Source organism: Sorex araneus, chromosome 5 (genome assembly GCF_027595985.1).
Source record: "Sorex araneus isolate mSorAra2 chromosome 5, mSorAra2.pri, whole genome shotgun sequence".
NCBI lineage: Eukaryota > Metazoa > Chordata > Mammalia > Eulipotyphla > Soricidae > Sorex > Sorex araneus.
The window spans coordinates 124,290,726-124,499,340 of record NC_073306.1 but is presented as its reverse complement, the minus strand read 5'-3'; the positions used below and the strand labels follow the sequence as shown (position 1 = coordinate 124,499,340).

The 208,615-nt window shown below is 47.5% G+C and overlaps 4 protein-coding genes across 5 annotated transcripts; 2 read left to right on the top strand and 2 right to left on the bottom strand.

The window, feature by feature from the left end:
* The first annotated feature begins 14,815 nt into the window (after positions 1-14,815).
* Positions 14,816-19,449, top strand: EMILIN3 (elastin microfibril interfacer 3). Its single transcript, XM_055139535.1, has 4 exons — positions 14,816-15,000; positions 16,395-16,517; positions 16,688-16,908; positions 17,333-19,449. The coding sequence occupies exons 1-4, from the start codon at positions 14,843-14,845 to the stop codon at positions 19,120-19,122; spliced, it is 2,292 nt and encodes a 763-aa protein (XP_054995510.1). The 5' UTR covers positions 14,816-14,842; the 3' UTR covers positions 19,123-19,449.
* Positions 19,450-19,547: 98 nt separating this feature from the next.
* Positions 19,548-35,717, bottom strand: LPIN3 (lipin 3). The gene is made up of 20 exons (XM_055139332.1): positions 35,584-35,717; positions 31,231-31,430; positions 29,170-29,265; positions 28,211-28,476; positions 27,948-28,031; positions 26,747-26,867; positions 26,320-26,638; positions 26,059-26,158; positions 25,808-25,968; positions 25,387-25,480; positions 25,233-25,302; positions 24,663-24,755; positions 24,516-24,559; positions 23,788-23,926; positions 22,496-22,644; positions 22,287-22,373; positions 21,740-21,892; positions 21,508-21,619; positions 21,309-21,412; positions 19,548-21,180 (listed from the first exon to the last, which is right to left on the bottom strand). The coding sequence occupies exons 2-20, from the start codon at positions 31,420-31,422 to the stop codon at positions 21,036-21,038; spliced, it is 2,529 nt and encodes an 842-aa protein (XP_054995307.1). The 5' UTR covers positions 31,423-31,430; positions 35,584-35,717; the 3' UTR covers positions 19,548-21,035.
* Positions 35,718-50,724: 15,007 nt separating this feature from the next.
* On the top strand, positions 50,725-164,825 carry ZHX3 (zinc fingers and homeoboxes 3). Its single transcript, XM_055138962.1, is given in 5 exon segments — positions 50,725-50,901; positions 97,341-97,444; positions 154,888-156,778; positions 156,781-157,903; positions 164,613-164,825. Coding segments are annotated over 3 exon segments (2,874 nt in total). The 5' UTR covers positions 50,725-50,901; positions 97,341-97,444; positions 154,888-155,038; the 3' UTR covers positions 164,624-164,825.
* Positions 164,826-173,396: 8,571 nt separating this feature from the next.
* On the bottom strand, positions 173,397-207,513 carry PLCG1 (phospholipase C gamma 1). Of its 2 annotated transcripts, none has more exons than XM_012933656.2 (32): positions 207,228-207,513; positions 187,069-187,221; positions 186,888-186,981; positions 186,734-186,781; positions 184,375-184,459; positions 184,202-184,285; positions 183,940-183,974; positions 183,647-183,719; positions 183,464-183,565; positions 183,199-183,317; positions 183,029-183,114; positions 182,827-182,947; positions 182,005-182,173; positions 181,762-181,884; positions 181,575-181,676; positions 181,306-181,493; positions 180,842-181,042; positions 180,641-180,760; positions 180,370-180,550; positions 179,754-179,831; positions 178,799-178,902; positions 178,542-178,641; positions 178,242-178,311; positions 177,567-177,724; positions 176,915-177,011; positions 176,529-176,753; positions 176,290-176,438; positions 175,405-175,519; positions 175,142-175,303; positions 174,953-175,041; positions 174,655-174,842; positions 173,397-174,509 (listed from the first exon to the last, which is right to left on the bottom strand). In XM_012933656.2, exons 1-32 carry the CDS (start codon positions 207,442-207,444, stop codon positions 174,467-174,469), a joined length of 3,879 nt encoding a protein of 1,292 aa, XP_012789110.2. In that variant the 5' UTR covers positions 207,445-207,513; the 3' UTR covers positions 173,397-174,466. The 2 variants fall into 2 exon arrangements, with proteins under 2 accessions (XP_012789110.2, XP_004612684.3); XM_004612627.3 differs by having other exon boundaries at positions 174,655-174,839.
* Between the last annotated feature and the right edge of the window lie 1,102 nt (positions 207,514-208,615).

Below are 208,615 nucleotides of genomic sequence, written 5' to 3'. Positions count from 1 at the left end.
TGGGATTGAGGTGGGGTAAGTTGGAGGGCTGGAGTAGACATTTTGCCTGTGGGAACCTGCATTCAATCCCCTGCACTGTCGGGTACCCCAGTACTACTGAGTGTGCCTCCCTTTCCCTGAAAAACTAATTTTAAAAAAATATTTGGTCATTAACACTTTCCTTTGGACAAAGCAAAAGCAATGCAATGCATGGTCTGAATTGCCATTATTTGCTTTATTTCACAAGTTCTTTTCTTCTGAAAGAAATACTTTTTAACTTTGAAGTCCTTAGGAATTGCTTTTTTGGCATAACTCATCCTCACTGTCCCAAGTGGCTCTGAAATGTTCGTAATTTCTCTCAGATGATGGTCTTTTCTGGCTTTTAAAGACAAAGAAAATATGTATAGTTTCGCTTTGAAGTACTTGAGAAAAAATTCCTGTGGCACTTCCCATGTGTTAAAGAAATTGAGAACAAAAGATAAGTTCAGATTTGGAGGCGGGACCGTCTTTGGATGCATCAGTGGTCGGCAGGGTGACAAGCGTCATTCACTAGACCTCCTCGGGCGAGTAACACGGGAACACTGGTCATCACCACTGCAGGTGTTTAAGGAACCCACTTGCCTTCAGCAGGCTCAGCGGCGCTCTGGCCCCCAGGGGCCTGGAGAATCTTTCACTAAGTTCATCAAATTGGATGGAGAACAGAGCAACCAAGGTGGTCTCCTTCCCTCAAACCTCCATTATGGGCAGAACCAGAAGAAGCACAGAACAATTCACCCCACCCCCTTTCAGCCCTTCTCTACATTTTATTGTTTTTTTTTCCTTTTTTGGGTCACACCCAGCAATGCCCAGGGGTTACTCCTGGCTCTTCACTCAGGAATGACTCCTGGAAGTGCTCAGAGGACCATATGGGATGCCAGGAATTGAACCCAAGTTCGCTGTGTGCAAGGCAAATGCCCTCTCCACTGTGCTATCGCTCTGGCCCCTATTTTATTAGTTTTTTTCCACCTGGGGAGTCACACCCAGTGGTGCTCAGGGCTTACACCTGACTCTCTGCTCATGGATCACTCCTGGCAGTGCTCAAGAACCACAGAAGTGCTGGGGATCATACTTTGGTCCACCACATGCAAGGCAAGAGCCTTGCCTGCTGTATTATACCTCCAGGCTCCCCAACACCCCACCATCTACATTCTAAAATTGGTCATGCATTCTGTAACTCCATACTGCTGTTTTTGTTTATTTTGTTTGGAGGCCACACCCAGCAGTGCTCAGGGGTTACTCCTGTCTCTGTGCTCAGTAATTACTCCTGGCAGGCTAGGGGGACCATATGGAATGTTGGGGATCAAACCCTGTGCAAGGCAAGCACCCTTCCTGCTGTTTGGTTCTGGCCCCACACTGTAATTTTTTAAATATATTTTTATAACTCTGCACAGCATGATTGATCCCAGTCATCTTTGTCCACATCCGTGCAACCCGAGAACCTCTCTGTAATCATAGTTCCTGCAAGAGGGCTGCCTTCTTCTCCAACTGCGACGTGCTACTGCAGCAGAGCTCGGGGCCAGCCAGCAGCCGGGCCCAGAGGGGAGGCCCCTGGACGGAGCGCCCTGACTCCGTCCAATTCAGAGTGTGGGAACTAACAGCAGAGAGAGCCTTGGGTGAGTTCAGAGCTGCCCCGCTAGGGTGAGAGCCTGATCCGGAGATGCCCCAGAGCGTCAGAGCCAGTTGCTTTGGGTGGTCCTGTGAAGCCCTGCAAAAGTGCCCAGAATTGAAAGTGTCAGGGGAAGATGCAGAGCAAGGCAAGTGGGCAAGGCAAGCCCATGGGCTGGCTTCAAGCCCCCACAGTAATGAGCAGTGCTGTGGGAAGACAAGGGAGAACATTCTCTCTGACTGCTTTGGCGCCATCCCATACTCTTTGGTATGTTGTGTTTTGTTTTTGTCTCAGTTTTTTAATTCTCCCTTTGATTTTCTATTTAAGCCACTGGTGACTCAGGGATCTTTGTTTAGGGGCTGGAGAAATAATACAGTGATTAAGGCACTTGCCTTGCATGTGACTATGGCCATGACAATGGCTTTGAATCCCCTGCACCACCAGGTATGGCCCCTGAGAATGAGCCAGGTATGACACCTCACCACTGCCGGCTGTGGGACCACCAAAAAAATACTTTAGTTCTTGTGTCTATGAATTTCCCTTTTTCACTGTTACTGATTTCTAGTCTCATTCCATTGCAGTTGGAAAAGACATTGAGAATGATTTCAGACCCGTTAATTAAAAATGTAGCAAATACAGGGCCGGAGCTATATATACCTCCTATAGCACAGCAGATAGGGCATTTGCCTTGCATGCAGCTGACCTGGGTTCAATTCTCAGAATCCCATATGGGTCCTCGAGTACCACCAGGAGTAATTCCTGAGTTCTTGAGCCAGGAGTAACCCCTGAGCATCTCCGGGTGTGACCCAAAAAGCAAAAATAAATAAATAAATAATTTTTTTTAAAAAGTAGCAAACACTACTTAGCCATTCAGTCACCTGCCTGGGCTACTCAACCAAAGCATGACGGAGATCCTGCCATTTGTGAGAACCCAGATAAACCTGGAGGACATGCACTGGAGAAAAGGATGGGAAAGTTGGAGACCAAAGGAAGAGGTAGAGCCTATCAAACCCAGAGCAAAAATATAACAAGAGAGAAATTGTGCAGCGAAAAATAAGAACTTAGGAGGAGGGAGAACTAGGAGGCATATATGTGAATAATAAAAGGCCTAGAAGAAAAAAAAACCACCACAAACAACACATGGAGAAGCAATAATTTTAAAACAAGAAAGAAAACTTTCCATGGTCTGAAGAAAGGCTTGGGTTGGGAGGCTGCGTGGAGTTCCAGTCAGGAAGGAATGATAGGGAAAGGACGCCCACACTGAAAAAGAAGGAATAAAGGCCCTGCATGCAGGAGACCCAGTTTTGAACCCTGGCACCACCTAGTCCCTGAGCACTGAGCTGGAAGGAAGTAGCCCCAGAGCACTGCTGGAAAACCCCCGCACAAGCAAAAGACAAAATCGGAAACAAACAAATAAAACCAAAAACATAGTATCATAGATCTCAACACAGCCTGGGAAGATTCCTAAATTCCATGCTTAGAAGATTTTACGCACGAACACACACACACACACACACACACACACACACACACACACACACACACACCATCTCATTTGCATAACTAGAAAAACATCCTCTTCACCAAGGTGCCATTTCACCTACCAGCGTACAAAAAAAAAAAAAAAAAAAAGCAAGGCTCCCAAGAAATTTCCTAACCTGGAGCAGTCCCGGAGAAAGGAATCCAGTGGAGTAACAAGTGAATCAGATTGGACACAGAAGCGAGCGAGAAGCCCCAGGGAGCTGTGAGACTGCTGGCTCCCGTGCTATTAGTTCTAAATGGATCCACGCAGACAAGGCGGAATCAGCAGTGTGAGTACTAGAGACGGGTTTTTACAAAACAAGACGGCTGCAGTGAGACTAGCCCATAACCCCAGGCCTGATGGAGTTCGGCAACATGTAGGTGTGGAGGAGGGAAAAGGGGTCAGTAGAAGCCTTTTAAATACTTCTCTCAGGTGGGGCAAGGATGGAAGGAGGAGAGTGCCTAGCTGGGAGGAAGAACTGGTATCTAGGGGACATGTAACTGTCCTTCCCAGGAACATGTTGGTCAGCAGGATGGCAGACGACACCGAGGAAAATTTCCAGCCTAGGAAGGAAAAAGAAGAACGAGTCATGTCCATGGTCATTTGTTCCATTCTCTTCATTTTCCTTTTTATTAAAAAAATATTTTTTTTTCTTATGGAAACTTCTAAAGTTCCAGGAGATGGGAGAACACAAAGGTGGGGAAACAAAGAGATCAGCATTGCAGAACTGCAACGTTTCCTTTCTTACTTTTCCCAGCAGGAGGCTGAGAACATGCCCACTTTATAGACACTGATGCTTGTCTTCGGGTGATCAAAAGATTTCTTCTCCTTCCGTTCTGATTCAGATTCCAGGCGGGCCAAAAACGTGCCTGTGTAAATAGAACTGAGGAAGTTTCAACTTCTCCATGTTCAGAAACTGGCAAAGAACCACAATGCACTAAATCTTTCTCTGAAACCAAGACTTTTTTGTTTGGTTTGGCTTTGGCGCCATACCCAGCTATACTCAGGGCTGACCCTGGCTCAGTGCTCAGGGATCACTCCTCCTGGCAGGGCTCAAGGGACTAGATGGGATGCTGGAGATCAAACCTGGGTCAACTGCATGCAAGGCAAATGACCTACCTACTATGTTGTTTCTTAAGCCCTTAAACCAAGACTCTTAAAATCATGGGATGATAGTGATAGTGATCTATACACACACACACACACACACACACACACATATGTGTATATATGTAATAAAAGTCTCACAATGGAGACATTACTGGGGCCCGCTCGAGCAAATCGATGAGCAATGGGATGACAGTGATATATCTTTCACACACACGTGTGTGTATACATATATATTTGAATTTGTATTATTAAGTATAGTGCTGGTGTGCTTGAGTACCTGTTTTCAGTTATATTGGGTATATATCTATGAGTGAAATTGTAGGGTTATTTGGTAATTCTTTAACTCCTTGGGGGAATCACAAAATTGTTTTTATGGTAATAGAGCATTCCCCCTGGCAGTGTATGAGGTCTCAAATTCCTTCATTCCCTGTAAACATGTATTCATTCATTTATTTATTTTTGTTTTTTGGACCATACCTTATGGTGTTTGGACTGGAGCAATAGCACAGCGGGTTGGGCGTTTGTCTTGCACATGGCCAACCCGGGTTTGATTCCTTTGACCCTCTTGGAGAGCCCAGCAAGCTACCGAGTGTATCCCGCCTGCATGGCAGAGCCTGGCAAGTTCCCCATGGCATATTCAATATGCCAAAAACAGTAACAACAAGTCTCACAATGGAGATGTTACTGGTGCCCATTTGAGCAAATCGATGAACAACACGACGACAGTGCTACAGTGCTTAAAATCACATCATTTGGGGGCTGGAGCAATAGCACAGCGGGTAGGGCATTTGCCTTGCACGCGGTCGACCCGGGTTCGATTCCCAGCATCCCATATGGTCCCCTGAGCACCGCCAGGAGTAATTCCTGAGTGCAGAGCCAGGAGTAACCCCTGTGCATTGCCGGGTGTGACCCCCCAAAAAAATCACATCGTTTGGAATTCAAGAGAGAGGACAGCAGGTAAAACACTTGCCTTGCACTTTGCTAACTCTGGTTTGATTCTGGTTGCCAGGAATGACTTAGCACAGAACCAGGAGTAAGCCCTGAGCATTTCTGATTGTTCTCCCACGCTGCAAATTCCATTGTTTACCTCAAACTGGTGTTTTTATCCTCTAGAATTTCCTCAGCACCTGACACATAGCAGTAGTATCACTCACTTAGTTTTGGTGCCAGATGTTCCCATTTTGGAAACTGCCCCATCACTCTGACCCTGAAATAGTTGGAAGAGTTTACCCGCACAGTGATCGCCAGGTGGATGGGTCAGAGTCAAGAAAACAGGGCACCCGGGAATGCCAGTGGGCCCCAAATATCCACCTTTTTCTCTGTTGTTTCTTACTTGCTGCTGTTGTGGTTTGGGGGGTGTTTGTATATTTGTTCTTGGGCCACACCTGGCAGTATTCAGGCAGTTACTCCTGGCTCTGCACTCAGAAATTATACTGGCGGTGCTCAGGGGACCCTATGTGGTACCAGGGTTGGAACCCGGGTCAGCCTTGGGCAAGGCAAATGCCCTCGTCACTGTAGGATCTCTTCTGGCCCCTGTTGTTGTTTTTATTCCAAATAAGAGACTGATCTTTTTTTTTGTCATTACATTACAAGGAAACACAGGAGAGCCATGCTTTATCAGGTACCCACCTGGCTGCAAGTGATTTGGGAAGAGACTGCATGCTTCTGCTGATTGGAAACCTGAGCCTGGGGTAGGCGCCGGCACTTGCTCCCTCCTTGCTGGAGATTTTATCTTCTCACTGCCCACTGGGGTGGGGCTTGGGGGGTACTCAAACCTGAGTCTTGGCTCAAGCACCTTTGCTCCAGCCTTTCCTCAGGAGAAACTTCCCCCGTTTTTTAGGGTAGAAGCACCTAAAAGGCGCCCTCCCCACCCCCTGTCCACGCCCCAGGCCTCTGGGACCTGAGCCCTCCTTATCCTGCCCTTGGAGCTGCCCCACCCACTCATGAGAGCCCCGTTTCCATGCTTTGGGGGACTCTGTCCCCTCTCCTTATCTCCATCAGAACCCCCTTATCTAGACCCCGTTTGTTCATTCAACACTACTTCCACTTGTCCCGCATGTCTGCTGCAGGCTGCTGGCTTCTCTCCTTCCAGGGGCCTTCAGGCCTCACCTGTGACTCTCTGAGTCTTTGTGTGTGTGTGTGTGTGTGTGTGTGTGTGTGTGTGTGTGTCTGTCTGTCTGTCTGTCTGTCTGTCTGTCTCTCTGTTTCTGTGTCTCTAAGTTTCTCTGTCTATGTCTGTCTCATTATCTCTGTCTCTATCTCTCTGTCTGAGTGTCTCTGTCTCTGAGCCTGTATTTCTGTGTCTGACTCTCTCTTCTTCTCCACTTCTCTCTCTACACCCCTCCTCCCGCCCATCCCTTGCTCCTCTGTCCACACCTTTCTGATCTCATCCAATCACTTTTACTAGGTTCCTCCCTGGACTGCTCACTTTTATGCCATGCAGACTCTACAAAGCGTTCTTCGTTTTCATCTGATTTTTTTTGGGGGGTAGGGGCACACATGGCTCAGGGGTTATTCCTGGTTCTGCACTCAAGAATTACTCCATAGTGGAGCTGGGGGGATCACATGGGACGCTGGGGATTGAACCCAGGTCTGCCACATGCAAGGTAAGCTCCCCCTCTCTGTACTATCTCTCCAGCCTCTCTTTATTTGATTTTGCTTTTCTTTGGGTTCTGTGTGTGTTGGGGGTGGGGTGGTGCTCTGGTGGTGTTGGGGGACCATCTGGCGCTGGGCTGGAGTCCAGGGCTTCCCAAGTGCATGGCAGTGCTCACCATTGTCCTAACTCTCCACAAGGAGCTCATTTCTCTCGAATTTCAGATAAACCAGACAGGGCAGGTTTTGAAAAGTTGAAGCTTCTCCCCCTTTTCTTTGCCCTTGGGCCCCCTTTCTGTGTTGGGGTGGGCGGTAGAGACTCTGACTGACTGGCAGGGGGGCCCTAGGGCCAGCGTCCTCTAGGGTGGGGAGACCAATTTCTATCGCTCCAGGTACAAGGGTGAATCCAAGCTCTTCCTGAGGGCGGAGAAGGGGGGTCTGGGCAGGAACCCTGCAGGGCTGGGGCAGGGAGTGGGCACATAAGGGACAGGGGGCAGATGCCCCAGCAGCTGCCCATGGAGCCCTCAGTCCTGTGCCCAGGGGCCTCCTGCCAGCTCTCAGGTGGAAGGAAGTTATACTCTGGGTGGCTCCGGGGGGACCCTAGGGACATCAATGAGGTGACATGGAGGGGTCCTGATATCGTGCTTGGAGGCCTCACTAAGCCTACGGCAGCCTCCACGCTGGGATCCCAGCTTCATTCATCTCTTCCCTGGGATCCTTCAATTCAAGCAGCTCCCAGGGGCCAGAGTCATCGTCCAGCAGAGGGGGCTGTTGCCTTGCCTGCAGCCAGCCCACATTTAATCCCTGGCTCCCCATATGTTCCCCAAGCCCCACCAGAATTCCCGAGTACAGAGCCAGGAGTAACTCCTGAGCATTGCTGAGTGTGGCCCCCAAACAAACAAATAAACAAAATCAAGTGGCTCCCTCCACCGTGCCTGCGTTTTCCTTATCTAAGGAGAAGTATCCGCAAGCAAGAGAGTTGGAGGCACCCTTGCACCTCTCCTGCCTCAGTGAGGCTGCTGGCTCTCCCCACAGTCTTCTACATGCTCCCGGCACTTTCTGCCCTCACCTCTATGCTGGCACTTCCGGCCTGCGTCTGGGCCTCCAGCTTCTAACCAGCACCCCTTCTCTAGTCCCCCACTTGGTGTGCACCGAGGGGAGGAGGGGCTGAGAGTCCAGATGCCATGATGGGCGGAGGGATGAGGTCCTCCAGGGGGGCCAGCAACCAGAAGGTGGGCACCCTGGGCTGCGGAGTCTGGAGATGGAGAGGCCCCGGAGGTCACGTGGGGTGGTCTGAGCAGATGGGAGGGAGTTGGTGAGTCGGGGCTGGGCAGTTCTCGGGGAGCCCATATGGTCAGGCCCTGCAGGGAGCCTTGACTAGGGGCCACACATTACGGAGCCTCAGCTTCCTCTGACCTTGGTCCTGACCTCTCTCGCCACAGCCCCCTCCTTATAGGCACCAGCACCCCCTCAGCTCTGGCACCCCTTCCCGGGACCCCAGTGCACTCCCAGAACCCAGGGTGCACTGTGCAGTAGAGCAGGAGGAGCCCCCCAAGACTGTCACTTGGAGTGGAGCTAGGAGCTGATCAGACAGAGACAGGTCCCGTAGGAAGGGCCAGGTGGGTCCTCAGGAGTTAAGACAGCTGCCACCTCACCGCTCAGCCACGAGCAGCCTCACCCCACCCATCTTTTCCCCCTTTCCCTTTCCCAGCTTCTCCTGGGACTTCTCCTGCCTTTATGCCTCTCTCGAGCCTCTCCAGTCCCCACATGGCCCATCCCTGCCATGGGCACCATGGGGAAAGATCCTGGATCCAACCTGTGTGTGCTGAGCCCGAGCCCAGCAGATACCCCGAGAAAGAAGGAAGTTCCCGGAACAGGGCTGAGGGCAGTGGCCGGGTGCAGGTCAGCTCCTGCCTGTCCTCGCATGAATTTCCCAAGGCAACGACCCCGGCCCTCCCAGCCCGGCCTGGCCTCTGTTCCTCAGCACCAGCCGGTAATCCTGCAGTGGGGGTTATTCCCAGGAGTAAAGAGCTAGCAGGGTGCAGTGAGTCCCTCCCAGGGTCCTGCCCCCATTCCTCCAGCAGGATGTTGTTCCAGGTCCTTCTGGAGTGGGGACGGCCATGCCCACACCCTGGTTTCTGGGGGAAAGCAGGGCCCTTCTCTGCCTAGTAGTGCAGGGGGCCGATCCCTTCCCAGGGATACTTGGCCAACTGGGCCGAGAGTTGAAAGTGGTGCTGTTGGGCCCTGCTGTCCTGGTGACCCCCAGGGCTACCCTAGCAATGCTCAGGGGGTGGGGGGTTGTGTGGGTCCAGGAATCAAACTGGGGTCCCATACCCGCCAGGCAAGACCCTAAGCCCTGTCCTATATCCCACCCTCAGGTCTCTCACCCTCCCCTCTGCACACCCACCACACCAAAACTTCTCTCTGCCGAACCTTCTGGAACCCTCTGTGCCCCTCCAAATTCCCAAAGATGTCCACAGGGCCTGTCCGACTTCTGTACTGCAGGCGCTGGAATCCTCTCTCTGCTCTCCACTCTGTGCCTGGTGGCCTGTGTGACGTGCAGCCTCCAGGGCCTGTGCACCAGGGACATTTCCCACTGGACAGTTCCGACTCTTCCCTGGCCCCTTGCGTCTGGGCTCTGACTGTCCATCCTGCCCGCCCAACCCACTCGGCTCCTCAGAGACCCCCAAATCCACCAGCCTCCCTTGGGTCAAATATGCTGTTTCACATGGCAAGTCGCTGCCCACCCCAAGAATCTACCATCCAGAGAGCATCACTAACCTTCCCTCCATCCCAGTGGCCGCTTCCACCTGACCCCACGCCACCCCCATTTATCTATGCTTTGTCTCCGCCTGTCTTGGCAGGGGTGCCCCGAAGCAGTGCAGGAACATGTGCTTGTGAAGGAGGGTACTCAGGACAAACAGAAAGTGGGCAGTGAGAGGGGGAGCTGGGAGAGGGCAGTGTCAGGGCAGTCTAGAAATGGCCAGTGGGCTGAGGGGATAGAGAGGCAGCTGACAGGCCCAGGGGGTAGTACAGTGGGTAGGGGTTGGCCTTGCCTGCGACTGACTCAGGTTCAGTTCCCAGTAGCACTGGAACACTGTTGTCCAATCTAATAGATTGGTGCTCGGGCGGGCACCAGTAATGTCTTCATTGTGAGACTTGTTGTTACTGTTTTTGGCATATCGAATATGCTATGGGTAGCTTGCCAGGCTCTGCCTTGCGGGCAGGATACTCTCAGTAGCTTGCCAGGCTCTCCAAGAGGGGCAGAGGAATAGAACCGGAGTCAGCTGCATGCAAGGCAAATGCCCTCCCCACTGTGCTATCGCTCCAGGCCAAATAACTGTAGCAGTGTGGCACTCGTCCTGTTGTTCATCGATTTGCTCGAGAGGACAACAGTAATGTCTCCATTGTGAGACTTGTTGTTACTGTTTTTGGCATATTGAATACCATGGGTAGCTTGCCAGGCTCTGCAGTGCGGGTGGGATATTCTCGGTATCCCATATAGTTCCCTGAGCCCTCCCCCACCCCCACCTCTAGGAGTGATTCCCTGAGCACAAAGCCAAAAATAAACCCTGAGCATCCCTGGGTGCTGATGGGGGCCATCCTACAGACAGGAAGACTGAGGCTCCCAGGGCTGAGTAAAGCCCCTTGAGGAGGAAGGCAGCACTGGTATCAAACTCAAGTCTGCCTGACCTGGACTGGCATGTACCACACACACCTTAGCCCAGTGTGAGCACCACCCCAGAGCTCAGCCCTTCCTGGCCCTCATAAGAGACTGGTGTGGGGGGCTGGAGTAATAGCACAGCGGGTAAGGCATTTGCCTTGCACGCGGCCAACCCGGGTTCAAATCCCAGCATCCCATATGGTCCCTTGAGCACCGCCAGGGGTGATTCCTGAGTGCATGAGCCAGGAGTGACCCCTGTGCATTGGTGGGTATGACTCAAAAAGCAAAAAAAAAAAAAAAGAGAGAGAGAGAGAGAGAGACTGGTGTGTCTGGGCTTCACTCAGTCCACAATAGTGCTCAGCTAAGCTCAGGGTTTCGGGGGCCACATCTGCCTTCCACGCACGGAGGGCTGGACGTGCAATTTGCATCTGATCTGCATAATGCTGGCATCTGGTTTGCATGTGTACGCAATGAGGGCCCCGCAGCAGGGTGCAGTTTTTGTTCTTGTCTTGGGGCTACACCCAGCAGTGCTTAGGGACCGCTCCTGCTTTGGGCGGGGAAGCTGTGAGGGGGTCAAGCCCAGGATTCATGAATGCAAAGAATGTGCTCCGGATTCTGCAGCCATCTCCCCAGCCCCTGAGCAATTTTTAAGCACTTTCTAATCTTTTTTTTTTCTTTCAATCCCCGACACCCAGCAGAACTCAGGGCACAGTGCTCACAGCTGCTTCGATGCTCTGGGATCACTCCTGACTAGTGCTTGGGGGACCATATGTGGTGCTGGGGATCTAGCTAGATTCAGCCATGTGCAGGGCAGGTGCCCTACCCACTGTACTTACTCTCTCTCAGGCCTCTTACGCAGCTTCTAACCCATCCACTTAGCAAAAGTCCACCCCGGCCTTACAAAGCCCAATTTCCTGAGCCTTGGACTCCCTCAATCCTAAGGATTTGGACCTTGGCGCTTCCTTCCTCCACCTCAGGAGGCCTGCAGAAGGGGTGGCCCAGATCTGCCTGCCGGAATGGGCTCTGATTTGACTTTCGATTTTGTGGAGGGTGTGACTGTCGTCCAAGTGCCCGGGAGCTGCTGCTTCTGTGCAGGGAAAGTGAGGCAGGGCGCCAGCCTGGCTGCAGGCCCTGCCCCTGCGCTCCTGTGGGCGGCCTTGGGGTGCACAGGGAGAAAGGCTGCGCCAGCCTGGGCGTGGCAGGGGCTTCACTGCCGGGCCCGGGGCTCACCCCCCGCCAGCCGCTGTCCTTGCAGCTTCTGTTTCTGTCTCTCACAGGGAAATGCACGCCATGAAAGCCCGTGGGGTTCTCACTGGTCTCGGGAGACATGTGCTGGGTGAGAGGGACCTCCGGGCGGGGATGGCCCAGCCAGAGTCACATGGTCACTCCCTGCCAGGCCCAGCCTGTACTCTCTGTGCCCGGAGCACTTTCTTCCCTTCTACCCCCCAGACCTTGGGTGCCTATGGAAGGGGAGACCCACCATTGTCAGCCCCCACCCCTGACTCGGGTGGCCCCCACCATGGTGCTCTCACAAACCCTCACAGGACGGCTATTGTCATCCTGGTGGTGTCCCCCTTCTCGCTGAGGTCAGGTGGCACCTGTATACAGGGCAACCCAGGGAGAGGAACTAGGACAGTCTGCAGAGCCTGCTTCTCCATGAGGAGGTGTGGGGGTGTCTGGCCCCGCTTCCACGCAGGTGTGGGGACATGAGGCTGAGGGCCCCCCACCCGTCCAACACAAGCGGTCTCCCTCCTTCCCCTGCCTCCGGCCTCCCTGGGTTTCCTGTCTGGCAGATGCGAGTAGCTGCCTCATCTGCGGGGGAGACCCCAGCCTCTGGCTGGATCCAGCCAAGATCCTGAGCATCTGCCCCCGCCCTGGACCCCCCCCACTACATCCTCCTCCTCCAGGCTGGGGCCCCAGGGCTGGCTCCCCAAACTGCTCCAATTAAAGAGGGAGCACCGTGCTTGATGTCAGCCACCTGGGGCCATCAGGGAGGAGAGCGGGATCCAACTGTTCTCAGCCCCTCAGCGCGCGCCCCCCTCCCCATCCTGTGAAGTTTTCCAAACGCAGACAGGGGTTCCCTCCCCCGTGACTTGTGGGCCCCACAGCTGGCCGTGAGGAAGGGAGTGAGAGGAAGGGGTGGGACCTTGGGAAAGGATCTCAGTTTGAGGAGGCGGCCGGGGTGGGGGGTGTCCTCAGAGCTGCTGGGCAAGGCTGACCCCTGCCAGGCACGCTGGGCCTCCCGGGATGGGGAAGCAGCTCTGTCCACGCCCCTCAGCTCTCTCCATGTGGCCACCAGGCTGGCGAGGCAGGAGCAGGCTACAGCTGTGTGTGCTCCTGCCTCCAGCAGGACTCAGGTGTCCTGGAGGACTGTCTGGTGGAGGAGAGAAGCCCCTGGGTTGCCGGGCACCCCCGCGAGGCTCTGACCCCATCGTTTCCCCAGAGCCACGAACTCACTGTTCTCAGGAGCTTCTCCATCCCACACTGTGGTCTGCCGCTCCCCTGCCCCAACCCCCCACCGCCAGGGACCCTTCTCTGTCCCCTCAGACTAGTGTCCATCTGAGATCTCCCCAGTGCCACCTGGTCTTTGAGGCTGCTCTGTTTCAGGTGGGGCCAGCCTAGACAGGTGCGCCCTAGGTGCAAAAGACGTGGCTACAGCCATGTGCTTGACCAAGGTGGCAGCAGGGCTGCCACATACCTGTGCACGTGGTCCTGGGAGCGAGAAGGGCAAGCAGGGGCTTCCTGAGCCTCTGGAGCAAGCGGACTTGGAGCATCCCGCAAGGTATTTGTTTGGGTTTTATCTGGGGACCACACCCTGTGGTACTCAGGTGCCACTCCTGGCTCTGTGCTTGGGGGTTGCTCCTGGCAGTGTGTGGGGGGACCATATGTGGTGGCTGGGATCCGTCCCTGCCTCCAGCCTCCTGCCTGCCAGTGGCCGCTCAGCCCACTGAGTGCACTCTCTTTCTTTTCTGTCTCTCTCTGTCTCTGTCTCTCTATGTATTTCTGTGTCTCTCTCTGGGTTTCTCTCTGAGTCTCTGTCTCTCTGTCTCTGTCTCTCCCTCTCTCTCCAGCCCCACTATTGCTGTCGTTTTAAGGGCTCACATTTGGGGTAACTTGTTCCTGCCCTTGTAGGACGCTCAGCCTACCTGGATGGTGGAACCCCTCATTCCCCTCCGCTTCTGTGTTCCAGGTTCACAGCACAGGCCTAGCATCTGGCCCCCAGGACCTACCAGCATCCAGGCCAGGTGAGTGCAGGGATGCAGCGGTGGGTTTCCAAGGGTCTCCCGTCCCCTACCTTTGACCTCATCACTTTCCCCAAAGGTGTGGATTCACCACATCTCCAGGTCAGGTCAGATGGTGGTCTCTCCACGTGTGTCCTGAGTGTGGGGCCTTCTGCACACCCATCAGCTAGTGGGGTACAGATGCAGAAGGCTGGGGTCACCTGGAGGCTGAGATAAAAGCAGCAGGCGTGGGTTTCTCGCTTCTGAGTTGGCCAGATGCCGCTCAGTGACGAGGACTGATCTACAAGGCACTGAGCACTGGAGGCCAGAGACTGGAAAGATGAGGTCTGGAGCCAGTACAGGCAGGCGACCAGCCCGAGTTGGGAGGTGGGGGGTGGGAGGGGGCAGGGGGCCCTCCTGTGAGGCCACGGCCTGGAGCTGGGCTTGCCTATTTCTCCAGGGAACCCGGGGACAGCCTAGCCGCAGGGCAGGATGCAGGTACAAGAAGGGGTGCAGGACTTGGCGACCAGACACACTGCGGAACCCAGCAAGCAGTTCTCACGTGCCCTGCGCGCTTCGGATCCACGAGGCAGCCGCGCGAACCAGCGGGGTCTGTCTGGGGCCTGTTCCAAAGAGGTGGCTGAGGAGGTGTCGCTGGCGCGCCCCCAGAATGCGATCATCTCCGCTGCGGAACCGGAGACCGCGCCGGCGGGGCGCACACGGACGTGGGGGAAACCGGGTGTCGTGCGCGGGCGGCGCGTGGGCTCTGCGGCTCCTCGCGTGGCCGGGTCCACGCGGGCGACCGCGGAGGACGCGTGTGTTTCGGGGTGCTTGTGGAGGGGGCGCCCGGTCCCGCGCGCCCTCCTGGCGGCTCGGGGCTGCGCCCTGCACCACCCCGGGCGCGCAGGCGGCCCCTCGGGCGCCGTCGGCGCGGAGCTGGGGCGGGGGGCGGCGCGGCCCCGAGTTTATGCTAATCGGCGCAGAGCCCGCCCCCCGCCTCCCCTCGGCGGCCCCAGGCGCGAGCCGCGCCGGCCACTCGGCGGGACGCAGCGGCCCAGCGAGCTCCGGGGGCCGCGGGCGACACCGGCGCGGGGCCAAGCTCGGCCGCGATGGGCCGCCGCCGCCTGCTCTGGCTGTGCGCCGTCGCGGCGCTGCTCTCGGGAGCGCAGGCCAAGGGCACCCCGCTCCTGGCGCGGCCCGCGCCGCCCGCGGCCGCCCGCTACAGCCTCTACACGCCGGGATGGCGCCCGCGCCCGCGGCCGCACAAGTAAGGGGGGACTCGGGGCGCGGGGTGCCCGGCGCGCTCCCACCTACCTGCCCTGCCAGTCGCGCACGCGCGCGCGCGCGCGCGCGAAGGGTCGCCCGACCCCCGGCCCCCTCCAGAGGGTCGCGGGGCTCGGTCGCGGGGCTCGGCCCCGGCGGGCGCCCCACACACTGCAGGGGGCTGCGGGGCTGGCGCAGAAAAAAAAAAAAAAAAGCCCAGGGGGAACCTGGCGAGGCGGCCGGGCTCCTTTCTGGCAGTGCCCGCGGAAACCTTTCCAGCTAAGTAACATTTTCCAGCTGCGCAATCTCCGGGCACCTCCGTCCAGGTGGAGGGAGAGCGGGGGGAGGGTGGTCGCGGGCAGGGGCACGCGTGGCGCCCAGTCCCGCGCCCAGCCACCGCCTTGCGCTGGGCGTCCCGGCCCGCCAGGTAGGCGATGGATGGAGCCTTGAGCCACGCGCCCCTCCTCTGTCCGCGAACAGCTGGGCCCGCTTGGGGGTTCCCCAACAGGACAGAGCTGCAGAGCTGGGCTGGGGGTGGCGTCTGGAGGTCAGGGGCCAGTGTGAGGCCCCGGCGTCCGTTCGCGGCCCCGCAGGTGGTTTGCTTGTGCCAGCAGCGTCCTCCTCCCGGGCAGGCCCCGTTTGCTCTATGTGGGAGACCGGTCGTAGTGGACAGCTTGCACTTCTCCTGGAGCTGACGGAATCTCAGGGGCGTTACGGGAGCACGCCTAATGCTCAGTGCACTTGGGCACATCAGAGCAGACTTCCTAGAGGATGTGACATGAGACGTGATCTGAGAGCAAGGAACCCCAGAGCTAGGGCCGGGGCTGCACTATCTTATGGGGAACGGGGGGGGGGGGGGACGGGGGGGAGGAGATTGGGAGGGGTCCATTTCCCCAGGAGTCAGGCCAGGGCGGCTGGGAGAAATGTGGTCCTCAAGGCAGTGCAGGGAACATGCTTTGTGTGCATGCAGGAATCTCATGCATGCCCACAGTCTCTTGAACACTGGGCAAAAGGAACCCCTGCGCACCCCTACCCCAGTGACCCCCAAACAACAAAATGTCCTCAGGCACCAAGCTGAGGTTTCTGAAGCTGCCCATGTTTCAGTAAGAAGGAGGAGCTGGTGGGAGGGGGCAATGGCTAGGATGAGGCGGGGCGTGGGGGTAGGAGGGTATTCCCCAGACAGGCAGGGCAGAGGTGAGGCCAGGCAGGGCTGCCATGCGCAATCCTGGCTCAGTCTAGCCCTTCGCGCAGTGGGCAACCCTGGGAGAGACCGACAGTGGGACTGTCCCGAGGAATAGGAGGAAGAAAGCAGAGATGTGGGGGTCAGCTGCCCCTGCGGGGACCCAGGGTGGGTCGGGCCTCGCGGGAGTGGCAGCCTCCCCTCCTCCCCCCCTGCAGGGCCCTCTGCGCCTACGTGGTGCACAGGAACGTGACCTGTGTCCTACAGGAGGGAGCCGAGAGCTACGTTAAGGCCGAGTACCGGCAGTGTGGCTGGGGGCCCAAGTGCCCTGGGACCATCACGTGAGTCTCGGCCCTGCCCTCTTAAGCCCCCCCTCTCCGCCCCCCCTCTGCGCCCTGGCACTTTAAACAAAGGAGAAGAGGGGGGATGGGAATCAGGGATCTGAGCACCGTCCTGACCCTGACGCCAGCCAGCAGCAGAGGGACCCAGGGCCTCTCCCGTCTCTGCCCAGGTACCGCACGGTGCTCAGACCCAAATACAAGGTCGGCTACAAGACAGTGTCAGACCTCGCCTGGCGCTGCTGCCCTGGCCTCACCGGAGAAGGCTGCCCCGAGCACCTCCGGGGCCACGAGGCCACACCGCAGCCAGAGCCCGAGTCCCCGATTCCCTCTGAGGAGTTGGGCCCTGGCCCCAGGCCCCCTCCTTCCGGTAGAGTGGCCCCCAACCCCCATGGTGAGTCTTGCCCTTGGAGACCCTCATTTGGTGGGGTGGGAGGGGACTGCCCCGGGCTGGGCTGGGGAGGAGGCAGCTCGAGCTGGGATTGAGGGTGAACCTTCGGGCCCCAGGCCCCAAAGTGGAGGGAGCAATGGGGTCAGAGCAATAGTATAGTGGGTAAGGCATTTGCCTTGCACACGGCCAACATGGGTTTGGTCCCTGGCATCCCATATTGTTCCCTGAACACTGTCAGGAGTAATTCCTGAGTGCAGAGCTGGGAGTAACACCTAAGTATTGCCAGTTGTGGCCCAAAAACCAAAAATAAATAAATCATAACAAAAAAAAATTCAAAGTAGAGGGAGCAGCAAGCTGCTTAGAGCAGGAAGTCCCTCTGGCAAGCACAGGACAGGATGAGACCGGCCACCCTCCTGTCGTCTCCCAGGATGGAAAGGCCCTGGGTTGTTTGCCGAGCGGCTTGAACGTCTGGAGGTGGATGTCCGGCGCCTGGCACAAGCATACGGGACCCTCAGCGGCCTGGTGGTCAGCCACGAGGACCCCAGTAGGGTGAATGGTGACTCCAGGGCTCCTTCTGTACCCGTGGGCTTTGGGGTTATCCCCGAGGGGGTTGTGAGCCCCGGAAACGGAGCTGGCAGGCCGCTTACACCTCCCCTGGATGAGCTCTTGAGCAAGGTGACCGAGGTGAGTGACACGCTCCAGACCAAGGCTCGGCTTCTGGACGAGGTGCACGGGCTGGCCCTGGACCACGAGGCCCACCTGCAGAGGCTGCGGGCGGCGGCCCCTTCTCCGCTCACCTCCCTGGCCCTGTTGGACGAGTACGTGGACCGGCGCCTGAACAGGCTCTGGGGCAGCCTGCTGGATGGCTTCGAGCAGAAGCTGCAGAACGTCCAGAGCGAGTGTGGCCTGCGGGTGCAGGAGGTGCGGCAGCAGTGTGAGGAGGGCCAGGCCGCCAGCAAGAGGCTGCACCAGAGCCTGGACGGCCGCGAGCTGGCCCTGCGCCGAGAGCTCTCTCAGCTGGGCACCCAGCTGCAAGGCCTGAGTGTGGTGGGCGGGGGCACCTGCTGCGGCCAGCTGGCCTTGATTGGGGCCCGGGTGGACAGCCTGGAGCAGCACCTGCAGGGGGTCCTCGAAGCACCGAGGGGCCGTGGCCCCCTCACTCGGGAGGAGCTCACGCAGCTCTCCGCTGCCGTGCTCGACGGGGGTGCAGACGGGCTCCTCGAGGGCCTGGACACGCTCAATGGGACGGAGCGGGGCACGAGGGGCTGCTGTGTGGGGGTGGGGGAGGAGGCGTGGGGTGCAGGCGGCTTCAGGACCCTGCTGGAGGGGCGGGTGCAGAGCCTGGAGGAGCGCCTGGTGAGCTTGGCCGGGGAGCTCAATGGTGACGGTGCCCCGCCAGGCAGGGCGGCCCAGCCCCCCGTGCAGACTGAGCTGGCAGTGCTGGAGCAGCGGCTGGTGTCGCTGGAGACTTCGTGCACCCCCAGTGCCACCTCGGCCATCCTGGACACGCTGGTGGCCGAGGTGAAGGCCTGGCAGAGCCAGAGCGAGGCGCTCCTCCGCCAGGTGGCCAGCCACACCGCGCTGCTGCAGCAGCTCCGTGGCACCGTGGCTGAGGTCCAGGGGCAGCTGGCGGAAGCGGCGGGCAGCTCCCTGCAGGGCGAGATCACCCTGCTCAAGGTGAACTTGAACTCCGTGAGCAGGTCCCTCTCGGGCCTCAGCGACTCCGTCAGTCAGTACACAGACGCCTTCCTGGCAGCCAACTCGTCCCTGGACGAGCGGGAACGCAGGGTGGAGGCCGAGGTCCAGGCCATCCAGGAGCAGCTCAGCGGCCACGGCTCCCGGCTCCACGCCGGCCACAGGCAGGTCCTCAGTCTGCGGGGTGAGCTGGAGCAGCTCAAGGCCGGCGTCGCCGACGTGGCCGGTGGGCTGAGCCGCTGCCGGGACACGGCCCGGGAACTCCAGCACGCGGTGGGCCACTTTGACCGGCGGGTGGCCCAAGTGGAAGGGGCGTGCGGGAGGCTGGGCCTGCTGGAGACCGGCCCGGACAGCGCGCCCCGCAGCGAGACACGCAGGCCGCACGAGGGGCTGTGGGGCCACCTGGAGCAGCTGAACCGCACGCTGGCCCAGCACGCCCAGGACATTGCCCGCCTCCGGGATGACCTGCTCCACTGCAGGGCGCAGCTGGCCGGGCAGGAGCGGCCCGGGAGAACGGACTAGGTGGGCTGGACGGGGCTCTGCGCCCACACCATGCCCTCCTGCCACCGCCAGAATCCCCACTTGGTGCCTCAGTATGACCATCAGGGACAGCAGCTCAGAGACTGGCTGAGACCCGCAAGCCTGTGCGGCAGCCCACCTGCAATCTGCTGGATCTAGGACCTGGGGGCTGGCCCACCGTGGGGGCTTCTGGGCCCCTCCACTTCCTCCCCTGGGTCGTTTCTGCAAGGGGTCCTGGGGAGGCCCGCTGGGCCACTTAACACCTGGCACTGCCCTAGATGCTGTTTCTGAACCCCAACGCCGAGGGTCCTCCAGACGGAACAGAGACGCTAAGACTTGGCTGAGTGTTCTCTATTTCCCGTCCAGGTGGGTGGGTGGGGAGGGGGGGGAGAGGAGGAGCGGGCTGTAGAATCTGCAGGAAGGAGGAATCAGTTCGAGCCATTGGATTCTCTTCCTTCCTTCCCCAAGGATGTGCTCAGGGCACGTCAGCCCCCACAGTTCCTCATTTCCTTTGTGGGGGTGAATCTCTCCCCCAGTGGTGGTGGTGGGGGGGGGTTGTGTCGGCAGAGTGGCCTGGAGGAGACCAGACCCCCCTGGGAGGGGAAGGGTTCCGGCACCTTTGCAAAACCCTAGCTCGGGGTGGGATGGAACTCGGGTGCTGGGCCGACACCCCTGGAAAGTCGTGCAGCCACATGGCTCTTGGGAGCCACCTCTGCTGCTCCTCCTGGCCACCTCCTGGTCCTCCTGGGCTGCTGGACAGTATGGGGGGGGTTCACGCATAGACCTGCCTTTGGGTTTCTCCACAGGTGCTATCCTGCCCCGACCCCCACTTGGTGCTATTTGGAGGGCGGGCCTGGATTAAAGCTTCTAACCAGCTGGTGGGTGTTTCTCTGCCCCCGAGACAGGAGGGGAGGTGCTGAGAGCTTCCGGTCCCTGCTCAGCAGCTACGTGAGCACACTGATGGGCAGAGACTGGGGTGGGGGTGGGGACGGCTGGAGGGTAAGGCTGCCTGGCCGGGTGTGGGGCTGTAGCCCCAGGGGAACAGGGGAGGCAGCCTCCTGGGTGCTGGTGAGGTTGATTCCGATGCCTGAGGGTGCTGGAGTATTAGGGCTTGTGGCCCAGAATGATAAACAGGCACCCCATGGGTATGTGGGAGCTCCTGGAGGGCGGGAGCCAGAGAGGGTCTGGGGTTAAGGCATTCACTTTGCATGCAGCTGACCCTAGTGAGATACCATGGTACTGTGTAGGGTCCCCTGAGCACTGCCAGGAGTGACCCCTGGGCACAGAGCCAGAGCCAGGAATAAACTCTGAACACTGCCACTCCCCTTGGGGTTCCCCCAAAAAAGAGCTGAGAGAAGGGGGCCAGAGAGGATGGGGGTTAAGGCACTTGCCTGTTTGATCCTGGCACCCCCTATGATACCCTGAACACTATCAGGAGTGACCCCTGAGCACCAAAGGGTGTAGCCCAAGCCCTCGACCCCACCAAAAACCAAAAGAAATGGGGGCAGGAGCCGGGGCCTGGGTTGAAGCTCCCCAAAGAGGAGACAAAGGGAACCGTGTCACCTTGTCCCTGAGGCTGATCACGCCTCCTCCCTGCATGTCCAAGCCTCGGGGGCGCCCCAGACACCGCCTGACCAGGAGTTGTTGCCCAGGGTGACAGGGACAGATACCCCGGGGTACAGAGCAGCCCGCTTGGGTGACGGTCAACGATGGCCTCTGGCTCGGGTGGTGTTGAGGCCTGGCAGCAGGCCCGGACGGAGGAGCAGGTGGGTCTGTGCGGGGCAGCCCACACTCTGCCCCTTCCTTGGGGGGGGGGGGGAGGTCTTGGTCCTGTGGCAGCCAAGCTGGCACCCCCAAGGCTCCGGGACCCGCAGTTAGTTCCAGGCCGAGTCTGGAGGGAGTCAGGCAGGGCAGGTTCAGGCCAGGGCGTCAAAGTCCACTGTGGTCGGGGGCTGTCGCCAGTAGCAGAAGTCACTGTACTCGGGGTCAGCCAGGCCCACGCGGGGGCCTCGGGCCACGGGGGGGAAGAGGAGCTCCACCACCTCACCGAGCCGCTCATACCTACGGGGCCAAGGGCGGGGACGGGGAGGTGAGAGCTGGGCTGGAGCTGCCAGCGGCCACCGCCCACCCACCCTGGTCCAGCCCGGGCATCCACCCCCGTGCGGGGGATGGGCAGCGTGTGGCCTCACGTGGATTTGTGGTTCTTGATGAGCTCCTGGATGAGTTCTCCCCGGGGATTGACAGTGAAGATGCGGGACTTGGGGAGGCCCACCTGCCGGTAGGCTGTGACATCCTGCGAGAGGGCGGGCGACAGAGGGCGATGTGGCTCTGTCCTCAGGGCAGCGGGGTGGGGGCCGGGGGGAGGGGTGGGGGGGAGGCCGCACTCACGTTGGGCCTGTTCCCAAAGGCGGCGTGGAAGGGCTGTCGGCCCCCGAAGAGCTGCTGGATGTCGCTCAGGCAGGCGATCTTGAACACCTCTGGCTTCTTCTCGATCACCTCCCTGAGCGGCCCCCCGGAGGAGCCAGCAGAGTATGGCAGCGTCAGGGGACGGGTCAGACCCAGCCCCAGCCCCAGCCCCAATCCCACCCAGGCCTGCCACGCCCCCCCCCCAACACCTCACCTGTGGAGGGCGGAGAAGAGGCTGCTGGGAGACAGCAGGATGGGGCCTCTGGGAAGGCCACAGCCCCGCTCGCTAACCCACCGCAGGTACCCCTTGGTGAGGTCAGCCATGCCGATGGCGCGCGCCGAGCAGTACAGGAACTTGTACCCGTTTCTGGAGGTGGGAACAGAGCCCTCAGAAACCAGCTGTCCCCCCCGCACAGAATTCGCACAGGCGGGGGGTTGGTCTCCGGGAATACAGTGATACCGGCCCCCAAGGGGAGCAGAGTCGGGCCAGGAGGGCTGGGCTTGGGCAGGGAAGGTTGGCAGTTACCCCGAGAGAGAGAGAGAGAGAGAGAGAGAGAGAGAGAGAGAGAGAGAGAGAGAGAGAGAGAGAGAGAGAGAGAGAGAGAGAGAGTTGGGGTTGCTGCCGGACCAGGAGGGGGGGGTTTCTGCACTCCAGGGTCCTGTAGGTCCCCAGGCTGGCCGTCCACACCCACATCCCCCCACCCCCGCCCACCCCGCTTCCCTCCCTGGCTCAGCCACCACCCCCCCGGCCCAGGCCTCACAGGTGGATTTTGTGGAACAAGCTGGTGATGCCCTGGTGTGTCCAGTCTTTTCCCAGCTGGGGCAGGATGTGGCCCAGGGCGTCTGACCTAGAGCCATGGGAAGGACGTCACTGCCAGGGCCTGGTCCTGTGTGTTCGGTGCGGGGAGGGGGCCCAGCCCCCTCTCTCTCACCACCCCCCCTCACCCAGCAGCCCAGGGCTGCCCCTCACTTGGTGATGGTGCCATCGATGTCGGAGATGACCACCTTATCATCCCATTTCCACAAGTAGATGGTGGCCGTGCAGCGGCAGGTGCCCTGGTACTGGGTGGTCACGCTGAAGACCACGTCATTGGCCCCCTCTTGCAGGTTCAGCCGCCGCTAGGGACGGGCAAAGGGGAAAGAGTTCAGTGACTGCCCACAGCCAGCCTGCTGCATCCTTCATGGCTGCACCTTCTCCTCCCGCCAATTCCAGGACCTGCCTGGGGCAGGGGAGACAGCCCAAAGGGCGAGTGCGCATGCCTGAGGCCCTGAGTCGGAGCCCAGGCACTGCTGGGCCTGAGCACCCAGAAACTACTGGGTCTCACAACTAGCACACGCATGGCCAGGAAGGGCCCCCTGAGGCCACTGTCCCTGAAAGAGAAGCTTCCTGAACCCGCCAGGGTCCACCAAGCAGACATGTCCTGTGGGCAGAAGGTGGTCCCGGCTGTGAGGGAAGCCTAGCAGGGCCTGTGGGCCTTCCTGCTGCCTTCCTCTGCACCCTGGGGATGGAGTGCAGACTGTCAGCTTCTCAGGTCAGCCCTGAGGTTGGCGCTGCTTTTGGCAGTGAGACTCCTTCCTCAGGCCAGGTACCCGGGACATGCCCTCAAGAGAGACCTAGCACTGTCCTGGGTCCACCAAGAAGGGCTGGGTCTCCACACAGCCAGCGGCTAACCCTGCAGTGGGTGTAATCCCCCTAGGGACCACCCAGATGGCAGCTGCTCGGACCCCTCCCGCACCCTAGAGCCGAGCGGAAGAAAGCGCTCTTGTTGCAAAAGCCACAGGCCACTGACATGCAAGATGCTGAGGCCCGAGCCACTAGAGCAGGAAGGTGGATGGGACCCTCAGCTCCTTCCCAAGGACAGACCCAGAGAGCAGCCCCCCACAGGGGAAATGTTAGAGTGACAGGAAGTGGCAGGGAGAGGTAGGATGCCCCAGAAGGAAGAGGGTCACGAGAATATGTGAGCACATACAATCATGAACACATGTGTTCACATGATCCTATCACAGGGGCATGTAGGTACACATGACTTGTACCTATGATTTGACTTGTAGATACGATTTGATCGAACACAATCTGATTATAGGGACATGTGGGCACACACAAGCCATTCACGTGGACCTGCAGAAACAACCTATGATCTCACATGTGTGCATGCATGATCTGACCATAGGGACGTGGGCACAGACACGATCTGATCACACAGACACATCTGAACACACGGCTTGGTCACACACGGGCACGGTGCCCATGCACACACTCACGATCTGATCAGAGGAGAGGCGGAGTGACTTCTTGTAGGTCGGCGTGTAGGCTGGCGGCGAGGGTGGCAGAGAGGGGACCTCCAGGACCACAGGGCTGTCCAGGGCGTCATCCTCACTGCTCAGGACGTCCGTCTTCTCCCTGTGGGCGCGCAGCTCTCAGGACACTCTCAGGCTCTCTGCAGCAGCAGGGCTGGGCGGTCCCTGCCCCTACTCCAGCAAGGGGCGGGAGGGCTGGGACACACTTGGGGGTCGCAGCAATAGAGAGGTGATGGCAGAGCCAGAGCCCGGGCCACAGCAGGAAGCTGGAACCCCTTGGTGACACTGACCTGGAAACCTCACAAGTGCCTCTCAGGGCTTATTCCCAGCTCTACGGCTTTGCTCATGGGTGCCAGCTCACCCCCACCGCAAGTGAGTGAGGCCAGCCAGCCCCTCACAGAGAGGGGGACCCCAATCCTCCCAGATACAAGGGTCCTGATCTGGGCCATGAGCCTGGCACCTGAGCAGGCTACCATTTTCCCAGCTGGGGGAACCTATGGCCTAGTTCTAGGCCTCGGTACTTCCCATCTGTGAAATGGGGGCATTTCTCAGGGGAAAATTGTGCAGGAATGACTGGAGGGTGACAAAGAACTAAGGTTAGGAGCAGGGGGTGGAGGTGTCCCGCCCCCCTCCCACATACACACACCAGCCAGCAGCCTCTGGGGTCCCAGGCTGGCCTGGAGATCACTCACCCCTGCTGTTCCCGGGCTTTGGTTTTCTCCCTCTGGGCACTGCGCTGTAGGAATAACATCCATCCAGTGAACCCCCCCCCCCCCACTGCCCCTGCCTCCACTGGTCCCCCCCACACACCCGCTGCCGCCATGATCCCAACCACCCACCTCCTCAGCTGAGAAGTCCCTGCGGCGCCAGGAAAACCACCAGCGGCCCCCCTTCCGCGGCATCTTCTCCTTCTCCAGCTTGTCCACCGTGCTCTGTGGGCAGACCAGGGCCAGGGCACTTCCTTCACCGTGGGACCCTCCTCCCAATTCCAGATTCTCTGGGCTGGGTCCCGGAGGAGTTCGTCTTCCAGAAAGTCCTGTGCCTGGCTCACAGGGGGACCCAACACGCATGTGCCCAGAATCGAGCAGTGCAGGCCAGCCTGGCGGGGCTTGGGGGTTGAGGCAAGAAGAGGGTCCCTGGCCACCAGGTCGCCAGGCCTCCCAGGGAAGGCCTGCCCTTGTGACACAGGTCATCCCTGCCTGGCTTCTGCAGTGTCTCTGAGGTCACATCCAAATCCGAGGGGATTCGGCACCTTAGGGCCCCGGCGGAGAGCAGGGGCTTCCGGAACTGGGCTCTCTGTTCTCCCGGTGGGTGGGGGTGGCAGCCCCAGGCCCCTCTCTGCCCGCCCTACTCCTTCCTTTCCTGGCTCTGAGCCCTGCCACCCAGGAGGCCTGGGTGCCGTTCGTTACCTTGGGCAGGTTCTTCTGGAAGGCCTGCAGGGAGAGGATCATGGGGGCAGCCACCGCCCAGCTGTAGTGTCTGGAGGACAGACGGGGTGTCAGGTCGGTGCAGCCGGCCCGTGCTGGGCGGGTCGACTAACCCCCTGTTCCCCCTGGTACTGACTTCTCATTCATTTTCACCACCAGGTTCGGGTCATCCAGCAGGCCGGGGTTCTGGGTGAGGTCTTGGTAGGTTACCGCGTGTTGCCGGAACTTCTCTGGGCGGGGAGGCAGATGAGGAGGGGGCAGTGGCCCCTGCAGTCTCCCCTGGCTCCCCCAACTCTCCCACACCGGCCTCCTGCAGGGCTACAACCTTGTGGGGCTCCTCCCCCCGGAGGTTCAGTCCCGTTTCCCCCACCCCGAGTCCCAGGCTAAGTCCACCGCCCCCTGTCAGCAGTAACCTATTCCCGTGGAGCCCAGCGGCAGAGAGTGGGGTGGGGACCCCCCCAGACCAGCCTCTCTCCTCCACGCTCGGGCTCTGCCCTGTCCCGCTCTGTCCCCAGAGCTCGGGGTCAGTCCTTAGAGGGCCCGGGGCTGGGGTCTACCTGGGGAGATGTCGCGGCTGTCGGCCAGGCCCCCGCACAGGGACAGCGCCACCGTGTCAACTGTGTCCCGACTGGGCTCCGGTTCCTGCTCAGGGTTGGGGTCCCCCGGGGGCGGCTGGCTGCTGGGCTCACTCCACCTCCTGGCGCCCAGCCCGCTGTCGCTGAGGGCGCAGGGGGTCCGTGGGGACATGAGGAGCTGGAGGGACCCGGCCCGACCCCCACGCTGCCCTCCTCCCGCGGTGCCCCCACACCTCTGGGGGAAGTACAGGGCAGCGTTCTCGGAATCCAGGGAGGGAAGGTCATCCAGGTAGATGTCACTGGGGCCAAGGTGCTGGCTTCTCCTCAGCGAGCCTGCGGGCAGAGAGGGGACACAGTGTCCTCTGTCCGGCCTGGGAGATGATGCTGAATATAGCACCCGGCACCCAACAGGTCCTCCAAGGGGGTGTCGAGTCCCCAGGGTGCACCTCCTGAGGCCGGACCAGCAGCAGGAAGGGTTCAGGGTGGACACTCACCTTTCCTCCCGGAGATCCCCTCTGGTGGCCGGGGAGGAGCGGGGGCCTCCAGGGCTGCCCAGCTCCAGGACTTCGAGGCAAGAGGGGGGCCGGGGTCCCGGGCACTGTGAGGCTTGGGCTGGGAAGGAGAAACCACCACCACAGGCCCCTCTGTGGGAGGCGGGAGCTCAGCGTCAGGCCCCGTGTGCAGGACTGGGGGGGTCCCAGGGCTGAGAGCGGGCCCGGGAGGGGGAGGCGCGCTGGGCTCTCCTTGGGAAGGAACGTCTCCCATGCGGCTCTCGGGGAGGGCCGAGGACTCCGTGCGCTCGGCTTTGGCCACCTGCAAACACGTGAGAGGCTGTGAGGGCAGGGGCAGGCTGCCCCCGAGCCCCCTACTTCAACCCTGTACCCGGGAGAGGCAGGGCCGGGGCCTGACCAGGGCTCGCACCTTAGGGAGCCTCCCCCAGGCCCACTGCATGTGGGACTCGGCTCGCAGGGGGCTGGGCTCGGGGGTCCGCAGCTCCAGCTCAGAGTCGCTCTTGGGGGATGTCAGATCACCGGACGAGAGGCTGCAGGAGACAAGAAGTCAGAGGTGCCCAAGCCTGACCGCTGCTCGCTGCCCACCCCAGCTCGAGGACACACAACGTGCCAGGACGCAGTGAGGCCTGTGCTCCTGCTGAGGACAGAGGAGGCAAAGCTCAACGGGTGCTGCAAGACGGTGAGGGTCCAGCAGCAAGCAGACAACACACCCCAAAGGCGGGTACAGCTGTGACTGCTGAGCAGGCGCTGGTTCCACTTGGGGTGCTGGGAAAGTCCTGGAACTAATTAGGGGTGATGGCTACAGACATCATGAACAGGCCACTCAAAGCCACTGAACTGTGCACTTTTAAATGACTGCCATGGTAACTTTTACGGTATATGTATATGTATTTTATAATACCGCTCACACACACACACACACACACACACACACACACACACGGGCAAATATTTCAACAGATACCTTTCAAAGATTATACAAGTGGCCGATAGACACAGGAAATGTGTCCCAGAAAAAAAGAGAGTTGAGGGCCAAAGCAGAAGTACAGTGGGGAAGGCGTTTTCCTTGCACGTGGCTGACCCAGGTTCAGTCCCTGGCATCCCATATGGTCCCCCAAGCACCGCCAGGAGTGATTCCTGAGTGCAGAGCCAGAATAACCCCTGAGCATCGCTGGGTGTGACCCCCCCAACAAAAAAAGAGTGAAAAACCATTCTCAGACCTTGATCTTTGTTAAGGGGCCACACTTGGTGGTGCTCGGGACTTACTCTTGGCTCTGTGCTCAGAGATCAGTCCCAGTGGGCTCTGGGGACCTTATGGGATGCCGGGAATCAACCATGGGTCACCTGTGTGCAAGGCCCTACTTGCTGTATTATGGCTCCACTTCTTTTTTTGTTTGTTATTTTGGAGGAAGCCACATCCAGTGATGCTTGGGTCCACTCCCAGCTCTGTGCTTGAGAGTCGCTCCCAGGGGTACTTGGGGCACCAGGAGGAGCCAGAGGGGAAACCCAGATCTCTTGCATGCAGAGCCCGTGCTCAGTCCCTGGGCCCTCTCGCTGAGAACCGAGACCGTGGTCTTAGGTCTCTGCCTGCTGCCCACCTGGACTCTCACCTGGTCTGGGGGGGCCACTCGCCATCCGAGTAGTGGTAGATGTCTTTGGGCTGTGGTGAGGACTCCCCTTCCAACTGGACGCTGCTGAGGGGGTGGTCACAGGGAGAGAAATGGTCACTGACAGACCAGGACACGCTGGGCAGGGCCTGGGAGCCTGGACGTCAGGGCTCCAGGAGGAGGTAGTGCGATTCAGGCCCAGAGAGGTCAAGTCCCTTGCCCAGCATCACGCAGAGGAAACAGCCCCTGCACCCGGCCCCACACACCCCATGGGCTCCGGCCTCGGCTTCTCCGGTGGGGACAGTTCAGGCTCGGTGCCTGCCTCCAGCTCCTCGGAACTCGAGTCGGTCGCCACGGCCTCCTCCTTCCGCCGCGGTTTCCTCCGGCGACGCCTCTTCTTCCGCCCCGTGGAGGCTGTGCCCCCCATGATGGCCTCAGGCTCGCTGGCTGTGCCCACCTGGGAACCCGAGGGGAGCCCAGGCAGGCCCCCCCAAGGGATGGGGGAAGTGCACAGGCGGGGGGGCACGTGTTCCTGAGGAGCAGAAGGTGGGAGAGGCTGGCGCTCCCCAAGAGAGAAAAGGAGCCCTCATCCCCCCCCACAGGGCCTGCCTGTGTCCCCTGAAGGTCAGGCCACACCCGGGCATCAGCCTCTCTCCTGTGCCCGCACCTGCTGTCCCTTTCCGACTCATCCCAGAATCGCCTTCTTCAGGGAGTTTGCCCGGATCACCCCCAGCCTGAGTTCCAACTCCCCTCCCCCGCTATACACACACACACACACACACACACACACACACTCCTGCAAAGAGCTGGACTGGGACCCTTCACTGAAGGCTGGGCACACCCCCCCCCCAGCCTCACTGCAGAGTCAGTCACACTCCAGGGGTTCAAATAAAATCTGCGGCCTCTGCTGACTGAGGCTGGGGCCTGCTTCCCTTCTGCAGACACCCCTCCCTTCACCCTCCGCACCCCCTACTTCAATGCTTCAGCTGACCAGGGTCGACCCCGGACCCCACTGAATACTCTCCCACTGAATGCTCTCGGGCTCCCTGGCCTCCCTTTGCAGCTTTGTGGGTGGGGAGGGGAAGGAGGTCCAGCTCAAAGCTCCTCTGCTGAGTGCTCCCCCAGGAAGCAGTCTTCCTCCCTGCCCCCACCCCTCACCCCCTGCATCTCCCTGAGGGAGTGTAGCAAAAGGGAGGCCCCCTGGGATCCCTCCAGCCCTCCTTGCCTCCTCATCCTGCAGCTCCTGGACAAAGAAGGCCTCCCCGCTGTCCCCCAGCTTCATGTGCAAGTCCACTGGCTCCCCATTGATCTCGATGTCCACCTGGAAGGAGGCGTAGAGGGGTAAGGGGCATGCACAGTTTCCCCTGCTGGGCCCCCTCTCCTGTGTACCTGTGGGCTGGCTCCCCACTGCCCACCCTGCCCTCTCCTGGTACTTGATGGAACTCTCCCCCTCTGGCCTCAGCCTCCCTCCTAGCTGCTCCTCTTCCTCAGGAAGGCTTTCCCCAGCCCTCCAGGCACCCCCTCCCTTCTCATCTCCTCCATTCTCTGGCTTTGTGGCATGGGTCACCCCTCGCAGCTCTTGTTTATGCCCAGGCTTCTGTGTATGGCCCCAGGTCACAGATATGTCTGTCTTGGGGGGGCCTAGGGGGGTCATCAGCGGACTGCATCCTCACTTTTTTGCAGGCGGGGAGTTGGGTCACACCCTGCAATGCTCAGTGGTTAGTCCTGGCTCTGCACTCAGGAAACACTCCTGGCGGTGCTCGGGGGACCATATAGATGCCGGGAATGGAACCCAGGTCAGCCATGGGCAAGGCAAACACCCTCCCCTGTCCCATTGCTCTGGCCCCACATCGTCACTACTTAAACTGTGGGTCACGGCCCCATGTGGGGGAACTTTCTAGAAATGTGTTTCAGGGATCAAAGAGACAGCTCAATGGGTTAAGCACATATTTTGCCTATGGGAGGCCTGAGTTCATTCACCAGCACCACCTGGTCCCCCTGGCACCCCAGGAGTGACCCCCAGAGCACAGAGCCAGGTACAGTCCTTGAGAACTCCTAGATGAGGCCATTCCACCACCATCAATTTTTTTAAGTAATTTTTTCTTTTGACTGGAGCAATAGCACAGTGGGTAGGGCGTTTGCCTTGCATGCGGCCGACCTGGGTTCGATTCCTCCATCCCTCTCGGAGAGCCCAGGAAGCTACTGAGGAGTATCCCACCCACACGGCAAAGCCTGTCAAGCTACCCGTGACATATTCGATATGCCAAAAACAGTAACAACAAGGGGCTGGAGCAATAGCACAGTGAGTAGGGCGTTTGCCTTGCATGCAGCCGACCCAGGCTTGATTCCCAGCATCCCATATGGTCCCCCGAGCACCATCAGGAGTAATTCCTGAGATGCATAGCCAGGAGTAACCCCTGAGCATCCCAGGTGTGACTCAAAAAGAAAAAAAAAGTAACAAGTCTCACAATGGAGATGTTACTGTTGCCTGCTCGAGCAAATCGATGAACAATGGGACGACAGTGCTACAGTGCTTTTTCTTTGTGATCTATTATCGAGTAACAGTTGGTTGGATGCCTATCTTATACACCTATATACCCAGGGTTGCATACAAAGGCAACAAAGGGTCACAAGTGAAAAAAAAGTCCAGGAAGCTCCAGACTGTGTCAGAGTGGTGAGAATGACCATTTTCTGGATACTTCCCAGAGTGGTTCATAATCTCGTTTTTCTTCACCACACATCACACAGGAGTCTGTCATTAGCCCCTCTTTATTGGTGAGGAGACTGAGGCTCCGATGGGTTGTGTCATTCCCTGGGAAGCAGCCACATGAGTCCATGAGCCCCCACACAAATCCCTAACCACTGGACTCTACTGACTCCCACAGGATACACTTTCCTATTAGAATTCCAGAAAGTTTCCATTGTCGCCAGGTTGGGGGGATTAAGGACTACTTAGATCTTAGTTCACACACTACACCCAGCTGGTGACCGAACTGTCCAGCGTGTCTGGGGCTGTGGGGCTGTAGGGAGGTCTGACCTGCCAGTGGCCCAGTGGCCCCCAGCTGTTTCACTCATGCCCCACGTAAGTCCCTGATGGGACCCAGGAGAGACCAGTGTTCCCCCAATACCAGGGACAGAGTAGGGCTACATCCGGGGGAAAGTGACCCTCCCTAACCCCAAGCCCCTCCAAGGACATATCAGAGAAGGGAAGCAAGAGCAGGCCCCACTTGAAGGGAGGTCAGACCCCCTTCCTCGGACCACAACCCCAGAGCCGGCCACTACTCACCACCTTCTCCCGGGACCGCAGGACGCCCAGCTTGCCGAAGCGCACGTGGAAGGGGGAGCACCGGAAGGAGCCGTCCTCCTGCCGCACCACCAACACATCAATGCCACCACTCAGCGTGGCCGGGTTCAGGCCCCGGTACAGCTCCTTCACCGTCCCAAACACCGTCTCCGCCAGCTGCCCCACATAGTTCATCGCTGGTGCTGGCAAAGGGAACAAGGGGTGGGTCACCACGTGTCCGTGGGGGAGCCGTGGGGTCTGACACTGCCTCCCACGCTGGCATTCCCAGGCTTACAGTCTGCCGCCCTCCCAGGGCCCCGCCACACCAGGCCGCAGTCCCCAGGCAGGATGTGGCTTCTAACCCCAGCTGGCCCACTGACCAGTCGTGGGGCACTTGCTCATTGGCTGCCTCCCTTTCCCGGGCGCTGCTCTCCACGTCTGTCAAACGAGGGCACTGGGACCAGCAGGCGTCTCTAAATGCCATGAGTAATGATGATGACCACAGGACTCCGTGGCCTGCCTCGTCTCTGCACGCGCCAACCTGTGAGGCTGGCCGAGCAGGTGTCATTATTCCTGTTTACAGACAAGCCAGCGGGGGCTCAGAGAGGTGATATGATTTGCCCAGGAACTCACGACTGGGAAGGAGAGGAGGCAGGATTGGAATCCAGGGCTGTGTGGCCGAGCACCCTAGAAGTGCACCCCCACCCCCACCCGCTAAGGCCCAACTGTTGGAACAGGAGCCACCTTCGGGACGCCATGGGGAAGAGGGGTGAGCGTGGGAGAGATCAGGCCCAGGCTCTTGTAGGTACAGGACACAGCCGGGAAAGCTGCTGAGCCTCATCTCCCGGGACATGAAGGACTCTTGGGTTTGTCTCTGGTTTGGGTTTGGGGCATGCCCAGTGGTTCTCTGCAACCACTCCCAGCTCCATTGTTTAGGGTTGCTCCTGACAATGCTCAGGAGACCATGTGGTGCTAGGGATCAAACTGGGGTTTCCGGCATGCAAAGCTTGCTGGGTCCCTTGGCTGGGGAGGCTCAGTTATTCCATCTGTGAAATGGGTTCAGCTGTTCAGTAGCCAGGGGCCGTGGTGATTAATCTGTGGGGTGATAGGTGGGTAGACCAGGTACCTAAGGCTCTGCCCAGCTCTAATCCAAATGCTTCAGACTGGACCTTTCTAAAGCTGGGGAGGGACAGAGCCTTGGGTTTAAAGATGCAAACCCGGGGGCTGGAGCAATAGCACAGCAGGGAGGGCGTTTGCCTTGCACGCGGCCGACCCGGGTTCGATTCCCAGCATCCCATATGGTCCCCTGAGCACCACCAGGAGTAATTCCTGAGTGAAGAGTCAGGAGTAACCCCTGTGCATCGCCAGGTGTGACCCAAAAAGCAAAATAATAATAATAATAATAACAATAATAATAATAAAGATGTAAACCCTCCACTCCTCCCCAGTTTCTCTGAGATGGGTGGGAGGCCATCCTGGGTCCACGTTCTGGTGCCACATCTCTCGGGCGTAGGTAGTTCTCTCTCCTGAGATGGGGCCCACAGGCAGACCTGTAGCTGGCCACGCTGGACCATCCAAGCTGCTTCAGCTTCCCCCGGCCAGACCGGTCCCTCCAGCTTCCCTGCACCAGGCAGTGCTGGGTGTGCCAGAGCGAGAGGCTGTGGCAGCCGTGAGGACAAGCCAATGTCATAATGAAGGCCAACTCCAGGCTGGCACGGTGCCTGGACTGCCAGCTTCAACCCAACATCCCTTCCCGGCTGACAACCCAGGGGCCTCCGCCCCTCTGGCTCCCAGGCCCGACAACATGCTCTCTCGTAGTCCCACTGGCCATGCCCCCAGCCACCTCTCTGTGAAATTAAAGGACTTTCCCCAAATCCTTTCAAGCTCGTAGGCCAGTCATGGGGAGGGTGGTGATGCCCGGCCTGGCTTCCTGATCCCATCCTACTTCCCTCTACTCCGCAGGCCCCAAGCTACTTGCAGAGACAGCAGCCCAGCCCGCGTAGCCAGGCCTCTCAGATACGCTTCCTGGCCCATCAGCGTCCGTGTCACCTGGATGCTGGATACCAAGTTCGAGCCACAGGCCCCACTCAGTCTTTCACTACCCTTATCCCTGGGACATTGAAATTTGTTTAATTTAATTTTCCCCTTACACTATATGACACTAGGGTTTACGAAGTTGTTCGTGATGATTTATTTGTTACAGGAATTCAATGTTCCAGCACCAATCTCACCACTAAGAAACCTTCCCTCTACCAGAGTCTCCAATTTACCCAACCACCTTTGGCACACTTTGAGGACGGCTCCCTGTTCAGGCCCAGGGCCAGGAGGGCACTTCTTAGAGTGGTCCTGGATGAACAGGGAACCAGGGGCGACATGAGGGGTGGGGTGAGTCTTCACAAACAAAAGCCCTCATTGGAATTGCTCAAGTGGAAGAAACTGGAACTCTCTGGAGGCCCCTCAGATTCGATCACTGTTTCATTGCAAGGCACCGACAGGTGCTAGGACTTTCCCCAAATCCTTTCAAGCCCACTCCCCCCGCCTCACTCTAAACTCTACTCGACAGGTGCTAGGACTTTCCCCAAATCCTTTCAAGCCCACTCCCCCCGCCTCACTCTAAACTCTACTGATGTGGGTCTGGAGAGACAGACCAAGCGGGCAGGGGTCTAGATTGACCACTGGGTGCAAGAGAGGCAAAGAGGACTCCAGAAGCTTCCAGCAATCAAGGAGCAAGGAAGGGAGGGGCAGATGGGGAGGGGAGCAAAGGTCTGGTACACCAGGAGCTCTGTGCCCTGCAGACAGAGACAGGTGAGACTTGGCTGACCTCAAGCCCTTTGTTTGTCTCCCCTGGGAGGACTCTTTGTTGGGGGAGGATTATGGGTGTTCAGCAGCATCTCTGAAACATCTTTCCCTCCGGTTGAGATAACCCAATTATCTCCCAACATTGTCACATGGCCCCTGGGGGACAAAACTGGTCCTGGCTGGGCATCACTGGGGCGGTGGAAAGGGCTAGGTGGCTTTGCTGACCTCAGTCTTTCTTTTGAAATATTTTTATGGGGCTGGGAGAGTTGGAGGGCTACACCCAGCAGTACGCTGGGCTTCCTCCTGACTCGACACTCAGGGATCACTCCTGGAGGAGCTTGAGGGACTACATGGGATGCCGAATTGAACCCAGGTCAGCTGTGTGCAAGGCAAGTGCTGTCCTATCTCTCCGCTGTTCCCTCTCTCCCCACTGTCTCTCTGGCCTCTCAGTCTCCCTTTCGATGACTGAAACCTGGCCGTGCTTTTTTAGACCCTTATCAATGCAGATGTGATGGGAGCCAAGGTTTGATTCCTCCTGAGCCTCCCCATCCCACAAATGGATGCTCAGCATTTGGAGAGACTCCGGGAAGCCAAGCTTCTCTGGCCACGCCCCTCCCGAGGATCTCTCTTCTCTAATGGGTCCCAGTTCCCCCTTTGTGGTTTTTCCTTGCTCAGCCTGACTCTCCTCCACTGCACCTTCACCTCCCAACTAAAATTCTTTCCCCAAAGAACCCTTGTGAGCCAAATTCCTCCTCAGACTCTTTCCCTGGCTCTCTGAACCCCAGTCTCCAAGTACCGGTTCACCCAGCCCCTCCCTTCTCTTGGTTCCGTCACTGAGGCCAAAGTTTTATTATGGGTGGCATTCAAGCCCCTACTGCATAGGGGTCCCAGTATTTGCATGTGAGTAGTGGGGGTGCTCCAGGTGGGCCTCACAGGGTGCTCAAGCCTCACAGGCCACTCTAGCCACACCCCCAGGCCAGGACCCAGCTTCACTGCAGGACAGCCTGAAGGGAGGTCCTGTGTTTGCATGCCCAGCCTTTCCGGGGCTCCCAGATCCCGAGAGGGGTGGGGATGTGCACCTCTGGCCAGAGCTGGGCAGAATAAGCATTCCCATCGCCCTGGAAGAAGGGAGGAAGCTCACTGCCCTGGGAAGAGGAAAGGTCCAGAGGCCTTAGACACTAGGCATCTGACGTGCCCAAGCTCGGGGCAGGTGGGGCAAGGGTCACATCCTGTGCTATGATGATGGACACTCCCCTGGAGACAGTAGCTAGGTGCCCCCAGCGCCCCCTCTTTCCCCAGGCCCACACAGTCATGGGGTGATGTGGGACCAGCGCCCCCGGAGAGGTTTTTTGAAAATCGAGCTTTCCCGATCCCACCTGCGGGATGTCCAGAGGGCCCACTGCCCGCCCCGCCGGGAAGGACCACAGGGAGGCGGCTCCTCCACTCTGGAGCTAGAAAATGGAACTCAAACCCAGGAACAGGAAGGAATGAGGGTGGGAGGGCATGTCAGGGCGGTGGGGAATGCCGCACGCCCCTCCGGTCCAGGTTGGGCCCTACCTGGGGAACTGCCCACTGGACCTCCGGGCCCGGAGCCGCCGCCTCTACGTGAGTGCACAGGGTCAGCTGGCAAGTGTCCTCGGCCCAGCACTCACTAGGCGCTTCCGGCTCCTTTAGGACCGGGTGAGATCCCAGCTCCGCCCCTTCCACTAGCCAAGTGCGTCTGGCACCCGGGCCGGGGCTCCACCCCCCGGGAAGACCCCGCCCCAGGCCTGGCCGCCCGCCCCAGGGCCGCCCTCCAATAGAGGGCGGGGCGGGCCTCGAGGCCCCGCCCCCTACCGGGCCCCGCCCCGGGCCGCACGCCCCGCCCCGCCCCCGGCGCGACGCGGCTCGGTCCCACCCCCGAGGACAGCGGAAACGCGGGGACCTTCGACTCGGGCCCACGCAGGTCCTCGCGGCCTGGCTGCCAGCTCGCTGCACTGGGCTTTTCTTTTCTCTCTCTCTTTTTCAAATGGAATCGCCGTGAGATACGCAGTTTCAAAGTTGTCCGCGAGTGGGTTTCAGTCACACAGTGTTCCCGCACCCGTCCCTTCCCCAGGGCGCATTTCCCGCCACCAAGTCCCCAGTTTCCCTCCCGCCACTCGGCCTGTCTGTGCAGGCCCTTCTCTCTGTTCTCTCCCTGTCTCTCTCTGTCTCTGTCTCTCTCTCTCTCTCCCCTTTCCTCCCTCTCTCCCTCTCCTCTCTTTCTTCCCTTTCCCTTTCCCTCCCTTCCTCTTTTTTCCCTCCTCTCTCTCTCCCTCCCTCCCTCTCTCTTCCTCTCTCTCTCCCTCTCTCTCCCTCCCTCCCTCTCTCTTCCTCTCTCCCTCTCTCTCCCTCTCTCTCCCTCCGCTTCCCCTCCCTTTCCCTCTCTGTTCTTCCTCCTCTCTCATTCCGTCTCCCTCCCTCTCCCTCCTCCTCCCTCCCTCTCCCTCCTCCTCCCTCTCTCTTTCTTTCTCCCTCCCTCTCTCTCCCGCCCCTCTTCCTCTCTCTCTCTGTCTCCCCCCTCTCTCCCCCTTCCTCCCCTCTCCCTTTCTCTCTCTCCCTCTCCCCCCTCCTCCTCCCCGCGTTCTGCTTTGTGAACCGGGGAGTCCCTTTGCAGGAGTTTGGAGATTCCTGGAGGTGACTTCGCGAGAGACAGCCCGGCGTTGCAGCCTCCCTTCTCGAGGGCAGCTCTCCCTGACCAACCCCGTCCTTGCGAGGACCCCCGTGTCACAGCGCTCACAAAGAATTTTCCACGTGTTGCTCGAACGGTTATTTGGTTACCGCCCGCCTCTCCATCTGAGTCTGAACTCCGTGGGAGCGGGTCGCGTTTATGCTTAACACCCCCAGGGGCCAGTTCGGTGTTGACAGCAGCCCCAGCGCCTGCTCCCTCCGGCCCGGCCCGTGCTTCAGCCAGGGCCAGCGCGGTGGCCAGTACCGCCACTGGCCAGCAGGGGGCAGGCGGCGATCAGCCTTCTCAGTCAAGGCCCGTAGGGGCCGGCAGCATCCGACTCAAGTGAGCCCAGATGTCCGCGTGTTTGAGGGATGGTTTAGGAGACAGAGGAAGAATTTCCCCTCTGGATGTACGTTCCGCTCTCTCCGACCACCTGTGAAGATGTACAGTCCCTGCCAGCAAGTGCTGAGAAGGAGAAGGAGGTGAGACTGCAAGGAGCGGGGTAGGAGAAAGGTGGGAGAGGTAGCACACGGTGGCAGAGCCAGGTTTATTCAGAGGCAGGGGTGAGAGGTGGCCGCCACTCTGCTGGGGCACAGGATCCCAAGATGTGGTTGAGAGTGAGTGACTTCAGTTGTGCATTTTAATTGAAATCATTTGATGTCAAGCTTTCTCACTGGGTGGGTCTCGACCACCAGAGACTCATTGATGAACTTGATGAACTCCAGGAGGGGTGGTACCCCTTTCTTACAAAATGGGCAAATTTAACTGCTTTCCTGACCTAGTGAGAATTTACTGTGCCTGCTGTTTTTTGGCTAGTGTGGAGAGTGCAGGAGTAACCCGTAGGCACGGCCAGATGTGACAAAAGATAAAAAGTCAAAAATTTTTTTAAAAGAAGAAAGAAAAAAGAAAAGGAAAGGAAATAAAAATAAGGGACCCCCAGTGAAATTTGAATTTTTTAAATTTTTCAAATTTTGTTGCTTCTTTGAAAGAAAATGAAAGGTAATTTTGCAGAGAAGGAAACAGAATTTTTCAGCAAAAGATTTTGAAACACGTTGCGTTTCTAATAATTTACTAGAAATTAATTTCTTAAATTGAACTGAAGGACTGGAGTGATAGCACAGTAGGTAGGGCATTTGCCTTGCACACGCTGACCCGGGTTCGATTCCTCCATCCCTCTCGGAGAGCCCGACAAGCTACTGAGAGTATCCCACCCGCACAGCAGAGCCTGGCAAGCTACCCGTAGTGTATTCGATACGCCCAAAACAGTAACAACAAGTCTCACAATGTTACTGGTGCCCACTCGAGCAAATCGATGAACAATGGGACAACAGTGCTAATTTTTGGCCACACCTGATGGTCTTCGGGGCTTACTCCTGGCTCTGCACTTACTCCTGGATCACCTATGGCTCAGAAGCCCACATGGGATGCCAAGGATAGAACGTGGTTGGCCGCATGCAAGGCAAACACTCAACCTGCTGTTCTGTGGCCTCTATATTTGAATTTTAGCTTTTGCTTTCCGGGTCACACCCAGCGATGCTCAGGGGTCACTCCTGGCTCTGCACTCAGGAATTACCCCTGGCCGTGCTCAAGGGACCACATGGGATGCTGGGAATTGAACCCGGGTTGGCCGCGTGCAAGGCAAACGCCCTACCCGCTGTGCTATCACTCCAGCCCCCATATTTGAATTTTAAACAAGCTTATTTTTAGTATAATTCACACAAATATTAAGAAGATTTATTGTTTATTTGAAATTCAGTGTGACTTGAATCACCTTTATTTTTATTTGCTATATCTGGCAGTGGGCTGGAGTGATAGCACAGCGGTTGGGCATTCGCCTTTCATGCAGTTGACTCTCTCAGAGAGCCCGGCAAGCTACCAAGAGTATGGAGCCCGCACGGCAGAGCCTGGCAAGCTACTCGTGCATATTGGATATGCCAAAAACAGTAACAATAAGTCTCTCAATGAGAGACGTTACTGGTGCCTGCTTGAGCAAATTGATGAGCAACGGGATGACAGTGACAGTGACCCATCAAATGAAAATATCTGGCAGTCTTAGGTCTAGCCAAATATCCAAGGAGAACCCAACATATAGGATTTGCTCATGGCCACAGCCTCTTGCCCAGTGCTGTGAAATTCAGCTTCCACCAGTCCTGTCCCTGCTCCAGAACAGGGCCTGGCTCCCAGCAGTGCCCAGGGTGCGACCTGGACTCCCTGCAGGTCTCCCTGGCTGTGCTCTTCTTCCAGCCCATCTGTCCTATCTTTGCCAGGCCAGGTTCCCTCTGCTTGGCATGTCTCCCACCCACTCCCACTAGCAACTGTGAGCACCTACTGAGCACCCACTAGAGGAGACACCCTCTGGGTTCTCACAATTTGCTATGGTAAGGACAGTAGTTATTGTATTTTACTGATGAGAAACTGATGCTCTAAGGCAAGAACTTTTTTCTTCCTGTTTTCTTTGGAGGATTCCCAAGCATGCCCAGAAGGCCCAGAGGTCCCTTTCAGAGAGCCAACCAGGGAGTGGTTCCATGCTCAGCCTAAGGCTAAGATTCTGGTCGGACCCTGCAGTGCCAGGGATTATCCAGGTCACCATTCAGTGCTCAGGGGTCTCCGAGGCACACCCAGCAACACTCAAGCAGCATGTGATGCCAGAATAAAACAGGGATTGACTGTGTGCAAGGCCTGCACCTCAATCCCTGTACTAGCACCTTGGCTATAGGACAGGGATTCTTTTCTTTCTTTTTCCTTTTTTTTTTGAAAACACCCAGCTGTGCTCAGGGATCACTCCTGAAGGTGTTCAGGGGACCATGTAAAATACCGGGGACTGAACTCAAGTGGGCTGCACCCAAGGAAACACTTACCTGCTGTACCATCTCTGGCTCCAAGGATTTTTAAGGTGTGGTCCCTGGGCCAGTGGAAGCCATACCTGGCACCCTATTACAAATGAACTCACAAGTCCTACTCTGACCTACTCATTCAAAGTCTCAGCATTCTGTATTTTGTTGTGTTGTTTTTGGACTTGGGGGCCACAGCTGGTGGTGCTCAGAGCTTTATTCCTGCTGTGTGGTCAGGAAGAACTTCTGGTGGACGCAGGGGACCATCTAGGGTGCTAGGGATTGAACCTGGGTTGGCCATGTGCAAGACAAGCACCTACCCATACTATCACTCTGGTCCCTCAGTGTTCTGGTTTTTGGTGTTTACTTTTTTATTTTTTTATTTTTGGGTTATACCCAGCAGTGCTCGGGGTTTAGTTACCCCTGACTCTGCATCCAGGAATTACTTCTAGCAGTGCTCGGGGGACCATATGGGATTCTGGGGATTGAATCCTGGTTAGCCGCAAGGCAAACGCCCTCCTTGCGTACTGTCACTCTTCTCCCACCTTCTACGCACCACACACACACCCCCAAAGCATCTGTGGGGATTTAGTCTCCAGATGCAGTTGTGGGCAGGTTGCTTGGTTCTAAAGTCAAAGTCAGGGGCTGGAGCGATAGCACAGCGGGTAGGGCGTTTGCCTTGCACGCGGCCGACCCGGGTTCTAATCCCAGCATCCCATATGGTCCCCTGAGCACCGCCAGGAGTAATTCCTGAGTGTAGAACCAGGAGTAACCCCTGTGCATCGCCGGGTGTGACCCAGAAAGCAAAAAAAAAATAAAATAAAATAAAAAATAAAGTCAAAGTCAAGGAGTTCCTGTCACTAGGACAGTCTTGCCAGTCCAGGCCACGCCCCTTAACCTATTTCACAGCCCTCCATGAACCCCCACTTTCTGGCTCACCCACAGCCTCTGCCCTATCCCCTGGAGGAATTAGGCTCTGGGCAGTCTCTGGCCTCTGGCTTGGGTTCTTCATTCCTGTCCTTCCCTTTCCCTGGTGCTTTGGCTAAGGCTGTGCAGTCCCTGGGGCCCTTTCTCCCAGCCTTCCAGTGACGGCCTCTGGGTGTGATCAGGGCTCCGCTGGCAAAGGAACTGAAGGCTTCCCTTATGATCTCCTGCTCTGCCAACAAAACCTTCTGTGTTAGTCAAGGACTGATCCTATCTGGTCAGGTTTGGCAGTATGTGTCGTGGCTAAGAGTTTCCAGATCCCAAGTATCTTTCCAGAAATGCAGCAGCTTAACCTAGCTTTTGGGGAACATGATAGCAATTTCTAGCTTAATGAAGAATACTGAAAGATCGGTAACCACCACACAAGATAGAACATTCTGTGTATTATAAAGTCCTTTCAGGGCTAACCAGCTGTGTCCAAGGTTTTATCTTTAATAAGGGAACAGATCTCCTATTTTTTCTCTTTTTCTTTGGGTGTAACTTCTGCTCTACCTGACATTAGTCACCTAGGACCATGTCTCATTATTTGCGACCAAGGAAAGTCTGACATGGTGCAATCCACTTAAATAAATGTTAAAAGGTACTGTTTAGGGAAGACCAATTTATGCTGGGTCTTGAATTATGTGTCGATAGTCTGTAAGAAGAAGACACAACTAAGCTGTGTCCTGATTCTGTACTCATAAACTAGAGGATAGTAAATATGTATAAAGGATATATATGTATATCTTTTATTTTCCATGGGTGCTATGTCTTTAGAGCACTTTGTGCTTAACACTGTATGCCAGAGCCTCACTTGGTGCCAGGCACACAGAAGACCCACACAAAGTGTTTGCAGCTTGTGTTAGTATGTGAATGTTCTTATTTAATCTTTGTAACAATCTGGTGAAGTGGGAACCAGAGTTACAGATGAAGAAAATGAAATCGGGTAGTAACTTAAAAATATACCAAACCGAATATTATAATTAATAAGATTTGGGTTTTGCCTACCACTTTTTCTGAATTTTAAGAATATATCCTTTGGGAACAGGGTGCAGATGGCATGATTGCCCAGTAGGAAGGCCTTCCCTATAGAACTGTATTTTCCAAAAGCACCATCTGAAACTATTTCTGGATTCCTTTGGTTTCCTCAAAGGCTTTCTTTAATCCTGACTTTAGTCATTCTTCTGAAACTTCCCTGCCACCATCCTTTTTGGATTTAACCATGCCTAACCCTCATCTGTGCTTCCAGATGTTCTCCAATATTGCTTCCAACCATGTCATGAAATTTTACATTTCTGACAAGATTAGTAGTTTCATTTTGCACGTGTCCTCTCAGAACCTCAAAACCATCTGACAGTGGGATGTTGTGGACAGTAAAGCAAGTCCTGATTCAGTCTCTGCTCAGAATCCTCTGAGTCCTCCCACCCTTCCACCCACCTCTCCTGGTAGGTCCTTCCTCCTTCCTCCCCGCTCTTTCTTTCTGTAGCTGCATCACTCATTTCTGCTGTGGATCCTCCAGACACCGGGTAAACTTCCTCCTATTGCCCTGCCCAGGGGGCCTATTCCCCGACACTCACCTGCCTCCATGACTATCCAGATGTCACCTCCTGCCCTGACCATTCCCACCTACTTCTTTCTGTTCTAATTCTTCCCACAGGAGCATCGTATTCATACATGCTGCAATTTAACTTAGTGATGGTGTTTTTCTCCCCACCCCACCCCCACCAGAAACACACAGCTTCTAATCTCTTTACTGATAAATCCCAGGGATGGATGGTTGCTGACACGGTAGGTCTCCAGTAAAGCTTCTGAATGAATATCTGCATCTTTGATAATCTTGCCTCTGCCTTCAGGTCTCCATCCCTTGCTGGTGGCTGTCTCCCTCTGGCTTCTCTCTCCGGTGCTTGGAGGATAGAATTGTTGCCCTAACTGTGACTCAGTAGAATATTCCTCAGAAACCAGTGTTTTGACATTAGTGTGTCCTCGTGACATCTCAAGCAGGTGTGAAGTACTAAATCCCCACTGTTTGTTCTTATGGACCACACCCAACGGTCCTGGAGTGATAGTATGATCAGGGGTTACTTTTGGCAGTGGAATGCTAGAAATCAAGGCTCTTCCAAGCAAAGGTCCCTTGAGTCATCTCCTTGTCCCCCAGTCACGACTGGTTTCTTAAACCATGATAGAGCAATCAGGCTGCTGCTGTTGCTGCTGCTGCTGCTTCTTCTGCTTCTTCCTCTTCTCCCTCTTCTTCTTCCTCTTCTCCTCCTCCTCCTCCTCTTCCTCCTCCTCCTCCACCTCCTTCTCCTGCACCTCCTCCTCCTCCACCTCCTTCTCTCCTCCTCCTCCTTCTCCACCTCCTCCTCCTCCTCCACCTCCTCCTCCTCCTCCTCCACCTCCTCCTCCTCCACCTCCTCCACCTCCTTCTCTTCTCCTCCTCTGCATCCTCTTCCTCCTTCTCCTCCTCCTCTTCCTCCTCCTCCTCCTCTTCCTCCTTCTCCTCCTTTTCCTTCTCCTTTTATTCCTCCTCCTCCCATTTTAAACAACCCAAGCAAGAGAAAAGAACAAGGACTATGAGGAAAGAGTAGAGAGAGTAGAGTGAGGAGGCAGTGACAGATTTTCCTGATAGTTTCCAGTCAGAGTGCAGCCTGCTTGGGTGAATGCTGTGTGCCCCAGCATCTCAGCACATTCCATGTGCCAGGAGCTGTTCCACTGAATCATGGGATGCACAGCCTCTGTAGCTTGGTGTGTGGAGTATTTTGTTTTTAACAGCCAGCTGTCTGTGTGATGACTTCCTTCCCTCAGCCTGTTCACCGAGGTGTCCTGGGGAGACCAGCTGAGTCACTGCATTCCTTGCAACTTACAACAGGGGCCCAGGCACCGAGGCCCAGTTCCTTCTTTAGGTGGGACCTTGGAAGATTGCCAGGGCGAATCCTGAGAAGACATACTGTGGAACTCCCCGCTCTTCCTTGTACCCTTTCTCCCCAAACAAGTAAAATAAAAGAAGAAATTCCATCCATTACGGTCTGGGGAAATGGTTACAGACACAAATTACAGTCAGTTTCAAATTGAGAGGCCCAGAGAGAGTACAGTGGGTAAGGTACTTGCCCTACATGTGACTACCCAGGGTAATGCCTTGGCACTATGTATGGTCTCCTACGAATATCGCTAGGAGTAAACCCTTAGCATAGCTGGCTGTGCCCTCCACCCCCAATGGAAGAGGAGAAGACAGTGCATCAGAAACCCACATCATGCTCTCTCCCTTACTGCATCAGAAAAGATCAAATGCTTATGTGAAAAGACTGGAAACTCTCATGTCCAGCTGGCAGGCATGTCACTTGCCCAGCCCACCTATAAAATAAGCAGGGAGTTACTCACGAAATTGACTCTGTAATAGGGCATGGAGTTCAGAAATCTCATACCTTAAAATATATTTTGAAGACAGTTTGCTAGGCATGTAAGATGAGGAGAGTGCAAATAATGGATTCATACCCATTAACTGCAAGGATTTTGCATGTCCCAAAGACCCTAAAGGTTTTCATGGGTATTTTTGTTTGTTTGTTTGTTTGTTTGTTTTGGGGACACGCAACAGTGATCAGTGATTATTCCTGTCTATGCATTTAGGTATCACTCCTGGTGGGCTCAGGGAACCATATGTGATGCCAGGGATCAAACCCAGGTAAGCTGATGCAAGGCAAATCACGACCTACCGTACTATCACCCTGGCCCCAAAGACCCAAAACATTTGGGTTTGAAACACCAAATATTGGACATAAACTATGTTATCATCAGTCAACTAGTTCTTCAACAGGAGTATGAGATAGGTAATCAATGATGGTGTTGTTTATGGCATAGCTAAACCCCAAGGGAAGTACTGAAGGAATGAGTTAGTAAACCATGGTGGTTGTAAGCCTGGGCATTCTTCTCAGCAATAAAGAATGGATTAGTATTGGTAGAATTTAAAGTATTATGTGGGGAAATTGTAAAGGTACTTTTGAAGGGGACATCCCCAAGCTTAGTAACTTAGTAGTACTCACTTGTTAACATACCTTGAGCCTCAGAAATTGCCTAAGCCTGCTGTCGCCTATCTGGTTCTCCAGCCTGACATGAAGGTTTAGGATTTTATTTTGGTGGTGGGGGGCCACATCTAGGAGTATTCAGGGATTATTCCTGACTTTGGCTCAGGAGTGTCCTACGATGGTACTCAGAGGAACCATATGTGGTGCTGGGGAGAAAACTGGGATCTTCTGTATGCAAGGTAAGCACCTTAAGACCTGTATCTCTTGGGCCCTGCAGAAGGTTTAACACACTAGTCATATGTCTTTATGGTCCCCGTGCTTTGGGAGACCTAATTAAAATAACAATGAGGTCCTTGCTACAGACTCTGGCAGGACAGCCTACCTTTACCAGCCCCAGTGGGAGAGCTGAGTCAGTAACTTTCTTGAGCTTCCCTCCAAAATCACTTTACTTCACTTTTCTTCCCTACCTGCTGTACTATCACTCCAGTCCTATCAAATAGTTCTTTTATGATCACAATTTATATATGTCTCACATATATATAACATATATATATATATATATATAAAGAACACACGAGGCTCAACCTTTAACAACATGTTAGTGATCCCTTATAGAAGGGCTTACTGGCCCCTGGGTGAAATACAACAATCCTCACACTCTTTCCTCTAAGGATTCTTTTTAATAGCATTTTCAGCAGATTTTCATAATAAACAATACAAAATATATTATTTCAGTTTGCTTTGGGGCAGAGATTAGGGTTCGGAATGGAAACATCTGAAATATGGAGGTGGGAAGGTGTAATGGTGGCGGGATTGGTGTTTGAATATTAAATGTAATCAAATACTGTGAACTACTTTATAAAATTAAAAAATTTTTAAAATGTATATATGTCTCAGAGGTGCAAGAATGGCAGTAGATTGTGGGGGGCAGGGACACAGTTTTATCTGGTTATGCATCTTGAAGCATTGAGAGCAGTGATAAAGTATGTGTGCAAACACAAAGTTTGTGTGTAACATTTTGTGCCATATTATTTATGAGTGTTCTGAGTTGTGTGCAGCTCTGGAGTATTTACTTGTAGTGTAGTATATTGTATTTTGTTTAGTGACTATACCACAGTTTATATCTTCTGCTATTGATTGGCATTTTGGTTGTATACAACTGGGGAATGCTATAATAAACTTTTTTTTTCTTTTTGGGTCACACCCGGCGATGCACAGGGGTTACTCCTGGCTCTGCACTCAGGAATTACCCCGGCGATGCTCAGGGGACCATATGGGATGCTGGGAATTGAACCTGGGTTGGCCTCGTGCAAGGCAAATGCCCTACCCGCTGTGCTATTGCTCCAGCCCCAGTAGTGAACTTTTTCATACCCCTCTATTGCTCTGTAGCACTGTAGCACTGTCCTCCTGTAGTTTATCCATTTGCTCAAGTGGGCACCAGTAACATCTCCATTGTGAGACTTGTTGTTACTATTTTTGGCATATCGAATACGCCATGGGTAGCTTGCCAGGCTCTGCCATGCGGGCGGGATACTCTCGGTAGCTTGCTGGACTCTCCGAGAGGGACAGAGGAATCAAACCTGGGTTTGGCCACGTGCAAGGCAAATGCCCTACCTGCTGTGCTATCACTCCCATGTATTTCTCTTAGGTATATGGTTTAGGGCTGTGTAATATGAATGCCTATGTGCAACTTTAAAAATGATGCCAGTGAGAGATAGTATGTAGGTAGATCACTTGCCTTGCACACGGTTGACCCAGGTTTGATTCCCAGCATTCCATCTGGTCCCTTGAGTCCCACCAGGAGTGATCCTCAAGCACAGAGCCATGAGTAAACCTTGAGCAGGGCCAGGTGTAACTCCAAATCCAAAATAATAATAATAATAATAATAATAATAATAATAATAATAATAATAATAATAATGCAGAACTTTCGTTGGGGCCAGAGGGATAATATAGAGATTAAGGCCCAGTCTGTATGTTTGGCTGACCCCCACAGTTCAATCCTTAGCCCCACTTGATCCCCCAAGCATTGCCAGTTGCAGCATTGGAGGCTCGTGAGTGCCACCAGTATGGCCCAGTATGACCCTGGAAACCCCCAAGCCCCTGAGAAAAGAACTTCTGTTAATCAAGAAGCAATCTGTTGGGGCTGGAGCAATAGCACAGCGGGTAGGGCATTTGCCTTGCATGCGGCCGACCGGGTTCAATCCCAGCATCCCATATGGTCCCCTGAGCACCGCCAGGGGTAATTCCTGAGTGCAAAGCCAGGAGTAACCCCTGTGCATTGCCAGGCGTGACCCATAAAGAAAAAAAAAAAAAAGAAACGACCTGTTAAGAGGAAACCACAGAGAAGTAAACTTTGTGGTGCACACAACTGACAAAGAATATATATCCTATGTATGTGTGTATGTGTAAATCTACTATCAATAAATGATGAAAAGAGACTAAAAGAAAAATGGACAAGATCTGAATTTGACACAAAAAGAAAATCCAAATATCATGTAAACATTTGAAAGAAGCTTAGGCTCATTAGTAATCAGGGAAATGAACCAGAGTGAACAACTACTACAGACCCAGCAGATGCTAAAAGTACAAAGCCTGACAGTACCAACTGCTGATGAGAATTGCTGGGGAGTGTAAAGAAGCGCTCTTATTCACTGCTAGTGGGGGGAGTGTATTTGTGTGAGCATTTTGGAAAACAGTAGAGCATCCTTTTTATTTATTGGGACATACCCAGCAGTGTTCATGGCTTTCTTTCACTCCAGACCAATATGACATCATTTTTTGCTGTTGTTGTTTGTTTTTGGATCAGACTTGGCAGTGGTCAGGGCTTACTTCTGACTCTGATACAGGGACCACTGAGGTTGTGGGACCATAATGAGATGCCGGGGATCAAACCCTGGTTGGCTGCATGCAAGACAAACACACTAACCACTGTACTATCACTCCAGCCCTAAATTATTTTCAAAAGGAAAATTATTTTCTTTCTTGGTGTGAACATTATTTGTGACAGATCTTCCATATCAGTATTGAGGTAAAGCTATTCTTTTCTCCCTGGAGTTCTCCTCCTGATCAACTCTTTAGAGTTAACTTCAGTGTCACCTCCTCTGGGAAGGCTTTCCACACCCTTCTGTATAGTATTAATTATGCCCGTCTCTCTGAGTCCCAAAGCAGTTGGCACATCTATCAACTGTGACATATTTTCTTCTTTACAAGTCTGTATCCTCGGAGGTACAGTTTTTCAGTGACTGGAAGAGTGGTTTATTTATCTCTGCATTCCACAGTGCCTGAATCGAAATATATTTTCAGAAAAATAACTTTAACTAAGCAATGTACCCCATAATACTTTGATTCATTCATGAACTTTTTTTTTTGTTTTTTCTTGGGGGGGTGGTGGTGGTGGTGGGGTGGCCACACCTGGCAACACTCAAGAGTTACTCCTGGCTCTATACTCAGGAATTTCTCTTGGTGGTGCTTGGTGCTCTTGGGATGCCGACGATCAAACCAGGGCCTGCTGCATGCAGCAGACCTTACCCATTGTACTATCTCTCCAGTCTTGGATCTCACCCAGCTGTGCTCAGGGCTTACCTGCTAGCTCTATGTTCAGGGGTCAATCCAGACAGTGCTCAGGGACCATCTGTGGTTCTAGGAATCAAACCAGAGAACCACTCATTCTATCTCTTTGACTCCAGAACTATTTACTGAGCACTGATATCGCCAAGCTGTGTTCCTGATGCTTCAGAAAAGCAACACAAAGTCCTTGCTCTTGGGATGTGACAGATGATGATCCAGTCATAAGCATTACAGGAAAAATTAAAGCTGTTTGAAGGGGGAAAATGGTGAGGAAGTGGGGTTTGGAGCCTTGAGAGAGTGGTCTGGGGAGGTAACATTTTTTTGGGGGGTCACACCCGGCGATGCACAGGGGTTCCTCCTGGCTCTGCACTCAGGAATTACTCCTGGCGGTGCTCAGGGGACCATATGGGATGCTGGGAATTGAACCCAGGTCAGTTGCGTGCAAGGCAAACGCCCTACCCGCTGTGCTATTGCTCCAGCCCCTGGGGAGGTAACTTTTGAATAGAAATTTTGAGTAAGGGCACATGCCTTTCTGAATACATGGGGAAAGAAACACCAGTGCAGTGGTCTTGACAGAGGAGCAAGCCTACATGTTTATGTTCAGGAAAGAGGGCAGTATAGTTGTGGGGGTGGCAGAGCGCAAGATCAGTTAGAGAGGGAGGGAATGGAAAGAGGAGTGTGTGTTCAATTCATGTGGAATCATATAGGCCCTTAAAATATCCTGAGGCACCCTGAGTGCCTTCAGGTGTGACCTTAGAACAAACCACAGACATAAATCCCCTCCCAGCACTGCCCAGGTGGCCTCAGTGATCCCCGGCCTGCAGGGCCTAAGCAGCAGTATAACCCTCTGTCCCTAACATTGAACCTTGCCTAGTTGTCTGAGAATTGCAGGGAGTGGCCTCGGGGTCACTTGGGGTCACCCACCAAGCAATAGTTGGGACCCCCTTCCCCTTGCACCCTCCTTCTCTAAAAGATCTTGAATTTTACACCAGGCCAGATGGGAAAGGGGAAGAGGCTTTAGAGAAGGGGTAACCTTTGTTCTGTTAGGATTTTTTTTTGGGGGGGAGGGTTAGAGGACACACCTGGCTGTGTTCAGGACTTACTCCTGGCTCTGCACTCAGGGATCATTCCTGGGGTGGTGATTGGGGGAACAGATGCTTGGGCTTGAACCCAGCCGGCTATGTGCAAGGCAGCTCCTTACTAGCTGTCTTCTCTCTCTGGCTCCTTGACTTAGGTTTTAACAAAATTCCTCAGGCTGCTTGAGAACAAGCTCTGTGTTAGTAGAGTGGTAGCAGGGAGAGCGAGGGTGTGCAGGATTCCAGGAAAAGTGGTACAATTGTGGTACAATTGCCTGTGGAATATGATAGGGAGAAATCTAGGATGACTCCAGTGGTTTGAACTGAGCCACCAGAGGATGGAACCAACATTAACTGAGGTGGGAAAGAGTGGCGCAGGGTTGAGGGACAAGTTTGGGAGTTTGGTTCTGGACATACAGAGTTGACACATTGCTTAATACTTATGTATCTGGATGTGCACTGATTTTCAGGATCTTAGTTTAAACCTGAATGAGAGCCAGCTTTATTTGTTGAACACTGGGAGCTTAAAGAGCCTCACCTGTGCAGTCATTTTAGCCTTTCAGTCATTCCACTTGGCTTAGTTGCTAATATTTTCATTGTCCATTTATGGATGAGAGATTAACTAGCATGGCCAAAGTTACTTGGCCAATTATTAATCTGCCAGTAAAGTGCAGACCCGGGATTCCGGAGTAGGACCCACCCCATCCCAGACTTTAAAAGCGACACAGGACTCTGGGGTAGGGGTGGCAGCCTTATGGTACCCAAGGGGGCTCACCGGTGCCTGAACATTCTCAAGTACCTGGCAAAGTCATGTTTACAAAGTAGTCATGGGACGGAAGCCGACAGACAGTACAGCAGGTAGGAGGCTTGCCTGGCACGTGGCCCGCCCAGGTTCGATCCCCAGCACGTCATATGGTGCCCTGAACCCCGCTAGGCCTGATCTCTTGAGTGCAGAGCCTGGAGTAACCCCCGGGCATTACCGGTTATGGCCCAAACCTCCCCCACCCCAAATGAAAAAGAAAAAATAAGTAAAAGGAGGTACACTAAGTTGTTAGGAAACAGAGGAGCTTCAAACTGCAGGGAAGCGTTGGTCGAATAAAAGAAACAACGACTCGCAGGCGATACGACGCTGGTTGTGAAACTGCGCCGCCGGGAGGGTGGGGTGGAGAGAAGGACCCTGTAGGGACGAGGCCCTCCGAGCGGCCTGCATCGCCTTGAAAGCACAGCCCGGGGTGGCCTTCCTTTGGTGGTCTTCCAGAAAGACCAGGATGTGGAGCACAAAAGCCGGGAACTTCTCGGGCCGCAGCATCCGTCCCACGTCCCCCCTCCTCCACCGCCCCCCTCGGGCTCCACGCGGGGAAGAGCGGGAGCGGCGCCCGCGCATGCGCCTTGGGCAAGGTCCGCTCGTGGCGACGTCAGGGGGCTCGCGCCCGCTCTTAGCCCCGCCCCCGGGCGCCAGAGGCGACCTGGGCGGGGGGCCTCGGGCCACGCCCCCAGCCGCGCCGAGCTGGGCCGAGCGGAGCCGAGCTGGGCCGAGCGCGGCCGAGCGGAGCCGAGCGGCCCGGAGTCGGTTGGTGCAGCTGCGTCCCCGCCGGCCCAGCAGTCCGCGGCCCGGGCGTCGCCGCCGCCGCCGCCTCCGCGGGGCCTGCGCCGGCCGCCCCCGGCCGCCCGCCGGGAGGGAGGCCCTAGAGCGCGGGGGAGAGCGGCCCGGCCGCCGCCGCCGCTGCCAGGTGAGCGCCCGCCGCGGCCCGTGCGCCCCCCGCGACTTGTCAGCCCCCGCGTCCGTGTGTCGCTCTCGGTGCCTGTCAGCCCCGCCGTGGGTGCGCGGACTTCTCCCCGCCAGCCTGGCCCCCGGCCCTGCCCGCAGTGCCCGCCAGCCCCCTCCCGCGCGCTGGCCCCGGTCTTTCTGTCAGCCGCCAGCACCCCGCGCGGGGAGGCCCCGCCCCTGCCCCCGAAACCCCGCCCCGCGCCCCATCTGTCAGCGCCCCCCTCCGCCCCGGCCGGGGGCCTGAGGGCGCCGCCCCTCCTGCGACTCCCGCCGTGCCGACCCCGCCAGGGGGCTGTGGGGGCAAGTGTGGGTGTGAGGGAGTGTGTGTCCCCTCAGGGGGCGAGTCCGGGGAGCGCCTCGAAGCTCTGAGGGGAACGCGGCTTCAGGGGCGGGTGGTGGTGGTGGTGGGGTGTGTGTGTGTGTGTGTGTGTGTGTGTCTTCAGGGGCGGGTGTGTGTGTGTGTGTGTGTGTGTGTGTGTGTGTGTACACCCGCAGGGGGCGAGTCCGGGGAGCACCTCGAAGCTCTGAGGGGAAGGCGGCTTCAGGGGCGGGGGGGGGGGCGGGTGTGTGTGTGTGTGTGTGTGTGTGTGTGTGTGTGTGTGTCCGCAGGGGGCGAGTCCGGGGAGGGCGGCTTCAGGGGGGGGCGTGTGTGTGTGTGTGTGTGTGTGTGTGTGTGTGTCCGTCCGTGTCCGCAGGGGGCGAGTCTGGGGAGCTCCTCGAAGCTCTGAGGGGAAGGCGGCTTCAGGGGCGGGGGGGGGGGGGGCGGGTGTGTGTGTGTGTGTGTGTCCGCAGGGGGCGAGTCCGGGGAGGGCGGCTTCGGGGGGGGGGGGCGGGGGGCGTGTGTGTGTGTGTGTGTGTGTGTGTCCGTCCGTGTCCGCAGGGGGCGAGTCTGGGGAGCTCCTCGAAGCTCTGAGGGGAAGGCGGCTTCAGGGTCCGGAGGGGGGGGTGGGGGGTGCGTGCGCGCCCCCCGTGTGAACCCGCAGGGTGCGAGTTGAAGCCCTGAGGGAAGCGCAGCTTCAGGGGCGTTGCGGGGAAAGGGCGCTGACTGACTCCGGACGGAGGTCGGCTCCCGGCCCCGAGGGTCTCTGGCAGGTGCGGTGGGTGCAGCGAGTGGTGGTGTCCGGAGACCACTAACCCGGGCCACCTCGAACCTTGGGGCTGTCGGGTGGAATGTGGTGCTGACAGTAGAATCCCGGATCCCCGGGACCCTTTTGCTTGCCCTGGATGGCCTGTGGGAGCGGAGTTGTGTGTGTGTGTGGGGGGGAAGGCGGGGGCGGGGGGAGTCAGAGGGGGGGGAGTGTTGGGTGCTTCGCCTCGCCTCGGGGCTATGTGTGCGGGGGAGTTTCATTATTCCCAAGAAGCGGGAGAGATGCTGTGGATTTCGTGATTTTCTTGAGCCCTGAGTACCCAGGGCTGGTGCTGGGACGGAAGCGGGTGGGGGTGGGCGCGGGGGAGGCTCTGGGGTTCTGCGAGTGAGATGTAAATACTCAAGTGTATAGGTTATTCTTGACCCTATACAATATATTTATCCCTGCCCCTCACCTGTAAAACAGACCTCCTTAAAAAAAAAAAAAAAAGAGGACAAGGATCTTTTCAATTTTTTCTTTATCCAGGTTCTTGTACGTTGTTTAGCTCCAGGATCTGCACTTGCAGAAACAGCATCACAGGGTTTCAAAGCAAAGAGGATAATTTATTGGTGTTTTGCCATATCATTCGTAACTACCGGGGAAAGAGCCCAAAGCACATTTCATTAGCCGCGACAACTTATTCGGGCTTACTTTTGTTTCTAAGAGACATGCAGTGGAAAAATCCAGAAACCTCATCATTCAAGAGTCTTAGGACGTTAATGAAAAGGGCCCGTTCTGTTGCTGCCTTGGGAAGATGGTATCAGAGCTGCCGTGGAGGACAGAGCTGCTGCTCTCTAATGATAAACATATTAACCAAGTTGCTTTCGTGACCTTGATACATTGAGCAGCTCTTGATTGCAGCGGTGCCTCATAACAAGCAAACATTGCATGGCAGGCCGGGTAATTTTCTGAGAAAATATTCCCTTGTGTCTTGTTTTCCCTTTTTTCATTTTTTAATTTTAAGATTTCGGCCTAGAGCTGTTTGGTGGTGGAAGCAAGTGGGAATTCTTTACCTCTTCTTCCTAAAAAATAAAAAAGAAAAAGGTACAAAAGTGATTGATTTTTTTTTTAACTTTCAAGGGCAGAAAAACAAAAAATAACATTAAAAACATAAAAGGCCAAGGAATTAGATGATTGGTAGAGAGCTTGCCTTGCATGAGTGAGGCCCTGGATTTGATCCCCTACAGAAAAACAAAAGAAAACACAAATGGGCAAGAGACCCCCAAACAACAAAAGAATCCCACAAGTAAACTCCACTTCAGTATTTTGTTTGGGGGCCACACCCAGTGGTTGTGGGCTACTCCCAGAGGTATTGTTGAGGGTCCTATAGTGCCAGGGTTTGAACTCATACCTTCCACAAGCAAAGCATGAGTGCAGGGGGGTGAGCTCTCTCCAGTTACAGTACTTTGTCCTTTAGTTTTTTGTTCCTATGTATTAAATATTTTCTTTTTTTAAAAATTTTTTTGCTTTTTGGGTCACACCCGGCGATGCACAGGGCTTACTCCTGGCTCATGCACTCAGGAATTACTCCTGGCGGTGCTCAGGGGACCATATGGGATGCTGGGAATCGAACTCGGGTTGGCCATGTGCAAGGCAAACGCCCTCCCTGCTGTGCTATTGCTCCAGCCCCTGTATTAAGTATTTTCACAAAAATGTTACCATCCTAGATTATTTTATTATGTGTTCCCCCTCCATGCACATATAGTTTATGAGGACCATATCTAGGTTTTATGGGTAAAAACTTGGATTTTCTTTGTATTTAAAAAATTAGAGGCTGGAGTGATAGTACAGCAGGTAGGGTGCTTGCCCACTGGGTCAACCTGAATTTGATCCCTGGCCCCACCACGGGTTAGCATTGAGCACAGAACCAGGAGTACCCTCATAGCATTGCTGGGTGTGGCTCCCCCCAAAGTTGGAAAGCCAGGGAGATGACTCAGTGGTAGAGCACATGCCTAGTATGTGTGAGCTCCTGATTTTTTTTTTAACTCTTTTATTGAATCACTGTGAGATAGAGCCTTACAAAGCTGTTTATGATTGGATTTCAGCCATACAGTAGTCCAACACCCATCTCTCCACAAGTATACGTTTCCCAGTATCAGTTTCCTCAGGTTCCCTCCCATACACCCCCACCCCCTGCCTGCCTCTATGGCAGGCACTTTTCATTTTCTATTCTCTCTCTCTCTCTCTCTCTCTCTCTCTCTCTCTCTCTCCTCCCCCTCCCTCTCTTCCTCTCTCCCTCTCTGCTTTTGGAGCCTCTAAGTTTTAATTCCTGGCACCACAGGGGCACTGGAACACAGGTTGTGTGGCCCCTATATTATTTAGAAAACCAAAAAACATAAATTAGAGCTTCTGCATAGGAGGCTCTTAAAGCTTTCTTAAAGAAAAACCCAAAGTCCTTTCCACGGTATAATATTCTTCTTGTCCTTGCTTTCAGCTTTACCAGGCATTTCTGCCAGGCAATGAGTGCCTCAGTGCCTTTGCACTTTCTGTTCCTTCTATTTTGAACTCTGTGCCCTGGATGTTAAGGTTGTTCTTAAGATTCTGTTTCAACTGTAACCTATCAGACTTTCCCTGACTGCTATGTACTCCTTACTCCTTTATTTATTTTTCACTCTTTTTTTTTCTTTTTGGGTCATATCTAGTGATGCTCAGGGATTGCTCCTGGCTTTGCACTCAAGAATTACCCCTGGCAGTGCTTGGGGGACCATATAGGATGCTGGGAATCGAACCCGGGTCAGCCGCGTGCAGGCAAATGCCCTACCCTCTGTGCTATCACTGCAGCCCCTCTCCTTACTCCCTTTTTATCCTGTTTTTTTTTTTAATTTTTATCACTTTGTGATTTACAAAATTATTCATAGTTAAGTTTTAGGTATACTATATTCTAACATCAGTCCCACCACCATATCAACTTCCCTCTCTCAGTGTCCCCAGCTTCCCTTCTACCCTGACTTTTCTCTGTAGCACTTATCATTGCTTAGTATATACATACCAATTTTCTATTTTTTTGTCTTGTTCCATTAAACCTCCAGTAACCTATAAGTATGAGACATCCTTAACTGATATATCCGCAGGAACCAAAACAGCAACTGATATCTTAGGTGCTGAATGAACAAGTGATTACTCCTTTTTTTTTTTTTTTTTTTTGCTTTTTGGGTCACACCTAGCAATGCACAGGGATCACTCCTGGCTCATGCACTCAGGAATCACCCCTGGCGGTGCTCAGGGGACCATATGGGATGCTGGGATTTGAACCTGGGTCGGCCATGTGCAAGGCAAACGCCCTACCCGCTGTGCTATCACTCCAGCCCCGATTACTCCTTTTTTTACCCATTCATGTGACCTTTGTGATTGTATCATAAGCTTCTCACTAGTTATGAATGAAGGTAATAAGCCCTTGAAAATCAGGATAGTCCCTTACATAGCTGAGAAGAATTTTACAAAGTGAAACTTGTATTTTATAAAAAAAAACTTACAATCTTAATTTAACTTGAACAATTGAGGGAAAGAACATTTTGGCAGTTTAAGAAACTTTCCTTCTTACTGGTTATCTCTGTATCACATTGAAAGTCTTTGAAAAGTATAAAGTGTCCATCCCAGTTATGTTTGCAGCTGTGATTTCAGTTCGGTAGCTCCAAGTGATAGTACAAGCCTCAAGAGAATAATGAGTTTTTTGTGGGCCAGCAGGTACCCAGAGATATAATTACAGCTTTAATGTGTTTCCATTTGAGGAGTAACTGTTACATTTACTTTATTTTCCTGGCAATTTTATCCTTTTCAACTCCCTGCTTATCAGTTTTGGAAAGCCTGCTATACTTGTTGTTCTTTTTTAACATTATAAATAATCCTTGACCTTTTGAGAATTATATATCTCTCATGTGACTCTTGAACTGTTTGAAAGTGCCAGTTTCATCTTTCAGGCTGAAATGACATCTGTAATAAAATAAGTAATTGTATTTCACTATAAGAATGGGAAAAATCTATGTCTTGGGGCAGAGTTGTTAAAGAGAGGGTACAGTATTAAGTATAAGTTTTTAAAAAGCTTAAATTTCAAGTTGGCTACTTATAATTTTAGTGAGTTTTGAAGGACAAATATTTTTTGCTTTTACTGAAATTGATCCCTTGAACACAATCCAAACAGAAATAAAAAAAAAACAAACCAAAAAAGCCCCCCAAACTCCCACCTTTTCTGGGCTGGAGCAATAGTACAGTGGGTAGGGTGTTTATAAATGGCCCACCTGGATTTGATTCCCATCTACCACATGATCCCTTGAGCCCCACCAGGAGAGGTCTCTTAAGTACAGACCCAGGAGTAAGTCCTGAGCACCATCAAGTGTGGGGGGAAAAAAAAAATCACCACCCGAAAATAAAAATACTTTTTTTGTTCCCTATGCACGCAAAAATGTGAGCTTGGGGGAAATTCTCAATGAAAATTTTATTTTTTCAAACCTAAAGGAAATGTTTTTAAGAGTAATTATATTTGTTTAACAGGCATTTGCTAATTATGTATTTGGACAGTTCTGTGTATTTTGTATGGGTGTATTGCCATGTTTTAGATTACCAAATTGATTTCTTTATCTTCTTCTTTTTTTTTTTTTTAGCTCAACTACCTCCCTTCTCTCATCATACTCTGTCCTCAAATGATCTTTTACACCCCCAGGACTTGAATACCATCTGGGTGTACATGATTCCCTCAGTTACACCTTCTACTTGGACCTTTATCTATCCTAGAGTTAATACTCTGTTTTATTAACAGCCTTCTAATTCTGCTGCCTTACTGTTTCCCTCTTTATTAACTCCACAGTACCAGTGCTCCTTGTTTCCATGTTTATACTGTCCACTTGCTGAGATGTCATCCTTGGTTCTATACCCTTCTACAGAAGCTGACTTGCTGTTGTCCCCTCTCTCAGTGCATTTTATTCTTAGTGCTTTTGCAGAATTCAGGTATCTATGTTTATTTGGGCTGGAGCAATAGCACAGCAGTAGGGCATTTGCCTTGCACGCGGCTGATCTGGGTTTGATTCCTCTGTCCCTCTTGGAGAACCTGGCAAACTACCGAGAGTATCTCGCCTGCACGGCAGAGCCTGGCAAGCTACCTGTGCCAGGCTAGGTATTTGAATTTGGTATTCAATATGCCAAAAACAGTAACAACAAGTCTCAAAATGGAGACATTACTGGTGCCCACTTGAGCAAATCGATGAGCAACGGGATGACAGTGATACAGTGATGTTTATTTGCTTATTTATTTTCTGCTCCCCACTCCCCACCCTCTATCCTGCGCCCAAGAAACTACAAGATCTATGAAGGTAGGGGCAGTCTTGTTTATGGAATAGTAGTGAAACCCAGTGCTCTCCTTAAAATATAGAAGGGCAGATTTTCAATACATTTTTAAATAATTAGTAGGGGTTGGAGGGATAGTACAGTGTATAGGGTGCTTGCCTTGTATGCAGCTGACCTAGGTTTGATCCCCTTCACCCCAGTAGTCCAGGAGTGATCCCTGAATATAGTTAGGCGTAAGCTCTGTGCACAGCTGAGTATGACTACCCCCTCTCCCAGTTACTATAACAGACAGCTTTTTTTTTGAGGTTTATTATACGTCACATATATTGCTAAGTGTATTTGTAAATTATCTCTGATTCTCAGAACCCACAGACACACAAATATAACATACATATATCATTTATTTATTGATTAAGAAAATTGAATTTAGAGAATGTAAGGATTTTTTTCCTTAGACTTTGGGCCATGCTCAGGGCTTACTCCTGGTTCTGTGCTCAAAGATTACTCCTGATGGGGCTCAGAGGACCATATGGGATGTCAGGGATTGAACTCAGATCAGCCATATACAAAGCAAGTGCCCTCCTCACTGTGCTATCTCCCCAGCCACTAATGTAAGGAATTTTTAAGTTACACAATTAAAATAGTGGTAGAGAAAGGACTTGAATCTGTGTTATCTGACTGTGGAAAGTACCTCTTGTTTATTACAGGTTTCTCTTGCTGTCCTAAAGTAGTGTTCTTATTTCATATGATTTGGTAGATTATTTTTTGGGTTATGGGAATTCTATTTTTTCTCTGTAAATCAATGTGAAATAGTGTTCCCAGAACAAAGGTTTCTATTAATGATTTCTCTGCTAATGCACACTTGTTGGTTTGTGTTCAGACTGCTTTACATTGTGTGTGTATTGTATGTGTGTGGTTCTGGGGTTTGAGCCAATATGCAAAACAAGTGCTCTGCCACTCAGGTATATTCTTGGTTCTTTTACCTTTGCCACTTTTAAGCTGTAAATGTATGGGCAAATTAATTAGCATGTTTAACTATGTTTTTTTTTAGTGGTAAATGAAGATAGGTAACAGTTCTTGTCACAAAATGTCATAGTGCTCTTTGTGGAGCATAATTTTATACACATAACAAAAAAAAAGATTGGCTCTAACATTATGAAGGAAAAGCCCTCAGGGAAAGACCTGTAATAGCATCAAGAAATTGTAGTTTGGTTAAGAGTATAAGATTGACAGTAGCTAAAAGTATAGTTTTACTTACTCTTATTTTAAATTTATAAAAATTATCAAGGAATTAACTGTTTACTTAGGATTTTGAATGGCCATATAGATGTATGGTAACTTTACGTTTGAATTTAAATTTGTCAGCTGCTTGTAGGCAAGATAGCTTTCTTTTCTTCTTTTTAAACTCATTTAAAGATTTTCGGTATAGAGAGATCTTCTGAGAGTCTGATAATTTTGGAGACATTTTATTTTCTTTCCTTTCACCAGAATACTCACCATCATTGCTGCTTACTTTAGTAATGATTATCACCAGGGAGCTTACTTCAAATAACCACGCAAACATTAAACCCAGTGCAGGCATGATGGGCTTGGCAACCCTTACGGAATGTCTGGGCACAGTTGTATTTTCTGGTGGCATAGCTTATGAGCAAGTGCTAGTCTGGTGGCTTCCATTGTCTGTGTGAAATAGGGGGAGAGACTGTCTGCTAAGAGTAAGCATGAAGGGGTCAGAGGAAAAACAAGAACATTTGACACACAATTGAGGTCAAGAACAGGAAGATGGGGTCAATTTCATGTTGTTTAGGTAATGTGCAGGGCTTTGATGAGGTAGACCACCGATTAATTGATTGGGGCACCAGCTGCCTATAGCTGCCTGATTTTAGGAGCAGAGAAAGAATATAGTTGGACTGAGTCAGTGTTTGGTTTGTTGGGATGAGTGGCAAAAAGACAGTGGAACCAAGGAACTGAGGGTGATGACTGTGAAGAAATTAACATGACAGGCAAGGGTTTCTAGTCTGTATGGGGAGGAGAAAAGGACCAGAGATGTTGGTTGAATCAAAGAATGGGTGTATTGAAGTGATGAAGTAATAGGAGGCTGTAGTTAGAGAGGGACAGCTGAGTAGAAAATTTTAGAGTTGGAATAGCTTATTAACGGACAGGACAGACTCGTGAGTTTTGCCACAGATTTGAATGACTGAAATGAACCCTGAAGATGGAGAAAGTCAAGACAATGTAACTGAAAGGCTGGAGTGTTTATTGGGTCATCCATGTGGTCAGATCCGTCAGAAGGATGGCAGAACATTCAGGGTAGAGATATGGATGGTGTGCTATGGTCAGTCTATAGAAACCTTAAAAGATCAGGAGGTTTTGTTTGAGGACATTGGAAGAGTGGGGACCTGAAAGCTTTATTGGAAAGTCAAATGTTTCTGAAGGGAGTTGGCTGTGGCCCAGGGTTTTTAGGCTTCTGAAGCAATCCCAATTCAAGTAGACAGTACTGTTGGCATATAATATTTCTAAACTTCATCATGAAAATCACATATGTTAAAAATAGAGATTCCTGGGCCAGAGAGATATGATAGAGATTAAGGGACTTGCCTTGCACACAGCTGGCCTGGGTTTGATCCCCAGCACCACATATGATTCCTTGAGCTCAGGAATGATCCCTGAGCACAAAGCTGGGAATAACCCCTGAATATCACTGGGTTTTGGCCCAAATGACAAAAATAAATAAATAAAGGACACGGGGTATTTTCTTTTTTTCCTTTTTGGGCCGTACCCGGTTCTGCTCAGGAATTACTCCTGGCAGTGGCCGGGGTACCATAGGGGATGCGAGGATCAAACTCAGGTGACCTCATATAAGGCTGTACTATTGCTCTGGCTCCAAACATGGAGTTTTGAAGTCTATTCCTTGGGGCCAAAGGAGTCCAGTTTGCTAGAAGCAAGTCTTAAAAGTCTCTACTCTTGATTTTCATTATCTTCTCTCTTTCTCTTCCCTTTGTTAGTAATTATTTAAATTTATTTTTTGGTTTGGGGCCACACCTGGTAGTGCCTGGGGACCACTCCCACATTGGTGCTTGGGGGCCAAAGAAATCACGGCTTCCACATACCAAAACATGCATTCTGGCACTTTGAGCTGTCCACCCAGTCTGTGGTTATTTTGAGATGACCAGAGAGGATTGCACACATGCTGTGGTGCTTGCACGCTCGTTTTTGGTGGTATTTTCCAGGGCTTGCACATCAGCCTGCAGTGCTTGCACTCTTAGCCATAGAGCTCACTGAGACATGCAGTCCTTCAGTTGCGGTACTTGTACATGGGCTTACCGGGGGAAGGCCACTCAATTCAGGATATAGTTATGGTTATGGTGCTTGCCTGGGGTGGGAGGTCACCCCAATGCTGACACATGTGCTTCCAGAGGTTGTACTTTCTGGTTGTGGATCTTGAAAAATTCTTTAGGTACGTTGCTCCCAGGGCGTCACACTTCTTTTTTGGGTGGCCACACACATCTGGATGTGGTGCATCTAGACATTACTTGTTGCACTGGCTATCATAGATAGCAGAGTACCCAGGCTCAAATAGCAGTTTTTAGGAAAACCTATTGGGTGTGCATATGGGACACTAGAGATTTGAACTCTTGACTGTACACTTGCAAGCAGTTGTTCTAGCCCACATGTATGATTCCTATGGTCTTCAGCCCTTGACTTTGTTTTTGTTTTTTGGGTCACAGCTGGCTGTGCTCAGGGCTTATTGCTGGTTTTGTGCTCAGAGATCACTCCTGGCCATGGTTAGGGCATGGACCATATGGGATGCTAGGTATTGAACCTGGGTTGGCCAGGCAAGGCAGATGTCCTACCTGCTGTACTATCTCTCAAGCCCTAGCACATGGCTCTTAATTGCTTGACTTCTAGGTCTATCTAATATTAGGAACAGTGAAATAAGGGACCTTCTATTTAAGGAAAAACTGACAAAAGCTAGTAGGAACTACCGATAATGATAGACAGAAACCCTAAACAAAATAATTTAAGGTGTAGCAATTTGAGAACATTTAAAAAATATGCTTATTCCTTTATTTTTGGGCTTTTTAGGTCACACTTGGCAATGCTTGGGGGTTACTACTGGCTCTGCACTCAGGAATTATTCCTGGCTCTGCACTCAGAAATTATTCCTGGCGGTGCTTGGGAGATCATATGGGATGCTGGGGATTGAACTCAGATCAGCTACGTGCAAGGCAAACACCCTACCACAACCCTAAGAACGTTTTTTGTAGAGGAAACATTCTGATTCACCTCAGTGGTTTCTGAATACATTAGTTAATTATCCTGTTCAATAATAATAGATCAAGTTGTGGGTTGGTTCAGGAAGGAAAAGAAGGAAGTAAAGCAATTTAGAAAGCTTTCCATCTTAAGCCAGCATATTTTAGTGCATTGGTTTTCTGCAAAATTAGCATATGTGGCACAATTCTTTGATGTTACTGGATTAAAAGCTATGCAGACACATTCTCCACCCTAGAGATTGGTCTCCATCTTAACCTGAGATGTGTACTCTTGTTTTTTCCCCTTCTGGAGAAGCCAGCATTCTCTCTTGACTCTTCCTGTTACCCCCCCCCCCACCATATTTCTCTAAATAAATTTTTCTAAATAGCTACTTTAAAAAGAACAAAATATTCAATGACAAACCAAAGACAAATAATTTGTTGTCCCTAAAGGACTTTGTTGATTATTTGATTCTAATACCAAGATACCAGAAGCCCTATCACTTATTCCCCTATTTTCACTAAGAAAATTGTATTTCTTAGCATGACACAGAAAGGACATACTGAAAAGAAATAGCTGATAGGAAGGGAACTTGGAGTTGGCCATTCTTGGCTGACCACTTAGAATTTCTTATTGTTAATAAGGTTTTAAGTTTGAATCGCTCCATTTTTGGATACATCCCTCTTGGTTTGTTTTCTCCGAATGCTAGAGCTTTAGGGAAAGAATGCTGTCAGCCCTGCTAGAAGTAGCTGCTGTGGACCCTGAGCCTAAAATTGGATGGTGTCTATTGGTGTCCTATTTCTTATTTCCTCTTAACACTGCTGTTACTGAGAAGCCTGACTTTCAAACTGGTGAATGGGGTGCCAAACACGGTGTGGCATCTCAGTTATATTCCTGTCTCTTACCACATCCTTCCCCTTGACACCTCATTTCCCTGGTAAAGTGCAGGGAGCCACTTGAATGCACATCTGGAGACCTAGAAAATGTGGCAGTTGAGGTCTAGCAATGCCGACACAACCGGAACTTGCAGTTTTCAAGTTGAGATTTTTTTTTTAAGTAATTCCATTTTAGAAAAAGAAAAGGAGTTTGGATGTTTTTATTTTTCTAAAACTTAGAAGGGCTGGACGGATGCTAATACTATTTCAAGGATAGTAATATGTTCTCTTTTCTTTTTTTTAAGGGGTAAGATGAATCTCCCACGTGGTGTTCAGGGGCACCAGGGACTTCTCCCCTCAATGTGCTGCTTGGGGCCCAGCAGTGTTGAAGCCACCTGGGTCACCTCAGTGGTGCTCAAGGAACCATGTGGTACCAGGGACCAAATCCAGGGCCTCCGAATGCCAGGCATGCCCTGTAGCCCACTGTGCTATCTGTCCAGCCCCAACATTTTCTTCAGTGTCCTTTTTTTCTGCCCTGTACAACACCAGAACCCTTGAGGGCCTTCCTCTATTATGTTAATCTATAATATTTGAATTACTAAGAATATTCAGTTTAGCATTTCTGTGCCTGCTATGAACTAGGCACCCTGGGATTAAAAAAGGAAAATTCCTTGTCCAAGGAACTTTTTTTTTCTTTTTCTTTTACTTTTTGGGTCACACCCGGCGTTGCTTAGGGGTTACTCCTGGCTCTGCACTCAGGAATTACCCCTAGCGGTGCTCAGGGGACCATATGGGATGCTGGGAATTGAACGTGGGTCGGCCACGTGCAAAGCAAATGCCCTATCTGCTGTGCTATTGCTCTAGCCCCAGGAACTTATTTTTTTAAAGTTAGACAATGTAAATTAAAGTTTCTAACCTCAAGCTGACCATACTGTATTTTGTGGAGGACTTGTAATCAAAACACAGGATCACAGGCCTAAGAGACGTTATTTCTGGTGGTGGGTGAAGGCAAGAGGGATTGGAGAATGTGGTCAGTGAATATTTGTATGCAAGACTATTTGATATTCTCTGTTTATAAGGCATCATTCTTTTTAGCAAGACTACAGGACTTTTTTATTTTTAAGTAGGGCACCATCATTTGCACAGTTGTTTAAAATAGAGTTTCAGGCATAAACTGTTCCAGCACCAACTAGAACATTTTTGGTGCTTAATGAATTAACTATCAGTTATCTAAATGACTCATTGATCCAAAATCCCCCATCCTTATTTTGGAAAACTTGTCTCTATAATTAACATGTGAAGTACTATTAAGGAATATATAATAAAAGAAACGGACTTCTGTGGAAGCCATTAAAATCATCTTAGGATCGTATCTCAGCTCTCACAGGAATTGGAAATAAAGTGCTGTGGTGGTGAATAGGAAATCAGGATGATAATGGAACATATAGCTTTGACTATGTGGATAAGATATTAGATATTGAGGGAAGACATATCTATGTGATGCTGGTGAGGCCTTCAGAGGAAATTAATTATTTTTTAAGCTTAGGAGGCCTTTTGCATATTTATTGTCTTATTTCTGAGGCTTTTTTGGGGGGGAACGTTAGCAATGAGGTGGGAGAGCCAGTGAGGTTGAGCTGTAATACTCCGATAGAAGTGGCTCTTCCTTGTTATCACTTGTTCTGTGTGGCTAAGTACAGAGGGTCTTAAAAAAATTTTTGTGATGTTGATGCCATGATGTCTTTTTCTGCTCCACGATTCTTTGTACCTCCAGGCTATGTTTCCTGATACAGAGTGGCTTCTCTCATGCTGATGTGTGCCCCACTGGGTGAATTCTTTCTCTTTTGGCAAACCCATTTCTTGCCAGGCTAGATTAGCTATAGCTGGACCATTGTTATCAGCCTTGTGCCTAAGACCTTCCTTTCACCCAGTTTTCCTTTCTCAAGTTAAAGCTTTGTTTTCACTCTTTCGCTTGCCCCATTTGATACTTAATTTTCCTAGAAGCTGAAAAGTATTCCACTTTCTACATTTTGTGCTGAGATGGAGCCCTAGTTCATAATTCTGATTTTCTTGGGAATCAAAATGTGTGTGTGTATACACACAAACATATGTACATATATATAGTTAAAAGATACTGTTTTCATTTTTATTTAGTACTAGTGAGGAAAAAGAACATTTTATTTTAACTTTTTGGTTTTTGGGTCACAGTGGTGCTCAGAGGCTTTTTCTATATGATGCCTGGGGGTTGCACCTGGTAGTGCTTGGGGGACCATGTCACACATGGGCTCAAACCCTAGCCTGCCTCCTGCAAAGTGTGCACAGCAACCCTCTGAGGTATCTTCATGCTATAAAGAAAGTCAAGATTCTGGGGAAGAGCAGATAGCTCAAATGGTAGAACACATGACTGTAGCACTGTAGCCCCATTGTTCATCGATTTGCGCGAGTGGGCACCAGTAACGTCTCCATTGTGAGACTTGTTACTGTTTTTGGCATATTCAATGCACCACGGGTAGCTTGGCAGACTCTGCTGTGTGGGCGGGATACTCTCGGTAGCTTGCTGGGCTCTCCAAGAGGGACGGAGGAATCAAACCCAAGTTGACTGCGTGCAAGGCGAACGCCCTACCTGCTGTGCTATCACTCCAGTCCAGAACACATGACTAGCAAGTATAAAGTCTTGAGTTTGATTTTTGCTCTGGTGGTCCTCCAAATACTGAATAATTAATCAGCACTGCACTGCTGGGGCAAGTACTGCCAGGGGTGGTGTGATCCCTTTGAGCTCTATGGGAGGTGGTTCTCATTAAAGAATAAGAAAGCCAAGATAGGGGGTGGAGCAATAGCTGATCTGGGTTCTATTCCTAGCATCCCATATGGTCCCCCGAGCACAGCCAGGAGTAATTCCTGAGTACATGAGCCAGGAGTAACTCCTGTGCATTGCTGGGTGTGACCCAAAAAGAAAAAAAAAATGAAGAAAGCCAAGATATTTGCAAATACTATTTACCATGCATTTAAGAAAATAAATTTAGTCATTGAGGTCAGAGAGTTAGTACAGAGATTGTCTTGCATGCAGCCAGCCCAGGTTGAATCCCCACATCCCAATGCGATCCCAGGAGTAATTCCCAGAAGTATTGGGGAGTGTCACTGGGAGTAGCCCCCCAAACAAAAAACAAAAGAGCTGCAGATTTAATCACATTGTTATCACTTAATAAACAGTACTTCTAGATATTTACTTTATAATTAGAGCATTATTGCAATGATATAGGTATATTATTAATTCTAATAATCCAATATATTTCAAGGTGTTATAATGCAGTAAAACAAAAATTGATTTAGGTAATGTATAAAGTAAAAAACATGCTATCATTAGCGTTTGCAGGTTTAGGTAGATAAGGTTTTAAATTGCTTGGCTCCTCTTTGGTTCATTTTCTATTGTTCCCGTAGTCCTTTTAATCTGCCTGTCAGTGAGGAACTTGAATCTTTCATTATAGGTATTTTCTGTAACAGTCTAGATAAGACCTTTAGCCCCTTTGAACCTCAATTTACTTATAAAATGCAGCCTTTTCTCTACCATGCCAACTTGCAGCATTATTGGAATGTTTTCTGTCCTTGTGATGGTCCTCATTAGTTATAGGTGTAGTAGTTGGGGCAATTTCTGTGCATGAAGCCCTAGATGGGTTATGTCTTGTTTTAAACACAGCCCTGGTTCACATTTTTTTCATTGTTGTCATCAAAATTTACTAGTGGATTTCCATTCTCTTTTGATACTTTTCCATTCTCATTTGATAGCATGTTAATGAATTTTCCCATGAGCCACTCTTTAGTCTGTTTTTTGTATTGGAACTGTATAGGGTTTTGGAAATGTAATGTTTAAAGTACTGGCATGCGTGAGGGATGAGCTCAAGAATGCAACACTGATTCTTTTTTAATTTTCTTCTTACTTTTTCTGTAGATTTCAGGTTGGTCACTTTTATAATTACATTATCAGTTTCCTCAAAACTGTCACACTCGGGGCCAGAGATACAGAACAGCAGGTAAGGTGATTGCCTTGCATGTGGCCAACCTGGGTTTGCTTCCCAGTATATCATAAGTCTCTAGAGCACCACAAGGAGTGATCCTTATAGAGCCAGGAGTAAAACTCTGAACATTGCCAGGTGTATCCAAAAACAGAAACTGTTACACTTAAAAACACCTAATACACATCTTATTGATCTGTTTCTCCAGAGACTCTTGTCTGATTTAGTACCAAGCAAATGCTCCCTAATTATTTATCTCAGAAAGTTCAGTAACAATAGTGGTATGCAAGATGCTTAGTATTCATTTATGCATATTTAGGTTTAAGGTGTCCATGACTCTATAAGGAGATACTCACAGTCCATTGGAGCTAGGACATGAAGTGTTCACATGTACTCTGGGCTGCAGACACATGTTTAGAAGTAGCTAATGTATAGCTATCAGTTGAAGCTATTTTTGTAGATGATTTCAAGTAGTGGTAGTAGCTTACATGCAATTAGAGAAGGTATAAGGATGGGCCAGAGCAATAGTAGTACAGTGAGTAGGGTGTTTGCCTTGCACACGGCCAACCCAGATTTGATCATTTGCACTCCATATGGTTCCTCCAGCACTGCTAGTGTGATCCTTTAGTATAGAGCCAGGAGCAAGCCTTGAACACTGCTGGATGTGGGCCTGGGCCTGCCCTGCCCCCCGCAAGAAAAAAAAAAAAACTCTGAGAGAGAAGATATAAAAATGGAATTCCAGGAAAACAACACGCTGTGGGTACTTATGTGCAGATGGTGGAGGGGACTGAGAAAAGTGAGGTAGGACTGAGTTAAAAATGGAGAGGCTACTCTAGTTGCCTCAGTGGACAGAGCTTCAGAAAACCGAGGGACCTAGAACTCTTCTTGGTGAAGGCAAATGCTGCAAAGATGATATAGAAACCTTCTACCTTCAGGTGAGTTGGATGGGCCTTTTGTACACCTTTTGAGATGACCTCTTAACAGAGCTGGAGGCAGACTCTAACTTTTTTCAAGATAAAAAAAAAAAGTGATAAGCTGGGACTTTGAGTTCTTTGATGTCTAAGCCCCACGTGGAAAGTAAGGAAGCCCACCTGGGGGCTTGGAAACCTGAACTCTGAGGTTGGCTTGAGGTGTCCTCCTTGGCATAGGATGGAAGATGACCTCTGTGGTGGCTGTTCCTTTGTAGATGACTCATGCTTTGGCGTCTTAATTAGGGTGGGATGGGGGAAGGGCATTCCAGGAAGAGGGAGCAGCCTGAGCAAAGATAGTAAAGCAGAAACCTGCATGGAGGATTTAGGGACTGAAAAGTTGCAGCCTGCCTTGTTCATGGCAGGCAAGATGGAGAGGAGTGTGATGTAGCTTGTGTAAGGAGTTAAAGTTTTATTCTAAAGGCAGCAGGAAGCCATTGCCCAGTTAAAACAAAATGTAAAATAGTCTGTTTTGTAGTTCAAAATGCCATTCTTTAGCTCTTGTGTGGAGAAGAATGGGAGGAGAGACAAGAATGATTATTATTGTGGGTGAGGGAAGAAGAGAAACAAGATGAGTTTGTTGCTCATATTCGGGATTCTAGCTGGTAAATGAAGTTTGATCCTGCATTTCCTGTTAGCTCACTTCCGGTTCATAACCAAACGTTTTGTAACTGGTGTTATTCACAGTTCCTCCTTTCCTCCTCAACTCAACTTTGCCAATACTACTTCCCTGAAATGTTTTGGATAAAGGACACCTGAGGCCATTCATGGTTAGCCAAGCCCCAGTCTTTGACTCTAGCATGGCTTGTTTTACTTTCAACCACATTGTGAGCCATTCCTGCCTTGAAATACTCTCTTTCTTGACCCTCTGTTTCTTTAGTCTCTCATCCCATGGCCACTTTGTGGTGAAATGAGATAGTATTTGCAAACATCTAAAATCAGCCCTCCTGGGCTCCTTCTGAGCTTTTCTGAATAGAAAAATCTCCCTCCTCTCCATTAAGCCAACACCTGCCTGCCCTGCCTGCTTGAGTTCAGATGCCCCCTCTTTTAAGTTTTCTCTGACCCCTCAGATTGGGGTAAATGCCATTTTCCTTTGCATTTCTCCTAGAGCATCAAGTGGATATTACAGCATGTATCATGCTGTTTACTTATTTGTCTCCCCAATCTAATAGTCCTTGCAGGGTAGGATTACAACAAAATACCTACCATGTGATCTAGGACAGAGATTGCTTTGTCCAATTCAGGTGAAAACTGCACTTTACAATGAAGGAATCTACACCTGATTGTATGTCCTTTAATAGAGCATTCATTTCTCACTGGGTCTGAAAGCTGTGATTCTGTTCTAACACCTTCTGTGAACTGAACAGAAGGAATTAATTTAACCCAAACAGCAATTGTCTTCATCATCTGAAAGGGGAAAAAAAATCAGAGAATTTAAGAATATTAATTGCTTCAGAAGAGCTTCCAAAGATCTGTATTGCCTGATAATTTGATTCACCATTCCTTCCCACCCCCAGATCTATTACACATGCCTCATATTTTATAATTTCACAATTCTGAATTTGACATTACAGTTGCTTCCATGGTGTTGTGCACTAATGTTCTCCTGGGTTGAATTGTGATAGCCTTTGAAGGCAGCAAATGGAATGAATGAAAGAGGAGCTTCTGCTTTTATTTCCTCCCTTTGTGCTAAACATAGCTCATTGTGTGAATGAAAAAGAAGGGATGGGTAGAGAGAGTGCAGAATAATGAATACATTTAAGTATATTCATATCTGGAATTACAGTAAGCTTTTGAGTGGTTAATGTCACTAAACTCCCATGATTTTCTTTCAAATGTTTTTTTTCCTCTATCCTTTTGAATTCTTTTTGTCTTTCTCTCAGTTCCAACCCACTTTATCTTTTTTGGCAGGTGGAACAAAGAAATAGAATGTCGAATCACTTTCTTCCCAGTGGCTGTGATTTTTAGAATCTTCCTGTCAGTCACCATGTTTAGTTTTCTGAACCTAACAGAGTAGAAGGAAGTGAGGCTTTTTGCTAAATGAAATCCTTGTCCCTATTACTCAAAATAATGTACACGTTGTACACTTGTATGTTTTTGTAGCACTATGCTTATTAATAATATTATTTTGGTTTTGGGTTGTACATGCTAGTACTCAGGGTTTACTCCTGTCTCTGCATTCAGGGATCACTCCTGGCTGGGCTCTGGGGAACATGCGGTAACTGGGCATCGAATCTGGGTTGGTTGTGTGCAAGGCAGTTTCCCTACACAGTATATAATGACTCAGATCCTGCATATTATACTCTTTCTTTTGCTTTGTTTTTGTTTTGGGGTCACACCCGGCTATGCTCAGGGCTTACTCTTACTCCCTACTCAGGAATCACTCCTAGTGGGGCTCAGGGGAACATATGGGGTACTGAGGATCCAACCTTTGTCTGCCGTGTGCAAGAAAAGTACCCTACCTGCTGTACTATCTCTCCAGTCCCCCACATATTATACTTGTAGTAGATTATTCTATGTCTTTGTTTGTTTATAATGATAATTCAGTCTCTTGTTACACTTAATTTCAACTGAAACACATCTCCTCATGAAACCTATTTCTAAGTGTAAGTTCTAAAAATGCTCCATAAAAATACTTAAGGAGAGGGCTGGAGTGATAGGACAGCAGGTAGGCGTTTTTGCATGCCGCCGACCTGAATTTGATTCTCAGCATCCCATATGGTCCCCTGAGCACTACCAGGAGTAATTCCTGAGTGCAGAGCCAGGAGTAACCCCTGTGCATCGCCGGGTGTGACCCAAAAAGGAAAAAAAAAAGTACTTAAGTAGGAGGTACTGAGGAGATAATGCAAAGATGTGGAGCTCATTCATTGCTCACAGGAGGAGCCAAGTTTGATCCTTGACACTACATGATCTACTGGACCCGCATGGGAGTGGCCTCCAGGTCTTCTAGCTGGTTAGAACCATAAAAAATATTTAATGAAATATTTAATGAAATTTTTTTATCACAGTGAATTGCATTTGATAATCTTGTATTTCCCCCGAAGAGAATACAAAAGTTTTTAAGTCCTAGGTTGCATGTAAAATTCCAATAAGGCCTTGGAATTTGATTTTCAGCCAAAGGAGCAACTTCATCTGGTTTAATAATAAAAGCTAGCATTGATTGAGCCTGCACAGCATGCCAGCCACTGTGTCAGGGGTATCCTTTGGTTTAATACTCACAGCAACCCTAGTTAACACTGATATCATTAAAAGTAGATGCTGTGATTGACCTTATTTTACCGATCAAGAAACCAAAGCTTAGAAAGGTTGGGACTTGCCATATTTCATGTGTTGCAGGCTGACCCAGACCATGAGCTTTTCTTTTATTTAAAACTTATTTTTTTATTTTGTAAAATAGTTCACAATATTTGATTACATTTAATATTCAAACACAAATTCCACCATCATTATATCTTCCCACCACCATATTTCAGTGTTTCCATCGTGAACCCCAATCCCTGTCCCAAAGCAGAACCAAAATGATATAATATTTATCTCTTAGGTTGGTTGCCTCCTACTTTGAATCCCATCAAATGTGGTGCGGTACTTTTGGATTATGGGCAGGGTTAGTCCTATTTGAGGCCATGTGGTCCAGGGAAAGGTTCACTTGTGGGTGAGGCTCTGTTCGAGCATGTGGGGAGCAGCCATGAGCATGGCAGCAGTTGAGTTCTGGAAGTTTTCGGCTATCGGGACTGGGTCCCTTGGGGCAAGGAGGGGTCTCACCCACCCCTCTCTGGGGCGCCCCAAGTGAAACAGCCTGGCACAGGGTCTGGCGACATGGTTATGGTGAGCATCATGTTGCTCTCTTCTGGGAGAGAAAGACGTGTGTGTGAGATTTTCTTCACCACCCTACTGCTTCCCCAATACTTTCCTGTTGGGTAAAGCTCTGTCTACTACTCTATTCTCTAGTGCCACATGGTTACCTTCTAAATTCAATTCTAAATTTTATTTATTTTAATTTTTTTAATTTAAAATTTTTCCTATTAAATCACCATGAAATAAACAGTTACAAAGTAATTCATGATTAGATTTCAGTCATACAATGTTCCTACACCTGACCCTTCCCAGTGTACATTTCCCACCACTAATTTCCCCAGTTTCCCTCTTTCCGCCCCCACCCCCAGTCTGCTTCAACATCAAGTACTTTTCTCCTCTCTCTTGCTCTCTCTTTCCTTTTGTGCATTATGGTTTGTGATACAACATAATGCCTGTATTGCAAGTTCTATATTTTAAATAGAAAAAATTGGATAGTTCTTTGCAACTCACTACAAGAATATTTTGCATGTGGTGGGTGCTGATAGTAGAACTGAAATTCTTAGTTCTATATCTTGAGACATAGTAAAAGAGATTAGTTGAAGTCCTCAGTCTTGGAATGGTTAGGGATTCTCCAGTACTTATAAGTTCACCTTAAACCAATACAAAGTCTGATGCCATCATGGTCAACTCATACCTAACTAGGATGGGGGTAGCTTTGTTTTATTTGCCTTGGTACAACTGGCTAGCACATACCAAAATGGGAGAGGATATGGCTATTGTGTTAAAGTTGGACTGACAGGACCTGAATTACGGCTCCTGTAGAGTTCATGCTTCATATAAATGAAACTCAGAATTTTATCTCAGCATCAAAAAGGTAATGGAGGACTGGAGTACAGTGGGTAGGGTTTTTGCCTTGCATATGACTGAACCAGATTAGATCTCCAGAACCACATATGGTCCTCTGAGCCCTGCCAGGAGTGATCCCTGAGAGCAAAACTGGAAGTAAGCCCTGGGCACAGCTGGGTGTGGTGCCAAAACAAAACAAGAAAGAAAGAGAGAGAGAAAGAGAAAGGAAGAACGAAGAGGGAAGGAAGGGAGGAAGGGAGGAAGGAAGGAAGGAAGGAAGGAAGGAAGGAAGGAAGGAAGGAAGGAAGGAAGGAAGGAAGGAAGGAAGGACGGACGGACTGCTACCTTTAGGAAGGCAGGAAAGATGGGAGGTAAGTGACAGTTGGATACTCCACATTCTTTCTTCACTTCTCCAGAGGTTGAATAGCCTTTTTGGTATTAAAGAACTATTCTTGTGACCTATTTCTCAACTCCATCTTCAAACAGTGGCACAGTTGGAAGAGCGAGAATGACATTTGGGAGGCTTCTGTTTTTCCTTCCCCCAGGTCCCTGAGAGATTAGTGAGTTGGATGCCATTATTAATTTGGAATAAAACTGAGACTTATGATGAAGTCTGAAGAATTAAAATATATTATTGCCTATAACTTCTCCCCAAGTACACAGGGTCTCAAGGATTTAGAAACTGATCTAACTTCTCCTGTGGTTTAAGTGGCTCAGTTGTGGGAATACTTCAGGCCTGTTGGGAGAGCAAAGGCTGGTCTGTGGGTTAGGCTTTTTACATTTGTCAGGTCCTGGCTAGGCATTTCAGGCTCTGTTAACCTCTAGAACTGTAAGTTCTGACGAGATTCAAGGTATAACTGATTCTGCAATGCTAAATGATAGGACTTTATCAGAGTCCTGGTATTCTCTCTCTCTCTCTCTCTCTCTCTCTCTCTCTCTCTCTTTCTCTCTCTCTCTTTGATTTTGAGCCACATGCAGCAATATTCAGGGGCTACCCCTGGCTCTATGCTCAGAAATTATTCCTGGTGGGGCTTAGGAGACCATATGGGATACTGGAGATTGAACCTGGGTCAGCCACAAGGAAGGCAATCACCTACCTGCTAATGTATCTCTCCGGCCCTGGTGTTCTCATTTCAGGACAGTAACAAGGGCATTTACTGAAAGAGATGTGGGCAAAAGTTGGAGAAAACCACAAAGGAGAGGGCAGGGACATGGAGTTAATGGCAATGGTGAAGTAGTTCTCATCCCCTTACTCCACTGGGACAAATGGATCAAGTGGTTATCAGAAGCTAGAAAAGATTTAGAGAGGAGCAATAACTTTGGTTGAGGGATAAACCCAGCTCAAGTGAAATGAATTCCTTAACTTCAATCCCTCTCCTCTTTGCTTGCCATTCCACTCCTGCTTTCTTCCTGCTGAACATTTTCTGGGACTCAGAATTGGATAAATTCAATCAGAAGATTGAATTTGCCCACTTTTGGCATTGGGTTCTATTGTTTGATCCAAAAATATTAGCCTGCCAGGGCAGAGCAAGTAGAGATGGATGGAGGAGCATCTAGAGGAGCAGTAGGAAAATACTGGACTTGTTTTGTTTTACAAAGAGCAGAACTTCTATGTGTAGAGTGGTGCTGGGGGAGGGTGAGGAAGAGGTGTAGTGGAAAGTGGGAAGAGAGATGAGACAAGCATTTCTTGAGCATTACCATGTGCTAGATGGTGTCGAGAGCATTTCTTATGACATAGTCACCATTTGGGGTAAGTGGTGTTATTTCAGTGTTACAGATACGGAAAATTTGAACCCACATCTCTTGGTTCTGAGTCAGCTCAGTCCTAGTGATCCCTATGGTGACAGAAGGGCCAGATATCCCTCCATCTGACACTGTAGCCCACACTGAAAGCAGCAGTTCATGGCATTGCAAGGAAAACAGGAGAAGACTGCAAAAGAGCTGTTGTGTGTGCGTGTGTGTTTTTCCCAACTCTGAAGTTGGAGAAGGCAAAAAAGGAGGAAAAAAAACTCAACTTGGCATGAATAATGTTAAGTGAGATCAAATAAGGTGAAAAGCAAAATAAAATCCAGAAATTAGTTTTGCTTTTACTCAGAGTTCATGGGCGGCTGCAGTACAAAGTTCTTTTTACTTTCTACAAATGTTAAGCACTTTTCATAACATGAATCTCATTATCTTTTACTTTCAGTTGTTTATAAACTTAAATAGCTTTAAAAAGACAAAGAACCAATTGAACATTAAAATTAAACGATGTTGTTTTTGTCATTTCTTGTTAATGTACAAGTTTCTATACTTAACAGTTTTAATTATTTTGGCTCTGAATCATTTGAAAAAGTACTTATTTAACAGTCAACAGTAAAGTATAAGATTTAAAATTCAACACCCGAATGTTCACTTTACAATTTGTTTTTAATGTTTGTAATGTACAGTCATAATTTTTACATGATTAGAATTGTACAGGTTTATAATTTTTCTTAATGTCTTTTTACATGTTGCTATATAAGTTTCATAATTATTTATAATTTATTGATTTACTTGCAACATTCTTTTTGTTTGATATTATTATTTATAGAATGCACTATTTGAAAGAAATATTGACAGTTGAGCAATTAAGTAGTTTAAAACATTGTTCATTTGTATCTTCTTGTATCTGGTTTCTATTTCCTCTTTTGTTCTTTCTGGTGTAAGAAAGGAAATTTTGTCTTTTAGGATAATTTCTCAGCAGAGAGATCAGTTTTGAAGGTATATTAAGGAGCATTAAATACAACAATTTCAGGGGTTGCTGAGAGAAGCAAATTAGAAGTGAAGCAAGTCATTATGCAATGTTATTGCTTAAAAAGTTTATGTAATTATTAAGTCCTAGGTTTTAAACCATTGCTAAGAGAAATTAGACATCATTTACATACAAAATTTACTCAAAAATGTTAAGTTGTGATTAAGCTTTAAAAATTTTGTTCTAGGGACTGGAAAGAGAGTACAGCAGGTAGGGCGCTTGCCTTGCATGCAGCAGACCAGGTTTGATCCCCTGCATTCCATATGGACCCCAAGCACTGCCAGGAGTAAATCCTGAGTACTGAACCAGGAGTAACCCCTGAGCATCACTGGGTGTGGCTCAAAACCAAAACCAAATAAAAAACACAACCAAACAAAAAAAAATTGTTCTTGGCTAAATTGGATGTTATATAATTCTGAACAAATCTTATATTTGATTAATGATCTTGGCTCTAGTTATTCTGTAACCTTGGAATATTAACATTGGCCTGGTAGTCCCCTGCTACTCTCTGGGAGGTGGTTATCCCCTCCCTCTTTCTGCTCAGTCCTTGAGAGCCAGGTCACTTCTGTCTGCTTGTTTACAAAGCTGGAGCCCTCTGACCAGAGAGGCTCTCTTGTATGGCGCCCTTGCCCTTTCACTCGCCTTCTGTTGACCATAGTTCTGCTTATTGGAACACCATACAAGTTTCTTCCACTGAAGTCAGGAAACTTCAGAAAATCAGAAATTGGTTCTGGTTTTCACTCTGTGTCCTAGCTTCTGGCATAGTGCCTGGCACATAACAGATACTCAAAAACACATTTGTAGAGTGAAATCTCAAGACAGTTATTCAGATATATGAATACAGTCATGCTGTCTCATCTTTTTTGGTCTTAATTCTGTCCAGTTCAGCAATTCCTCATGAAAGAATCTGCAGATCTCTTTCTCTTCCAGTCTCTCACAATTGTCTTGTGGCCACACTCTGATTTCACTCTGTTAGAATATGTAACCTGATTTTCTTTTTTCCTTGCCCCTCCCCCCGGGGGCCTCTAGAATATGGAACCATATTTTTAGCTAGTTTTCCAAAAGTGGCCTGATTTGCAGTATATATATATATATATATATATATACACATACATACATACATACATACATACACACATATATATACATATATATATATTCAATCAACAATCAAGAAACCAAGAAACCTCTTGGTTTCTTCCAAGAGGTATTTATGCAATTGTTTCCGTCTAGGTTAGATTGATTAGATTAGTGTGGCTTGAGTCTTAATGAGGGCTCTTCAATGTGAGTCATCAGTAGAAATGAGAAACAGGAGAGGCCCAAGGAGGATCTCTGTGGAAACCTCCCTCCAAATTGACAGTAATTCCTTAATTTCATGCTTTGCCAGTTGTGATGTCCATACAAATTATCTGGGATTTGGTGCAGATTCTGGTTCCATAGAGTTTGATGCATCCAAGATTAATCCTTTGAACAAGTTGCTGCGTGGTTCTGATATTGTGAATCTGTCCGGTAATACTCGGAGGAACGTTTGTGAGAGTCCTTTGGTATTTGAGTAGCTGCACTTTTCATCTGAGTTTCTAGTGGATACTATCTGATGCAGGAACTTGACCTCGTATTTAGAGATTCATCTCCTACCTCACTGGATAAATAAAAAAAAACCCCAAGAATGGGGTTATTTTACTAGCTCCCTAGTGATTGAATGCTGCTCTGTGTCTGTTTGATTGAACTCCTTATTCCATCTGACAGCTTGTTATTCAAGAAAGTTTATCAGCCGAACAAGAACTTTAAAAGTTTTTACTAACTTTTTATTAAGCACTTAAAAATTGTTAATCTGGTGTATCCTCATATACCAGGATGTTACCCAAAGAGAAACTAAATAGATATTGAGTTTTAAAAACTCTTGATTAGAAATTATGGTGCTACTGATAAAATTAATTTTATAAGAAGTATTTTAGAGAATTAAAATATCTATTATTGTACTGAAACTTGGAAAAAATGTATGTGTTGTTGAAATTACATTCCTAAGCTCAAGGATACTTGGTGACTGGCAGCCTTTCAGCCATAGATGAGTGAGCTCTGAAGAACACAGGGTGGGGATGTTATGAGCAACTGATCCCCTTTTTCTCCAAGCTTTTAGTCTGTTAGGTCGGAGGCTGGGTGCTTTTCTTTTGCACTTTGTACAAAAGATTACGCTGTGATCAAGACATGTAATCATTTCAAGAATGATTATTATGTCAAAGTTTAGAAGACAAAGCATTTGCACCCATTTTGTAGAGCTACAGTGACCAGATTAATGGGGCACATCTCTGTACTAGAGATTCCCTTTCTCTTTATTTAATAAGCTGCTATTTCCTCAAAGTTATGCGAAGAGTGGTAAGAAGTATTTGGCTAGCACTTTCATTTTCTTTTTTGGTTTTTGGTTTTTGTGTCACACTAGTGGAGTTCAGGGATGCTGTGTGGTGCCGAGGATTTAATCAGGGGCTCCTGCATGTAAGGCAAGCATTCCATCCCTTTGAGCCATCTTCCTGCCTCTCACCACATTATATAACAATAGGTCTCACAATGGAGACATTACTGGTGCCCGCTCGAGCAAATCGATGAGCAACGAGATGACAGTGACAGATATTAATATATATATATATACATACATATACATATATATTTTACTTATTTGGTATCTGTAAGGTAACAGTCTTCTAAGTTCAAAGTCTGACTTAGAAACTGATTAGCGTTTTCCTTTCCTGAGAAGACCTGCTGGCCCACTTGAGGGTTAGCAGCCCGGGAGAGTACTATTCCCATAGGGAATTGTACTCTTCAGTGATTTCATTGTCTCCCTTTGGAGTTTTGTGTTCTCAAGTAGGGTGTGTAGCTTTCAAAGTTCACTCTACTTAATGCCCTTGTCATGGCAGCTTGTTGGAATTATTGCAAAACTCATACAGGTGCTCAAGAGTCATACAGTTACTTAGACTTTAACTGTGGCAACTACCCTGTAGCTATGTTATTACACTAAATGTCAAAAATACCCTGTCCCTTTGTAACCCACAGTTAATCACTTGAGCATATGGTGGGGGTCAGGTAGGAATGATAAACTGGCTGCTTTAGTTCACCTATAAATTTCTTTACTTTGGTTGTTTTCCATGATCAATAATATGGAAATTCAGTTCTTAACTTGATAAGTCTCCATATGGTTTTCCATAGTGGCTAAGCCAGTTTACATTCCCACCAACAGTGGATGAGGGGTTCTTTTCCCCCACATCTGCCCCAGCACTGTTTTTCCCTATTCTTTGTTCTTCATAAGTTCCAATGTCATTGATGTGAGATGACCGTTGTTTTGATTTGCAATCTTCTTGATAAGTGAAGAGAACTTTTTCATATACCTGTTGTCTATCTGTATGTCTTCTTTGATGAAATGTCTCTTCAGCTCTTCTCATTTTTTGAGGAGGGGCATACTTGGTGATGCTCAGGGATTACTCCTGGCTCTACACTTCTAGATCACTCCTCATGGTGCTCTGGGGACCATATGGGATGCCAGGGACTGAACCCAAGTTGTACTCCCCTGTATACTATCTCTCTGGCCGCTCTACTCCCCCTTTTTTTAAACTTTTGCTTTTTGGTTCACACCCAGCGATACTCAGGAGTTGCTCCTGGTTTTTCACTCAGGAACTACCCCTGGCAGTGCTCGGGTGACCATATGGGATGCTGGGAATCGAACCCGGGTCGGCCTCGTGCAAGGCAAATGCCCTACCCACTGTGCTATCGCTCCAGCCCCTCTACTCCCCATTTTTAGTGGGGTTGTTTATTTTGTTGTGTTTAAATTTTACAAATGCTTTATATATATCTTGTGTGTTAGTCCTTTATTGCATGTAAGATGGGCATATAGTTTCTTTCGGTTTATAGGTTGTCTTTTTTGTCTTTTGTCACAGAGCCCTCTGTGGTGTTAGGGATTGAACCTGGGTCACTGTGTACAAGGCAAGTGTGCCTGCTGTGCTCTTTCCACCACTTAGTGACTGTGATGAGAGGCCCCAATCGTAACAATGTTTTTAATCCTTTTCCTGTGAATGGTATAAAACAATAGCATATATGGGTATAGCCACGTGTTAGGTTATTTAAATTAGGTCATTAAGTTATCACCCCAGACTTATCTTGTAGGGGGTCTGGAGCGATAGCACAGTGGGTAGGGTGTTTGCCTTGCATGTGGCCGACCCGGTTTGATTTTCAGCATCCCATGTGGTCCCCTAAGCACCGCCAGGAGTAATTCCTGAGTGCAGAGCCAGGAGTAACCTCTGTGCATTGCCTGGTGTGACCCCAAAAGGAAAAAAAAAACAAAAAAATTAACTTGTAGGGAGGGAGGGAGAAAGTTTTGGGGCTGCTTCTTGTCTGTGGTTCAAACTTAGGAAGCATTGCTTAAAATGCCTGGATGGGAGGCCCCTAGATGAAAATGTGGGCAAGGAGACACAGGCACAGGAAAGATGGTAACATATTTACTGAGTGCCTGTAACTGCTTTTCCATGCGCTCATTTGGACTGCACAGATGCCCTGGTGATTTTATGATTTTATGATCAGAGAAACTTGGCTCTACCAGCATAGCTATGTAGTTAAAGATCAATGGCTTGGGTTGAAATTTCTGCCGTGCCTACTGTGTGATGTAAGGCATATCCTTCACTTCTATGTGTTTGATTTCTCATCAGTAACGTGGTGGTAGTACAGCATGCTGTTTCATAGGAAATAAGTGTTTAAGGTGCAAAGCACAGAACCTAGTGCATAATTAGCATTCAACATAGCAAACTTCATTTTAGACTTAGTCTTTTTAAAGAAAGTCTTTTTAATAGCTATTAATAACAAAGTTGTGATTATAGATTCAACAGATTTTCTAACAACAGTGGCAGAAGTTTGCCTGACATCTAAGTGTTTTCTTTCAAAATGGTCATTTTGAATCTTTCTTATCTATTTCATTGTTGCCTTTACTTAAAATGTCTATGGACTTATCACTACAGGTAATTATTTGTTAAAATTACAACTAAGAAGTGAATGTGTATAACATTAAATTTAGTTGTTTATTTCATTTACCACCTACCTTTATCAGACATACTGCTAGATACTAGAAATGATATGGCAATTAACAGGACAGGGTAATTTCCTTCACTTGCATCCATAATTGTGTGAAAAATAATGTGATAATGTGATAGTACTGAATAAATCACTAAGAGGAAGATGTGAATTTTGAAATATTTTGTACATATTTCAGAACTTTTATTGATTTAGTGAAAACATTCCCTTGATTTATTACCTTAAAGGAAGATAGATATCTATGGGGCCAGAGAAATAGTACAGTGGACATGGTACTTGCCTTGTATGCAGGTGACCCATGTTTGATCCCCAGTACCCCTGTGATCCCCCAAACTCTTTCAGGCATAATTTCCTGAATGCAGAGCCAGGAGTGACCTCTAAGAATTGCTGGGTGTGATCCCAGAACTAAAAAAATTAAATAAAATAAATAAAGGAAGACAGCTATGTGTATATATATAATATATATATTATATATATATAATGAATAAAGTGAAAGGTACTGAGAGAGACTAGTTCAATGATTGAACCAATTCTTTAAATTAAAATTTGTAATAAAATAAGTTTCTTTATTTGCTTTTCATATTGCTGTATCTCTAGAGCCACTCTCTCATGAACGTAAAATTAGAAGCACATTACGTTAAAAAACATATTTAAAACTAAATTATTGTCTAATGCCAAGCACAAAAGTCAGATCCAAAATGGGTTAAAGACCTCAATATCAGACCTGAATCCATAAGGTATCACTGTAGCACTGTCGTCCAGTTGTTCATCGATTTTCTTGAGCAGGCACCAGTAACATCTCCATTGTGAGACTTGTGTTACTGTTTTTGGCATATCGAATACTCCACGGGTAGCTTGCCATGCTCTGCTGTGCGGGTGGGATACTCTCGGTAGCTTGCCGGGCTCTCTGAGGGGGACATAAGGTACATGGAGGAAATGTAGTCAGAACCCTCCATGACATTGAAGCTAAAGGCAGTACCCCTATGGTCCCCCAAACTCTTTAAGGATGAAATACCACTGACCAAGCAAGTGGAAACAAATATAAACAAATGGGACTACATTAAACCAAGAAGCTTCTGCGCCTCAAAAGAAACAGTGACTAAAATACAGAAAGAGGGGCTGGAGTGATAGCACAGTGGGTAGGGCGTTTGCCTTGCACGCGTCAAATCTAGGTTTGATACCCAGCATCCCATATGGTCCCCTGAGCATCGCCAGATGTGACCCAAAAATAAATAAATAAATAAATAAATAAATAAATAAATAAATAAATAAATAAATAAATAAAATACAGAAAGAGCCCATGGAATGGGAAAAAATATTTACCCAATACCCAACAGATAGGGGCTTAATATCCAGGATATTATACAGGGCACTGGTAGAACTTTACAAGAAAACATCCTCTAACCCCATCAAAAAAAGGGGAGAATAAATAAACAGAAACTTCCACAAAAAAGAAATTCAGGGGCTGGAGCAATAGCACAGCCGGTAGGGCATTTGCCTTGCACGTGGCCAACACGGGTTTGATTCCCAGCATCCCATATAGTCCCCTGTGCACCTCCAGGGGTGATTCCTGAGTGCAGAGACAGGTGTGACCCAAAAAGCCAAAAAAAAAAAATTCAAATGGCCAAAAGGCACATGAAAAAATGCTCCACTTCGATAATCATCAGGGAGATGCAAATCAAAACAACAATGAGGTATCATCTTACACCACTAATAAGAACAAGAACAGCCAGTGCTGGCTCGGATAAGGGCAGAAATAGAGTCTCATTCATTGTTGGTGGGAATGCTGATTGGTCCAGCCTTTTTGGAAAACAATATGGACATTCCTCCAAAAATTAGAAATTGAGCTTTCATATGACCCAGCAATACCACTCCTGGGAATATATCCCAGGGATGCAAAAAACACAGTAGAAATGATATCTGAACTTGTATGTTTATTGCAACACAGTTTACAATAGCCAGACTCTGGAAAAAACCAGAGTGCCCGAGAACAGAAGACTAGTTGAAGAAACTCTGGTACATCTACACAATGGAATACTATGCAGCCTTTAGAGGAGATGATACCATGAAATTCGCGTATAAGTGGATGGACATGGAGAGTATCATGCTAAGTGAAATTAGTCAGAAAGAGAAGGTCAGACATAGAATGACTTCACTCATTTATGGAATATAAAGTAGCATAATATGAGACTAATACCTAAGCACAGCAGAGATAAAGGCCAGGAAGATCACACCATGGTTTGGAAGATGGCCCCACTTGCTGGGGTAAAAGGCAGTTAGGACAGAGGGAGAACCACTAAGTAAATGATGATCGGATGGATCACCCAGGTTGGGAGATATGGGCTGAAAGTGACCAAGGACCAAACATGATGGCCTCTTAGTATCTGTCTTGCAAATCAAAATGCCCCAAATTAGAGAGAGAGTAAGAAAAACTGTACCTGCCGCAGAGGCAGGGTGGGAGTGGCGGGCAGGACACTGGGAACAATGGTGGTGGAAAATGTGCACTGGTGGAGGAATGGGTGCCTCGAGCATTGTTCGAATAAAATGCAGTCATGCAAATTTGTAATTGTATCTCACGGTGATCCAATAAAACTTGTTTAATTAAAAAAACTAAATTATCATTTATGAATAACCTGGGAATGATTTAAAATAGTTACACTCAAGAATATTTGTTAAGTTTCACTGAACACATAAAAAGTGTGTGACTTTCTTAAAACTTTTTCAAACATTTGTGTGTATTTAACTCAATAGCTCCATGTTAAATAATTACAAAACTTAATTAAACAAAATAATAGTCTCCAAATATAGAGGTTTAAAGGATAATTTAGGACAGTCAGCTTTATGATGTAAAAATTCCCCCCACTTCTGTTTGGCACCACAGTGTTTAACTACAGACCAGGGTCATGAGCATATAGTATGGACATGGGATTGTCATTAGACTAGTGTCCCAAACAAAGAGTGACAGTTACCATTGGGAAGTATGGGGCCATAGTAGGTCAGCTAAAACTTCTACAATCCAGTTTCTGCCTCTCTCCAATTTGTTAATGTGACATTGGCTAAGGGAGCAACCCAAATCTTTCTAGTTTTTTCAATTTATGATTAACATTTTAGCATAAAGTTTTAATAAGTATTAGTTGAACAAATATTTATTGCTTATCACTGCCCTAGGCAAAAGGGAGGATTGCATTGAGCAAAAAGTCACTATCATCATAGAGGCTTCAAGTTTATGAGTGAGTAATTCTGAAGTTGCAATTGAACATGTAGTAAAGAAAATGAATAAGGTATGAAGGATAGAATGCCAGTCTGGCATCTGTCGTGAGCTTAGAAGGCAGTGACCCATTTAAAAGCAGGTATTCAGTGGGCAGCTGGCTCTGTGGTTGAGAGAAAGCTGGCTTTGAGGATTATTGGCATGCTCAATGCTACTTGAAGCAATGGGTATAAAGGAGGTCAGCAGAAAGAGAGTGGTCAGAGATCAGGAAAGACTAGCATGACTTGGTGCCTTAGAAGTACCAAATATTTATAGGCTTTTTTTTTTTTTGCTTTTTGGGGGTCACTTCTAGCAACTCAGGGGTCTGCACTCAGGAATTACTCTGGCCAGAGAGATAGTACAACAGGTAAGGCAACTTGCCTTGCATGCGACTGTCTCGAGTTCCATACCCGTCACCGCATATGGTCCCCTGAGCACAGCCAGGAGTGAGCTTTGAAAGCAGAGTCAAGAATAATCACTAACAAGAGTTAAGTGTGGCCCAAATAAAGCAAAAATCAAGCAAACAAAATAAACAAGTGTCAACACTATTGTAAGAAAATTATTAAGACTATAATAAGGAATTACTCTGGGTGATGCTTGGGTGACCATATGGGATGCTGGGGATCAAACCCAAGTCAGACTCAGGCAAAACAAACACCCTACCTACTCTGTTATCACTTCAGTCCCCTGAATATTTATAAATTGATTAATTTGATCAATAGCTGTATTCTTTCTTAAGTTATAAGCTTTCTTTAATTGGAAATTGTAACTTTATAAAGCAAGTACAGTTTTTCACATTAACTTTGGGGAATTTTTTTCTGTCCAAAGGTTTGAGAAATAGAAGTTTTGTAGCACTGTCGTACTGTCATCTTGTTGTTCATCGATTTGCTTGAGCAGGCATCAGTAATGTCTCCATTGTGTGATTTGTTGTTACTGTTTTTGGCATATTGAATACGCTATGGATAGCTTGCCAGGTTCTGCCGAGTGGGCAGGATACTCTCGGTAGCTTGCTGGGCTCTCCGAGAGGGACAGAGGAATCAAACCTGGGTTTGGCCACGTGCAAGGCAAATGCCCTGCCCTCTGTGCTATCGCTCCAGTTTTTGTATAATAATTATTCCTTTTTATAAATACTTGTTATGACCAAACAGATGTATATATATGTGTGTGTATATATATATTTGTATATATACATTTATATATATACATTTATATATAATATAAACATATAATATAAACATATATAGATGTGTATATAGATGTGTGTATATATATTTGTATATATACATTTGTAACAGCCACAGTTTTTTTTATATATTTTTTATTCTTTTATAGAATCACCATGTGGAAAGTTACAAAGCTTTCAGGTTTAAGTCTCAGTTATACAATGCTCGAACACCCATCCCTTCACCAGTGCACATATTCCACCACCAAGAATCACAGTATACCTCCCCCTCTCCCTCCACCTCCCTAATCCCCCACCCCATCTGTGTAACTGGTAAATTTCACTTTACTTTCACTTTACTTTGATTGCATTCAATATTTCAACAAAAAATTCACTATTATTGATTTGGAGTTTCTCCCCCCTAAAGTCGACCTGCTGAAAAGAAAGCATTTGATAATTTGTTTTCCATTGCTGAGAATGAAGAGATATGAGGTCGAGAGGCCGCACTAGCAGCCGCACGGGTTTGGATTTCTGTATTTTAGTATTTTAGCAACTAAGTCCAGAGAAATATCTGCCAGAAATTGCAACATTGTAAGCTTGTACCTCTTAGCTACTTTATATTCCACATATGAGTGCAATCTTTCTATCTCTGTCTCTTTCTTTCTGACTCATTTCACTCAGCATGATACTTTCCATGTTGATCCACTTATATGCAAATTTCATGACTTCATGTTTTCTGACAGCTATGTAGTATTCCATTGTGTAGATATACTAGAGTTTCTTTAGCCAGTCATTTATTTTCGGGCACTCTGGTTTTTTCCATATTGTGGCTATTGTAAACAGTGTGACAATGAACATGGAAATGCAGATGTCATCTCTACTATACCTTTTTGCCTCTCCGGGATATATTCCCAGGAGTTGTATTGCTGGGTCAAATGGGAGCTCAATTTCTAACTTTTTGAGAATCGTTCATATTGTTTTCCAAAAGGGCTGAACCAGTCGGCATTCCCACCAGCAGTGAAGGAGAGTCCCTTTCTCCCCACATCCACGCCAACACCGGTTGCTTTTGTTTTTTGGAACAGCCACAGTTTTGAAAGTATAGTTTTATTCTTTATTTTTTTTCTCTCCCTTTTCCCACCCTAGATATTTAGTTTAGCCTTTGGTTTCTTTTTATATGGAGTACTTAAACTCAGGTTGGCCATATGCAAGGCAAGTACTATCTCTCCAAATCCTGAAATTTCATATTTAAAACTATTTGTACTAAAAATTTTGTAGAGACTTGCTTCACTTGTGTTTTAACTTTAGGTGTTGTAGATGATAAATCTGGTACAAAATTTTTTCTTTTGTTCTGGTTATCTTTTTCACCACTTCTCTCTTAGATGGCAGATTCTATTCATTTTTATAATTTTGTAAGTTTTCATCAAATTGCACTTAGGTATTTCTTGTTACAGGCCATTGGTAGATTTTTTTTTCTTCAATCGAGAATTCTATAAACTATAGGCAGATCCTTTAAACCAAAAATTCACTTCAACTAAAATTCACTTTAGTTTAAAATTCACTTCAACTTAGAGCAATATATATGTATACATACATATATAAAATATTATATTTATGCACATGTATATGACTATTGTCTAGGTTTATCTCCCCTTTCCTTGAAGTTTTCAGCCTTTTATTCCTTTTTTTAAAAAAAATTAAATAAAATTTTTTTTTTTTGCTTTTTGGGTCATACCCGGCGATGCACAGGGGTCACTCCTGGCTCTGCACTCAGGAATTACCCCTGGTGGTGCTTGGGGGACCATACGGGATGCTGGGAATTGAACCTGGGTCAGCCGTGTGCAAGACAAACGCCTTACCCAATGTGCTATCACTTTAGCCCCCTTTCATTCCTTTTTTATTGGTGATGGGACCACATCCAGCTCTGCTCAGGGATTATCCATGGCTCTGTGCCTGGGGACCATGCCTAATGGCACTTGGGTGACCATATAAAATGCCAGGAATTGACCAGGGTCAGCTGCATGCAAGATGAGTGCCCTACCTGCTGTATTGTCTCTTCAATTTTACATTTATTGTTAATGCATTCATTTTCACTTTAAATTTCATGTACTGTAGTTCTGAGTTATATCTGCAGTATGTATAGATAGCTCATATTTATATGTTGCATATAATTATGCTACTCAGCTTTGATTCTATATTGTATTATGCAAATAATAGACATGGACAGAGGGAGAAAAATCCATTAATTTTGTTAGTGTTTTATTCTTGGTTTCCTGTTCACATTTTCAGATTAGTGATTTTTAATCCTAAGAGTGCATTAAATTATGTGGAGAGTATTTAAAATACAAAGCCTAGAGACTATGAATGTGGCTTAAGTTGCACTGTACGAACCTTGCATGAGTGAAACCTTGGCTTCAGTCCCCCAAAATGCAATAAAAATAAGTAGAAATTGCCTAGATCTTCATTCTCTATTAAAGCTGATTAAATTGGCTTGAGGGTGAGACCAGATAATTTAGGATTTCGGGCTTATGCCTTATCATTTGTGGTGTTAATTCTTTATTATATAGTTCTCACGCTCATGTGGGTGATACATCACTACTGATGTAGAGCATTGTTCTCACACCTTAGTCTTTCTGAGAATATTGAAGAATATAGCTATTCTACTTCCATATCCAGCTTCCACTGTTTCTGAACCTATGTTCTCCTCTGAGTTCTCTTAGGTATACTCACATTTTGTTAAACTCAAGTTAAAGATGGTTTTACAAGTTTAGCACTTCCATCATTAAATTCTGATATACTTACTGCTCTAGCAAATTGATTAATCTTTTACATTTGTCACTTTCAGAGATAAGGAGGACATTTGAATGTTACATTTTTTGACATGAGCTAGAAATCTCCATATGCTTTTTTGTTATCTCTGAAAAGTATCAGACATCCAAGGAATTTAGCACACTAACAACATGAGAGAGTTTAGGTAGTTTAATCAAAACTACATCATTCCATTAGCAGAAAATGCATCTGACCTTGTGAATATCATTTTTACATATCATGTTAGCAAAGTGTGTTTTTGGGTGGTGGTCATGATTAGAAGTCCTATGAGGAACTTAAGGGGTGAAGAATATGTGTGTGTGTGTGTGTGTGTGTGTGTGTGTGTGTGTGTGTGTATGTATGAGAGACAGAGACAGAGAGAGAGAGAGAGAGAGAGAAAGAGAGAGAATTAGATAAAACTTAATACCAACAAGAGTGTAGAAGTACAAACATTCTTACATACTCATTTTGGAATGCAAATTTATCTAATTCTCATTGTAGTTTGACAATACTCTCCCAGGGATTCAAATTCTGGCAATCTATTAAGGAAATAATCACAGCTTAAGACCAAAATTTTTATGCAGAGAGGTTTCTGTCCACATTCAAAAGTAAATAAAAACAAAACAAGATACACATGTTCAAGTGCCTGGGTAATTAAATTATGGCACATCTATGCAACTAACAAAATTTTACAAATAAAATTAAGCTAACAAAATAAGTGTTACAAAGATTTACAATGCACCTTTCCCCTTTGCCAATAATGATGCTAAGTGTTAAAAAAGTTATATTCTAAAACAGATTCACTCCAAACATCAATTATATAAAAAAGAACATGGAAAGAAAAGTAAATATTACAGGGCTGGGAAGATCAATGGGCTGAATGCATTCTTTGCAATCCCAAGACCTGGGTTTGATCCCTAGCACCACATGGATTTCTCCCACACCCTGGCAAGTACTGCTGAAAATGACCCTGGAGCATGGTCCATGAGCGCCACCAGATGTGCCCAAACCCAAAACAAACAAAAGTAAAAGATAAAAATACAGGGCCCTAAGTAGCCCTGTATACCCTGTTCAGGGTAGACACCTCATGGACTTCAGCTGCGAATTATTTGCAAGTTCCTTTTAAGTGATTTTTGGGGTTTGTTTTGGTAAGGATTTTTATTTTTATAAGGGCCACTTCGGACTCTGCATTGCTAAGCATGAGCTCTATCACTTGAATTATTTTCCTGGCTCTTTAAAAATATACGCCTGCCTCCCTCAACTTGTTGTTGCAGATGACTTGAGGTTGATGCTGCATTTGGTTGTGGTATGCACTGGGGTTTGCAGGCCACACACTTGGTTGTGATGCTTGCACAGGTGCTTACTGGTGTTTATACTTTTTCATTGTGGTTGCAGGGCTTGCCAGGGGTCATACCATTGGTTACTGTTCTTATACACGGTATCTATCAAAAAGCTTTCTTTTTTTTATCACTAAGTAATATTTCATTATGTAATACCATGATTTCTTTATCCATTACATTTGATGGACATATAAGATGTGTCTTTATTTGACTTGCTTTCTGTTGCTGTCTTTCTTTGGTTGAGTAGGTGGATTTATCTTCTCTTGCTCTCATTTTGTGGGTCACACCTGGGAGTGCTCAGGACTTATTCCTGGGCTACACTGAGGGATCACTCCTGGCGGAGATTGGGGCACCATATGTGGTATTGGGGATTGAACTTGGGTTGACTGTGTGCAACGCAAGCACCTCACCTGCTGTATTATCTCTTCAGCCCCCATGTTTGGGATATTTAAAAATTAGGAATGGTTTGTTTGTAGCTATGTCATAAAGTATTACATGCCATTCTGCTTTTCTTTACCTGTCTAGCATTGCTTGCAAATCAGACATTTGTTCTGCACTTAAGGGCTTGTTTCTAAGAGCTTGTAACTAAGACCAACCCAAAGAAAGCAGAGATCAAAACCAAGGTAAATTCACCTACTCAACGAAGTTCATGAAGTTCAGGGTAGACACCTTATGGAATTTAGCTGCAAATTATTTGCAAGTTCTTTTTACAGAAAGAAATGGAAAAGCAGTGATAGACGGTCTTGGGTATTTTGGTGGTTGTAAAGGTGTAGTTACTTTGTATGTCAAAACCATACATGTTAATGTCATTGTAGTTATGTTACATAAACAGCAATTTTAAAAACATATCCAAAAAGGGGGTAAAAATAAAAGCTGTGAAGGAGCTCAATGCACCCAAAGACTAAAAATGCCACTAGCACATTGTCTCCAGTTCACAAGTGTTATGAGGTGGATGGGGTCTGTATTCAGAATGCTAAACATGGACTATAGTGCAAGTAGGTTGGGTGGGAATGCTTTTGAACCCAGCCAACTGATCCTGCAGTGAGTGTTACTCAGATCCTATCAGAGTCACCTTCTCCTAGTGCTTCTGGTGTGGGAGGTGTCAGGAGCATTTGAAGCCTCTGACTGTTCTTTCAGTATGAGCTATGTAAAATGAAAACAAAACAAAAAATTCATAGCCTCTTGAGACCATGATTTGAAAACTGTAAACCAATCCTCCTAGATGCATGTGGCTGTCATATATTCAGGTATTTATATGTTACCCAAAAGCAGGAATTGTGAGTTGCTGGTTTGAGATACCCAGTGTAGTCTATAGTACAGAGTAAATTATGGCACTGTCTCTCCTATCTCATTCCTTGTATAGTTCATTTTCCTTTGTGCTACCACCAACCAAGGATGATATGGCCTTTATCACATTTTCTTGGTAACTGCCTCTTCATGTTATTCCCACCCCCACACTGAATTTTAACCAGGTCCAGGTTAACTCATAACAGCTAGAGCTGAGGAAGAAGTATAGGAGACATAAGCATTTCCAGTTATCTTGACAAAAACACTTTCAAAGGATGGGAAATTTTATGGCCTCTGAGTACTGTGTGCTAATCAGAGAGTGACAGGACAAAAGGAATGGCACCTCTCCACCTGTCAGGCTATGACTCCACAGTTTCTTTTTAGAGGCATGGCAGTATTCATGCCTTGAAAGTGAATCTACCACAGATGTTATACTGACCAGATTTATTAATTCCTGTGCTAAAAGGGTCCCCGAAATTCTGCAGCACATCAACTGAAGTACACTCCACATACATAGGGTTAACTTGTTATGCATCTGTTACCTCAGTGTATCATGTTCTCGCCTGCTTATCTTTTGACTCTGTTTTATACTCAAGTTTTTTTTTCTTTCTTTCTTCAATTTTTTTTTGTTTGGCTTTGTAAACGAGAAAATGAGCATCAAACATAACTTTTTAAAAATTTTTGGTTAGGTTGTTTTTCTGTTTTGTTTTGTTCTTTTTGATTTGGGGCCACATCTGGCTGTGCTCAGAGCTTATTCCTGCCTCTGTGCTTAGGGCAGAGGACTTCTGGCAGGGCTCGGAGAACTGTTTCTGGTGCTGGGAATAGAACCTGAGTTGGTTGTGTGCTAGTGATGTACAATCACTCTGGTCCCAGATCTTGTAACTTCGCTTTAGCTAACATTCTGAGGCAAGACACTGACCATGAGCACCTGTTAAGGGTATTTTTATTGCCTTATATTTCATTATAGATGATAGAATGTGAGGAATTGAATTAATTTTTTCCTGAGGATGTGGTTGATAACTATTTCGACACCAGATGGCTTTTTTTTTTTTTGCTTTTTGGGTAACACCCAGCGATGCTCAGGGGTCACTCCTGGCTCTACACTCAGGAATTATTCCTGGCCATGCTCAGGGGACCATATGGGATGCTGGGAATCGAACCCGGGTTGGCAGCATGCAAGGCAAACGCCCTACCCGCTGTGCTATCACTTCAGCCCCCAGATGGCATTTTCTGACTGAAGTTATTTGCAAGCAGTTTGATTCTTAAAGCCCTTTCTGATGTTATGGAATTGCCTCAGTATTGAGTACTATTAACCCCTGTCTTGAGGGAGGTAAAAATTGAAGCTTTGAAAAGTTGACACCAAACATGGGAACTCAAACTATCACTTCTCAGATTAACAATCTACTGGTCTTAAGAAGATTTACTTTTGGGGAATATATAATTTACTTGAAATTGCTAGTCTTAGAAAAAGCCATAGTTGTTTTTCTTGTGTTACTATGTTGTCTTCAATTCTAATTTTGATGTGAGGTACAGACAAATTGTTTCTGCCTAAGTTACATTTATAATTTCACTTGTTCTTTTGTAGACTTTAGCAAAATGTTTTAAAGATTTTAAAAGTTTTTACTCTCCTTTATCCCAATTGTAATTGATCTTTTAAGGTCTAAGGACCCCCTGAGCACAAATTTTGGAAAAGTGGTTAATGTTTTATTATCAATTTTGTGAGATATCCAGTGCTACTCGTGGCTCTGTGCTCAGAAGTCACTCTTAGAAGTTCTTTGGGGACCATTTGTGGTGTTGGAGATCAAACCGGTGTCTGTCGTGTGGAAGGCAGGTGTCTTAACACCTGTACTCTCTGGCACAATAATAGATTTTCATTTGAACTCTATGAGAGTTCATGAAGGCATTCTATGAAGTCCATTAAACTAGTGGTTTTTATCTTTTTTTATGCCTGTGGACCAGTACTGCTTAATACAGCCACTGTTTTGTTTATTTGTTTTTTGGGTCACACCCAGCAGTGTTCAGGGCTTATTCCTGGCTCTATACTCAGGGATCATTCTTGGCAGGATTGGAGGAACCATATGGGATGCTGGGGATTGAACCTGGATTGGCCACTTTCAGGCAAGTGTCCTATCTGCCATACTACTGCTCCGGCCCCAGATGTTGGGAAATCTTGATAGCCAGATATGATGAATGAAACTGGATCCACACCATGCAGAACATTTAGCTCAAAATGGATCAGAAATTTAATGTAGACCTGAAACTTCAAAATACTTTAAAACTGTGCTGAAATGATAATACAGCGGGTAAGTTTCTTGCCTTGCACGTGGCCAATCCAGCTTTGGTCCCCAGCACCCCTTCTGGTCCCCTGAACCCTGCCAGGAGTTATCCTTGAGTGCAGAGTAAGGAGTAAGCCCTGAGCACTGCCAGGTATGGCACCCCACCACCACCCCACCAAAAGCAACAGCAACAGCAGCAACAACCAAAAACCATTTAAGAAAACTTAGGCAAAAACTCCCTGATACTGAGTTTAGTGTTGTGTTCCTCAACAGCAAGGAAAGTGAAAACAAAAATAAAGAAATGGATTAACTTTGAACTAAAAATATCATTGGCAAAAGAAGCTATCACTAAAACAAAAAGGTTATCCTACTGAACGAAAGATCTGACAAGGGCTAATATTAAATATATAGCTCACAAAACTCTACAATAAAACCAACACACCTGGGGCTAGAGCGATAGCACAGCAGGTAGGGCGTTTGCCTTGCACGTGGCCAACCCGGGTTCGAACCCCAGCATCCCATATGGTTCTCTGAGCACTGCCAAGGGTAATTCCTGAGTGCAGAGCCAGGAGTAACCCCTGTGCATCACCGGTTGTGACCCAAAAAGAAAAAAAAAAGAAAAAACCCCAAAACCAACACACCTACCTATCAAAAAATGGGGAGACAGGCTGAACAGACGCTTCATCAATGAAGATAAACAGATGGCCATAGATGAACAGATGAACAGGTTGAACAAGCTTATTTTTAGGGCTCTGGAGATGGCTCTAAGGTCTCTGGAATACATGGTTTGCATTCATTATGATCTTCTGAGTACCCCCGGGAGCTACCCCCAACCACCACCCTCACTACTCTTTGTGGCTCCCAAACAAAGACATAATTTTATTGTCATGGAAATTATTGTCAGACTTGGAATATAACTCAAAGAGCTGGAATAAGTGCTTTGCCTGTGGGAGTAGCACTGGCAAACATCCCTAGATCTGTCCTGATTAAGCATCTCTGCATACTTGGGTCTAAGCACAGTGAGGCCCACAGAACCAGGCTAAATATGACTAGAAATAACTCCTGGTCCCCAAATTTTGCTGAGGAGCCTTCTCCTCTACCCCCCCATCCCTTATTTTTCAGGAAAAAAAAGAAAGACAAAACAAGCATTTGTGAAGGTGTGTAATTAGATACCTTTGGGCTTCCTGGTGGGAATGTAAAATGGTATTATCACTATGGAAAACAGTTTGGCAATTCCTCAAAATAATTAGGTGTAGAATTATTGTATGACCTGGGAATTCCATTTTTAGGTATATGCCCCAAATAGATGAGAGAGATGCTCAGACAAATACTTGCACACAAATATTTTTAAGAAGCACTATTCAGTGTAGGCAAAAGATGAAAACAACCCACATATCCATGGGTTGAATGAATGGTTGAATTAATAAACAAAATGAGGTATATCCATACAATGGATAATTTTCAAAACATTAAGTTTAAAGAACGCAAACATGAAAGGTGACATATTGTGTGATTGCATTTATATGAAATATCCAGAATAGGTAAATCCAAATTGGCATGGTGGTTTCCAGGAGCTGGAGGAAGGGAATTAACAGTGACTAATAGGTACAAGGTTTAAAGTGGGTGGGTAAGGAAAATATTTTGGAACTCAGTAGAAGTAATAATTGTACAATGTTGTAATGACTATACCATTGAATTAGTATACCTTAAATGGTACATTTTTTATTCTGTGAATTTTACGTAAATTTTAAAAATTACATCATATAGTTTTTGTGATCTCATAAATAACCGTGACTTTGCTGTCATAGTTACCTTGTGACTGTTGGAATTCATGTACTTTATAGCAGTAGCACATTGGTAAAGTTCGTTCAGCTGTGGGAAGGAAAACTAGAAGACAGATAATCCCAAGTGGGTTTAATCTAAAATAATGATAAAAGAATATGGTTTTGCTTTTACATTTTTATTTGTTGAGTCAGGTAAAATATCTACCTTGTATGGGCTCTGGGTTGTTTCTTCATTTGTTTGTTTTTGCTTTGGGGCCACACCTGGCAGTGCTCAAGGGTTTTTCCTGACTCTGCACTCAAGAATCACTCGTGGCAATGCTCCGGGAGGACTGTTTGGGATGCCAGTTCGAATCTGGGTCAGCCATGTGCAAGGCACATGCCCTACCCACTATGCTGTCACTCCCCCTATCCCCGAATTGTTTTTAAAATGTGATCTAGATTGATAATGGTTAGTTTCTCATTTACTTTGAAAAAGCATTTTAAAAGCAACTTCATGGTATTTGGAGATAGAGCAGACGTTGGTTTTCTGAAAACTAAAGAAAACTTTAAGGAGTCTAAAAAAATATATATGAAATTGAAGTAAGATTTTCCTCATGGTTTGCTATGTTGCACTACTAGAGATTTCTGTGACTAAGAACATCACAAGTGCCTTTTATTGTCAGTGGAATTATCAAGAATAAGAAAGTTCTGTTTTCAATCAGGCAGAGTTTATCCAAAAACTAAAAACCTTAATTTTTTTAATTCTTTTTTTCTTTTCTTTCTTTCTTTCTTCCTTCCTTTTTTTTTTGGCACTGGGGTTGTTGGGGTGTGGGGGGCAGGTGCACATCCACCTGATCTCAGGACTTCTGGCTTTGCACTTGGATCACTGCTGGCAGAGCTCAGGGGACCATATGTGGTGTCCGGGATCATCAGTGTATCAGGCAGGCTCCTTACCCGCTGCACTATCCTCCAGTCTTCAGTTTTCTATTTTATTATATACCTGTCTTGTTTCTCGAGTGAGAGTCTTTAGGTTAGATTCCAGCAGAAAATCTGAGACTGAAAAGAGCTTATTTCTTAGGAAGATAGAAGTGCTCTGAAGCTTTTCTTTATGAATGAAACTAATGTCTTTGCCCCGGTGTTACGTTTCTCCACCAGGTGTATTTAAGCTTCTTGTCTCACACACTCTCACCTGGTGCAAGCATCTAGGCTGACAGTTTGTAGATGTGAATCAAAGCTGACTGTCCTGTGGGAGGTTGAACCCACAGCTTTTGGTACTCCAATATCTAACCCAGAGAGTAAAATAATATGTGGCTTGCTTGAAAGTGGGAGAATTTTACAGTCTGAAAAATGGAAGGATTTGGAAGCCGAAGCCATAGTACAATGGGCAGTGCATTTGCCTTGCATGCCAGCCAACCCAGCCTTGACCCCCAGCATCCCCTATGGTCTTCTGAGCCTACCAGGAGTCATCCCTGAGTACCTCCAGGTGTGGGCCCCTCCAAAAAGGAGGGGAATCTGATAATTATAGCAGTAATAAATGTTACAACTGAAGTTGTAGGTAAATATGAATACCAAGTTTAAAATTATTATTGCTTTTGTTACCATAAAGTTGGGAAGATTTTTGTGATATCTGGTAGAAGGTCTAATACCCTCTGACATGTAGCATTTTTACTGCCAATAGCATCTTAACCAAAGAGAATTCTTTGAAAAAAGAGAACACAAAAACATTGGTTTCTTAGTTGTTGCTCAAGTAATCTTAAAATTGTGTGAAGCTGTTTTTGTGACTGGTTGAAACAGTTACTATTTCATTAATTGATGCAGATATAAGTGTACTTATCATTGACATTGGAGAGAACGGGACAAACATAGAGGTAATGGTCATGTCAAGAGAAAGATGTTAACAATAACATGGTTTCAGGGCCGGAGCGATAGCACAGCGGGTAGGGTGTTTGCCTTGCACGTGGCCAACCCGGGTTCGATCCCCGGCATCCCATATGGTCCCTCAAGCACCGCCAGGAGTAATTCCTGAGTGCAGAGCCAGGATTAACCCCTGAGCATCGCTGGGTGTGACCCAAAAAGAAAAAAAAAATAATAACATGGTTTCTTGACCTGAAACTCTATAGTCTAGACCATTTTTAATTTTTAATTTTTTTAAATTTATTGAATCACCATGAGATACAGAGTTACAAAGTTGTTCATGATTGAGTTTTAGTCATACAATGTTTGAGCACTATCTCTACCAGTATTCCCTTCCCTCCACCCATGTCGCCAGTTTCTCTCTCTCCCCCGCCCCCCACTACCTATCTCTATGGCAAGTACTTTTTCCTTTTAGGCACTGTGGTTTACAGAGGTATCATGCATGTCACTTCACCTTTCAACATCCAGTTCTTAATTTAGACCATTGTTTGTACGTCTAGAATCAATGCCAGGTAAACCTCAGGTCCTTGAACAGAAGAGTGTCAAAATATAACACATCATTAAAGGTTTGCATCCTTGAAGTTGTAAGACCACACACATACATCAGTTATTTTTGTTATTTCTGTTATACTTATCTGTGGAAAAGTGTAAAAAGTTTTCTACAGATTTTAGGGTTCTGAAGAGAGCCAAAGGGCTATAGCACTTGCCAAATATTCAGGGTCTTGAGTCCATCCTCAGTACTGCATGATCTCTGGTGCCTCAGGGGGCAGCCCGAGTGCCTCAGCATTGCAGGGCCCCTGCACTGAACCTTTAGGCTTACACAGTAGAACTGAGTGTCTCTGGGAGTGGCTTCTAGGCTCTCTTACTGCTTGGGAGGCATGTTTTTTTGTTTTGCAGATTATTATTTGGTTTTGCTTTGTTGTTAGACCCACATCCCATGTTGCTCAGGAATTACTTTTGGCTTTGCACTTGAATCACTCCTGGCAGGTTTGGTGCGACCATGTGGAATGCCAGGAATCAAATTTGGGTCAGTTGTGTGCAAGGCAAGTTCCCTGCTTGCTATATTATCTCTCAACCCACCTTCCCTTTTTTTTTTTTGCATATTTTAATCATCATGTTCTGATTTTTTTTTTTCTGAGAGGCCCCTGCCTCGTATTCTTAGCCAACCAGGCTGACTCTTCATTGTGGGGCCTGAGGGTTTGGTGCTACCTGAACCTTGTGATGGTGGGGATTGCTTGGGCCGCTCTGGAGGTGCTGGGGACCTCCAGGGTGGCACCCAAGATGCTCAGGGCTTTATACGGTGCCAGGAACCAAACTAGAGGGGGTCGGCCACATGCAAAGCATATGCCTTAACCCCTGTATTATTGCCCAGTCTTTGTTCTGATTTATTACCAGAGTTATTGAGTTTGTCTTATTTATATTTGTATTTTCAGTGTCTACTAGCAGTTTTAATGTAAAATTATTAGTTTAAATTTTATTCACTTTATTGTTATCGACTTCTTGGTTTTCTGCTTGTGTGTAGTTCCAGTGAAAATTAATTAGGAAATTGATGATTGAATTAGCTTCCTAGAATATTCTTTATTTCTTTTCTCATGAAAGTCATATTCTTCTGCTTTTATAGGACTGAATTGCATCTCCAAAAGCAATAAGTGAACCTTTAAAGATGCACACAGGGCTGCATGAAGAGAAGAGAGAAACTGGAGAAAACAATGAACTAAGGAAAAGGTATGTTTTCTGGATAGAGTATGTTTTTGAATTTTAACAAGTTTCTTGGCTTATCAATAACAATAAGTTTGTAATCCCTAAGTCTTTACGTACACATTTACCCTTTTGTTTGTTTTGGGGCCACATTCTGTGCTGCTTAGGCCTACTACTTGGTGCTGTGCTTAGGGGTTCTACCTGCTGTACCTACAAGCACCATACCTGCTGTACTCTCTCTTCAGCCCCAAACTGTCTAGTTTTATCCAAGTTTATTAACACTCATAGTATCCCCATATTTCTTATTGTTTAACTCTATGTTCTGTTTGTTACAACTTCATGCATTTCCTTTCTTATAATTAAATTTATCAGTGTATCACTTTTAGTCTCTACAGAAACTTTAAGTGAAATGTAGAAACTTCACAAGTACATAAGGAATGGAGTGATAACACAGTGGCTAGGGTGTTTGCCTTGCACAGGGCCATTCCGGATTCAGCCCTTGGCACACTGTATAGTTCCCCGAGCACTTCCAGGGGTGATACTTGGGTGTAGAGTTAAGAGTAACTTCTGAAAACTGTCGGGTATGCTCCCCAACAGAACAAAACAAAAAGAAGTGCAGAGAAATGCAATTAAAGGGTGGCTGGATACATAGTACGGGAGATAAGGAACCTGCCTTGCATGTAGCCAACCCCTATTTGATCCCTGGCAGAACATATGGTCCACAAGCACCACTGGGTGTTCTCCCGAAAATAAATTTTAAAATGGTTTTTTTCAGAAAGGATGTAGTGGAAAGCCAGTTTTTAACGTGGTCCTGTTTCTCAGGTTATCAGTTCCCCTCTCATAGATAGCTCCTGCTAATTTCTTGGAACGCTTTCCAATGCTTTTGGGTTTTGCTTTCAAAATACCTAACTCTCTTAATTTCAAGTGTTTCTAGATTGTTTATAATTATGGCTAATTGTGTGCTGGAGTGATAGCACAGCAGTTGGGCGTTCACCTTTCACGCGGCCAACCTAAGTTCGATTCCTCTGCCCCTCTTGGAGAGCCTGGCAAGCTACCGAGAGTATCGAACCCGAGTGGCAGAGCCTGGCAAGCTACCCGTGCATATTGGATATGCCAAAAACAGTAACAATAAGTCTCTCAATGAGAGACATTACTGGTGCCTGCTCGAACAAATCGGTGAGCAACGGGATGACAGTGACAGTGACCCCATAATCTATAGATATGTCATGATTTTGTTATGTTTTTTAACACCACTACCATTACTTTAGAGGTTACCTCTTGCAGGTAGAATATTATTGAATTTTGTTTTCTGTTCAACTAATCTTGAAAATTCTATAATGCGTTAATTTCTATTTTTTAATTAAAGGTTGCTTTTACATTTATTCTTCTATATAGTGTTTGTTTCTTAATTTTTGTATCTCTTGTTGACTTTTCTGTTGAACTTTCTGTTTTATAGAATGTTATTTCCTTTTAACTTTTAAACAGATTTTAAAGGTGAACTCTTTTATTCATAGTGCTAAAAATATTTCTTTCTCTGCTTATTATCATCAAAGCAAAAGCAGGAACTTTCTTTCCATATAAGGAGATGCAGTTTCTCCCTGTTTTGGTATATCTCTTTTTCTATTGCTTATTTACCCATTATTTTTTTTCCCTTAACATTTACAGTTGTTCTGTGAGTTATACTAATTCTTCCAGGCTTCAGCCGGATTAGTCATTATTTTGCTCTTCTAGATTCAATCAGTTAACCACTGCTAAGGCTTCACTCTGAGCCAGAGTGTGAGCGAAGTACAAGTGACACAAAGATAAAGGAGTTGTGCCCCTGCCTTCAACCTTTATGATTGAAGAGCTGGCAAACACTACCCAAGAGTAGCAAGCAAATGAGGTGTCAGTTCTAGAAACACCACACCCAGTAATGCTCAGAGGTTACTCCTGACTCTGCAATCAGGAATTACTCCTGGTAGTGCTCAGGGGACCATATGGGATGCCAGGAATTAAACCCAGGTTGGCTGTGTGCAAGGCAAATGCCCTACCCCCTATATACTCCATTTCCCTCAACATGATGTTTTTGGAGAGTGAGAGGCATAAACATTCAGTTTATAACAAATACCAATCTCTAAAGGTAGTTATGAGTTGTTCTATGATTTTTTTTCTTTTTGGGTCACACCCAGCGATGCTCAGGGGTTACTCCTGGCTTTGCACTCAGGAATTACTCCTGGCAGTGCTTGGGGGACCATATGGGATGCTGGGGATCGAACCCAGGTCAGCCTCGTGCAAGGCAAATGCCCTCCCCGCTGTGCTATCGCTCTGGCCCCTCCATGATTTTTTTTATAATGAAATAATGTTGTTTTTTATAGACTAAAAATAAAACTGAACTAACAAAAAGGTAGAGTGCTTGCATGACAGAATAGTAAGGGGAAGTCATATATACTAGTCCCAAAGGTTTTGTTTTGTATTTTGTTGAATCACCGTGAGATACCGTTACAAAGCTTTGAGGTTTGAGTTTTGGTCATATAATGATCAAACACCCATCCCTTTACCAGTGCACATTTTCCATCACCAAAGTTCTCAGTATTCCCCACCACCCGCCCATCCCAACCCTTCCCCTGCCTGTGTGGTAGACAATTTCCACAATACTCTCTCTCTACTTTCATTACATTCAATATTTCGACACCATTCCCACCATTATTATTTGGAATTTTTTGGAATTTTCCCACTCAAACCTGCCTAAAAGGCAATACTAGGCAATTTGTTTTGTATTGCTTGTTATGAATTATGATGTCATGTGGCCACGTGGCTGCGCACTCCTGAAATTCTAAAATTTTAATAATTAGAGTCTGGAGAGATCTCTGCAGCAAGCTGCTCAGTTCCGAGATTCTTTTGTGTGTCTCTGATCACAGCCCTTAAGGGACATTAGCAGCCGGAGCAGTTGGTGGGAGTTATCTTAGAGTCCTATAAGGGTGAAGGGATGGGAAGGATCAGCTCCTCCCTTATCCCGTGAGGCCTGGCATTTGTGGTTACTGCTCCTGGGCTTTTCACTGGGTTTTGGAAGATGGCAGCCGCTGGGATTCCTAGGGGGCAGGTGAAGGGACAGAACCTGTTCCTGTCTGGAGTAGTCTGGTGAAATTGATTTATTGCAAATTCTGGAGGCATCTCTGCAGCGAGCAGCTAGGTTTCAAGATTCTTTTCTGTCAGTCTCAAGGTTTTTTTTTTGGGGGGGGGGTCACACCCGGTGATGCACAGGGGTTCCTCCTGGATCATGCACTCAGGAATTACTCCTGGCGGTGCTTGGGGGGTCATATGGGATGCTGGGAATCGAACCCAGGTCGGCCGCATGCTATCACTCCAGCACCAGTCTCAAAATTTTTAAGGAAAAATGAGTAGGCTTGTGACTACCAGTAATTATTTAAGAAACTCTCACAGATTTTGCACGTCTCAAACTCATTGAAGATGTTTGCTATGTTTAAAGAAAAGATGTCCACAGTGGAGAAGGAACCTTAATCAAATGATTAAGATCAACCTCACTAGTAATTAGACAAATTAAAATCATGATGTGATGCATGGAGAAAGAACACAACATTTCTGTGGTAATTTTGCTAAAAAAATTATAACCTCATAGGTTGAGTGGTAGTACAATGGGTAGGACATTTGCATTGCATGTGACTGACCCAGGTTCAATCCCTGGCATCCCATGCGGTCCTTCATACTTGCCAGAAATGATCCCTGAGCATAGAGCTGAGAGTATGCCCTGGGTACAGCTGGGTGTCCCCCACAAAATTTTTAGCTAAAGCAAAACAAAATAATGCAGTCATTTTAACATATTATTGACATGGGTTATTATCTCATCTATAACGCAATAACTTAAATCAATCTATTCCAAAATTATAAAAATATTTTAAGCAGCCAAAATTAAGATAAATGACCATATAACGCCTATATCTGCATATAGGTATTAATAAGACATGAATTTATTTATCAACCTACTGAGGGCATTAAGGAGGAGAAACAGTTGAGCAGAGAACATAATGGAATGCATTAATATTGATAGGTATTAACGTCCTTAATAAAATCTTAAAATTAAAATCTGAAAAACCAAGAGTGGTGCTTGTTTTAAATTAAGGGGACAGAGCAATAGCACAGTGGGTAAGGGCACTTGCCTTACACACAGCCAACGTGCTTTGATCCCTGGCTCCCATATGGTTCCTCAAGCCTTGTCTGGAGTGATCCCTGAGCACAGAGCCAGGAGTAATCTCTGAGCACTGCTATGTGTAGCCCAAAAACAAAAACAAAGCAAATAAAAAATTTTAAAAAGTGATATGAATGCCTTTGCATTGTTCTAGCTATGTCACTTTTTTTTCACTGAAAGCCTTACTTTATTTTTCCAGAGTAAGTCTAGGAGAACATGTTGGCTTAAAACATTTAAAAAAAGAACCTGAGGCAAAAAACTTATACTCTGATATTTAATGGGTGTAGGTAAAGAAATAGTCTCTGAAAGTGAAAGTGAATAAAAGCTAGTAAAACCGTAATGGAAGGAGAAAAATAAAAGCTAGTTTCTATCCATGTAACCTAACTCCAAGAGCAACATAGTTGAAATGAATCTATTTATTTATTTATTTATTTATTTATTTATTTATTTATTTATTTATTCTTTGCTTTTTGGGTCACACCTGGCAATGCACAGGGGTTACTCCTGGATCATGCACTCAGGAATTACTCCTGGCAGTGCTTGGGGGGCCATATGGGATGCTGGGAATCAAACTTTGGGTTGGCTGCTTGCGAGGCAAATGCCCTACCCACTGTGCTATCACTCCAGCCCCTGAAATGAATTTTTTTTTTTTTTGCTTTTTGGGTCACACCCAGCGATGCTCAGGGGTTACTCCTGGCTTTGCACTCAGGAATTACTCCTGGCAGTGCTTGGGGGACCATATGGGATGCCGGGGATCGAACCCAGGTCGGCCACGTACAAGGTAAACGCCCTACCCGCTGTGCTATTGCTCCGGCCCCCTGAAATGAATTTTTAATTGAAAAGAACAGTTGACATTTTCTTTTAAAAAAAAGCATAGACATAGTTATGTTATGTGACTTTTTTTTTCAAAGCAATAAGGAATTTTTTTTTTTCTTTTTGGGTCACACCCAGCGATGCTCAGGGGTTACTCCTGGCTTTGCACTCAGGAATTACTCCTGGCGGTGCTTGGGGGACCATATGGGATGCCAGGGATCGAACCCGGGCCGGCAGCGTGCAAGGCAAACGCCCTACCCACTGTGCTATCGCTCCGGCCCCAATAAGGAATAAGGAATTCTGACTTGGATAAATCTTTTGGGGTTAAAGGTTAAAGTAGGAGGTAAAGGTTCCTTTAAGTACTTACTGTTTTCTCTTTTAAAAAATTTACAAATTATTATAATGGTGTAATTATGAGAAAACATCAGGCAAACCCAAATAAATGAATACCCAATAAGATAATTGATTAATATTCTTAAAATGTGTAAAATACAGGGCCAGAGCAATAATACAGTGGGAAGGACATTTGCCTTGCACACAGCCTACCTGGGTTCAATCCCTGGCACCTCATCTTGTCTCCTGAGCACTGCCAGGAATGATCCCTGAACACACAGCCAGGAATAACTCCTGAGCACCACTGGATGTGGCCCCAATCTCCCTCCCCCACCCCCCCTCACCATGTGTTAAGTACATGAGTGTAAAGTAGAAATCAAGCAACCGTTATAGGCTGCAGGATACAAGGAATGATGACTAAGCATAATGGTGATAATAGATAGAATTTTGGGATAGCCAAAGACTAGTAGAGCACATGTACAATTTGAGAAAGATCTTGTGTTTAGTTAATAGTTGTTTAAACACAAATGTCTGGTTTTGTATTATTGTTGTATAAGATGTTAATGTTAGAGAAAACTAGGCCAGGGATACATGGTTGAAACTTCTCTGCTTTTGTACTTTTCTGTAAGTCTAAAATTAGCTCAAAGTAAAAAAGTCTTGGAAAAATTACAACATTTATATTTTATGGATATCTAATATTTTTTAAAAAGTAAAATACTGTTATGGAATTAAACTATTTTGTTCTGGTTAGAAACTGACATGAACATGGGAAAAAAAGCTTAAAGTTAAGTAGTTTGAGAGGGTAAATGTTAATGACCTTCTGTATAAGGTGTTCCCTCTAGACTTGTTTCCTGATACGTTGAATTTCATAGACCTTTCTAAAGGATGCAATAGTATTAAAAGCTATTCTAATGAAATTTTTTAGAAAATGTTATGAGGTCAACTGGGAAGAAAATTAGCCAATGCAAGATTCTTCTCATTAAGAATCATGGTCCAAAGATATTGCTTATATTAGATTTACTGGAATTCTCTTGAAATACTCTCTCTTCTCTGAAGAGTTAAGGCCAAAATGGCCTAAAAGTTTGTCTACAGCCATAGGGAGATAAGCACAGCCAAGCAGTCCTTTGGAGGCATCTGTTGATAAAAGTTCCCTTTTAGCCATTAGGAAGCAACCAAATTAAATACTTACTAACAGAAAAACCTTAAAAGCCAGGGATTTATAGCATGTTTGAATGAAGCCTATTGCAGAGGGACAAGAGTCTTCTTCCTGCATGGAATGTAGGAAGGTTCATAGGATAGGATGCGAACTACATCTCTGTTCAGGGAGACTTTTGCCACACTGGTTTGGAGTAAACACCCTAATTATTGCAAAGTTGGATACTCACAGATTCAGGCTGAAAAACTTTCTTACAAACTCTAAATATATTCCTCAGTCATCAAATGGATAGAGATTCTGTTCCCCAGATGCCTTGAAGTTAGGAGAGAACTCTGTGTTAATGTAAGAGCAGCTAGGCTCTAGGAAAGCTATTCCCCTCCAAAAAATGAGAGGACAAAAAAATCTGTCTTCATTGAGGTTGCTTGGTATTAAACTAATTCAACTCCTTCACTCTACAGTAGATTTGAAATTTTTATGATAAAATGTTGGGAGAAAAATGGAAAGCACTCAGTATAGGCTAGTGTGTTTCCCTACCCTGCCCTAGTGCTATTTATCTCCACGCTCACTTACCTGTAAACACATACTAAACATACACTATAGTGTTGCCTAGTACAAATAACTTAGTCCCAAATCCATTGAACCTCAGTTTCCTCATTTGTGGAATAATAGTAGCAAATGCCTTGTGGGACTTTTTTGGTTTTTTTTTGTTGTTTGTTTTTTTTTTAAATTTTATTTTATTAAATCACCGTGTGGAAGATTACAATGCTTTCAGGCTTAGGTCTCAGTTATACAATGCTGAAACAACCATCCCTTCACCAGTGCCCATATACCACCACCAAAAAAAAAAAAAACCCACACAGTAAACCTCCCATCCCACCCCCCCACCCCCTACCTTGTATCTGATAAGTTTCATTTTACATTCTGTTTACTTTGGTTACATTCAATATTTCAACACAAACCTATTGTTGTTAGGAGTACCCCACTAGATACAGACCTACTGTGAAGACAAATAAGGTCGTGCGGCCGCTACTGCGCCGCGCGGTTTTGAATTTCTGTACTTTAACAAGAAGTCCAGGGAGATTTCTTCCAGATATTAGATAATTACAGGCTTGAAAACCCAATCTGTGGTCGTCTTAATATGGCGGCCACCGCGCCCTTCATCCCCGGAGAGAAAGAGGCGAGAGAGAGAAATACCTTTCCCCTCCTGGGCGGGCACGGGGCCGAGGCTTAGTTCTCAGGCTGGAGACATTCTGCGAGGAGTTGCCCATGCCGAAAGAGGTTTTGCTGGGTCTGGATTCACGCTTGTGCAGCTGCGGAGAGGCCGCACATGCGTGCGGCCGCCGGGATCACATCTCAGCGGTGGGAGTTGTGGGACTTTTTTGAAGATTAAGATGATAAACATATGTAACAGTTCACCCAGCCCCTGCATCATGACTGATGTTCAAATAAATTCTAGCTGCCATTAAAGTTCATGGACTTATAAAATATTTTCTATGATCAATTAGTGCTTAGGCATCCTGATTCCTGAAATCAAAGAAGTGTCTCAGTGGTAGTGCACAAGTGTCACAGGTGAGGACCTGGGTTTGAAAACAACCACCTCCAAAACACAGTTCTGACTTCTTATTAACTGGGTTCAGCTACTAACCTGACCTCTGTTGAGGTTTTGGGCAAAATCTTAAGCATATATTTGTGTCTTGCTTTCTGTAAATGAAAAGCCAGAGGTGGAGGTAAGTGCCCTCCATGGGGAGGAGGTAGTGTCCTTCATTGGGTTCTAATAAGAAACTTGTTAATACATATAGAGTGGCTGGAAATGGACTCATCACTGTTAGCAAACTCAGTTGAAGACACAGAGAACGTGAAGATAAACATATAATCCCTGACACCTCAAAAAGTTGATAATCCAGAAGAGAAGAACCCATGTTAACACAAGCATCCAAATGTCACAATGTGATATGTAATGTATATGCTACTGAAATACCTTACAGCAGGCTTGGGATGTCAGAAAAACAAACTGGTAACGTCGAGGAGAACCAAAGAATGCTGGTGGCAGGTGTCACATTTGATGAGCTGGATTCTGAAAGCAAAGATGGGGAGGAGAAAGCTCCAAAATGCAGAAGATGCTTGGTACAAAGAGAAACAGAGTTCAGTAATAGATGGATAGCATCAAATTGGATGACTTGTAGCTAGAAGGGAATTGGGATCATATACTGCAAAGTTCTGATGAATGCAGAGTTTGTTTTGCAAAAATACTTTGAAAAACTGATAATTTATTCATATACCCTGCTGGGTTAGAAGGAATGAGTTTTCTAAATTAGTTACTAACCAATGCTTTTATTTTTCTGTCTGATGAATATCATTCATCTATCTCCTGTACTACTCTTTACACAGAAAAACTGATACTTCAGAACCAGTCATTGTATCAACTTAAGACTTGAAGACATAGCTATGAGGCAAAAAATGTTTACAAACCATGTTGCAGAATCAAGTTAGTTAGCATTAGTATAATTGGTTGGACCACTGCTTTGGGATTCAACTTGGAATCTGACCCGAGAGATTAAGTTCTGGAAGGGAGAAGTGTCCAGGCAGCAATAGAGAAGAGTTGGCTCTCTCTGGATACGCCAGCTGGCGTGCTATGCCTTTTAGAGCTTACTATTCCTTGGTAAACACATTTCTGATTGCCATAGGCACTAAGCAAACCCCTGTGTCTTTCCAAAGTATCTTCAATATCAGAGCCCAAAACGAGTGGCTAGGAGGAGGGGTAGGTTTTAAAATTAAAGGCACCAAATATAGCTTCAAAATAATCTAAATTAAACATATGAAGTACCCAGGAAAAGTTTTCCAACACTATTAGAAGGAAACTAACATAAGAAATATGTTACGAGGCTTAAAAATTCTATAATTAAATACAGGTAAACTTCTATTTTGGTTTAAACCAAGCCTTCTCTCTGAAACTCCTGGGTCCCATGCCCAAAACTTATAAAGAGAACATTTACTGGGTCCTCTACCCTTCTGCCTCTGGACCTCAGGGGAGCAAGGAAGAGGTCAACAACCAATTTACCAGAAAGATCCATGTTAATGATAGTTACTAATGATAAACATTAGTTTCTCCTCTCAGGCAGTGCTTTAATTGAAACAATGTATTTTATAATTTTAAAAGCTATTTATTCTTATGGTAGATCATCTTTAAAAAGACAGGAAAGTATAATGAAGATAAATGAGATTCCTGTTATTCTTTGATAAGTTTTTTTTCAGTTTTCTTTTGATTTTGGGGCCACACCTGGCAGTGCTTAGGGGTTACTCGTGGCTCTGTGCTTCGGGGACTATGTACATTAAATTACCCAGCCTCCTGCATGCAAAGTACGTGCTCATTCCTTGGGGCCCCCCTTGGTAGCATTTTATGGGGGGATCCTATAGTAATGCTTAGGGTCCCAGCAGTGTTTGGGCATGTGGTGCCAGCAGTGGAACTTGGGAGCTTGCACACACTAGGCATCTGCTCCAACATCTAAGCTATCTAGCCCCTTGACCACATTCTTTTCAGGCATTTGTTTAAGAATTGTGGGGTTGGAGAGAAAGCATAGTGGGTAAGCATATCTCTGGTTATGCCAGCGGTCATGCTATATCAGAGAGATATGCTTTGCATGCGGCCATTCAGATTCAATTCCCAGCATCCCATATGGTCCCTTGAGCACAGTCAGGAGTGATCCCTGAGTATAGAGCCAGGAATAACATCCTGAGCATCACCAGGTGTGGCCTAAAAATAAAAAATAAAGAATTGTTTATGTACAAGATGAAAGTATGATATATATATAAAGCTTTGCACACACATATACTTTAAAAAATTTAGTAATTATCATTTCTTATAAAATGCAATATCTTAAATATTTTGCTGTTAAAATTATTCATGAAGATTATTAAAAATAGCTATTGACATATCTAATGTTTTAAATAGCTATTAATATTTTCTTTCTTCCTTTGGTTCACACCTAGCAGTGCTCAGGGACCATGTGTTGCCAAGGATGCAACCCTGGGCCAAGGATGCACTCCAACACTTTTTTTTTTTTGGTGGGGGGGTCACACCCAGCGATGCATAGGGGTTACTTCTGGCTCAGCACTCAGGAGATCATATGGAATTCTGGGGATCAAACCTTGGTTGCTGTATACAAAATTAATGCCCTTCCTGCTATACTGTCATTCTGGTTCTGGCCCTTGTAGTTTTGTTGTTGTTGTTGTTATTGTTTTTAGTGTAGCCACAGATCACTCTAAGTAATTCTCTGGGTATTATACTGTACATATATGACTTACAATCTTCTGGTATCAACATTTTACCACTGTAAGTGAAATGAGACTTCAAGCGAGGTTTCTTTATACCCCCTTTAAAAAATATTATCTTGAGGGGGCTGGAGGAATAGCAAAGCGAGTTTGGTGTTTGCTTTGAACGAGGCCGACCGGGGTTCGATTCCCAGTATCCCATATGGTCTCTGAACACCGCCAGGGGTAATTCCTGAGTGCAGAGCTAGGAGTAACCCCTGTGCATCTCCAGGTGTGACCCAAAAAGCAAAAAAAAAAAATTATCTTGAATATCAGATATTGCTATGGTTTTTATTTCATTCATAAAACATAATTTATAAAATCATAAGACTATCCCATTGAATATGCTTGTATTCTTCCTTTCCTATTCTTTAGATGCCCTTTCTCTTTAACAAACTTCACGTGGACATTCTTTTTTATTTTTTGCTTGCCATTTATGTTTTTAATCATTATTTTCATTTGTTTAAAATTGAACCCGTTATAGTTTTATGGGTGTTTGTAATCTTTTCTTTAAAATTTATTTTGGGCACCATAGTTTTTTTATCGTTATTATTTATTTATTTTTGTGAGTGCTACATGATTTTTTTTTTATTTTTAATTTTATTGAATCACCGTGAGAAAGTTACAGGCTTTCATGTTTGGGTTACAGTCTCACAATGATCAAACACCTATCCCTCCACCAGTGCACATTCCCCACCACCAATATCTCGGGTATACCCCCCCTTTCCCACCCTCCCTCTGCCTCTGTGGCAGACAATATTCCCCATACTCTCTCTCTACTTTAGGGATTATGGCTTTAGGCACCATAGTTTACAAAACTGTTTATGGTAGGGTTTCATGCATGAAATGTTCCAGTACCATGTACTCTCCCAGATTGTATACTTTCCTGCATTGTCCCAGTGAGCCCCTGGCCTCCACCTTCATCCCTTCCTGTGGTATAAGCTTCCTACAGAAAACCAGTTCTCAGTCTTTGGGCATTTGTGACTTCTGTAAAATGTTTATTTATTTATTTTGCTTTTGGGGCTACACCCAGTGATGCTCAGGAGTTACTCCTGGTTCTGCACTAGAAATTACTCTTGGAGGTATATGAGAGACCACATTGGATGTTAGGGACCAAACCCGGGTTGGTCACATGCTAGGCAAGTGCCTTCCCACTCTTCTGTTGCTGTAGCCCCAGTACTATATTTCTTGCCCCAGTACTATATTTCTTAATATCTCGGGTACCAGGGAGATCATTCTGTGTCTCTCCCTCTCCTTCTGACTAACTTCACTCAGTATGATACTCTCCAGATCTATCCTTGTACCAGAAAATTGCATGATCTCATCTTTTCTTAAAGCCAAGTAGTATTTCATTGTGTATATATACCACATTTCTTTATCTAGTCATCTGTTCTTGGACATGGGTTGGTTCCAGATTTTGGCTGTTGTGAACAGTGCTGCAGTGAACATGGGAGTGCAAATGTCTTTTCTGAATAGAGATTTGGAGCCTTTTGGAATAGATGCCAAGAAACGGAATTGCTGGGTAATATGAAAGTTAAATTCCTAGTTTTTGTGTGAGATGTGTTTGTTTTCTAAAAAGGTTGGACCAGTCAATATTCCCCACAGCAATGAATACAGGTTTCTTTCCCCCCACACATTGGTCTAATGACTGAGCTACATGCCTGGCCCTATCCAGCTTTTTGAGTCTATAGGTTTATGTCTTTCGTTGAGTTTGGGAAAGTTTTAGGCAATATATCACTGTATCACTGTCATCCCATTGTTCATCGACTTGCTTGAGCGGGCAATATATATATATGTATATATATATATTTTATTGATTCACCATGAGATATGGTTACAAGCTTTCATGTCTGAGTTACAATCACACAATGATAAAACACCCATCCCTCCACCAGGGCACATTCACCACCACCAATATCCCCAGTCTACTCCTGTCTTTCCCACCCTCCCCCTGCCTCCATGGCAGACAATATTCCCCATATTCTGTCTCTACTTTGGGGCATTATGGTTTGCACTGCAGATACTGAGAGGTTATCATGTTTGGTCCTTTATATACTTTCAGGCAATATGTTTTTGAAGCATCTTTTTATACTCTTTTTTTTTTAAATTTTTATTTATTTATTTATTTATTTATTTTTAAAAACTTTTTATTAAATCACCATGTGGAAAGTTACAAAGTTCTCAGGTTTATATGTCAGTTATACAATATTCAAACACCCATCCCTTCACCAGTGCCCATATTCCACCACCAGAAACCCCAGTATACCCCCCGCCCCCACCCCCTACCCCCTACTGTATAACTAATGAATTTCACTTCATTTTTTCTTTACCTTGATTACATTCCATAATTCAACACAAAACTCACTATAGTTGTTGGAGTTTCCAACCAAGAGAGACAGACCTACTACATTTGATAATTAGTTTTTCATTGCTGGAAATGAAGAGATATGTAGCCCCACTGCTACAAGTACATAACTCTCTCTCTCTCTCTTTTTTTTTTTCCTTTTTCCTTTTCCTTTTTTTTCTCTTTTTCCCCCTCATCCCTCTTCCTGCGCCTCATAGTATGGTGTACGCCATGCCTCGTCGGCCAGTGTGGGGCTTTTGCTTAGTTCACAGTCCAGAGGTGGCTGCTACATTAAAAACCTTCAATATTTCAACAAAAACTTACTGTTATTATTTGGAGTTCCCCCCCCAAGTCAGACCTGTTCAAATGGAACCGTTTCACATTGCTGACAATTATAAATGTTAAGTCGCGCGGACGAGGCCGTGTCCGCGCAGTTTTGGATTTCTGTATAAAGTCCAGGGAAAATTCTGCCAGAAATTACATAGCCCAGTGCATTGCTGTAAGAAGTCTCTGAATTCAAAGTCTTTAGGCGTAGAGGGTCCGATTCGCGCTCAGCGGCTCCGGATTTATCTGGGCCGAGGGCGTGCCGGTTACGCCCCCTTCCCATGAGTTCCTGGGAGCCCCAAAAGTAAAAACCGAATACCTGTGGGTTTGGAGTCACAGAAGATGGCGTCTGCCACGTGGGTGCCGCCAGGCCGCTGCTTTCCGTGCAGAAAGACAGGGTGGGGAGGATATACTCTTTTTTTTTTTTTCTCTTCCGTTGGACACTGATGAAAATATGGCCATTGGCTCTTTTGTTATTATCTCACAAGTGCTTGACTCTGGTTGCAATTGATTTCTGTTTGTTCATATTGAACAAATTCTACTGATCTCTTCTTAATCTTACTAGTTTTTTTCCTCTGTCATCTCCATTCTATTATTAAGCAGTTTAGCAAGGATTTCTTTTATTGTATCTTTCAGGTCTATTATTTTCATTAGATTCTTTTTAAATAACATTTCTTTGATGAAATTTTTCCCCCCCAAAATTTAAAATTTATTATTTATACATTTTTGTCCTGGGCACTTTAAAAACCCTTTGAGGCTAATTTCAGAATCAGATTATTTCTATTGTTGGTGTCAGTTGACTTATTTTTCTCAATCAAGTTTTGGTTTACCTGATTCTTGGTATGATGAATAATTTTTAATTCTGTTCTAGACTACGTATTTATTATGTTAGAAGACTGGGTCGGGGGCTATTTAATTGGTTTATTATACAAGAAAGTTACAGCATTTGGATTTAGCACACAGATTGAGATTTACTTTCATGGGATATCATTCCAGTAACAACTTCCTTCTTAGGCTACTGCTGTTACTATTTTGGTCTACTTGGTTTATCTGGTAAAGCTAGGGCTCTCAAAGATCCCTCCTGGTGTTAACTGATCAGAAATTTTCTCAGATCATGCAACTTGTGCTTTTAGGTGAGGATTGGGAGTCTTTATCCTGCTTGGATGAAGAGTTTTCCCTGGGGATCTGAGAGTGCTTCCCTATACCATTTCTATTATTTGTGAACTTCTAATCTGTCCTTTTTGGTCCTGTCCACTGGCCTGCTGTTCCAACAAAACTCCTATTTTTTCATGGAAAGTTTGTGTCTACCTGGGCTTCCTGTTCTTGCTACACTGGAAATGGGGAAATATTGGACTGGCGTCATCTTCTGTTGAACAGTGTTCATAAAATTCCCTGCTGCTGTGTTCTGTTTCCAGTAGAGGGTTTCCTAACCTGTTCACCTCACTTTTCCACCTCCCCAACATCTCCTTTGGTTGCTTCTTCCAGGTTTTTTAGGCCTACTTAGCCAGAAGCTTGGGGATGGAGGGAGAGGGAGAAGTTATGCAATTTTGTCTGGACAATGACATGTGTTCAGTTTTAGCCATTTAGTGTTTCATTGGGCCATTTTAACTGGAGATTACTGTAGACATCATGTACAACAACTTTCAAACAGTTTCAAAAATTGGAAAGGCTTTGTCACTCTACCACCCCATAGGCTTGGGCCTGGCTGGCCTTCTATGCGGGCTCTTACTCATCTTTCTTCTCCTGGTTAAGCTGGTGATGTAAGTTCTCTGGGTCTGCTTTGGAAGCAGGAGGTTTTTGTTGTTGTTCTTATGCTCATTGAATAATGAAGTAGTTTGTCACAATTCTAGCATAATTAAAGCACAATTACTTTTGCCTTTGTAGAGCTTTCTTCTTTCTTTCTTTCTTTCTTTCTTTCTTTCTTTCTTTCTTTCTTTCTTTCTTTCTTTCTTTCTTTCTTTTTTTCCTTCCTTCCTTCCTTCCTTCCTTCCTTCCTTCCTTCCTTCCTTCCTTCCTTCCTTCCTTCCTTCCTTCCTTCCTTCCTTCCTTCCTTCCTTCCTTCCTTCCTTCCTTCCTTTTTTTTTTGTGGGAGAAGGGAAACCTCCTAAGCTCAGAGAGTCCGGGGCCTACTTCCAGGGCCTACTCGCCAGATGGCTCAATCTGAGGGCCTAAAGATGTGGTGCTGGGGATCTCCAGGCCACCCCAGCACTGTGGAGAAACCAGCAGGGGCACATACCTGGCGGTGCTTAGGGGCCTCCAGGGCTATAACAGGGAATATTAAGAGCTTTTTCTTAACATACTGTTTTAGTAAATTTTATGTCTTTTAGCAAAAATTATTTATTAAATTTAGCCATAAGAATTGAGTTTTAAAATAATTTGGAATGAGATATTTAAATTTTAATGTGAAAATTTTGTTTCAAGACTTCAAGACTGCAGAACAAATTTTAAATTTGTGTGAAAAAATCTGACATTTTCTGCTTGCAAATGAGGAATTTGAGGTCATCTCAGTTCTTCTAACAGTAACTGTGCCTTAAAAAAAAAATAGTTGGAAATCCTTTATATTGGAAGCCACGGGTTCCTTTGTATAGTTTACAATAATAGTTTTGCACAAATAATTTTAGATTAAAATTACATACCCTTTAATCCCACCCATTTCCTTTATTGGCTGTGACACACAGGAATCGCGCCCATTGCTTGACTAACCTTTCTGACCTTTTGTTACTTGGCTATAAATTGACTTGGGTCTTTTGCAAAAACACTGTCGGGGGGAGGGAGGGGAGTCTTTTTGTTAGAACCCAGCCAATTCCTGCTTCAGTGCAGAACAGTTTGTTCTCCTGAAGAAATGAGCCAGTTCAGTGAACAGAAAAACAGCCATAAACTGGCATCACCAAAAACTGCAAAGGCAGTTGCCCACCATCATTCCACAGAGCAGGGGACTTCACAAGAGAATGAAGCTTCGGAAAGGAAAAAAAACAGTTTTGAGTTTTATAGATTCTCGATAAAACACTGTAATCAACTTATGGTAGTTAAAATTACTTAAAAAGAGTTTCTTTTTCTTAGTTCTGGCAGTCAGCATTTCTTGCATTTCTTAAGTTGTAGAAGCCTCCCTCTTCTTCCTCCCTGTCACAGACTGCTATTGTATCCCCTATGTTTTAATTTTCCCACAGTTTGGAAGCCTCTTTCTGTTTAACAATATGAGCATTTCCTGAGTGACTGACTGCCTTAGGCAAGATTGAATCCTGGAACCGTCTCCCAGTTCCCTCACTCCAGATACTTTTGCATTAGTCTGGTGAATACAGATACATGAAAAATAATTTACATCATGGCAGGTGCAGTAACAGAAAAATGTTCTACATAAATCAGTACTTGACAGACTGTCACAGAAGTCGAAACATTTGAGTGAGGTTGAACATTGTGCAGGACTTTGCCAAATCAATTTAAGGAGAAGGACGTTCTGGGCAAAGAGAGGAACTAAGCATACGGAAAACTGAAGATCAGTGAGATCGTAGGGGGGCACAGGTACTGCAAGAAGTGGGAGTCAAGTACAAGAAGAGAAGGAGTAGTAGACAGTGAAAATGGAGAGGGAGGAGACAAGATAGCATGAGTCTCAAATGCCACATGAGGCAGTTTGGGATTGATAGTCTAGGTCATGAGGGCTTTAAGCATGGGGGTTTCCTGGACAGAGCTGGAGTGAGAAGTCGGGTTTGCAAGGAATCTTGAGCTTATAAAAGGTTGTTAGTCCAGACTAAGAATCATGACTCTGCTAAAGTAGGAGGTGGACTTTACCCTAGGGAATCATTGAACAAAATGATTTGTATGTTTTGAAGCAGTAAATACAGTTGTGATGCAGAGAACCATAGGAGGGGATGGGTGGTAGTAACTGAAGTCACTATAGCTGTCTATATATATGGGAGAGAAGGGGGACAATGCTCAGCCGACTCAGGGTCAAGTATTTTTGGTGACTTAGGAATCTAGGAAGTAAGGAAGGAAACAGAAAGATCTAGACTTTAACTTTTTTTCACTCTAGTCATGGGGGCTTTTACAAATACTCTTAATTTTCATAGTAAATTCTATACTGTTTTCTCTAGTGCCATTCCCATCTTACAAAAGAAAAAACTGAGTTTTGGGGAGGTCAGATCCTTCATCTGACACCCAAGCACTGGGAAGTTGCTGTTGTCAGGATTGGAACTTAGGTTATCTGACTTTAACTGTAGTGTCATGCTACACTTTGAATAACTCTTGGCATTGAGCCTCTCCATGTTAGTAAGTGTCAGGATATCTGTATACTCTTTATAAATGCTATTTCAATTAACAATGGCTTGACTATACTTAGATTTTTCCATTAATGCAAATACAATTCATATTTTAAAAGCCTATGTTTCTTTTGCTTTTTAATTTGTCATCTCATAAAACGTAAGAGTTTCAGATCTCACCACTTGAAAAGAACTGTTGTGGGGGCGGGGCTAGAGTCATAGTACAGCAGGTAAGGCATTTGCCTTGCATAGAGCCGGCCTGGATTCGATCCTTGGCATCCCATGTCATCCCCCAAGCACTGCCAGGAGTAATCCCTGAGTGTAGAGCTAGGAGTTACCCTTGAGTATCACCAGGTGTGGCCCCAAACTGAAAAACCAAATAAAATAAAAGATTAGTGTGAGGAAAGGCCCAATCCAATTGCAAAAAAACATAAAAAAATATACTTTGGCTGAATAAATAGCGGTACTACATTAAAATATATATATACTTGAATAATTTTTAGTGTTTAAATATAAATGTATATATAAATATATAAATCACATATACATATGTTTATATAAATATATTCATATAAATCTATAAATAATTTACAACAATTTATATTAGAATAACAAACTTTGCCTTTTAGAAATTGAGTCTCTTTTAGGACTAAAGTATGGTAATTTTTTTCTAAATATATACCTTTAGAGATCTAATAAAAACTTTTCAATTTACTGTATATCTGAAGAAATTTACTAAGTAAAAAACATTTTCAATAAAGTCCTAGGACAAACAATGAATCTTGATTAATAGATGAGCCCATTTTATTACCAAAGGAAATGTCATTCTATTTGGGTTTGGAGCCTTGAGGTTCCAGCATCAAAGGCTGCAATTATGGAATGTTGCAAGCTGTGTCTTCAGCATCTCATATTCATCCTTTGCTCAGAGTGGAACCAAAAATAATGTTTTTGAGGTAGAAAAATGCTAGGAATGTGGAGAAAGCATCTGAATCTTAAGCTAAGTCTGTTGTTGTTTTGTGGCATCTCTTAAAAAAAACTTTTCTGGATTTTGAAGAAGTGCTTAATACCTAATCTTTCTGAGCTATGAAACTGAATAATGACCACATCACCCTCTAATAATACATGCTTCTCCAACGAAATAGATTATATGTAGCAGAGGAAAAGAAAGACAGCCCTGAGTTCCTCAAGTGGCTGCCGAGCATAGTGAGAGAAGCACTTATGTAACTGCATGTGCTCATTAGTTCTGCTGTAAATTCAACAAAAGCAGATCCTTTGTTTGCTTCAGTGTTAACTCTTGCTTGCTTCCTCTGTGGTTTGGGGGCCTGTGCCTGGAGCATGAGGAAATGCTGGAGACATAGAATCCAAAGCTCAACCCCTGACAGTCTAGGCTGGTAGAACGGACAAACAAGCAGCCACAGCTCACACAAAAAGGCTGTGGACTCTGGGGCCCAGAGGAACCTGCTAACCATGTCTGGAACTGTGAGTCATACTGGGAGCCCCCTGTCTGTGAGCAAAATTATTGTCTCCTCACTTTTATCCTTTATAAAAAAGATTATAAAACCCAGTTCATTCATAAATACTACATGATGCTATGAAAATTGAAAGTGATATCTAGCTCAAGTACCAGCCTTGCCCATAACTGACATTCATTGGGCATTCTGATGACATTCCTAACTCCACTTTTTAACTTTCCTCAAACCCCCATATCTAGCTCTCTGCTTTGTTCTTTTTACTGAGAACCATGATCCTCTTTGTGAACTCTGTCAACATCTTTTGAACCTCAGAATTCTCTCATCTTCCCTTCCTTTCTTTTCCCTGCTCCCCCAGGAATAAGTACACCAGTTCCTCTCCACTTTTCCTAGGCAGCAGCAATCCAGCTGTGAGAGGTTCTGGAGTGGGAGATGGACTATGAAGGCAAGGGCCACACTGTAGTCATAGAGATATCGTAGATCAGTATTTTTTCTAGTTCAGGTTCCCTCCCATTCTTTGCAAATTGGTTTAGGAATTATAGGTTCTTGTAATAGTGTTGTTTTGTTTAATTTACTGGAAAGAGAAGAGAGTAATGGTTTCCCTCATCTAGTCACCTTGGTCTAGAATCCTTTTTCTTATTTGCTGACATTCAGCTCCCAGTCAGGGTGTTGCTGGGCATTCTTCAAAGAAATCCCACATCTTATATCACTTTTGGGTCCATTTATCCTATCAAAGACAATCATGAGGGAGTTGAGGAGAAGAATTCAGCACCCAGATATTCCCTTCCTATTTGGTTTATGACTCCTTCTCTCACACAGTTCTTCCCTAGCCTCACATCTAGCCAAGCCCCAACTTCTGGAACATCACTTTTATCATTTCTCCTGTTAGTTTCCCCAGAAGAGATAGTGTCCATTTTCTAGGATTTTATTTTAGGCTGTGTGTAAATGTTATTTAAACACAAAACTTGGGGGCTAGAGTGATCACTCACCAGGCTGAGTGTATATGCCTGGATTCAATCCCCATCTTTGCATAATTTCTTCTGGCCCCTCCAGGAGTGACACTATAAACAAAAACAAAAGACCTCTGAAATAAAGAACCCCTTCACAGGACATGATTTGCAGTGGGCAGATAATTGGAATTGTGTCTGAAAATAGAGTCAAGGTCCCAAATAATAGGTCTTTTTTTTTTTTTTTCTTTTTGGGTCACACCTGTCAATGCACAGGGGAATTACCAGGGGAATAATCAGTGAATAATTGTTTTCTCCATTACCTTGGTTGGCCGAAATCTTCCAAATAGCATTACCTTATTATACCTTATAAGAATATGGAGAATATTATACTTATAAGAATATGTACAAGATTTCTAGCACTGGCATTAGTTGTGCATTCTGTAGAAGTATCCCGAGTGCTAATGCTTTTCCCTAATTCCTAGGAAGGAGAGGGAAATACCATAGGCTTTCTGAGTCACCACCATTTTACAGAGGAGAAATTTCACTGGTCCAAGAAGCCATACCCTGAAGGTTAAAAGTTGGACTGATATGAAGTAACCTGAAGTCAGCTGATTTTAAGGGCCTACTAAGATGTGAGGGGGGTTACTGCATCTATTTTTTGTGGGGAGCCACACTTGGTGGTGCTCAGGAGTTGCTCCTAGCTCTGCATTCAGGAATCATTCCTGCTTGGGGGACCATAGGGAATTCTGGGGATCAAACCTGGGTCAGCTGTGTGCAAGACAATCACCCTACCCACTGTACTATTTCTTTGGCCCTAAAGAAATGGTTTTTCTTTAAATATATTTTTTAAGTCACTGCATCTATTTACTCTCACAATTATCTGGTGCAAGGAGACCAACACAGAGGAAATGGCATTGCATTTTGTATAAACATATAAAATATTATTTTTTTCCTAAAGTGCCAAGATTTATTTTCTATGAGCAAAGGCCATTAGTATACTCTTAGGGAGTAGGATGATAAAAATAATTAAAGTATCCAACAATGGAAACACCATGTAGTATCTTCTCAGAAAATTTCAAACTTTTTCTATTTATGACCTTATCTCTAGAACAGAGAGGACATCTCTGCACACTCGAGAAAGAGCTGATTCCTTTCTTAGAGATAGGAGAAATGCCTGCTATGAGAAAGGCCTTCAGAAGTGTCACTGGCCTTTCATTTTATCAGTGACTAAGTGTGAAGAAATACTACTGAATCTGTATTTTGTGTTACGAATCAGATACCTTTGATGAGATGGTGTATGATCAGTTGGATATCAGCAATGACAGAGTTCGCTCAGCTAACATCAGCATATGGTGGCTCATCCTCACACTTTTTGTTTCTTCTTGGTTTCTTCAAAATCCCAAACCACTTAACTTGATATCCTAAGATTCAGCTCATTATTCCAACATAACCTCTTGATTGTTTACTCTCACAGGATGTGTCTATTTTCTTGTTAGCTAGAGTGCTGTGGGTTAAGAGCAAAGCTTTGGAATCAGAAAGATCTAGACTTGAATCCCAGATGCTGCCTTTTGCTTGTGTGACTTGAGTTGTCACTTAAACATTAACTTTTGTTTTAACAGTCATTTTGGTTTTTCAGTTTGTTAAATTAAGCTGGTGACACTTCATAAGATTAAATGTAAAACATTTGTCACAGTGCCTATCATATAACAATTTTTAAAAGTCACTGGAGGTTGTGGTGTTTGTAATAGAAGATAGAGATGGGGATTTTGAATTTTCTCACTTCCACCTTATTTCTTTTAAAAAAAAATTAGGCAATAGGGTGTCAATAGTGTTTAAGATTATAGTAATGATATACAAAATTACTTCACACCACCACCACCAATGTATACTAATGACCTTCCACCATCTCTGTTCCTACTCACTTTTGATCTGATCTTTCTGCCCTCATGATCCCCCACAATTTGTTGACAGTTAAGGTTTGGGTATTTGGGTCACATATGACTGTGCTCAGGAATTACTCTTGACTCTGTGCTAAGGGATCACTTCTGGTGGGGCTCAGGGGTCCCTAAGTGATGCCAGGAATTGAATTCAGGTCAGTTGCAAGCAAGACAAGTGCCTTACCTGCTGTACTGCCTCTGTAGCCTATGCAATTACGGTCTTAGTGAAAATTGTTAATTCATTTTATCACCACCAACATGCTCTAGACTGTACACTTATGTTCTTATGTTTCTTCCAATTCACCTAATTGTTCCCCTCCTTTCTAATATAATTTCAGATCTGTAATATGCCCAGGGCTTACTATCAATTAGCAATAGCACCAATTTGAGCATCTAGAACACTCAAGTATTTGTTATTTGAAATAAGTGACCAGATACTCACATGTGCATACAAACAAACATAAACTCAGAGGATGATATGTGACAGTGATTTGAAAACCCTAGAGATTATGTTTTAAAAAGTGTTTAAGTCCTTTTAAAGTCTAATATATATGATGCTTCTCCTTACTCTTTGCAGTTAAATCAGGTCAGTTGAAGGGGAAGTAGATATACTCTTTCATCTCAGCCCACTGCTGAAAGAAATTCACTTGGTTATAATTTACTCTCATGTCTTCTGACTTCTGGAGGATCAGTAAAAGAACATTCTTTCCAAATTTAGCCTGCTGTGTGCACCTATAGCTATTTTTCTTTGAATGTTATTCCAAAACATATTTCTTCTTCTGTTTACCTCCAAAAGAGAATCTGGCTCTGTGTAACAGTAAGTTAAAATCTTGTTAAAATATTACTCATCTTGTTAAAATATTACTCAAAATATCATCTTGTTAAAATATTACTCAAAATACAGTTCCATGTTTGCCCTTGAGCAGGGGATCCCAGGGTCAAATTCAGCATTGTTATCATTGTCCTCATTCCCCCAACATCTTTTCTACCTTCCTGTTCTCTTCAATAATAAACCATGTTTTTGTCTTCTGTTAGAAAGGTACTTTTACCATCCTAGTTCCAAGGATGAATTTTGACTGTTTAAGCCTATTTAGGCCTGTAGGAGACCCTCGATTTGATCCCTGGTGTGACAATAGATATATTCACAAAATAAACCCAATTAGCTAACACCTGGCATATTTGCCATGGTGAGTAACTTAAGTCAGCACCAAGGGAACTTGTTTGGACTGGGTATGTGACCTAATTCAGGTCAACAGAATGTTTATTGAGGATTTTGGAAGAAGGCACCTCTGTGTTTTGAGAGGCTTCCTCAAAATTCTTCATCTCCTTTAAGATGGTATGAGAACATGAAGCCTGGTCCTACTGGTCTTAGGGAAGCTGCTGATGTGGCTAACAAAGTAGAGAGGAAGAAAACAGGACCTTGCTTTCATCATGGAAGATTTAAACTTCTGGGCTGGAGCTATTGTACATTAGGGAGGGTGTTTACCTTGCATGTGGCTGACCTGGGTTCGATACCTGGATTCCCATATGGTCCCCCAAGCACTGCCAGGAGTAATTTCTGAGTGCAGAGCCAGGAGTAAATGCTGAGCATCGCCAGGTGTGACCTAAAAAGCCAAAAAAAAAAAAAAAAAGATAAACTTCCCATTTACATGTACTATACTAGAAAAGCACTTTATTGTGGAAGCCATTTTGAATTGAGAACCAAATGGTACTTGATAAGCGAACTTCCTTCTATTTTTGTATGTTCATTATTATTATCTGTGGATCAAGACTATGCAAGAGGTAGGGGAACAGGAGTTACAAGGACTCCATTTGGCAAACTATGAGTTGCTAATATACAATATATTTCTGTAAACTTAGGAAGCTTATTTAGGTATTTTTTTCATATTTATCTGAAGGTTTTATTAAGCTTTTTATTTTTTATTGTTGTGGGGACCACACCTGGCACTGTTTGTGGAGTGATGTAGTGCTCTGCCTCTTGAGCTGCACCCCAGTCCTATATGAAAACTTTTTTGTTTGTTTGGGGGTCACATCCAATGATGCTTAGGTGTTACTCCTGGTTCTGTGCTCAGGAGACTATGTATATAAGATGCCAGAGATCAAACCTGGGTCCACTGTGTGCAAGGCAAATGCTGTACCCCACTGTACTGTAGCTCTGGTCCCTATTTGAAAGTTTTGACTAATGAAATATAAATGTAAGCAAAACTATTAGATTCATAGGTTTTGATCACTTTAAGCAATATTAAAGCATCATGTAAATTTATGCAAAAAGTTTTTATAGTAGAGAAGTCTTTAGATAAGTACTCCCTCTTCTCTCCATCTTTATTATTTTTTCTTTAACTCCTTTATCACCCAATTTTCCATCTATTTAATCTTATTATCTGAACCTCTTCTGGAAATAATTGAGTTGTACAATCTAATTCTGTTTAGATGGAGATAATAAGATACAGCTTAATTTTTCAGATCCTGCATCTCTGAGTTCTGCCATGCAAACATATAGTAGGCAGTGAGTGCTTTAACTTCAGGGGACTCAAACTGAAGTTTAGTCTTGTGTAATAAATTAGGCATTAGATGGGAACACTTGTAATTATAGTCAATAAAGGAAGCTGTAAAGGAAGATGCTGCTGGTGAACTTCTGTAGTTGCTCTACTTAATAGATGCTTACTATGTGTATATTAGTTTTGGTGACTGAGCTTTGTTAAACAATCTTACAGTTCTTCAAAGAGAAGAGACGTATATACCAGACGCTATATGAGCAAGGGCTATTTTCATGGAGGAGTACATCCATAGATGATTAAGGAACCTTTTCCTTAAAACTACTGTGGTAGAAGAGCACTCTAGAACTTTGTGTTTTATATGAAACATGCTGTCTGCTAACTAAACTTTATTTCTTTGTTCTTTCCTTTACCTTCTTTACCTTTACCTTCTTACTGATCCATAAATATTTTTATTTATTTTTAAAATTTCAAAATTATAAGTAATAATGCTATTTGTTGAAGTAGCAGTAAATTGAAAACATTTTTACTTTAAAACTTCAGTTAGTAAGCTGAAATTCTGGATCATAAAATTCTGCTTCTAATTTTTATTCCTAAATCATGAATTATCCCAGTTGTAAGTTAGGTTAATGATATTAAAATTTTCATGAATGAAAACTAATAATGGTCTTTACATAATCAATTTCTTTACAAAGACTGGACCAACTGTTCCCTCAGCCTTCTAAAAAGCAATAAGTGGTGCACTGCCGTTTCCACATCTCATCAACCGTGCAACAGCTCCTCATTAAATTTCACATTGCTAACAGTTATACCTCCATTACTGGGTGAAGACAGGCAGGGAAGGAAAGAGCAATTCCCAGCCTAATTTCTCAAGAGAGTCCCAGGGGAGTTAACTACAAATCTTCACCCTCAGTACAGCAGGAGCACTGCAAATCCAATAAGGAAGAAAAATAGAAATCTACCAAATTCAAGAATAGTGGGGCCTGGAGCCATAATACAGCAGATAGAGGGTTTGTCTTGCATGCTGCCAACCCAGGCTTGATCCGAGTTCCCTTATGGTCCCCTGAGCACTGCCAGGGGTAATTCCTGAGTGCAGAGCCAGGAGTAACCCCTGAGCATCGCCAGGTATAACCCCAAAAAAGGCAAAAAAACAAAAAAAGAAAAAAAAAACAGTAACACAGAAGGCTCAGCCAGTACCTATCAACTCAGTAAATCCTCAGATAATGACTTTCATGACACCATAGTGAGGATGTTTAATGAGTTCAAAGAAACAGTAACACAGCGAGTCAATAAAGCACAAGAAAGTATAGGAGTGAAAATGAAAATACTTTTGCAGAAATGAAAAAGTATGGTAGGTAATATAAAAAAAGTTAAGTAGAGGCTCTGAGCAGAATAATAGCAGCTAAAGAAAAGATTGAGGTATTCCAAGATGAAATGGAGAAAACCACTAGACAACAACTGAATGTGGGAGAAAGTCAGAAAAGCAAAGTCAGCATACCAGAGACCTATGGGATGGGTTCAAGAGGAACAATAAAAGTATCACTGGAGTCCCTGAAGGACAGGAAGACTAATATTTGTTTTGGGGCCACACCCAACTATGCTTAGGCTCTACACTCAGGGATCACTCCTGGCAGCAATAGGGACCATATGGGATGCGGGAGATTGAACCTGGTCAGCTGCGTGCAAGGCAGTACCCTACCAACCATACTATTGCTCTGGACCAGGAAGACTACTTTGATAAAGAAACAATAGTTAAAGAAATTATAGATAAGAATTTGCCAGAGTTGAGGAATACAGACACTGAGATTCAAGAGGTGTGAAGGATCCCAGTGAAAATACTCAAATATGAAATTTCTAAGACACACTGTACTCAAAACAACAAAATCCAAACATAGAGGGAGAACATTGACAGCAGCAAGATCAAAAACAGAACTTACATACAAAGGAAAACCCATAAGACTCATAGCAGATTTTTCAAATGAGAGTCTGTGAGTCAGAAGAGAATGTAAGTATGAGGATGTAGTACAGAAACTCAATGAGTGAGCACAAGAAAAATACTTTATCCAGCTAGATTATCATTCAGATTTGAAGAGACAATCCAGAGCTTCAGGGACAGGCACCAGTTTAGGGACTTAATAGCCTGGAAACCAGGTTTGCAAGAAGTGTTAAAGGAGCTTCTTCAAAAGGCAAGACAAGGGGCTGGAGCAATAGCACAGCGGGTAGGGCATTTGCCTTGCACGCGGTCGACCCGGATTCGATTCCCAGAATCCCATATGGTCCCCTGAGCACTGCCAGGAGTAACTCCTGAGAGTATGAGCCAGGAATCACCGAGTGTGACCCAAAAACTAAAAAACAGCACTTGGCAGTGAGTAAGGCACTCACTATTGGCACTTACGGTGACCCTCTACTAGATTAAGAAAGATTTGGTTACTCCTGTCTTGCTTAGGGATTTTACACATTACTAATAACAAATTAGCATTTCATTTATATTGAATGTTCTATATCTGATCAGGTAGTTTTTTTTATATCCAGAGATTTTTATTGCAACCCATTCCTTATTAATGCAGACACTTAAGTAGTATCTATAATACAAGATTTTCTAACATAAAATCAATATTCCCTTTCTTATGATAAAACCTACTTTAATATTTCCATAGACCTATTCAGATTCTCTGTTCTGGGACTGTATGCGGTGCCAGGGATCAAACCTGTGTTGACTGCATAAAAGACTAGCACCCTACTCATACTGTCATTCCATTCCCCTCTTAAATTTTAACACTCTTCATGTTATATAAGTTTTATATTTGTGGGATCTATTTCATATAAATTGTAAAATTTATTAGAACAAAAATATAATATAGGTTTTAAAAACTTTATATACCTATATAAAAAAGGATATACATCTTGAAGAACTTTATCAGTTTATTATTGATTTACAATTTTGTGGAATTCCAGATTAGTTCCATCACCTATGTGTATAGGTGTCACCATCTATACATGCACGCGCGCGCATACACACACACACACACACACACACACACAGAGCAAGATCTGTCACAAATCAGAGATTAAAAAACAACACAGTAAGGGTCAAAGTCATCAGAACTGAAGATTTTATCTATAAAACTGAGCTTACATGGGGGCAGGGGACCTGTGAGATTCTAGTAGAGGAAATCAGGCTCTCTGAAATACACGACTAACAGTATTGTAAATCCCACTACCTCAGTAAAAAAATGGTTAAAAAACAATAGCACTGCAGCACTGTGGTCCCGTTTATTGGTTTGCTCAAGTGGGCACCAGTAACATCTCCATTGTGAGACTTGTTACTGTTTTTGGCATATCGAATACACCATGAGTAGCTTGCCAGGCTCTGCCATGTGGGCGGGATACTCTCGGTAGCTTGCACGGCTCTCCGAGAGGGATGGAGGAATCAAACCTGGGTTGGCTGCATCCAAGGCAAACGCCGTACCTGCTGTACTATAGCTCCAGTTCAAAAAAAGAAAAAAAAAAACAATAAGTGAAAATATTTTCCGTCCATCACTGTCATCCTGTTGCTCATCAATTTGCTTGAGCAAATTGTAACGCCTCCATTGTGAGACTTGCTGTTACTGTTTCTGGCATATCGAATACACCACGGGTAGCTTGCCAGACTCTACCCTGTGGGCGAGATACTCTCGGTAGCTTGCAGGGCTCTCCAAGAGGGGCAGAGGAATTGAACCTGGATCAGCCGTGTGCAAGGCAAACATCCTACCCGCTGTGCTATTGCTCCAGTCAAAAAATAAATAAAACTGAAGAAAACAATAAGTGGAAATATTTTCCTTCCATAGGACCAATATTTTGGCACTCTCCATTGCATCAGCTATACTTAAGTCAGAAAGAAACGGGTAGATTTGAGCTGACTGCCAATGGACAGACTTGAGCTGTGGAGAGTGATGTACCATAAGGACAGCCTTGAATTGCCCCCTCACTTCAAAACAATTCAGAACTTACCAATTCTGGGACATCATATCACTAGTGACAATGATTCACTGAGCTCCCCAGGAATTGTGTGCTTCTGAGTCCTTTTTCTAAAATGCCTGTGGGAAGGCCAGGCTAAGGTGGCCATCTGACTATGGGATCCTTATTCTAAGGCCGTGCTGCCACTTTCTTGTGACACTGGAATAAGAAGCAAAAGGGCCTAGCTGCCAGTAACTGAAAGGGCTATAGTTAAACAGTGACCTATTTTTATACTGTAGTGGGGTTGGATTTCTCTTTTTCCCTAGCTGGGCAGTAATCTTACATTCTTCTGAGTGGGGAAGAAGCCAATTCCCTGTTACCTCTCTGATTTGGTAGATTTTTGTTTGTTTGTTTGTTTGTTTGGGCGCCACACCCATCAGTGCTCAAGACATTCCTGGTTCTGGGTTTGTGTTTAGGGATCGGTCCTGAGGCTCAGGGGACCAAATGGGTGCTGAGGATCAAATTCGAGTTGGCCATGAGTGAGGCAAATGTCCTACTCACTGTACCATCACTGTGACCCTGATTTGGTGGTTTTTTAGCTTGACATAAGTCATTTAACTGGGCACAATATCTCTCCCTTTTCCCCAGTGCTGGAGCAGGGTTTTTTTTTTTTTTTCTTTTTGGGTTACACCCAGCGATGCTCAGGGGTTACTCCTGGCTTTGCACTCAGGAATTGCTCCTGGCAGTGCTTGGGGGACCATATGGGATGCCGGGGATCGAACCCAGGTCGGCTGCGTGCAAGGCAAACGCCCTACCCGCTGTGCTATCACTCCGGCCCCTGGAGCAGGGTTTTGTTGTGAGGATAAAATAAAAGAATGGGAAAGCATGGCCCAGATGTGGGCTCACTCTGTTTCCACATTCTAGGGAGTGGGGTGTGGAAGCTTGTACTCAGTTACGATGCTTTGTTGTCACTGCTACCAAGTAAGGCCTCTGTCTTGTTGGGAAATAAGGGGGACTGAGAAGGGTATCAAAGAAATTCCTACTTAAGCTTTTGTCAGACTGCTCAACTACTTGCCTCCAATTAGTATTGAAACTGAAACTGCTCTTGTCTTCATTGGACTAGTGTCTTATCTGTAAAATATTTGTTTATTACCTCTTTGGTATATGCCGAATATAATGTGTTGGGTTTTCAGGTGTGTTTCTCATGTCTGAGGGATGTCCTTTTAAAATTTTTTATATCTAGAATGTTCTACTTTGACTGGACAATGCCTTCTTGCCCTTTAATACTTGGGAACACAGGGTCTGGAGAGATAGTACAGGGGTTACCTTGTACAACCCATTTGAAAGATTGTGTATCAAATATGGTACCATATTTGATACCAGGAGTGATCCCTGAGCACAGAGCCAGAAGTAAACCCTGAGCACTGCTAGGTATGGCCCACCTTTCTTCCCCCTCTGCCAAAAAAACTGAACACAGATTCTGCTGTGATGTCCTGAGGAGCAGCAAGTAGTTCTTGGGGGTTTCTATTGCCTTTTTTCATCCTTCTGTTGGCACTTCCTGCTTTGAACTTCAACTTAACTATTCCTTGATTTATTTCTCCCATTATTTAGGATACACCAATTGCTTATTAGTAGGGAGTCATGTCTGTGAAGTTCCCATTCTGTACCAAGATGGCTGAAGAGATGGAGATGACCTCAAAACATTCTTGATTAATTTTTAGACTTTCAGAATTGGGAGAATGTCTTTTGTCCTTAAAAAGAAGGGATTTGGAGAAAGTTGGGGACTTAGACTAGCCTTAGTGGATAGAAAATATGGCATGTGGGCATTCAATAAATAAAGGGGTCTGCTTTCACTGCCTACCCCAGGAAGTCCAGCTGAGCTCTGCCTGCCCCATGGTCCTGCCCTTTTGTCCCACCTCCCCTCACCTGCACCTGTATCTGCCCACCTACCTAAAGAAGAAAGGAAGAAAAAAAACCCAGTAGATAAAGGGGGCACTGAATATACCATGACAACACAAAGGACATATTGGGAAAGTATCCCATTTAGGTGTTACCTTTTGTATGTGATATGCTCTTAAATGCTGAGAAAATTAAAATTATTTGATAGAGATAGCATCACCATACCTTAGTATGAAGTATTCACGTCCTAACTGGTGAGTTTAAGCTTGAATTAAGTTTTCATGCATGTTTATTATTTATAGAAGTTTGGGTTGTTTGTATAGTAGCCTTCCTTGTATTAAAAGAGTAACTTATAGTCAGTGCTTGATAAAGATAGATTTAAGTGATTAAGTGAACACCAGGAATGCCTTGTATTAAGTTTCTCTGGACTCCTTCATGGTTTGGGTCTTTCATATTGAGAAAGCCTCTCTTGACTAGATTGGAGAACAGTAGTGTACACCAGAGGGTGCTGTGTTTCAATTTTCGTATCTTTCTTTTACATTCCTAAATTGCATATTGTATGATTCATTTGAGGATTAGTCAGTTGAGAATTTGCTTTCAACAAAGGATTGTTAAAGGCCTGAACACACCTTACCCTTTTGCTTCTTTCTTAGCATCTAAAGGTTCTTGGAGATTGCTACATCACATACTCCTTGAGTCTGCTGTTCTATATACTACTCCTTAGACATTAAGTTGTTTCTTTTAAAAATCAACAGATTTTCTTTTGCTGCAACTTGAATCCATCTTCAGTATTCTCTCACTGGTGGAAATGGAGACCATCTGGTCGCCATCATCTGTGTAATAACAATGATTGAAGATGCTTATTCAGTCACCCTTCAGCCTTTTCTCTTGTCAGTGCAAAATTGTCTCTGTTCCTGTGGCCATTCCCCATAAATCTCATTTTCCAGCCCTTTAATCATCTTGGTGGCTTTCTTTGGAAACTACATCAAAGGCTTAGTTTCAGTGCTTCTTTTCTGGTGGGGTCTGGACTGTCTACTAATGGATACAGAATGTGATTGTTTTTAACCATCTTATTTCCATATCCTGTACCCACATTTTCAAGCTGACCAGAATCCGTTAACCTTTAAGGGATGATTTACCATCTCTTAATTGTGACAAACTTTTAAAATATTAAGTTGTTGATCTGACTTAAAACACAATTTTTAGCTTGTGAATAATTCTGGTTATTGGTTAGTGGATTTAGACAGCCTGGTTTGCTGCTTGTAAGATTCTTCTCTGTCTAGAGCAATAGTTCAGTGGGTAGAACAGCCAACCTGTGTTCAATCCCTGGCATCCCATGTGTTTCTGAGTCCACCAGGAGTGATCCCTGAGTGTAGTATCAGGAGTAAATAAGCCCTTCCAGGTGTGGCTGAAAAACAAACGGAACAGAAAACCTTTTCTCAGCTGTCTGATATGTGAATATGTCATCTTATTGGATGCTAGTCTAAGTCTTAATTTTTTATTTTTTATATTATTATATTTGATAGTACCAAAGTCATTGTTTTATATTTGCAGTGTTAGTATATCATGCCCATCACCAGAGTACCCAGAATTCATCCTCCTTCCCCCTTTCCCTGCTCCCCTTAGTCTCCTCAGATAACAGTTCTATTGGCTGTGTCCAAATTTGCTCTCATCAGGGATTGTCAAATCCCTTGTTTGTTTCTCTATACTCTGTACATGGGTGATAGGAGTGAAAAAAATAAAAGGACAGATCCTGAATCTTATTTGAAATAAGGACCACTCCTGGTAGTGCTCATTTGGGTGCCACCAGTCCCACACCTGGAGGTACTAGTGCAGTGCATATGCTTTACTACTTGAGCCACAATATGAATTTTGTTTCCTTCATTGAGGATTTCACTGAAGTCATCTGTGAGTGAGTGACTACTGAATATCATACTGTTGTGGTATTGGACAAAACGTGGTCCCTAACTTTAAGAAACTCATGATCTTGAGAAAAAGACCCATAGCAAAAAAAAAAAAAAATCATAGTGGGAATGGCTACAAAGGTGACTTTAGTGCAGTAGAAATTTAGAAAGCCCTCACTGAAGACATAAATTGGTTTTGAGCACGAATTCTTCAGGAATAAGGGGATTAAATAAGGTTCTAATGAGGGTCCTCTAATACATGTGAAGACAAGGAAAGCAGCACATGAGAGTCTTGTTAACTTTATTACCAGGTATTACCAGGGAAGGCAGGTAGAAGTCAGACTGAAAAATTACCCATGGCAAGCCAACACCAGTTCAACAAAAATTTGGTGTGAGCTGCATGTACCATTTAAAAATTCTAGCAATAACATTTTAAAACCCAAAAATACACAATGGAATACCATGTGACTATTAGAAGAGATGAGATCTTGCCATTTGTAGCAACTTGGATGAAACTAGAAGACAGCGTGTTAAATGAAATAAGTCAGAGGGAGAACAAGTACTGAATTATCTCACTCCTCTGGAATATAGAGAGAAACAGGTCCAGGGAATAGGCAAGAGTGAACCAGGACAAACTCTTGGTCTTTAATTGCAAAATGGAGAGTGCCAAACAGTGGAGAGTGGTGGAGAGGGGAGAGAGAAGAGGTGGGCAGGAGGTGACATGAGGATGGTGGTGAAGAGTCTCAAGCACTTGGTTCTAGTGAAGATGCAGTGACTTTGGTTATCGAAAACATGGACGATAATACTGTTATTACTGAAATGATAGTAAAAAAGAAAATTAAAGTGATTTGAAGTGACACAGGGACAGTGGAGGAGGGTCTTGTGTCCATCGGTGGTGGTAAAGATGCAGTGACTTTATATACTAAAACCATAAATGTTCACACTGTTGTAACCATGTAACTTAATCTACAATGAAATAACAATTTTAATAAAATAAAGAAAAATAAGGCCAACTATGTGATTCAAGTAATAAAACACATGCTTTGCATGTATGAGGCCCCTGGTTCAATCCTTAGCAACACATAACCCTCAATACTTCCAGGTGTAATTCTAATGGTCCCTGAACATGCTAGGACCTGAGCACAAAAGAACTGAATCAAGAAATCACCATCAAGCCTTAAAAAGCCATGGCAGTGCCTTAAATGCATATTACTAAGGGAAGGAAACGTATCTAAGAAGGCTGCATAATATATGATTATGACTATGTAACATTCTGGAAAGGGAAAAGCTATAGAGAAAACAAAAAGATTACTGGTTATGGAAATAAAAGGATAAATAGACAAAACAAAGATGACTTTTGGTGTAGTTAATGTTTTATATCCATTAAATGTAATGGCATTTTATATGTCTTTGTATACTTGTGCAAGGAAAGAGAGAGAGAGAGAGAGAGAGAGAGAGAGAGAGAGAGAGAGAGACAGTATACAGTAAGAAGAGTGTGAACTTCAATGGAGATTGTGGACTTTGGAGGATAATATGGTGTCCCTGTAGGTTCATCAGCTATAACAAGTGTATTATTCCACTGAGGAATGTCGATAGTGGGAGAGACTGTATGCATGCAAGTAGGGATGATATGGGAACTCTCTGTACCTTCTCAGTTTGCCTATTAAAAATGCCAACCATTCAAAATATAATTAATATAAAGACTATTAATGAGTTTTAAATCACTTAGTTTTATATTGAGTCTTGAATTATCATCTGTATTTTATAGCTGCAGTTGTCTCACTTTGCAGTAGCCACATTTCAAGTACTCAATAGGCATATGGAACTGGTGGCTACTGTATTGCCTAGAGTGCAAATATTGAAATCTGAGTTTGCCTGACTAAGAAACTTCAATTCTCAGCTCTGCTTTTTTTTTCCTAGCTCCATACTGACGTGCACTAAGGGAGTTTGCAAAATCTCATTTAATCCCATTGTGTTAGCTGTCATTCCGTACATTGCCTGGCAGCTTAAGTTCAGAACATCTATGTGCAGACTGTCCAGTAGATATATAATAAAAGCCATATGTGTAATTTTAAATGTTTTAGGGACCACATTGGAAAAATGAAATTGAACATCTGAAATTAATTATAGATTGTATTTAACCCAATACATTAAAAAATATTGCTTCAACAGATATTTGATACTTTTTAAAAAAAACGAATGAAGACATATAGTCTAATGGAATAGAATTGAGAGCCAGAAATATACCTGTATACATATGGTCAAATGATTTTTAACAGGAATGACAATACCAACGGGAAAAGGACAATATTTTCAAGAAATGGTGTGAGAATACTGGATATTCACATGAAAACAAACAGTGCTGGACTTTACATTTTCAAAATATTACTGCAGAAGTTAAAATGAATCAAAGACCTAAACATAAGAGCTAAAAGTAGAGCAACTTAGAAGAAAACATATATTTGGGGATGATTTCTTGGATTATTGCAATAGCACAAGAAACAAACGAGAAAATAATTAAATATCAGATTTAAAACTTGTGTGCTTCAAAGGACATACATGTTCACAAAGTGGAAAGTCAGCTTGGGGAATGGGAGAAATTATTTTTAAGTCGTATATCTTGAATAGGGTTTAGTATTCAAGATATAGAAAGAATTTCTTAACAACTTAACAAAAACAGAGTCTCATTTAAAAATAAGAGAAGACTGGAGAAATAGTTCACTGTGCTGGAGCTCACTCTTTGCATGCTGAAACAAACGAGAAACAAACGAGTTTGATCCCCAGCACCACATGTTCCTCCAAGTACTGGTAGGAGAAACCTATAAGCACTGATCTAGGAGTTGCATTGAGCACTGGAGGTGTGGCTACCAAGCCAAAGTAAATAAATGTATAAATGAGTAAGGACTTAAATAGATATTTCTTCAAAGAAGAAATGCAAATGTCGGGGCTGGAGCGATAGCACAGCAAGTAGGGCATTTGCCTTGCACGTGACCGACCCGGGTTCGATTCCCAGCATCCCATATGGTCCCTTGAGCACCGCCAGGAGTGATTCCTGAGTGCAGAGCCAGGAGTCAGCCCTGAGCATTGCCGGGTGTGACCTAAAAAAAAAAAATGCAAATGTCCAAGAAGCCATGAAAAGATGGCCAGAATTACTAATTATTTGGAAAATAACAGATTTTTATTTTTATTTATTTATTTATTTTTTTTGCTTTTTGGGTCACACCTGGCTATGCACAGGGGTCACTCCTGGCTCTGCACTCAGGAATTACCCCTGGCGGTGCTCAGGGGACCATATGGGATGCTGGGATTTGAACCCGGGTCGGCCGCGTGCAAGGCAAACGCCCTACCCGCTGTGCTATCTCTCCAGCCCCAGGAAAATAACAGATTTTTAAAAATTATACAAGATACATCCTTTAGGATGACTTCTGTTTAAAAAGTCACATGGGTAAGAACCTGGGTAATGACTCAGAACTGGAGCACAAGCTTTGTATGCAGGAGCCCCAGTTTCATCTCTTTTAGTGCTTGAGCTTCTCTACACCACCGGGTGTGACCCCCCCGAAAGCACAAAAAGTAGCAAATAATATGAATGTGATGGAATTAGTTTTGCTGCTGTTTGTTTCTGTCTTGGGGCCATACCCAGTGGTATTCAGGGACTTCATAAGTTTGTAACTGTACCTCACAGTGATTCACTAATAAAAATTAAAAAAAAAAAAAAGGAAACAGAAGCTTAAATGGTGGAAGCAGTGTGCCCAGGGTACCAGAGTAAAATCAGGATGTAAACTGGACCTGTTTGGCTTCTGGCTCTTCACCATTGACTGTGTCTCACAAGAATGGAGATAGAGGTTAGATTTGAAACATTTTAGTTATAGAACATAGGTAAGGGAAAGATGGAAAGTTAAGGAAAGAGCATGAATTCTGTCTTGGAAACTGGAATGTATCATGAGAAGTGAGGTGAAGATCAAGTCAGAGAACATGATAACTAAATTTTGTTTGTTTGTTTGGGGGCCACACCCAGCTGTACTCAGGGCTGGCTTCTAGCTCTAAGCTCAGTGGTGTCTCCTTAGTTTCTGGTGCCAGGGATAGAACCAGGGTGGAGCACATGCAAGGCAAGCCTTTGTTGCTGCACTATCTCTCTCACCTCCAGTTTTACTTTTTTAGTTTTGTTAGAAGGTGAATGCCAGTGGGAACTAGAAACTATAGTTTTAAAAACCAGTGGGAACAATGACCATTGTGTGATGGATTTGGAAGTTGGCAGATAGTTCTGGGTTGACAAGAGTAATTTGGAAATCATTTGGGTACAGGAAATTGCAGATCCCTGGGGAGGGGTGAGTCTGCACCCTAAAGAAAAGCTTGCAGAGCCATAGGCCATAATCCTTTTGGATCCTGAGTGACATTAAGGTTTGGAAGAATGCTGCCAAGAAGTCAAAAAGAGCTGCTTGACTGATGACCTTGGTGCAAGTAATATTGGACAGAATGGCAAGAAGGAATGGGGCCTGCAGCATAAACTGACTGCTCAGGGATGCTATTGAATAGGAGGGACAGAATTAAGTTGGGAGATTCACTGGGAAGTTGGGAGAGACCCAACTGAGGGAAACAAAAAACTTATTTTTGGGTTTGGTTTATTTTTTGGTTTGGTTAGTTTGGGAGCCACCCTTAGCAGTGCTTTTGGATTACTTCTGGCTCTGTGCTCAGGGATCACTCCTGGTGGGGCTCAGGGGACTATATGAGGTGCCAAGATAAAAACTTGGTCAGTCATCTTCTCCTTCTTCTCTTCCTCCTTCTCCTCCTTCTCTTCCTCCTCCTCCTACTCTTCCTCCTCCCCCCCCCCCCCGTGAGCTACACTTAAAAGCTTTAATGTTTGAGTTTCAGTCATACAATGATCAAATACCAACCCATCCCTCCACCAGTGTACATTTTCTACCACCAGTGTCCCCAGTATCCCTACCCTTGTCCCACCCCTCCCCCTGCCTCTATGGCAGACAGTTTACTGCTTATTCTCTCTCTCTTTCTCTCTACTTATGGGCATTATGGTTTGCAATACATATAATAAAAGGCCATTGTGCTTGGTCCTTTATCTACTGTCAGCACACATCTCTCATCCTGAGCAATCCCTCCAACCATCATTGACTTAGTGGTCCCTTCTCTATGCCAACTGCCTTCTCTCTCAGCTCATAAGGCAGGCTTTCAACCATGGAGCAATCTTCCTGACCCTGTCTCTACTGTCCTTGGGTCACTGTCACTGTCATCCCATTGCTCATCGATTTGATTGAGCAAACACCAGTAACATCTCCATTGTGAGACTTGTTACTGTTTTGGGCATATTGAAATGCCACTGGTAGCTTGCCAGGCTCTGCTTTACGGGTGAAATACTCTCGGTAGCTTGTCAGGCTCTCCGAGAGGGATGGAGGAATCAAACCCGGATTGGCCGCGTGCAAGGCAGATGCCCTACCCGCTGTGCTATCGCTCCAGCCCAAACACCAGATCATCTCATTTGCTTCCTTATATTTCACAGATGAGTGCGATCATTGTACAGTTTAAGAATGAAGTAGTGTAGGGGCCGGAGCAATAGCACAGCGGGTAGGGCGTTTGCCTTGCACGCGGCCAACCCGGGTTCGATCCCTGGCACCCCAAGCACTGCCAGGAGTAATTCCTGAGTGCAAAGCCAGGAGTAACCCCCGAGCATCGCTGGGTGTGACCCAAAAAGCAAAAAAAAAAAAAAAAGAAGTAGTGTAGGAAGTTCAAAGTTTGATTTCTTAAATATACATGTATTTTAAATACCATCACACCTGTGATTCAGAATATCACATTACAGCATTTATTGACAATGGATGTCTATAGAAAGGAGGCAATATTTTGGCTGTTGTAAAGGGTAAGAAAAGAAGAACATATTACTTTTCTAGAGAGTGCAAGAAAGAGGAGCTGTAGACTTCTTGTGGTGCTGGGGATTGAACCCAGGTTGGCTGTGTGCAAGACAAGCTCCTTACTTATTGTACTATCTTTCTGTCCCTTTCTGTTAATTTTCTAAATTTCATTCTTGACTCTCATTTATTCATCTTATTATTCTTTACTACTTACCAGGAAATTTTCTGGATACTGAATATATTGTAGATAGAGGCCTTGGCTTTTGCAGGGATTAAAGACTCGAAGGGTTGAAAAACAAGAGAAAGGGAAGTGAATAAAATCAGTGACAAACTGTAGATAAACTTTTTGGGTAGTGAGGGTTGTATTGGACTTTCTAGAAATCCTGAGAGTCACCAGTGCTGGAAAGGCCATGTGCTGGGAAGGCCATGTGGAGGTGGGGATCAAACTCAGGTGGGCCCTGTGCAGTCCAAGCATGTGCTCCAAGCCTTTAAGATACCTCCTAACTCCATGATAAACATTATGAGGGAAAAAGTAAGGAGCCAGAGCAATAGTACAGTGGGTAGGGTGCTTGCCTTGCACATCACTGGCCTGGGCTTGATCTCCAGCATCCCGTATGGTTCCCCAAGAACCACCAGGAGTGACTTTTGAGTGCAAAGCCAGGAATAACCCTTGAGCATCACTAGGTGTGGCCCCCAAACAAACAACCAAAGAAATCCTTAAAAAGGAAAAAAGAGGGGCTGAGTGATAGCACAGCGGGTAGGGCCTTTGCCTTGCATGCAGCCGACTGGGTTTGAATCCCAGCATCCCATTTGATCCCCCAGCACCGCCAGGAGTAATTCCTGAGTGCAGAGCCAGGAGTACTCCTGTGCAATGCCAGGTGTGGCCCAAAAAGCAAAAAAAAATAAATAATAAGGAAAAAAGAAAAATAATAAGGGTCTTGGGTAGAGGACTGGATACTTTAAATGGTATTGAGAGAAGATCTCCCAAGAACTGTGATACTTAGGGAAAGTGATTTTACAGGAATGGAGGGGTTCCAGACGCCATCACTACCACAAACCTTTGCTGTCTGCAAGAGATCACAGGCCATAGAGCTGTGATCTCATGCTGCATGCGAGTGATTTTAATTAGTATTTCTTTTACTGTGAGTGAAATCCAGCATCCTTTCTCATGTGTAGTTTTTTGCTAGACTTTGTAGATGGTTTTGTAGTGAGGCCACTGAGGAAACTCATCATTATAAGAATGATTCTGGAAGAAAGGGAAGACTCATCATTCTCAGAGGAAAGCCAGAAAGTTTCTTTTAAAATTAATCTTCCTTAGCGATCACCAACTACATTGTAGTTGAAGGCCATGTGGGGGAAGGGAGTTGCGGGCTGAATGAGGGCTAGAGACTGAGCACAGCGGCCACTCAACACCTTTATTGCAAACCACAACAGCTAATTAGAGAGAGAGAAGAGAAGGGAATGCCCTGCCACAGTGGCAGGGTGGGGTGGGGGGGAGATGGGAGTGGGGAGGGTGGGAGGGACGCCGGGTTTACGGGTGGTGGAGAATGGGCACTGGTGAAGGGATGGGTTCCCGAACTTTGTATGAGGGAAGTATAAGCACAAAAGTGTATAAATCTGTAACTGTACCCTCACGGTGATTCTCTAATTAAAAATAAATAAATTATAAAAAAAATAAAATAAAATAAAATAAAATTAATCTTCTTGATTAATTTTAAGACGCCCTAGAGGTATCTTCAATGAGATGACCCACAGAGGCAAAGATGTCAAAAACAAAATAAATAAATGGGACTGCATCTAATTTTTAAGCATATGCACAGCAAAAGAAAACTCAAGCTAGGGTCTGGAAAGATAGTACAGTGGGTAAGGCACCACCAGAAGTAATTCCTGAGTGCAGAGCCAGGAGTTAGCGCTGAGAATTGCTGGATGTGGCCCCTAAACAAAAGAAAATGAAAGGAGGGAGGGGAAACTCAAGCTATAATAAAAAGACGCCCTACCAAATGGGAGAAAGTGTTTGCATATGATCAAATAAAGGATTGCTATTCAAGATCTATGAAACACTCACAAAACTCAACAACAAAATTCAATGGTTTCCCCCATCCAAAGGAGATGCAAGGAGGGCAAAGACATGAATAGACACTTTCCCAAAGAAGACGGATGGCCAAAAGGTTTATGAAAGTATGCTTATCATCACTTGTGATTAGGAAAATACAAATTAAAACAACATTGAGATATCATCTTGTTGTGCCCGAGTTTTGGATCCCCAGTTGCAGAGAGACCAAGTCCACAGACAATAATGCAATAGCAAAGGAACTTACTTTATTGCTAGCTCAAGCTAGGGTCCAAGTCTCATCCAACGCAGTGGAGTCTTGACAGGGATCCCAACTCCAAGTCACAAGCAGTTTATATAGGGGTCAGTGTTTAGAAGTGGTTTATATACTGGGTTATTTTTAGTATTAGACCTATTACAACAGTGTTCAGCTATAAGACAATGGTTCCTCAGTAACAATTTGTGGTGTTTTCCAAGGAGGGCACAGGGTCCCCTCATGCCTGGCCAGACCCAACTGCCCATTTCCCTGTCTAGGCAAATTACTCAACTGGGAGCTTGCCAGAAACTGCAAGTCCTGCTTTGAGGAAACAGAAACTGAGGCCTACTTGAGACTTTGTTAGCTGCAGCCTGTCATTACATCAGTTTTGCCCTCACAGTCTCATACTAGTGAGAATGGTTCATATCAGAAAGTCTGGGGTTAGCCAGTGTTGGCAGAGTTATGATGAGAAAAGAACCTCATTCACTATTGGTGGGAGTGTCTTCTGATTCAGCATCTATGGAAAGCAATATGGAGATTTTTTTAAAAAAAAAAAAAGAAAAGAAAAAGGAATAGAACTCCTATATGATCTAGCAGTGCCATTTCTTGGCATCTATCCCCAAAATACAAAAGCATTAATTCAACATGATATTGCACACCTATGTTTACTGCAACACTTAATACAATATCCAAGATATGGAAACAAACCAAATACCCAACTATGGATGAGTGGGTTAACAAGTTGTGGCTTATCCACATTAACAAGTTAGTGGAGGGGGCGTTGAAAGGGAGGGGAAATTGGGCTCTTAGGGGAGGAAGGGTATACTGTTGATAGGTGTGATATTGGAATTATGTACATGAGAAATCATCATTAACAGAATTGTAAAACACAGAACTTTAATCAATAAAAGCTATTTTCTTGAGAGGTTCAAGCAGGTCCCCTAGCCTGCAATATATTTAAGTCTGTAAATGATCTTGCCAACACTGGAACAATTCAATTAAAACAAAACAAAACAAAACATCATTCAGAAATAAAACCACATCTAGAACACACTATTTGCATTGCTTGTTTAAGTGTTCAGTTTTGAATTTAATAAGGTAATTTACTTTTGTACTTGGGACAAAACTTAGAGTGTTAAGTATATTTTAAAGTAACATGTTCAGGGGCTGGAGCAATAGCACAGCGGGTAGGGCGTTTGCCTTGCACGCGGCTGACCCGGGTTCGATTCCCAGGAGTAATTCCTGAGTGCAGAGCCAGGAGTAACCCCTGTGCATCGCCAGGTGTGACCCAAAAAGCAAAAATAAATAAATAAATAAATAAAATAAAGTAACATGTTTAACTTTTGAAAAAATTATCTCACACCCCCTACGTACGGGTTCTGACTCATTGCCCCTCATGGTATCCTAATTTGCTCCCAGCTTTCCCCATATCCACCCCTTTACCTCACTACATCTTTGTGCAGTTTGACTGTGGGTTGAACAGGTTTTGGCAAAGATCATACTTTTCAGTGGGAACACAGGCATTGTACAGCCTCCCTGCTTATTCACAGCCTGACCTATTAGTTCTCCAAAATATTTATGACCAAACAAACCCAGTCATTGGCTTTTCGCTTAGAAAGGAAACTTCTGGTCTTAGCACAGGTTTGTTTTTGCATGTTTGCACTTAACAATTTCAAATCTATTTGATAGCAGTGCTATCTCTCCAGTTGCTTAGGTCAAAACTCTTTGCATTAGCTCTGATTCCTAAGGTAGGGTGCTCACATATTTCATCCTAGTCCTTATGGAAATATTGTCAGCTTGATTTTCATAATCTGTTTAGCACAATCCATACCTTTCTCTTCGCCTTGGTCTCTGTCATCTTGGCCAAAACTGATGTCATCTCCTACCTGGATTTGTACTATAAAATCCAGACAAGTTTTCTTTTTTAAAAAAAAATGTTTTAATTAAAGAACTGTGATTTTTAAAGTTATTAATAGCTGAATTTAGGCATACAGTGTTTCAATACCAATTCTACTACCAGTGTCAACATCCCTCCACCAGTTTCCCCATATTCCCTCTGCACCCCCAACCCTGTTATGTTGCCTTTAGATCTTTGTTGATACCTCAGTGTATCTCTTTAAGTCCCATTTATAAGAGAGATCATTCTGTATCTATCCCTTTTATTCTGACTTAACTCAGTATGGAATTCCCTAGTTCCATCCATGTTGCTGAAAACTGTATGATTTTGTTCTTTCTTAAAGCTGCATAGTATCCCATTGTGTATACCACAACTTCTTAATCCATCCATCTGTAGTTAGGTATTTGAGTTGTTTCCATATCTTGGTTATTTACTAAGTGCAGCGATGAGAATAGATGTGCTTATATCCCCTCAAGTCAGTGTTCTTGACTTTGGGGGTGGGTAGATGCCAAGAAGGAGGTGACAACATCTGACTAGAGCAAACTATTTCTGTTGGTTACTTGACAGAAACAAAAATTGTTTGTGGGGAAAAACAAGTGGAATCTCTGGTCCTAAATTCTCAGCTGACTGGTAATGACTTAATGCAGGAAGCATCGTGACCCTTAAGAATCCAGAGAGCAGAGCTAGGCTATCTCTGGGCTTGACAATGCACTGAGAAGTAAGGCTCTGCTTAGAAATAAACTGGAATTCTTTGTAACTCATTTATTTGTTTTAGCAGAAATCTGTTGTTTCTAGTCATTGGACTGCCAAGGTCCTCCCTACCCACATTCCTGAGGATTGATGGTTTTCCATGTGGGTTTTTTGTTGTTGTTGCTTTTCTTGGTTATTGTTGTTGTTCTTGATTCCCACTGAATAACTTGGTCGCATCACTTAGCCTCACTGCAATAGAATTGTCTAACCATACATAAGAATAAATTAGTACATACACTCTGCTGACAGCATGAAAAAGGGATGATGCCTCAAAGGACTCTAGTTCATGACTGACAGGCAGAGGTTCTGGTCAGGTCTCTTACACTGCATGTCTCATGTCAGTACCACCAACTTTGGCTCTGGTGGTCCCCACCACTGCTGGCCACACAGTGCAATGCTGCTTGGACCTGAGCATTGAACTGTCTGGCCTGTTTGGATGAGTGTCACCTAGAGTGGCTCCTAGGCCCCTTGGACATTGAGAGGAACAATATATACATTAAATATATATATTTAAATATCCCAGATAGAGCCAGAGTGATCATACAGAGGTTAAGGCTCTTTCTTTACATGCAGCAAAACCCGGTTCAGTCCCTGGCACCACATATGAACTGAGCACTGCCAGGAGTGATCACTGAGAACAGAGACAGGAGTAATTCCTGAACACAGCCAGGTGTGACCCAAACACTACCCACCCACCGTTGCCAGTGTTCTAAATATTAGAGACCATGATAACCCTCCACACCATTTTGTTTTAAAAATTTCCCTCCCTCTTTTCTCGTTCTGAGGACAAAGGATCATGTGGGTTGCTGTGCTCGCTAGGGGTTGCACACTTGATCAAGGCACTTGCACATGTGCTTACCAGGGGTCTCACTCTTTTCGTTGTGGTATTCCTCAATATTTTGGTTAAGATTCTCTGGGGGTAGGAGTGTCACATACTAGTTACGGTGCTTGCACATACTTGGCTGCAGTGTGATGGAGATTATACACTTTGTTGTGACACCAGGATCCCACATGACAATGCTGCCAGGGTCACATTGTGAATATGGGGTGGTGCTGAGGATGTTTAGAAGGCAAGTACGTTGTCACTTAGCTGTTCTAGGCCATGTGGAAAATCATTGTAATTTAGAAAAAAGAAAAAGAATAATAGAATAATTCAGTTTGTAAAAATCTTTGACCCTTCTATATAATACACTAATGTAATCACTGTCATCCCTTTGCTCATTGATTTGCTCGAGCAGGCACCAGTAATGTCTCCATTGTGAGATTTGTTGTTACTGTTTTTGGCATATCGAATACGCCACAGGGAGCTTGCCAGGCTCTGCCATGTGGGCAGGATACTCTTGGTAGCTTGCTGGGCTCTCTGAGAGGGACAGAGTAATCGAACCTGGGTCGGCCGCGTGCAAGGCAAACACCCTACCCGCTATGCTTTTATAAAAGTAATAATGTAAATTAAATAAAAACAACTATGGGTAATGGTTTTATTTGTATTAAGAGCAAATATGGCTTAAAAATTAGCAGTGGACTTAGAGCAAGACTGCCACCAGTCTACTTTGTAATTTGATCGTATCACTCTTGACTCTCTTAACTCAGTCGCTCCTTAGTGCTAAGATGCAGAAGGGGCAATAATGACTGACTCCAAAAATTATGGTGTTGGGTCAGAGGAGATAAATGATTTTTGTAGACTATGAAGCACCTTGTGTGCTGGCATTGAGTGAATTCAGCTTCCTGGTTGGTCACGGAAGCTCCTCAGAAAGCCAGCCCTTTGATTAAGATTGATGTGGGCAGGGGCTGGAGTGATAGCACAGCGGGTAGGGCGTTTGCCTTGCACGCGGCCGACCTGGGTTTGAATCCCAGCATCCCATATGGTCCCCTGAGCACCGCCAGGAGTAATTCCTGAGTGCATGAGCCAGGAGTAACCCCTGTGCATCGCCGGGTGTGACCCAAAAAGAAAAAAAAAAGATTGATGTGGGCAGTGTATCAGGTGGTTTTAGCCAAGGTCAGTGGATTTTTGTTTCTTTTTTATTTAAAGAATCATGATTTACAGTTATTAATAGTTGGCACTTAGACATTCAATACACCAGTCTCATCACCAAGTGTCAAATTCCCTCCACTAGTGTTCCCATGCTCCCTCCTGCCCCTCCCACCACCCCACCCCATCCCATCCCACCCACGCCTGCCACTTTGACAGACACATTTCAAAGTTTGGATCTCATGTTTTCAGTGTTGTTGAGTCTGTGCTTTGCATATATAGCTGTACCACTTTCTTACGTCACCAGTTTACCTGAGACCCTTTCCCCCATGTACTTCCCTTTCTTCTTCCTTCTCCCCTTGATTGCTTTTCATCTCTGTTCTTGTCCCTATACTCTGGGGTGAAGGGTGATTAGGCATCTCCCCTTCACTACATTTTATTTCTTCATCCTGTTATTCTATATACTACAGATAAATGAGATTGTGTTTGTCCTTCTTATGACTTACTTCACTCAATATATCTTCCAATTCCAACCAGGTTGCAGCAAATTGCATGATTTCATCATTCCTTGCAGCTATGTAGTATTTTGTTGTGTATATATACCACTACTTCATAATCCATTCATCTGTTGTTGGACACCTAGGTTGGTTCCATATCTTAGCTATTATGCTAAGTGCTGCAGTGAATAATGGTGTGCACATGTCCTTCTGAATGCATGTTCTATGTCTTGGGTAGATGCCCTAAAGTGAATTGCTGGGTCATATGGCAGATCAATTCTAAGCTTACTGTGAACTCTCTGTACTGTTTTTCACAGGGGTAGAGCCAGACACTACCTGTGACATATTCAATATGCCAGAAACAGTAACAAGTCTCACAATAGAGACGTTACTGGTGCCCGCTTGAGCAAATTGATGAACAATGGGATGACAGTGAGAGTGACAGTGACAGTGACAGATCTAGAAAACATTCCCACCAGCAATAGATGAGAGTTCCTTTTTCACAACATCCCTACCACTACAGATTGTTCCCACTTTTTTTTTTTTTTTGGTTTTGTTTGGGGGCTATACCCGGCGATACTCAGGGGTTGTTCCTGATTATGCACTCAAAAATTACCCCTGGTGATGCTAGGGGGACCATATGGGATGCCTGGGATTGAACCTGGGTCTGCTGCTTGCAAGCAAATGCTCTACCCACTGTGCTCCAGCCCTGTTTCCACTTTTATTTTATATTGCCATTCTCACTGGTGTAAGATGACATATCATTGTCATCTTGATTTAGATTTTCCTATCATAAGTAATGCTGAGCACTTTTGCATATGCCTACTGGCCATCCTCCTGTCTTCCTCTGTGAAGTACCTGTTCTGAGAAATGTCTCCCCATTTGTTGATAGGGTTTTTGGATTTTTTGTTGAAATTTGTGAGTACGTTGTATATCCTGTACATCAACTCTTTTTTTTTTTAAATTTATTTTATTGAATCACCATGTGGAAAGTTACAAAGTTCTCAGGTTTATGTCTCAGTTATACAATACTCAAACACACATCCCTTCATCAGTGCCCATATTCCACCACCAAAAACCCCAGTATACCTCCCACCCCTGCCCCCACACCCCCGCCTGCGTAACTGATGAATTTCACTTCATTTTCTCTTTACCTTGATTACATTCCATATTTCAACACAAAACTCACGATTGTTGTTGGAGTTTCCCTCCAAAAAAGAGCCCTACTGCCAAGGAAGCATTTAATAATTAGTTTTCCATTGCTGAGAATGAAGAGATATGAAGTCCTGCTGTTCCAAGTACATAACTCTTTTTTTTTTCCTCCTTCCTGCTCCACCAAGTTCATGCCTGCTTAATAGCCCTCATAGTATGGCTGAGGTCACGCTGCCCAACAAAGGAAAAAAAAACCGAGAAAGAGGATATTTCCCATCCTCGGCTGGTGTGGGGCTATGGCTTAGTTCACAGTCTAGAGACATGGCTGCAAGCAGTTTCTGGAACCAAAATAGTCTAGTTGGCTTCCAGATTCTGGTAGATCAGCAGCAAAGCGGCTGCACAAAAGTGTGGCCACCCAGGTGGAATCTCGGCTTAGCGTGCGCTGGTATTGGCCTCGGTCCGAGACTGCCCAAGTGTCCCACTTGTACATCAACTCTTTATCTGACGTGTTGAACACAAATATTTTTTCTCATTCAGTTATCTTTTAGTTTTAGCTTTTTTGGGGAGGAGGGTTTTTTTTTTTTTTAGGGGGGGAGGGTGGCGGATTTTGCCATACAGAAACTCTTTAATTTGATAGTCACATTTACTGATTTTTGATTCAAGGTCAATGTTTTCCAAATGAAGGAAAGAGAATTATTTAAAATAAAACACCTTTTGGGGCTGGAGTGAAAGTACAGCAGGTCAGAACTTGCCTTCATATGGCCGACCCAGGTTCGACCCTTGGGCATCCCATATTGTTCCCCAAGCACTGCCAGGAGATAAGCACATCCCTTACTTCAGAGTCAGGAGTAAACCCTGAGCACACTGCTTGGTGTGGCCCCAAGATAAAGAAAAAGTAGTAAAATAAAACACCTTTTTATTTTATTGTATTTTGGAGGCCATACCTGGCAATGATCTGGGCACACTCCTGGCTCTACACTCAGTTTTGTATTTTCTGTGTCTATTTTGTTTCTTTATGTTTCAGCAGAATTTTCTTTCTCTTTTAAAATAAGTATTTAACTTACTTTTAAAAATTTAAACACTATGATTTATAAACTGTTGATAATGATGTTTCAGGAATAGAAAGTTACTTAACATTCCTGCCACTAGAGTACCAACATTCTCCATCACTGTGTCTAGACCCACCCCACCCCCTGCCTTTACCCCCACACTCACTATGCCGTAGATAGACTCCAAAGATGACTCCATTCATTTCCTTTCCTATAGATTGGAGATATAGTTCAGTTTCTTCCATGCAGAAGAGGCATCTGTCCCCTTTTTAAAATCTGAACTGGCTTTATAACTTAACTAGTAGAGTACAGTGAAAGAGATATCACTAATCCCAAGACTAACATCTAAGGGCACTGGCAGCTTTTGCTTCTTTCTTTGAGACCAGCCATCTTGTAAAAATTTTGATTTTTCTCTGACAAGGATGCTATGAGGAAGCCCAAGAGTGAGTTCCAGACAGACTCCGTTTGTTCCAGCTAGCCTAGTTGAGTGGAGAAACCAGTATGGACATTCTATCCCAGTAGAAGACTTTCCCCGCTGAGCCCAACTCATATTCCTGTTCAGATGACAGGAACATGAGATTTCATACATTGTGGTTCTATGAATACTAAGTTTTGGGAGAGGGGGTGTATTTAGCGTTGTAGTTAATAAACTAAAAAAAAATTTTTTTTGGTACATGTTTGTGTGCCACTGCTTGTTATTTGCTTTTGGTTTGTTAGAATCAAGCTCGAAATAAGTTGTACCTCACATTTACAATTTTATTTATACATGTTCTTTTTACATGTTATTTCTTGTTTGCTTGGGTTTTTGGTTTTTTTTTTTTTTCTTTTTGGGTCACACCCGGCGATGCACAGGGGTCACTCCTGGCTCATGCACTCAGGAATTACTCCTGGCGGTGCTCGGGGGACCATATGGGATGCTGGGATTCGAACCCGGGTTGGCCGGGTGCAAGGCAAATGCCCTACCCTCTGTGCTATCACTCCAGCCCCTGCTTGGGTTTTTGCTTGTTTTGTTTTGAATTTGGGCCACACCCAGTGGTGGTCGGGGGTACTCTTGCCTTAGTACTCAGGGATTGAGTACTAAAGTGTGGTCAGGAAGCCACCCCTGATGCTGCTGCTGGTAGAGCTGGTGGTTATCCGGGGCCTCCTGCTTACGGTGCACGCAGCCCATTGAACTGTCTCCCCAGCCCTAAAGTTATTTATAGGAAACTCCTTCTAATGTTCTGCATAGAATTTTGTATCCTTGCTTGAGTTCTCTGTTTGCAATTTGCAGTCTACCAAATTTAACAAAACCGACCTGATAAGGTGTAGGCGTCATAACTCAGGAAATTTCTGTCAGTCAACTGGTTGTAATAGTGACTTTCCTCCTTCTTTCCTCCACTCACTAACTGCTCTGGCTGTTACAGTGCTTATGTTCCTACTATGCTAATGTTGCTATAGTCTCCCTCCAGCATCCATGATTATCTACCAGATCTCATTAGCCATTATAAGATGTTTTCTGACATCCACACAATCCAGAGATTAGAGGCAGGGTTGTATCTGGAGGTGGAGTGAATGTCTCTGCTGAAGGACCTGAGGTAGTGGTACACTTACTATACTTACTACAAAAGTGTAGTAAGTCACTGGTGTTGATATTTATCAATCTTAGATTAATTGTAACTTGTAGGAAACCAAGTTCACGAAGAAGCTTACAAGAGTACATGAAACATAAAAGCAACTAAAGGAAAACTGAGGAGGAGAGACCAAAAAGAGTGATAACTTTTTACAGTAAGGGGCTGCATAACAAATGAAGCACATCTTTGCTTAATTCAAGCACTTTCTGCTTGAGATGGAGTAATAGTACAGCAGGGAGGGCATTTGCCTTGCAAGTTCACAAAAATCTTGCTTTTTGGGGGGCCGGAGCAATAGTACAGCGGGTAGGGCGTTCGCCTTGCACATGGCTGACCCGGGTTGAATCCCTAGCATCCCATATGGTCCCCCAAGCACTGCCAAGAGTAATTCCTGAGTGCAAAGCCAGGAGTAACTCCTAAGCATCGCTGGTTGTGACCCCAAAAGCAAAATAAATAAAGAAGGAACTTGCCAAGTCAGAACCATAAGATACTGATCAGGGACTCCGTTTGACCAAGTCTTGGCATATGCTATTCAGGTCTTCTTTTGGTTCTTAGTTAAGTTTTCTTATTTTGATACATAGTCTTGCATGTCTTACAAAGTTTGTTCTGTGATCTTTTTCCAGATTGATGATTAATCTGAATGAACTTCTCCCCGCTTCCATTTCCTTCTCTAATTGACTATTTTTTGGTTTATAGGAAAGCTAAAACTTTTTGTATAGTGCTAATATAGCTTATCATCTTACTCCGTTTTCATTTTAATTATAGTTTTTCAGTTTCTTTTTTAACTAGACAGTCCCCTCATATTAAATACTGCATTTTTTCACCATTTCTCCCTTGACTGGTCTTCACAGTTATTTTTGTTATATTTTCCTGTCTAGGATTCCATTATAATGTTGAACAGTGACAGTGGGGATGCTTATTTGTCCTTAGATTGAATCTTTTCTATTAGGTAGAATGTTTTATGTGGTTTCCGATAGACTGTTCCCTTTCCCCTCCATTTTCTTTATCGGTTAAATTTTTTCAAGGATGAGATTTTAGAATTGAATAACATTATAGGCCAATTGAGCTAGCAGACATATGTAGGATATTCTACCAACAACAGCAAAATATGTACCTTTTCAGTGCACATGGTATGGCCCACAAATGTTTTCTGGATGAATGGTTTTCTTGATAATTTGAGCTTTATATCCTTTAAGCACCGTTTTGCTGTCATTTGGTACCCTTATAAAAATGTATGACAAACACAAACTCATCAAAATGGATAATGTTGCTAAAAGTGGCAAGAACTATGATCAGCATCTAGGTAGTAAAATAGGGGATTCACTGAACGTTTTTCTGTTAAGTCTGGGGGAAGCATATCACTTTGTGAGACCGTGCCTCTCATTTCAGGAATGCTGTGGTTGGTTAGATTGCTCAGTGAAGAATGGTTTAGAGTGTAGGCTCTAGAGCCAGCCTTTATTCCCCACCCCACCCCCAAATTTATATCCAGGCTCTTTGTGCCCTTCTGCAGTTACTTCATTTCTCTGCTCTTTTTTTTTTTTTTTTTTTTGCTTTTTGGGTCCACCCAGTGATGCACAGGGGTTACTCCTGGCTCTACACTCAGGAGTCACTCCTGGCGGTGCTCAGGGGGACCATATGGGATGCTGGGAATCAAACCCCGGGTCAGGCTGCATGCAAGACAAACGCCCTACCTGCTGTACTATAGCTCCAACCCCCCTCCTTTTTTCTTGTCTGTAAAAGGAAAACAATAGTTCTTTCTCTGTGTTTGGAGTAAAATGAGAGGCTTTGTCTGAAGCACTTCTTACACAGTCTTCAGCAGTCACGTTTGGTGGTGGTTGCCACTGCCCCACCAAGCTCTTCTGTGCAGTTTCCTTCAGCATTGACCTGCACTGAATGCCTAACACAGTTACTCTCCTGGACCTTTTTTTTTTTCTTTTTGGTCATACCCGGCGATGCACAGGGGTTACTCCTGGCTCTGTACTAAGGAATTACCCCTGGTGATGCTCAGGGGACCATATGGGATGCTGGAAATCGAACCTGGGTCAGCCCCATGCAAGACAAACACCCTACCTGCTGTGCTATTGCTCCAGGCCCCTGGACCATTTTTTGAGTAACAATTTGGGGCTTCATGTTGCTCACTGCCTCAGTCTTAGTAAATAAAATAGCAGAAACTTAATTTAACTACTCCTTCTCAGGATGTATGGTAAATAAATGACATCAGGGCACAAATGGTAGCCCTCATTTGGAAAACTGAAGACTGTAATTTTCTTCCTACTACCTTTCTGGAGTTTGATGTCCTTCCCATGCTCTTTACTATATTCACAGTTGTGTAAACATACCATTGTCTAATTTTAGGACATTTTTTATCACCCCAAAGAAACCTTGTACATATTAGCAGTCATTTTCCTGTCTTTTATTCCTTGGCAACCATTAATCTGCTTTCTGACCCTAGGGAGTCACCTATTTTTGGTATGTCATACAAATGCAGTCATATAATCTGTGACATTTTGTGCCTGCCTCATTTTAGACCGCACGTTTTCTGTGTTTAGTGTATTCCAGTACTTCATTCCTTTTCATGGCTGAATATAATAGTCTGTTATATAGACATGCCACATTCTGTTTGTTCATTCTTCACTTGATAGGTTGATAGGCATGAAGATTGTTTTCTCTTTTTTTGCTGTTGTTGGTTTTTGGGTCACACCTGGAAATGTTCAGGGGTTACTCCTGACTCTGAACTGAGGAATCATTCATTCCTAGCAGTGCTTGGGGGAAACATTATTTATTTATTTTTATTAGTGAATCACCATGAGTTACAGTTACAAACTTATGAGCTTTCATGTTGGCATTTTGTTTACATCCCTCCACCAGTGCCCAGTCCCCTCCACCAGTGTTCCCAGTATCCCTCCCACTCTCCCACTCCATCCCCCCTACTCCACCCCACCTCTGTGGCAGGGCATGGGGGAAACATTTTGGATGCTGGGGATCAAAACCCAGGCTGACTGCATGCAAGTTAAATGCCCTGCTCATTGTACTCTGTTTTGCTTTTTTTTTTTGGCTTGATGATAGTGACAGTATCATTAATTTTTATGTGGGCACAGGTTTGCTGCTTTTGTGTATTACCTGTGAGTAAACTTTACTGAGTCGTTCAGTAACTATATTTAGCTTTTTGAATAACTGCCAAGCTGTTTCCAAGGGCTTTTTTTTTAATTCGAAGCTGTATCGTTGTACATTTCTGCCAGCAGTGCATGAGAGGTCTAGTTTATCTATATACTCACCAATACTTGCTGTAATTTTTTATCACTGTGGGAAGCGTACGTGCAGAGCACATGCTATAAACCACTGAGCTTTCTCCAGCCTTGGCAAACTACTTTTAAATTGGGCTATTTTGATTGTTGAGTTGTATAGGAGTTTGTTATAGTATTCTGAATATAAACCATGGCTGAGATATATGTTTGCAAACATTTTCTCCCATTATATGAGTCAATCGTTTTCATTTTCTGATGGTGTCCTTTCTTGTTCATTTTGGGGTGCATACCTGTGCCCAGAGGCTGTTTCTGGCTCAGTGCTTGGGGCTTGGGAAACAATATGCCAGGGATCAAACCCAGGTTCCCCACATGCAAAGCATGTGCCTTTGAAGAACAAAAGTTTTAAAATTTGATGAAGATCTAATTATCACTTTCTTTTAAATGTCACTTGGGAACTGGAGAGATAGTACAATGGGTAAGGCCCTTGCCTACGTGCAGCTGATCCAGATTCAATTCCCAGCACCATATACAGTTTCCTGAGCCCTGCCAGAAGTGATCCCTCAGCACAACGGCAGGAGTAATCCCCGAGCACTACCTGGGTATAGCGTAAAAACAACTACAAAAAGTCACTTGGGGCCAGAGAGGTGGTAAACTCTCCAGTGGTCACTCTTGAATCAGAGCTAAGGAATAGCTCCTGAACTGGTGAGACCCAACAGTGGCAATCCCTCCCCGCAACACAACAACAAACAATAAAAGTGCCACTTGCACTTCCTTGCTTTTCCAAGTACATGTTCTCTCTTGCATATGTATCTTTCTTTCTCTCCTTTAATTTTGCTTCTCTGGAGAAGCCCATTTTCCACGTTGTCTCTGTCTCTCTGTCTCTGTCTCTCTACACACACACACACACACACACACACACACACACACACACACACACACCTTAATTTGCTTCAAAATTTAAGTAACTAGGGGCAAAAGTGATAGTACAGAGGAAAGTGTGCTTGCCTTGCATGCTGCCAACCTGGGTTCAATCCCCGGCATCCCGTATGGTCCCCAAGCCTAACAAGAGTGATTCCTGAATGCAGAGCTAGGAGTAAGCCCTGAGAATCACCAGGTATGACCCAAAACAAACAAAAAGTTAAAAGAAATTAAAATTTCACTTGCACTTTTAAATAGTCAATCTAATTTGCTTGCTAGAACTACATTATTCATTATATAACTTGCTGAAAATATAACTACTGATTTGGAATTATAAAGACTTTATACTTTTAATGTTTTCTAATGCATTTAGAAATGTTGAAACTCAGTGAGGTAAATGATAAGCCTATTCATGTGCCTGTTAGTATTAGGAAATAATTTGCCAATTGAATAATTTGAAGAAAGTCAGCCTCTTTTCACAGAAGTCATTTGATTGAGATCTAGGAGAGAAGAGTTGTAGAAAGTTTATTCAGTAGCAGAGGAGGAAGAAAAATTTGTTGTTTTTTTAGGCACCATTATTAGTGCCATTATTAAGGCACCATTCAAGTCTGACTAAAAAGCATGTTATTTAATTTTTTTTTTGGGGGGGGAGGCTCAGGGGACCCTATGAAGTGCAGGATTTTACTGGGGTTGGCCACATACAAGGCAAATAGCTTATTTAATTAAAACATTTATGATATAATGTTCAGTTAAAAAAAGCATGATTTAAAATATGTATAAAATATTTAGACAAGGGGCTGGAGTAATAGCACAGCGGGTAGGACGTTTGCCTTGCACGCGGCCTACCCGGGTTTGATTCGCAGCATATGGACCCCTGTGCATCGCCGGGTGTGACCCAAAAAACAAAACAAAAATAATATTTAGACAAGATGAAAGGGTATTAAATCATAGGGGATTATATAATTAAAAAGTTGATATGCTTTTATCTTTATAATAAAAATTTAAAAGCATGTGTATGATAAATCAGTTGGAGGATTTGGCGACAAGTGGTTAGATATGTGTATATGTTTATTATGTAACTGTATTTTCTGGTGGGCTACACTTATTCCTGGTGGTACTACAGAGAGTGGAGTGTCACAAATTGAACCCAGGGCTTTTTACGTGCAAGGCTATGTGCTCTACTGCTTGACCCACATTTCTGGTTTAGCTCACAGTTAAAAATTATTTTAACATTTTTTATTTCTTGTAAATTTTTAAAAATTCTAAGCCCCATGATTTATAATACTATGAATGAGAGTGTTTCATGAATACAGTATTCTAAAACCACACCACTACCAGAGTGTCAGCTTCCCTCCACAATTGTCCCACTATTGCCGCCCCCCCCCACCCCCGTCTCTGCTCCCCATAAGCCTTCTAAGCCTCTATTATGCAGACCAGTTTTCAGGTTCTGTTGCCTTTCACCCTTTATTATTCCCTTACTATGTTTCTTTATTCCCCCAAATATGAGAGAGATTATTCTGTATCTGTCCCTCTCCTCACTCAGTTCACTCAGTATAATACTTTCCAGAGGCAGTAGTACAGCAGGTAGGGCATTTGCCTTGCATGTGGCTGATCCAGGTTCCATCCCTGGGTCCCCTGAGCACTGCAGGAGTAATTCCTGTGTGCAGAACCAGGAGTAACCCCTGAGCATCACTGGGTGTGACCAAAAAGCCAAAAACCAATCAAACAATCAAAAATCTCTCTGGATCCATCCACATAGTGAAAAATTGCATGATTTTATCTTTTCTTATGGTCAAGTAGTATTCAGTTATGTATGTGCACTGTAGAATCATATTTTGTTTTGTTATAGGGACCATACTCAGCAGTGCTTAGAAGCCTTGGGCCCACTCTCTGCAACTCTTGGCCCTGCCATGCAGGCTGTGTGTCCCTGACAGCTCAGCACTCAGACCTGATGCTGCAGTATGGGAGGCCACCAGGACCACCTTGGCATTGTCCATGAGTTACCAGAGCCATCTCTGATGATGCTCTGGAGGGCCATGCAGCGCTGGGGATCAAATGTCAGGCATGTGTGCTATCTGTTTAAGGCATATCCCTAGTTTATTTTAATTTTTATTTACTTATTTATTTTTGCTCCTTGGGTCACACCTGGCGTTGCACCAGGGTTACTCCTGGCTCATGCACTCAGAAATTACTCCTGGCGGTGCTTGGGGGACCATATGGGATACTAGGGAATTGAACCTGGGTTGGCCGCATGCAAGGCAATCGCCCTATCCCCCCCCCGCCGTGCTATTGCTCCAGCCCCTTATTTTCATTCTTTTTTTTTTTTTTTTTTTTTGCTTTTTGGGTCACACTCAGCAATGCACAGGGGTCACTCCTGGCTCATGCACTCAGGAATCACCCCTGGCGGTGCTCAGGGGACCATATGGGATGCTGGGATTTGAACCCGGGTCGGCCGCGTGCAAGGCAAACGCTCTACCCGCTGTGCTGTCACTCTAGCCCCCCTTATTTTCATTCTTAACAGTAATCATTTTTTATCATTGGTCATCATAATTAAACTTACAAACAAAAAATTAGTTTGCTGGGTTTATTTACTAAAATTAGAGATATTAAAACTTTTTACTTTTTTATATCAACCCTAAATATTAATGATAACATCATTTTGGTATCAGAATTACTATTATTTTATTCATGATCAGCATTATAGTTTGCTAGGAGAAATATGATTATGATAGAGGATGCTAATAATAGGAAACACAGAAACACTTTTCTCATGCTATCTTATAAAATTAAGATGTAAGTAAATTCATAGAACTTTTGAAGTGAATTTCAAGTGGATAAGAGTTAAGTGTGTCTCTGGAGCACTGGCAGGAATGACCTTTGTGTATAGAGCCCAGAGTAGCCCCTCAACCTCATTTGATGTAGCTCCCCCACAAAAAAATGTTGAGTATTTTGGAGTCCTCCCAAACAGTGCTCAGTTGGTTCGGAGTGCCACTTACAGTTGGGCCGGGCATTTCAGTTTGAGAGTCTGTGGGTGTGATGTTACTCAGCGCAGCAGTGCTGGAGGCCCCCTGGCTGCCCAGTGTTGCTCAGGGGCCTTGCAGGCCACACCCAGTGGTGAGCTGGGTTAAGTGCTTGTTTGTTTTCAGGAACAAGGGTGGGGGGAAGGGAAGAAGAGCAAAAGAAACACAGTGGGAGATCACATGTAGTATGCACATCTGAGCTGAGGGTATACTGTGAGTTGCTCCATCTGGAGGGAGAACTTACAGCTTATCAGACCATGGACTATAGGCCTCCTGTCCCTCTAACTTTTGGGGCAGCTTCATGAGATGATCCCTTTTCTGTGGCCTAGAACAGGTGGGTTTGGGCAACAGCCTGGGAAAAGCTATGGAAAGTGCCCGACTTCAGTGGCAGCCGTTTTCCAGCCCACAATTCATGCCACAGTGACTTGGCCTCTGGGCCCACCCCAGAGGCGATGGACTTGCCTTGTTCTCATTTGTGGGAAGGCTATGAAAAGAAAGATCCTTGTTGGCCCAAACATTTAAATAAGAATTACACTAGGGTCTTTTGTTCTGACTCTGACATGGTCAGAATTAATTTAGAAATACAAAAGAGGATTTTTGTTTTTGTTTTTCAAATCAGAGTCACTTAATGCAAGCTTGGGGGTGCAGAACAAAGCAAAAACACATGGCTTAAGTCAATCAAATGGTGTTGGAATGTCCCTGGGTCATTCTACAGGGCACTGTTTTGCTAGTATTTGGGGAGGCTCCCAACTCCACAACCAAGTCATGGCTGACCTTTCTGTGATAAAAGACAAGCATAGGCATGTGCCTGGGAATCTGAGAAACACATACACAGAGCTAAAGAGACCATAACCTTTTTTTTTTGTTTGTTTGTTTTCTCCTTCTTCCTCCCCAGGTTTAATAGGGAAAACTGGCTTTCTGCAAACAACTGAAAACGCTGCCCTTGAAAACTTTCTTTGGCCTTGATGGAGCTTCTAGATCTTGTACTGTGAGGCCCTTGATAGGACACACTCTCACCTGCTGATCACACAAGAGTGTTTGTCACCATGGCTAGCAAGAGGAAATCTACCACCCCCTGCATGATCCCTGTGAAGACAGTGGCGCTGCAGGAGGCCAGTGCAGAGGCTCAGCCGGCGGAGGCTTTGCCAGAAGGTCCTCAGCAAGATCTGCCCCCAGAAGTGCCTGCCACCAGCAGTGAGGCGGCTCCAAGTTCCAGCAGTGCCGACAGCACTGCACTGGCCAATGGGCACCGGAGCACTCTGGATGGTTACTCCTATTCCTGTAGATACTGTGATTTCAGGGCCCAGGACATGGCCCAGTTTGTGGGACATATTAATTCAGAGCACACAGACTTTAATAAAGACCCAAATTTCATATGCACTGAATGCAGTTTTCTGGCAAAAAACCCTGAGGGGCTTTCTCTGCACAATGCCAAATGCCACTCAAGCGAAGCGAGTTTTGTGTGGAATGTGGCCATGCCAGACAATCATGTCGTTGTGGAGCAGAGCATCCCTGAGAGCACCAGCACTCCTGACCCATCAGGTGAACCCAACCCCGAAGGGACTGATGGGCAGGCAGAAATCATCATTACCAAAACTCCAATCATGAAGATAATGAAAGGCAAAGCTGAAGCCAAAAAGATTCACACCCTCAAGGAGAATGTTCCCAGTCAGCCCACTGGTGAGACCTTCCCAACTTCATCTTCTGTGGAAAAGGAGACAAAAGAGGGGGACCACACCTTTATCAATGGGGGGGTTCCAGTCAGCCAGCCTTCTACCAGTTCTGCAAAACGCCCCCATGCCTCCAATGGGCCGCTGATAGGAACGGTTCCCGTTTTACCGGCAGGAATAGCCCAGTTCCTATCCCTCCAGCAGCAGCCCCCGGTGCATGCTCAGCACCACCCTCACCAGCCACTGCCCACCTCCAAGTCACTGCCCAAAGTGATGATCCCCCTGAGTAGCATTCCGACATACAATGCAGCCATGGACTCCAACAGCTTCCTGAAGAACTCTTTCCACAAGTTCCCCTATCCAACCAAAGCTGAGCTCTGCTACTTGACCGTGGTGACCAAGTACCCAGAAGAGCAACTCAAGATCTGGTTTACAGCTCAGAGGCTGAAGCAAGGGATCAGCTGGTCCCCCGAGGAGATTGAGGATGCCCGGAAAAAGATGTTCAATACCGTCATCCAGTCTGTCCCACAGCCCACAATCACAGTTCTAAATACACCCCTGGTGGCCAATACTGGCAACGTTCAACATCTCATCCAGGCCACTCTACCAGGCCATGTGGTGGGACAGCCCGAAGGTACAGCAGGGGGACTTCTGGTCACTCAGCCACTCTTGGCCAATGGGTTGCAGGCTCCAAGTTCTTCCCTCCCCCTGTCAGTTTCATCTGTCCCCAAGCAGCCACCTGTTGCCCCCATTAACACTGTGTGTTCCAACAACACCTCAGCTGTGAAGGTGGTCAATGCTGCCCAGTCGCTTCTCACAGCGTGCCCCAGCATCACCTCCCAAGCCTTCCTTGATGCCAGCATCTACAAAAACAAAAAGTCCCATGAGCAGCTGTCTGCTCTGAAGGGCAGCTTCTGTCGGAACCAGTTCCCGGGACAGAGCGAGGTCGAACATCTGACCAAAGTGACTGGCCTCAGTACCAGAGAGGTGCGGAAGTGGTTCAGCGACCGGAGATACCACTGCAGGAATCTGAAGGGCTCCAGAGGCATGCTGCCAGGTGAGCACAGCTCCATCATCATGGACTCCCTGCCAGAGGTGCCCTTCTCCCCAGCAGCCAAGCAGCCAAGGCTCCAGATGGGACCAGCATCCCAACAGCAGCCAGCCTGGCCACACACCCTTCTGCCAGACGGCAGTCCTGGCACCAGACCCCCGACTTCACGCCAACTAAGTACAAGGAGCGTGCCCCCGAGCAGCTTAGAGTCCTGGAGAGCAGTTTTGCACAGAATCCCCTTCCTCTTGACGAGGAGCTGGATCGTTTGAGAATGGAAACCAAAATGACCCGAAGGGAGATTGATAGCTGGTTTTCAGAGAGACGGAAAAGGGGGACTGCTGAGGAGACCAGGAGGGTGGATGATGGTGCCCCTCAAGAAGATGATGAGGCTGTGGAAGATGAAGGTGGGGAAGAAGATATGGCCCAGGACCTGAGGATCCGTGGTGAAAACGGCTCCCCAGAAGTACCCGGTGACCACACCTCGGCAGAACGCAAGGTCAGCCCCATCAAAATCAACCTCAAGAATCTGCGGGTTACTGAAGCCAATGGCAAGAATGAGCTTCCAGGCCTGGAGCTCTTTGAGCCTGAAGATGATGGATCAAATAAGTTGGCCGATCAGCCACCAGGCAGAGGGGGCTACAAGAAGACAGCCCAACAGAGGCACCTGCTGCGGCAGCTCTTTGTCCAGACACAGTGGCCAAGCAACCAGGACTATGACTCCATCATGGCCCAGACAGGTTTGCCACGGCCAGAGGTGGTGCGCTGGTTTGGGGACAGCAGGTATGCCCTGAAGAACGGCCAGCTCAAGTGGTATGAGGACTATAAGCGGGGCAACTTCCCCCCGGGGCTGCTGGTCATCACCCCCAGCAACCGGGAGCTGCTGCAGGACTATTATACGACACACAAGATGCTGTATGAGGATGACCTGCAGAGCCTCTGTGACAAGACCCAGATGAGCTCCCAGCAAGTCAAGCAGTGGTTCGCTGAGAAGATGGGTGAGGAGACCCGCGCTGTGGCAGACACCGGCAGCGAGGACCAGGGCCCCGGCGACCCTCCAGCAGTTCATAAAATGGGGATGGGTGATACCTATTTGGAGGTATCTGAGAATAGTGAACTGTGGGAGCCCAGTGCCCCCGAGGCCAGCTCAGAGCCCCTGGATGCACAGAGTCCCCAGGCTGGACTTAAGTTGGGTAAGGAGGAGCCATGGCCATCCCTCTGTGGGCATGGTTCATGGGTGGTCACTGAATGCATTGCATGGGCCCTTCACTCTTTTGAGGTCTGTCTGGCAGCAGGACTGGAGTGGCTGTTTCAGGGGCAATGGGCAGCAGAAGTCACTGGAACACGTGATAAAGGGGTGAGGATTACTGTTTCGTTTTGTTGACTGGCTTTTCATTTTTACTTGCCTACTTATGGGGCCTCCCCCAGTAGTGCTTGTAGGTCCTGGGCTCACTCCCAACAGTACTCAGCCCAGCAGCGTGGCCCTGCTCAGGCCCAGCCAGGTGATGCTGCTTAGGCCCCCAGCAGTGTAAGAGGCTACTCGAGCTCGGAGAAATAAACTCAGGGCCTCGAGCATGCAGGGCAGTTGCTCATCCCTTTGAGGTATCTTCCTGGCCCTTGATTCATGTTTTTCAAATCCGTGGAACAGAGTGAACCTACAGGAGTTCACAGTTTGCTGTTTCTTAGCTGTCAGAGAATAGGTCAAAGTATCACCTGAGTCAGGCAGAGCCATAGTCATTGGGTTATAAGACTAGAGGATTTTTGAGGACATTCAGATCAAACTTTTGAACAAAAGGAGAGAGAGAGAGCATTTCATTGTCTGTAGACACATGGAGTGCTGTTTTAATGATGAAAATCCTATATTTTGCATTTTTATTGTTATTCCTGACATAGGAAAGTCATCTTACTTTTTCAACAGATATTGAGTCAAGAGCTTGATTTTTTAAAATTTGATTTAATTTTTACAAAATTGTTCACAGTAATTTATTATATTCAATATTTCAACACCAATTCTACCACCATTACACCTTCCCACCACCATCATTTTGAATTTTCCCAATCATCATTTAAGCCTGCCCCAACAAAAGGCTCTAAGTTATTTATTTTGTATTGCTTGTTATAGATAATCTTCTAAAAATGCTTCAAAAAAATTTCTTAGAATAAAGTGTGAAGATTGTTGTATCTCATCCTGGAGCCATTAAACCCCTGTATAAGAGATTACTAACATCTTGTTACAGGTTGAGCCTTATGTGCTAATATTTTTTAATTGAGATCAGTTGCCTTCTACTTTACATCCCATCCAATGTGATGTGCTACTCCTGGCACATCAGTGGTATAGAGTACGAGATATCGTGTGTTCGTGTGTTCACGTTTGTGGCTGCACACTCCAGGGATTCTAAAATTTCAAATAGGGTGACAGATGGAGTTAAGTTTTTTTTTTTCTTTTTGGGTCACACCCAGCGATGCACAGGGGTTACTCCTGGCTCTGCACTCAGGAATTACCCCTGGCGGTGCTCAGGGGACCATATGGGATGCTGGGAATCAAACCCGGCTCGGGCTGCGTGCAAGGCAAATGCCCTACCTGCTGTACTATTGCTCCAGCCTCTGGAGTTAAGTTTTTAACTGGACAGTGACTTTGGGGTCTGGAAGCATTTCTGCAGGGAGCTAGATTTTTTTCCCTCAATTTCTCTAGATCATGGGATTAATACTTGAAAGAACATTTTGGAAGTTGGCTTTTATCAAGGACAGGATTTTGAAGCCACAGACAAGTGAGATTACTTGGTGTTGATTTTCTAGTCTCTTTTGTTGCTGTTGTTTTGCTTTGGGGGGTCACACCAGTGATTCTCAGGGCTTACTTCTGGCTTTATGCTCAGGAATCCCTTCTTGCATGGCTTGGGAATCCTGTGGGGTGCCAGAGGTTGAACCTGGGTCAGCAGCATACAAGGCAAATGCCCTGCCTTCTGTACTATTGCTCTGCCCCCAGTTTTTGTTTTGGTCAGTTTGGTGGTGGGGCAGGTTGGGGCCATACTCAGCAGTGCTCAGGGCTCTTGACTCTGTGCTTAGGGATCACTCCTAGTGATTCAGGGGACCACAATATGGGGTGTCAGAGGTCGAACCCAGATAGGCCACATGCAAGGCAAACACCCTACCCACTGTACTATCACTCTGGCCCAGATTTTCCAGAGTCTTGATCCCTGGGCCTGCCCTTTGCTGCACCTCTAGGTGATTGTGTGTTCCTCAAGGCCTCCAGGCTGGGTGAACAGAGCAGAGAACCGTTCAGGAGGCCATGGAGACTGAGGAGGTTTCTATATTTCTCCAGATTTCTGGTGTATGGACCCTGAGGAATGGGTGCAGGCCAGCCTGTTCATGGATTGTCCTTAAATTCCTCCAGAGGTGATGGCCCTTATGGGAGTGCCAGGAGCAGCAGGGAATATTGACCTTTGCCTCTATGTCACCCTCCACCCCACTCCTGGCTTTGGCTATGTCACCAAAAGTGCACATTTCTGGGGATTTTATCATATTAGATATATTCTATCAGTCATGATCAAACCCAGGACCTCACCATGGGTAGCATGTGCTCTACTTTCCAGCCACATCCCTGGACTCAGCAATGTATTGTAATGACAATTTTAGTAAAGCATATTCTTTGATTGCATGTAACATTCAGCTATTTAATGATTAGAAACTTTGAAGGCAGTTTTAACTGAGATGTTCTAGAGAGCCATGTTGAAGAAATGCGTCCCCCAGGCTACATACCAGGTATGCTTTTCCTCACTAAACTGCAATGCATTTTCCTATTTCCTGGAAATAGATGATCTTAGAGTGTGTTTTGAGCTGAGTTTTCTGTCATTTCTTTCTTTAAATTTTTTTTAAATTTCCCCTACTTCATTTAAACACCATGATTTACAAAGTTGTTCATGGTGATTTGTTATAGGCATTAAATATTTCAACACCAATCCACCACCACTGTCACCTTCCCTCCAACATTGTCTTCATTTTCCCAACCACCCTTTAAGTTTACCCCGTAGGAGGCCCACAATAATTTATTTTATAGAGCCTGGCAAGCTACCCATGGCATATCCGATATGCCAAAAGCAGTAACAAGTCTCACATGGAGACTTACTGGTGCCCGCTGGAGCAAATCAATGAACAACAGGACGACAGTGCTACAGTGCTTGCTTGTTACCACTAAGTGACTAACAGAATGATCAAAAAATATTTCACTGAAGAAAATTTATGAAACTTGTTGTATCTCACCATGGAAACATTAAGTCCTTGTCTGAGGATTTATTAAGCTGTTGCAAGTTGAGCCTTCTATGTTAATGTTTTTGTTAGTCAAAATCAGTTGGAATCTGTGTTACGTCCCTTCCAATCTGGTGTAAGATGTCCAGAAAATTCAGAATATTTAACTGGACAGTCTGGCTGGAGGCACAGCTGTGCCTTCGGGGTGTGGGAGCAGCAGCCAGGATTTTGTTTGGTGGGGAGCTTGCCCACCCCCTTCAGAGATCACCCAGCCAGGAACGGGTCTGAGAAATGTTTGCGGCTAGCTGATCTCTTTCGAGATTTATTTACAAGTCTCTGGAACAAGGCTGTAGATGAGTTCACATGGCAGCAGTGGTGGGACATGGGTGTGGCTGCTGGGTGGTTTCTTGGGCAGTTCAGTGGGAATGAGTTGAAGGGATTTGAAACTGGAGAAGAGGAAGTTGGTTCTAGAGGAGAGTTGGGGTCTGGATGAGAGCTGGGCTAGTGGAGGGTGAAGGTGGAGAAGACGCTTGGGGCTGGTGAACGTAGCAGGACCTGGGGTCTGGATCCCACAAGGCTTTGCAGCACTCCGACCTAGACATCAGATTCCTTGTCTGTTAAATAGTGCCACGAATATTCCATAGGAGTTAGCACCATTCATTTCATTATTCTTGGGGCCGGAGCGATAGCACAGCGGGTAGGGCGTTTGCCTTGCACGCGGCCGACCCGGGTTCGATCCCCGGCATCCCATATGGTCCCCCAAGCACCGCCAGGAGTAATTCCTGAGTGCAAAGCCAGGAGTAACCCCTGAGCATCGCTGGGTGTGACCCAAAAAGCAAAAAAAAAAAAAAAAACATTTCATTATTCTTTAGGATTCAAGGAAAGTAAAATGGTATATATGCGAAGTGTCTACTGGCATGCAGCTCCTTCCTTCCTTCCTTCCTTCCTTCCTTCCTTCCTTCCTTCCTTCCTTCCTTCCTTCCTTCCTTCCTTCCTTCCTTCCTTCCTTCCTTTCCTTCTTCCTTCCTTTCTTTTTCTTCCTTCCTTCCTTCCTTCCTTCCTTCCTTCCTTCCTTCCTTCCTTCCTTTCTTTCTTTCTTTCTTTCTTTCTTTCTTTCTTTCTTTCTTTCTTTCTTTCTTTCTTTCTTTCTTTCTTTCTTTCTTTCTTTCTTTCTTTCTTTCTTTCTTTCTTTCTTTCTTTCTTTCTTTCTTTCTTTCTTTCTTTCTTTCTTTCTTCCTCCTTCCTCCTTCCTTCCTTCCTTCCTTCCTTCCTTCCTTCCTTCCTTCCTTCCTTCCTTCCTTCCTTCCTTCCTTCCTTCCTTCCTTCCTTCCTTCCTTCCTTCCTTTTTTGGTCACACCCAGAGATGCTCAGGGGTTACTCCTGGCTCTGCACTCAATAATTACACCAGTTGGTGCTCAGGAAACCATATGGGATGTTGGGAATCAAACCCCGGTCAGCCGCGTGCAGAGCAAACACCCTTCCTGCTATATTATTGCTCTGGCCCCAGCATGCAGCTCTTTACTTTTTTTTTTCTTTTTGGGTCACACCTGGCAATGCACAGGGGTTACTCCTGGCTCGTGCACTCAGGAATTACTCCTTGCGGTGCTTAGGGGACCATATGGGATGCTGGGAATCGAACCCGGGTCGGCCGCATGCAAGGCAAACGCCCTCCCCTACTACTATACCCACTGTGCTTTCGCTCAGGCCCCCAAGCATGCAGCTCTTTAAATGCAGCTCTTTCATGGTTGGTTTGCCAAGAAGGGAGCACAGCATTCAGTAGGTGAAATCAGGAAACTTTATGATTGGGTGGTGGGTAGTGGGTGGGGGTGGAGGAATGTTGCATGGAGAGGAGTTGAAGATGAACTCAGGATCCTGACTGGGGTAACAAGTAGAGGTGGTTCCTATAACTGAAGACTTCAGGAAGAGAAGCACATCTGGGAAGAGAAGGAAGATTAGTTTGCCTTTGTGGTCTGGCTGGCTTAGAGGTCTTTGCAGAGGTGCTGGCTCAAGTGTGAAGTTCTGGAAAGAGATCAGGACTGGAGAGATAAGTTTGGGGCACTGCAGCAGAGGTTAGATAGCCCAACAGCAACAAATAACTAACCAATGAAAGGAGGCTCAGCATAATTAGTCAAATGCAAATCAAACCACAGTGAAGGAGAACACAGGCTTAAATGGGTTTTTGTACATCAGTGTTCAGAGTAGCATTATTTATAGCCCAAAGATGGAACAAAATCAGCAGTTGAACAAGAGGGGATATGTACATACAGTCAGGTATTATTCAGCCATAGAAGGAATGAGATTCTGATACATTCTTCAACATGGATGAATCTTGAGAGAACTAAGTATGCTAAATGAAATAATCTTGGAAAAACACACATGTTCTACTCATATATTAGAATAAGAAAATTCACAGAGGCGGGCCTCAGGGAGAGCTCCAAAGGCTGCAGTGTATCTTCGCATGAGGGAGCCTCAGAGTGTTTCCCAGCACTGCATAGCCCCCGTAGAGCCACCAAGAGAGACCCCCCACCCTCCACCCCAAGCACCAGGTACCAAACTGGGAGTATCCCCCGAGCACCAGATGTTGCTCCAAAACCAAACAAGCACAGCAACAGAAGGTAGAATATGGGTTATCAGTAGAGGGGAAGAAGAAATGGGAACTTCTTTTTTTTTTGTTTTGTTTTTTGGGTCACACCCGGCAATGCACAGGGGTTACTCCTGGCTCTTCACTCAGGAATTACCCCTGGCGGTGCTTATGGTGCTCAGGGGACCATATGGGATGCTGGGATTAGAACCGGGGTCGGCCGAGTGCAAGGCAAACGCCCTACCCGCTGTGCTATCGCTCCAGCCCCAGAAATGGGAACTTCTTTCATGAGCTGACGACTAAAGATCTGGATCTAGGATGGTGGTTATACAGTGCTGTGATATACCATTTAATCACATACTTAAAAATCAAAAATTGCTCAAATGGTAGGGTGTATGTTATATATGCTTGCACATTAAAAAAAAAATGCTAACCCTAAAGCATTGGTTCCCTTGAGCTGCCAAATGCAACACATCCAATGTGAAGCAAAATGTTGCTGTCCAAGATGGGGCAGAGCTGCAGTTGGAGGGATCACAGTGCGGAGCGTGTTCCTCTCTACTGGGCAGATCCTGTGTGTGCAGGCCGCCTTCTGTTTGCTCAGACCACCAGAAGCCTCTGTGATGGGCCCACATTGAGGCTGTAAACGCTCCTCAGACATGACTTTAGAGCTAGAAGTTGCAAGGAAGACGGCAGTGGGTCAGAGAACAGAAGCCAGACCAGTGCTATCTGTTCAGTTGGATGGTGTGACCCGCAGAGTGGGAGGGGAGGGTGCAGGAGGCAGAGAAAGCCCAGACCCCGGAGCCGGGCGGGTGGGCCCAGGGATGATGGGCTCCTGCTCTAGCTGCAGCTCCAGGAGTGAGCGGGGGAGCCCTGAAGTCTGTGACGCCAGCATCCCGTCTGTAACCTGCTTGCTCCTCTCCTGGTGGGAATGTGGGTACCGTGGGCGGAAAGGCAACTCCTAGAGGAAGAGACTCCCGCGCTGCCCCACACACCAAAGGGCAGGAGCTGGCTGCTGGGGGGATCTGGGGCTTCCCCTGGGGGCTGCTGACATGGAGGTGACAGTTGTATTTTCTCCCCAGAAACAGACTGAATGGGAACTGATTGTTACAAGGGACCGGCCAGTCTGGGATGCCACCAGCTGCAGGGAAGGCCCAACCCAACTCTCTGCTGCCACTCGCCATTCCTGTGTCAGGCCACTGGTCACCCAGGAGAGCTGCTGGAGGCTTCACCACTAGCCCAGAGCCCCGGCCACCTTCTGCTGCTGTCGCCAATCAGGCTGGGAGAGCAGAGTCCTCGCCAATTCTTCCTCCCACAACATAGGACCTTTCCTTTGCCTTCCAGTGGATCAAATAGTTCAGATTTCATATTCACCGATGCAGAATCAAGTTTTTAACCTAGAGGTCTACCTATGCGCATTTAATAAAGCATCAGATTTTAAACCCTTTTACGACATATAAACCTTGGTTAGCCAAGCAGTATGTTGTCTTTTCATCATCTCTGAAAATGCCCGGATCTGTTCTCTGGAGACGGCTGTGCCATACATTCCCTTTCCTCCCCTCGGTGGGCTTCGCTGAACACTCAGTGCTACATCAGAGCCCCAGGGGCCCCGCTGTGCTCTCCAAGGAAGGCGGTGCCTGTGAAGAGACCTCTGCGGCGTGGCTGGCACTGCCTGCCAGTCTTGCCGTGGCCTGGGGAGAATCCGCAGAACCCACCGAGAGCCACAGTTTGACAGATGGACTGGTTCCGTGGCTGGTGTACGGCGTATCCCACGTCGACTTGTTAACTGCCATTCTGCTTTCTCCTGGGCGTTTGAATCATGAACCACAGCTTCGCAGTTGAAGGATCAGCTGAAGAAGTGTATTGTTAAATCAAGCAGTTGTTAAAGAAACATGTTGTTAAGCCTAGTGGATGGATGCCCTTGTGTGCTGCCGCCTTTTAAAGCTCTAGATTTGTTTAGAGGAAAATCGACAGCAGAGCGGGGATGAGGGGTGGAGAGCAAGTGTATGGCCACCACCTATAGCTTTGCCCACTGCCACCGAGCCAGCCTTTCCCGAGCCCTCTGTCGTGCTCACTGCCAAGCGGCTGTGCCCTTGCCTTTGGGAAGGAAGCGCCGCACGTGCCCAGCAGGAGCAAGCCGAGGAGCTCAGGGTTCCGGGAATCCGTGTGTGGCGGTTGGCGGCGCAGAGACCTGCTGTGAGGGCCTGGCAGAACTCCCGGAGTATGCCTGATCCCACCCCAAGGAGCCCGCCGGCCCGCAGGTGCTGAGCCTGGACCCCGGGCCGCCCTGCACAGGTCTTATATTTCTAGCCGCAGTCTTGGAAACAAGATCTCCGTCTGCTTTATCCTAACCTGTGTCCCGTTTTTTAAATAGAGAAAAATCATAGCAAAAGGTGCCTTTGAGACGTTGGAAGATCTGCTACCAAGCCGTACTGCACCGCGAGCCCCGAGAGCCGGCAGCTCAGCCTGCTCGGAGGCCACCCGCTGCCCAAGTGCCAAGGCCTGCTGGGCATGAGGAGACCCCACAGAAGGGGCTGGAGCTTCGGGCAAGAAATGCCATGGTGGGCTGGGCACTGTCCTCCTCTGTCCTACCCAGAGGGCTTGTTCAGTCTGGCACCTCCTGGCATGGCTTCGAGGGTAAAGAAGGCGGCAGCACCTCCTGCCTTCCGAGCAAGGTTATTTTTGGAAACCAAAAGCCCTTGAACCATTGTTTTTCCTAAAGTGTCTTCTGCCCTCTCTGTTCCAGTCGGGACCACCTCTTACTTGTCTCAAACAGGTGACTGTGAGTACGGGGCGCTTTTCATCTTTTTCTTTTTTTGTACCTTTTTTCTTTTTATTTTGGGGAGGGGAAAGATGAAGCTGTATAGCCCCAAAAGTCTTTTGGGGCAACTGCCAAGAATGGTGACTGCCTTCCTTTAGAGAACAGATTCCTGGAATTTTGCCTTTAGTGCTATGTACATGCAGATTAATTCATATATTCACATATCCATGCAAATACTGTTTCACTAATGAACTGTGCATCTGATGCGGACACTTAAACTCAGTAGCACGAGGGTGTTGGGGGGACAGCCATGGTTGGAAGGAATGTTGGCCCCTCGGCGCCATGGGGCCCCCGGAACAGTGCTGTCTCAGCCTGTCTGCCAGCACCCTGGCACCCTTTTGCAGCCTGCATGCACTGGCCTAAGGGGTTTGCTTTAGATTTCTTGGTGGTTTTCTCTTCATATTCCTTTAACACCACAAACAGCCAAACAAACAAACAAAAAATGTTTCCTGGTGGACAAGTTCATGCCAGAAGTAAAGAGCTACCTGACCTGCATGGGCTCCTCTATAAGGTGAAATTGTGGTCCTGCCCGCAGGCCTAGGCCCATTGTGTTCACAGATGGTGGCCAGAGCCACAGTGTGAATGACCAACTGCCAGGTAAGGAGCGCTATGGTTGCAATAGGGCCTGCTCTGGCCCGCGTGCTCGGGCCAATGAGAACGGGGCTGGGGCTGCCTCCTAAAGAAGATAATCAGAGGGCATGGCGGGTCCCTCCAGGGATGCTGCAGCAGGCGCTTGGGGCTTGGGGGTCAGGGGAGGGGGGTCACGAGGCCATGCACATGTCAGCCAGGGTACACAGAGATGCACACTGGCTGCAGTGGGAACTTAGACCCAGGCAGTGTTGCCTTGGGCAGATGGTGTGCATGGAAAAGGAGAGAAGAGGTGAGGCCTGCTGCTGAGAAAAGCCTGTTTGGCTGATTATGGATTTTATAGGGAATGTAGATCTGGGTTTAATAGATGCAGCCAGATTCCCATTCTGTAAGGGAAATCTGGATTTCTGGTACATAATCTTGCATATTTTGCCTTATTTTAACTGTTGACTATCAAGGAGCAGGTGGTTCTTTTTGGGAGCTGTGAAGTCCTAGGGTGCCGCCCACTAGGGTTTGGTAGGACTGTGGCTCAGCACCCCTGCTTTTGGTCATGTAGCTGGTGGCTCTCAGACCTCAGAGCCTCAATGTGACCCCCAGCCTTCCCCGCCCTGGAGGCAGCCGGTGCTGTGGGACATGTTAGGCGGTGCTTGTAGCTTCCCACATGCACTCACAGCCCAGGATCTGAGCACATTCTCCTGGCTGATGTGCTGGCAGTCCAGTGACATGTCCCATGTCACCTGCTCTCCCATCTGGCTGCCTTCCATGGGATCAGGGTGGGGGGCATCAGCCTTTCTGGATAGGGGCTTTGTGTCTCTGTGTCCCTCACCCAGCATCCTGCTGTGCCGCCTTGTCATCCGTCTTCCTAGTACTCTTCTTGGACCAAAAGCTCCTGGTGGGAGCAACTTTATCAGCTCATGTCAGAGCACATGTGGATAAAAGCACTGAGTGGAGAAAAGTGGCCAGGCAGAAATCTTCAAACCAAACCTTGAGTTTGGGCTTTTCCTGAGGTTTTCCTTTGTGCAGCATTTACCCGGGGAAGTTTCTCTGTCTGGCTCACCTTTTGCAGAATAGTGTACTTTGTGTTAAGTGTATATTTTCATTCATCTCGTTGCTTTGCAAGGCTTGTATATGGGAGAAGGAAAATCCTCTCTGGACATGGGTCTTTGTGGCCGGTAGTGCCAGGCTGGAGATGGGCCTCATTCTCCTTCCTCCAGGCTGGAGCCCCCTTCAGTATTTCCCAAACCTGCTTCCTTCATCCCCTCCCTTGATACACCAGCTCTCCTGGCCTTCCCACCCAGCCCTGGGGGTGGCACATCTTCAAGGGACTTAGGGAACCACTGCCCTTGAGTTCTACCATATGAGAAGGCGGGGAGATGCAACCATACCCTCAGAGCCTTACCATGCCGCTCACCATGGCTAATTGGGCGCCTCTTCACAGAGGGGTGCTGCTGAATTTGGCCGAAGGGCTGATCACGGCAAACTGCTCCACAGCTACCCAGGCCAGTCTCAAGTCCAGAGGAACCAGCAGGCTTCATTGCTCACTGGTCTGCTGGAATCTGTTCCCTGCCTGGGTCCTGCTGGGAAGGCGCCAGTGAGGACTCCCGCATTCTCCGGACCGAGCCCTGAGTCCGCACATAGTTGAGGGAAAATTTGCATCTGGCTCTCGTGGCTCACCAAGGAACCTGGTTTTTGGTTCCTTGGTGCACTCCCTCTCAGGATCTGCCGGCTCATGGGTCTCTGACGTGACACTGACCCATCCCTCCATTGACCAGACCGGACAGCTGGGTCCATCAGGAACCCACTGATCTACTGCTCCCAGGTCAGGGGCAGAGACAGGGGCAGACACCCGTCTCTTTCCTCTCAGCAGAGCTGCACAGCTTTACTGGGAAGATTGGGTTACTGCCTCATTGTCACCAGACCCAAGTCTTTCGTGGCCTTAGATCCCGGCCCCCTGCTGCTGCCCGGAAGAGCAGAGGGCCGGGTGTGGCACGAAGGGCCCTTTCCTGAGGGCACCGTGGTCTTCTCTTTAGCATTCATGGTGCTGTCCCCAAGCCCAGGGGCCTGAGAGGAGCCTACTGCCATTAGTGCCTCTGCCCTACCCATTGAGGGATGCATGTGAGTTGGGGCAGGGAGGGGGGCGGGGGGGGGGGGACCCTAGGGGTGCTGAACAGCTTTTCCTGTCGATACTTTCTAGCTTGTTTCTTTGCCTAATAGATGGGTAGTGCAACAGTTTTCTCAGTATGACTGGAAGGGGGGTGGGGTGGTGTCTGGGATAAAGGCTGGTCAGCTGCAAAATGTGGGAAGCTCTAGAAAGCCTGTGGTGTGAGTCCAGCCGAGTAGCAGCACTGTGGAGGGTGTGTCTGCCCATGGCACTTGGTAACCCTGTGATTTGTGCTTAAAGAGGGAAAGTGGGGCCAGGGAGATAGTTCAGTGGTAAAGCCCTGGGCTTGTCAGATTCCTGAACCCCAACTTCCCCCTCTAAATAGTATTTATAAGGGATATTGTCAAGGACTCTGGATCCTGCCTGTACAGATCTCTTGCAGTTTGCTTGAAATGCAGGTCCCAGGGTGGTTGGGATAACTGGAGCTAAAGGAGGGGGGGACAAGTGTCCTCCCCCCAGCAGGCAGCCAGCGTGGTAATCAGGCCCTGAGTGCTGGGGGGAGAAAAGCGGCCACCCCCGTGTGGTGGAGTTCCCATCCTGCTTCTGAGCAGCCCCTTTGTTCTGCTATGTCAGGAGGGCCAGACTGTGCCATAATTGTTATTAAAAAGAAAAAAATAGGCCAGCCTCCCCAGCCCTGCTGGCCATTGTTCATTGAAAGTTGACTGAGCGCAGCCTTTGTGGACACTGGGGAGGTTGCCAAAGGCCTGCAGATCCTTCCTGACATGGTCCCAACTCTGGGTGTTCTCCTCCCTATTTATATTCCGGTCTGTGCACTACTCCTCAGTTCCCTGAGGGCCGGCAGCCTGCTGAGAAGGGAGAAGGGAGGACCCATTGCGGGGTGGGGTCGGGTAGAGCGGGTGGAGGGGAGAGGTGACACTGAATGAGCATCTTGGTGCTAAGAGGCTACTGCCCCATTTCTGTCTGTGCAGAACAAAGCAGTCTTGCCTTGCCTGAAGTCGCCAAGGGTGAGAGACTGCACAGAGGTGCCTGTGGCAATCGATCCAAGGTTGAAGCTGGGGTGGGTGGGCATTCCTGGCCCTCCAGTATGTGGTTCACAGGCAGGCAGAATGCACCTGGGGTGTGGCTGTGCTGAGGCAGGAGAGGGTTGCCTGTTCTGGGCATAGTGGCCAGGCTTCACAAGGTCCCCTGTGGGGATGCTGCTATTTCTAAGATGCAAATTGCACATTTCTTAGATTTTTGTATCTGTGGATTTGGATAAGGGAGGGGAACAGGGACAAACTGCTTGTATAATTTGAAATGGGCTGAAATGGTACTTCAAAGTCTTTTGATTGTTCCTAAATAAAAATGTTATTACATTTCACATCTTCTGAGTTTATTTTCTGGGAGTCAGAAGAGAGGCTAAAAATACTTCACCTCTGCTCAGGGGCTCTGTGACAGACTATGGTTAGGGGTAGTTGCTTTGGGTCCTCTTTGGAAAAGTCCCAACATGCCCGTCTCCCAGCCCATGAATCCATGCAGTGGCTCCTAAGTCAAAGAACTGGGATGTTTCAGAAATGGTGATGAGATAGTGACAGACTGGCAGTAGTTGTTTGCAGAGAGGACCCTGGCATTTTCCCCCTAGGAGAAAAATGCTGATAAACCAGGTCTTTGCTAAGGAGGGACTGGCAAACAAGCATACAGACAGACCTTAGAGAAAAAAAGGCTTGAAACCCTCAACTTCTAAGATTCCAAGCATTTGAATCTTGTTTAGTGATCTTAATGGCCTGCGGCTGATGAACACATCCTGAAACTGGGTCAGACAGATCAAGGCAGACCCCAGCACCTGACCTGGCCCTTCTGGAGGCCAGCTGAAGTCTCAAGAAAGCAGCCCGGTGCTGAATCTACAAAGTCCATGTCCCATGGAAGTCAGCCAGATTGGTGCAGACACAGGCACTGGTTTGCTTGGGACATAGCCATGGACCGAGCTGGTAGCAGTAGCTGGCAAGGGTTTGCCCTGGGCATTCTAAAGGGCAGCAACCAGTCTCCACGGCAAGATGAACATCTGGGTATGAGGACATCTCTCAGGCTAAGGCCGTCGTGAGACATCTAACTGAAATATGAAAGGAAATAGGCATTGTTTGGTGGGATAACCCGGTACGCCTAGTAGTTGACCCTGAACAAAGGTCTAGGGCACTGCCCCCTTGCCCCCCCCAGTCAGAACCCCACAGAGTTGGCCACCAATAGTTGGGTTCCAAGTACATGGTGTGTGAACTACAAATAGGAAGAGCTTCTCTCTAAAAGACTGCCACTGGGAGGCTAGGGCTACATTGCAGTTTTTTTCCCCTCTGTAGAACTGCACTGGTGAGATGACCACTGTTCTCCAGGCCAGGCATTTGGCTCGTGTTCAGGATAGGCCTGATGAGGAGGAAATTCCTGCTGTCTGATGCCAGTCACGGACCTTGTGAAAATGACAGTGTCTCAGTGCCCCTACTAGGGTAAGCCTTCGGAGGAGCTCCTGACTCGAGTGCTGAAGTCAGGCTGCGCATGAGTGTCAGTATGTGAAGGTCAAGGCCTGCCACTGACCTGTCTGCTCACCCTTGACTTGCAGCAGCCAGCAGCAGTTCCTGTTGCTGGTGATGGCAAAGGGGACCCTCCAAAAGCCTCACCTGCCCCCACCTGCCCCACTGCACACATGGCCTGAGTGTCTGGTGTGAGGCAAACAACACAGCCAAAGCACTCCCCCACATACACCCTTGCCAGGTCTCTTTGGGCAACAAGTATTGATCACTTCTGTGTGGAGGAAGATGAAGCTGATGTGGGATTTGAGGGTTGGCATGTTTCCTCCCACGGATGAGGATCAAGATGTGGCATTGGGCAAAGGCCATTCCTTGAGGGTGTGAGAACTTCGTACCCTGGGGCATGATGCTTCAGGGATGGCAGTGATAGCCTGCCCAAGGGGCATGCTCCAGAATACTTCTTCAAAAGTGGACGTGTATACTGACTGAAAGGGGCCAGAGCAGAGCCCCTTGTGCTCAGGTGGAAAAGCACAAGAACCTGGAGCAGGAAGACACAGATGGCATCAAGGAGGTCCAGGTTAATGCCTGCCCAGTAGGCTGAGGAAAGGACCAAGTTGCTCTAGAAGTCTGTCCAGACGCCAGCAAGAACCCGAGCATGGCCACTGGTTAGTACTGGCCAGCAACTCTACCAGTCCAGTGTTTGACAGGGAACATTTTAAATTGTGCTCCCCGTTCTCTAAGTGGGCAATGGATACTAAAGGGCCCGAGTGAATAAGGTGATCCCAAATCTGTGACCTTGGGAACTGCCTTGGTTTGACATGTTACATAGCAAACAGGTGTTTTAAATCATCATTTCCTCAAGTGGGCGATACCACTCTGGGGATGGGGGTGCTCAACAATCCAGGGGCGGTGGCAGTCACATCAGGTGCAGTGGGGGTGGCAAGTTGCTTAAAGAAGGCAAATTTCTAGTAAGTTACTGTTTCTTGTTTTTCCTGAAAAGCTGGCAGGCAGCCAAATAAGCTTGGGAATTTCTAAATCTACTGCTCTGAATCTGCCTTGGGTTTGTCATCTTAAAAGAGCTCATCTTTCCAAAGCTGCCAGCCACAAGTTTCTTATGTGCATCGCTAAACTGGATGGCATACTAATTATGATTTTAGAAATCAACTGAACTTGCCAAATACATGCAAACATATGCAACGCCCTGGGTTTGATTCCCAACACCAGCAGGTGTGGGCCCTGAGGGGGGAAAAAAAACCCCACCTGGTTCCATTTAGCTTCATCTCTTGCTGCCTTTGACTTGTTTTCGTGCTAGAGATGGTAGCCTTGTGCTTTTGAAGCTTGCCTTTGATTGCACTTACTAACCCTCTTGTCTGTGGGATGGCTTTTGATGCTGTTTCCACCCACCAATCCATCAGACAACTCTGGGGCATCAATTCTAAATTATGCCAGCACAGACCCACTAGAAAAACAGCGAGGCATGGCCCTTTGAACTATGTTCTAAGCTGAAATGCTCTGGCACAAAGATTCTGGTTAAAACAGAAGCAATGAGAGTAGAACCCAGCAACCCACACTTGACTGCGGCACTGGGAAGGGACTCATGCCAAAGCCGGAGGCCACAGAAATGTGGGCTTGCTCCAGACATGCTGCCTGTGCCCAACTAAGACCTCGTCACACTACTTCTGAGCCTTAGAGGAAGACTCTCTTGGACCTGGAAGTCACCAAACCTCCCCCCCCCCACCCCACCTGATCAGCAGACAGGAATAACCACCGGTCACCGGTCCCTTCTGAGTCTCTGGAGTGAGGGTCTCCTGAGGTCCCTACCAGAGCATACACGTTGAAGGAAAAGGACATGAGGATGATTTATTTGGCAGTCAGTTCCTCAGAGGGCAGAAGTAGCAGATGGCCAACCCTGAGCCCAAGCATGGGCAGAAGGTGTGTGTGCTGGATGCTGCTGGCGATGCTATGAGGCACCTTTGTGCCCGGGGCCTGGGCCCCAGCCTCTGCCCTCCGAAGCGGGGGCTGCCTTCTCCACCTTTCATCTTCTTCCTGTGATCTTGTACCAGCTAGATGTCAACTTAAGCACGGCAGCTTCATCCAGCGCCCGACTAACTGCCCACCCCGCTCCACAAGTGCAGGTATCCCCTCAGACCTTGTTCCTCATAGGAACAGGCTTGGCGAGTGAGCCTCTCCCCCAGTCCTGACGGGGCCTTCACCTTCCAAACTGCTCCAAGGTTCCCTCCAAGGGTGGGAGCAGGAGGAGTGAATAACTTAAGTTACAATACCATTGAGAAGAAAAATAATACTGCTATTTTTAACATGATCCCCTGTATCTTTCTGGCTGGGTGATACCCCAGCCAGGGGCAATATGCCCTTGTGCTGTGTCCTCCTTGGGCAGGCCAGGCCTGTGCTCCTCTGCCCTGGCCCCAGGGCCCAACCATGGGAGCCACTGTCCTCCCACCCTGCCCGGCTGTGGTTTTAAAGCTACAGGACAATGTAAACTTGATCTCCCTGGCCCAGCAAGGCTGCCGCTCCTCCTCCACCACGCTCAGGAATGTCCATGGCTGCCCAGAGCCGCCTGTGCAGCCAGCGAGTCAGCCTCTCTCCAAGGGGCTGCGACTGAGGTCCCGGCCCTACAAGACGGAAAGCTCCATCTCCAGAAGTCAGGGCCGGATGTGTGTGCTTAATGCAAGACACAGGACAGTTTTTGCCTTTGCCCAGAGTTGGGGCATGGGGGCCCGGAACAGTAAAACATCCTGTTAATGGCTTGGTTTGTGTCTAGCATCCACTGCTGGAAGCAGGTTCCAGGCTTCGAGACCAGGAAGGCTGCCGTGGCAGGCTGCTGCCAAAGAACCCAGGTCATGGCGATCCACAAGGCGCGCAGCACTGCTGCTCTCCCCGCGTTGGGCACGCCTAGAGCCGGTTGTCTCCGTTGATCCGAGTCCTTCGTGGGGCCCTGGACAGAAGGGAGAGTATTCCTAGCTGCGTGGGACTCAGAAGGCCAAGCCAACAATTCCAGCTCTTCTCCCCAAGAGAATGGAGGACTAACCAGCCGCTCCTCCTCCCAGTGACACACTGCTGCCAGCCTGCCAGCACCTCACCTTCGTTCCCGGCTGTCAAAATGGTCTGTGAGATGGTCCTGGGAGATGTGAAAGTCCTCGAATGGCTGCTGGTAACGGGCTTCAAAGGAGCCTTCCCTTGCCCGGCCGTGAAACAGATGGCCTGAGGCATCAGAGCCACGCTCCCGCAGGGAAGTGCCACTGAAGGGACTGAGGTCTCCATTCTCCTGCTTTGAACACAGACGGATTCAGGACACAGAGCCTCCCTTGTACCTCTGTATCCCGGGGAATGGCAAGTTCTCATGCCCCCCCCCGTCCACCCGTCCCCCCCCCCCGTTACCTTGGAAGCGAAGATGTTGATCTTGACCAGCAGGGAGGCCAACTCCAGGTCCTCACTGTAGTTGTTCTTCAAAGGCACTGCTCTATACCCTAGGAGGAAACCTGGCCCTCAGCCCAGGAGGGAGCCAAGCAAGGGCCTGGACCTCCCCAAGGCAGATCGCAGGGGAGCACCCTGACGCAGGGACCTCACCTGTCTTCAGGCCTTTCACTGGGAAAGTGGCCTGTGCCAGGAAGTTCTGGTCACTGAACATGTCTTCCTCATACACCACAAAGCGCAGGAAGGCAAATTCAGGGTTACTAATCTGGAAGTGAAAAACCTTGGCCGGCCATACTGGGTTTAGTCCATTGTCCACTGCAAAGGGGGAAAAAGGCCTCAGACCACTGCTTGGAGGATAGGCTCCGTGGTGAGGACAGGCCTTCAGAGCCCCCACAATGAGAGTGGGAAAGACTCACCCACAAACTCTGTCTTCTGCTTGGTGCTATCATACTCAGCTCCAGCCACCTCGATCTCCACGAAGGGACACACTATGCCCCGGCCATTCTTTGGCAGATGCCGGGCGCCCAGCACCTGCAAGGCAGGCAAAGATGGGTCTTCCTGAGCAAACCTCACTGCGCGCAGACAGTGCGCCCTCTGCTGGGCCCCAAGCATGCAGCCCTGTGAATTTCTGAAGGTGACAGGGAGGGTCCTAAGGGGCAGCTGCCATCAACAAAAATTTCATTTGGCTGAATCAGCTTTAGTCCAAATGTAAACTATGTCACGTTCAATCTGTCTCGTAACATAAAAACCTTTCAAGTATCCTTAGGGAAGAAACAACTCTCCACTCTGGAATGCAGTCCAACTCACCGCTGACCATCCTCACTCCCCCAGGACTGTACAAGCCCTCGGCCTTTTTATGAGAGGGTGTGTGTATGCATGTGCAAGGAGGAAGTGCTAAGAACTAAGGAGTGTGAGTCTGTGGCACTAAGAGGGCAGGCTAGGAGCTCAAGGCCCATCCTAGTAAGGGCTGCCCAGATTGTTCCCAGGACAGGCCCCACTCACCTGAGGCCTCACTTTCTTCCCATCTCTTGCCAGGCATTGGCAGCTGAAGCTTGGCCTCATGGATAACAACCTCTCAGCAGTGAAAAGTGGGTGCAAGGGCTTAGGTTACAGTGAGCCCCATGTCACTCGGAGGCCGCCCTGCAGTAGAGGCCTGGAGATGCCCTTCCCACCTCAGAGGACAGTGAAGTCCTTCTTAGCCTCTCAACAGTGCCCAGCGTCCCACCCTATCAAAGTACTCACTTCAATTCACAGGAAGCTTGTGCAAGATAAATAATCCTGGCCCAGGTGAGCACCCCTACCTCGATGCAGATGCCACAGGGCTCCAACCCTCGGAGGCTGCTCTTGTCAAAGGGGTCGAAAGCCTCCTCGCGCATGGTGCTGGGCTGCAGGACATAGCCACAGTGCCCGCCGGCCATGAAGAGGGCCTGGTTCATCTGCATGGGCTTGTCTGGAAAAGGCAGGAACCGCGGCTCCAGCCCAGCTGTCCCTTGATGCATCACCCCACACCTCAGCCCCTCGCTAAGGCATCTCCAGCTACCTGGAGTCTGGAAGTTGAGGGCCACAAGCTGACTGCCACATATCCACATGGGCAAGGGATCGTAATTGGAGGAGTCCAGCCGCTGCCCCTTAGGGTATATCCGTGAGAGCTGCAGTCGATTGTACTGGAGGAATTTCTTGCCTTTGGCCTTATTCACGTATTTCTCAGCCTTGGTTTCCGGGAAAGACGACATGTCCCGGTAGCAGGCACGCTCTGTGCCAATCTCTATGCCAAAGGGAGAACACTTACAGGATCACCTGCAAGGCAGTGCTGGGGGGCCGGATCCTGCACCCTTGTGTAAAGGGACTAAACACCTCCTGTGCACACTCCATGCAGGGCACCTTTCCCATCTGGCTCCCTCGCATGCGCCCGTGTCCCCAGCTTACTCTCTTCATCGAAGGGAACAGGCCGGCAGTAGACAACTAGCTCCGAGAGCTCCAGGGCGATTTTCTTCCTGCGCTCCATCATCTTTCCCTCAGTGAGCTGGGGGAGGACACAGAAGGACCAGTAGCCTAAGCCAGTGTACCCACACCAGCTGCCAGATTCAAAGCCTGTTCCAATCCGTATGGCTCCCCCCAGAGCCCACTTCCAGGGCAGGGCCTGTCCCCTTTCCCAACGCCCACTGACCTGCAGCTTGCTTATGTCCCCCAGGACCTTCTGCTACTACCAAATCCAAGAGGCACTTCCATCATGATCCCTAGTCCTCACCCCTGCAGCCCTCAGCACTCGGCACCCTTCCCATCCTTTTCCTCATCACCCACCCACTCAGCATCCAGCCCTCTTTCTACTCTGTACCACCTAAACCCACCTCCGGGCACTGTCCCCACTGCTTCCAGCCCAGGACTCACTCTTCTGCTTGTGTATCCAGCTACTCCGGAGGCTGAGGGTCCAGAGGTTCTGGGGTCATTCTCATACCCATCACCATACTATAGGGCTATCTGCAGGCCTGTGGCCTCCCAAATTCCTGCCTCCACCACCCACCTGGCAGGTCCACATACTGCCCACCCAGCACCTCCTCCCATTCTGTCCAGTTCTCACCCTGGCATCTGCAGTCTGAGCCACTTCACGGATCTTCTTCACCCAATCCTGTAGCTCCTCCTGTGAGTCAGCGGCGACATCCAGGGACCACTGTGCCACGGACGCCATGCTGATGGAGAAGACGAAGAGCCGACTATTCTTGCCCTCAGGACGAATGGCTGAGAGAGGAGAGGAGAGCTGGGCATAGACATCACCATGTGCCCTACTTTATACCCCCTGGCATTGCTCAAGGAAGTTTCCACATCACTTTCTCCTTTCCATAGCAGGAGGCAGGTGGCACTGCCCTGCCAGGCCCGACTTACAGCGGAGGTGGCTGCAGCTCGGATTAGTCATTGCGGGGAGCGGTAGGCCAGGGCTCAAGCTCTGGTCTGGCTGCCTTACGCCTGAAGCCCCTTCACCCCCATCTCCAAGTCCGTTACACCTGTGACACAACCCCCTAGGAGTATGAGTGTCAGCCAGCCACCAGCATCGTGCATGGCACAGGAGGAGCATGCAGAGGGCAAAGCTGGGGTGAAGGGCGCCTGGGGCATCAAGGGGGTATTAAAATATAGGTAAAGCTTAGAGTGCAGTCTTTGGGGGTCTGGCCACTGGCATCTTCCCTCAAGCCTGGAGAGCACCGCAAAGGAGACCCAGGCCCTAAGGAATAGCGGGCAACAGAATGGGGAGGGGGCTCACCAATCTGACAAGCTGGCACATCCAAGACCCCCCGTAGCAAGTCCCCCAGCGGGCTGTTCTCATCCAAGTGCTGTAAGAAGCAAAGCCCCAGGAGGGCTCGTCAGCATGTCCACTGCATCCATGCGTGTGGAAGGACAAAGGTATGTTCCAAGCGTACATGTGATGAGACCCATGTGACATGTATGCAGGAGACCAGGGTTGGCACAGGGTGTGCATGCCTGGCACTGGGTGAGATGGGGTGTGCACAAGAAGAGCATCTGGGGATGAGCTCCCTGGCCCCCCAGAGGGTCCCAGTCTCACCTCCCTCTCAGGCTCCAGGGCTGCTGCTGGACTGACCATCTCTTCCACGTAGTTGGACGGGAACCACAGCTGCTTCTTCCCGCCATAGTCCCCCCGCCACCTGTGAGAACCACGGGTGCTGACCCCAGCTAACACCCCAACCTCTCACAAGCAGCCAAGACAAGGCAGGCACAGCTGACACATCTAGGACAGACCCTCTGTAAGCATGCCCCCCGCCCGCCATGCCAAAGGCGCTCTGGCCCTAGGGACTGGCTCACCAGCCTCCCTCTTGCTTCTCCACATTCTGGATGATGGCACTCTTGGTGAACGTCAGCTCATCTTCTCTCTGGGCTTTGTAGTCAAAGAGGGCTTTGACTGCACACTGCAGGGAGACAAGCACCCCACATGGGTCAAAGCAGACGGGCCCCCCACTGCGACCTGACAAGGCCACAGTGGCACGTGCCCATGCTCGGGCCTCCCATCCTGAGCTTGAGTGCAAAGCTGCAGAGTGGTCTCTTCATGTCCTGACCCTGGCCCAGGGCATGTGTGAGTAGGACAGAGCCAGGTCCTCAGCCACAGAAGCTCCTCCAAGTGCAGGTGGAACCTACAGCCCCTGCCCTGGGTCGGGGCTGAGAGTCTATTCTACATCCCGAGTGCCTCCTTCCTCAGGCAAGACCCATTTCGTCTTCACCTGAAAAGTGGGAGAAGACACACTACTCGGCTCTAAGCAGCTAAAGGGAGGGAGGGAGTGAATGAGGAGCAATGTGCAAGGCCCCGGGGAGTTCCAGCCCTGACCCTGCATGGCACCTGTCCCAACACTGGACAGGACTGTCACCAGCACTACTAGTCCTTACCCAACTGAGTTCTGCCAGGAGTGGCCCTTATTTAGAAAAGAGAGGGGCAAAAAAAAAAAAAAAAGGCTCCTGCCCGACAGACGTCCACGAGGTGGGCAGTGTTCTTGCTGCTGCCCAGGGAGAGGACAGGGTTTAGCCCAGGGCTCACTCTGGAAGGTCAGTGCTGAACCCCTGGGACAGGGCCTGGGAGGGGGCTGGGTTGGCTCTGGAGGTGCTGTGGTTCGTCAAAACCACAAGCCTCTCACACCATCTCAGGTCTCAGAAAACCACAAACACCACTTCTCCACCATGACCACAGAAGGGCCACAGGAGAGAAATGCAAGCCCAAAGCAGCCGGGGACCCTCCCCAGCTTCCACTGCCCAGCAGCACGGACCATACCTTGAAAGTTGGCATAGGGTTTGCCTCCACATAGAAGCCAGGGTTGCGTCCCTCATACAGGGCCCCATAGTCCGGCTCCTAGAAACCGGATAGAGAGATGAAGCACGGCTGGGGTCCCCAGCCCCTTTTGGACCACACCACTAATTAGGGGCTTTCTCCACTGACACCTGCTCCTGGACCCAGCTCACTGTGAATGGCTTCAAGGTCCTGAAGTCACACCCACTATTCCCACTTCTTATCCATAAGGCTAAAAGCACTTTTTATTCCTGAAAAAATGTACCTACCAGGGACTTGGATCCCAGTGGAAGATCAGTCTTCTCCCCACCACATCTGTCCATTACTGGCTCTCGGGTCATAGACCCTTTCTGCCCTCTGCATCTATTTCCTCACAGGCTCACCCCAGTCCTCAGTTCCCAGGGCTCTCCCACCCTGCACTGCAGGCACGGCCCAAGATGCCACTCCTCCCAGGACATTGTCCTGCCACCCCCTGCACACCTAAGTGGTTCTCGAGAGGACCAAACCACCTGATGACTGGTTCTGGAATTCTCAGACCAGGGGTCTGCTTCGTCTACTGGGCCCCACGCCTGCCATGCCCCTTCAACCAGTGGGTCCTCACAGCTGTGCCAATCTTTTCCAGCGCCTCCTCATTGATGGGGTACCGCAACTTCATCTTGCGGTACAGCGGGTGCTTCTCATAGTAGCTGATAAGGTCTACCAGGCTGTCAAACTCCGAGTTGCCTAGCATCACTGTCTGGCCCTCCTGCTGGACACGGCAATGCTTGATCTTCCCTTCAGCCCTGGACAAAAAGGAGTCACACAGGGTCAGGGCAGCCCAGACCCTGGTGAAGGCCCATCCCCCCTTGGCACTCCCAGGCCACACCCCTCACCGGAAGGAGATGGCATAGGAGTTGGGCTCATTTCGCTTCCGCACCAGGAAGGCCCCATCCCGAGGGACCCGCATCAGCATGTGCTCAGCCTGTGCTCTGGTCAGGCTTGCGTGGTACCACCTGAGGACAGGTATGAGTTAGGCCCGGGCAGCGCCTACCAGATACCCCCAGAACCCCTGCCCCGTTTCCTCCCTCCCTCACTCTTTGCTCTCATGGGCATTGGTCTGCGGGACAGGCTCTGAGAGGCGCATCTCAAATTCGTTGCAGCGCAGGGGAACCTGCTGGTAGTGTGTGATGAGGTCATAGAGTGAGTCAAAGACGAGGTTGTCTGTCAAGAAGAACTTTGGGGTCCCAGCATCCTGCCGGGAGTGGATCCGGCAGTGCTGGACTTTCCCATTTCGCCTGAGGGAAGATGGGGAGGCAGTGAGAAGCAGGCTAGAGCTCTGAACACCCAGCATCAACCCCTTGGGGTGATGAGGTGCCAAGTCTCAAAGGGGGAGGGAGGGAGAGGCAAATCTAAGGCGATGATGTCTGGGCTGCTTATGCCGGAGGGACTTCACGTACCCACAAAGGGTGTTGTGAAGAAATGTTCGCAGGGGTGGGTATGGGCGGGTACTGGTGGGGCGTAATTACCTCTGGGGAGCACAGGCATTAGGGTGGGTTACCAGAAAGAGAGGGTGTAGTCGCCCACAAAGGTCTCGCTCTCGCGCACAAGGAAGGAGCCGTCCGGGGCCCCAGTCTCGATGCAGTACTCGGTGAGCAGGCGCTCGGCGATGTGCCGCCCGTCCCGCCCCGCCCCGAGCTTCCCGTGGAACCATTTCTCATTGGAGTGCAGCTCTGTGCTGCCGCTGGCCTGTGAGGGGGGAGGGCAACAGCAAAGGCCTTCAGAAACTGTGACCCCAGCCCGGCCCACAGCCCTGGGCCGGCCCCTCACCTCTTTGGGCTCCTCCTCATCCTCGTTGCCCTGGTCACTGCTGGTCTCCTCAGAGTAGTAGATCTTACTGCTGGTCAGAACAAAGTAGTGGGGATACCACTCCTGGAAGAGAGCACAGCGGACCTGTGAGCGGGGCCCTCTCTGCACTGTGCCCCCCTGTGCTGGGACCTGCTGACCCTGTGCTCACGTGGTTCACGGGGTCCTCCAGGTAGAGGATGCCATTCTTGATGGAGTTGCTGATGTCGTTCTCGGAGTACATCACAGACGTAGGCACCTCCTCGTAGGCACTGCCCTCAGCTAGTTTCTTGTGCTGTGGGAGGTCAGGTGTCTTGGTCCCTTGCCTCTTCACCCAGACCGCCAACTGCTAGAGCCATGGCCTAGAAGAGGCATGGGGAAGCGGGGCCCCACCCCTCTAGCCTTTCACACCGACCTTGATAAGGATCTTCCTCTTGAGTTGGTTGGGTGACGGGAGCCCATCGGCAGCAATGTCCACAGGCTTGGTTAGGAGTGTGTCCCCGAGTACCTTCTTGAAGTACTGGGCCATGTTCCTCTGCTGGGCAATGCTGCAGTGGTCCTCGATAGACAGAATGACTGGGTACCTATGGGGTTGGGGGGGACGAGTATGGTGACACAGAGCTTGAGATTCTGCAGGATCAAGACTCAGTCCAACCAAGGAGCTTCTCACAGAGCACAGTGTTTGTTCAGAGTCACGGGCCTGGGGCACTGACTATGGGGGAACTAACACAAATCCCTGGGCATTATGGGAACTGGGTAAGTAGTGACCAAAGGGCGGAATTCCCTTTGGTATGCTTAGGACTGGTCAACTACAGAGGGTAAAAGAAAGTTACAAGGGAGCAGTGCAAGAGAAATGGGGAGATGGGCAGGGGAGAAGAGAAGGAACTCCCCAGTTCAGCCACTGGAGGTTCCCTTGTGATGCTGTCTGTGACTGAGGACAGTCTAGCAATCACAGGAGAGGTACACAGCCACAATAGAGCCGGACATGGGAAAGGAAAAGAGGCACCAGAACTGTGAACAGGACCGAGGCTGTACCTGCTGGGGCTGGAGACATGTGACTGCTTCATGGGCTAAAGAAAAGGCACCGTGAAGAAAGCAGGCTAGGGAATGCAGGAAAAACGGAGGCTTTGAAGGAAAGGCTCAAGCAAATGGAAGGATCAAGAAGGCAGGGGGACTCACTGTCACAGGGAGAGACTCGCGTTAAGCCAGGGCCCATGGGATGCACACCCGGACTTACTCTGAGGCCACAAAGGCATGCTCCTTAATGGTGTGAAGCACATCAGAGAATTTGATCTTGGTGGTAAGGGTGTGTCCATGGTAAATAACTGGCATCCCATCGGGGCCATCCCAGCAGTCCACTGGGGAGCAACATGGTGGTGGTCAAGTTACGCAGGCCTGTCCCCCACCTCCCTGCTGCCCCCACCAGCTGTGCTACGCACACTCAATGCAGCGACAGCCCATCCTCAGGCAGCGGGCGTAGGCTTCCAGGGACGACTCACTGGAGAACTGGTCTCCCGTCAGGTACCTGGGGAGAGGGGAGAAGAGGAGAGTCAAGGGTGCCGTGCCAGCCCCTCCGTCCCACAGTCTGGGGGAGGCTGGGGACACTCACGTGTTGTGTGAGGAGGAGATCCAGTAGTGGGAGAGAGGGTTATTCATGGTGTCAGGGCACACTGCATCCAGCTGTGAGTTCCATATACTGTTCTCTTTGGAGAACAGGAAGGTGACAAACTGCAGAAGCAAACATGGGAAGAAGAGCCCAGCGGCATGGGGTTGTTGGAAGGAGACAGGTGAAGGCAGGGCCCACAGTGAGGAGGAAGGCCAGGGTGCCCGCTCAGCCCCACCCAGTCTCTCTGAGCAGGGCTGGGAAGGCTCACCTCATCCAGAGAGAAGTATGGCTCCTCGATCTCGCGGAGAGGGTCTCGGAGGAAGCTCAGCATAAATTCCTGTACCTGGAGCCGGTCCACTGCCCACAGCTCCTGACGGGAACGGGGAGGTGGAAGCCCATGAGCGGAGCCCGGCACCGCTTGGCCCCAGCCCCGCCCAGCCCCGCCACGTACTCCTTGGTACTCAAGAAGGAACTGCTGGAACTCAGAGAGGGACATTTGGCCAGGCTCTGACTGCTCCACTGTCCTGCGAGAGAGAAGGGGAATGCCTGGCGGACAGCTGGCAGGGTAGGTCACACAGCAAGGGGCCCCGCTGAAGGCAGATACCAACTCCCCTCCAGCAGAGTGGCCAGGAGGGTCCAGGGATGGCTCACTCTTGTCTGTGCCTCTGAGCTGCACTGGACATCACCCAGTGCAAGAGATGAAGGGGCCCGGGGGAGACCCCACCTCCCTATTTCAAATCAAACCTTGAGATTCTGGCTTCCAGGAACGGGATGTCCATCTGCAGGAGACAGAACCTGGTCAGAGCGAGAGCCCTGAGAGGCCAAGTGGGAAAGGGGCTCTCAGGAAGAAAGGCTAGGGCAGCAGATGGGGGCAGGCCTCAAGAGAAGAGCTGAAGAAATGGCACCCCAAAGCCCCAAAGCAGGGCAGCAGGGCTGAGGCAAGCAGGGTGAGGGCTGGGGTAGGAGAGCAGGGGCGAGGGCCGGAGGGGGTAGGTGGCTCATGCACCATCTTCTGGGCGCTGTACATGAGGCTTCGGTACAGCTGAGCAAACTGCCCATAGGTGATGTCGCTGCTGCGCTGCTCCAGGTCCTGTACAAGGGTGGGGAGGAAGCTATGAGGCTCTCCACCAGGCACCTCAGCCTCCCTCACCCCCCAGCACACAACCCGAGCGGCCTTACCGTCAGACGTTCTCGGAGGAAGCGCATGTTGGGGACACGATAATTAACCTGGGACAGCATGTTCTTCAGGTCCTTGGCTGATATACTGAGGAAACAAGGACATTCCCAGTGGCATCATCCAAATCCAGTGACCTCTGAATTGTGGCCTAAGTTCACCTGGAGCTGGACAGGTAAGCAACACTACTCTGTGAGAAAAGAAACCCTTTCTTTCTCTGGGCCGTGGTTCCCTCATCTGAGCAAGGAAAAGCCCCCAGAAATTGACAAAGTGAAGTGTGGCAAGGCTCAGTAAAGAGGGTCAGGCATGGGGACAGGAAAACACCAACCTTCCACCCCACCCCCGCCCTGCAGCGGCACTGCACTCCTGGCTCCTCAGCACCCCGAGGAGCACGTGGCTCCTTGAGGACGGTGGTAGGCAGCCTCTGTCCTGTTAGCCACTGCCAAATCTGCAGGGGACAGGAAAAGGGATTCTGCAGTCATTGCCACTGGAGGGCCGGGAGTGGGCCTCGACACCTGGCACCACGCTCAAACAGGGACTCTGTTTGGCTCTGACAGGGCAGCACCTCCCGTAGCCCTCCGGTGATGTGGACTAGAGCCTTGGTTTGGCCTAGCAACGGGAGGGAGAAGAGGGGAAAGAGGCTTTCACTCCCGGAAGGGACTATCAGAGGGGACAGGAGACAGGCACCTTTCATCCTCCAGCCCAAGAGTCTGCAGGCAGCACCAAACTCCTTGGGGGCACTCAGACTGGCATACGCACCGGTCCCCTGACCCTTGGCCACCCAGGGGAGGCGCTGTCAAGAGCCTGCCCAGGGCTGGAGCGATAGCACAGCGGGTAGGGCGTTTGCCTTGCACGCCGCCAACCCGGGTTCGAATCCCAGCATCCCATATGGTCCCCTGAGCACCGCCAGGGGTAATTCCTGAGTGCAGAGCCAGGAGTAAAAAAAAAAAAAAAAAAAAAGAGCCTGCCCAGCAGGGAGGAACTGGCTGCCCTTGGTGGGTCCCTGGCCACCAGCATCCTACAACTGCTGTGCCTGCTTACTTCACAGGGCTGGCTGAAGGAGCCACCCACACCCTCCTGCCTGAGTTCTTCCTCAGTCCTGTCACAGCCCAGGCCACTAGTGACCTCAATACTGCTAAGTCCAAGCAGCCCTGACAGCACTTCACATGACTGGCCACTTTTTTCTTGGGCTTTTTTAATTATCCTTTGGGTTTTCCTCAACTCACCTCCTGGGTTCTCTTTATCCCTAATCTCAGAGTCTCCTCCCTTTTCATACAGCACCCACTTCATGATGTCCTCCACATGGGGCTTTCAGGATCAACAGTTCAGCGTTTCCCAAAGCGGGTAATACTATGCTCCCCAACCCCAGTTCTGCCAGGTTGGGGAGTGGGGGGAAGAAGTAGCCATAGTGCAATTAGGGGGCACTTTCTGTTTGTTCCGTTAAAGAAGCTAGCTTTCTAGAGGGGCGGGCACTGAGTAATTTTTTCCCTCCTAAAACAAGGGCAGTAGGCCCAGTAAGTTTGGGAACCTCTGATCTATGTGCTCTCAAGGTAGTAACTGCAGTCCCAACCTCTCCCCAAACTCCTTCCACTCACCTGTCTGCTCAAGCCTCCACCTGGACATCAAAGGGCATCATAAAACAGAACATGCCCAAGTGGGCCCCCAGATCTTCCCCAATGTGCTCCTCCCACAGCTGTTCCCTCTCAGTCACTTTCCAGCGACTTATCCCAGTGACCACCCCCCACCCCACCCCATCCTTCTGGATGTGCAACACTACGCCTGCTCTTACACCCTAAAGTCACAGTTAGGAAATTTCATGTGGTGCTATCTTCAGTACACAAACTAAGTCCTTTCTATACTGACTGACCAAGTCTTGTCTTCCCCAGAGGTAGGAAGTTGCTATCTGAGTTCAGTGGCAGCCAGGAGACCATGTGGGGAAGCCAGGTCATGTCACACCTCTCTTTTCAAAACCCTCTGTGCCTTTTCCAGCTCTTTCACACAAACAAGCAAGGTTTTTGGTCTTTGTTCCTTCCCCTCCTTTCCCTGGTTTCTGGGCTGTCATATTATCTTTTCAGAATCACGAATCTCTAGTCTCCCCCTCCCACTGCCCTCAAATAAAACAGGTCCCCTGACCCTCACTTTACGACACACACAGCAAATAATTCCACACTTGTTGTCTCTGCTCATAGTGGTAAGGCACAGAGCCTATGCCCCTGGGTTCTCTCACTGAGGGGTTTCCACAGAATTCTACTGGGGCCAGAATCACCTGAGTCCTCTTGCTTTCTAGGTATCTGCTGTAAGATGTGACTAATGATCCTGTTTCCCCACCCCACCATGCTGGGCTGGATCCATAGCTCTACCTACCGATCTTCGCGATTCCTATCCACTGAGTAAAACTGCTTCCGCAGCCACCTGTGTGAAGAAAAGAAAGCTGAGGGCTTTCTCCAGCCAGGCCCAGGGGAGGTCAGCAAGACAGGACAGAGTGTGCCCCCAACAGAACCATGCCAGGGTTTCTCACCTCTCAATCTGCAGCGGAGTGGCTGCCTGCAACGTGTCCTCCATCAGCCAAGTTAAGCCCTTGATCCACATATTCACCTCATCCTCCGATGTAGCTACAAGCGACAGGTCAGCAGCTTAGCTGGTGGTACAGGGGCCAATAACCACCTCCCTTCTCCACCCCATAGTTCCTTGGTCCCCACCTTGCAGGCTCAGGGTCTTCAGTCGGAATTCCATTCCATACAGGATGACAAAGCAGTGTGACTGGTCTGGGCGGAAAGCAGGGTCCTCCTGGTAGCGATCAAAGTCCCGTGAGGTCTTTCCTGGGCGGATCTCCTTGATTTCTCGAATGTCAACTAGGAAGAGAGAGAGGAGGTCAGATCAGATAGAGGCAGCACCAAGCCTGCCTCGATGGCAAGTTTGATTTCCACCCTCACTTCCACATCCTCAAGGGGAAGCACAAAGACCACTGAAAATTAAGTGAGAGAGCTTGGAGATGGGTGGACCTTGGCTGAAAGCTGAGAGATGTGGGGAGAACAAGGGGTGCTTCTTATCTCTTCCCTTACTGTGAATACAGCCAAGTCAATGATCTGGGAAAAGGAAAAGCTGGACTCTTAAAAAGACGAACAAGGACCTGAGGTTGATTTGTGAGGCCATTTCCTGACACAGACTTTACAAGGAAAACCATAAAGATCCAAGGGTAGGACTGGGCAGGCCCAATCAGGTCTCAGGATCCATGCAGGACATGGAGCCTAAGTCCAGAGAAATGGTACATGCCCAAGACATTCCAAACCAGTCTCAGAAAACCTAGTTCCCCACAGTTCTCCTACCCTCACAGTACAGACGAGCCAGCACACAGGCCTGTAGCGCATGGCAGACCATCAGTCTCAGACACTGACTCCGGAGACAGTGCTCCATTAGGCACTTGACTGAATTTGTTAAAGGCAGAACCTATGCACAGACACTGAGGTTACAATGTCTAGACTAGAAAGCTACATTGAAGAACGGAGGGAATTGTAAGTGGGTAAGGCTCATAATGTATGTAGCTGACTTGGGTCCGATCCCTGGCACCCAAATGATCCCCACAAGCCCTGCCAGAAATAAGGGGCCGGAGCGATAGCACAGCGGGTAGGGCGTTTGCCTTGCACGCGGCCGACCCGGGTTCAGGTCCCCGGCATCCCATATGGTCCCCCAAGCACCGCCAGGAGTAATTCCTGAGTGCAGAGCCAGGAGTAACCCCTGAGCATCGCTGGGTGTGACCCAAAAAGCAAAAAAAAAAAAAAAAGAAAAGAAAGAAAGAAGCCATGAGTACCCACCCAGTGTGGCCCAAAATACAAAGAAAACCACGTTGCTCTAGCGCATGACCAGCAGAATGACAAGTCCTCATTCCATCTGCCTTCAATATGGTATGATGAAAGGTGATAGCACCAGGAGGCAGCTGCTGAGCCCAATGTCCTAACAACCAGGACTGGGTCCAATCCTGGTGATGGCACTGGCGCAGTGCTTTTCGTGCTGGCTTCCTGATTCTGATCCACCCTCAGCAGACTCCCAGGCCTGGAGAGTCTTGAGGCTCTACAGCATATATCTCCACAATCTCTGTCCTTGCCAGGCTGATAACCCTGAGTCAAGAAGAATGGGGTCAATCTGAAGAAGACTGGCTGAGCCAAAAGATGATTCTCAGTGCCAACATCTCTTTGAGTGCTTTCAGCCTGACTGCCCTGAAGATGCAGTGCCAGCAACACAACTATCTGCCTGGCTAACACCTACTCCGGAAACTTCCCCAGCCAAAACTGCACACTGCCATAGCTAAAAAGTCCTAAGGACTCAAATTCCCGGGCTCTCTTCCTGCCCTCTAGCCACAGCTGTCCCTTATCTAGAGGGGACAGCTAGCAGGGGCACTTCTTGCTCAACATGACCGATTCTACCTGGTCCCTGCTTCTGTGTCCTTGACACATCCTTCTGGCCACAACTTCTAGCCACAGGGATCCAATTTTGCTGCTAGTTGCCCCACCTTTTAGTTCTCATCAGTTGGCCATTCTTCTGGAGTCTCCTGAGTATTTAGAAAACATTGTTCTGATCACTTGAGACCTTACTCAATCCCTCCTCTGGTGGCTCACTGCTAACCTAGGGAACATGCTCCTCTAGCCTTCTAGGCATTTCACCATGGGGCTCAGAATGACTGCCCTGTTTCTACCCTCCTTGGCTCCATACAAGCTAAGCTTCGAGTGCTTCCTGTCCCATGTTTCCTGGGCCCTCACTAGAGATTGTACACTTTCTGGGCTCCATTCTCTCTCCCCAACACCATCCTTCAGCCACCAGACCCCTGACACTTCAGGACACTTCACATAAAGAGTTCTTCTCTCCCACATGGCCATCCAGCCTGTCCAGAGCTTTCTAAATGAACTAATGAAAATGGGCGATATGCAAGAGAGGGAAAGCCGACAAGATGAGACTAAAGTTCAGAAACATAAGATATTACACTTAGAGACAGAGAGGAGGGAACAAAAGAGTCCAACTGGAAATCAGACCTAGCCTAAGGCAACAGTTTGCAAGGATGTAAGGAGAAACAGATCAGGGGAAATACCGAGATAAAAACTGTACAGTAACCACAGCCTCTGCCCTTTAAAACAGAAAGTGGCAGGCTTTCCGGAGCAGAGCAGTTGCTGTCCCCTCCCACCCACACCTCTCCCACAGGCTCACACTCACACACAAAGGCACTCCACACCTGGGTGCTTCCTTTCAGCCTGCCCACCATGCATTAGAGGTGGTCCTCCACACTGCTACTGGCTTGGCATGTGGTAGCTGGTATGTGCATACACACATGCACACACACACTCCCTCCCCTAACACCACACCTTCCCTAGTTCTCCATCCCCCATTCTCCTCACAGGCTCTAGGGGACCCTTTGGTCTCCTGGTCACCTTTCCATTGAGGCCTGACTGGAGTAGATCAGGTTCAATGTAGTCACAGAGCAGCTCAGATCACATGTCCAAGTCGCCTAAGCCCTGGTTGGCCAGACCTGGCTCCTTTTCTTCCCTCATAAAAAGGTGTCAACTTGGCTCTGATGCCCTCAAATCCATGGTGCAACAGCAGGCTGAAAAGGATGGGGTCCCTTTTCCTCTGAGTCAGGGCCCAAGGGACTGCATGATGGAAGAGATGCTCTGATCTGGAGATGGAGAGGGCTGAGCCAGTCACACCAGCACAGGCTGTGTGAAACCTGCAGTGGGAGAGACCTGGGAGCATGGAGAACAAGGTCCTGTGAAGCCTACAGTGGCCACCTGTCCCTGCCCATGCCAGTGCCAGCAGCCAAGGAGTCAGAGGGACAACTGGGGCCACCTGCCAGGATGTCAATGGGGCAGCCCTAAGCTAGAGAAGCAGAGCTAGCCCACGGCTGCCTCAGCCCAAGAAGTATCCCAACAGCCATTTCTCGGTCCCCAGAGGTTGAAAGGAAGAATGACACTCCTACTCCCAAGTTGAGATCAGTGGACAAAACATAGTCTGTGGTCAGAGAGTTGGTACAACAAGTCTGACATATGCCTTATATGTGGCCAACATACTAGGTTCAATTCCTGGCACCACAAATAGTCCCTGAGTCCCACCAGAAGTGATACCCGAACATAGCCAGGAGTAAGCCCTGAGCACAGTCAGGTGTGGACCAAAACAACAATGAAAATAAGCACACTTGGGGGGCTGGAGTGATAGCATAGCGGGTAGGGCATTTGCCTTGCACGCGGCCAACCCGGGTTCAAATCCCAGCATCCCATATGGTCCCTTGAGCACCGCCGGGAGTAATTCCTGAGTGCAGAGCCAGGAGTAACCCCTGTGCATCGCCAGGTGTGACGCAAAAACAAAAAAAAAAGAAAAGAAAAGAAGCACACTTGGGCGTCCAAGACCACTTCCTAAGCCCACAAGCCCCACCTGAATAATTTGCTGTGGGTCTGTAGCCACGTCTGCCCCAACAACTGACATTAGAACAAGAGATGAGCAGCAGTGAAACCACAAAGGCCATACTTCAAATCCTGCCTCCAAGTGCCTAGGTTGTTCTCTCCGACAGGTCAGGGACAAATGAAAGCTGAGTGGGGCGAACACTTCAGGCCACTACACCAAGATTCCCACAGGAGAGTCAGCCTTGGCGTGCTCTTGACCTTGGACAGGTTTTTATTTTGGTTTTTATGCAGAAGGAAACCCGCCCTCTCAGTAGCAAGAACCAGCCCTAAGTGTTAAGACAGAACGCAAATGACTGAATTTGCAAAACCAAAATGTGCATGAGGGGAGACTTCCTTCTCTCCTCTTGGGATTAAGGACTAGACTCCTTGGCTGAGATCATACAGCATATCAAATATTTCAAAGCTTGATAGATCATGTAGACCTGGAGATCATGTCAACAAAACTAATGGCAGTTATTTTCTCTTTACAAGCATCCCAAGCACACTGGCAATGGTGCTGTTAGAGCCAAACAATGAATACAGTGGTTACTGCTAGGGCCAGCTTAGAACATGTCTCCTCAGAATAGATACCCTCCCAAGACAAAGGACAGGGAGAGGTGAAAGTGTTGCTAAAGGGATGAACGAAATGGCAGGCTGCTGATCTGGAGTCTGAGAAGCAGCAGATAGAACCACCACAGCGGGCCTGTCTGTGCTCAGCATCTCTGAAGGTGGGGCTGCTGCTTCCTGTCCCCGGAACCCTGCTCCCCATCCTCTCCACCACAGGCCCACCGCCAGCTCTTCCACCCCTTTAGGGAAGTGCACTGGGGAGCAATCCTGTTGACCAAGCAGAGTTAAAAGACACAGGAGCACATGGAATTTTAGAAAGGGGTGGCATTGTTAGGGTACCAACCCTTTTTCAGTATTCCTCATCACGCACAGTATGTGAGAGTTACCAATCCTGCTGCAGAGGGTACAAACACAGTTTCACCCTGACCTCTATGGGCTTGGTCAAAGAGCAAATCCAAGACTGTAGCTTCCCAGTCAGGGACCTATGTCCAAATATCCCTTTGTCCTGAGTAAAGCCACTTTCTAAACAGCTCTACAGAGGTCTCCCAAATCTACTGGCATGTTAACCACCCATCAAGTAGCACAAGTGAAAGTACTAGGGAGGAGATCAGGAGGCAAGAACTATCTGTTAGGTCTCATTTTCTGCATCTACAAAATGGGAGATTAATCCTGGCACATCTTCATTCAGCTATAGAGTGAAGAATCATGATTTTGGCAAAAAGGGACAGGAGGTCATGATGAAGATGGTCAAGATAGACATTACCGGAAAAAAAAAAAGGAAATGACATATTTGAAATTTCTGGACATGAAACATACTTTCACCGAAATAGTCCTCTAAAGAGTTTTCCCTTTACAAAGTCATATGTGAACAGATGTCAGCTACAACAGAAACTACTCAAATAAAAAATGCATGTAAATATAGTTGCAAAAACATAAAAATTTCAATTCACAATAAATATAAAATGTCTTTTAAAAACTGTATAATATACTATTGCTGAAGCAATGGTATAATAAAGTAAAAACATAAAGAAAGGATTGTAACTCAAGCTCTGTATGCAGGAGACCTGGGTTTGATCTCCACAACACATGACTCCCTGAAAACCATCAGGTATAACCCCTGAGCAACAAATCAGGAGCAGCCTCTAAACACAGGTGTCGTCCAAAAACCTAAATCCAGAGAAACTGAAAGTTTTGGTGGCCATTATCTGGACAGGCCCCTTTCCTCTGGGGTTTTTCACTACCTCTACTTGTGCGACTTAGACCATTAGATCTCCTGAAGTGACAATGCGTAAAGGTGGGAAAAGCCAAATCCTCCTTCAAAGAGTCCAAGTCCAAACAAGCCAGTGAGCCACACAGATTCCTCTGCCTCATGGGCTCCTGGCACGGCCTTTGAGCCTTTGCACACACCAAGCCTCTGCACACTTCCATCCCATCCAGTCCAGTCCAATGGCATGGTGGCAATCTCTCTTGTTGGACTCTGGCCTCTATGTACCACAAGGAAGAAACCACTTTTGACTCTTCTCTCCATTCCTGAACCCCAGGTCCTGGTAAAGCCTCAAAAGGTCTACAGAGAGCCAGGAGACAGCTCAGGGGTCAAGGATACTTGCTTTGCATGTGCCATTCCAAGTCTGATATCTAGCACCGCTGGTGTAGCCCTGAAGTCCTTCCTCAAGCACTGAACCATCCAGCCCAGTTGGTCAGACATTGCCAGGAGTGGTCCCTAGGTTCCCTTAGCACTGCCTGGGAGACCTCCCCTCAAGAAACTATTTGCAAGGCTGGGGTTGTAAGTTTGATCTAGGTTCGACCCTCCAGCACCAAAGGAAGGGGGGAGGAGTTTATAGAGTACTATTTAACAGCAGGATCAAACACATGAAAATTAGACTTGAGTCAATTATCTAGTAGAAGCAACATAGACCACAGACGTTGAAAGACGCTATCGGGCATGTCTTTTCTGAGAGAGGTGGTACAGTGGAGCAACAAAGGAAAAAGCACTGAAAGAAACACACAAAACAGGGATGTGACCTGGGAGGCAGAAAAAAACTAAGCACAGCTGGGGGGTGGGGGCACATATCCTGGAGACCAATACAGTCTGGACATGCTGGAAAGTCCCTATGCAAAGATTCTGCTGTCAGTGAACACCATGGAAAGCTAATGGAGATTTGGGAAAACAAACTGCCAAAGAGGCAGTGCTCCTGGGCACCACACCTGGCACTGTATCAAGGCCACCAGGAATTCAGAAGAGTGGGTCCCAGGAGTGAGAAGTATGACAATCTTCCCAGAAATTACCAGCTACCACTCTGATTACCATAGTCTAGGAGTGATGGACCACTCCCAGCGACCCCACCCGTACATCAAGTCAGAGCTTCCTTTCTTCACTCAAGAAAGAAACCACATGCCACCCATTTAAGGCCCGAGGGAATACAAATGGACTGAGCCTTCACCCCCCCAGAGAATGCTGAGATGAATAAAGTCAACCACAGGAGGAAGTGACAACCATATGACCCTCTCCTTCCATCCTCCCTACACCCATATTCCGGCTCAGCACCAGCACCTCAAGGGTATGGCAGGCACAGCACCCCAGGGAGAAGGAGGCAGAGGAGATCGGTACCAACCAACCAGGAAACAGGGCTTTGACAGGGCTTTCACTAGCTATAAGGAAGAAAGGGATGATTGAAAAGGAGATTAAAAAAAAAAAAAAAAACAGGGGCTGGAGTGATAGCACAGCGGGTAGGGCGTTTGCCTTGCACGCGGCCGACCCAGGTTCAAATCCCAGCATCCCATATGGTCCCCTGAGCACCACCAGGGGTGATTCCTGAGTGCATGAGCCAGGAGTGACCCCTGTGCATTGCTGGGTGTGACCCAAAAAGCAAAAAAAAAAAAAAAAAAACATGGGTATGGGGGATAGGAAGATGATGCAGCAGCTGTCATGAGAAGCATGGGAGAGCCAGCAGTTCCAGGCTGTCTGCCTGTTGCCCAAGGTCCCTAGTGTTCCCCTCTTTTACTACTTCCCACCTTCCTGTCCTGTTCTGAGTCTAAACCTCCTGATCCTACCAAAAGAGAGCAGCTGCTCTCAAGCGAGGAAGGCAAAAGCAGACATAAGAGCAAGAACTGGGATTTCATCTGTCACTGTTTCCCCAAACACCTGACCTGAAGAGCAGCCAGGCCCGACTTGGCTTTGGCTCCTCTCCCACCTTGATAAACAGGAAAAGGTCATTCAGACAGCTGTGTGGAGGTCTGTGGGATCCACCTCTGTGGACCCAGCACCCCTTTGTATTCACTACTTCAGGTCACAGCTGTTACGGATCCTCGCCAGTACATGAATCATCCAGCCTAGATTCTAGACACATCCATTCGTTATAACAGTGAGGAAATGGAGGCTCTCACAGGTTGTATTGCCGTCTCATGGTGGTTCTTGGCAGAACTGGGAACCGTCTGCCGGCCCCACAATAGCTACCATCCTTGATGCTGGGCAGAGAGAAAAAAGCAGGGCACCCACAGCAGACCTTCACTGTACAGGCAAGCAGTGTTCTCTAGTTGTTAAATTCTAACCATCTTAGCCATGGGAACACATGCCCAAGGTCCCAAAGGAAAGGAAAGGAAGACCACCCAAAGAACTCAAAGCTAGGAGTGAGCTACTATGCCTCCATCACGTGCTCAAACACTCACCAGGTATCTATCTACTTGGTGTCAGATCCTGCGTTGTGTCCTGGGTAAACAGAGATCAATAAGGCATTTAAGTTCCTGCCATTGAGAAAACCCGACTGGTGGAGGAAACAGATGGAAAAGCAGATAACTATGACGTTGTGCAAAGTGGAACAGGGAGATGTCTGTGGTGCTGCTGTGGTGAAAGTGAGTGGTTCTACTTGGGAAGTCAGCAGGTCCATAGAAGGCCGGCCTGTTCTGGTCTGGCAGAGTGGATCACAGATATGAAAGCCAAAATACAGCAGTTTGGCTCTTTAGGGAACAGGACAGGGGGAGCTTTGGGGACAAGAGAAGGGAAGCTGGCCTCCCAACAGACTTCAATGCCATAGGAAGGGAAAGCTACATCAAGAAGGGGCTTTCCCCAGCTTTTCTGCCTGAGCCTAGATACTCACCAGGAAGACCATGGATCCGCCTCTGGAGCAAAGGTCCTGTGATACCTGACCCCTGTTTCTCATGCAGGATGATGCTCTTTCTAGATGGCCAGTGTCTGCCAAGCCCTAGATCTGTTAAGGATCTCAAAGGATCCAACGAAATTCCAACCCCCACAAAACAGAACAAGCTGACTGGAGAAGCAGAGGTCTGAGAGTAAGACGCTTTTCTCTCCTCTTCCTTACTTACCCTCAAAGTAATCAATGCACTTGGCCAGGTCCTCCCACTGGATTGAAACTGCCCTCACTTTTCTCTCACAACTGATCCAAGTTTTCCTGGTAGCTCCTGGGCTCTCTCCCTTATTCTCTGGCTTTTGTTAAGGCACACTCCTCTCTCTCTCTCTCTTTTTTTTTTTTTTTTGCTTTTTGGGTCACACCCAGCGATGCTCAGGGGTTACTCCTGGCTTTGCACTCAGGAATTACTCCTGGCAGTGCTTGGGGGACCATATGGGATGCCGGGGATTGAACCCGGGTCGGCCGCGTGCAAGGCAAACGCCCTACCTGCTGTGCTATCGCTCCGGCCCCCAGGCACACTCCTCTCTTGATGTTGATGTTCTACCTTCTTTCAAGTCAATGTCATCTACACCCCTAGCTTTAACCAATTCCCATTAGACAACTCACCTCTAACCTAATCTTTGACTCAAAGCTTCGGAAGCTTCTGATCCAACTGCCTACTTAGGATCTCTATCGATGCATATCAGAAACACTTTAAAGTCACTACCCCCAGTCTAGGTATTGAAGATGTCTCCTGACATAGTTACTAGTCACAACCATGTTTACGGAGCACACAGATGAATGGATGACTCTACTGGCTATTTATTTTTATTTTTTATTTTTTTGGTTTTTGGGTCACACCCGGGGATGCACAGAGGTTACTCCTGGCTCTTCACTCAGGAATTACCCCTGGCGGTGCTCAGGGGACCATATGGGATGCTGGGATTAGAACCCGGGTCGGCCGAGTGCAAGGCAAACACCCTACCCGCTGTGCTATCGCTCCAGCCCCTCTACTGGCTATTTAAATCCACTAGAGAACACTTTCTATGGAAGCATGGGCCAGGTCTGTCAGTCTTGATACCACAGTGGCTACCAAAACCAGAATGCATTAGAAGAAAGAGAAACCTGGGACATAGGGGCCTCAGACAAGGAGTCTGGCTCAGAGCAGCTAAAGTTGGGGATCAGGTGAAGTGAAGACAGAGACCTTCCCTATGGAGCCCAGAAGATCCCATCCAATGTACCAACCCAGTTCTGGCTTTCCATTTCTTTAGTTTCTATGTCAGTGCATCACTACTTGGATACCATGTTCTAAGTAATGCAGGCAGTCTTTAGACCTGTTTGCTCAGATCTCTGCTCTGCACACCCCACATGCCTTTCCTCCTTTAGAGCTAAGTCCCAGAAGACATGGTTTAGTTTCTGACCTTACTCCAAGGTGAGAAGATCTGAGCTCAGATTCTTCCAATTCACCTTCCATAGAGAGTGGAATGGCTGTTTGGACACTTTCCCTGTCTGTTTTTATCCCCGATTCTATCTATCCTTTTATGACAGCTCTGATCTCAATTCTCACCTCTTAGGCCAGTGGTGTCCTACGCCCTACCCCAGCTTACAGACAAGTAACCTTTCTTTCCTAAGTGAACCAGTTCGTGAGTCAGAGACTAATCCAGACACCAGGTTCATTTTCACAGATGGGCATGCTGGACTCAGAACACATTGAAAAATTACCAACAGAGGGACCAGGGAGATAGTTCAAGGGCTAAAGTAAATGCTCTGCATGTGGGAGCCCCAGGTTTAGTTAATTCTAGCGCTCCTGGGTGTGGTTCTTCTCCCACCTCCCAATTTCCTAACAGTGATATAAACTTTTCCTTCCCTACTCCCCCCTCCCATCCACTCCACCCACACACACAGAGTGGTGCTCAGGGCTTACTCCTGGCTCTGCACTCAAGGATCACTCCTGGTGAACTTGGGGGAGATCACCATATGGCGAGATCAAACCTGGATTGGTCTCGTGCAAGGCAAGCACCCTATGCACTGTACTACTGCTCTGGTCCTGTAAGCTCCATTTTCTAACTGCAGCGGTGCAAATGCAGATGCTAAGAGCACCCCAGAAAGATTTAGTTCCAGTTAGAAAGGGAGAGAGCTAGTACTTGTGCCTGGGCACATAGCCACTGCAGCCTCTGGAAGCCTAGCCAAGTACCACCTTGAAAGGAACTAGTCTTGCAAGGAAGGGCAGGAGAATATTAAGGAGGGCTAAGTCAGGAATGCAAATAGACATGCTCTAACAATGAACGTAGGAACATTACGTACAACCACTGTTCTGAGTGGAAGGGATGAGGAGGGCAGGAAGAGAATACTGCCTCCAGACAGCCAGAGGATCATCAAGAAGAGGGAGAGTGGTCATAGATAGAGAGCAAAAGAGGGACCCTTTTGTACTGTGCCCCCCGTTGCAGCCTCATCTCCTTGTTCACTTCCTGCGCCCACAGGACGGATAAATGTGTGGCATCTGTGGCCATGTCCTCCCTGCTTTCCTAGGATCAGATCCTCTGTGAACTCAGGCCCACTCTGGCTTGTGGTTGAAATCAATCCTGTGGCGTTAGAAGTCCCCCACCACAAGCCCAAATCTGCAGAGCCAGAGAGAGCCTTGCGTAGTCTACGCTCTACTGCACCAAACAGGCAAGACCAAGCCAAGGACACTATGACCTGGGGACAGGTCTTAAACAACCACTTCCCTCAGGACATTTCAACTCAGCCATATCCCCAAGTATTCAAGAAAACAACAGGAAGCCAGCCCCAAGTGAGTGACCTACCCTTACAGATCAAGACTCAGATTGTACACAAGCAGCGAGACTCAGCAGCCCAGCCACTCACCAGTCTCATCATTTAGTGCCACAGCCTGGAACTCTAGCCAGACCACCCATCACTGTGCCCATGCTCTGCCACAGGTACCTCATAGCTTTTGTACTGATCCTCTTACCAACACCAGCTTACTAACACCAGGGGGATGTAACAGAGTTAGTAACTCAGAGGGGCAGGATGAGTTTGGCTTCTAATGAGAGGATGCCAATTACATCTTGGACCCTCTGGCTCAATAAGGCACGAGCATCTACTGCCACCCCCATTTTTCATGGATTTCTACACATTACTGATGGCAGTGGCTACCCAGGATCAAGAACCAGGTCTCCCTCCTTTTTGTGCTTCCTAACTCCAGCCTCCTCTGTGCCAAGTCTGGGCTCAGCAAACGAGATGCCAATCTTTCCAAGGAGAAAGCCCCGCCCCTTTTACTTTGCATCCTGAGTCTGGTTGAAGCCAGGGCCAAGCGCCAACACAGGGAAGGGCCCGGAAGGAAGGAGCAGAGCCTATACACAAAGCCTGCATGTGGGCTATAAAAAGGAGCCCTCCCAGCTTCCCCCAGGATGGGCCCAGTTCCTAGGAGGTGCCGAGAAGGGAGAGAGCTACTACTTGTGCCTGGGCACATAGCCACTGCAGCCTCTGGAAGCCTAGCCAAGTACCACCTCGAAAGGAACTAGTCTTGCAAGGAAGGGCGGGAGAATATTAAGGAGGGCTAAGCCAGGAATGCAAATGGACATGCCCTGAATCCCATCTCCTGGGACCACAGGCTCCTCAGAACACTCACCCCCACATTTCCACTGCCTCTTCTCCCAAATCCCACAGCACTCTTAAACCAGCCTCCTCTCCTGTCTCTCAGTTCTATCCCTGTCTTCTGAGGACTGAGCACACTCCCTACAGAGGTACCCAGGCATCCATATTCCTTACTCCCCTATAGGCTCCGGCACATCCAGCAAAGGCACTCTGAGTCTCTGGGGAGCAGCTTTGATATGAATCAGTGAGAGGCTCTAACCGGGGTAACAGCAGGAAGCTGTGCCCACAAAACACTAGACCTGCATAACTCAACTAGGAGCATGTGTGTTAGAGGACAACAACTAGAAGAGCACAACTCTAATACCTCAAAGTTGGGCACAAATATCTATTTTGAAGATCTCAGGCAAAGTCATTTCTTGGCCCACATGGATAATAGTGTCCATGCGAAAGCACAAACAGCTTTCTATGCTCAAGCACGGAATAGAAAGCATAGAAAGAAATACCTCTTCAGTCTTCATTCTCCAAATCTGTCTCTGGTCTTTTTTGTCCAGTCTTCAAGTTTTGCACTGAAGGGCTGATGCAGAAGTCACTTTTGGGGGACAGTGTGGTGGCATGTAATGAACATGCACTTGGAACACAATGAAGAAATTCCTAGGCTGCTGTCAGCCAGACTTGGGAGGGTCACCTATTATCACAGCATCCCCTCACATCCGCTTACAGAAAAAAGGAGCCTCTGGCTTATTTTACCCACAGCACTACCCAGACCCGTAATTATTTTATGCCTTGCTGTTTCCATCCTTCTGGACTGTATCTTCCTTAAACTTCAGATTTACTACTGGCTTCCATGTGCATGGCACGTCAGCAAACACCAAGTCCCAAACCAGGGAGGCTCAAATGATGCTCAGCTTATTTAACACTCCAAAGTAATGTGCTTAGGTCACAGCACTGAAGAGCCCACGAAAGCAGTATTTTTTTTTTGAGGGGGTGGGGGAGGGAGGCTAGGGGGTGGTAGTTTTCAGTTTTTTAAAGATAACAGCAGCTACAATATGGAGAGTACAGCAGTTGAAAGTTCTACTGCCACCGAGAGCAAGCCTGTAGTTGGAGCTACCAAGCAGGCCTAAAACACAGTAATCAGAACACAGCCCTTCCTTCCCTTTCTCAATAAACTCCTACCCTCACACCCCTGGAGAAGTGTGGAAAAGCCTTTGGGTGGGGATGCTGTGACAACATGGAGGCAGCAAAAGGCCCAGGTGGAGGAAGTGAGTCCAGTGTGTCCACAAACAAAGGCCTGGGTGGGAAAACAGTACTTCTGACAGGAGATCAGCTATGTCTGTCCCACAGAAAGAAACACCCATCTTATTGTTTTCTAAGAGTGGGAGAGGAAACTAATACCCTAGGTTCTTGTCAGCACTGCCATGAGCATGCTGTGTGACTTTACCTGGGGGAGTAATAGAAGACTGCCCTACTATAGTCATCCATAATGGAATACTAAACACTCTGCCCTCCCTTGATTCGTGGAGCTGCCATGCAACCTGATCACCACATCAGAGGAGAAAATGCTCTGTCAACTCTTAATCACCAAATACCCCATTTCCCTTGTACCCCAGTCCTCTGTGGGAGGAAATGAAACAAAAAGAAAGTAAGACTTCTCAGCAGGTTGTCAAAGCAGTAACCAGTGGCCAAGCTTGGAGATGGAAAACACTTCTACGGTTAGTTAAGGTTAATACTAAGGAAACAAAGACTTAGGTCCACAGTAGTGCTAAAAGCTGGGCACTTTCATATAAGTTCTTATTTTTATGTGCAATCTTATTAGAGTATTGTTAATGGACAGCTTTTATTGGAAGAAATTATTTACTATTATTTTGGTTTTTGGATCACACATGGCACTGCCCAGGGGCCATGCCTGGCAGTGCTTGGGGAACCAATGTGCTGCTGAGATTTGAATCACTACTGAGGCCATAATGCATGCTATGTAAATGCCTTAATCTTGGCATTTTCTCTCTGGTTCCGGAAGAAATTATTTTCTTAGGTTTTTCTTGGGGGGTCACACCTGGCGATACACAGAAATTACTCTTGCCTCTGCACTCAGGAATCACTCCTGGCAGTGCTCGGGGGACCATATGGGATGCTGGGAATCAAACCCGGGTTGACCATGTGCAAGGTAAATGCCCTACCCACTATGCTATCATTCCAGCCCCTGGAAGAAATTATTTTTAAAGCTACAAATCAGTTTAAGGTAAGTTAAAGTAATGCGTTTAGGTCACAACACTGAAGAGCTCAAATCCAAATCTGATGGATTGTCATAAATCTCCTGTCACTCACTGTAATCCAAGTATCAATGGCTGCAGGAGGCCAACTCCTAGGCCTCCCTCCAGTCGGGCATAATGCCATTAACTGTTACCATGGTATCATGCTGCTCTGAACAAGGAGCACAAGGGTGTCTTCCCTGTCCCACCCCCAATTCTTCAAGGATCATCTGTAAAGTTCCCATTGACTTTCCCGGTTCTGTAAGAGAGAGTGGAGAGAAAAGGTCTCCTATCCCGCATTATCAGATCTTTGCAACATTAGGCCTCCTATCTACCTTCCAACATATCTGTTTCTGGACTCTTCAGAAGCTGTATCCCAAAGTAATAGGGTACTATGAGAAGAGATTCCATAACCTGGACAGTTGAGGGTATAGTCAGGGTCTACCCCTTAAAGGGGGACCCATTAAATCTTCTGTAAAGACAGGGGTCTCCCATCAATATGCTAAGATAGCATTTCTCTGAATTAGGCACTTAGAAACAAGCCAATCTGATACTTTTAAGACATCAAGGCAGCTTCTTTCAGCCAAATGTCCCATCACCCTGCAAAACTCAGCAGCAGAAGAGGGCCCTGCAAAAAACACAAGGGCTTCTGACCGTAGTGGGAAAGAGAGAGAAAAGAGGGAGGGGCGAGGGGAAGGGAGTGAGAGAGGGCAAGGAGGAGAGGGGGAGGGGGAGAATAAACAAGCTTTATCTCCCCATCAAGGGCTCAGCAGCTAGGCACCAACTCCCTCCAACAACAGGTGTTCACTCCCTTCTAGAACTGGGTCTTCCCCATGAACTTCTGCCACGTTTTACCTCCTGGTCAGAGCCGCACAGTAAGCGCTTTCATGGCACCTCACACAGTGAAAATACACTACACAGATTCTCATTAACTCCTCACAAAAATCTCCCCAGACAAGTGCAGTTTGCTATTATAGGTAAGGTGCGCCAAGAGGTAGACACATGTTCAAGGTCTCAGACTCTGAATGCTGACCACAGAATTTTGACCACATTTTGAGTTCAGAGTCCAATAGGAAATCAGTACGGTCTGCTGTCTCATCTCTCCAAACCTGCTGCATCCCGCTGCCATGGAAAGGTCAAGCCCCGTGTTCACTCCTGTGAGCAGCGGCAGCTCTCTAGACTCTTTCATCAATCTCTCTCCCTTACAGACAAGCCAGTCTGCTTCAGTGTCTGCTGACAGCTACGCCTGCAGAACGTGTAACCTACTGAGCGAGCAAACCCTCCCTCAACAGGCCCGCCTCATCACAATGCTGAACACACTTATGACTCCTGCTCAGAGATCCCCAATGCCTCAACCTGGATTGAGGGCAGCAACTCCTCAACTGCTCCGGGAAGTCTTCCCTTCCCTGGCAATACACTCTCTATTCCAGCTAATGAATACCTGGAACTCTGCACCCAAGGTTCTGGGGTGATACCTTATTGTGGGACATACACTCAAGTATCTTAATTATATGACACCAAGTTTGTCTATTCCAAGAATCTGAGAGGTCCTCAACTGCAAAAAGTCTTGTTCATCTCTGGAACCCTCAATGCTGAGCATCGGGCAAATAAGAGGTGTTTAATGGCATCCACTCAATATAAATGCCCTACATTTCAAGGGCAAAACAAAGTTAGTGGCCAAATCTTCAAGAGTGTGCATGTGCATGCATGCATGCTTATTAAATTTGGAGGCTGAGGCTGAAGAGATGGCACAGCAGGTAGAGTATTTGCCTTGCATGTGGCCAACCCAGGTTTGATCCTTGGTATCCCATGTGGTCCACCGAGGACTGCGGGGTGATCCCTGAGTAGAGCCAGGAGTAAGCCCCAAGCACCACCGAGTATGACCCCTTCAAAAAGGTTGGAGGTACGGCGGACCCCAAAGAAGCAGTTCATTTTCCTAGCCTGTTAAGGGGGTGGGGAAGGTGGCTTGGGTAGGGAAGGGCTAGTGTGGAGGCCCACACATCAGGGCAAGCCTGGGGTGCTGAGAAAACACTCCGACTTCCCCTGGAAAAACTATAGTCAGACAGGAAACACACAAACACAGAGGCAGGGATGGCTAGCTCTGGAGATCCGGACACATGCTCTTGCACCTCACCCGCTGGGAACCACAAGCCAGCTAGTTAGTACAAAGAAAACCCCAGGAACACTGTCCTGCTTCCTCAGGTGCCTTGGGCTCTGCCCTCAGAGCTAGATTTGTGGTCTGTCTCCCACCAGTTCACAGCCTCATTGCTGAGCCCAAGCCAATTGATTCCATTATCACTTTTCTATCTGCCTGTCCAAGCAAGTCAGCTTTCTTCTGCCACCCAGCCCATCAACTGTCATCAAACAAACCACTTAGAACTGTCACTGTCTGCTTTAGTCTTTCCAAGGTGAAGGACCCATTTTCATTTACCACCCAAGGGAATCTGGCACCAAGAAGAAAATCCACTATAGAATCAAAGACAAAAGCCTGGAGCTCCGAAAGTCCTAGCAGACATATTTAGCAGGCAGTCATAGTCTCCAGGGAGCTTCCACCTGGGCCACCATGTCCACAATGACCATGGACTGAATTATCTCACTCCAGAAGGCATCAGAAGGCAAAGTGCTGTCTGTGCACAGTTTCTCCTCCAGACCCAATGCGACACAACCTCAGGATTTAAGAGTCATATTGGGATTGGTCAGCTAGCCACTGACTAGTGGGGACTAACTGAGGTCCAACTAGGCTCAGTCAGATATCAGCAATGTCACTGTGGCAAGCACACAGCCACTCCCTGTATTTCCATTTCCTCATGAAAATGGGATGGCACTCTGAGCCACCCCCAGGGCCCTTGTGAGGATTAACCAAGAAAACATGATGAAAAGTCTCTGTAGCACTCAGCAGGAAGTCTGTAATTGCTTTGTACTCACTTAATGTAAAAAAGAGCCAAACATTAAACTGAATCCTGTCACACTACCACTGACAACTTGGCAACAAAGCACTTCTCCATCCCCTTTTCCAAAGGGAGAAGGCACAGCTAGGACAGAAAAGGTCTTACAAATGTGACCTCTATGCACTTTCCCCGAAAAATACTAGTTCCTGTCAGGCCAGACCAGCTCAGTAAGTGTGAAGCACTCTTTCACTGTCACCAGGAAAGGTCAGATCCCAGAGAAACCTGGGCAAGAGGTCAGGTGACAGGGGACCCACCGATCGTAGAGGTTTGTCCAGAGCTAGCAGAAAGAAGCTGTAAGGATCAGAATCCACTGAGGTATACCCAAGAAGGGCAGAAGTAGCAGCTTTCATGGAGGGTTCGATTTGTAGGGTTTGAGCTCCCAACAAAACTCACAGGTCTTCTCGCCCACACTCCTTCAATGCAGGCCCCCAGTTCTATGCTCTCTGTTTTACTCCAGGACCCTCTCAAATGCCAAGTAACGAACGAGGTCATTAAATCTGCACTCCTCTGACTGACCCATCCTTGCACAAGTCATTCGGTGTCCTGCCTTTCTTATTGTTGCTTCGTTTGGGGCCACACCCACCAATGCTCAGGGGTAACTCTTGGCTCTGTACTCAGAATTACTCCTGGCAGTGCTCAGGGGACTGTATGGAATACCAGGAATCAAAGCTAGGTTGCCCACATAAAAGACCTGAGCCCTACCTGCTGTACTAGTTCCCCAGCCATCTTGCATTTCTCCACTGCAAGACAAAACACAGCGTGCAAACTAGACTTTTCCTCCTCCCCCTTCCTTCTGTTCAGGCCCCAATTTACAAACAAGAAAGTCACATCCAGGAGTCAGATGCTCAAATTGCCATATACTTACTTTACAGAAACAGTACTCTACGTGGTTTGTGAGTAAGTAGATGGGCTGGAGCAAAACAAAAACCATTTCCTCCCTTCCTGCAAGTAGTGGTGAGGTGAAATGTGAATTTGGTCCCTAACTTCGTCCCTTTCTGCACCGTCTTCTATTGTCACAGTCAGTTTCCCTCAAGATTCCTAGTCCTGGGGCTAGAAGGGAAGTCATGGTTTATTCTGTTATTTTTATTATTAAAACATTGCTCACTTTTACTATCTTTCCTGCACTGTTAGATGATTTATACCACCCCCCCTCCGACACCACCATTTAACCCCAGAGCAAATACATATTGCCTCCATTTTACAGATAAGTTAATTTAAAAGCTCAGAGAAAAATAAGAAACTGGTCATGGGACACACAACTGATACATGGGCTTCAAATCAAATCCTGCCTTTAACCTCTGTGCTGTGCTTACTACCTGCTGGTCATGCCTGACGATCACTTGCATGGTTTTTGATGCAACCTTGTTACCCAGGAGACCTAGCTTAAGGCAGTGCCATCCATTCAGAAGTTCATAGAGCAGCCAGAGAACAGGGTCGAACATGGAGCCAGGCTATCACAGGGCTCTGTAGCAGAGTCAGGGTGATGTTCCCAGGCTATCTCAGCTCTCTGCAGTGTCTGCCTTTCCTCCCTCACATTACTCAACGTTCCTCCCATGGCCGACAAGGCCGATGGACACAAAGGAGGATGCCCCTGCTCAGTTCAGCAACTGTGTCAGATCGGAGTTAGTAGTTGAGAATGGCAGCTTCACCACAAGACCTTCCTTCCTCCTAATCTCCTCACACATCTCTCCTCACACAAGCTGTGAGCCATGCCCAAGAGAGTCTGCAGGACCTTCCTTCGGGTGTCACCTGTTGACACCCGGATCCACAATGGATCTAGTTCTGGGCCTGGCGGCCTCGGGGGCCCTAGAGAGCAACCCACAGCCTTGTGGTAAGACATACATCCTCTCTCACACCTGGAGACGGGGAACAGAGGGCAGAGCCGGGCCACCAGCACAGGCAGGCGCTAAGTGGACCAACACTCTCAAAAGATCTGTTTTGTTTTGGTTTTTTTTTTTTCCCAACTCCCTCCTCCCAACTGCAAACGCAGCCAAGCTCCAGCCTGGGAAGGCAAAGAGGCAGGAAACCCAAGGGCTGCCGCTCCCGACTCCCCGCGGTCACAGGACACAAAGGGCGAGCCCCCCAAGTGGCTGCATGCTTAAGAGTACCTGACGCCAGGCGGGCCGCGCTTTGGAGAAAGTGTTTCCCAGGGCAGGGGGAGGGGGGAGCCTGGCCCCTTTTACCAAGACGCCCCCATCGTCGTCGTGGCCTCGGGTGCCCGCCCACCCACACACATCTCCAAAATTCAGCTTTGGGACAAAGGCGGGGGCGTCGCCACTCGCCGCCTTCGCGCGGGGCTTTTCCAAAGCAAACAGGACCACTTTCCTCCGGCTCCCCAAGCGGGGGATGAGTGGGCCCGCCTCGCTCCCGAACCGTCCCGTCCCGGCATCCGCGGAAACTCTACGCAGGGGACCCAAAGATGCTTTTGCAAGCCGCAGCAGCCCAGGCCGGGGGGTGAGGGCCAGCGTTGCACTGAAGCTGCTTTTTTTTGTTTTTTGTTTTTTGTTTTTGGAGACCGGGTGGTGGGCGGTGACCCTCCTGTCTGGACCCCCAGTTCCGGGGCTCGCCCTGGCTCCCCGGGACCCGGCGCACAGCACCCCCGCGAGGTGCCCCCTCACACCCCGATGCTGCCCCGCCGCCGGGCTCTCTCCAACCCGCCAAGATTTTTAGGCCTCTGGGCAAAGCGCCCGAAATACTCCCCCCCTCACTCCCCGCGGCTCCCGGCTGGGGGAGGGGGTGTCCTGTCAGGTGACTGAAGACCCGGATGCCCCCCGCCCCCGGTGACCACCCGGGCCGCGGCAGGGGCGGGGCCCACAGGGTGTGTGTGTGTGAGGGGGGGGGGCCCGAAAGTTAGTCCGAGTCTACCCGGCAGGCGGCGGCGGCCCGAGCCGGGGGTCCGTCGCCACCCCCGCGCGCGCGCGCGCCGCGGGCCCCGGAGACGGGGGCGCACTTACTGGCCCCCTCGATCTTGTCGGCGCCGCGGCTCCACGTGATCTGCCGCGTCTCCAGCTTGACCTGGAAAGTCTTCCGCTCGGGCCGCTGCGACTTCTTGGAGTAGAACAAAGTCATGACGGTGCCCACCTCGAGGCTGCGGCAGAGGTGCAGCACCTCGGCGTCCGAGGGCGCGCCGGGCGCGCAGCCATTGGCGCAGGGGGACGCGGCGCCCGCCATGGCTCGGGCGCGGGGGGCGGCGGCGAAGGCCCGGCCGGCGGGAGCAGGCGGCGGCGGCGGCGGAGGCGGCGGCGGCCGAGGCGGCGGGGGCTGAGGCGGCCGGCGAGCGGGCCCCGGCGGCGGCTCCTGCGGGCGGAGACGGGGCGGGGCTGAGCGGGGGCGGGACGGCCCGCAGGCCCCGCCCCGGCCCGCGCGCCGGGAACAAAGGCGCCTGTGGGGAGGACCCCCGCCCGCCGCCCGCCGCGCCTGCGCCCCGCGACCCCCCGCCCGCCCCCCGCGAGGGGGATGGGGGCGTCAGCGCGGCGGGGACGTGCGTGGCGCCCGCCGTCACGCGGCCCGTCGCGCCGCCAGGGACACAGCTGGCCGTCACGACCGACCCTCCTCACGCGCGGCGGCGTCCCGGCGGGCGGCCGCCCAGCCCACACGGCCCCGCACAGGCCCAGCCGCCGCCGGCCCCGCAGCTCCGCTCCCCGAGCGCCGCCCGCGCAGCGCCTGGGAGGCGCGGGGAAGCTGCGCAGCAGCCCCCGGGCCCGCCGGCCACAGCCAGTTACCTGGGCGGGCTGCCCAGCGGAGGGAGCCAGGCCAGGCCCGGCCGCCTCACACCCGCGGCGGCGGCGGCGGCGGCGGCGCAGGAGGCGCGTCCTCTTCGCGCTCTCTCCCGGGAGGGCTGGGGGCGGGGTCGCCAGCCGATTGGCCGGCGGGCTCTGATGGACAGCCGCGCAGACTCGCCCCTCCCGCCTGCCCGCGTCCGGCGGGCCCCCGCAGGCCGCTCTTGCGACGGCTGGACTCGCAGCTGACCCAACCCCACTGGCCGTTTGCCCTTCGAGAGCCCCAGCCTGCGGAGGAGCCCCATTTCCCAGACCCCGGCATCTTCTGCGGGGCATTGAGACCCACCCCGGCTCCTCGCGGCGGCCGTGCAGTCCCGAGGGGGCCGGTGTGTCCGTCCCTTGCGAGGGCCACTGCTCTCGCCACTCCCGCTCTGGCTCCACGCAGCAGGATGCGGACTCAGGTCGGCCTCACCGCGCCCCTTCTGCAAATGGTCCCCCGAGCTTTGGTTTTCCTGGCCTGACTCCCCTTGTTTTCTTCCTTTCTCTGGCCGCTGCCTTTCAGCCTAGTTGCTTCTCTTCCTCTGGGCTGGGTCCTGAGCCAGTTCTCAAGGCGGCATAACCTT

Excerpts from the sequence above, each read along its gene's own strand:
- LPIN3 (XM_055139332.1), bottom strand. The coding sequence starts at position 31,422 with ATGAACTATGTGGGGCAGCTGGCGGAGACGGTGTTTGGGACGGTGAAG. Across the intron at positions 21,413-21,507 it reads CCTTTGGGAACAGGCCCAAC|GATGTCACAGCCTACCGGCA; the intron begins GTGAGTGCGGCC and ends GCCCTCTCGCAG. Across the intron at positions 21,181-21,308 it reads ATCAAGAACCACAAATCCAC|GTATGAGCGGCTCGGTGAGG; the intron begins GTGAGGCCACAC and ends TTGGCCCCGTAG.
- EMILIN3 (XM_055139535.1), top strand. The coding sequence starts at position 14,843 with ATGGGCCGCCGCCGCCTGCTCTGGCTGTGCGCCGTCGCGGCGCTGCTC. Across the intron at positions 16,518-16,687 it reads AAGTGCCCTGGGACCATCAC|GTACCGCACGGTGCTCAGAC; the intron begins GTGAGTCTCGGC and ends GTCTCTGCCCAG. Across the intron at positions 16,909-17,332 it reads AGTGGCCCCCAACCCCCATG|GATGGAAAGGCCCTGGGTTG; the intron begins GTGAGTCTTGCC and ends GTCGTCTCCCAG.
- PLCG1 (XM_012933656.2), bottom strand. The coding sequence starts at position 207,444 with ATGGCGGGCGCCGCGTCCCCCTGCGCCAATGGCTGCGCGCCCGGCGCG. Across the intron at positions 182,174-182,826 it reads CATGCCTTTGTGGCCTCAGA|GTACCCAGTCATTCTGTCTA; the intron begins GTAAGTCCGGGT and ends CCAACCCCATAG. Across the intron at positions 181,677-181,761 it reads TGGAGGACCCCGTGAACCAC|GAGTGGTATCCCCACTACTT; the intron begins GTGAGCACAGGG and ends GCTCTCTTCCAG.